This window comes from Nilaparvata lugens, chromosome X (assembly GCF_014356525.2).
Source record: "Nilaparvata lugens isolate BPH chromosome X, ASM1435652v1, whole genome shotgun sequence".
In the NCBI taxonomy this organism is placed as follows: Eukaryota; Metazoa; Arthropoda; class Insecta; order Hemiptera; family Delphacidae; genus Nilaparvata; species Nilaparvata lugens.
The window spans coordinates 100933805-101207609 of NC_052518.1; the positions used below are offsets into that span (position 1 = coordinate 100933805).

Consider the following 273805-nt stretch of genomic DNA (forward strand, 5'->3'; position numbering starts at 1 on the left):
ATTAATCGGTTGATAACTGATAACTATATTTTGTTCATACAAAATTAAAAGAAAATAATACAACTTTTTCAAAAATACCTTCTACTTCTTTTTTAAATACAATAAACCTCTAATATTATGAAACCAATCAAATAAATTGAAAGAAATATGAATTCAAGGGCTTACTCCTATCTCCTGGTGGAAATTCAAAATAAATAAACATCAGTGACCTCTACTCTTGTGCAGGTTTCCACGTTTTGAGCACCTCTAGTTCAGAAATTATAATTGATTTTTTGATTTACTAAATAGTACATGAAACATACTATGAATGGGAATTACTTGAGAACTGTGATGGCTCAAAACGTCAATTTCTGCTGAAAGTTACTTCTCATAGACCTCTACTCTTGTGCAGGTTCCCACGTTTTGAGCACCTCTGGTTTAGGAGTTATGATTGTTTTTTTGATTTTCCATATAGTACAGGAGACATACTATGAGTGGGAATTACTTGAGAACTGTGATGGCTCAAAACGTCAATTTCTGCTGAGAGTAGCTTCTCATAGACCTCTACTTTTGAGCAGGTTTCCACGTTTTGAGCACCTCTGGTTCAGGTGTTATGATTGATTTTTTGATTAACCATATAGTACATGGTACATACTATGAGTGGGAATTACTTGAGAACTGTGATGGCTCAAAACGTCAATTTCTGCTGAGAGTAGCTTCTCATAGACCTCTACTCTTGTGCAGGTTCCCACGTTTTGAGCACCTCTGGTTTAGGAGTTATGATTGTTTTTTTGATTTTCCATATAGTACAGGAGACATACTATGAGTGGGAATTACTTGAGAACTGTGATGGCTCAAAACGTCAATTTCTGCTGAGAGTAGCTTCTCATAGACCTCTACTTTTGTGCAGGTTTCCACGTTTTGAGCACCTCTGGTTCAGGTGTTTTAATTGATTTTTTAATTTACCATATAGTACATGAAACATACTATGAGTGGGGAATACTTGAGAACTGTGATGGCTCAAAACGTCAATTTCTGCTGAGAGTAGCTCCTCATAGACCTCTACACTTGTGCAGGTTTCCACGTTTTGAGCACCTCTAGTTCAGGAGTTATGATTGATTTTTTGATTTTCCATATAGTACAGGAGACATAATATGAATAGGATTTACTTGAGAACTGTGATGGCTCAAAACGTCAATTTCTGCTGAGAGTAGCTTCTCGTAAACCTCTACTTTTGTGCAGGTTTACACATTTTGAGCACCTCTGGTTTAGGAGTTATGATTGATTTTTTGATTAACCATATAGTACATGGTACATAATATGAGTGGGAATTACTTGAGAACTGTGATGGCTCAAAACGTCAATTTCTGCTGAATGTTACTTTCCATAGACCTCTACTCTTGTGCAGGTTTACACGTTTTGAGCACCTCTGGTTTAGGAGTTATAACGGATTTTCTGATTTACCATATAGTGCATGGTACATACTATGAGTGGGAATTATTTGAGAACTGTGATGGCTCAAAACGTCAATTTCTGCTGAGAGTAGCTTCTCATGGACCTCTATTCTTGTGCAGGTTTACACGTTTTGAGCACCTCTGGTTTAGGAGTTATGATTGATTTTTTGATTTTCCATATAGTGCATGGTACATACTATGAGTGGGAATTACTTGAGAACTGTGATGGCTCAAAACGTCAATTTCTGCTGAATGTTACTTCTCATAGACCTCTACTCTTGTGCAGGTTTCCACGTTTTGAGCACCTCTGGTTTAGGAGTTATGATTGATTTTTTGATTTACCATATAGTACATGGTACATACTATGAGTGGGAATTACTTGAGAACTGTGATGGCTCAAAACGTCAATTTCTGCCGAGAGTAGCTTCTCATAGACCTCTACTCTTTTGCAGGTTTACACGTTTTGAGCACCTCTGGTTTAGGAGTTATAATTGATTTTTTGATTTACCATATAGTGCATGGTACATAATATGAGTGGGAATTACTTGAGAACTGTGATGGCTCAAAACGTCAATTCTGCTGAGAGTAGCTTCTCATAGACCTTTACACTTGTGCAGGTTTCCACGTTTTGAGCAACTCTAGTTCAGGAGTTATAATTGTTTTTTTGATTTACCATATAGTACAGGAGACATACTATGAGTGGGAATTACTTGAGAACTGTGATGGCTAAAAACGTCAATTTCTGCTGAGAGTAGCTTCCCATAGACCTCTACTATTGTGCAGGTTTCCACGTTTTGAGCACCTCTGGTTCAGGAGTTTTAATTGATTTTTTGATTTACCATATAGTACATGGTACATACTATGAGTGGGAATTACTTGAGAACTGTGATGGCTCAAAACGTCAATTTCTGCTGAATGTAACTTCTCATAGACCTCTACTCTTGTGCAGGTTTCCACGTTTTGAGCACCTCTGGTTTAGGAGATATGATTGATTTTTTGATTAACCATGTAGTGCATGGTACATACTATGAGTGGGAATTATCTGAGAACTGTGATGGCTCAAAACGTCAATTTCTGCTAAGAGTAGCTTCTCATGGACCTCTACTCTTGTGCAGGTTTCCACGTTTTGAGCACCTCTAGTTCAGGAGTTATAATTGGTTTTTTGATTTACCATATAGTACATGGTACATACTATGAGTGGGAATTACTTGAGAACTGTGATGGCTCAAAACGTCATTTTCTGCCGAATGTTACTTTTCATAGACTTCTACTCTTGTGCAGGTTTCCACGTTTTGAGCACCTCTGGTTTAGGAGTTATAATTGATTTTTTGATTTACCATATAGTACATGATACATACTATGAGTGGGAATTACTTGAGAACTGTGATGGCTCAAAACGTCAATTTCTGCTGAAAGTAGCTTCTCATAGACCTCTACTCTTGTGCAGGTTTACACGTTTTGAGCACCTCTGGTTTAGGAGTTATAACGGATGTTCTGATTTACCATATAGTGCATGGTACATACTAAGAGTGGGAATTATTTGAGAACTGTGATGGCTCAAAACGTCAATTTCTGCTGAGAGTAGCTTCTCATGGACCTCTACTCTTGTGCAGGTTTCCACGTTTTGAGCACCTCTAGTTCAGGAGTTATGATTGATTTTTTGGTTTTCCATATAGTACAGGAGACATATATGAGTGGGAATTACTTGAGAACTGTGATGGCTCAAAACGTCAATTTCTGCTGAGAGTAGCTCCTCATAGACCTCTACTCTTGTGCAGGTTTCCACGTTTTGAGCACCTCTGGTTCAGGAGTTTCACTTGATTTTTTGATTTACCATATAGTACATGGTACATACTATGAGTGGGAATTACTTGAGAACTGTGATGGCTCAAAACGTCAATTTCTGCTGAATGTTACTTCCCATAGACCTCTACTCTTGTGCAGGTTTCCACGTTTTGAGCACCTCTGGTTTAGGAGTTATGATTGATTTTTTGATTTACCATATAGTACATGGTACATACTATGAGTGGGAATTACTTGAGAACTGTGATGGCTCAAAACGTCAATAACTGCCAAGAGTAGCTTCTCATAGACCTCTACTCTTTTGCAGGTTTACACGTTTTGAGCACCTCTGGTTTAGGAGTTTTAATTGATTTTTTGATTTACCATATAGTGCATGGTACATACTATGAGTGGGAATTACTTTTGAACTGTGATGGCTCAAAACGTCAATTTCTGCTGAGAGTAGCTTCTCATAGAGCTTTACACTTGTGCAGGTTTCCACGTTTTGAGCAACTCTAGTTCAGGAGTTATAATTGTTTTTTTGATTTACCATATAGTACATGGTACATACTATGAGTGGGAATTACTTGAGAACTGTGATGGCTCAAAACGTCAATTTCTGCTGAATGTTACTCCTCATAGACCTCTACTCTTGTGCAGGTTCCCACGTTTTGAGCACCTCTAGTTCAGGAATTATGATTGATTTTTTGATTTTCCATATAGTACAGGAGACATACTATGAATGGGATTTACTTGAGAACTGTGATGGCTCAAAACGTCAATTTCTGCTGAGAGTAGCTTCTCGTGAACCTCTACTTTTGTGCAGGTTTACACGTTTTGAGCACCTCTGGTTTAGGAGTTATGATTGATTTTTTGATTTTCCATATAGTACAGGATACATACTATGAGTGGGAATTACTTGAGAACTGTGATGGCTCAAAACGTCAATTTCTGCTGAGAGTAGCTTCTCATAGACCTCTACTCTTGAGCAGGTTTCCACGTTTTGAGCACCTCTAGTTCAGGAGTTATAATTGATTTTTTGATTTACCATATAGTACATGGTACATACTATGAGTGGGAATTACTTGAGAACTGTGATGGCTCAAAACGTCAATTTCTGCTGAATGTTTCTTCTCATAGACCTCTACTCTTGTGCAGGTTTCCACGTTTTGAGCACCTCTGGTTAGGAGTTATGATTGATTTTTTGATTTACCATATAGTACATGGTACATACTATGAGTGGGAATTACTTGAGAACTGTGATGGCTCAAAACGTCAATTTCTGCTGAGAGTAGCTTCTCATAGACCTCTACTCTTTTGCAGGTTTACACGTTTTGAGCACCTCTGGTTTAGGAGTTATAATTGATTTTTTGATTTACCATATAGTGCATGGTACATAATATGAGTGGGAATTACTTGAGAACTGTGATGGCTCAAAACGTCAATTTCTGCTGAGAGTAGCTTCTCATAGACCTTTACACTTGTGCAGGTTTCCACGTTTTGAGCAACTCTAGTTCAGGAGTTATAATTGATTTTTTGATTTACCATATAGTGCATGGTACATACTATGAGTGGGAATTACTTGAGAACTGTGATGGCTCAAAACGTCAATTTCTGCTGAGAGTAGCTTCTCATAGACCTCTACTCTTGTGCAGGTTCCCACGTTTTGAGCACCTCTAGTTCAGGAGTTATGATTGATTTTTTGATTTTCCATATAGTACAGGAGACATAATATGAATGGGATTTACTTGAGAACTGTGATGGCTCAAAACGTCAATTCTGCTGAGAGTAGCTTCTCATAGACCTCTACTCTTGTGCAGGTTCCACGTTTTGAGCACCTCTAGTTCAGGAGTTATGATTGATTTTTTGATTTACCATATAGTACATGGTACATACTATGAGTGGGAATTACTTGAGAACTGTGATGGCTCAAAACGTCAATTTCTGCTGAATGTTACTTCTCATAGACCTCTACTCTTGTGCAGGTTTCCACGTTTTGAGCACCTCTGGTTCAGGAGTTATAATTGATTTTTTGATTTACCATATAGTACATGGTACATACTATGAGTGGAATTACTTGAGAACTGTGATGGCTCAAAACGTCAATTTCTGCTGAGAGTAGCTTCCCATAGACCTCTACTCTTGTGCAGGTTTACACGTTTTGAGCACCTCTGGTTAAGGAGTTATAATTGATTTTTTGATTTACCATATAGTGCATGGTACATACTATGAGTGGGAATTATCTGAGAACTGTGATGGCTCAAAACGTCAATTTCTGCTGAGAGTAGCTTCCCATAGACCTCTACTCTTGTGCAGGTTTCCACGTTTTGAGCACCTCTAGTTCAGGAGTTATAATTGGTTTTTTGATTTACCATATAGTACATGGTACATACTATGAGTGGGAATTACTTGAGAACTGTGATGGCTCAAAACGTCAATTTCTGCTGAATGTTACTTCTCATAGACCTCTACTCTTGTGCAGGTTTCCACGTTTTGAGCACCTCTGGTTTAGGAGTTATGATTGATTTTTTGATTTACCATATAGTACATGGTACATACTATGAGTGGGAATTACTTGAGAACTGTGATGGCTCAAAACGTCAATTTCTGCTGAGAGTAGCTTCTCATGGACCTCTACTCTTGTGCAGGTTTCCACGTTTTGAGCACCTCTGGTTATGAGTTTTAATTGATTTTTTGATTTACCATATAGTGCATGGTACATACTATGAGTGGGAATTATTTGAGAACTGTGATGGCTCAAAACGTCAATTTCTGCTGAGAGTAGCTTCTCATTGACCTCTACTCTTGTGCAGGTTTACACGTTTTGAGCACCTCTGGTTTATGAGTTATAATTGATTTTTTGATTTACCATATAGTACATGGTACATACTATGAGTGGGAATTACTTGAGAACTGTGATGGCTCAAAACGTCAATTTCTGCTGAGAGTAGCTTCTCATAGACCTTTACACTTGTGCAGGTTTCCACGTTTTGAGCAACTCCAGTTCAGGAGTTATAATTGATTTTTTGATTTACTATATAGTTAGCATTAAGTTAGCTCTCCAATTTTCGAGACGTCATATCTCAAAAACTCTGGGTGCTCAAAACGAAATAAAAGTTGCTCAAATCAGCTCAAAACGAGCTCAAAACGATGGTGTGTTTACTTTTTCGATTTCAAAAAGTGGAGAGCTGGCATTAAGTTGGCTCTCCAATTTTTGAGTCGTCATATCTCGAAAACGGTGGGTGCTCAAAACAAAATAAAAGTTGCTCAAATCAGCTCAAAACGAGCTCAAAACGATGGCGTGTTTACTTTTTCGATTTTAAAAAGTGGAGAGCTGGCATTAAGTTGGCTCTCCAATTTTTGAGATGTCATATCTCGAAAACGGTGGGTGCTCAAAACGAAATAAAAGTTGCTCAAATCAGCTCAAAACGAGCTCAAAACGATGGCGTGTTCACTTCTTTGATTCCGAAAAGTGGAGAGCTGGCATTAAGTTGGCTCTCCACTTTTTGAGACGTCATATCTCAAAAACGGTGGGTGCTCAAAACGAAATAAAAGTTGCTCAAATCAGCTCAAAACGAGCTCAAAACGATGGCATGTTTGTTTTTTCGATTTCGAAAAGTGGAGAGCTGCTCTCCAATTTTTGAAACGTCATATCTCGAAAACGGTGGGTGCTCAAAACGAAATAAAAGTTGCTCAAATCAGCTCAAAACGAGCTCAAAATGATGGCGTGTTTAGTTTTTCGATTTCGAAAAGTGGAGAGCTGGCATTAAGTTGGCTCTCCAATTTTTGAGACGTCATATCTCAAAAACGGTGGGTGCTCAAAACGAAATAAAAGTTGCTCAAATCAGCTCAAAACGAGCTCAAAACGATGGCGTTGAGAGATTTCAAAAATATTTTAGTGGAGAGCCAACTTAATGTTGGTGCATTAAGAACTTGTTCTTCTAACTCAACAGTCTTAGTAGATCGGGGTCTGCCTGCATAAATGTGCTCTTTGAATATCAAAGAATCTGTCTCAGACAGACGTTGATGAATAGTGGCAAAAAACCTTGACTTGGACATACTCGGTTAGGAAAGTTCTCTTGATACAAACGTCTTGCTTCAGTACTATTATAGTAGTGTCCCATTCCATACATTAAATGCATGTCAGCTAATTCGGAGTATGAATAATGTCTAAGATTACCTGCCATTTTTTAAAAAGTTAACACTTAACACAAAAGCAAAGTGGAATGATTACAAATAACTGGTTAATAGATTAAACAAAAAACACAGCGCGGTTACAGTAGGCCTAACTTACAGTTTGTTTTTTTTTGTTCAACAGTGAGCTAAAATATTTCTGAAAATAATTTTTAGTTGATAATTTCTTTTAAATATCTTCTTATTTAAAACATAATAAATCAGCTGTTATTAAAATCCATGTTTTATTTGCAATCAGCTACAACCTATGAGTTATTAGTTCTCTCCTCATAAAACAGCAAATTTTTGTGGTGTAATGTACTACATAAGAATACATTTTATTCAACTTTTATTTGAATTTAGTTCACACAGCTTACATAATTCTTTCCAGAATTAAATTCTCTACAATTTTCATTGCAAAAAATTATTTGTTTACTGATCATTAAAGAAAGTTATTGGGCATCAAACGTAGAAGTCTGTGTTTTTCTACTTAGATTTTTTGCATATTTCAACTTTTTTCTCAAAAACTACTCACTAGACTAGTTTTATTCAATTTTTCAGATATTTTTCCATATATTTCCAGCATAAGTTTTTCAAAAACTAGTCCCCAAACAATTCAGCATCAGTGTATTTCACCAGAGGAACTGAATTCCGGGCGAAATCTTTCACCCTGTATAGCTCGCTAATGAAGCGTTTATGGATATATGTTTATATGAACTTTTTTTCTTATTTTTACCTCTACTATCACGTATTAAAATATTTTACCATAATTATGAATCACCCTGTATAGTGATATCAAGAGTATGGAGAAATTCCTTTTCTTTTCTTATTGTCCTTAAAATACAAAATTTCAAAAAACCTTGTGTATATATCGACGCGCAGTTGAAAAAGGAATATTCCTGCCAAATCTCATCGAATTCTATCAACGCGTTTGACCGTAATTGTGTTACATACATTCATACAGACAAAAGAAAATCCGAGTTAATAGATAGACCTCACTACGTTCGTTCAATATTATTACACACACACACACACACACAACCACCAGTGAGGAACTAATGTGGGCATCATTTCCCACACACACACACACACACAAGTGAGGAGTTTATGAGGACATCATCCAACTGAAATAAATAATTAATTAATCGTTTTTCATAAGTGTTTGGAAATTTTGTTTTGATTTCTGTGAAGATGAAGCTTGAGGGTTGGAAATTTATTAAGGGTTTCATTGTGGTTAAAACATTCAACCGCATCATGCTAAACAAGGTCCACAAGGATTCATTCATCCCAAAACTATTTACTACTATAATACGAATGAAAAAAAAACTCATTCGAAAGGTAACCATGTACATGACTCACATGCATAAGAACTTCTGCTTATATTTGAACTTGTAAAATGTCAATCTATTTTATTCCTTTCTTGTGATTGCTAATTGAGTGCAGAACAAAATTCTAGTTGCAATCAATGTAATAATTGTTTCAAGATTTTCATTCCTATTTTGATTTTTAAACATTCCTTAGTCCTTAGGGTTTTTAAACAAATTAATTCGAAAAGCAATTGTTTATAGGCTACATTGTTTTATACATGTTGAAAAAATCTTCAGTTCTAACCCAAATAGAAGCTTTACACAGATGCACAGACCATACTTTTTCTTGGTTCAGATATAACAAATACATTATCAAACAGCGTCAAATTATGGTTTTCCAATCTATCTATATTTATCTATAGTAATATGTCTGTCGATAGAATCCCGATTCAGTTCCAATGTAATTTTGAATTTGTATACCAAAACGTTAGTCTGAACATTTGGAGCTTAGATTTGTATTTTTCACTTTGAAAAAGATAATATCTTCAATTACCAGAATCAAAAGTTTATGAATTCGTAACCATCTCTATTTTTTTTCAAATGACTGACCGCAAAACTCCTCTGTCACACAATCCACCCATATTCAATGACACTTGCCAATCAATTCTCATGTACTAACTCAAATATAAAAAATTGAGAAAAAGGTAGTCGTTCCACAAAAACCACTCCTATTTCATTGCCAACAATCTATTTGAACTGTACATTTTTCCAATTTGATTTTCTACATCAATAATATAAATAGCAGCTCAAGTAACTATAACATAGTTTCACTGGCCGAAATACAGGCATATACAAGAAGTTGATTAGACATCAATAGACATCAATAATTGAATATTTCAACACAGATTGTAATATTCTTATTTGAAACTATCAATTTACACATAGATTGATTCACAAATATTTTCACTAGTTAGCATCACTAAAACAATGTTCAATCACTACTTCGTCGATGTACAACAAGCAATTCACTACCAAACAGAATGACAAATATTTCCAAGTAGCTATAAACATCGATAAACATCGAACATATAAACATCGATTACAAGGAGGCAAATGTATTATTGTCGATTCCTGACTCTGAATGGATAAGTCAAAAGCAAAGAGCGAGAGCGATGATCGGACGCACTCTTCTAACCAAATAACTTGCAAGGAGTGAGCAATAAATGATAAGGCATCAAATGATATTATTTCAATTTAATACAGTTTCAAACGGATTAAGTACATAAAGTGAGAATCAAGTCTCTTCAAAAACATGCAACAATTTGATGAAGGAGCAACTGTGATATCCATCAGAAGGGTAACTGTGAAAATATGAAATCATATCATTTTAACAGAGGGTAATAAACCCTGGATCTGATAAGAGCTGGGGAAACCCACTATTGTTGAAAGCGATCGAATACTGTAAGTAAATACTTTACTTAAATACTGAAATTCATTGTAAAAAAAAGTTGATAAAGTATGGGATAAGAAATGAAACTTCTTATAAAACACTGGATGTGTCTTTTATGCCATAAGAGATGAAATTTCTTATAAAACACATAAATATATCCTGTATGGATATATTATCCTAAATATATACTGATAAATTATGAATAAATAACGAGCACTGATATAGGTTATCTTGACACCAGCCACATTAATACTGTTTGGAAATATATGTGCAATCTAACCTTCTCAATATAATAAAATGCTCAGCATTCTTAACTCCCGGATATTCAAGTTTCCTCATAGAAAACTGATTCAATACATGTTAGAATAAAAGCTACAAATATCAAAGACGGTTTAAAATATTAGAGGACGACATGATACCGTTGTCTTCAACTTTTGACTGGACTTGCCATTATTTTGGCATGATAACGATAATTACCAAATTATTATTTAAAAAATGAATAAATGAAGTGTATATTCTTTGTATTGACATGTTTGCTGTATCTAGTTGTTCGAACTCACTGCTGGCCCACAAGTTGTTCTATGCTGGTAGTGTCATTTTGTAATTGAGAATTTATTTTATCAATCTGTATTATTTTATGGCAAAATAAATGAATTTGAATAAATTATTCAAATAACAGAACGATGATACCAAAAGACATGCTGATGGGTTGGTGCAGGAATCCCTCCACACACACAATAATTACTCTCACTCACTTATATTTTTTCTTTCGCCCTTTTGCTCCAACGATCAATTTATGTTTTATGAGATTCTAAATGGACAAAACACTCATTCAAAAACAATACAATCGCTCCAATATAATAACAGTAGATGTGAAAGGGTGGGGTGGTCAATCTACATTTTGAAACTATGTAATGAACAATAATTTTATTACGTATTCTAAGGCTAGTAGGGACATTACAAAGTGTCTAAAATTGTAATGGTTGGAGAAATTTGAAAAGATCTCATGGGCGGATGCTCATAAACAATAAAATGACCACCAAATCATAATAATACTGAAAATATTTGCAATCACAACAAGCATAAATCATACATGCGATGGAATACCATTTAACAAATAAATAAGAAGTCTGTAAAGAATAAAATGACAGTGCAGTCAATGTGAAGACCGGCATGTTTAATGATTAACAAACATTAAGATTGGAATTGCATAGTCAGAAAGATAAAATCAATTAAAACTGATAATAGATACATTAATTAAAATTTATGTTTAATTAATTAAAATGGATGAATCATAACACTGTTCAAATGTTGAAATAATTATTAAAAACAGACGATGATTACTCAATACTCATATGAAATTAATGATTTCCACTTGTACAAAAGTGGAAATTTTGAAAGGATGAAGGAATTAAACAATGGTCTGCATGAATATCGCATGGAATACCATTTAACAAATAAATAAGAAGTCTGTAAAGAATAAAATGACAGTGCAGTCAATGTGAAGACCAAAATTTTTAATGATTAACAAACATCAAAATTGGAATTGCAAAGTCAGAAAGATAAAATCAATTAAAACTGATAATAGATACATTAATTAAAATTTATGTTTAATTAATTAAAATGGATGAATCATAACACTGTACAAATTATAAAATAATGATTAGAGTAAAACAGACGATGATTACTCAATACTCATACGAAATTAATGATTTCCACTTGTACAAAAGTGGAAATTTTGAAAGGATGGAGGAATTATACAATGGCCTGCATGAATGGTAGCACAATAATCACGTCTAAATGGCTTCCAGAAGTATAACATGTTTTATACACATGTTTATTTTCATAAAATAGTTACAATGTTGATACCTATTCATAAATCTCAAATTCATAGTATCCTGAGATTATTCAATTAATTCTAGAATCGAAATATCTATAATAGCACAAGTCTTTGATCATACAACATAGATATTTTTCGCTATTATATCAGTAATAATAATACATACATGTTTTAGTAATACATTACCTTCCGTTTCCGTTTATCACAAGACTTTATCGACGCAACTTTTCATTTTGAATCCTCAACGTTAAAACTCGATTCGAACTTCTAGTGTTTCAGAACATATTCGGTACGGAAAACAATAAAAGCAATCGATCGAATAAAACTTAATATTCTGTTACGTAAAATCGAATCATAAAAAAGTTTCAAAAAACTTAAAATGAATATGTTTTGTACAATTAATTTAAAATCAATTTGAATCGTCTTAAAACTAAATCCAACTAGAATAAGTTCGACCCCTTGCAGTTAGAATTTGGTGCGATGATAACTTCTCGAACAAGTACTAAATTGTTAGACAACGAGGTCGATTTAGACTGGAGTGTAGGTGCCGTTCGGCTTGTAAAAGATCTTTCCAGAACGCAGGCGTCTGAGCAATTCCTTCATTAGGAGCTTCTTCTCTTTCTTGATCTTCTTGAGAACGCCTTTGTTCTCCTGAGCACGACGGGACAGGTACGGCAACACTTCGTTCACCGGCCCGTATGGGATGTACTTGTATGCTGAATACCCTGCTTGACCTACAAGCATAAATTGCACCATGTTAATTCAAAATCTAATATCAATAACTTAACAAAAAAATCTGGTGTGGTACACTCACACAACTTTCCTTGCCCATTGATCTATAAGCCTCATTCTTAAACGAGGATAATCTAGGGGAATAACATTATGCCGATTGGCGGCTAAATAATTTTATTAAAACTACGATTATACTATTGTTATTGTTTTCAGAGTACATTTTCCTTTGTTTGAATTATGAAATTTGAGGATTTTTTAAAAGTTGTCAAAACAGCTGTTCTACAAATAAAATTGAATTATGAAATTTGAGGATTTTTTTTTCCTTTGTTTAAATTATGAAATTTGAGGATTTTTTAAAAGTTGTCAAAACAGCTGTTCTACAAATAAAATTGAATTATGAAATTTGAGGATTTTTTCAAAGTTGTCAAAACAGCTGTTCTACAAATAAAATATCAAAATATATACACGTCATAATGACGTGTGTTCTTTTGAATAAACTGCTCTACCCACCTACCTCAAGCACGAGAAGGAGGTTACAAAGTAAATTTCTCAAGGATGGGGTGGACCCCCTGTTAGTTTCTAAGGGAGGAGTCTCATGCTAGTTAATAGAGCTGATATATAACTATGCAGGGTATGAATTTGAAAAAATCGGTCCAGTCATTTTTGAGAAAATAGTGATTATCCGCCATTTTTCTCAAGAATATTACGGAGCTCCTGCAATTTTCCCAGAAATGAGACTCATGTCAGTTGATAGGGCTTATAAATAGCTATCCATGGTATAAATTTGAAGAGAATCGTTAGAGCCGTTTTCGAGAAAACCGTGTAAAACATGGTTTTTTAGTCATTATCCACCATTTTTTCCGCCATTTTGAATTGAATTTTATTGAATTTCTTATTGTCGGATCCTCATGGTATAAGAACCTTAAGTTAAAAATTTCAAGTCAATCGGTTGATTAGGAATGGAGTTATCGTGTTCACAGACACACACACACACACACACACACACACACAGACCTACATCCAAAAAATCATGTTTTTGGACTCAGGGGACCTTGAAACGTATAAAAAACATGAAATTAGGGTACCTTAAATTTTTTTGGAAAGCAATACTTTCCTTACCTATGGTAATAGGGCAAGGAATGTAATTATTCACAAAATAGCCGGCCGGTCTAGTAGTAAAGAGGATTTACTTGTATACCGAATACCTCTCGCCCCAAGAGATAAAATTTTCAATTTCAATTTCAATTTATTCACAACACACAAAAATACAATGAGAGAAAGCAATATACAAGGTGCGCCAGAGAAACTTACTTATTTGAAAGGTCAATAAAAACAAAAGTACTTTAGATATTGTTTCAATCTTTTTTTATATGAGAATACCTGTACAATATCCCAATTTTTTTCCAATGACATCAGACCAAATGGCGATCCCCATTGTGCATACACTGATAAAGTCGATTTTTTAAATTTTGTTGCAGTATATCAATTGGTATGTTGGCAACGGCGTCGCAAATGTTGTTCTTGAGGTGTGCTATGGTCCGTGGTCGATCGACATAAACCAGCGATTTCAGAAAATCGCATCGAGGAAACGCATGTGGAAATGAGCCTTGTCAAATGAGCGCGTCTTCAGATTGGTTGTCAATCAGCATACCACATGCATTTTGACGGGCAACAAGGTCGCGATCAGTCAATTCTTGAACAACAGCCAATTTATAGGGATGAAGTTGACGGTCTTCATGGAAAATTCGTCGAACAGTGGAGTCAGAAATTGCAATAGCAGCTGCGTGTTTGCGAGCAGAACGCCGGGGAGAACGCACAACTTACTGCCTCACTCTTTCGATATTTTATGGAGTTCTGATGGTTCGATGAAGTCCATTTCTGGGTTCAGCGACACTTCCATACTCCTGAAATGAGTTTACCCACGACAGAATCGAATTATGGCCAGGAACGAGTCTGTGGGGAGGAATTTCAAATCGAGCGCGGAAGGTGATCGACCATAAGAAAAGAAGCTCTCAACTGCGAAGGCCCGCTGCTCTCTAGATCGGAGCATTATGGCTATTTACTTGAGGAAGGATAAATTTGAGAACTTCCCCCTCAATATGCGCCCTATCCTGCCCCTCTACACGACCAATTCAATGCCGGCCGGGTCGGTCTAGTTCTATCTAAATTTGGGAAAGGAACAGTTTTGGGCTTCAAGCCTGTTGTTCCTTCCCCAATCATTCATAGTTGAGAATTATATTGTATCTATCAATGTAGAAATAAATAAAAACAGACAATTTCCAAGTTATTTTAAAAAATGTATCTTAAATCAACCAATAATTATCTAGAAGATATCCTGATAAACCAATGAGTCTATTGTGGATATCCTGTGTTGAATATACAGACTGATTAGGCTATAAACGAGCCTTGTACTGTATATAGCTTGCCTCACCTGAATACCTAGATATTTTATTTTTTCCTTAATTTAAAGTATTTGAATTTCCAACTGCAATAAAAAACTTACCCAGAGGGAACGTGATGTAATCACACATTCCAAGAAGCTGACCGAAACAAATGACTTTGTCTTCTGGAGAAACACCAATTTCTTTCATCCTGCAAGATACAAAAATTATTGTTGAATGATGAAAATCATTATAAATTGAGCAATATATGCTGCTAACAATAGTTCGCAGCTTCAATAGTTAGCGGCATAACTTTAGTTTACATATATTTTAGCTCCTGATTATTAAAAACATAGGAATCCTATGCGTGGATTAGGTATTTTTTTAATTGCACAATGAAATTCATCATTTTTCACTCCAACAATCATAAACAAGGAGATTTGAGTCAAGACTCAAGAACTACAAAAATAAAATATAAAAGTTATAACCTATACCCTAACCTTCTGATTAATACAACAACCCTTGATTATGAGTTATTGGTCAAATCTCAAGAAATTGATGAAGAACTTGAGAAATTAACGCCAGAGAATTTCTCTTTCATTGGAACGAGTACCCATTCCTGGATCACCACTTACTGTATTCTGTGATGTATCTACAGGGAAACCTTGGCCGTTTATTCACACAAACCACTCTCGGTCTCAGACAACACCGAATCGCGCATGCGTTAGTAACGGTTTTTTCCTATTCTATTCAGTCAGATCTTTGAATGTAACGATCTTTGTGATGATGGTTACCAAGCACAGTAACTGAAGCCGTCATTCCATTTTGATGAGGATATTATTATCCAATGATGATTTATTATTAAATTCGATTTAATAATCAATATATTATCATTATTTCATTCAATAAAAGAAAGAGTACTTTCAATAATCTAATTAATAAAATATAACGGTTGTTATTTAACTAATGTTAAAAAACACTATGACTAAGTCAGCATTTTGCATTTCAAAGCAAAATCCTAACCTCCTTACCTATATTTTCACCTTTGAAATATCAAAAACCATAATTCTACCTGTTTTCTAGCCCTTTCTAGCATATTACCTAGCCTTATGAAACATTATTAAATATAACTTGAAATAACCTAACCCCCAACCCTTTCACATTCGATACTTTGGATTTCAAAGCAAAATCCTAACCCCCTAACCTAACCTTTCACCTTTGAAACAACAAAAACATAACTCTACCTGGACCCTAGCCCCTTCTAGCATATTGCAATTTCAAAGCAAAAACCTAACCTATCCTTATGAAACATTATTAAATATAATCTGAATAAAACCTAACCCTTAACACTATTTTGTCAATTAGTTGAATTTCTACATTGCTGATTGTGGCAACCTTGCAATGCGTGGAAGAGATAGCGCCATCTGCTTTGTTGAATAATACACAAGGATAGCAACACCATTGCAATGGCACCGCCATTATAACGTGGACCTCACTATGAATACTCAAAGAATACTTTTGAATAACTATGTGATAACTGTGACCGTTGCTGGCCGTTACTCTGTATCTGAGACAAAGAGAAGCTGCTTTATTCACAAGCTTTTAGACGACAAGTCTTTGACAGCCTTCAGAAACCTGAGTCATCCCGGCCCCAATGCTTCACAATTTCAAAATTTCGGATGGCCTCATCTGATATTTGCCACCTGTCATTAACAACCTGTGTTTTGGTTTGTTTATTAATTTTATCAGTTTATTTAATATTTCAGCTCAATTTTGCCATCTCTAAATTAAAACATCTAATCATTCATTCAGTTTTATTTAACCTATTTTATCATAGGAAATCCACAAACCAAATTTCCTATATACATATGACTCACTCTATATAATAAGGGTACTAGAGTCTATAATTAATTATAACTTTCCATAATTTTCTTACATTACAACTATTATTACATTTGACTTTTTTAAAAATGTAAATAATGTTGTATACAATCATTTCAATTTAAAATTATACTATTGCTGAGAACATTGTGATAATTCATGTATATTCATATATTTGTGCATTGTTGTACAACTGTTTATTTGTATTGAAACTTTTTCCAGATAGAATGTGATTTGATTTGATTTGAAATAACTTACTTCTCAATGGCGAATCGCACAGTATCCTCATTGTGTGAAGCGATCATGATGCCAATTTTGTTGGGCTCTCCCTTGTCCTTCAGATCTTTTATTCGCCGTAAGCACTCGGTGAAGGTCCTGTGGTACATATCAGACGTAGCTTCATAGGTGGGGTTTGTTGGGTCCGGATACCCAAGAGCAGCGGCACGGGCTCTTTCCTAAAAAACAAATGAATACTTTATTATAATATTATTCAATTATAATGAGAAAATAATTCAATGATGATTTTATTATCATTATTATTTCAATTATGTCCACAAAGATGTAGCAAAATATCACGAATATATTGGGAGTAAAACACAAACATGCTCCAACATTTTTACTTTCCGTGTCCTATTACCGTAGGTAAGGAAAGTATTGCTTTCCAAAAAAATTTAAGGTACCCTAATGTCATGTTTTCTATACGTTTCAAGGTCCCCTGAGTCCAAAAACATGATTTTTGGGTGTTAGCCTGTGTGTGGGTGTGTGTGTGTCTGTGAACATGATAACTCCATTCCTAATTAACCGATTGACTTGAAATTTTAAACTTAAGGGCCTTATACCATGAGGATCCGACAATAAGAAATTCAATCAAATTCAATTCAATATAGCGGATAATGGCTGAAAAACCACGTTTTTCACGGTTTTCTCAAAAACGGCACCAACGATTTTCTTCAAATTTATACCCTAGATAGCTATTTATAAGCCCTATCAACTGACATGAACCTCATTTCTGGGAAAATTGCAGGAGCTCCGTAATATTCCTGAGAAGAATGAATTTTGTTAAATTTCTATCACGAGTTTCTCAAAAATGACTTGACCGATTTTTTTCAAATTCATACCCTGTATAGTTATTTATCAGCTCTATTAACTGGCATGAGTCTCATTTCTGGGAAAATTGCAGGAGCTCCGTAATATTCTTGAGAAAAATGGCGGATAATCACTTAAAAACCATGGTCTTCACGATTTTCTCAAAAATGACAGGACCGATTTTTTCAAATTCATACCCTGCATAGTTATATATCAGCTCTATTAACTAGCATGAGTCTCCTCCCTGAGAAACTAACAGGGGGTCCACCCCATTCCTGAGAAATTTACTCTGTAACCTCCTTCTCGTGCGTGAGGTAGGTAGAGCAGTTTATTCAAAAGAACACATGTCGATATTTTATTTGTAGAACAGCTGTTTTGACAACTTTTAAAAAATCCTCAAATTTCATAATTCAAACAAAGGAAAATGTACTCTGAACACAATAACAATAGTATAATCATAGTTTTAATTATTTAGCCGCCAATCGGCATAATGTTATTCCCCGAAATTATCCTCTTTTAAGAATAAGGCTTATAGATCAATGAGCAAGGAAAGTTGTCTGAGTGTACCAAACCAGATTTTTCTATTTCTCTCTCTCTCCAATGGCGCTACAGCCCAAATCGGGCTTTGGCCTCGATTTAACTTTGCCTCCAGCCATCTCTATCCATTGCTGCACCTTTCCATCTCCTCACACGTAGCATTTCCCTAGCGTCCTTTGCCACTCTATCCTCCCATCGCTCTCTTGGTCTTCCAACAGGTCTCCTTCCTCCAGGCTGTCCCTCGAATACCTTCCTTGGCATCCGTTGCAAATGTCCTTTCCATCAGAGCCGCATCAATCTTATGTGGGCCAATAGTGGGGGTTCTCTATAGAGTGTTGCTACCTCTGCGTTAGTACGGATACGCCACTGTCCTGCCTCACATACAGGTCCATATATTCTTCGCAGCATCTTTCTCTCAAAAACATTCAACAGGTCTGTTGTTCTGGCTGTGATTGTCCATGTCTCACTTCCGTAGCACACCACTTTCATAAATAATAGAAACACTTCATATACTCGTAGAAACATTTTTCTATATTTCTCATAAATTACAAAAAATCAATTAGATTAGGTCCACGTTATAATGGCAAAGGAGAAAAACGTTACCGATCCTCTGTCTTGTCAATGTCTTCTTTAGACAGTAGCTGATACAGATTTTTGATGTAATTAACGGTTCATTCTCGTTCAAAATTAATTAGATTTCACTAAACAAGAAATCATATTTTTCATAATTAAGATGAAATATTTTGTTAATTAATTATTAATTATACATTGTTAAAAGACGATCTGGCAACAGAACAAAGCGAGAATGAGATGCTGTTGAATGATAAACAAGGATAGAAATACCATTGCTAATCAAACACTGCCATTATAACGAGGACCTCACTAAATATACACTATAATGAAGAAATTATATCTTTCATCTTTGACTCATCATCTCTTCACTCCATTCATGAAATCATCATGAATGAAAGCATTTGTATTGTTATTCATCCCCTCATCATCATCTAAGCTTGAAATACTTGTAGAATGTTGCCTTTGTAAATAAATACATTATTTTACAAAATGAAACATTAGGAGAAATGAGGTTCGGAACTCACATAAAAGATAGGGTGTCAGCAGCTAAGTGTGGAGTGAATACAGTTTGGAGCAGTATAATTACTAACAACACAATTCCAGTCAAAGCTAAATGGGAGGTATTCAATGCAGCAATTAGAGCGATTGTGAGTTATAGTGGACAGGTCTGGGGTTACAAGATGTTTGAAGAGCTAAAAATTTTTCAAAGATTTTTTATCAAAAAGTTATTTTCCCTACCTAGATGTACACCCAACTACATTTTGTATTTAGAAACAGGGAAAAATCTTCTGTTTTTTCATAGTTTTAGATTGCACTATAAATACATTCTTAAAGTATTGAAGTTGCCAATATCTCGTTTGCCTCGTTTTTTAGCCGATGTCATGATAGAAAAAAATATGGGTTGGTTCAAGGAATGGAAGAATTTAGGCAACAAATATCAATGCGAAGTAGGCGTGAGCCGAACAAGTATTGTCAATCAGGAAGCACAACAAGAACTACTTATGGACTGCATGATGAAGGAATTTAGTGAAAAGTGTAGCGAGAGGGCAAGAAGGGCAAGGTATCATGACATCTATGCAAAATTAAAACAAGTTTAGGTGGCAGGGACTATATAAATGCGAAGTTTAATAGAGCAGAAACAGCCATGATACTGAAGTCAAGAGCAGCTTTGTGGCCTCTCAATTATAGAATAGATAGAGACGGAGACCAAGCACTTTGTTCAATGTGTAATGACAGATTGAAGGAGGACACATATCATTTCTTAGGAAGATGTTCTATTTTATCAGAAATTAGATGGGAGGTTTGGGGTAAACGTGAATTGACTGAGCAGCAAGTAATAGAGCAGTTGAATGGTGAGAGCTGGGAGAAATTAATAAAATATGTGAGAATTGCATGGAGATATCGCTCGCAACTCATTGAGGAATTTAACACATGAAATAGAGATAAGATAGGAATTTAGAAATAAGAAGAACACAATGATTGATTAACTATAATATATATCTATTATTTTGTAATTTCTTTTTCAGGTTTGCAGATAAAATGTAAATAAAATGTATGTATGATTTAAAAAATAAAGAAAAATTGTATTACTTAAAAGCCAACTCCTGGCAGACGGCCGTGTGGCCATTGCTGTAAAAATGTATTCTTTTCAAAGATGAATTATGTAAGAAAGTGAAATAAAGATTTTTTAATTATTATTATTATTACATTAGGAACTGCTTCCCCAAAGAGCAAGCTTAAGCTTGGGTAAACAAATAATATCACCACATGTCGCCAAACACTGTGTTAGAAATTTAATTATGAATGTAACTTATTTGACACTCAAACATTTGCCACATAGTCATTCACATCTGAAAGTCATATTAAGCTTAAGAACATTATGATCGATCACTTCCACATTCATGAATTTGTAAACAATTCATTGGATTTTGCTATTTTTTTGGAAGTTTATGGCTAGTGAAATCTGATTTGATTGATTTCTCATCGAAAATACAAAATCACAATACAATAAAATCGTTTTAGACTATGGCTCAACTCACACTTCCGCGACAACTCAAGTCGATAGAGCGACTCTAGTCTCTTCTCGACGCAGCATGTGTTTTCAAATGGTGACACTCAGACCAGTCGATTCTAGTCTCCGCGACGTCACGACTGTGAGACTGAGTCGAACGTCGACTCGACATGTTGGTCGAGCCTCGACTTAATGAAAGTGAGGTTATGTTTTATGAAAGTGATGTTTTATCATTTTAGATGAGACAATAATAAGAATTAGATGAAACAGTATATTCATAATAATTATTATAAAATTTGTTACATGCGCAGAAGTGACGAATTGCATCTCATATTTTTAATAATATGAGGTTAGAAGATTGAGTAGCATGGAACTGAAGTAGTGACAATGAGCAAGAAAGTCGTAAGGTCGAGAGACTGGAGTATCCTCCACTGGAGTCGAACGATTTGAGTCGAGGTAGTGTGAGTTGAGCCTATGGGTGATTTCGAGGATATCCTACAATCCATTTGAATCAACTGCCTCCTTAACAAAGCTTAAGAGAACATCATACATGATGTAATTTATAACAATAGATAGATGAAATTTTATATACTTCAACTATTACTTTGAAAAGTAGAATACTATCTCTATACTTTGTACCAGTTCATATTTTATCAGTTTGAATAATATATTCAGTCAAAAAAACAAGAATTCGTTGTTCATATTTATTCAAATTGCTTCTTTCAAATTTAGTAATGTGTCAGCCCAAATTAGATTGTTAGTTGAATCACAAAGATGTCATGAATAAATTACCTGATCGATGTATGCTCCTCTTACGAGTTTGGCTCCAAAGTAGAAGTTCTGTCTTTTGGCTTGATCCAAGTCAGTTGTAACTTCATTCAATGCTTCTTTCAAGTAGCATTGGTACGTGTTGAATACAATTGCCTGAAATTCGAAAACATTATAAAGCACATTTCTATAACCATCTTCGAAATGAATTGGAGATGTCATGATATTGGATGATCTTATTCAATTAAAAAATACAGTATCGGTATTCAAACTACTTGTAATCAAATCGTTCAATAGTTTTCAAAAATGACCGATTTTTAATTTTAGAAGATAATCAATAGAAACTTGAAAGGGTTTTGGTTATAAATCAGAAAACAACCAACCACAAGAGTATTAATTCTAATTAAAAAGTCCATGGTATTCAAGACGTACTCATTATTATTTTTAAACTTTGTAAAAAACAAATATAACAAATTAAATGAGCATAGATTTTAGAATAGTTTAGTTGGGTCTTGAATTTGACGTGATACGGTAGGGTAGATATTATTTTTAATCACACATAATTTACAAATAAACCTTTGCGCTAAATTTAGTATATAAAATTTAATAAATTCTGAAGTGGGTTTTAAGTGAGCTTCCATCTTTACATGGTTGAAAATGGCATTAAAGAGTATATTGCCTGGTTGAAAAAAATATTTCCTGACTTAGTTGGGTTTGACAAACAATAATTGATGAAGAATTTGTCCCGTGAGCTTGTATATTATACCTATTCTTCAAGTAAAAATGTAGCCTAACGCATAATTTGAAGGTATGCAACTATTGTACTAGAAATACTGCCTACACACAAAGGATCTCATGTTGGCAGTGCAAAAAATAACGTTGATAATATTGTATTACTCATGTTTTAATTTCTCTTTGTAATGTATACTCTGGAAATTCAATTGTATAATAATAGTTATTTGTGCAACTAGTGCGCAAAGTAACAGTTTGCTGCACCGAAAAAAACGTTTAGTTCCCTAAGAAACCTAAGTTCGTTTCATCCAGCTAAAAAGTACTAAAAACAGGATTCATAAATTTAGACTTATGACTCAAATTACCAAAAACGCTCAAAGTAAACTGAATTCTTTTTAAAAATAACATAGACAAAAGAGAATATTTATTGTGTTGCCATGTTGCAAATCTGGAGTACGCAAAGTAATACTTTGCGCACTAGTGTGAAAAAGTGATTCTTTGCGTTCTGTAATCAGTGCAGGAATGGTCACTTTTCAAGGTAACTGTAGGAAAATGTATTTTTCATCTTTTTGGCAATTCAATTCAAATCTGAGTATAAAATTATTCAACAATTTCCAAGTTGCAACTCACCTTATCCTTGTTGTATTTGCGCATCATTTCCAAAGTGATTCTCGAGATTGCAGGTTGGAAATAGGTCTGTTCTGCATCAATCATTATGCGGACATCTAACTCTTGTGCGGTCTGTGAAAAATAATTTCGCAGTTAAAATATGACAATAATTAAAAATTACAACATAAAACATGATAATACATACATAAATACATGAAGGGAACTTTGATTTTTATGTAAATAAAAGTAGCCCTAAGGAAGAAAGTGAACATAGATAGGTTTTTCATTTTTATAACCTGACGGTGGTGTGATCACCGAAACTAGTAGTTGCGTTACAATTTGTATTCTTGTTTTTTAATATTTTATTAATTTTAAAGGGTACTATGATCCTATTTTATAAATAGATAGATAGTTTTATACATTACTTCTGGTAGGCCAGAACGGAGTTGAAAAAGTCAAGGTGCTTGCAAAATACAACACACAAACAATGCAATGTTTCTTGAAATTTCAGTCAAAATTCAAAACCCAGTAAATTAGTCTCTGGCTCTACAGGGTGGCTTATAAGTCAGTTGAAGCTTGCGATTTTGAAGGTCAGCTGTTGTTACAAACCAAACCACTCAGTTTTCAGCAATCTTATATCTTGAGGATTTGAAAATAAGAACATTCTTTACTTATTGGGTTAAATTAGATCATTCCAACTACAATTTTATTAAGGCTGTGCAAAGGCTAAAAATAAACTTTCTACTGGTGATATTTTTCAAAGTTTTTCGATTTGTATACTATCAAGCTATCAAAATGAAAAAGTTTTCTCAGGAAAACATTTTATTTCCGACCATTATTACTTTTTGAGATATGAGCGCCTAAAGTTTAAATTTTTTGGGACAGAACATGTCAAATTCGGTGAGAGATAAATACATGATATTTAGAGGATAGATTCTTCATGGTATTGTTGATCTAGTTAAACAAAACTTTTCTAAAAATATCAATTTTTGAGAAAGTTATTTAATTTACTAAAAATGACCAAAAATAACTCAACTAAAAGTTATTTTTGGTCATTCTTGCTAAATTGAATAATTCTCTCGAAAATTGATATTTTCAGAAAATGTTTGTCTTACTAGATCAACAATACCATGAAGAATCTATCCTCTGAATTTTATGGATTTATCTCTTACCGAAGTTCAAATGTTCTGTCCCAAAAATTTAAACTTTAGGCGCTCATATCTCAAAAAGTGATGGGCGGAAAAAAATGTTTTCCTTAGAAAACTTTTTCATTTTGATAGCTTGATAGTATACGAAACGATAAACTTTGAAAAATATCACCAGTAGAAAGTTTATTTTCAGCCTATGCACAGCCTTAATAACAGACATGTATTCCATTTTGTTGTATTCCATTTCATTAGATGCATATTTGTCAACTGACTTATGGGCCACTATGTATTACAAAAGTTAAATAGTCATTCAGACTGTAAAAACACTCAAATACATAATTATAAAATATAATTGGAATAGTAGTTGATAATAATTTATTGTAAGAATAAGTAGATAATAAAATTGCATACTTCAGACAAGCATGGCAGGGATTTCATCACACCAGAACTTGGTCAAATATCACAATTGAAAAATATCCAAGTTTTTCTCCTGGTTGACGAAATTAGGGATTTATGGAAGCAGGAAAGAATTACAACTGTGCCAGTTATTGGATCGATTGAATCGAATTCAATACTAGGATTATACAGTCAGCTGTATAATCTTCTCAGCTGACGGACATTTGTTCAAGTATTCAACGAAAACTTGAACTACGGAAGCACTTGATAATTCAACTGAATTTTGGCAACAGCTAGAACTAGAACAAGACTTACGATTAGCAATTGCTAGCTTTGATTCAATTGACCCAGTATTACCATAGTAGGAGTTGTGACCTAGCGGATCTTAGCAAATCTATATAAGCTGATGAAAACACAGGGACTTTGTCAAAAATATCACATATTTATTGAAAATATCAATGAGTGTATTGTGTATCCTAACCTACAATTTCAAAGTTTTGCATTTTTCACACTGATGATAACATGACACTCCATTGGTGTCGAAACATGTTTGTTATTTTCTATAAATAAGTGATATTTTTAACAAAATCTTAGTGTTTTCATTATGGATGGGTATCACAACATCTCAGCAATAGTAAATATATAAGCTGGATGAGTCTGGAAGGTACAAATATTAAACAATTATGCAAAGCAACATACATTGTTAACCCTCCTAGTACCACGTTGGGTCGTATCCGACCCCAGGCACCATTGCTTATCGGTTTGTGGGCATGTTGGTGGGGGAAAGGCCACCCCCTTCCATGTAACCTTTCCTTCAGTATTTCTCCAGGCACAGACCAGAGCTTAGTTTCGTGATAAGTAAACTTTTTTATTATCGCCAATTTAAATGTGAGGTGTCAAGAACGGGGTCGCTTCCGACCCCACATGGTCTTTCTTGTTCAACTTATTTCGATGCTTATTGTTTAAATTACACTATTCAATTTGCATTCTCGTTAAGTGGAATAGTTATTACACACTTTTAGCTTGTATATACTTGATCGTGGGTAATGATAGAAATGAAATTTCAACTTACAGATAGATATGAAATCTGTATAGATGCATAGAAACACCTTATGAAGTTCCCAGAGAGAATATAACTAGTTTATAAATTATAACGGATTATTTCTATCCTATCTAGGCATGTCATTACGTATTTCTATGCCTTTTTTATGCAGATTTAGTTTTTAGTTTTGTAAATATCAGCAAGCTTGTTCGTGGTTTAACCACACTCTGATGTAGATTTAGAACCACTGAAAAGCTGGAATTTTGTACTCATATAAAAACAATTTTTTAATCATTCAAGTGTTTTTCCCCTTTATATGAATGTTCAAATGAATAATATTTTTCCCCTTTATATGAATGTTCAAATGAATAATATTTTTCCCCTTTATATGAATGTTCAAATGAATAATATTTTCATTCGAGTTCAAATGAAATTTTGTGAGGGAAAAATCATAATTGGGGACTGGGTCGGAAACGACCCCGGTCTTCTATGTCTCATCCAACCACGTGGAGGGTTAAAATTTTTCAGTATCATAATTTGATTCAATGTGAAAAATGAAGTATCACAAGTTACTAGTAAAACTGAACACTTGATTGACAGGATATGTTTCAGTATGCCATTTCAAGTGTCAAAATGAATGAAAACGATTGAAACATGTCCTGCCAATAAAAAAGGGTACTAAGGCCTGGTTGCACAAAAGCCGGTTAAATTTTAATCGTGATTAATTTCACGAAAACCAATCAGAGAAGGCGTTCTTGAAAAGACGGCTTCTCTGATTGGTTCTAAAGGAATTAATCATGGTTAAATTTTAACCAGCTTTTGTGCAACCGGCACTATGTGTTTCATTTTACATGTTGAGTAGGCCAACAGTAACTACAGTATTCTGACTATAAGTGACTATAAGTTACGCACGAAAATAGTAAGATGAATAGTAAATTGGTTCAGATAAGTGCAACGTTCTCAAATATGAGTTTGTTAAGTTTGTTTTTTTGGCCCTTCAAAATTATTTCTTTAATATGTGAATATTTCCTATTTTAGTGATAACAATGTGAATTTTTCATCTATGTTTGGTTTTGAAGTATCTAAATATTAAAAAATCTACTTTGTGAAAATAGTTAAGAAATGAAAATGTTGTGAAGTGAACAGCAACAACAAGACAACCTATATCGGACTATGTGTAACCTTATCTAAATTTGGGAGATGAATAGCACAAGTTTACCTTATTTTTCCCCTCCCTATCATTTTTGATGATGTACTTATTGTATGTATAAATAAAGAGTTGATCAACGTTATCCACAGCTGATTATAAATGAAAATTGATTCATATTTTTTTAAATACGCCTGACGAAATGGCAACGTCTATGGGTCCAAGGAGGGGGTAGTGAGGAGGTACTCAGCCGTTCCAATAATTTACATCGGACTATTTCCGTGAGGTTGACTATAATATTATATGTAATTGTAAACTATCTAATATTTTCTTTAATTGATGTAGTAGTTTGTTTTTTTGGGGGGGAAATAAACATTTATTTATTCTTTGTACGTTGACTATTATCAGAGACAAGAAATATAGGCTTACGCTTATCCTTTATCTATGCTATTATCTTGGTTGTTTATTTTGAATCAGTATCACAAATTCATGAATACCTACCGAAAAATATGTCAACGAAACATGAAACAATTTGTTATTTTTCAACGTTTACCTTGACTAGTGTGTTGATCCTCCTGATCATATTTCTGAACATTTCTTCCTCCTTCTTTGACAGCTGAGAGATCAAGCGAACCATTCGGCCCTCCTTCAGGCTGGGCACTCTGAACGTATCACTCAGTTCAAAGTTCTCATCAACAATTCCACTCCATGGGAACAAATGGATAACTCTGTAATGGAGAAAATATCATTAAAAATATCATTCAACCCTTAGACTACCAACGGGACAATATGTCCCAGCAGAAATGACCAACCTCAGACTAAAACTGGGACAATATGTCCCAATAGAAGTTCATCGAATCCCAGTGGGTGAATAGATCATCTAAACTACACAGTAATGAATCCCAGCGGTAGTTAGGGTCTATTCTGTAGAATACATCAGCTGTTTAGAACTATCTGATCGCCATATTATTGTGAATTGAGGTTATATTGTGGTTATATGCTCTCATGCATGCATGTGTCAGATGCTGGTTTTGTGCTGTTTTAATGTGATTTGCAGTGTCATTTTGAGTTGAAAATAAGTAAATAACTTCATATAATGTCAATAATAACATGTGAAATTGAAACTGCAAAGCTGTTTACTAAATTTTATTCATTTTATCGTGTTTTTTGTATTGGGACATATCCCAATGGTAAAATTGATTATTTGGTATTTGACGGGACAAGCTTCATAGACCCTATTTGGTAGTCTAAGGGTTAAAAAATTATAAATTTTTGAAGAATAAATGAATTTTTATGATACATTTTTTGATCATTCAAAATACCGTATCATTTTTGTTGAATATAAAAATAGAACTGTGGAATAGTTTGAAAGTAAATGGTCAAATATTAATTATTTATTGCTAAACAAAAATCCAAATATTTTTGCAATAGCAGGAGTCTTCGGGTGATTTACAGCATTTAACTTTGGATTTCCGTTTAATAATAATAATTTATTCATTAGCATTAGAGCAAATGCAATTTCTGATTAATTTCCATCTGGGGTCTATTGCATGTTGTAATACAAACTAATAATATTATAGTGCGGTCCACGTTATAATGACAGTGGAGAAAGATAGGAGAACAACGTTGCCGATCCTCACTGTCTTGTCAATGCCTTCTATAGACGGCAGATGATTCAGGTTTATTGATGTAATATTAACTGTTTATTCTCGTTTAAAATAATCAATTATATTTTATTAAACAAGAAATTATATTTTTTAATAATTCCATAATACATTTTCATAATTAAGATGAAATACTTTGTTAATTAATTATTAATTCTACATTGTTAAAAGACGATCTGGCAACAGAGCAAAGCGAGAAAGAGATAGCGCTATCCGCTTTGTTGAATGATAGACAAGGATAGCAATACCATTGCTAATCAAACACTGTCATTATAACGTGGACCTCACTATAGTAGTCAGCTAGTTATCAGAATAAAAAATTACTAAAATATTAGCTTGTAATTTCTCATGCAACAGGAGGTCAAATATTGTTTATCAAAACTAAAGTATATTATATTACATACAGGTATTTTTTAGATTATAACACAATATTTTATTTGTCTGAAATGGTTTTATTTGTATGAAATCTAGGGTTCAATGCTCAAAGCATCGTCATCATTTGTAGGTTGAGCTTGCAATAAAGAAAACTGATTAATATACTAAATGAAAAAGACTAAGAAATTGTCAAAAAATCACAGATTTATTGATACTTAGAAAGACCGGTTTCGGTTATTACACCATTGTCAATCTCTGATAAAACTCAGTTTCTTAGTCCTTTATTTAATATGAATAATTACCACAATATCAACTTCTCAACTACACAAAAAGTGATTAATATACCTTGAACATTGAAACCTGGATTTGTATGAATGAAACCATTTCAGTAGACTACATTAAATAACATATATTGTGTTTTTATTCCATTATAAAAAATTCTACAACATCTCTGACTACAGTGTTCAATTTGAATAATGTCAAATTTCAACTCAAGGATTAAACAGGTAGGTACAGGAGATGTAATGAAGTTCAATCATTTTTTAAAAATCAATGTTAAGTTTGGCTGTTCCAATTGCAAAGATGACCAACAAAAAATTACTAGAAATATTAGAAACATGTAGTGGTAATTAATACAACATTTCAATACAATTGATCTCAATATCTTCAGATATAATTAATTTCTGTGAGAGTATAATATTTTATTCCAATTCGTCAAGTTTTTGCGATGTAAACAATTTCAATAAAATTTATAATAAATTAAAAAAATTCAATAATATTGAAATTTATATATCAAGAGTGCCAAGACCCAATTCAATTTTGTTTAGAAAATCGTTTCTTAGAAAGAAAATTCTGTAATACACTGCCCTCATCCATTGTACATAGTGGCTCACCACAGCTGTTCAAACGTAATTTGAAGACTTTCCTGTTAGATCTGAGTGAAAAAGATGTAGAAATAATGTATAATAATATAATATTGTACACTTTTTTTATAGTTTTTAGCTCTGTATTTCTAATGACAACAGATTGATGGTTTCCAATATGATAAATTATGAACAAATATTTTAAAACTGTTTATAATTCATGAATACTGATATTAATTGCTGATCGAGTACGATCATATGCTGGCTGATATTGAATGTTTTTGTGATTTTTCTGGCTTCAAATTTATCAAGTTTTTTAAATATTTTTCAATTTATTAATGCATTTTCAAGTGTAATAATAATTTGTTTCATCTTTCTGATCAACCGAGATACAAATTTTTTAGTATAATGTATATTTGGACTGTAAATTTTTGTGATCTTTATAAAAGTGTTTTCATAACCTCATTTGAACTATTTTTATCAAAATTAGGGAGAGGAACAGTTTTGGGTTTATCCTGTTGATTCTCTCTCAATCATTAATTTGATGTTGTGATTAAGGAATGTAATAAATGTAATGTAATGTAATTTCAAAAGGGTACTTTAGAATTTTTATTTCATTCTATCATTCATTGTAGTATCTCATTGTGTATCATTGATTGTAGTCCTGTTAGGTGCATAATGGAAAAACAGAAATATCAAAACATTCATAATGAACAAAAAATCTGTCATTATAGTCCTTACACTTTAACAATGTTAAAAGCTGGCAATACTCTCCTGAAGCATTTTATGAGGGAACAAAAAGCTTCAATGGCACTTAGCTTGTCTATTTACACTCAAGTCTTGAGTGAATTGATAGCCCTATAAATTCGAGAGGTTCTAAATTGAATGAGAGTATGTACAACTTACTCATTGTCTATTTTTTAGGGCTACTTTTAATATAAATAAAAATATAAATCTCAGTACCCTTTTAAATACAAAAAAGTGTACCGAACAGCCTCAATGCAGCATTGCAAAGAGAGAACTCAAATACTCTAAAATGTATTGAAAAGAATTAAATAAATCATAATGTGGTGCCATTTCAAATACTAGGTGCTGGATGCACAAAAGCGGGTTAAATTTTTACCGTGATTAATTCCATGAGAACCGTCTTTTCAAAAACGCCTTCTATGATTGGTTCTCATTAAGTTAATCCCGTTTTAAATTTAACCGGCTTTTGTGCAACCGGGCCTAGGAACAGAAATAGTGGTAAAAGAAATGAGACAAACAAGTAGGCAAATGTCGTAGATATTTGGAGGACGTGAATAATAGCTGACTAAAGGCACCTCCAGACTGTACCACACAGATTTCAGATTCAATCTTTAGAGAGATAAATTTAATACCTCAAATGTGTCAGATTAAATCTTCAAAGAGATTAATTTTATTTGAATTTCAAAACCACAAATGTGTCAGATTCAATCTTTAGAGAGATTAATTTATTCTATTTGAATTTCAATTAGACTAGAGAACGATTGGATTTCAATACAAAAAATGTGTCAGATTCAATCTTTAGAGAAATTAATTTTATTTGAATTTCAATAGACTATAAAACGATTGAATTTCAATACCTCAAATGTGTCAGATTAAATCTTCAGCGAGATCAATCTTATTTGAATGTCAGTAAACTAGAAAACGATTCAATTTCGATACCAAAAATGTGTCATATATCTTCAAAGATATTACATTTATTTGAATTTCAATACCACAAGTGTGTCAGAATAGATCTCCAGAGAGATTAATTTTATTTGGATTTCAATAAACTAAAAATCGATTACTCACCCTTCGCTATCCTTGGTGACTTTCTCCAAAAACTTCTTCACATCTTGAATACCAGCTTGTTCAAGCTTTTTCTCAAGTTGTTCCGGGGACAGCTTCTGACCAATGACGTTGCCTTTTCCACCAATGACATCACTCACAAATCTTCGAGCCCTCATGATTACTTCAGACAATTGTAGCTAAAAACAGACAGAAAAATATGTATTTTAAAAGAAATATGTATAAATACACAATAGAAAATTTTCAAATTTATTTATGTGAATACTTGTCTCAAACGAGAAATTAAAAGTACACAACATATTGTTTTATGTATTATTCAAAATATTATTTTATTATTGATAATAAAAGTAGATAACATATTATTTTCATAATTCAAAATATTAGTTTATTATTGACGTGTTTGATACACTTATTACTTTGAACATGCTATTTGAATGATATAGCCACTTTTGTAACAAACTTGAATTTTTTAAATTATTATAAAGCACTCTTAGGGCCGGCTTCCGAGCTCGGGATTTAGCTAAGTCCTAGACTTTAAACAGCTGGAGTCAGAAAATTGTTTTCCAAAACGGGGAATAGTCGCAGTCATTGTCATAGTCACGTTTGAATTAAATTTCAAAAAACTAGAAAATTGAACACAAAATAAAATAAAGAGAAAATAGTGTAAAGTTTCAGCTATTTTGAATTATTTAGGAATGTCTAATTTCTTCAAGAAAAAACGTTTCCAATTATAGAAATGAGATAATAAAAACTACGACTACTGTTATAAAAGCTGCGACTACGCCCCGTTTTGGAAAGCCAATTTTCTGACTCCAGCTGTTTAAAGTGTAGGACTTTAAATCCCGAGCTCTTAATGATTCATAAATATCACCTCAATTCATATTGGAAAAAATATACGAAATTGATAGCTAGTAATGAGTTAAAAGAATTATTTTACTAGTTAGGTAGATTACACCCCATTATTAATTTTATTACAATTATATATTCCAGTTACAGTATTGATCAACCCTATTTATGAAATAGATCTTAACAAAGAAACTAACTTCATCAATTGGCAAAAAATGAGTGAGATAAATTCAAGTCGTCGTGATTTACATAACTTACAGTAACTGAAGAATTATTATTTTCTAGTTTAGTCTTTTACTATTTTATTAAGAAAAGCTTCAATCACCGAACTATTCTTTTTTATTTTATTATAGAAAGTTTTCGACTGTGTTATAACCTTGAAAGTCTGGAATTGAAAATTAGGTTTTATAATTTGAAATTCTGTTTGATAACAAATAATGTTATACATACAAGCAGTTGAGGTCTTCCAAGAGCTGTCATTTTCACAGCAGTAATACCAGTTCCATAAGTTGCACCTGAAACATAAATAATTGTTGTAAATAGTAATTATAAACAGTAAAATATAAATAGTAATCAGAATTTATAAATATCAGAAACCATTCGATTCGCTAAGAAGTTACTAGTTTGATACACTTATCAATATTTTTCAATCCCTCTGACTCATTATCCACGCACAAGCCTAAGAGCTTATGTGGGCATCACCCTCAGTATTATTATTATACAACAGTACAGCAATGAAATGAAATGTTTTGGTTTGTTTACATTTTTTTTCAATGGACCAATGATTCATAGAATAAACAAATCAAGAAAATGTATACAATTTCTGGGCTAAAATTAACGTGTTGATACAGGAATTGTAATATGATACACAATCAAAGTCTTGTATCATGGAGTTACAGGTTTGATACAACTTTCATGGGCATGGTCATGACCACAAAACAACAATTCATTTCAATGAATAAATCGAATAAAAATTACTATTTCAGTGCTGACATGTCGTTCATAAAGATTATTGCAAAGATAAACAATCCAATTCTGCAAAATTGTACAGATCCGTCAATTCAAAACTGGAACTCGATAGTTCGCAGTTCAATAAACTAGAAAGCATAAACAAAATATAGAGTGGACCCATCAGTCAGTTGACAGGATGAACATACTAATACCATTTGCATTAAAAAAAACCCAAATAATAATAATAATAACTTTAACAAAAATACTAAGTGTGTTACTTAAAGTGATTTCTAACCTGTTCTACACAAAATTGTTTTAAAAATACCATAGTGCTTTCCCAAGACAAACTGAGTGAATGTAAATAACAAAATTGAGTTAATATTACTTACTAATAAATCATTTAATATGGGAATAATAAGTAGTTTACTCACTAATAGTGAGTGAAATATTCATGATAATTGAGGTGAATAATCACAGTTCAAGTGTGTCTAGTGAACTCAACAGTCTTCCAATGTGAGAAACAGGTTAGAAACCACTTTAACCTTCCGGCAGTCGCGCTGTTGTAAAAAGTACAAAAGTGTCAGTTTTTTGCTGCACAAAACTATTGAATGGGGTGGTGTCAGTGAATGAGTCACCTATGCATTCCAAAACTTTCCCCCCCATCACTCCACTGAGTTGCAGTATCAACTGAGCAATGATTCAGTCTTTAGGTGCCATTTAGTCGCGACAGTGCATAACATAGGGAAAGACTGTATACGGGGACTGTAAACGAACCAATAACACAGAATTGATGGCTTTGCTTGATGTACCTTATTGGGCTATGAAATGGTAATCATCCAAATGTTCATAGGCGTAAAATAATCCAAGAAGATGGAAAAGTAATTACACAATTAATTAATATGTTTTGACGGTAAACAGAGTACATAACACTTGGAAAATTGGATGTTGTAAAAAATACAACACGCGACTGGTCGGGTGATTGAGTAGGGCGCGACTACCGGAAGGTTAAGTAACACTTCTTAGTATGTTTGTTATAGTTATCATTAGGTGTTTTAATGCAAATGGTATTAAAATTGTATCAAGTGTGTGAAGTGAACTCAACAGTCTTCCAATGTGTTGTACAGTATGAGAAGTTTTTTAACACAGAGTAAAGACTTCTACACACATTCTATTTGAAATAAGGTTGTGTTGAAAGTAGAATAGAATGCGGCTACGCCTCTATTCCTTCATTGTAACATGAATGTTTTGCATTATGACATTAATTTGATGAAAGTGGAGTAATTTACCTGCAACAGCATGCAAACAGTCCTGGAACACTTCGACGTTTCGTTCGCAAGTGGCTTCGTTCAAGTAGAAGTAAGTTCTAGCACTTGATACTTTGTATCGGCGATCGGCGAATGTTTTATTAACATTGTACTGAGGCATTTCACCACCAATCGACGTTGCTGTGTGCAAGTAAAAATCGAAATTAATTTGTAGCTCACGTATTACACATACAAGAAATCAAAAGAAGTCTGAATATAACAAAACTAGATTTATTTTTGAAAGAATTTCTTGAATTGTTTTCATTATCAACCTATTGAGGAGTGCATTTTCCCACCAAGAATTATAGAATCTTTTCCAACATAATAGAACCAAATTCGTGGACTCTAGCAATAATCAGCTTTAATTGTTGGAGCGAGTTTAGTTTTGTTTTTTTCCCTTTTTTGTGTAGTTGAGAAGTTGATATTTTGGTAATTATTCATATTAAATGAAAAAGACTAAGAAATTGTCAAAAAACACATATTTATTGATACTTAGAAAGAACGGTTTCGGTTATTACACCATTGTCAATATTTGATAAACTTTGTTTGTCTATTATAGAACCTATTCCAACATAATAGAACCAAATTCGTGGACTCTAGCAATAATCAGCTTTGATTTTTGGAGCGAGTTTAGTTTTGTTTTTTCCCTTTTTTGTGTAGTTGAGAAGTTGATATTGTGGTAATTATTCATATTAAATGAAAAAGACTAAGAAATTGTCAAAAAACACATATTTATTGATACTTGGAAAGACCGGTTTCGGTTATTACACCATTGTCAATATTTGATAAACTTTGTTTTTTGGTTTCTAAATAATTCAATGTTTTCAAGTTTTGAAAACTTTACAGTTTGGTGCAATATTTTTATTCTTTTCGGTTTTCAATCTAATTAAATTCTAAATTTAGGTTTGTATATTTCTGGACTCGGAATTTGATTGAAAGTGAAGCAACATAACCTACCTTTTAGACATTGGCTTACTACTATCACAATTTGGAAAGGGAACAGTATTGGGCTAGGCATTTTCTAATCATGTATTTGATTTGTGCATTGGTTAATTTAAATGAATAAATGTGTATAGCTTTAAATGTGTATAATGTGATTTGGAAATAAAATGCTAGAGATACTATTTTACCCTTACCAGTATATTCTTTAGCAAAAATATAATTTAGAAAAAATTCTAGAGATACTATTTCACCCTTACTAGTATTATTTGTATAGAAATGGATGTGATTGATAATAATGAATAGGTCTAGTAACAAAATCTTCCATTTCTATCTAAATTACTCACTGAAACTTGAAACATAGTCACAAAATTAAAATCTTACATTGATTGAAAGCTATAGGCTAATAAATATTGTTTAAATAACAACATAATTCAGAAATAAAATACTTTAACCTCACCTAATATATGTTAAGGATGAAGCTTACTTTATAATTACTTCATAAAATTGTATGAACCGTGATATTTTGAAAGTAACTAAACTTGCTATTTAAGGCTGTGCAAAGGCTAAAAATAAACTTTCTACTGGTGATATTTTTCAAAGTTTTTCGATTTGTATATCATCAAGCTATCAAAATAAAAATTTTTCTCAGGAAAACATTTTTTTTCGATCATTACTTTTTGAGATATGACCGCCTAAAGTTCACATTTTTGGGATAGAACATTTCAAATTTGGTGAAAGATAAATCCATGCGATTTAGAGGATGAATTCTTCATGGTATTGTTGATTGAATAAAACAAAGATTATCTGAAAATATTGAATATTTTTCATAAAAAATGAATTGAATAACTTTGAAATTTTAACTTTTGATATACAGATAATTTTTGTTTTATTCATTGTATCTATTGTCTATGAATAAATAAATAAATAAACAATACTATGAAGAATTCATCCCTTAAATCTCATGGATTTATCTTTTACTAAATTTGAAATGTTCTGTCCCCAAAAATTTAAACTTTGGGCGCTCATATCTCAAAAAGTAATGATCAGAAAAAAAACGTTTTCCCGAGAAAACTTTTTCTTTTTGTTAGCTTGATGATCTACAAATCGAAAAAATATCGCCAGTAGAAAGTTTATTATTAGCCTTTGCACAGCCTTAATTTAAGATAAGCTCATTGATAAACTGAAACTATACTTCAAACGACCGGGTTATTCTTTCCACTATTTATAAGTTTAATTCTATTCCTTAATGAAAAAGAAGTAAGCAAGAGTATATAGATTCAAAGTTGCTAAAAATGATGAGTTACTTCTTACTGAACATTTTATGAACTTGAATATTCCAAAAAACTATTCATACTATTATGGAAGTCTACTGTTAATGAAGTTCCCCTTTTATTACTAGGGAAAATGCACTCCTAGTCAAATTGGTAGAAATACCGAGTGAGCTTTGAAATACAAGTTACTCTTCATCCAAAAAAATCTTAAATTTCCATCAATTTTTCGCATATTGATTAGTTTGAAGATTTGATTTCATTGATTGGCAAGTAGGATCTACATGTGGAATAGATCTTTAAAAAGTTTAATAATGCCTATCAATAATATTAATACCAAGAAGATCAGTCAAAATTGAATTTAAACAATAAATTCTTATGAAATATGAAAAACAGCAACTTGGTTCAAGTTAAAGTAAAATCTACCTTATTTTTCGTTCAAAATAATAAATAACTAGTTTTCTATTGATATACCGGTATAACGATACATTAAACAAGTCCATAATGTCACCCTCAATATAATAACATTTGAAGGGTGGAATAATTATTACACTTATTTATTATGATTCTACAAGGCGATAACACATTTTGAAGGGGGTGATGCTAATGTATTACTGACATTGTGCATTGATCTTATGATTCAGGTATAAAAGCACACATTTTTAGAAAACTTTCTGAGTATTTATTAGGTATCCAGTAATTTTGAGGCTTGAATCTATGATCTCAATATTCTAATTGACACAATTCTATGAAAAGTATAAGGTTCATAAATGATACTAATGGTAACCTTGGAAAAATGAAAATAAATCACAGAAGCATGATCTTATGATATAAAATCACACATTTTTAGAAAACTTTCGGATAGTAACTATTTATTAAATATCCAGTAATTTTGAGGCTTGAATCTATGATCTCAATATTCTAATTGTCACAATTCTATGAAAAGTATAAGGTTCATAAATGATACTAATGGTTACCTTGGAAAAATAAAAATAAATCATCGAAGCAAAAAATGTTTTCGCCAATTCAAGCAAAAGGATTTCAGCCCTCTTTTAGAATAGAATAAGAAGCTGAATAATGACTGATAACTCTCTAACATAATCAAATTACATGATTTTCAATGTACAACTAAAAATAACAAAATCTTATTCTTGAACATCTGAGAAATTTATCCAGAAATATCAAGAGATTGTGCATATATTTTTCAGGGATGAAGAGTTTATATAAGTGGATAAGTACGAGAACAATCTTACAAGATTACAAGGTAACAAATAGGCTGGGATTTCCATAGAAGTTGATATATAATCAAGTGATTTTGCAGGATTCACCTTAATACACTAGTAAAAGTTTTAGAGGCATCGAATTTAACAGAGGCATCTGAAGTTGCAGGGACTTTTATGTCGTAACTGGTCTTCTTCAGTGGTTGAAAACTAGAACACAAATTATTAGTCTTTGTTCCTGATAATCACAAAGATCTTGAAAATCTAGAATACATAATCACATAATGGTCTATTCCTGTAAGGGAAAAATTATTTGAACTCTTCCATATAAAACCTTAACTCGAGAGAACCGGTACAACATGTTATAAAATCATTACAAAATATCATATAAAATAAAAAATTCAAGCTTTAATTCAAGTTTTAATTCTTACTTTGATAAAATTCGTTTCCAAGCAAGTATCAACTACATAATAATGATGTTAAACCAATTTAAACTCATGATTAATTTGTAAGATAAAATTATAGAATTTAATTCACGAGTGTACGTATGAATCACTTGATTACTTCAAATCTTAAAGACAATAATCTGGAGATAAATCCTATAGTTATAAAAAATAACGACAGAATATTTCTTCCAAATAATCATTATTAATTGGGAATTAAAATTCAACAAGAATGTCAACGATATTCACATGAATAGATGAAACGTTTAATAGGTCACTTATACCATAGCCACCTCTAATACAAGGCCCCGGCCTACGATATTGCAACGTCGCAGTGTAGGCCTAAAATCTTATACATAATTAGTGAAAAAGATTTTAAAAAATACCAGCTGATCTTTTTCACCAATTATGGAAAATACGTTTCAGGTTCAGATAAAAACCAGTTTCAGATAAAGCCGTTTATCAGATTCTAGGCCTTTCGTTTCAGATAAAGCCGTTTATCAGATTCTAGGCCTTTCGTTTCAGATGAAGCCCTTTATCAGATTCTAGGCCTACACTGCGACGTTGCAATATCTAGGCCTACACTGCGACGTTGCAATATCGTAGGCCGGGCCTTGTGTTAGAGGTGTCTATGCTTAAACAGATTTCTTCTAGATAAAAAATGAGATATTGATTATCAAAGTTAACACTTCAGGAACCAAATGGAATCTATAAATTAATTCATTGAAAAAATGCATTCAGTGAGATCAATTTTCATCTAGAATTAGGCAAAAAACCATTCCACATGCTGTATTATTTACAAAGTTCAGAAGAAATTTAATGAGAGTACTTCAAGTTTTATAAGAATGAAAGTCAAATTTCCGAAAACTCATTCAAATAAATTGAGTTTATTTATCACTGTGGGATCTCTTCTAATTAATACTAAGTTCTAAATATATTTTCATGTATCATACAGTAGTAGAGTTGTCTTAGTAACATCTGGTTTAAATATGTTAAATGAAAGAACGAATACAGGCTTAGCCTAGTTTTTCCTCCAAAGTCATAATTGTATTATGATTATAGTGTTTTATATAATAAATGAATAAATGAAATGAAATGATAGTGAGGTATCATTTTGTAAACCTTGAATATTGTTATATTATTGAAAATGTATGAAAAAATAATATGTAATGTTCCTGAATTTATGAATAAACTCCTCTGGATGTGTCGTCCAACATCCACAGAAATTATTATTATTATTATTATTATTAAATACATTTGACTTTTTAAACAAACCTAATAATTTGATATGAAATTTATAAAATCCGGAAATAAAACCATTACAACGTATTATTCATTATTGAAATAAATACTTTTGGCTTTTTGAACGAACCTAGTCATTTGATATGAAATTTATAAAATCCGGAAATAAAACCATTACAACGTATGATCACAAGAGACCTGGAAAATGATCACATTAACAATATTATTGGTGATGCATAAAGATACACATACAATTAAAAATATTTAGCAGTTTTGGAGTTTAAAAGAGATTCAGAATAGAGAAAGATACCCTGTGATCTGATATTATAATTATAAAATTACGTTGTTCATCTTTGTATTCAAGAGCAGTGCAAAGTATTTTCAAAGTTTTCCACAAACACATACACAGTATCACAAAATAATGATGCATCAAATGCTGAAATCAACAAATGAGAATGTCATGAACATTAATATTGATCCATTAATTAAAAATGTAAATCAACTATTTTCAAAAATGCATTAGACATACACGTTAAATGAATTTCTTTGACTAGCAACATTAGACATTATGACAGATAGCATTATGAAACATTCATTTGTGGTAAATGTTAAGGCAAATGAAATTCACTTTATTTACAAGTACTACATTTTATAAAAAACAGAAATAATTTTAGGGATCTTAGAATTGTAAATACAAATTCAAGACTACATTTTAACTACAGTACTAGCAATCAATAGGGGAACATCAATCTACTTTCTAGAAGTCAGAAAAGTTTTCTGTACATTCAATAAAAATTGTAATCTTGAATGAAAGAGGTTCATTCAACAATTGATTAGAATAGATTGATCATCTTCAACCTTTGCAACCTTTACATACTCATACATAATTTTTGATGTAATTAAGATGTAGATGCTACAAAGTTTCCAAAAAAGAATGCTAACTTATAACTGAACTGATTAAGTGAATAAGGAAAACATCCTCTGAAACTTAGATTTATTCTAATCACTTCCTGAGGTTATTGATCCACTTTTCAGGTATTTTTTCAAGGCATACAGTCTAATGCGTATATTTGTTACAATCTGTCTACAAATAGAATGTTCAAGTCTGGATTTCGATTAACATTTCGATATACAACTTTGAGTTCTAACTTTTTGACTATCCTTCAGACTAACTCACGTTAAGACTGTGCAAAGGCTAAAAATAAACTTTCTACTCGTGATATTTTTCGATTTGTATATCATCAAGCTATCAAAATGAAAAAGTTTTCTCAGGAAAACATTTTTTTTTCGATCATTACTTTTTGAGATATGAGCGCCTGAAGTTTGAATTTTCGAGACAGAACATTTCAAATTCGGTAAGAGATTTGGAGGATGAATTCTTCATGGTATTGTTGATCTAGTAAAACAAAAATTTTCTGAAAATATCAATTTTTGAAAAAGTTATTCAATTTACCAAAAATAACTCAACTAAAATTTGATCTAGTAAAACAAAAATTTTCTGAAAATATCAATTTTTGAAAAAGTTATTCAATTTACCAAAAAGAACTCAACTAAAAGTTATTTTTAGTAAATTGAATAACTATCTTAAAAATTTATATTCTCAGAAAATTTTTGTTTAACTAGATCAACAATACCATGAAAAATCTATCCTCTAAATCTCATGGATTTATCTCTTACCGAATTTGAAATGTTCAGTCCCGAAAAATCAAACTTCAGGCGCTCATATCTCAAAAAGTAATGATAGAAAAAAAATGTTTTCCTGAGAAAACTTTTTCATTTGGATAGCTTGATGATATACAAATCGAAAAACTTTGAAAAATATCATGAGTAGAAAGTTTATTTTTAGCCTTTGCACAGCCTTAAATAATATCTATAACAAGTCTAGATGATAGTTTATATTTTTTTGAAGAATATCTTTAACAAGTTTAGATGATAGTCTATAATAATTTTATCTCAGAAACTGAATAAGCAAGAGAAAAATATTATCCTACAATTGAAGTAATTGATTTCTAATAAATCATAATATGGAACCATAATCCCTTACTCAAATAATGTCAAATCACACAATAATAATTATTTTAATATTAAAATATTATTCTATTATTTTTTGATAGTTTTCTTTAGGTTGTTTGGTTCTTCTGTGAAGCATACACTCGCTTTCCAGGTATAAGCCTATTAACCCTACTGTCCTGTACGACTATTTTTTCATTATAGTTTTATAATGAATGAAATAGTTTTATAACATTCAAGTTTTATGAAATCAATGTTATCCTAGTAACCTATAATCTCCTCAAAGATTATGATCCCTCTGAAACATGTTTTAATTTTTTTTCAATTTATTTATAAACTTAGATAATTAAATCAAACCCTGGATAGTGTTTAGGCATTTTGCATTAAAAAGTTTACGAATTACACTCAAAACGAGATGAAAAAAAGTGTTGTCATAGAGTTGTTCTTAGTGAAGCATGAGATGAAGTTTTAGTGTGTGAAACAGTAGCTACTTAAAAACATCCCAGTAGAGTATTAGAATTTTTGTAATGGAGAAAGTAATTAAATAATTATTTTATGACTTCAATCGCAATAGCCGTTCAAGGCCTACTGTTTTATGTACATGGAATAATTCAATTTACTGGAAAACTACAATGCATACAGATAATAAAATTGCGCATGCCATTTATAATATTATTAAAAATATAAAACTTTACTTGATTTTTTTCTTAGATTCATTTTTTCAATACTATATTTGATTTCATTTCAACGAGTTATTTATTACCTTCGCTTGTAGCATTGGGCGCTTCTTTTTGTGCCTCAGATACACTTCCCCTGAAAGCAAAAAAATTCAACATATTAGTTTATTTATAAAAACACTTCACTCACATGGGGATACTTTTTAACAAATTAATAAAAACAATATAAAAATCTTGTAGAACCCTTTATTTTTAAAAACTTTAAAATAGTTCAACGACTAGTTTCGACCCTAACTTAGGTCATTTTCAAGTTTCATACAGACATTTTCAAGTTGAAAATGACCTAAATTAAGGTCGAAACTAGTTGTTGAACTATTTTGAAGTTTTTTTTTTTTTAAAAAAGGATACCACAAGATTTTTTTATTGTTTTTATTAATTAGTTTATTTATCTATACATTGGTAGATACAATACCATTCTCAACTATAAGTTGATTGAAACTAATTTCAACAGAGAAATTCATATCTATTACAAATTTTTCCAATACACCATTGAATAAAATGATAATAGTTTTGATTAATAGTTGAAATATGTTTAGACTTATGCCTCAGTAAAGATTTTCATTATTTTTTGGTCCGTTTGGTAATGCATAAGAAGTTATTGATTGAATCCTTGTTCTACAAAACGGAAATGGATGTGTAGAGAAGAATGAATCCTGAAAAACTATTTTATTATCTGTCAGAGCAAAAAAAACCTTTTAAATAAAACTGAATGGAGAAATTCTAATTCATTACAACTTTTTCCCATACATCATTGAATAAAATAATATTAGTTCTGATTAATAATTGAAATGTGTTCGGACTTATGTCTCAGTAAAGATTTTAATATATTTTTGTTCGGTTTGGTATTGCATAAGAAGTTATTGATTAAATCTTTGTTCTGCAAAACGGAAATGGATGTGTAGAGAAGAATGAATCCTGAAAAACTATTTTATTATCTGTCAGAGCAAAAAAAAAAAACTTTTAAATAAGATTGAATGGATACTATGTACAAAAAAAATCCTCTCCACAACAAAGTCTTAACATAGTAAACAAGTAGATATTTGTAAAAACAAAAAATAACTGGAGTTGTATTTTGTATTTTCAAGAAAAAGAGGGTTTTGTTATGCTGTGAAATATTGAGTCCGTGATTGCGGCAAGCACGAGAAATGAAGTAACGTCTTCCTTTCCCTTCATCACGTTGTTTTCAATTTGCAAAGCAAATATGTCTTTAGAAGAGAAATGTCTTCAGAGAATATTCTTAATGTACTATTATTCGATATTTGGGACGCATGCAAGAATTGACTAATAATAATAATAATAATAATAATAATAATAATATAATAATAATAATAACAGTAATAATAATAATAATAATAATAATAATAATAGTAATAATAATAATAATAATAATAATAATATATAATAATAATAATAATGACAATAATAATTATATATATATAAAATAATGTCCGAAACATGTTGTGATAAAATAATTTATAATTTACTGAGATTTCTATTTCTATTTATATCAAATAGAAATTATCAAATACAGTAACAAGCTGTATCAATCAGTAATGAAACATGTTATTGTATCAATACAGTAACAATCTGGTTGCTTTTTAGAAGATTCGTTTTGAAATTGCAATAAGTAAGGTTGTGTTTTAATCTTATTATTATATGAATAAAGAATAATGAAGAATCTTATCAGAGATTATATTATGCATTAACGATTTGACGTCAACATTATTTATTAATATTTTTGATGGCAATAGAATATGCAGTGATGAATCCAAGTGAAGCTTATTCGTGACAACTGAAAATGTTTGATAGTATTAGGATAATGTCAGGTAAATAAGGCCAAGGTAAAACTAAAACGACTCAGTAATCAGCTATTAATTGTAGCAGCAGTAGCTAACTAGCATGCGCTGTATTTTAGGATGAGCAAATTGAAAATGATTACAAAAATACTGTAATTTTGTAGAAAATTTTGACAACTAAGAGGATTACATTGGATTGACGATTCAATTACAGAGAATTTTTTTTTTGTTGAAATATTTCTTTAAAATTTTCTAATTAAATAAAGGGGCAACAACCTCACTATTATGAACTGGATCCAATTAGAAACACAACGAAGGTAAACTGTAAATTACTCTTTTGATAAATAACTTTCAAGGTAGATAAATTACTTGAAAGATGAATATATTTATTTAATTTATGTAGCACATAATAGAGGACAATGATTATTTCATAAAGACTAAAAGACATAATAGAATTACTTCAAAAATGAATATCAATTCAATTACTGATAAGTGACTGAATGTTTTATGTAGCCTACAGTGTGTGAATGCATTAATTTTATTGATACATTGTACGTATTTTGTACTTTCATTTGTTATGTGACTTTGTCAATGCTCTTGAGCGGGACGACAGTAAATTATTCTTGATTCTTGAATTCAATTCGTTTATTTCTACTTGGCATAGCAATACATGTACATAATTATATTTGATATTTAACAAAATAAGAATTACATTTTTACAAAAACAGTACAAAGAACATATTGATTGAGTGGAATTCCCCCAGTAAGACTATGCGTCTGAGATTGGGGGACAGTTCCAGCAAGCAGTATTATATTTATTCATCTTTATGTAGCACAAAATAGAATACACTTTTGAGTTTTATAATAATCAAGGATAGGAATACATCACATATTGGACAACACTCATAAACTTTACATATTTCAAATATTTTTCAGCAACTTTGTCAATCGGTGAGGCATATGTTATAGACCTATGACATATGTTATTTATGTTACATATTTTATGATATATTTTGAAATGAATTGGACTAATATACAGAATTTAAAAAAATTTCTGCTCAAAATGAAATGTTTTATTGACAGAAATAAAAAAAATACATCTCAGAAATACCTAATGAAAGCAATACAAATTTGACAACATGGGAAAATACTATTACATAATAAAATGAAATGCAAATTGAGTAATTGCATCTCGAGGTACTAGACCTGTTTGAGATAGTAATATTGAAGTTTTTCAGTTTATCAGGTTGATAGTTTGACACCTATAAAAATTGATTACAAAACTAGCGCTAAAAAGTAGTTACTGAGGCCTTAAAATTTTATTTTTAATGCAATAATATTAAAACTATTGGTGATGAAAGGATTGCCAAATGTATATGGAGAGAAAGAATATAGTATATTACAATAGAAGAAGAAAAGGAAGGCCAAGGAATAGGTGGACAGATGATGTAGAGCAGGATTTGAGAACGCTTGGAGTTCGAAACTGGAAAAGGCAGGTAGTCGATCGGGAGAGATGGAGAGGCTTTGTGAGGGAGGCCAAGGGTTGTAGCGACCTGTAGAGCTAAGGAGTAACTAATATTAAAATTATTAAGCTTTCAAGTGTTTTTTTTCGGCTTTCTAACAACATTACCTACTAAATTCAAAATTGTTATCACTTGTTAATTATTCTCAAGGAGTATTCTCGGACCAGGAATGTGAAAAATGCGTCACATAGATACACATAACCTTTTGGACTTCATTAACCCTTCTACTACCAACGTTTTTCACATACACGAAATACCAAGTGGGGTAACTGGGTTACCCCAACAAGATATCTGTTTTATATAATTATTCTATATTTTTTCCATTAATTCATCTATGAAATGCATTACAAAAGCATTTAATATAATTAAAAATAAATGTCTTTTGTTGAAAAATATGTTTTCAATCAAAAACTGACAGGACAAAAAAATTGAGCATTCTATCATATAGATGTAGGGGAAATGTTGTCAAATAATTAAATTATGGCTATAGAGAAGCAATTTTTTCAAATTTAGATTTCAAGTGATCATTATGAATCAGGTTTGGCAAAAAAATGATAATTGAACATTAAATTTATATCATATGTATTCCGATAATGGATGGAATATACCAAAAAATTGCATGACATGGAATACCAAGCGGGGTAATAGAGTTATCCCAAGGATAAATCTGCTAATAATTGAAAAAATAAGAGGAATGAAATGATTTTATGAGAAAAAACAACTAGTGATATGTTTTTAACAAGTACTCAAGGTTTCAATGAAATACGTCAACATTATCTACAAAAAAATTGAGAAAATGTGGGTTGGGGTAGTCCAATTACCCCGCTTGGTAGTAGAAGGGTTAACATTAAAGTTTGAAAGAGGAATAGTATAAACTAAGTTTAAATTTCCTCTTTCAGATATATATTATTATGGATCATCGTATTGATAAATACGATTGATTGATAAATAGATTGATTGATAAATGTATCGCCAAAAACTTACTCATATTCTCGTTTCTCAGCTTCTTCTTGGCTAAGATCTTCCTCGACTGAGTAATCAAGGATGGGTTTCACACCGAAAGAGCGAAGCCTTTTAAGAGTCGGCACAATTTTGTACTGATCTTCACCAGCGACGAAATGGCCGTAGAAAGTTCCCTTCATCAGCAGGGTGAACATTTTTTCACCCAGGACAGCTTTCATCAGCTTCATAAGCTGTAAACAGAAACACTCATTATGAACAGTTCGAACAGACAGATAATTCAACCAAACATCGTGGAATTGAAATTGAAATTCTTTATTCTCCAAAAAAGATTAACAATACAATTATATTTGTATGTAAAAAATAAAAATACATTCCATTGGAGGCTCCTCTTATGGGCACATGCCTGTGAGAGAGGAGCGAGTTGTCTAGTAGCATCCAATATACATAATCTTAAATTTAACTATTCATAGCTATGAAAAATATGACTATAAATACAATATAAAAAAAATATTTAAGAAAGAATAGACTAGTGTAACAAATAAAACAAAACTCAATCTGGAGAGAGGTATTATTATGAATAAAAATAAAATAAATCAAATCAGGTAAACTAAAAACGAAGTGGGAAGCACGGTGAGATCCACGAACAAAATAAAATCGTAAAAAAGATACAATAATTGTTGAAAACCTGCTTTTTTGACCAAGGATCGAGAACACTCACATCCAACAAGCGTACTCATTCACCCATTAGTTACTCACCCTCAATGTTTAGGCAATGTACAATTATTATAATGTAAGCGCATAATTAAGTAGGGTTTACATTAGTCAAGTTTACTTGAACAAGTTCTTTTTAATGTTTGAGTTGACCTTCTCAGGCCTCCTCGGTGTACATATGAATTTCACTCTATCCAGTCCTAACCTCTCTCTCTCGAAATACAACTTTTCAAGAACTCTACAGCTGAACAGTGGCCACTGCTACCTGTATAGTTGTTGTTGAAGGAATATTGAAGGAAAGATTTTCAAAAAAATAAAGGTACCCTAATTTTAAGTTTTCTATACGTTTCAAGGTCCCCTGAGTCCAAAAACATGTTCCCTTTGTGATTGTGAGAATTTGGTATAGCTTATACCCCACAAGAAAAAAATCAGGAAGTCATACACGGACAAATTCGGTCATATTTCAAGTCAAGGAAAGTTACAATAATTCCTTTACTTGGGAAATTTACAATTATTTTACTTCCAAGGAAAGTACTGACTTTCCTTGATACTGTCTTGAATAAAGCATGCACTTCCAAGAATGTAAACATACTAGTTAGTGATCGTCATTTGGTTGTCACCTGTATCCAGGAATGGACGACATTTTCCTCTTACTGTTCCTGATAATACTTCATGGCTAGATTTTTTATAAATTTTTATCATGAAGTGATGAAAGTCGATTCTCCTTAATTTTGTGAGAATTATTTTAAAATTTCCCGTTATCCTATGTCGTTTTCCTTTATAGTTTTTTTCCCATTTCTTATCGTGAAGTGATGAAATTTAATTCTTCCCAATTTCGGGAGTATTATTTCAAAATTTCCCGTTCTCCTATGTCTCCCTTTAAAATAGAATGAGACATAACAATATTGGCTAACCATAATATTAAAATTTCCCGTTATCCTATGTCGTTTTACTTTATAGTTTTTTTCCTATTTCTTATCGTGAAGTGATGAAATTTAATTCTCCCCAATTTCGGGGGTATTATTTCAAAATTTCCCGTTCTCCTATGTCTCCCTTTAAAATAGAATGAGACATAACAATATTGGCTAACCATAATATAATAGTGATAGGTTTGCAACTTAAAGCTATTCATTTATTTATTTATTTTATTCACAATCACAAATCATAATTAAAATATGATTGGGAGAAGACAACAGGCATAGCCCAAAACTGTCTTCTCCCAAATTTTTACAAATAAAAGTCTCAAAAAAGGAGGTTAGATTTCACTTTTCACTTCAAAAAGTCCAATTTACACTTCAAAACTAATGACTAAACTAAAAATTTTAAATTTTGATATTTTAAAACTAATTAACAACAAAAATATTTCACTCAAAATGGAAATTTTTGAGTAATTTTACAAAATTTTGAGCCAGAAAAGAAACACAACTTCTATTCACTATTAGCACAGCTAAGTTAGTCTTCTCATGAAAGTTAGTCAAGGTTAAAATTGCTGCTATTTAGCACAAAGGGTTTAAATTAATTCGAAATCATGGACTGAAGATAATAATACTCGATTTATTCTTCAGGCGAACTGAATATATATAATGTATCTATAGTAGTATCCAATCAACTACAACCGTGTGATACTAAACTTTTATTTATCAACTCAATTGACTTGATCCTTCATCGTTATATTGTTGATCTCATGTTGTTATTGTACTCTTATTGAATGAGGAGGGAAGAAAGATTTTTTTAATGGCAAGTCTGCTAAGAAAAAAAGAGTAATGTACGTTGCGTGTTGTGTATTATTAAACCTAATAGGTGTATACGCCCATACAGCCGAATTTCTTCTTCAAGTTAGGCCTTCACAAGGAAACACATGATAATTCAAATACAACTGTAGTTGAAATGTGGAGACATGAATCTGGCTGGAGTATAATAGAATTACTGGTTAGAATATGTTGGATGAAACGTCAGAAATTGATCAGTTAAAATATATTTTTGTTTTTTATAGAGTTGTGTTTTTTCTGGCTCTAAATTTTGTCAAATTACACAAAAATGTTCCAATTAATGGTGATTTGAGTGTAATATTTTTGGTTTTTATTCTGTTTTTAACCGTCAAAATTTAAAATTCTTAGTTTTCGTTGTTTTTTAGTGAAAATGGACTAAATTTTAGGAAAGTGAAACCATAACCCTATTTCGGACATTTAAAATGTTATCTAAATTTAGGAGAGAAATAGTAGAAGGAGTATCCTTAGTTTTTCTCTCCCAATCAGTGCTACTTTGTAAAAATTACAAATAAATAAAATATGGAATATTGTGAAATTTCTCATTTTACAATAAGAATTTGTAGATATGGAAAACTCTAGAATAACTAGAAAAAAAACTAGAGTGGAAGAAAACTCGGTAAAAAAAGAAAAAATACAAGACACTCGCTATAATTATATTCAATTTTTCTGAACTAAATAAGCTTACTCCCTTTGGAAGGGTGACCGCTTGAGCCAACTCCTCTGAATATAATTCATGAGTTGTAAAATCGCTTCCCGGTGGTTCGGAACCCATCTAGAACTGTAGGTTCATTCGTCTCTCATTATCATCAGCTTTATTACCCACGCACAAGCCTAAAAGCTCATGTGAGCATCACCCTCAGCAAAAAAGATTAAGTTTTGAGCCTCCAAGTAAAACAAACAATCATGATGAATAGGCTACACTTTAATTTATAGGTGGTAAAATAATTTTACATCATTGTAAACTATGTTAATATTAAGACACTGAGCAGATGATGAGTTCTCAATAGAATAGGTTTTCATGATTATTCATAAATGAGTTTATCAGAGATTGACAATGGTGTAATGACCGAAACCGATCTTTCTAAGTACCAATAAATCTGTGTTTTTTTGACAATTTCCTAGTCTTTTTCATTAAATATGAATAATTACTACAATATCAACTTCTCAAATACAAAAAAGATTCATAAATGGGTTACACATACAAGATAAATGAACACGGATTGATATAACATTTGATTTAACGAAACCTTTATTTCGCAACCAAATCGTGAACATAACATTTAGATAATTCGATAATTAATTGGATAAACCATATTTCGCACAACCGAATTACAGAGATTTTTATTTCCCAAAATTGAGCAGTTAGCAAAGCAGCTGATTGAAATAAGTTTCTCTAAAGGTGCGTACAGATATACGCGCCGCGAACACGAGCAATTCACTTTTAATCAGCTGACTATATCTGTATTTTTACAGAAACGGTAAGATACAGATATAAAAAGCTTGGCATCAGCTGATTAAAAGTGAATTGCTCATGTTCGCGGCGCGTAAATCTGTACGCACCTTAACAGATCTTATTTAGATAATGAATTATTTACAGAGCTTCACAATCAAGTCATGAAAGATTGAATACTGGTAGAATACTGCCCATAGAGGAATTGCTCTTGGCAAAATGACATGCTTTCATATCGCTCAAAAAACAATACTGCAGACCTGTTGTAACCAGAAAGTATAGAATGTAATACTTTCTATAATCTTTGGTTGTAACCTGTACACATTGAAAGACTATGGCCCGGTTAAATTTTAACCGTGATTAATTCCACGAGAGCCAATCAGAGAAGACCTTTTTGATAAGACGGCTTCTCTGATTGGTTCTCGTGAAATTAATCACAATTAAAATTTAACCGGTTTTGTGCCGGTCTTTTTGATAAGACAGCTTCTCTGATTGGTTCTAGTGGAAATAATCACGATTAAAATTTAAACGGTTTTTGTGCAACCTGCACTTAACGCTTTAATGCTTTTTATACATAAATAGTGATGCTATATTGCGGTAGCCACACACCGAATATAAAAACTCCACTTTTTAGAGACATGTTTATTTTGATGTGCGCGATATAATGAACGCAGTTGAAGAGTTCAACAACTGAATAATACTCAAAAGAAGCTAAGCTTAATCAATCTGGCCAAACTAAAAAAAAATACATGTAATGAAATAAAAACACAAATATATCGTCAAATTCTAAAACCATGGTTTCGTGACCACATAGGTAACATTTTCAAGCTTGACAATATACATTTGTGTTTTTATTTCATTACGGCACGGTTCTACAACATTGACAGTGTCTCAGTCCAAAATCTATGTATATTAATTGGATACTCAATAGCAGTTAAGCTTCCCTGACTAAGAAAAAAATAGATAAATCTAGCAAATAGTAAGATGTATGTATGCCAGGTAAAAATTGGAAAAAATATGATCAAATTTTTGTTATCGATTTGTCAAGGCGTTGAGGGCGTACAGTAGTATACAGTTTGCGTATCAGAACGTATTATGAAACAGATAAATAGTGACCTCTGAGCCTTATCAAGGGGGAATTCAAGTCAGTCTTGAAAATTTCCATCATTCAGTGACTATCGATTGTATAGTGAACAGTGATTTGAATTCTAGTGACCGATGTGATTTGAACAACATTCTTCTCTGGTAATATTCATTCATTTCTTGTATTGGTAAAGTTCATAACAGGAGTGTTCAAAATCATAGAGAAATTAATTCTCAATTATATCGTACACATCTAAGAAAGGTCATTTATAAAGTTCTACAAAGTTTATTTACTAACTTTTATTTTTTCATTTTTATTTATTATAACTATTTTTTTTTACTTATTTTTATTTACTCAAAGTTTATTTACTCATTTATTTACAAAGTTCTACCAGCTTTGTCATTCAGCTTGGTTGCAATTCATTGACAATCAGAGAAATTATTATTATTAATTCCGACAAATAAATTAACCAATTATAACTAACTATAATTTGTTGATGGTTTTTGAAGATTTCGAAACTAGTTGTTTCATTAATAGCAAAGAGGATAAATCTATAGATTTGTAGTTCCTATTTTTCTATGAACTCTGATGGTTGAATCAATTGAATTTCTTAATAATCAATCTCACTTCAAATTGTGTTCAAGTTTAAAAATATTATTGCACAAATGGGAAATGTTTGATGGAATTATTATCTATTTGAAATGATGGAGTGATATGAAATATATTAGGTCTACTTGTAGAGAGGAGTCTTGGGCTGGAGCCTGTATTCAGCTATTATTATTATAATTATGTTTGTTTCTGTCCATAATGTCAACCACATTGGGTTGTCAACATAAATGCATTGGCTTGATTGGGTAGATTATGAATAGATAAATACAATAAATAAACATAAAAATCAAGGGAACATTGTAATAACATTCAATAATTTACCAATTCAACAATGACAGTAGAATGATTGGTTAATTAATTGCTGTTGGAAAACTATTTATTTATTCGAAACTGATACATTTCAACAATAAATGAAACCACACAGTCTGGGAAAATTCATTTTAGAATAAACCAACTAGATAAATAAATGTTTATTTCCCAAAAAAACTAAAACTACAACATCAATTACACAAAATATTAGATAAATTACAATATTACATACAATAGTTAGTTACAAAAAATTCTTATAATGTGTCCTCTACTTGTTTAGTTTTTTCTGTGTGGAAATTGACCTACTCCACTATGGCGTACCATGTTCTAGAGTAGGTTAGAAGATTACAAGTAATCCTCAAATTTTATAGAAAACAAGCAAAATTATTTAAAAAATATATGGACAGAATAAAATGTAAAAACATTAGATTTCGTATTGAAATTTTGTGAGGAAGGTTAATTGGTTTAGTAATTTTAAAAAATAGCTTATAAGTAGTACAACACATTTGCATTTTTATTTATCTGTACAGTTCAACTGCTCTAATTCCAAGGTCGAGAAATTAGTTTATAATTCGTACCAGTTATAATTGACTTGAAGAATGGATTGCAATTGAAAAGCACACTTGAAACAGGATTTATTATTGTTTGTATTCACAAGAGTGTCAATATTTATATGGTGTATATTCTTGAGTGTTTGGATTCTCACGAAATTCAAGAGACGGCACTTGAAATTGAGATTAACGACCTCTCAAGAGTGGGAGAGAGAGAGAGAGAGAGTGTGACAGTGATTTGTCAAGAACCAATTCACTATGCCATTACCCCCCTGTGGAGTCAATCCTTCAACATCCGTAACTATTGATGGCTTAATCCACGTGGACCCAATTTCCGATTTCTAATGATTGGATGAACACGATTCACTCAAAATAGCCTACTCGTGTCTTTTTCTTTTGCTGGATACCGCGTGCATAAGTATTCACTTGTGAGAGGGTCACATATATATTAAATAATCCGGCAAGTTGTTAATTTTGGCGCTAGTTGATCGTTATATAAGTCTAGTACTGAGCCAAGTACGAATTAGATTCAGCAATACGCCGTTCATATCAAAGAGAATGAAGTATGTCAAATTTATTTACTCTGCTTATTTCTAACCCATGTTATTTACTTTGCACCTTTATTCGAAACTTGCAATGAGATGAGAGCAACATATAAATTTCAAACTCTGCTCATAGAAAGAGGAAAATTAAAAAAAAAAACTTTAAAAGCAGTAGGACAGACAGGTTATGTAATTTTTCCTAGAATGAAAATACCATGCCGTGAAGCAATTAATGCATTCAGGGTTTCATTCTAAACCAGAAATTATAGGCTTACTTTGTAATTTTAAATTTTTGTGACTAACAAATCTACTATAAGGTGAGAGCAACATATAAATTTCCAACTCCGTTTAAAGAAAGAGGAAAATTATAAGATAACTGTAAAAACAATAGGACAGGTTATGTAATTTTTCTTAGAATGAAAATACGATGCCGTGAAGTAATTAGTGCAGCTATAACTATCATATGTATTTAGGGTTCCATTCTAAACCAGAAATTATAGGCTTACTTTGTAATTTTAAATTTTTGTGACTAACAAATCTACTTAAGGTGAGAGCAACATATAAATTTCCAACGCTGTTCATAGAAAGAGGAAAATCATAAGATAACTGTAAAAGCAGTAGGACAGACAGGTTATGTAATTTTTCCTAGAATGAAAATACCATGCCGTGAAGCAATTAATGCAGCTGTAACTATCATATGTATTTAGGGTTCCATTCTAAAGCAGAAATTATAGGTTCGTTTTTTAATTTTAATGTAAAAAATAACAAATCTACTATAAGTAGAACCCGATTAACAGATTAATATTAAAATTTGAGTGAAGTACAAAGCACTAGAAGAAAATATTTCTTCAAGAGCACTTCTCATCAGATTGATTCATTCCAATCTTCACTTTTGAGTACTCCTACAAAGTAAGCTCTTAATAATTTAATGAATTAGTTCTTCAACTTGGACCACAAATCACACAATTTTTTTATAGCATCTCATGAACCAATAGAATTGTTTGTATTTTTGTGAATGTGATGTGGTAGATTTCCATATTGAATGAAAACTACTTGAATTGTCAAAACCATTAATTTATTGAAAAAAATTGAGATGCTAGTTTCGGTTGTTGCACCATTGTCAGTCTCTAGTAAACTGAAAGCTTATACATTGAGCAGTAGAATATATATAATGTGGGTGAAGCTCTACGATTGGCCGAGACCAATGAAGGTTCAGCTCGACAGTCATTGGCCGAGACGAGACACGCCCAAGTATTCCAAATATATGTTCTGATGACCATATTTGGAATAATTTTGCATGCATTGTCTCATCCAATGACAGTAGAGTTCAGCCTTCATTGGTCAACAGCTGATGGCCAATCGTAAAGCTTCACACAAAAAATTGTCAAAACCACAGATTCTATTAAAAGAAGAAAGACCGGTTTCGGTTGTTACACCATTATCAATCTCTGGAAAACTTCACAAATACTAAATAATCTGCTGCTCATTTTTCAAGCTTTCTAGAGCTTATACACTGGAGATTGATAATGGTGAAACAAACTAGACTAGTATCTCAAATTGTTTTAATTCATCAGTGGTTTTGACAATATAAAGTCATTTCTATTTTTGTTTTTTTCTAGTATCTCAAATTGTTTTAATTCATCAGTGGTTTTGACAATATAAAGTCATTTCTATTTTTGTTTTTTTAATCTTTTTAAAGCTTAGATCATATTGTTGGCATAAAGATCAATCTAAATGTTCGTACAGAACAATGAGCAATTGACTTTGAATTTCATTACAGAAATAATAATAAAAATAAAGGGCTCATTGAGAAGTCATTGAACTACGATAATACTAATGCAGAATATAAGATATTATTAATATCACATTTTGAACAATTCATCTGAGTGTATCAATATTTTCTAATTTAGATTTGCATGAGCTCATCATTCTAGAAATATTGAAGGAAGACAAGCACTGTATTTTAGGTTGAAGTATGAAGCAGATTATATTGTTCTGCTCCTCTATGTTCAAGATTTCAGTTTACTTGAGATTGATCATTGTATAACAACAGAAACTAGTATCTCGAATTGATTCTATAAATTGGATGTTTTGACAAAATCAAGTCATTTTAATTCAACCAATAGAATGTACACAATACTTTTCCAAATTAATCTGGCGATTTTACTAATTTGATATTAAATGTGAAAATGAAGTTTAAAATTCAATAAATTTTAAAGTTCAAAATGAAGTTTAAAATTCAATAAATTTAAAGTTCAAAATGAAGTTTAAAATTCAATAAATTTAAAGTTCAAAATGAAGTTTAAAATTCAATAAATTTAAAGTTCAAAATGAAGTTTAAAAAATGTCAATTGTGAATTCTTTATTCTGGTATTCTTTATTGATTCATACAATAAGTACATCATCAAAATGAAAGGGAGAGAAAAAATAAGGTATTATATTAAATATCAATTACATAATATTATTAACAAAATATATGAATTCTTTATTCTTGTATTCTTATTGATTCATACAATAAGTACATCATCAAAATGATAGGGAGAGGAAAAATAAGGTATTATATTAAATATCAATTACATAATATTATTAACAAAATATATGAATTCTTTATTCTTGTATTATTTATTGATTCACACGATAAGTACATCATCAAAATGATAGGGAGAGAAAAAATAAGGTATTATATTAAATATCAATTACATAATATTATTAACAAAATATATGAATTCTTTATTCTTGTATTCTTTATTGATTCATACAATAAGTACATCATCAAAATGATAGGGAGGGAAAAAATAAGGTATTATAATGTTGTACTAAAGCAAATAAGATGTTATAGTAATCTAAGATTACAAAAAAATGAGCCTCTACGTCTTATTGGAGCTTTCGAATCAGTTTTCAATAAACCAACTATAGGTCAAATTTGTTTGTGGTCCAACAAAACAGCTTTTCCCAATTTGATAGAATATCCAACAAAAGACTATGCATGAAAATAGGATTCATACGAAAATGATGAAGCCCTAAAGCGTATTATTCCGAGCTTTCAGAAATAGTCTTTAGGAAGCTTTTGATTCGTTGACGATGAAAACATGTTGTCTACATTTTCCCGTCAAAGGGAAAATACGTCATTAGCTTTGTGCGTATGTCTTGTTTATATTATTTCCTAAAGTCAGTCCACGTTATAAAGGCAGTATTTGATACACAATGGTGTTGCTATCCTTGTCTATCATTAGACAAAGCAGATAGCGCTATCCTTTTTTAGCTCTGCAACGTTTCCAGATGATTTTTCAAGAATGTAGAAATAAAACTGACAAAATATTCCATATCAATCATGAAAATGTATTAATTAATCATTGATAAATTATTAAAAAAACACAAAATACAAGAACACCCTTTATTTAAAATATTTCAAAAGAACAAATAGTTTCGGCCTTCAGCCATTTTCAAGTTCAAAATTATTGAAAAATATATTTTATTGTAAGATAGAATATAATTGATTATTTTAAACAAGAATCACAAGTTTATATCACATCAGATATACCGGTATCTATGGAGGGAAGTGGCAAAGCAGAGAATCGGCAACGTTGTCCTATATTTCTCCATTTCCATTATAACGTGAACCTCACCATTGTTATTCTATTTTGAAAGTTTCAACAATCAAATCAATCAAAATCAAAATCAATTTATTTGCCATAAAATACATTACAATTATATGAATTGTCCTCTAAATACAATTTGACTTTGAAAATAATATTTCTGTAATAAAACACAAATGTCAATCAAATTAGTAAATAGAGAAAGCAAAATATCAAGCTTTTTTATCAATTCGAGGCTCGACTAGCATAAGTTAAGAACTTGTGCGCTAGCCGATATAAATTATGCAGATATTTGTAAGACAATAATATAATTACCAAATGAGCACATCTCGAAAATCTTCTCCTAAAGAGGATAATAAATTTATTTTATTGGTTGAGAAGGATTGGAATTGAATGGTTGGAAATAAACAGTTGATTAGAGACAATATTTTTATGTTTTACTTTTACTTTCAAGTGTCTGTGTTTTGTTTCAATGTGGAAATTAGTGAAGAATTGAAAAGTCGCACATAACCTTTACTTGGACAATTTATTTTATGAAATTGGGATGAAAAGAGTTTCTTTGTCCTTAAGTTGATTGTAAATTATAAATAAAGATGAAAGTATACATATACAGTTCAGTAGAATATACAATAAGGACTTGATCAAATAGATTCTCAGAGTCCTAAGCTCAGATTACTAAGAAAATAAGAAAATGATTCACGATTTTCAATAAGCGACTAATGTGTTGACAGATTTAAAATGAAAGTTGTTCATCAAATATTCATTATAATTATTTCTTCCCATAAAATTGGATGAGAATTTTCTAAACTCTATTTTCTATTTACGATAATTTTTTTTGAAATTTGAGTTCTATCAATCAATTCTGTTTGTGAATACTAATGCCTTGAGAATCCAAAGCTGGAATAACTCTTATCAACAAAACTTAGAATCGTTACTACAGTGAGGTCCACGTTATAATGGCAGTGAAGAAAGATGGGAGAAAAACGTTGCCAAGTCTCTCCATTTTGCCACTGACTGTACACAGCTGTTACTCAATTCATCCCATTAAATTTAATCTAATAATAATTATCATTTCCTTGATAAAATAATCAATTTAATGTCAAATTGATCAAGAAAATATATTTTTTCATGATTTGATTCAAAAATTTGCTTTCATGACTGAGATCAGATTTTTATTTTTATACAAACCTGAAATGGCGGCTAATTTAAAAAGCTGTGATCAATCTGAATTTCAAAACAACAGAAATTTAGTTATTTGGTAGGTATTCTATTCCAATTTCCTTTAAAAATAATAGAAATTCTATTTAAAAATGAGTAATTTCAATGGATTAATTCTGAAATAACTTTTCAATATTATTTATACTGGTACGAGTAGGTCTAACCTATTCGGGTAGGCTAACTTGAGCATGGTTGAAGTCTAGGACGGTTAGTTACTTTTCAACTTTTAAAATGTCATTACAGGTATTTTAATTTGTGTTTCTCATAAGGTAATGTTTAAAAATTATTTCATTGTTTGAAAATTATTTCATTGAAAAATACATTTTAAATCAATTATACGACTTGTGTACTCAAGTATTTTGATAGAATGATGAAAAAAATGGCGGCTGAGAATATGGTTTGTTCAGTTTTGTACAGTCACTGTCAAAAGTAAATATAAAATATTCTGGCAAATAGAAAACATTGCAAAGCGAGAGAGAGATAGTGCTATCTGTTTTGTTGTATGATAGAAAAGGACAGCAACAGTATTGTCAATAGTACACTGCCATCATAATGTGGACCTCACTATAGCTGACCAAGCATATTATAGTGACGTCCACGTTATAATGGCAGTGTTTGATTGGCAATGGTATTGCTATCCTTGTCATCATTCAACAAAGCGTATAGCGCTATCTCTTTCTCGCTTTGCTCTGTTGCCAGTTCGTCTATCAACAATGTAGAATTAACAATTAATTAACAAAATACTTCATCTTAATTTTGAAAATTCAGTATGAAATTATTGAAAAATATAATTCCTTCATTAATAAAATATAATTGATTATTTTAAATGAGAATGAACAGACAATAGACCTGTATCAGCTATTGTCTATAGAAGGCATTGACAAGATGAGGATCGGCAACATTGATCTCCTATCTTTCTCCACTGCCATTATAACGTGGACCTCACTATAGACACGCTATGGCAGTATTTGATTAACATTGGTGACAGGGCATATAGCGCTATCCTTTTCTAGCTCCGCAACATTGCCACGATCGTGTTTCAACAATGTTGAAATGTAAATTAACAAAATATTGAATCTCAATTATGAAAATTTATTATTAGGTCATTAAAAAATACATTTTCTAGACGATTAAAATATAACTGACTAGCCGTCAGGCTCGCTTCGCTCGCCATATCCGTCTAGCCAGGGGGCTCCGCCCCCTGGACCCCCGACTGGATCGTCCGAGAATAATATCAGCGGGCTCGCTTCGCTCGCCTGCATTTTTCATTTGAGCATGCTTCATTCCATCAGAAAGTACTGAGAAAACGCAGAAAAGCTGAGAAAAACGTTGTGCGTATCTTTGACGTTATTTTAAATTCCTTCTAATACAACATTATTATACTCCAGCTGAGCTTCTGTATTAAATTTGAACATTTTCTGATCATTTGTTCTCGATAAAGCTGAGAAAGCGCAAAAAAAAACTCTGGAAAAACGCAGATTTTGGGCGTATCTTTGACGTCATTGCAAATTCCTTTTAACAACATTATTACTTCCTAGCTGAGCTTCTATACTAAATTTGAACATTTTCTGTTCATTTGTTCTCGATAAACCTGAGAAAACGCAGATTTTGGGCGTATTTTTGGAAATTTTTCTAAATCCGTTCTTAGTGCGCCTCTAAAGGGCCAACTGAACGAACATACCTACCAAATTTGAACAGTTTTGGTCTGGTAGATTTTTAGTTCTGCGAGTGAGTGAGTGAGTGAGTCAGTCAGTGAGTGCCATTTCGCTTTTATATACAGTAGAACCTCTGTATAACGAAGTCAATTATCCCGAGAAAAAAATCGCTGTAGAGAGGTATTCGTTATAGAGAGGTTGTTCTGTCAAGAAAACTGGCATGATCTTATGGATCTTATAATATATCACGGGCAGTTATTAAATGAATATGGTACATAAAACATCGAGAACGTAGATAGTGACATTTTGTGAAATGTCACACATTTTACAAAATTGAAATGTATGACAAAAGCAAATGATGGGAGGATGGGGAAATCCAGCATTTCCGTTCCTTCATTCATAAATGGCGAGTTCTAACAAATGAAATGTGTGACAGAAGCAAGGATGAGAAAGTCCAGTCGTTTACCTGCCTGCTCTACGAATGAATTCTTGGAATTCTAAATTTCCAGTCACTTGCATTCAATTTCCGACATGTGTTTCAACCTGTATTGACTGTCAACCACTCTATCTTCTTCCTACCTGAATTGCCATTATTTTTAGTCTATTGACCTTTATGCTGAAACTGAACAATTCCTTGAAAATGACTGTCTGGTTCCTATACACGCTACATTTTGTATGTTGAAGTGAAGAGAAAACTTTGTTGTTGAGAGGTCCGAAATTCGTTAAATAGAGGTGAATAAGCAGCCAAAACTCTAAAATGTCATTTGATCAGGTAAAAATTCGTTGTGTAGAGGATTTCGTTAAGTGGAGGTTCGTTATAGAGAGGTTTGACTGTATATAGATTATTTTTAACAAGAATGAACAGTTAATATTACATCAGACCGGTATCAACTATTCTATACAGAAGGCAGTGACAAGGCCGAGAATCGGCAACGTTGTTCTCCTATCTTTCTCCACCGCTATTATAACGTGGACCGCACTATAGGTAGTCGAGAATCCCTGATTCGTTGACTCATCACGTGAGAATGATAGCTTAACGTCGCTAAGTGACCTTGACAATGTCAACAATTTAAACCCAGCTAACTAGCCGATTTGAAGTACTCAAGAATTAGTAAAATGAGCTACGTCTGTTTCCGCGTTCAAATAAGCAGGTGAGCTCTCGTATGACCAGCTTGAAAAGCACGTGTTCAGATAACTAGTTTTAGATTTTATTTTTTACCCAATTACTGAAGTTTTTCGCAATTGTTTTACGGAACTACAACATACATTCAACGATTTCAAATACATTTTGAAATAAATTAAAATTGAAGCTCATAACGAAATCGTAGGCCGTATTGAACAGGGAAGATGATTTTGCCATGCATTAAATTCAAATAATCTACATCCGCCAGTAACTGAACGCTGATTATTCAGGAACATACGAACAAGTGAACTCGTTACTTCAAGATCACAATTTAATTCTTGTAGCTGATTAGAAGATACAATAAGTTACAACAAACAATAAGAATACTTGAGCAAGTCTTCAATATTCAGAGATCTTTCAATCTATCAAGAATAGTTCAGGTTCATCGATCTAGATGTAACGTGATAAATGAATGATTTTCAAAATGGAATTGCACAATATGTGTAATTTTAATTTGATCATTTCTTGGCAATAAACTCGTGCAACTGACCTGTATTTTTTTTAAAATTTGTAACGATGATTAACGTATTTTGTTCAAGCTAGCTGTGAAGCTATACCTCCAGAAATTGTACTGTTCTTCACTAGCTACGGTACATACATTTTTCAACTGTATAGTTCCTATTTGCAAATACAATATAAATATTCTATTGTACACCCTATAAATTGAGAAATGTATAAAAGCTATTGAATTTATATCTATGGGCGAAAGTAACCAATAGAGTAAGAGACCACCAGGTTTGATTTCCTTGCTTGTGTAAATATTACATCTAAATTTTCAGCAACATTTTTCATCAACATTTTTCATCAACATTTTACAATCAACAAATAGGAAAGCCTCGATTTCGGGTGAAGTTTTAGGAAATTTGTGAAATTTTCACTTCGATTCTCCCACGCATCAAGAGCTGATTTTGTGTAACAAATTTTAACACTCATGGATCATTGATTTTCGAAAAATATATGGGGGAGCGGGAGCGCATTGAAAACTGAAAAAAACACTCATGGAACATTGTTTCTCGAAAAATATCTGGGAGAGCGCATTGAAAAAGAAAAAAAAAAGACTGAGAAAATGTGATTTACAAAATCCTCAGATTATAAATTCCAGCTGAACTTGCTCACTAAAAGCATTCTAGTCCAGGGCCGGATTTAGTAATTTGGCGCCCCTAGGCCCAACATTTTTTCCGATCACGACTCACCTAACCAAACTTAGAGTTGCTCTAAAAATATTTTAAAAATCTATAGCAGGCCTCTTATGTTAATTACTTGAAAATATCACGATGCATTTCATAACTATAGTATTTTTTTTAAAGAATTTACTGGTTTGTTCTAGAATTTTAGAGAAAATACTTCTAGCGAAGAAAGGCATAACAAACTCAAGACACATTGTCAAGCTGCTTGCTGCCCATTGGTAGATGTGAAGACAAAATGGCGACTGATCAACCCATTGACCAATCAGACAGCTCCTTGGTTTAGGAGGCGTGAACTACTAATTCAACCACTCCAAAATCATGTACGCTGAAAAGTGTAATTAGCGATAATAATGTAATAAAAGGGTAATATAATCATCTTTTCAAATGGAGATGAATAGAGGAATAAGTCAGTCTATTTCGCCTGAATAATATACAGATCTGTAGGTAAGATGAGTTTTAGTTGACAGATTAATACACAACCATAATTGACAAATAGCATAATTAGCAACATATCAATAGGATGCACCTTTCTTTATTACGAAACATAATTAATCAATGGGCGACTGAATCCACAAATACAACTGTGTAAACATTTTTTCATCTGTTTAAATCATTTGATGGATTAGCTCAACCAATTCAACTAATCCTGATCTATTGATAAAACGTGTTGACATAATTTGTATCGAATTACGTCGAGTTGTAGGTAGAATATCTTTAATCGTGTCCATTTACTCAAGCTTGAGCGAATTGATAACCCTCTCATAAATTATTCTTACCACAAACTTCTAAATTTTACAGTTTAAGTTCAGCCAAGTCCTTCTAAAACATAAAGTGCCCGTTGCACAGAAGCCGGTTAAATTTTAATCGTGATTAATTCCACAAAAACCAATCAGAGAAGCCGTCTTATCTAAAAGACTATGAGAAGCCGTCTTATTTAAAAGGACTTCTCTGATTGGTTCTCGTGAATTTAATCACGGTTAAAATTAAACCGCCTTTTGTGCAACCGGCACTTTATGTGAACTGATTACTGTAAAATTTAGAAGTTGCGATAAGAATGATTTATGAGAGGGTTATCAATTCGCTCAAGCTTGAGTAAATGGACACGATAAAATATATTTTGTACCTACAACTCGACGTAATTCGTTACAAATTATGTCAATTTGGAATAGATTGGGGGTAGTGGAATTGGTTGAGCTAATCCATACTCTATCCATGACTCTAGGGGCACTCCGAACCATTAGAAAACTACTCGTCTGAAGTTCAAAATGTATCCGAAATGTAAACAGAATGTCCCAATCCTATAAGTTATGTTAAGTACCAAACTCTGGGTAATGGTTTTATGGGTCGAAATGAAGAGAAAATCAAGAATAACATTTTTTCGAAAAACGCTTCGTTTACCAGATATCCGCTATTTTTTATTTTCCACAAAATAACTTATACCTCGAGAATAGTTTACCGATTTCTTTCATACTTGAAATGCAACTTACTTGTGTCATGACCTAACAAATAACAAATCGATAACAAATAACCAGCTCAGATTGAAAATACATTTGAAAATAGGGAAATGTAACATTTATAAAATGTCAAGAATGCTTTACTATAGCCCTTTTTATTACAACTCGAATGATGTAACTGTCCTAACAATCAGATGATGTATACCATAAATCAGAAGCTTGAAAAGCATAGAATCCATCCTAATTATCACCATTAATTCTATGTTTTTCAAGCTACTGATCATTTAATATTATAATGTATTATTAATTAGTTTCATAGGTGAAGAATGATACCTAAATGTTTATTTGCCATCATTCTCAGACATAGAAACAAAATGTGGAAAGAAGTACAGATGTTTTGATGTTTTTTCATGAGTATAATTGTGGATTTAAGTAAAATTTTAAATATGTTTTTGCAATTGTGAAGGAAGATTTTTGTTTGGATTCTTATTTTGAAATTAATTAATCTTATAAATTCAAAATTGTAGTAGATATATTTTTTGGACTCAAAATAGAGTGAGAATTAGTTATCATTTTCACATAACCTCTGGACTGTGTATTCTAAATTCTAAATTCTAAATTCTAAAGGTCTGTTTTGGGCGAATGTCTGCTGTTCTTACCTGGATTGCATTTGTATATGAATAAATAGATAAATAAAATTGCTTCAGGCACTAATGATATTAACAGAGACAAGAAATATAGTTCGGCTATATTATCCTAATTCCTTATATTATCCATAATTCCTTATGCTTATCCTTTATCTATGATATTAGGCAGTAGATACTCAACTAATATTGAATTATTTTTATAGTGCATATTTTTTTGAACCCTTCAGATGAGATATTCGACGTAATAAACCATGCACGACCAATTTGACCGCTGGGGCACTTCAACAACACTTACAACGAAGTGGGTGATAAAAAAGCTGTAACTTTGAAGGGCATCTTCGGATGGTAATGTGATGAGGTAGTCATGCAACAATTTCTCATCCATAATTCGATCAAGATGAAATGCGTCCAGCTCCCCGAATAACATCACAGTTTGACAGAAAGCAATTCATTAGAAAAGATCGAAATTTCGTCAAAGATCATTCGATATGACGAGACAGCACCGCAGACTTTTGCCAAAGCTAGAGCCGATTATTTCGGGGGCGATTTAAAAATAGAGCTAAACGAAACCGTCACGCCAAGGAAGGCTGGTCCAATGTAATCACTCCACCTCAATAATGAGAAAACTCTGGGAAATCATCGTCGGAATCTGAATACAATGAAATTTACATTACAACGTTGAGTATATTTGGATTTGATATCAAAGTATTTGAAGGTGGTGGGGGAATAGTACACCTGTATAATTCACCAAAGTTGAAGAGTCCAACGTCATCTGACGATCACACAGGCATTGTCGGGCTCGAGTGGTAAAACCACGTGACTTAACAGAGCCAAGATATTCTCGGTGCAAGTTATTTATAAATGTCTTGACTTTTGACTTTAACACAGCGCGCTTAACCTATCATCTAGAGGTCTTCCAAGTTGCGGGTTATAATGGGCCTCAAAACTAGTTCACCAACACAATGAAGGCCTGAATTTCCGAAAATTGCGACACCCCATGACTTCCACACACCCTTCCCGTATTTTTTTATTAATAAAATCGGTTCACTATGATGCTGCCGTGAGAGAGATCTCTTCTCTTTTGATGAAAAAATCAAGAGTAGCTTGCCCAGATCGAACGTAATCAATGAATGGAATTTATCTGTTGATCATTAATATAAATGTATCATGTATCATCAATTACTATAAATCCATAGGTGCTCCAAGCCATCAGAGAACAATACTCGGAGGAAGCTAATATATAACTTAAAATCACTAACATTCAATTCAATTCAATTTATTTCACCAAAACACAGAAAACAGTACAAAGATGTGACAATCAGAGAAAAAGAAACAATAATTATTATTCTGAATATCTATATCAACTATCTGAAAAATACGGCTGGAGGTGAATAAGTAATAAATTGAATTATGGTTAATTAAAAACTAAAAATGCCACTTAATTCTATGATCTGCAACTTTTCAGAATTCGAGATTTTTTGATTCCACTGTTTTTTTGTTCATCCAACTTCAATTCCATCTGTGATATTAGCTTATTTTTTCAATGATTTAGACTATATTATATAAATATTGTAGTAACATATGTAATGTATTTATGATGTGATGTTTATGACTTGTGTTAATATTGTATTATATACGATGCATAACATGAAAAATAAAATTGAATTGAATTGTGAAGAACTACTGGCAGAAGTGAAACACTTGTTCGCCAATAGGAGTAGAGACTTAACTGTTTCTAAATCTTAAACTAATAATTTAAAGTGGAATCTTTTTATTCAAACAATGGTAAAAAAGTTTTATTTATAAAAATTAGACCATATTGTTGGCATAAATTCTGAACGTTCTGTAAGGTTCATTGAAAAGTCATTGAATTACAATAATACTGATGTAGAATATAAGATATTGATAAATTCAAATTAAGAATAATACATTGCATCAATATTGATTAATTTTAATTCACATAAGCTCAACATTCGAAAAATAATGAAGCAAGACATGTACTGGATTTTAGATTCAATTTCACTTTATTTCCAAAAAACATAATACACTAATATGAAATACAATATACAACATATTTTGGAATTCCCCTACTAGACTATCCATATGTGTGTAGGAGGGGGGGGGGGATTGATATAAGTATGGAGATAAAACAGTCATTCGTAGAAAATTGATACTTCAAATGATAGCAAATGTAATAGGAAGTCAGATTTCCTCTCCTTTGGTACACAATAAGGAGAAAATGTGAATGAACCAAAACGGAAATGAATCTACATGAGGATATGAATAGACGTCTACTTATTTGGGATTAATAACACAAAAATAACTCAAGGTCACACACCTTTGAGAATAAAAAGTGTTTATGGCCATTTTAGCAGTACATAAACTGCAGTTGAATAGTGATTCAGTTTTTAAAGACAACAACTTCATAGGAAAGTACAAATAATTATCCACACATGGTTATGCTATGAGGATATTTTAGCTACGAGATTTTCCTATTGTGTGGTTCAAAACTAAGACTTGTAACTGAGGATAACGCCTATTAGTTACACAAAAGTCTGTTAAGTTTCAACTCTAATCAAGTGCTAATTGAAGTTATTTCACTATCAACATTATTTTACACATTAATTCATTCATTCAGACTCGATTCTACATGAGGAGTACTATTCTATAAATTATTGTATAATTTGAATTAATTCAAGTGTTTGTAACAAGTTGTTTCTTTCGACAATAAAACATTTTATTCACGCAAAAAAATATGTTAACCGCTTCTGATTGATTTTTGTGGCATTTAACCGTAATTTAATAACCTTTAAAACTCAACAGATTTCTGTGCAACCGGGTCTTATTGTCTGAAAAATTACGAAAAATGATTTATATACTTATTATACTTCAACCGAGTGTAATTGTCTGGGAAATCTACGAAAAATATTGACAATGACTCAGTCGAATTTTTTGAAAAATAATACAGTATACTTCAAACAGGTCTTATTGTTTGGAAAATAATAAGCTGTAGTTTTCTATGAAGTGTGAAGTTTTTAGCTCAAAAATTTCTAGTTTCATTCAAAATTTAGATTTTTTGAACAATTACTAAGTTACTGGTCTGGATTTTTTGATTTTACTCCTATAGTACCTATTTGATTCAAAATTTGCTCGTTTATCTGAGTATTGAAGAGCGTAAATTATATTTTGAAAAGTGAAAGTGACATGACCAACATTTTGATTTGGACAGTATAGTATACATTGGAAATGGGACAGTTTTGGGCATGTTGTGCCTTTCCTCATGTTAAATATTTGTACACAATATGATAAATAAAATCAACGAAAAATGATACAGTCATACAGTATACTTCAACCAGGTCTTATTGTCTGAAAATCGACGAAGAATGATAAAGTATACTTCAACCGAGTCTCATTGTCTGAAAAATCTAAGAAAAATTATACAATATACTTAAACCGAGTCTCATTATCTAAAAAATCGACGAAAAATGATAAAGTATACTTCAACCGGATCTTATTGTCAGAAAAATCGACGATAAATGATATACTTCAACCGAGTCTCATTGTCTGAAAAATCTACGAAAAATAATACAATATACTTCTACCGGGTCTTATTGTCTGAAAAATCGATGAAAAATTATAAAGTATACTTCAACCGGGTCATATTATCTGAAAAATCGACGAAAACTAGTAAAGTATAATTCAACCGGGTCTTATTGTCTCAAAAATCGACGAAAAATGATAAAGTATACTTCAACCGGTCCTTATTGTCTGGGAAATCGACGAAAAATGATACAGTATACTTCAACCGGGTCATATTGTCTGAAAAATCGACGAAAAATGATAAAGTATACTTCAACCGGGTCTTATTGTCTGAAAAATCGACGAAAAATGATCCAGTATATTAGTTACCGACATAGAGATATAAAGTGAGAGTCGATAGCCCAATTTGTGAACAGTGCCAAGAATTTGAATCCATCATTAAATACAATTTTTGTAGAACAACCAACAACTATCACTGCGTAGAAGAAAGTGAAAATTGGAGGGCATCTGTACATAATTGAAAAGCAGAGACAGTGGGTGGAGGGGTGGAGGTTGGAAAGTTGAAGAGGAGAATAATTGATTGGAGCAAAGACCAAAGGCAGAGGAGCTTCCCTCAATCAATAACCTATTGTGGAAATGGTCGAGATATTTAATTGGTTTTGAATCAAAGAGCAGAATCCAAGCTCAGCAATGACTGTATTATCGCAAAATCATATTGGATATAATCTAAGAACTTGCAACTGAACAATTATAATATAATCATGTATTTTAGCAATGTATTTATGACAGCAATTATTTGTGGAGAATAGTCTATAATATAATAAAGGGAAGAATTGGCACGTGACTTCGCGAATGACGTATCATCACGTCTGAACTACTCTACAGATCAACTTTAAATTTTGCAAATAGACTCATATTTATAGACTCATGGTTATATGCCTATTTTAAATTCTAAAAGATTTCAGTATGTCAAATTTTTAGTTATCGCATATAATTGTGACCCTTGCAGAGCACGGGTTATAAATGCTAGTCTATAATATAATAAAGGAAAAATTGGATTATACACGTACGGGATAGGAAATTCACGAATGACGCATCATCACGTCTGAGCTACTCAAATTGAAATTTTGCAGATAGATTCTTAATTTACAGATGGAATTAAATAGAGAATGCATTTATTCAAATGCTAATTAATATATAATTATTATTTAACGAAAATCCCAAATAAATGCTGCAATCACCCTGAGGACTTCTGCTACTGCAGACATTGACAACAGGGTTAACAGCTAGATGGAAATTCGATGAGAACTACTATCCAAAAATTAGTTGCCAGCCAGGGAATCGAACCCGGTACCTCCCAATTGCTAGTCAGGAATGCTTACCCTTACACCAAACTGACAATCTCTGGATAGCAACGCTCATTTTAAACGAATTAAACTATTTAACTCCATCTGTAACTGGTTGGCCGCTATGGGTTCATATAAAATGAGCGCTGCTATCCAGAGATTGTCAGTTTGGTGTAAGGGTAAGCATTCCTGACTAGCAATTGGGAGATACCGGGTTCGATTCCCGGGCTGGCAACTAATTTTTGGATAGTAGTTCTCATCCAATTTCCATCTAGCTGTTAACCCTGTTGTCAATGTCTGCAGTAGCAGAAATCTTCAGGGTGATTTGCAGCATTTATTTGGGATTTTCGTTAAATAGTGATTCTTAATTTATCGAGGATGGTTATAGGCCTATTTTAAATCTTCAAGATTTCAGTACGTCAAGTTTTCAGTTATCGCATAATATGCGGAGCACGAGTTGGATGCTAGTCTATATATAATATAATACGATGAGCCCAAGTTAGGTCATCAGCTCAGTAATTAGAAAGAATATCTTCCTTCACATAATACACTACTCCAATCCATGATCAATGAGCCCTCTTTTATTATAATACAAGACTTCATCTATATATATAATAAAGGAAAGAATTGGCGTATACACGTACGGGAAAGGAAATTCACGAATGACGCATCATCACGTCTGAACTACTTGACTGATTAACTTGAAATTTTGCATATTGATTCTTAATTTACCGAGGATGGTCATAGGCCTTTTTTAAATTCTTCAAGATTTCAGTACGTCAAGTTTTCAAATAGACCCTTGCGAAGCACGGGCTACATTCTAGTCTATAATATAATAAAGGAAAGAATTGGCTTATTATATATTTATAATATAATAAAGGAAAGAATTGGCTTATACACGTACGGGAAAGGAAATTCAGGAATTTTCATCATCACGTCTGAACTACTGTACTGATTAACTTGAAATTTTGAATATTGATTCTTAATTTACCGAGGATGGTTATAGGCCTATCTTAAAATCTTCAAGTTTTCAGTTAGTCAAGTTTTCAGTAAAAGCCTTGCGGAGTACGGGTCACCTGCCAGTTTATAATAATTTGTCCCAGTGATCCTATTCAATTTCTATTATCATCATCGACGTATCATTAATGAATTCCTGATCGTATTGCACAAGAAGTTTAATGCAAACTTGCATTGATGATCACAACCCAAATATGAGTTAAAAATACGCTCCAAGGATGAGAAATCTATAATATAATAAAGGAAAGAACTGGCTTATACTCGTACGGGAAAGGAAAATTATCTTTGACGCAACATCACGTTTGAACTACTGGACTTAAAATTTCGCATATAGATTCTTGATTAACCAAGGATGGTTATAGGCCTATTTCAAACTCTTCAAAGGCCGGTATCCGAGCTCGGGATTTTGGTAAGTTCTAGACTTTAAGGCTGTGCAAAGGCTAAAAATAAACTTTCTACTGGTGATATTTTTCAAAGTTTTTCGATTTGTATATCATCAAGTTATCAAAATGAAAAATTTTTCTCAGGGAAACATTTTTTTCTGATCATTACTTTTTGAAATATGAGCGCCTAAAGTTTAAATTTTTGGGACAGAACATTTCAAATTCGGTAAGAGATAAATCCATGACATTCAGAGGATAGATTCTTCATGGTATTGTTGATCTAGTAAAACAAAAATTTTCTGAAAATATCAATTTTTAAGATAGTTATTCAATTTACTAAAAATAACTTTTAGTTGTTATTTTTGGTTAATTGAATAACTTTTTCAAAAATTGATATTTTTAGAAAATTTTTGTTTTACTAGATCAACAATACCATGAAGAATCCATCCTCTAAATCTCATGGATTTATATCTTACCGAATTTGAAATGTTCTGTCTCAAAAATTCAAACTTCAGGCACTCATATCTTAAAAAGAAATGATTGGAAAAAATGTTTTCCTGAGAAAACTTTTTCATTTTGATAGATTGATGATATACAAATCGAAAAACTTTGAAAAATATCACCAGTGGAAAGTTTATTTTTAGCATTTGCACAGCCTTAAACAGCTGGAGTCAGAAAATTGACTTTCCAATTCGGGGCGTAGTCACAGTAAATAGTTGCAGAAAAATAAATCTTTATTATCTCATTTCTATATGATTGGAAACGTTTTTCCTCGACGAAATGAAACATTCCTGAATAATTCAAAATAGCTGAAACTTTATACTATTTTCTTTTTTGTTCAATTTTATAGTTTTTAGACATTTAATTTAAACGTGGGCTACGACTACGCCCCGTTTCGGAAAGCCAATTTGACTCCAGCTGTTTGAAGTCTAGAACTTGGCTAAATCCCGGGCTCGGAAACCGGCCTTGAAGAGTTTGAAATAGGCCTATAACCATCCTTGGTTAATCAAGAGTCTATGTGCGAAATTTCAAGTCCAGTAGTTCAAACGTGATGTTGCGTCAAACATAATTTTCCTATCACGTAGGTGTATAACGTACGTGTGTCTTTTCTTTGTTGCTTTTTATTCTTTCTATGCATTCTGTTAGTTTTTCTCACTGTGTCCATTATCATTATTTTGTTTTTATATATCAGTTTCATTTAATTTTCAGTGACTCTGAAAGAAAAATTTTAATATAATGATGAAGAAAATTATTTTATCTATTTTCTTCTATAAGATTAGATTAGATATAAATAGGTATGATTTTGTTTATACCAAAATAGATTGTAAATTTAGTTTTGTTGAAAGAGTTCTTTGTTGATTAAAAAATTATTTTTCTTTGTTTGTTAAATATTGGTACAAATGTTTACAATATTCATAACAAATAGTGTAAAAGTATAACACAATTGATTCAGTTTATTTTAGTTTTGTTGAAGGATTTTTAAGTTTATTTTTGTTGTAGTTAGTTTTTTGTTTAGTTGAATGATATTCCGGTTTGTTTCAATGAGTTCTGTTTTATTGTACTGTAGTCCAAGATAAAGTTATTATGTTAAGCGACTCATCCCTCAGCACAAGCATTATGCTTAAAGAGGGATGAACCATTAATATTTCTTCAAGGGCACTTACCTTTCATTATTATTATCATTAATTATTATATCCTATTTTATTTTATTTTTTAAATATTATATTATTCTATTTATTTTATCTACACATAGGGTTCTGTTTATTTATTATTTTATTATTGAATGTTTAATGATTGTGAAATGCGTTTGTGTTCTTGAATGTGGTTGTAATGTAATTTATTTATTATTATTGGTTGAATAAAGCATTTTTTATAAGCCAGTTCTTTCCTTTATTATAATATAGATTTCCATTTCCTCAGAGCGTATTCCCTAAGATTCCACTCGGTCAAGTTTTCAGTTTATCAAGTTTTAAAATAGACCCTTGCGGAGCACGGGTTACCTACTAGTCAGTAATAAAATCTAGATTTGGTAGGAAGCAAGAGATCAGAGTCTGGAAAACATCAGTGTCTGAAAGGCGTGCACCAATACTCTACAACAGGAAATGTCGCTTACGAATCAAAAAAAGAAAACTGAACACTATTGTCTAGTTCTGCGAGTAAATTTTAGGCGCAGTGCAAATTCTAACAGACGTAAGCTAACCATGCTATATCGATTTCCGTAGATCCGATTTCCACATCGCGAGCTGCGGTGCTACGTCATATCCACGAGACATATTTTGACCTGAATTTTTGCAAGGACTTTTGCAACTTCACGACTACACCGTGGCATCACATATCTCCATCTCTATCAATGTCTATCTCTCTTGCTCTACTGTCATCGACCGAGTCGCGACTCGCGACCTCAGTTACTCCTCAACGGCCAATGCCCACTCACATTATGACTAATCATCACATATATTTATATTCAATTGTTCAATTACTTGGAACTAAACAACTTTCAGAAAAATACTACAGGCTTAAGCCCAAATCGGTTCCAATTCTGATTTAAAATAATATATTTATATTCCCTCCATAAATAAAACATCTGTGCTTAATATTATCAGCTGTCCTAAAGAGTTGAGTTTGTTATAGTAATTGAATAAGTTTGATGTTGTCTTTATGTTAGCCAATTTGTATGGTTTCAGGATTAATTTCTCTCCATTTCCTAATGATGAATTCTAATGATGAATTGAGAAAAGAAAGATCTGACAGAATGAAAAGGTACTGGGAAGAAAGGAAGAGAATTGAAGCGAATAAACGAAGAAAGAGGACTAACCAGAGACTACAGTGATCCTATGTGGTCATAAAATTGAAAAAAAAATTGAAATAAACACTCACTTTAGAACACGCGAAGTTGTGAAGAATATAAAATATAAATACAAAATATTAGTAATAACTCTTTAGCGAATGTGTTCTAAAGTGAGTGTTTCAATTACTATAACAAACTCAACTCTTTAGGACAGCTGATAATATTATAAATAAAAAATATGCTTAGCACTACATCTTCCATTCTTTACAGTTTCATCTAAGTTTGAAATCGTAATGGAGGTCTACCATTTCGGAACTGTATAAGCTTCCTGTGGCATATATCTTGAGCATGTTTTTCATATCCATATTTGATTCTATTTGAATTTTCTTTGACCACAGACAACCACTTAGTAGAAAGTTGTGTGTATTTTTGGCTTTAAAATTTTCTGTAATAACTTAATTTATTCAAAGTGAGGTGATAATTGATTGTAATATGACTATAATTTGGTGTTTTAAGCTTTCTAAATTTAAAATTTCTTACTCATATTATATATTTTTGGAAAAAATTGAACTGTTAACAGTAAAATCATAAACTATTTTTTCGGACATGTTGTTCATTATCAAAATTTGGGAACAGAATAGTTTTGGGCCATGCCTGTTGTTCATTCCCGATCACATTTATATGATTTGTAATATTTGTATCCACAGAAAATAAAATTCCATGTAAAATAAACTACTCATTCCTAAAGTGAGGTGTGAGGCCCACTTATAATGACAGTAGAGAAAGATAAGAGAACAACGTTGCCAATTCTGTTATATGTAGTTTTAGGATAGACTCCGTTGCCGATTCTGTTAAATTTAGTTTTAGATATTCTTATTAGATGAAATGACTTGAAATTATTACAATAAACTTATTTTTATTGAATACATTAATCAACTAGTTTGCATTTCCCCAATTATTAATATCTAGTAAACTGAAAGATGTTAAACATTGAGCAGCAAGATTCATATACTAAATTAATCCATATGATCGTATTTGGTTGACCCAAAGAGGTTAAAGTCCACTATTGGCTGAGACACGCCCACAGTTGAATGCTTCGTCCAATGGAAGATGTCATCCTTGATTGGTCAAACAACAACCAATCACATGACTCCATTTACACTACTGTTGTTCGATGCTTAAGTTGTCAGTTCAATACAGTTGGATAATCGAGAAGCGACAAGAATAATTTATATTTTCTTAAAATAAATAAGTTGAGACTATTTTTAAAGCAGCTAGTTTCATTTGAATATGGAATATTCAAGGTAAGAGAGGGATAGGGAATCTTGTTGAATAATTATTTCTCAAGGATTTTTCTATTCCTTTCTAGTCAAATAAACTACTCATATGGTTCTAGTAGGTTTACAGTAATACAGAGGCGTTTACAATTCTATAATAACATTGCACCGTAGAAACGTTTCAACAATTATTTATTTTACAAGAAGTTGTCGATCATAAGAGCGTTTCAACCAATAACATTCAAAACATGCCGAACACAGCTTAAAAGCACTAAACACCATTCAAACTCAAAACACCGACCTGTAGGCTATAAAAATGAATGTATGGAACATTCTCAATATTACGAGGTCAAATTTACTTCTTCAACGATTTACCGCAAAACGCATATATTACTGTCGGCTATTTTAGTAGGCTAACTAGATTCTAAAAATTACATTTTTACAGTCCGGCTCCAACATTCAAAAGTTACAGGTGACTTCAATCATAGTTGATAAGTAGACTATATACAACACTCGTAATATTGACCAAGCAAGTAAATATACATTTCTTACGTCTTGAAAATTGTGTAATTGGAAAAGTATTCTGGAATACTCCGTGATAAATCAATACTCATGGGAATGTATTCTCATGGTTCCGTGTTAGACATCTATCGTAGCTTTCAAAGTCACGAAATCATAGAACTGGACTGAAAATATTGATTTATCAACTTCAGAATGATGATATCTTGTTCTATTTCAAACGATAGATTGGTACCAAGATTTTAGTCCTTAAAAATGCAATTATAAATCAGAACTGATATCGTGGACTCAGTCAATAATTGGGATGAGCATCAAATCAATTACTTTCTCATTCGAAATAATAAAAATCTGGTGTGGTGCACTCACACAACTTTCCTTGCCATTATGAAAATTGATCAATTGACGCTAGTGTTCCCGCGCATCTCAAGTCTACTTTTCTAAGATCTGAGCCAGCTGGTGACAGGACAATATCGCTGCAGACACACGAAATCTGCTATCTCTTCATAGTGAATGATTTAATAGAATCAACACTTGCCAACAGTTTGCAATTGAATAATATTATTTTCTCGAATTTCGAGCTTATTTTCAATTTTAGGTGAAAATGTTACTGAACATCAATTGTAGAGATTTTCATGCTCAATCTTTACGACTTAAAATTTTTCGTTTAAATTGTATTTGAAGCCTGATAATTGGAAATCTGAAATCAAACTTTGCATAAATGGTGCAGTGCTCCTGAAATTTTTACAGATATGAGACTTGTAGCAGTTGATAGAGCTTATCAATGACTTTTCTAGGTATGAATTTGATCAAAATCGTTGGAGCCGTTTTTGAGAAAATCGCGAAAAACCCTGTTTTTGACAACATTTTCGCCATTTTAGCCGCCATCTGGAATTGCATTCGATCGAAAATGTTCGTGTCGGATCCTTATAGTGTAAGGACCTTGAGTTCCAAATTTTAAGTCATTCCGTTAATTGGGAGATGAGATATCGTGTACACAGACACACATACACTCATACACACACACATACAGACCAATACCCAAAAAACACTTTTTTGGACTCAGGGGACCTTGAAACGTATAGAAATTTAGAAATTGGGGTACCTTAATTTTTTTCGGAAAGCAATACTTTCCTTACCTATGGTAATAGGGCAAGGAAAGTAATAATCTGGAACACAGTTTCATATAATAAACAGAAGTCTAATTTGGAACACACTTTCATATAATAATCAGAAGTCCTCTTCCAATATAGGAATCAATTATAATATTGAAGGGTTTCCATATCTTTCTTCAACAATAAATTAATATTTTACAATAGCTTCGATAGAACTCAATGAGGAATATGAAACACCATCATAATAGCTGAGAAATAAAATACTATAATAATATGAACACTATATTATCATTTTTATTTAATTTCTATACTGTGTATTCCAAATTAAGGTTTAGAGCAGTTTGGTCGAATACCTGTTGTTCTTACCTAGATCGTATTTGTATATGAATAAAAAAATAAATATGACCTTTAAGAAAAATACAAAACTGAATCAATATAACCGAGATGTAAGAAAGAGAAATTACAGAAAGAAACATAAAATTAACTACGAAAATAAAGCACATGCTTTTAAAATATGGATACTTAATACGAAATGGCCGGAATATAGTTAATTTCTAGTTGAATATTAAAAGAATCACGAAAGAGTTATTTAAAAACTATTGGGCCTACGACTAATATAGAAGTTGGATAAAAATATTAAATTAAGATGTCCAAATTAATAGGTGAAAAAACAGTTTTATTTTTTCACATGCACATTTTCCTTTTACACAGGACTGTAGTTTCGTGTTGAAACCAACACATCTTCAGCTGTATTCCTGTGTAAAAGTCTAATAAATGTGGATGTGACAAAAATTAAACGGTGTCTTCTCAATTACGGAAAAATTCGACAATATCAATTACATTCAACAAATGCTGAAAACGAAGACCCAGCCCAGAGCCTAACCTACATTCAAATTTGAAAATTATATTGACATTGGAGTTAGTGTTAATATTCAAGGAGACTACTTAGGGATCGATGATATAAGAATAATTAAGATTTTTGCTAAGGCTATAATTTAGGCAGATCAGTTTTTACAAGAGACGTCATTACTGATTGTTTTTCTGGTTAAATATGTTTGGCAAAACATTTCAACCCTGACTCTCTGGTCTCTTAGATAGCATAGAAGCATTTATTATCCAGACAGGCAAGGTAAGAAAGATGAGAAAGAACCAGGCCCAATAAAGATGCAAGAAGTGAGAATATTATGATAGGAAATGCATATTAAAAGACAGGGAATATTTATTAAAACTCTTGGAAATAGAGTGATCTCCAAAAATACAAATAAGTAAAAATTTAGTTATTTATTATAAATAACCAGGGCCAATTTTACTGGTAAAACTAAAATGAAAATTGTATACTACAAAAACAAGAAACTTCTATAAATTATTAAAACCATCTTATTTTAGTAATTTAGCATCATAATTGAATAAGCTAACTCTTGAATAGTAGCGCTCATCGAATTTCCATCTAGCTGTTTACCCTGTTGTCAATATTTGCAGTAGCAGAAGTCTTCGGGGTGATTTACATAATTTAATTTGGATTTTCGTTTAATAATGATTATTAATTCATTAGCATTTGAATAATTGCAATATATCAGTAATTTCTATCTGTAGACAAGCTAGTATTTTTATTGCCGTGGCTAGAATAATAAACAGAGCTCTAGCCACAGATTCTGAAATTATTTTTCAAATAAATAGAAATTCCAATTTAAGAATAGCGTTGATACATATTCTACAAAAAGGAATCTAGTAGGCCTAAAGTAGGCTACAAGAGATATTTTTCAATAATAATATTATTCATCGTACCTCGGAGGAGAGAACATAATAATTCTTCTTTCTTCTGTGATTATACCTAACTCATTATTACGGTTTCAATTCAACTAAACATTTTAAAAAGTAAAATCTACTTCAATTAAAGTTTTAAATTAGCCTAATAATAATGACAATCATTATTTTATCCTTGATTAAGTTCCCTGGATTTTATGCATTAATTTTCAATTGAGAAGTCTTCAATCAAGTGCATGTCATGAAATCAATGCTGGAAGAATTCAATATTTGCCTTCAAGTGATTAATTGAGAAAATGGCTCTGTACCTTCTTCCAATTGACATTTAATTTTCGTTTTCTCCAACCTGTGTGATGGAAGTTTGATACATACCGTAGCTCAATGAAAATCTAGTTTTCAATTTTATTGAATTTAGAAAATCTAGTTTTCAATTTTATTGAATTTAGAAAATCTATTTTCAATTTTATTGAATTTAGAAAATCTATTTAAAGTTTTATTGAATTTAAAAAAAGTTATAAACCTGGTCAATTGCTAAGGCGACTTGTGCTTTAAATGATAGGAATTTGTAATTTTTTCCACTGTAACTTTTAACTGATATATTTCTGGTTAATCAACAAGATTGTATAAAATAGTCTTTTTTCTTTAGGGCTAATGTTGATTATGAATGGAAATAGACTAAACAATTTTGAAAAGGGAACTTGGGATTTATATTTTTATTTATTGTATAAAATAGTTATAATTTAATATTAGATTACATAAAAAAATGAATTATTGTAAAGTAACAATGAAAATTGAAAAAGAAAAAATGAACTCAGTTCGGAACTACTGATCTAATAGCATCAGAAAGCTGAAAATTAACTTTCTACTAGTGATATTTTTCAAAGTTTTTCGATTTGTATACTATCATAGGGAAACAGTAGCGTAAGTAGATATCCCATGGTATAGGGCGTTTATGTCGCAACTTTTACTGTTATCTCAAACCGATTACTGTTGATTGTTGTTGAATTTTACTGTTTTGTTGGGGTGAGAGTGTATGAACGGCACAATATGAGAGACTACCAGTGTCACACAGCTCCACGGGAAAGAATTACATGAACTATCGGCTTGAGATAACAGTAAAAGTTGCGACATAAACGCCCTATACCATGGGATATCTACTCATGCTATTGTTTCTCTATGATACTATCAAGCTATCAAAATTAAAAAGTTTTCTCAGGAAAACATTTTTTTTCGATCATTACTTTTTGAGATATGAGCGCCTAAAGTTTAAATTTTTGTGCCAGAGCATTTCAAGTTCGGTGAAAGATTAAACCATGAGATTTTAAGGATAGATTCTTCATGATCTAATAAAACAATTTTTTTTAAAGTATTATTTTCTGAGAAAGTTATTCAATTTACTAAAATGACCAAAAATAACTTTTAGTTATTTTCTGTTAAAAAACAAAAATTTTCTGAAAATATAAATTTTTGAGAAAGTTATTCAATTTACAAAAAATAACAGAAAATAACTAAAAGTCATTTTTTGTGTTATTTTTCTGTTATTTTTGGTAAATTGAATAACTTTCTCAAAAATTTATATTTTCAGAAAATTTTTGTTTTATTAGATCAACAATGCCATGAAGAATATATCCTTGAAATCTCACGGCTTAATCTTTCACCGAGCTTGAAATGTACTGGCACAAAAATTTAAACTTCAGGCGCTCATATCTCAAAAAGTAATGATCGAAAAAAAGTTTTCCTGAGAAAACGTTTTAATTTTGATAGCTTGATAGTATTCAAATCGAAAAACTTTGAAAAATATCACCAGTAGAAAGTTTAATTCTAGCCTTTGCACAGCCTTAAATAGTGATTGTAAATATGTATGGAAAGTAGTACTAGAGCTATGAATGATACTTTAGAGCCTGAAATGATACGGTACTAGTCAATGGCCTAGACATGTATCAAGGTTACTGAACATGTGAATCTCTCCAATGAGAGATTAATCTCACTCACACACACACTCTCTCTCACCCTGTTTCTCTCTCTCTCTCTAACGTGAATCACTCCAATGCAACAACGTGCTAAGGCTGGCACAGGTCAGTTTTTATGCTCCGCTACTACCCTGATAAAACCATTGAGGCCTCGGTTGTGGGCGAAAAGGGGATAGAGAAACGAAGAGGTGATGAAAAGAAAGAAAAAGAAGAAGGAGAGTGAATAGCTAGAATGAAAAGAATAGCGCATAATGTGCAGTAGAACGAGTAAATGATTAGGGGAAGGCTGCACAAAAAAAATGAGAGAATAAAGCATGGCGGAGTGGCTAGAATAATACTATAAGATGTGGAAGGTTGCGTAGCAAAAGAATCCAAAGGGAATCAGCCAGATGAAGGAGGAAGGGGATGAGGGGAACAGGAGGAAGAGGAGGAGGAGAAGAAGAAGAAGAAGAAGAAGAAGAAGAAGAAGAAGAAGAGAAGAAGAAGAATAAGAAAAAATATGAAGAAGAATAAGATTATGAAGAAAAAGAAAAAGATGAAGATGAAGAAGTAGAAGAAGAAGAAGGGAAAGAAGGAGAAGAAGAAAAAAGAGGAAGAAGAAGAATAAGAAGAAGAAGAAGGAGGAGGAGGAGGAGGAGGAGGAGGAGGAAAAAGATGAAGAAGAAAAGATGATGAAGAAGAAGTTCAGGTAGGAAAGAGACTGCGGTGAGGTGAGGCCCACACTATAATGACAGTGGAGAAAGATATGAGGTCCACGTTATGACAGTACAGCGTTGCCGATACTCTGCCTTGCCACTACCTTCTATATAGAGGATAGATGATACCGCTATATCTGATGTAATATCTGTGGCTTGGTGCACAAAACTACCAATGTCAATTATTCTCAAAAATGAGTTAAATACACTAATACATCACCAATATCGATTATTTTCAGTTCCAGAAGTGTCAATGTCCTATCTCAAAGCAATAAAAAGTTATAACATTTATACTACCAATGTCATGATTTAGTAACTAAATTATAAATAACTGTTATTCCACTCTCAGAGTGCTAAAACTACAAATGAAGACATATGTTTTTAGATTGTCATTTATACTCCGTGCCAGAACTACCAATGTGAACTTCTGCACTTCTAGAACTCGAATTTCCGTATCGAAAAGCCGTAGTTAGAAAATACAAGGTGAACTTTCAAGCTGATTTGTGAGAAAGTTCATATTTTGACATAGGTATAGTTCTTGCACCAAGCCACAGATATTAACTGTTCATTCTTATTAAAAAAAAACAATTATATTTTATTCGACAAGAAAATATATTTTACAATGATTAAATAATAGATTTTTATAACTTATATTACATAATTTGTTAATCAACTTTATCCCTACATTTTTAGAACACGATCTGGCAACATTGCAGAGCTAGAAAAAGATAGCGCTATCTGCTTTGTTGAATGCTAGACAAGGATAGTAACACTAATGTTAATCAAATAACGTGGACCTCTAAACATATCTTATAATGGCAACAGAATTAGTTGAGGCATTTAAATTTCAACACCTTAGCAGCCCTGAGTTTTCTAGTGCATGCATAATTAACTAATTCTTAGCATGCCAAATGCTAACTTGAACAGTATGTCAAACTAAATTCAAATTCAAATTTCAAATGTCTAATAATGAAATATTAAGGCCCGGTTGCACGAAAGCCGGTTAAATTTTGACGGTGATTAATTCCACGAGAACCAATCAGAGAATGCGTTTTTGGAAAGACGGCTTCTCTGATCGGTTCTCGTGGAATTAATCACGGTTAAAATTTAACCGGCTGTTGTGCAACCGGCTTAATATGGATTAAGTTAATGAATCACAGAGTAGCCTACACATAACTAGCGGTGGCTCCTTGTAAGGTTACAAGGTCGTACAACCCCCAATCAATCTTATCACAAAAATCCTGAATGAATTAATTAATAATTAATGGCTTTTGTAAAAAATCACTCATTTAACTGTAGTTAACTTCTCTTTACCATTCACACATATATGTGTATGCCAATCTGCGAGCTTGTATTGGTGAATGAAAAGTAGTAACAGACATTGTAATCATTCATTAATTCATTCAGGATTTTTGTGATAAGATTGATTGGGGGTTGAACGACCTTGTAACCTTACAAGGAGCCACCACTAGTTATGTGTAGGATACTCTATGTGATTCATTTTAACTTCATCCAAATTATGCCGGTTGCACAACAGCCGGTTAAATTTTAACCGTGATTAATTCCACGAGAACCAATCAGAAAAGCCGTCTTTTCAAAAACGCATTCTCTGATTGGTTCTCGTGGAATTAATCACGGTTAAAATTTAACCGGTTTTCGTGCAACCGGGCCTTAATGTTTCATTATTAGACATTTTTAGGTATGGTAGGTGGATGAACCTATTTAAAAATTTTTTTATGAACTAAATTAAGTAAGAGAACAAGTTTTTTCTTTCCAATATTGTAATGTGTTTGATCTAATGAATATTAATAAAATTATGATTTTTAAAATGGCTTTATTGTTTGTTTATAAAGAGAACACATACTATAGTGAGGTCTACGTTATAATGGTAGTGGAGAAAGATAGGAGAACAACGTTGCCGATCCTCTGTATTGACAATGCCTTCTGTAGACGGTAGCTGATACAGGTCTGATACAGTAGCTAGTCCGAGAAGACATCTTGCGTACAGTCTGGGATGAATTAGGCTACCGTCTAGATGTCGTCCCAGCCTCAAAATGAGGGCATATAGAACACATTTATTGATTTAATATAAACTGTTCATTCTCGTTTAAAATAATCAATTATATTTTATTAAGCAATAAATTATATTTTTCAATAATTTCATAATTAAGATGAAATACTTTGTTACATAATTATTAATTCTACATTGTTAAAAAAGACGATCTAGCAAGGGAGTAAAGCGAGAAAGAGATAGTGTTATACGCTTTGTTGAATGATAGACAAGGATACATTAAACAAGGTACTAGGATACAGGAAACAAGGATAAATTTAAACAATTACCCGTTAAACTTGCATTACCGAACACATGCTTCCAAGTAACAGAGTTAAATTAATATCAAGAGTGGTTTTCCTTAATATCAATGTTTCTTCATTTTTCCTCCTTTAACTACCTATGCTCTTGAACTTCCTGTACAGTTCTAAATGTGATATCAGTTTATTTATTCCAAACTTAATTTCAGTAGAAGCAGTATACATATTAATACCTTTTGAAATTCCTTATTCCCTATTTGAAAGAAATTTTTTAAAAGTATCTTCTGATTTTATTATGCATTTATACAGATTAAGGCTGTGCAAAGGCTGGAAATAAACTTTCTAATCGTGATATTTTTGGCTCTGTTTCCCGTGACTTTTTACAGATTGTGAATAGATTTATATTTCTGTGATGAAAAAAATTATATTTCTTATATAAGTCTGTCTAGAGATGAGGACTTTTAAGGCTGTGCAAAGGCTAAAAATGAACTTTCTACTCGTGATATTTTTTAAAGTTTTTCGATTTGTATATCATCAAGCTATCAAAATGAACAAGTTTTCTTAGGAAAACATTTTTTTTCCGATCATTAATTTTTGAGATATGAGCGTCTGAAGTTTAAATTTTTGGGACAACATTTCAAATTCGGTAATATATAAATAAATCCATGATATTTAGAGGATGAATTCTTCATGGAATTGTTGATCTAGTAAAACAAAAATTTTCTGAAAATATCAATTCTTGAAAAGTTATTCAATTACCAAAAATAACTCAACTAAAAGTTATTTTTTGTAAATTGAATAACTATCTTAAAAACTGATATTTTCAGAAAATTTTTGTTTTACTAGATCAAAAATACCATGAAAAATCTATCCTCTAAATCTCATGGATTTATCTCTTACCGAATTTGAAATGTTCTGTACCAAAATGTAAACTTCAGGCGCTCATATCTCAAAAAGTAATGATCAGAAAAAAATGTTTCCTGAGAAAATATTTTCATTTTGATAGCTTGATGATATACAAATCGAAAAACTTGGAAAAATATCACGAGAAGAAAGTTTATTTTTAGCCTTTGCACAGACTTAATAGAAATATTTTCAGTAGCAGGAGTTGAACTTCGGGATGGTTGACAGCTATTTATTTGGATTCTCGTTAAATAATTATCACTTCATTATAACTTAAATTATGCATTTCATTTTCAGGAGATTCAGTTTTCACAAGAAAATATAAAAAATAGAATAAAATGACTGCCTTAATTTTTCGTAGAGAGCGAATAGGGTATTTTTAAATAGTAATTTATTCAACAAAAAACAAAATTATAATATGGTAGATAAAATGAGGATGTATGGTGAGGTGTGCTATCGAATAAGGATATGAGGATACTAAGAAATTTTCGAATGTAGATAAAATGTCTGAGAAGTTGAAAAAAACTAGGAATTTCCTCAGTGACTAAATTATTGCTTATTTCCTCGTTCCATGACTTGAAAATACAAATTTAAATTAAAGATGTCCAGCAAGCAAGTAAGGTTTAAAATGAGTTTCAAATTTATCTTACATTCTATTTGATTGAATGGTTATAGGCTATTTCTATCCTCAAAAAATGTTATTGATAAACAAATTTTAACTTATAATAATTATTTCAAATATCCAATTAAAGCTATATAAATAGAACCAAGGACTTGGCTGTTGCCTGCATATATTCACCAAAGAACTAAATAGCAGGAGGGAATTTGATGAATGACACTGTCCGATAAAAAAAAACCTATAATAATTATTATTTATAATAATTATTTCAAATATCCAATTAAAGCTATATAAATAGAACTGAGGACTTGGCTGTTGCCTGCATATATTCACCAAAGAACTAAATAGCAGGAGGGAATTTGATGAATGACACTGTCCGATAAAAAAAAACCTCCAAGTTTCAACTTTTTCAACAGCTGGATTATTTGTTATAAATAAATAAAATAATGAATCAAAGTTAATAAACGGGGAATTGAAATACAAACAAGAATATGATGACAATATAGCAATACATATTATTTATGTTCCAACTTTTTTGGGAAATGAGCAAATCTACGAAAAGATAGAATTTGAATAAAATAATGAAACTAAGTCAATGAATGGGGAATTGAAATACAAACAAGAATATGATGACAATATAGCAATACATATTATTCATGTTCCAACTTTTTTGGGAAATGAGCAAATCTACGAAAAGATAGAATTTGAATAAAATAATGAAACTAAGTCAATGAATGGGGAATTGAAATACAAACAAGAATATGATGACAATATAGCAATACATATTTATGTTCAAACATTTTTTTTGGAAATGAGCAAATCTACGAAAAGACAGAATTTTACCGGAAAATAATATTTTGATGATCTTGAAAATGACTGTCTCTGGCAAGTTCTGAAGTAGGAGAAGAAAAGATTTGAAGACTTGAGGGAAAATGAGAGGAGAGAAGCCGTAACTGAAGAGGACACTCTAGAAACTCAAGTACCTTACACCAGCAAATAATAACTCATAACGGTACCACCTGATAAACTGAGCATTCCACGTTTTATAGCAGCTAGACAAAAAGAGCCGCACAATACATATTTTATGAAGTTTAGAACTAGCCTAGAGATTTATTACATTTGACAGCAGGCTCACGGCTGTATATTCCATGATCATTTTCAAACACTCACAGATAAACTATACACTTCAAATTGTCAACACACATATTCTTAGGACATTTACAGAGATAGGGTTTGTTGAATCAATTGAAAGAGTTCGCTGGCCAAAGAAATTAAATGATTTATTCATATTTTTGGGAGGGAGCAGGGTATCACCACAGAAGATATAGCTTGGGTTATTGATATAGCTTTGAAGATTAAGGGATTAAAATTGGATTTCAAATCAATTGACCGAGCGAAGTGAGGTCTAAGATTCAAGTCGACGGTTTGGCATTTCTCTTAATGTTTAAATGTTGCGCATTTACGGTAAAACGCGGTAATAGATTTTCATGAAATTTGACTGGTATGTTCCTTTTTTAATTGCGTGTCGACGTATATACAAGGGTTTTGGAAATTTTGCATTTCAAGGATAATATAAAAGGAAAAAGGAGCCTCCTTCATACGCCAATATAAGAGTAAAAATCAGACTATACAATTATTCATCATAAATCAGCTGACAAGTGATTACACAGATGTGTGGAGAAGCCAGTCTATTGCTGTATTGCTAAGGTCTATCTATAGTTTCAATCAGGTACTTGTGAATGAGAATACTGCGTGAGGTCTACTGTTCACAGAACTACTAGTATCTGCATAATAAGATGATCCGCACTTAGTGTGAACAGCCACTTATAACTTAGAAGGCGGCAGTTACTAATTAATCGATCTGATAAATATGGAAGTGTAAAGTCCTGCACACACACACACACATAGCTTTTTGTTCGTAGGATATTTTGCCGTTCTTATCAATTCTATAAGATTAAACGGAGTTTGACAAACATCATGTGTTTGAAATCATGAACAGTTAATATTACATCAACAAACCTGCATCAGCTACCGTCTATAGAAGCCATTGACAAGACAGAGGATTGGCAACGTTTTTCTCGTATCTTCCTCCACTGCCATTATAACGTGGACCTCACTATATTAGTTATAATGGCAGTGTTTTATTAGCAATGATATTGCTATCCTTGTCTATCATTCAACAAAGCGGATAGTGCTATCTCTTTCTCGCTTTGCTCTGTTGCCAGAGCTTCTCTTAACAATGTAGAATTAATAATTAAGTAACCAAGTATTTGATCTTAATTATGAAATTATTGAAAAATATAATTTATTGCTTAATAAAATATAATTGATTATTTTAAACGAGAATGAACAGTTAATATTACATTAGTAAACCTGTATGAGCTACCATCTATAGAAGGCATTGACAAGACAGAGGTTCGACAACGTTGTTCTCCTATCTTTCTCCACTGCCATTATAACGTGGACCTCACTATAGGAAAGAACAGCTGATTATAGTAAGGAACACGTTATAATTGCAGCGTTCGATTAACATTGGTGTTGCTATCCTTGTCTATCAATAAACAAAGTAGATAGTACTAGAAATAGAAAGAAAAATAAAAATCTCAGTACCCTTTATGAATTATTTAATCACCAAAATGAAATTAAAAAATGGGTGATTAAATAATTCATAAAGGGTACTAGGATTTTATTTTTCTTTCTATTTCTATAAAAAGTAGCCTTATACAGAAAAGATATAAATAGATAGTACTATCCTTTTATACCTCTCCAACTTTACCAAATCGTTTTTTAACAATGTAGAAATAATATAATTAATTACAAAATATCCAATCGTAATTATGAATATATATATTATTTAATCATTAAAAAAAAATATTTTCTTTACGAATAAAACATAATTGTTTATTTTAATCAAGAATGAACCGTTGATATTACATCAGATATACAGGTATCAGCTATCCTCTACAGAAGGCAGTGGCAAGGCAGAGAATCGACAACGTTGTTCTCGTATATCTTTCTCCACTGTCATTATAACGTAGACCTCACCTCACCACAGTCTCTTTCCTACCTGACTTCTTCTACATCATCTTTTTTCCTTCTTCTTCTTCTTCCTACTACTCTTCTTCTTCTTCTTCTTTCCCTTCTTCTTCTTCTACTTCCTCCTACTCTTCTTTTTCTTCTTTCCCTTATTCTTCTCTCAATCTTAATTATGAATATATATTATTATTTAATCATTGAAAAAAATATTTTCTCGACGAATAAAATATAATTGATTATTTTAATCAAGAATGAACAGTTGATATTACATCAGATATACAGGTATCTGCTATCCTCTACAGAAGGCAGTGGCAAGGCAGAGAATCGGCAACGTTGTTCTCATATCTTTCTCCACTGCCATTTTAACGTGGATCTCACTATAGTAGATCAAATAATTTATTATGTGAACCGGCAAAAGGCTTGGATCAAGACATCCGAATAGCTGGTTGATTGAATCAAGTCGTGGCTTAATTTATTCATAAATTTCTCCCTCTGCAAGAGGACCTGATAACCAGTTTTTATGTCATATATTGGGGAAGGTCGGCGAAATACATTACTTGAAGGTCACAAAGTTTAAGCACTGGCCATGTGACCATGAAGAAGTGGCCAAAATTTATTAGCTCGTCAGTGAGTCCCAGGAGCTATAATATTATAGTTGAAACTGTTTTAACCGATAAAAATGCACATTCAATAAAACAGTGAAGTAAATAACACACATACAATGTTGAACATTATCGAATAAATGAAACAGTCTCACATTTCACATGCCTGCTCTTATCACAGCTAATCAAAATTTCATCAAGTAGTCACTAATTTCTTTACTCTTTATCACATGGAAATGTTGTGAATTATCAAGTCACTAACTATTTATGATGCGGAAAATTGGAACAACATTAGGCTTATATTCATCAGTCTAATAAAAGCACATATCCATTCATAGAGCAATGGATTCACTGTACATATTGTAGCAAAGTATTTACAGAGTAGTTCAATATGTACGCTAATTAAGTTAACAGTAGTACTATAAAAAAATTATAGCCATACAAAGAGAGCAGGAGTATTCGAAATAATATAATAAACTAGTGATGACTTGTTTTTTTATTGTAATATACCGTAGTTGACTACTACTCCCTTCAAGACTAATAAAATGAATTAATCACCTGTAGGTGGCGATAATCCGAAAATTTATTTTATTAAAACTAGGCCTATTGCTAATCTTTCATGCACATTCATATTCATCCTTATGACCCAGATTCTAGACCCAGATGACATCATAAATTAATAAAATATATCATTTTTTAATATAGGCTTTGGTTTTTATTTTTTCAGAAAAATACGCATTCAAAAAAAAAAGTACAAACGTTTAACCTTCTTGCTTAGGTCTTCATGAAAATCACATTTTATAACAGTATGAAATTAATACCAGTTAGAAACATAATAACTTACTTATTATCTCAACATAGTCCTACACATTTCGATAAATTCCAATTTTGCAAAATATATTATAGGCCTATAGTTTGAGTGGTTGAGTTCTGAAAATCTAAAGAAGCTTTTTCTGTCTACAGTGAATATTCTAGGATATGAAATTTTACAAATGCAAGTAAGTATATCTTACTTACAACCTTGAGCACAAATTGGGCCTACTATGCACTTAGATCAAACTAGTTCAAGCAATCCAACTATTTTAGGTAGGCCTACTATGTCTATGCCTATCCTTGCTCCATATAATGGTCTCAAAACAATTTTTATGACATTAAGATCGGTTTGTCCGAAGTTTTATAACAGGAATGGAAAGCAAAAATGGTGTATCAACCACCATGTAGCCTAACCTGGCTTCATATGGGTTAGACAGGCAAACGTGCTACCGTAGGCATGTGAAAATGATGAATTCTAACCTAGAATTCAACACTGGGTAGATTGTTTAAATCAATACATAAATGATTTTAGATTGGGAGTCAATGGTTTGAGAATTGTGTATCAAGTGAAAACTCCTTGTTTAACCTTATTGTACCCTACATAGGGAAAATTGAAATAGGGAAAACTGTTACCGTACCGGATAAGAGGGCAAAAGTAGGTAGCCTAGTCACTTTGTTCTGAAAATGAGTACAAATTATGAAACAAATAGAATTAATTATTGAAAGTAATTGAATAATTAATTAACAATCTCACCTGCATGTTGTTCTCGACAAGGTAGGATGAAGAACACAACGTATACACAATATAAGCTCGCAAAACCTCCCATGTCGTTTTACTTTTGAAAGATGCTTTTGGATTATCGAATCCTGTATCTAATGGATCCCGTCTGGACCCAAAAGAACTACCGGTGCCACTATTTTCAGTGATATCTGTGGCGCTAGCACTTGCCAATGCCGATTTAGCAGCTATGGGGGTGTAATTCTGTAGCGGCAGACACACTCGAAATTTTGCAGACTTATTGCTCTGCAAATTGTAAATACTAATGCCCAGTTTACGAGATCCATTACATCTGATAACTGCCCTCAAAAACGCCATCACTTTTCGAAATGTGTCAGTTCTAGGCCCCCCGAGTTCGAATTTGTGTGTTCAGTAGAATTCCCTACACTCCCGTCAACATCGATCGTTCAACACATTTCCCGCAACCAAGAGGCGCACAAACTAGAACAGACCCAAATGAACGAATTCAACCAAACCAACCTCACTCTTCCCTCTGCTAGTCGATTGTCACCAATGACGTCACAAATCAATGTAACCAACCCACACTTTTCTCACATCTTTACTCGCATCTGCACAATATTACTGAGCAAAATTACTGTTCAACATCGAGTTTTATAATTTTTCACTATTTTTAAACACTATAACAAAGCTGAATTGATCAATTATTATATTCAGATACTTTAGCCGAATCGGAAAGTTATTGCTTGAGGAAATTAAACAAAAAACACTGATAAAACACATGAGACCTTACTTGCAATATCGAAATTATCTACTTTTTAAATTTATTTTGCTATTGATTTGAACGTATTATCTATAATAATCTTCATAAAACGCATGTGCTGAAGTGAGGTGCACGTTATAATGGCAGTGGAGAAAGATGGGAGGCAGCGTTGCCGATTTTCCGCATTGCCACTGCCTTCTACAGATAGCTGATAGTGGTATAGGTATCTAATGTAATATTAGCTGTTTTTAATGAATTATATTTAATTCGTCAAGAAAGTATATTTTTCAATAATTCAATAATAAATTATAAGAATTGAGACTGAATATTTTGTTAATGAATTATAATTCTACATTGTTGGAGAACGATCTGGCAACATTGCGGAGCGAGAAAAGGATAGCGCTATCTGTTTTGTGAAATGATAGACAAGGATAGCAATACCAGTGTCAATCAAATACTGCCTTTGTGGACGTCACTACAGAGCAAAGAGCATGGACCAAGAGTTCCAATCAATAAGTTAGTCCCAAGAGAAAGAGATCTGTACCAGAATTAAATCATTCAAAAAATTGAAACCCCCAGATAAGATGGAACAAATACTTATCATATTTATATTGTTATAGATATAATATTATTTAAAAATAATATTCAGAACCTGTGGATCTATTAAAATTACTAATTCATTAAATTGGGATTCCATACTGGAAAATGAAAAACATGATAGGTACTTATGCTTAATTATGAATGCAAATTGAATAATCATAATTTATTCGACTGAAATATTAAAAGGATATGATCTATTGAATGTCAGTTTGATCTACACTTTTGTCAGTTAATAAATGACTTACAAGTCTATAAGGCATCCTTCTAGACTTCTGGTTGCAATTCAAAGCCCATATGGCAGGTAAAAATTATAATCCTAATAAATTATTATTATAGGCTTATCATAATTATATAGGTCGCGTCAAAAATTCACAGAAACATTACATGCATGGAAATTGAGGCACGTGGACCGGGCTCACTCAAAATGCTATTGTAGGCTACATGACCTCTAAAATAAAACAGATATTATTTAATTATTATTTAACGAAAATCCTAAATAAATTATGTAAATCACCCCGAAGACTTCTGCTACTGCAGACATTGACAACAGGGTTAACAGCTAGATGGAAATTCGATGAGAACTACTATCCAAAAATTCTCTATTTAATTCCATCTGAAAAGATATTATTTTTGGGCTGAAGTTTGCCTCAATTCCTAATAGAATATACAAACTCCATAGATGTTTTTCAGCTAGTCTTTATATAGTTGACGAACATTGACAATGCATGGCAAAACGACTGCCAAAAACAATTTTTTTTAATAAAATCGATTAACCCATTTACATGGATGAGATTTGTAGGATCCCATACTGAAATACACAATTATTGTTAGGCTACAAAATACCTGAATTCAATTGCCTTAACAGCATACAAATTAAAAATAGATAATTATGTGTTGCAACCTGACAATATAAAATTTTGATAATGTTTATGGAACACTGAAAAAAAATTGCCCATCATCTCCTATAATATTGTTACTTTCCTTGCCCTATTACCATAGGTAAGGAAAGTAATGCTTTCCAAAAAAATTAAGGTACCCTAATTTTTTTTGTTACCAAATTTGGGAGATAAGGAGATCCAGAATATTTTAGAAGACTTTAGAAAATACTATCTGTATCAGTAACAGAAATAGTAATCAGAAAGAGTAATAGAACTCTTTGTTTACTGAAAACATGATTTTATGAATAGTGCATAGATAAGGATTAAAATTCTTATGCAGTATAAACTTTTAGCTATAACAAATAGTACCGTAACTTTAATAGACTGTTATAAACTTGAATTAGGGCAGCTTTATAATTTAATTTTATAACTTCTTCCAAAAGTTGATGATCAATAGTAGGTACTATTCTACTATACTACTAAAATGAAGTCTTCTTAGGCCCAGTTGCACAAACAGCCTTAAAATTTCAATCTAGATTAATTACCACGAAAATCAATCCGAGAAGCCATCTTTTCAAGGCCTTTTCTGATTGTTCTTGCATTTAATCATGATTACAATTTAACAAGTTTTTGTGCAACCGGGCCATATAGTAAGCTATGTATTCAAAAATATACAGCCATTTTTATAAAAACACTTAACTCACATGGGGTACTTTTTAACAAATTAATAAAAACAACATAAAAATCTTGAAGTACCCATCATTTTTTTGAAAACTTTAAAATAGTTCAACAACTAGTTTCGACACTAACTTAGGTCATTTTCAACTTGAAAATGTCTGAATGAAACTTGAAAATGACCTAAGTTAAGGTCGAAGCTAGTAGTTGAACTATTTTAAAGTTTTAAAAATAAAGGGTACCACAAGATTTTTATATTGTTTTTATTAGTTTATTGATTTATACATTGATAGATTCAATATCATTCTCAACTAGTTTCGACACTAACTTAGGTCATTTTCAAGTAATTTCCTTATTTTCAAGTTGAAAATGACCTAAGTTAGTGTCTGAAACTAGTTGTTGAAGTTAAAGTTTAAAGTTTTTAAAAAAATGAAGGGTACTTCAAGATTTTTATTAATTAGCCATTTTTATGTAAATGAAATCAATCATATTGATAACTTTCACTCAGGACTATATTACTGAAACACAAACATGACTATTAACATGTCTGTTCCATCGAAATGAATTACTAAATTTTAGTACTGGAGTGGAGTGTAGATTGGAGTGGGTATAGAAATAAATACTCAAAAAAATTAAATATCAATTTATTGACAGTACGATACCCTATGTACAATTTTATAATCATGATGTACAGTGAGGTTATAGACTCACAAATTATGATACAGTCATCATTAATACAATATACATAATTATGTTGCTTATTTGATTTTTCAAGCTGAAAAATAAAATAATTATATTGAACTTGTCAAAACGTCATCCGTCTGCAGAAGTTCATTCCCATTTAATAATATTACAATAAAAATCTATTTTTATAATCTTTTTTCATATTTTTCCTCACGAGCTACAATTAAAGCGTAATTTTTTACACAGCTTGAACACATTCCCTTTCTGAGATTTACAAAGAACATGCAAACTTTAGGTTAGAAGGCGTTTAAGTAGACAAATAGAGAAAGCAGCAAAATAAACCAATGCTGGTATTTACTTGAAGGATAGTGCAGAAACATTTGTAATAAATAATTTCTTATTCGTAGAAAAGGGAGTTCATTATAATCGACAATAACTATTCACAAACTTATAATGTCAACCAACGAGTATTGATTTGCTTATTTTAAAACAATAATACATTAATAATAACCTAGATATATTGACAAATCCTCAGCTTACAATAATAAGAAAATTACAGTTGGTGCTTTGATATAAACAGCATAATGTATAGTCTTAAGATTTCAGGGTGATTCAGGATTAAATAACTTACAAATAACTAATACTACGCCAATCCACAGGTATATGAGCTAATGAGTCTGGATTCAGACCAGAGAAAAGATTATCAATCACTCTTTATTCATAATCACTCATGCCTTACAATATATTATTGAAAAATCATTTATTTCATGCACAAATGGCTTTGAAATTCAATGAATTAAATTCAATAATAGAATCAATCACTTCTTATACATAATCATTCATGCCCTACAATATATATTATTGAGAAAAATCATTCATTCCATGCACATATATGGCTTTGAAATACAATAATAGAAACAATCACTTATACATAATCACTCATGCCGTACAATATATTATTGAGGCAAATCATTCACTCCATGCACATATATATATGGCTTCGAAATTCATACAATAATAGAATCAATCACTTCTTATCCATATACAATATATTATTGAGAAAAATCATTCATTCCATGCAAATAGAGCTTAGAAATTCACATCCTCAATTTCACCAAAAAAATTTGGAATTCACATTCTCAACAGTCTATCAGCCTCAACAGGCTTTACTCATTTTTATCTTTTCTACCTGATAGAATAGTTCAACGGTTTGGGGGTTAAATTTCTCTGCTAGACCATTATTAATCTCATTTTTTATTAGTAAGTATCTTCGTTATCAAAATATAAAAAACAAGGGATTTTATAAAAGTCTGTAGAACTTGGTTGAAATGCCAAACTCTTTTCTAAATACCCTGGTACGCGAAAAGTTCAGTGATGATATAACCCTTGTTCCGGAAGGGTCTAATTATAAACTTGAATTACTGAAATTTTGAAGAATTTAAAATAGGCCGATAACTATCCTCGGTAGATTAAGAATCTATATGTAAAATTTCATGTTAATCAGTCCAGTAGTTCAAACGTCATGATGCGTCTTTAGTGAATTTCCTATCCCGTACGTGTATAAGCCAATTCTTTCCTTCATTATTATATTGATGAATATAAAGAGGGATCATTGATGATGGATTGGAGTAGTATATTATGTCAAGGAAGAGATTCATTCTAATTACTGAGCTGATGGTCTAACTTGGGCTCATCTTAAGTACTTACTAAATAAGATCTAAGATGTATTTATTATTATAGATAGGTAGTTGAGAATGGAAGTCCATACAATATTGTTATTGAGGTTAACAATAATTTTTGAAACTATCATGGAAGTGATAATAGTCTTTTATATAATACATATAGAGATTAGAATCACAACAGGAGATACATCAATTCAAGTGTATCTTTAGGGCAGTTAATTTTTTACAAGTGGATATTGGGGAGGCTTTAGTTACAGTTGGAATATGAATACAAACAACCAGGTAAATACAATCACATACAGATAATATAGTAGTATATTCCAGTCAATTTGTGACTTTTAGTACAGTTACACAGACAGACAACAGTCAATAAATTAATTACAATAGTCTCAAATTAAGCAATTCGAACTGGATTTACACACAAAAACAATACTTGACAACTAATTCTAGAACCATCTGGCAGGCTAACCGTTTATTCAATGATAATTTTAAACCACTCTGAATACATTTTCTCTAGCAGTTAATAACTAGACTTGTGTATCAAATTTGAACCTTTTGAGCAGTAATTCTCTAAGAAGCTGGAACCCCATAAAAAGGTTCAACTCTTTTTTTTTGTGTATTTTCGGACATTTTTAGAACCCTCTTGGGCTCTCCGTAGTCCTTGAATAATATGTGCGTTTTCTATTGGCCAAATCGCTCGTGCAAAATAATGGGAAACTGTTGATTCTGAGCTTAAACTCTAAATAGTTTTTAAAATTTCCACACTATATATGTAATGGCACTATAATATAGGCATGTGTAACAAAGTAAAATAAAGTATATATTTGAAATAATTAATTTAGAAAGAAAAATATTCAAGGCCAGGAGTAATTCGAGAAAATGTTTTAAACAGTTCTGATGCAATTTTGTAGTCTCTAGTTGAAACTTTGTACTGAATTTATACATTTTTGAGAATACATGGATTTATACAAGTAGTTAATTTTTGGAATAATTTTAAAAATGCAAAAACCCCGTTAATTTTGACCATGTGTGGGAAAATTTTTTAATACGTTCTTAGCACTTGGCATTGTAAAGTATTGTAAAGTGCGTTTATTCCCCATCAATAATTATAATTTTTAATACTTCTCATCGCCAATTTTCGGGAGCAGCACGCATACCTCTTCTAAGTAGTCCAACTAAACGCATATGTCAAATTTGGATGTATTCAGTTTGGTAGTTTTTCAAATATTGCGATAAATCTCTTCATTTAGTTCTTATTAAATGAAGTTTCTTTCATAATGAAAGAATATTTAACGCAATCACATCAATATCAAAAGAAAGAATGTGTACAATATCAATGCCTTCTACAATATGTTAAACAGATACACATTGGAAGAGCTTTCAACCATGCATGTACGACAATTAATAAGGGCTAATTAAGCTTAAACGTAACGTTTTCACTTAATCTAATGAGAAAGTTGATTGTTCAATCACTAAAATTGATTGGTACTTCAAGCAATGATTATCAGATATATATAGGACAAATAGGACAACAAGAAGTATTTCAAAAAGGTTACAATCGTTCATTTGACAATTACAATTGAATATAAAAATATTACTGCCTAATTTTATCCTAATTATTCCTACTTTATAACATCTACTTATTGAATAGGGGAATCCAGGTTCGAACACAATGATCAAATGCTCATTACAATATTTATCAAGCATTGAGGTTAATTACAATAGCCAAAATTGGTGTATAATACGGTGATATTACAACATACAACATCTTACAGGCAACACATACAAACATCAAATCATTAAGTAAATATTCTCTAAAAATATTAAGGCAATAATTTCCATTCTTGGGCGACCTGAAATCTCTGACGCCAACCAGGTCACACTATATTATTATTATACACAAAAATGTTTAGTAAGTTTTTATATTGATCCAATGATTTCTGACCAGCTGATTCCTATATAAATGTATGATGCTGAAATGATATAGCTGATCTACAATGAAATATTTTCTTATCCTATGTATGATGCTGAAATGATATAGTTCATCTACAATGAAATATTTTCTTATCCTATGTATGATGCTGAAATGATTTAGTTCATCTACAATGAAATATTTTCTTATCCTATGAACTAAAATGTATGATGCTGAAATGATATAGCTGATCTACAATGACATATTTTCTTATCCTATGAACTAAGACACATCAAATAAATTACGACCATACAAATAGAAAATTTGCATATTCACCATCAAGCACAACTGATACGCGAGTTTCTAAAAGCTAAAGATTAGTAACCTTTTTGAAACACTTGTGAAAACACCAAATTCTGTACAACATATATATTGCTTTCCAACACGTCTGAACATCGAATATTGCTTTGAACACATAGTAGGAGTCTCATGAAAGCACAGTTGAATTCGGTAATATCACTTTGGTCAGTTCATATTTCCAAAGATAAAAAAAATTAATAGGGAATTTCTCACATAAAAAATGTGTTACCATCTCATGTGCAAGAGTTATCATGTTTCAATAAAATTAATCACATTATACTTAAATTCTATTGTATATGAATGAATTGGAAAGTAGTAAAAACTAAATACTACTGGATAGAGAATAGACCCCAACAAGTGAAACTAGTTTGTGTTTATACCCATTCATAGAAAACTAATACCCAATTTTGTTTTAATGAAAACTAGTATATTGTACCCAATCATGGGTTTTGATACAATGAATGATCTTCAAAATAATGTTATTGAAGGTGACAAATAATCAAATCTTATGAGTAGATGAGATTTTGTTTGAAATGTTGAAAAAAATGTGCGGCATGAGTAGCCTGAAGGGAGAGCCCCGCCGGTAGGCATGGACACTTCATCAAGTCACCCACGCACAAACTAAAGGCTGATGTGGGCATAATCCGTAATAAAAAATATATAAAGGATGTTGTTATAATTTCTAGAGTTTATAGAAATTTGAACTGACCGCAACGATAAAAGCATTCAACGATGCTCCCACTTACTCAACTACTTTAGAACTTTCAAGGTACGCGACCTTTCAAATAAACCATAACTTTGAAATTAAATTTTTTATGCTACTTTTACAGAGTGACACAGAATAACGGGAGCTTTTAAAAACGCCATAAAACATTAGTGGGAAGAGCAAAAATGATTTTATTCAAACTAATGTAAAGTTCAAGACTTGCCATTTGAGAATTATTAATAACATCTATCACTTTTTGACAATTACTTCTTTAAAGAAATAATTGTCAAAAAGTGATAGATGTTATTGACATGGAAAGTATTGAACTTTACATTAGTTTGAATAATATCATTTTTGCCCTTCCCACTAATGCTTTATGGAGTTTTAAAAAGTTCCCGTTATTCTGTGTCACCCTGTATTAACCTACGTTACTATATTCCAAATTTTCTGAATTATGAAAAGTTTTTTATACATAGATATTGCTCACATAATAAAAGTAGAATGAGATTATTTACCAGATTGTTCAACAGAATCATCCTCTGCGATTGTACTTTTTATTTTTAACGACCAAAATACTTCTTAAAGGCGGATTTCCACATAACCGTATCAGTGTCCGCGCGTCCGGTTCAGTGAAAACATCATTCCCATGAGTTCTAATGGAACTATTCCCACTCACCCGATCGAGCGAGTATGAATAGTCCCATTTAAACCCAAGGGAAACATTTTGCAATGAGCCATTCGCATACACTAATAATACAGTTCGAAATCCAGCTTTATAGTTCACTATCTTGTATGATTTTTTTATTGTCTGTGTAATAATTGAAATGATTCCAGTTGAATGGTTTATATTTGTCGTGAGTAACTGTAAAACATACATCATGGCGATCTAGTAAACGATTAAAACTCTTCCACATATTTTCAGCCAGAGTAGTTCTATTCAATAATAATTATTCTTTGTTTATATAAAAATTTGTTTGTTCTCTACTCATGGATGAGCAAAGATTGTGAACCATGAATACGAATGAATCAGTATTTAATATTCAAATAATAAGATGAACTGTTCTTAAAACTAATAAAATTTTTCAGATGGTCCGATGAGATCTTACCCTGGTCGATATATAATTTCAATTTTCCAAATATTGTTAAGCTTACTTGTATTATGGTGATAGATTTTGCCAATTCTATTGTATTTTAACATGTTTGCTTAGATACGGTAAGGCACAAACAGAAATGATCTAAATTGTGTGAGAGCATTAATGAGCTACCATTACTTTCTACTACTTGATTTGGCAAGAAAGAGTTCAATAATATTTTATTTAAAGATTTAAGTTTGTATTTACATGTTATCTGATTTTTTTTAATTATCAATTTGGGCCTGAACTGGGATACTATGATTCTTCCCATTCAAACCTGTAAATTGATTTATTTTACATAATAAAATACTGTATTAAGGCATTCAAAACAATAAGGCATGATAAATGGTGTCACGACAACATTTATGTAATGCCATAAATTCATTAAATTTAATCATAACCTACATGCGAATTCATCATATTCTAGAATAATCACAACTTAATCAACATCCAAATTGTAACCATTCTCACGACATTCCAATTCATCATATTCTAGAATAATCACAACTTAATCATCATGAAAATTGTAACCATTCTCACGACAACCGAATTCATCATATTCTAGAATAATCACAAATTAATCAATATCAAAATGTTAACCATTCTAACGACATTCGAATTCATCATATTCTAGAATAATCACAACTTAATCAACATACAAATTGTAACCATTCTCACGACATTCGAATTCATCCTATTCTAGAATAATCACAACTTAATCAACATCCAAATTGTAACGATTCTCACGACATTCAAATTCATCATATTCTAGAATAATCACAAATTAATCAACATTAAAATTGTAACCATTCTCACGACATTAGAATTCATCATATTCTAGAATAATCACTACTTAATCAATATCAAAATTGTAGTCATTCTCACATTTGAATTCATCATATTCTAGAATAATCACAAATTAATCAACATCAAAATTGTAACCATCCACACGACATTCCAATTCATCATATTCTAGAATAATCACAAATTATCAATATCAAATTGGAACCATTCACACGACATTCGAATTCATCATATTCTAGAATAATCACAAATTAATCAATATCAAAATTGTAATCATTCTTATGACATTCGAATTCATCATATTCTAGAATAATCACAATAATCTATTCTAGAATAATCAATAATCAACATCAAAATTGTAACCATTCTCACAACATTCGAATTCATCATATTCTAGAATAATCACAAATAAATCAATATCAAAATTGTAACCATTCTCACGACATTTGAATTCATCATATTCTAGAATAATCACAAATTAATCATCATCAAAATTGTAACCATTCACACGACATTCGAATTCATCATATTCTAGAATAATCACAACTTAATCAATATCAAATTGGAACCATTCTCATGACATTCGAATTCATCATATTCTAGTATAATCACAACTTAATCAACATCAAAATTGTAACCATTCTCACGACATTCGAATTCATCATATTCTAGAATAATCACAAATTAATCATCATCAAAATTGTAACCATTCACACGACATTCGAATTCATCATATTCTAGAATAATCACAACTTAATCAACATCAAAATTGTAACCATTCTCATGACATTCGAATTCATCATATTCTAGTATAATCACAACTTAATCAACATCAAAATTGTAACCATTCTCACGACATTCGAATTCATCATATTCTAGAATAATCACAACTTAATCAATATCAAATTGGAACCATTCTCATGACATTCGAATTCATCATATTCTAGTATAATCACAACTTAATCAACATCAAAATTGTAACCATTCTCACGACATTTGAATTCATCATATTCTAGAATAATCACAAATTAATCATCATCAAAATTGTAACCATTCACACGACATTCGAATTCATCATATTCTAGAATAATCACAACTTAATCAATATCAAATTGGAACCATTCTCATGACATTCGAATTCATCATATTCTAGTATAATCACAACTTAATCAACATCAAAATTGTAACCATTCTCACGACATTCGAATTCATCATATTCTAGAATAATCACAAATTAATCAATATCAAAATGTTAACCATTCTTACGACATTCGAATTCTTCATATTCTAGTATAATCACAACTTAATCAACATCAAAATTGTAACAATTCTCACGACATTCAAATTCATCATATTCTAGAATAATCACAAATTAATCAACATCAAAATTGTAACCATCCACACGACATTCAAATTCATCATATTCTAGAATAATCACAAATTAATCAACATCAAAATTGTAAGCATTCTCACGACCTTTCTGAACGTAGCCAGATAAATTAAATACACATTCACCTTTTTCTAAATGTCATCTTAACTATTGATTCAAGTTTAAAATGTCCAATTGATCAATAGTTATTAAAAAATATCTCTTACGAATCAGTTACAGTTGCATTCATTAACTTATAAAACAATACTTGATAAATAATTTGTTTCTCCACAATACATAAACATTTCAGATACAAGTAGAATCCAGAAATTATACATCATCATACAAATTGATCATCATCATTATCCGTTGCCGATCTTGGCCTCTTCTGGGATATGAATCATATCCTCTCACAACATGACCTGACGACACACTCTAATATAAGAATTGGTGTGGCCATAAATCCCTGAGTCACACCCCGAAAAACTGTGCATCTCACAAAAATTAATTAGCCTTATAATAGTTACTAAACTTATGAAGTGTCTTATCATGTATTTTATAAATTTGTGATTTATATAATTGAAATGTATATGATGACAATGATGAAATTCTTTACATGTTGTAATTAATATTGTAAAGGAATGAAAATGCAAATAAATAATTTGGCAGAGAAATTTCTTGCGAAGTCTCATCCACGTTCATGAACTGGTCCAGGTAAACTAGGTGTGCGCTAGATTGTAAATTTTGATTTTCACAAATTCTTTGATCTGAAATGTTGGGCTATCAGCAGGATTGATCGCTTTACCTAATGTGAGATCTCGGTTTTTCAAGTTGACTGACGATCTAAGGCCAACAAACTCTTCAATAATTTCAAAACCTCATTCAGTTGATACAACAGACATTTTGAAGCATTCACTCGTTTTCATTGACTAACGTACCTTACAAAACAGTACAAATACAAACAGTTATTAAAATAGAAAATTCGGTTGAATTTTCATTGTCAAATTCAGTTGATACAACATACTTAACTGCATTCAATCTCTGATCATTGGATCTGTTTTTTAAGCATTCACTCATTTTCACCGACTCTTAGTTACAAAACAGTACAGACAAAATACAAACAGTAATTAAAATAAAAAATTTCCTCCACTAATGAGGGTTTACCTAATTTATCTTACTTACTAATGTTCAATTTGATTGATCAATGATTACAAAACAACTGTCACGAGGTCTCAAGCAAGAATTAATAATTGGTATTCCTTAATAATATAATTGTTACAGCACAATACATAAATCATAGTTTAAAAATAATAATATCATAGTACCATGGAAAAACATTTTCAAAAACTAAATTCAACCTAGGTGAGTTTCAGATCTAGAAATAACGCATTCAATATGATAAAAAAGTTTAAAAATATATTATCAATTTAACATATATTACAAAAAAATAGTAATATACTAAATCAATTGCAATATAACAATATAATATATAAATAAATTTAATATATATACACAAAAATAGTAATACACAAAATAAATTGCAGTGATTGTGAAAAATGTTATGTTGGACAGACACGAAGAAATTTTCAATAAAGATTCAAAGAACGGACACTGATATCCAGAAATTATAACACACAAACATCACTGAACACCATCTAAATTCAAACCATGAATACAAAAACATAGAACATAAAAAGTCCAGATTTGTTTACATTCAAAACTAAATAAAAATGATATGCTGAACATCATCCATATATGGAAAATCACAACCAAATCTTCGAAAAAATAGAATTATTTGATAATAATATTTTGTTTATTAGAAATAATAGTTTATTTTAAAAACTTGAAACTGGATTGAACATCCGAAACTAGAAAATGGTACTATGGTATTATTATTATTATTTTTCAACTAACAAATCAAGTAGGCTGGCCCTGAAGAAATGCGTTATTAGAAAACATAAATAATAATTAAAATATAATATTTAGTCTCCAATAATACTACATACTTTTAAATTATACTATGAATAAACTCCTTTACTGAAACTTAGGAACATATTGTTATATGAAAAAAAAACACTTTGATGACATCAAACTAAAGCTTTATCAATTTCATTTTCATAAATAATGAGGACAGTGATTGAAGGTTTAAGCTTCGGGGATAATAATATTGCACTCCTAGAGTTGCGCCTCAACATAAAATTCGAGTCAACAAAATATGAATTAAAACAAGAGATAAAGTAAAATATAGAAATTAGACAATTTCGAGGTAAAAAGTTGCTGGAAGGGTAATGCTAAATATAAAACTACAACACAGATGAAAATGAATCAATTTCGAGGTAAAAAGTTGCTAAAAGGGTAATGCTAAAATACAACTAAAACACAGTTGAAAATTAGTTAATTTCAGGTAAAAAGTTGCTGAAAGGGTATAAAATAAGGGTTGCTAAATAAAATTGAAAAAAAGTAATTTTAAATGAGTAAAAGAGAAAATAAAAAGATTAAAATGGAGCTTGTAGTCAGCCAAGAATTTCTGCAGAGCCAACTTCATTCAGTTTTTAAATTATTGTACTGCAAATCAAAATAATGTTAATTTACTAATTTAAAATATGATTAAAATGCAAGCCCAATAAGTTATTAGGTAACTATACAATATCATGTTGGTGTATTTAAAATTGGTGTATTTTATACAGCGTTGAGAAAATTATATCAGCTATGATGAATTCTTTGAAGAATAAAGTCAGTTACACAAACACCGATTTTTGGACGTACGATTTTCTGCCGTCCTTATAGATTCTACCAGATTCAACGGAATTTGGCAATCACATGAATACATCATCTGTTTGTCAAGTTATGTTAAACCTAATAGACTTTATAATGACGGCAAAAAATCGTACGTCCAAAAATCTTTGTGTGTATAACTAGACTTAGTGGCGGTTGCTCAGAAGCCGTTCAAGTCAACAAAATATGGATTAAAACAAGTGATAAAATAAAATACAGAGTGATTACTTTACAACTTTGAAAGCACATGAATATTTATTGAAATTACTTACAGAGAATTGAGAAAGGTGTCATTTTGTTACAAAACACAAAACAAGTTTAAGGTGTGGGTGTTATTCTAGTTGGATGTGACAGCCGTTGGTAATGCGACATACATCCCACCGATAATCGATTTCTTGCCACACTTATACCAGCATATTAGGCGTAACTTGTGCAAATGCAGCGATCCGAATGTGATCCGATTTCGAAGGTCATTAAGATTGTCTGGTAGAGTCGGAACACAAAGAATCAGGTGATTGGGTCATGTGGAAAGGATGACTGCGGGCAGAATCCCTAAAATTGTGATACGAGAAAGGCTTGACAATAGGCGACACAGAGGGTGACCCCGGAAAAGATGACTGGATGAGGTGCTGAATGATGTTAGGAGTTTGGGAGTGAGGGGATGGAGAGGCATAGTCAATGATAGAGATGCGTGGAGGTTGATAGTTGCGGAGGCCAAGGCTGTAGCGCCATACAAGAAGAAGGTAGAGGCGGAACATAAACCTTATCCTTAACGAAGCTACACAGGTAGAAATTCCATCGGTGTTGAATCCGTTGAGCAAGGTGGCCATGCAATTGGATCCAGCGAAGTTGAAAGCGAATGTCTAGAAAATCCAAACTTCTCCGCGGAAATGAAGTGGTGAACCGTCATGCTGAACAAGATGAACAAGTGCCCTTTTACTTTCAGCATGACGGTGCACCAGCTTATTTCCGCAGTGAAATTTCGGGATTTTCTATACAATTGCTTTCAAATTCGCTGGATTAACCATGCAGGGCCAATTGCATGGCCACCTTGCTCAACGGATTCAACACCGATGGATTTCTTGCTGTGGGGTTTCGTTAAGGATAAGGTTTATGTTCCACCTCTACCAGACAATCTTAATGACCTTCGAAATCGGATCACATTCGGATCGATGCGGTTCCACAAGTTACGCCTGATATGCTGGTACGAGTGTGGTAATTGTGATTGAATTCACGAGAAACAATCAGAGAAGGTTTTTATAAAAAGGATTCTCTGATTGGTTCTCGTGACAATAATCACGATTATTATATATATTTCGCATTACCCTTCCAGTAACATTTTACCTACAAATTGTCTAATTTTCATCAATGTATTGGTTTTATACAGGTAGGGATGTCAATCCCGGGACTGATTTCCAATCCCGGTATTTCGGGATTATCCAATATAAATCCCGGGATCCCGGGACTGATCCCGGGATTGGCAAAAATCAGTTTCAATTTTTGCAATTGTTCCTCCTCAATTACATGTTCAGTAACAGTGTGTGGAGATGAAAAAGGGCTCATTATAGAGGGAGAGGATATTATTAAAATGAAAAAATACTTAGGAATAATATTAAAATTTAACATTCTATTTCTATAAATGTTTCAAAGATTAGGAGTAACTTTTTTATTTGATGTCCTACCTTCAGTTAGCAAGATGACTCAGCAGAGTGCCGGTTGCACAACAGCTGGTTAGATTTTAACCGTGATTAATTCCACAAGAACCAATCAGAGAAGCCGTCTTTTCAAAAAGGCCTTCTCTGATTGGCTCTCGTGAAATTAATCACGGTTAAAATTTAACCGGCTTTGTGCAACCGGGCCAGAGTCTTTTTTATGTAGAACAAAAGCATTTCTATCCTAAATCAGGACGAGATAGAGTTCAAACTTTTATCATTTCAAATACTGTAAATTGAATTAATATTACTTGAATTAATAATAGGATAGAATAATTTTGGTAAGACGCCATACTGACCAAAAAACACGAAGGCTGAACCACTACTCTACTAAATGAAATTTTGTAGAGCCAACTATATTTACTTCAACTAGATATTCTACTTATGTTGGATGTGACAGCCGTTGGTAATGCGACATACATGCCACCGATAATCGATTTCTTGCCACACTCGACTGTCTGCGGGGTACTGTTAAATTTGTTCTAGGAATGCGGTAATGAGATAATGAACGGAAATTCTACGACGGAATGTTAGTTTCAAAGAGATTTTTATACTTATGAAAGGCTAGAATTAAATTTTTCACGTAAAGTTGTCTCATTGTTAAAACTGGGAACTCTGCAAAGGCTATGGCTGGGATGTCGTCTTGGTCTTCCAAGTGCAGCTTTTAAAATATATGTATTTAATTACAATGCAAATTACACTAATACATTAACATTTGAAGATACAATAATAAGGCAGTCCTTGTGCTATTTTCTTCCAAATTTATAGGTGACAAAGTCCAAGATAAGGTTAAAATTTCACGTGTACAATTTTTATAAAATTTTAGTCAAAATAAACATGAAAACTATAAATTTTGAATTTAGATGACTTGAATTAATAAATTGATAAGTATCTTTGAATTAAGGAGGGTTTTATTAAAATGTGCTTTCAAAGTTGTAAAGTCATTTTATAATAAACCTTTATAAAACCAATACATTGAGGAAAATTATACAACTTGGAGGTAAAATGTAATGGAAGGGTAATGCGAAATATATGTAATAATCGTGATTATTCTCACGAGAGTCAATCAGAGAATCCTTTTTTTAAAAAAGCCTTCTTTTCGAAAAAGCCTTGTCTTATTTGGTTCTCGTGTAATTAATCACGATTGGAGTTTAACCGGCTTTTGAGCAACCAGGCCTGAGGTTTACATTCTTCAAAAGTATGCGAGAAAATTATTTTAAAACATTCTAAAAATATCGACATAAAAGATGGCAAGAGTATTGAAAGTGATAAATTAAGTAAAATTGACAGCTTATCAAGTAACTATGCTAATGTGATGGGAAGAGGGTTTCTGTCAAAGTCAAATAACGAAGCAGACGTCGACAGATGCGCTCGATTGTTCAAGAAATTTTTTCGACAGTTTTTTCGTTCACAATCACAAAACCTTGTTTTGAAGCGACGAACTTCTCGAGCGCCGGTACTAGGATTTGAGTGCAGCGGTTGAAGATGATGCGGCGCAAAGCGTTGCAACGAGCAAGGTGGTCGAGAGACGATTCGGTTAGTAGGCGACACGAGGAGACGTCCAGGTGTGTGAGGGTGGTGATGGTTGAAGCGGGTGCGGTAGCGAGTTGAGCCACTCCCGCGTCCGTCAAGCGAGCGCAGCATGATACGTCCAGATGTGTCAGTTGCGGAAGGTTTTGCACGATGTAGCGTAGTGACACGTCCGACAGATCGCAGCCAGCTAGTCGCAGAGTACGCAGGCAACGTAGCCGCGACTTGGTGTCGACTAGGCCGGGCCGCGAGTCGGGTGGTGGACTAAGTACATCCCGCAACGACGCATCATTCATGCCAGTCACGAAGCTCAAATCGAGCGACACGAGTGGAGGACACGAACAGGTGCGCAGAGCAGCCACTCCAGACCACGAGCATCCTTTCAGCGACAACTCCTTGAGCTGCGGCAGTCTGGCCACCAGCCACGCGAGCTGCCTTTTCGCAATGTTCGTCCAGTCCAGCACTAAACTGTCGGGCTGTCTCCTGACGATTCCTGCCAGACACGCAGCGGTCAGCCGCTTCTCCGACAAGTTCATGCGTTGCCAGAGCGACGGCTCCGCACTGAGCTGCGACCAGAGACGACACACGCGGGCGCAACGTGCCAGATCCCCGGGTGACAACAGCCGGAACACGGGAAGCAGCGCTGTGCGCTCTAGGGCGGCGGGACTCTTGCCTGCTGCCGGCCTCACGCCATACAGAGGTCGGCGCAGAGTTTTGCTCGAGTTGCCTCCCATATGGTGGGATGAGTGCGAACGTGATCCGCTCGTTCCGTTTGTGTCTGACTCTGTGAAACTGTCGTTCGACCACCGCTAAAAACAAAAACCAAACCTTAACTCTAATACACTCATCTTGATAAGATATTCGATTAAGTTCAAATTTGTGTCCTCTACAAAACTCAAAAATTAAAAAGGTTGCAATAATATGAACACACCGAATGCGTATATGTGCAAGAGCACGATTGGTTATTGGATAAGATATTCGATTAAATTCAAATTTGTGTCCACCACAAAACTCAAAAATTAAAAAGGTTGCAATGATATGAACACACCGAATGCAAGAGCACGATTGGTTATACATTATCAAGCGCGCACATGAGAAACAAACTGTGGAAAAAACAATAGGAACACTATACTCTAGTGTGGCTAGCGACTAGCCATTATAGTTATAGGTACTGCAAAAATTTAGGTGATAAATCAAGGTAGATGCAACTAGAAGTAATCACATTATGTTTCTGGAAAGTTATTAGGATATGATCACTTATTATGTGCAAGTGCACGTGAGATCATGTATGACCAGATGAGAAACAAAATCTGAAAAGATTTAAACATCAACACTGAATGCGTTCACAGACAAGTCACAACCTGTTTCTATAGCTGCGTACAGATATACGCGCCTCCAACCCGCTCCGCGCACGCTCCGCCCTCGTTCCACCATCGCTCCGCCCCCGCTCTGCACTGGCACCGATCATGAACGTCACGGGATATGTTAGCTCTCCTCGCGTTCCACCCTTGCTCCCCGGTCGATCATCAATCGCTCTGCTCGAGTGACGTTCGGTTGTGGAGCAGAGCAAAAGTCTGTACGCACCTTAAGACTCCTTCCAGATTTTGTTTCATATCTGCACGTGTGGTCATGAATTACATACGTGCAACCAATGTGATTGTACCCTTATATTAACGTTAACAACTTTCACAAGAAATCCCTGATTGAACGACTGACAATTGTAATAAAACCAATTGTGTGCTCAACACTCAAGTAAACCCACCATACCGTCTTCACTGGATGTACGTCCTGTAAGCTACTCCACTTGTCAATCTAAACAAGTTAAAGTTACTTTACTTGTTAAAAAAAACAAGTTCAAGCTACTTTACTTGTTGAAAGTTACAAGTTCTAGTTACTTTACTTGTTAAAAGTTACAAGTTTAAGCTACTTCACTTGTTTATACTAATTTTCATTATGTACATAACAGATAAGTTCTACTCTTTAATTCTAAGTTTTCTAATAATCTACATATCCATTCTCTGTTCTGATAAAGTCAATCAATACTTTATATTTTTCAGTGATTATTGTCTGCTGTGCAATAAAATTGATTTGATTAGAGTCCTGATAATCCGTTTTACTTACTACTGTAAACAATGATTCACAAAGGGGAACTTAACAGAAATCATCTGTTCCTTGTATAGGTGTAAATGATTTTTTTGAAAATGACTATCATAAACTATGTCATACATGACATCAAAATCCATTCAATTTTATTGAAATATTATTTTGTGAGTTGGAAATCTAGTCGCGGATTTTATTATTAAATGTTATTGATGAAGCGAGAAGATCTCCAATGTGCAAAGATGAAACGTATGTTTTATCACGTTTCGTGAAGGCAATATTATGGTTTTTAGCTCCATGCTATACAAACAAGAGTGAGTCGACTTTTGGTCTGTGAATCAAGGCTGCATGTTTTTTCACATAAATAGATTTTGAATTTTTCTTACGAGGCCCGTATTCTTTAAACCGTTTGTGAAGTATAGTTGTTGAGTTAAGGCATTGCTTACCTGAAGGATTCTGTCTTGAGAATTCAATTATTATAGGCTGTCACAGTTCGGGCAGTTTAAACCTGCATAATTTATTGTGTTTTCGAGATTTGAATCTTGTAGGGGAAAGCTGGTGCTTTGATTCAATCAGCTGGCAGAAGTTTCTTTTATATATTTATTTATTTAAAGTCGGGAGTGGTTTAACCGGACCTTTGAGGATCAGGCCGAGGAACAATTTCAAGGTAAAGTTAAGATAATAGTTCATTGTACATTCTTTTTCCAGACCTATAATTTTAAATAATAATTTGTTTTTATTTTCAAAAACCTGAACGACCACAGGTCAGCAAACGAGTAGCCCTTAATTATTATAATCAGAAATCTTGATTGTTTGTTATAGTAATTTCATATTTGTCAATAATTTCATCTTGATTGTGTTAAATGTAAATATATGATATAGTTTCAAAAAATTATATATTAAATTGTTCATTTTTGATTTCATCATTTCACCACCCACCTGAAAACCTGGTTTTAGTTTTTCTTTTCTTTATATCAATTACATATAGTAGTTCTTTTCCCACCATTACACTTACACTGGTTGAGTTTTGGTCATCTGGATCATTGCTGGCTTTCATTCGCTTGGTGGTGCCTTCAGATGTGGTTAGTGACGAATCTTGATCACCGTGTTCATATGAGTCGCTTTCTGAGTACGATTCGTAATCCACCTGAAATTAATTTGATAATTTTATTGAATGCGAAGAGATGATGTGATATTTCTACATAATTGAAAGGATGAGTCATTATATAGTTATTATTAGCGATGGAAATCAGACAGATGCAAAGTCCAATTTGGAACAATGTAATCTTTTGATTGACAGTTGGAGTAAGGAAAATAAGTTAGCTATTAATGATAAAAAAAACCACTACTATAAGTTTCAGTCTAGCCAACAGCCCAAACATTGAATCTACCCAGTTCCTCGGAATTTTTTTGCAATCTAATCTTAAATGGAATACCCATATAGGAAATATATATATAATAGAGTACTAAGAGGGCTTTTTATGTTGAGAAGGTTGGCTGGAAGTGTGACAATAGAGGTCTTGAAAACAGTTTACTTTGCGATTATACACAGTCACCTAGCCTATGGTATAATTTTGTGGGGAAATAGTCCTTTGGCTGGTAAACTTTTCCTGCTACAGAGGAGAGCCATTAGAATATTAAACAATGAAGAGCCACGTAGTCATTGTAGACCATTGTTTATTGAGAATAAAATTCTGACTCTTCCTTCTATGTATGTCCTGGAATGTCTGTGTTATGTCAAAAAGAACCTGGATAAATTTAGCCTCAACTCTGATAGGCATACATACAATACAAGAGGGGCAAGTAATATAGGTGTCGAATGGTGCTCTTCCAGCGCATCATTGAGAAGTTTCAGGGCCCAATCTCTCAGATTTTATAATGCCCTTCCGTCATTGGTAAGAGACCTAGATGCCACCCAATATAAAGATAGAGTTAGGAAAGGCCTAATAAGAGGTGGACTTTACAAGGTACCTGAATTTTATAAAATTTCACAGTCTATGTAAATCTGTTACTATTGTGTATGATTTAGGCTGTGAAAACTTAGTTTGTAATCTTGTTTAATAAGTAAATTTTAGATGTAATTGTGTTTTAGCTGTGTAGACTTTTGTATTGTTAATTATTTTGTATTATTTTGTATACTTGTGACGATGACCAATGTTTATTGTAAACCAAATGGTAATAAATATATTATTATTATTATTACTATTATTATGTATCGTATGAGATAGAGCACATCACATCATTTCTTTACAAAGTTAAATTCAGTGCGTCAAGCCATTGGATGAAATTTGGTGTTGCTTGATGCACCTAGTCAAGGTTTTCATTAAATTTAAAAATTGGGCATATGATTGATTGTCTGTGTCTCAGCGCCACATTCACATACAGCAGAGTCAGCAAAGCACCATTTATACATCAGACCTCCACATCTTCTATGGCCAGTGCGCATTCGGTTCAACCGAGTCCATGATCTTCGTGGCAGTTCAAATCCTGCCGTTGGTAAGCCATTGATGAGATAAGATATGACATTGATGAGAAAGAATAAGAACAATACCACTATATATGTTATGTTATGTTAGAAGGAACAGATTCAAGGATCCAAATGTTCAAAAAACCTCACACGACAACCGAAGCTTATTGTGTGTCCCAAGTATGTTAGTTGGGCAAACCAATACCTGTGTCCTTTACAAGGTCCAGGAGTTTCTTCCCCTATACTAACATCCCATTCATCACCTGGTTGCTTGCAGCAAAACAGAGCCCTTATTCTAGCCCCTAGTCTCTCGGGATCCAGTATGATATGCTTGGCAGTCCCTCAGACTGATTACAAAGCCTGACTTTCATTTCTGAGACCAATATTGTGTGGAGATGTTTCCTGAAGTGGCCATGTCCCACTATATGTATAGTGGTACTACAATAAAGTGGTTTTGACTACATCAATGAAGCATGGTCCTTAAGGAAACATATAGAGTACCTACAATAGTTAATAATTTTGATGAATGGATAAAAAATGAATAAATGAATTTATCTCCTCCTCATATTACAAATTGAATAGTGTCTTGGAAATTATACTCATCACGTATCCAATAGTGTGATCAGATAATCGAAGTATAATAAACAAGGTAAAAACATTATCAAATTAAAAAATAAAAATCTGGTGTGGTACACTCACACAACTTTCCTTGCTCATTGAACTGCAAGCCCCATTCTCAAACGAGAATAATCAGGGGAATAACATAATGACTATTGGCGGTAACATAATTGAAACTGCGATCAGACTACTGTATATGTGTATATATAATTGTTTTCAGAGTTCTTTTTCCTTTGTGTAAATTGTGAAATTCGATAATTTTTTCTAAGGTCGTCGAAACAGCTGTTCTACAGATGAAATATCTCGACTATGAGTTCTTTTTATAAACTGCTCTACCTACCTACCTCATGCACGAGAAGGAGGTTACAAAGTACATTTCTCTAGGATGGGGTGGACCCCTCATTAGTTTCTCAGGAAGGAGACTCATGCCAGTTGATAGAGCTGATAAATAACTATACAGGGTATGAATTTGAAGAAAATCGTTAGAGCCATTTTCGAGAAAACAGTGAAAAACATGGTTTTTAGTAATTATTCGCCATTTTTCTCAAGAATTTTAAGGAGCTCCTGCAATTTTCCCAGAAATGAGACTCATGTCAGTTGATAGGGCTAATAAATAGCTATCCATGATATAAATTTGAAGAAAATCGTTAGAGCCGTTTTCGAGAAAACAGTGAAAAACATGGTTTTCAGTAATTATCCGCCATGTTGAATAATTGAATTTTATTGAATTTCTTATTGCCGGATCCTCATGGTATAAGGACCTTAAGTTAAAAATTTCGAGTCAATCGAGTAATTAGGAATGGAGTTATTGTGTTCACAGACATACACACACACACACACACACACACACACACACACACACACACACACACACACACACACACACACCACACACACACACACACACAAACACCAAAAAATCATGTTTTTGGACTCAGGGGACCTTGAAACGTATAGAAAACTTGAAATTAGGGTACCTACCTTAATTTTTTTGGAAAGCAATACTTTCCTTACCTATAGTAATAGGGCAAGGAAAGTAAAAATTGATCCACTAGTAATGATGATAAAATTTGTTATTTATGAAGAGTGGTGCAGGGAAACGGGAATTCTTGATATAATATTATACAATTGTATCGAAAAACTTGAAAGTATTTTTTGTTTCAGATTAACATGAAAATACTGTAATGCCATCGTTGTCATGCGAATATTTATTTAATGCAGGAGCTGCAAACCTACAACTTGGGCCAAATTAGAAGCTGATTTTAGAAAATTCATTCTAATTTTCTAGACTTTTAGAGTTCATTTACTAACCTCCAATCGATCTCTCTTGTCTGAGCTTGCATCACTACTAACAGACATCCGGCGAATATCGGACGATTTTTGCCTAGCTCTAAAATGTCTCGGCTGTAACATACAACAAATAAATTATTCAATCATCAATATGCCACATTAAAATTACCACTAGAGCTCCACTACAAGAACATCAATGACTCCAGTCAGATCAAATTCAGATTCCTTTATTCTTGTGTTTAACAATACAAAATTCAACTTACGTTCTAGCATTAAAAATAAATACCAGTATCAGTAAAATAGCATGGTGAATCATATACAGACTGAAGAGTTTTACAATAAAATTGAGCAAAGAAATATGCAAATATTGAGGTATTACTGTAGTGTTTTCACATGAAACGGTGAAGTGTGGACCTTTAGATGTCCATTCTCAGATAGTGTATCGAGGATACCCTCCCCTCCCCTTCAGCACTTGACCGTGAATAAAGAAGGTTGGAAATACTACAGAATTTTTTTAAGCGTAGAAAATTAAGACTAAAAATAAATCGAGAAGTAAAAACTATAAATCATTGAGATTTAAGAAATCAGATCAATTGATACTAGTTACATTATCTTTTCTCTATGATGAAATGTAGGATCAGCCAAGAAATATGTTTTTACTTTCTCCAAAACTTCTGGGGCTATTTCTATTACCATGAATGGCATGTTAGTACAAATTTCATAAAAAATTCTTATTCAGGATTGTGTATGAAAGATTTGACACTCAGTGCCGGTTGCACAAAAGCTGGTTAAATTTTAATCGTGATTAACACCACGAGAACCAATTAGAGAAGCCGTCTTACCAAAAAGACCTTCTCTGATTGGTTCTCGTGAAATTAATCACATTTAAAATTTAACCGGCTTTTGTGCAACCGGGCCTCAGAGTTTCAATAGAGAGGGATGTACGTCCCTTAAGACAAACGGGTTCTTGAGATATGGTGACACAGTGGTTGCTTTTAGAGCGAGGAGCACACTATAATAATTGTGTTGCATGTTCATTAAGGTAATGACTACCAGAATCGGCAAGAGCGCGGAAAACATGACTGTTTCCATATAAACAATAATATCGAGTGACCTGGCTGGCTCAGGTCTGGTGTCAGAGTTTTCAGGTCGCAACTGATCAATTTCAGGGCCTCTGACATGACCTAACGACTGCTTTTTAGGCAGCTTAACGTGTCCATCCGAAACACGGGAGTAGCCCGCGAAAAATATCTTGCCCGGGCTGGGATTCGAACCCGGGCCTCTAGATTATAAAGCCAGCATCTAATCCACTCGTCTACGGCGACTCCGACTGTTTCCATGAATAGTGGTGAGTTTGACAAGACGTATTCCGAGTAGAACAGTAGACGCTGTTGTAGATGCATGAGGAGCGGGCTGGTTGTAATAAGTAGTCATAGTACAACAGGAAGTGTCTTATCAATTTCCGGTTGAACTGAATCATCTTCGCAATTACTCGATTTTAGAGGTATTTTGGTAGTATCAACTAAGTGATTATTATAAAAATGCAACAAATTATGGTGCCGTTTGAGCATGTGAAACAGTTAAGCCAGTTTCACACACATCGATTCTTGTTCGTACGATATTCTGCCATCCTTATGATTTCTAGTAGATTAAACGGAACTTGATAAGCATAATCTATCATCTGTTTGACATCATCTGCTTAATCTAATGGAATTTATAAGGACGACAAAAATACGTACGAACAAAATTCGATGTGTGTGTGCAGCTGGCCTAAGCCCTTGACTTGGCCAACAGTCCTAGCTGTTGACTACGACAAGCAGGGGCGCCATTTAGGGGAGGCCTACCCCCCCCCCCCAAGGATCAGATAAATAATGAAAATTCTGGTGTATCTACACGAATCCTTAGAATCTCATACTGATTTCATACTTTTTTTAAACAGCAGTAGAATAATTCCTTCTAAAGTATCAACAATGTAGCAATATTGCCTTGAAAGTATGGCTACGGGTACGGAGTAATAAAGAATATATTTTTCTCTGTGGTATAGTTGAATCTTGAATTATATAGAATGGGTACAATTATTAATCAGGGCACAATAAGTGAGTTACTGCATAAATTTCAACGTGAGAATTAACAAGTTGCAAGATGTCACAGTAAACCAAAAGAAAGGGCACAGTCAGACGATAAAAAATGTATGAACAGAGTTGGTGAGAATTATTGGAACAGCTTAATGTTTCTTTAGCTTTCTAACTGAAAGTTATTTTCAAATTAAAATATGATCCCCAATGAAATAGTTGAAATTGTCATTGTAAAAGAAAAATTTATCTGTTTACATGATTTTTAAGAAATTTGTTTCAGTATATTTCTATTTTAGGGCTATATTTCTAATAAATATTTCATGATTCAATAACTAATAATGTATATAAAGTTTTCAATTTATTGTGATACATTCTGTAATTCATTTAGAGTATAAAATCAACCTTCAAAATTTTTAATCATCATTCTTGGACCGAAAATCAAGTGACGAAGCAGTGTGTGATTACATAACCTTATCTTTTGGACAACATTAACATTTTATGAAAATTTTTGGAAAGAAATAGTACAGGCTCAGCCTAGTTTTTCCTCCAATTTCATAATTTATTGATATTGATGGATGGAATAGTATAATGAAATAAACTGAGACCATTAGATATAATAACAGTTATCATAAAACTAAGATGAAATATCTCAGTAATTTCTATCTGAAGACTGGTTGGCCGCTATGGCTTCATATAAAATGAGCGCTGCAATCCAGAGATTGTCAGTTTGGTGTACGGGTAAGCATTCCTGACTAGCAATTAGGAGGTACCGGCTTCGATTCACCGGCTAACAAATAAGTTTTGAATAGTAGCGCTCATCGAATTTCCATCTAGCTGTTTAGCCAGTTGTCAGTAGCAGAAGTGTTCGAGGTGATTAACAGCATTTAATTTGGATTTTCGTTTAATAATAATGATTGAATCATTGATATTGATGAATGATAAGAATTTGAAACATGTGAGGAGAACCAACCTTGTATTCTACATTCTTGCCATCCCTACAACACTTCGGACACTCCCAACTGTTGGGTAGATCTTCGTTCACTATGCCCTCCAATTCAGGATACTAAAAAACAAACAAGTAGCATTGACATTGATAAAGTAGAAAAGTAAAATGTTGAACATTTTCAGATCAGATTGATTTCTACATTTGATGCAAGAACAACAACGAATAAATTGAAAAAAAAATATTCACAGAGATGTAGTGCGATTATAAATTGATTGAAATTAATAAATAAAATATCATTTTCGCCACACTGTCAGAAAGCAGCTGTTTTCCAGTCCCTACGTAGATCTGAAAGACATTGTATGCAGACGACTCTCGTCTGACGTCAGAAACAGGTTTCTTTCCGGCCACTCAGTTCCTCCCCACATAAAACATTCTTATTCAATTTATTATTCTTATATAGCTGATGCCAAAAAGTTAGGCGGCTTCGTGGGTCCACATGGTGTAACCTACTCACATCTGATGCAATGCATCTATTTATTGTCTCTTGATTTAAAAATCATCACCTAAGCCAAGCTAGATGACAACTCTACTTGACAACATCAGCTGTTGGAACGCACAAGGGACCCACGAAACCGCCTAACTATTTGGCGTCAGCTATACCTGTAGTGTGGTGGAAAATATCGTATGCGACTCTCTCAGAAAGGTGTTTACGGTATTCGGACAACATATTCCCGGGCGAGGCTTGCCGAGCCCGGGAAACTATCGTCACACCGTAAACACTAACTTTCTGTGCTTGTAGCGTGATATACTATTAATTAAAATTGATAAGGTATAACATGTTATGGAACATCGAATAAATTGAAGAAAAATCACACAAATTTTGTACTATTTAACATAATGAAATAAACTTTATGATGCATTCTATTATGACATGAGTACTGAAGCGCAAGTTTTGTAGCAATCAAACTATTTTATTGGATAAATACAACATAAATATTGTGTTACAACTGTTAATATTTCATAATGAAGTTCATTAACATTTTTTGGTCGTATTTTAATGAGTGTAACAGAAAGATTTCAGATTTATTGAGAGAAACAGACGGTAGATGACAGCTCTTATATTTGTTATTTAAATTGTAGCCTTCCTCGCTATTCCTTGGGTTTCATCATCTTTTATTTATAAATTTAAAGTTATTTATCATTCAGTTTTCCACTTTTTTTTATCCCTTCTTAATGCATGGGAATTATAGATTCATCATAAAATATTATTTTAATGTAGTTTAGATCGCTAATAAAAATTGAGATCTCTCTTTATAATTATAGATATAACGCATATTGTTATGATAACTCGAGCTTACGCACAGGCCTTTGTTGCCTATGTAAGCTCTTTCCTATCTGACACAAGAATTTTATAAGATAATAAAATTGTGATAGCTCAAGAGTTTTATTGTTCAGTATAGCTATATTTTGTTGTTTGATTTTAGTAAGTATATTATATCGTTTCTTGAATTGTATAAACTTTATTGCTTAAGATTCTATGTAACTGCTTTGAATTGTATTCAGAAGGAAAAAATAAACTGAATTGAATTGACTTACTACATGATCCAATAGTGTAAAATGGGCGTGAACGTTCAACAACACGTCATAGAATTACAGCACAATATTGAAAAACATTTATATTATTTATACTATTCTTATTTCAACAGACTAAAACACCCCGTATGAATTCATAAGAGATGGATGAATTATTTTAACTAGAATGAATATCAAAACATGAAAGTTACCTGTTTAACTAAACACTCAGGATGGATGATTTCGTAGCAGACACTGCATTCCATCAATGAACTGGGAACATCCTTATTTTTCTGAATGGGAATGATGAGAGGTTGGCCCCAGCCATCGAGTCCACATACTACACAGGCCGCAGTTACAGGCAGCATAGGCTAAGAAAAACAGTTGCAGAGTTAAAATATAACTGGGTAAATAATCAGGTATTGTTCTATCTGGAGAACATTACTCAAGTTCATTTTCAAATTTACTTAACCTTCCGGTAGTCACGCCCTACTCAATCACACGAGCAGTCGCGTGTTGTATTTTGTGCAACATCTAATTTTCCAAGTGTTATGTACTCTGTTTACTGTTAGAACATATTAATTAATTGTATCATTACTTTTTCCATCTTCTTGGATTATTTTAAACCTATGAACATTTGGATGATTACCATTTCATAGCCCAATAAGGCACATCAAGCAAAGCCATCAATTCTGTGTTATTGGTTCGTTTACAGTCCCCGTATACAGTCTTTCTCTATCTTATGCACTGTCGCGACTAAATGACACCTAAAGACTGAACCATTGCTCGGTTGATACTGCAACTCAGTGGAGTGATGGGGGAAAGTTTTGGAATGCATAGGTGACTCTTTCACTGACACCACCCCATTCAATAGTTTTGTGCAGCAAAAAAAACTGACACTGTTGTACTTTTTACAACAGCGCGACTGCCGGAAGGTTAATAAACTTCAAATTGTTTTTTCTTATTCAGGACGAACGGTTTAATTGTAATATACTAATGGCCGGTTGCAGAGTCATCACATAAAGTTAAAATCAGGCATTTAATTTATTTATGAAGCCATAACTCCAATTTCGTTGCACAGATGTCAAAATAAACTATGGCTCCCATAAAACTAAAAACGCCCAATTAGACACATGATTTCGTTGCAGAGTCGCCAAATAGAGCTTATTTATGTCTCCAATCGCTAAAAACGGTCATTTAAGTTAAGGGCCAGAAGTCGTGCTGTTAAATCCAATATCTACTCCCACCACATGCATTTTATAGCTCTTTTGAAAGACAGTAGAAATTAACTTCAAACTTATAAGTACACAACTCATTTCAACATTTTGGAATAATATAACTGATGATGGAGATGAACCTTAATATGTTATGTGAGAACCTATGCAAACAAAAATACTATTCACAAAAGAGCTTCCGCAAAGCCCTTGTCCGGGAATAGGAGTTTGAATAATGGGACATATAAAAAGATAAAACACATACACACACGCACTCACACAGTCATCGATATTTGACAATTGACAGATCAAAAAATAATAATAATAAAAAATCTTTATTATTCGTCAGAATACAAAATCACTAGAAATATTTCCAGTTACTAATACAATAATAACTGAAATATACAGTACATATATAATCATAGAAATGAATAATACATTCGAATGAATAAATATAATTGGCACAGCTAGCAAAGCGAGCTAGCCTTTACTAGCAAGATTCTAAGATATGAGACAGTTTTAAATAATGTGTCAATATTATTATCATAGCCACCTCTAATACAAGACCCCGGCCTACGATATTGCAACGTCGCAGCGTAGGCCTAGAATCTATAGCTGCGTACAGATATACGCGCTTCGAACGCTCCGCGCAAGCTCCGTCCTCGTTCCTCCATCGTTCCGCCCCCGCTCTTCAGTCGCACCGATCATGAACGTTACGGGAGATGTTAGCTCTTCTCACGTTCCACTCTTGCTCCCCGGTCGATCATCAATCGCTCTGCTCGAGTGACGTTCGGTTGCGGAGCAGAGCGAAAGTCTGTACGCACCTTAATACATGATTGGTGAAAAAGATCAGCTGGTATTTTTTAATTTTTTTTTCACCAATCAGGTATTAGATTCTAGGCCTACACTGCAACGTTGCAATATCGTAGGCCAGGGCCTTGTATTAGAGGTGGTTATGTTATTATCTATTTTGCTTTTTAGCTGAATTGAAAACTTGTTTCATTTGTTGGTGTTTTTTAAGAAGTTGAGAAGGTGATATTGTAGGAGTTATGCATACTGAATAAAGAGATTTAATGCCGGTTGTACAACGCCGGTTAAATTTTAACCGTGATTAATTACACGTGAACCAATCAGAGAAACTGTCTTTTCAAAAAGATAATTTGATAATTAGATAAAACATATTTCCCACAACCGAATTGCAGAGATTTTCTAAAATTGAGCAATTTGCAAAAAAGCTGATTGAAATAAGTTTTTCTAATAGATTTGCAGATATTTTTATTTCCCAAAATTCAACAGTTTGCAAAACAGCTGTTTGAAATAAGTTTTTCTAACAGATTTTTATATAGATAATGAATTATTTACAGAGCTTCACAATCAAGTCATGAAAGATTGAATACTGGTAGAATACAGGGAATTGCTCTTGGCAAAATGACATGCTTTCATTATCGCTCATTATCATACACAAAACAATACTGCAGACCTGTTGTAACCAGAAAGTATATAACCAAGTATACTTTCTATAATCTCTGTTTGTAACCAGTACACATTAAAACACTATGGCCCGGCTGCACAAAAGCCGGTTAAATTTTAACTGTGATTAATTCCACGAGAACCAATCAAAGAAGGACTTTTTGATAAGAGGGTTTCTCTGATTGATTCTCGTGAAATCAATCACGGTTAAAATTTAACCGGCTGTTGTGCGACCGGGCCTTAGGCTAGTTTCACACTCTTTCGGTTCGTTTCGTTTTCGATTCGTTTTCGGCAAATTCCGATAAGTGTGAAACGGTAATTCGGTTTGAATTCGGTACCGAATAGAAACCGCATAGAACCGAACGCCCACTTGACTCTAATAAATTCCATCAGGTTTCAATTCGTTGCTAGCGAGAGGCTTCTTTCACACACTTTCGGTTCGGTTCGTTTCGTTTTCGGCAAATTCCGATAAGTGTGAAACGATGATTCGGTTTGAATTCGGTACCGAATAGCAACCGCATAGCACCGAACGCCCCCTCGACACGAATAGGATTCATTATATTCGAATTCGTTGCTAGGGAAACAGGAAAAAACAAAGTCTTTTACACACGCTTGCCTTTTTTGTTTTTATTTTAACCTGATATCATGATTATATGTTTCAAAATTTTCCAAGTCAAAATCATATGGTCATTTCATTTCTGTTAGTTCACAGGAACATTTTTTCTCAATGAATAGTTTGCTATAAAAATATGAAAGATATAAATTAAAACTTAGTGAGAATTTATATTTTTTTTATTTTTCCACGAATATTACATGATTTCATCAATGGAGAGAAGAGATGAAGTTTTTTATACCATGTGTCAAAACAAGGAACAAATTTTCAATTAAAAAAATAATCTCTCTGGAATTCCAAAATTAACATAATCAAAACTATAACATAAGAAACTATTTAAATAATTCACAATTTTTAATTAACTTTAAAATTTTGTTGTTCGAGAAATAACATCTTACAATTTGACACCAACTGTTATATTTAAATATACCAGCATGAACTGTGAAAAACCAAACACGGCTGTGTTTGAGAAGAAAATACCTAATTAGAACCGTACGAATTAAAACCTGACATGTATGAAAGCCTCATTCGTTTTCGGTAACGAGCCGAACCGAACCGAAAACGAACCGAATCGAATGAAACCGAAAGCGTGTGAAGCTAGCCTTACTGTCCAACCACAGATTTATCCAAGCATACAAATTTGTGTTGGACAATATCTAGTCTTTTTATTCAATATGATTGTAATGTGTTGCAATATCAATAGTTATTTGTGCAACTAGTGCGCAAAGTGTCAGTTTGCTGCACCGAAAGAAACGTTTACGCCCGAGCCGTAGGCGAGGGCGGAATGGTTTCTTGAGTGCAGCAGAGGAACTTTGCGCACGTATTTCACATTAAGTTTTTCCTACAGTTACCATTGAATATGAAAAGTGGGTAATTATGGGTAAAATTGCCTGAAATCCATCAAATGTAAATCTGTGTAATTTTATTATTGATAAAAACCTTAATCCTAAAATCCTAAAGTTCTCGTTGTACTTGGTTATAATATATTATAATGAATAATAATTAGCGCGTTGCACTTATAATTAGCGCGTTGCACCTCTGCTCACTATAGCAGCCCAGTCACTGTTACCAACTTCATTTTGATTTTGCTGCACTGTTGCTCCATATAACCTACTAAGTATTTTGCGTTGCCATGTTGCAAATCTGGAGTGCAGAAAAATTTTTCCCGCACTAGAGCGGAAAAGTGATTCTTTGCGTTCTGTAATCAGTGCAGCAATGGACACTTTTCAACGTAACTGTAGGAAAAGATAATAATTATTTGATTTGATTAAAACTCGATTTACCTGTAGGCATTGGCGCATAATACAGGTCTGTTTAGCCCTTCCTGGTCCGCCGAATTTGACCATGTCCTGACAGAACGCACACTCGCCACAGTCCTTCTGTTGACAGGCCTCGCATTTCTTGCAGCGCGTTCTTCGCCGCCTTGGACCGCTGCCTTTTTTGTGTCCCACCAACAAATGCTTGGCTTTGTTCTCTATCCCACTCCATCCCGTGGTTAGGACAGGCATTCGCCTGTCGATGTACTGCAAAATCAAATCCATCAATAAATACACAACTATAAATAGTAAGTTGAAGTAAGACATAACTAAATCCAATCCCGCAAGGGACTCCCCACCAACAAAGGCCATACGAATTTACTTTTTTATAACTAAATCAAATCAAACTTGTTGGGCCTACATCAATAAACAGTGAGATACAGAATAATTGACACAAGGCATAACTAAATCAAATAAAACATCAATAAATAGTGAGTTACAGTAAGACACAAGGCATAACTAAATGAAATTAAACGTGTTAGGGCTACATCAATAAATAGTGAGATATAATTATTGTAACCATTGACAAGCCATCGATTATGAATTATCTGTATTGTTGTGAAAGAGATGTTGTTGTAAATATTCATATCTAATGAAAACGACATGATGGTTTCAAAACTACTAGTTTATTAGAACAATTTGAGATACTAGTTTTTGGTTGTTACAACATCAACAATCTCTAGTAAACTCAAGAGCTCTAGAACCTCGAGTTTAATAGAGGTTGTGAATTGTGTTACAACCCAAACTAGTATCTCAAATTGTTTTAATAACTCAGTTATTTTGATAGTATCAAGTCGTTTTATTTTGACTTTTAATTCAATTCAATTTATTCACAAAACACAAAAATACAATGAGAAAAAGAAATATACTGTAACAATAAATAATTATACATTAACAGTACTTATACATTGAATCCACTGCAATTCTTTCTGAAACTTTCTCAAAGTTTGTAAGGCCAAAATTACTGAATTAACTTACATGATGCACTAGCTTGGTCAACCGTGATCAATTTGGTGCTTGCGAAATGGGGCAATATAATGATTCTACATGAAAAACAGGGAATAGCTTCCTTAAATTTAACTTGTAATATGAATTTTTGAGGTATGGATGTCACTAAAGGTTGATAAAATTGTGATGCTTACCTTGACTTTGAGCACTGGTCTTCCTGTAACTGCAAAGTCGGGATTATCATATCTATGCTGTTCAACCACAGTTCTTACATCCTTGATGAGAGCTACAGGATCTCTAATTAGTTCAGGAACATTCTTCTTATTGGTCGGTAAACCGTGGAGGTAAGTAACTATAGCCTTCAGACCATGCAACTCCTGAAAACATAAACATAAATCGCTATGTTGAACGAAATAAATATACTCCCAGTTTAGTTTAAAACATGTATTTGACTATTACTCAAGTCAAAGGAAACACTAGCGAAATTCCGATCGTATAATGTTCCCTATAAGAGGAAATACATTATGTAAACGAGCGAGAAAATACAGTAAATTCAGTTCAAATCAAGTTTTATTAAGAGACAAAATTGATATTTAAATAATACACATGAAAAATCATTAATAATAATAATGATAATAATAATAATAAACTTTATTGCCAAAAACAATGCATACAAAATAATAATCAATCATCTAGAACATAAACTAATAATAATAAATAATACAATTATGAATATTATATACATTCAATTCTATTGACAATAAATACTCTCATGCAAGGGAAGCTTCCCTGTACGCATGCAAAAACAATGCATACAAAATAATAATCAATCATCTAGAACATAAACTAATAATAATAAATAATACAATTATGAATATTATATACATTCAATTCTATTGACAATAAATACTCTCATGCAAGGGAAGCTTCCCTGTACGCATGGAGGAGTTGCTGCAGACCCTAGAAACTCTCTTATAGTAAAAAAAAAAAATCAATTTGTTTATCGAATTCCTTACATAATGTATCCAGTAATATTATAACTAGGAAATGAAAAACAAGGCATTGAGAAACAAAAATAAAAGTCATACAACAAATAAAGAATAAGATGAAAGCTAACAACAGAAAAAATAGTAATTAATATATCATTGAATACTTTCAGTTCATTCAGTTGGGGCCCAAGTCAATCCTTTCCACAAGATTTTGAAAATTAATTAGCTGAAATATCTTGAAAATTGCATTTCTTGATTCATTTAGAAACATAAATTCGTTATAAAATACATTAGAGTTCGTTGCAAAGACAAAATATATCAATTTCGATTTAAAGGCATTCAATTTTGCAGGCCCAATTATATATCATACACAAAATTGTGACAATCGTGATAATTGTGACTGTGAAGAAATTGAAAAGGTCAAGTCATTCAAGTACTTGGGTTTATCTTATGATGAGAAAATGTCATGGAAAACTCATATTCAAAATTTGCATGTAAATGTTAGAAGAGCAATAAGAAAGTTCTACTTCCTGAGAAGCATCTGCGATGAGCAGCTAATGAAAACATTGTATTATGCTCTCATACACTCTCAATTACAGTATGGTTTGGTATGTTGGGGTGGAACTTTTAAAACTATTATTAATAGGTTAAGAATAACCCAGAATCATTATATAAGATTGAAAATGTTTAAAAATGTAAAAGAGAGTTCTTTTCCTTTGTATGTAAATTTGAAAATAATGCCTATCCAAAATTTATTCGTTTTTAAAGTTTTAAAATTGTTTTATTTGAAAAGCGGAAACTGTGGTACGGGAAATCTTTATTACAATATGAGAAGCGTTAACCAGCTACTATGTAGGACACCAAAGGTGAGCAGGGAAATTTTTAGGCACTCGTTTATGTACTTAGGACATTATATTTACAATAAATTGCCAATTGAATTGAGAAGGTGTGATTCCTATATTATCTTTTGTGGGAGAGCAAAGAGCTGGTTATTTACAGTGAACGACGTTTGGATGGTTAGAAATGTTGTTAGATAATGGTGCAGGTTGAGCTAGCATTGTTCAACGGCACCATTCTCATAAAAATATTATTATTCAATTGAATCACTATTCCACTAAGGCATGTACGGTATATATTAATTACATTAATTATTACATTTAAATGCATTTCATTTATTCCAGTTTTTGGTTTTCTGGGCTGTTTCAATTTATTTGTTTTTTTATATCATGCGCTACAGGCAGTAGTTTCAGTATTGTTTTAGCAATCTTAATCACCTAGACTAGACTCAAAGCTTTTATTTTTATTTTTATTATTTAAGTTGATAATGTTTTTACCTTGTTGATTATACTTTGATTATCTGATCACACAACTGTATACGTGATCAGTATAATTTCCAAGATACTATTTAATTTCTACTTTGTTATTTGTAATTTGAGAAGGAAATAAATTCATTTATTCATTCATTTATTCATTTAGAACTGCTATGTAAACTCGGTATATCAATGGAAAATCACAAGTTAAGTTATTATAGACAATTACTAACACCCTCTTTATATTTTTTTACCGGGTGATCAAAAAGTCTCTCCGCAGTAGCTGCCTGGTGGCATAGTCTATTGTGTTCTGTTTAGAAACCAGTTTGACTAGTGATTGAATGATTAAATTGAATGACTGCCTTTATTTTTCCTAGAGAGCGAAGTTAGGGCGCAGTCAGCCCTATCTTACACTTAACTCTCTATTACACAAGATAACAGCATAAGCTATAGCTATAGATTACACAAGCTATATGATTGAGTGTTTTTTGTATATATTTCACTGCGGAGGGACTTTTTGATCACTCTGTATAAATACAACAAGTTTCGAGCACTCATTTTGACACTTGAAAATGGCGCGAGTGCTCGAAACTAGTTGTGTTCATAGAGGATACTAGAAATATTCTATAATAATTTAACTGTTGATTTTCCATTGATATACCCAGTTTACATAGCAGTTCTAAATGAATCAAGAAATGCAATTTTCAAGATATTTCAGCTAATTAATTTTCAAAATCTTGTGGAAAGGTCGCAGGGATTGACTGAAAGGTCGCTTGGGCTACAACTGAACTGAAAGTATTCAATGATCTATTAATGATTTTTCATGTGTATTATTGTAAATGTCAATTTTGTCATTGAATAGAACTTGATTTGAACTATATGGGCGGAATAGGCGCGACGGTATTTTCTCGCTTATTAACATAATGTATTGTCCCTTATGGGGAACACTATGCGAGCGGAATTTGTGTTCCCTATAAAATGCAATGCTTCCTGTAATGAGACAAAAGTGTGACAGAAACACGATCGAAATTCTTTTACATCTATTAGTGTGTTGATTGTAACTCAGGGGGCGTGATTTAGCGCCTTACGTTATAATTCCTGTTAATTATTAAGCTTTCTGAAATACAAAAAATAAGAGTTAGGTATGTTGAAAATCATTGAAGTTTTAGGGCCGTTTGCACAGTGTAAGTTTAAGCTAAAGCTTAAACCAAATCTGGATTTTTTTTTTGGTTTACACTAAAATTCCGTTTGCAACAGTATCAGTTTAAACTCTGTATTGAGTTTAAACTCTGGGAAAGTTTGAACCTCCAAAGCAGGAGGTTTAAACCAAATAATTTGGATTAACTTGACATCTGTAAAGATTTGATAGGGAAACAGCTTATAGTAAATTATTTTTCGACTGTTGTTTTTAATGCTTCTGTAGACGATAATTATTATTAATTTAGGTTATAGTGAATCATTATTTGAATGTAAAAATAATTGTAATGGAGGAATTGATAGAAGTTTTTAATGCGATTGATAAAGATGACTGCGAAGAAATTTTGAAACTGAGAAAAATTGGGCAAAAAACAAATAATTTAAATTTATGGGATGGAGAATTTTTTAACGGTTTTGCTTGAGTACAGCAACTGCCAATTTATTATTTTGATAGAAAATAAGACAACTATATAATTTATTATTTTTATCACTTGATAGAAAATAAGACAACTTTTAACAGTGGTCTTTGATTGGAAAACATGTTTTTAATAACACATAAATGAGATATTGCTTTCGAGACATTTTTAATACACGAGGAAGGCCATAGTAGATTCAAGCGTAACAAAATAACTTTTTTATCTTACATTCTAAAATATATTTTCTGGTGCCAACTAAACATAATTTTTCAAAGAATTTCTTGATCTCTTTTCACTTTTAGAGCCGTACAGCTTACAACTCTGTGGATTTTGAACAAGAACAAGAAAATACTAAAATAGTAGCTACATAACCTCAAATTACTGATGGTTTGTAAACAAATAACAAATTTCCTGCAAAAATCAGGACATTCTATTACCAGCTTAACGCTAAACTAGTTTAACTTAAACTGGATTAGTAAATGCACTGAGAAAACCGATTCAAGTTTAAACTTTCGGATTAACTTAAACTCGATTAACTTCATCGAGTTTAGCAATCTATACTGTGCAAACGGCCCTTAGTGTCGGTTGCACAAAAGCCGGTTAATTTTTAACCGTGATTAATTCCACAAGAACCAATCTTTTTAAAAACGCCTTTCGTGAAGTTAATCAAGGTTAAAATTTAACCAGTTTTTCTGCAACCGGGCCATAGTCATTTAAAACTCGACCATATTTTCTGGGACACCCATACATACATGTTTCAGTACCACTGTAGCATATTCAGTATGGATAAAATTCTGTATTTCACTGAAGATGGTACAATGGTTGTGCTAAAATGAAAAAGAACCTTGAAAAATGCTTTATTGAGCATTATACTGGTTGCACGGCAACCTAACAACGCACATATGGGAAGTAATTATCAGATGTTTCTTAAACATAATATCAATATAATCACAATGGTAGGCCTACTAAAGCATGTATTTTGTGAATGTGACAGTTATAAATCTCATAATTTTTCATTATGATGAATATTAACAATGCAAATAATTTTCACCATATCCATGAAGCCATTGTAAAAAGATGGATACAAAAATAAAAGAGGTAGAAATTATCATTACCCAAGGTGTGAGATGGATGTGCTCTTGTGGTATTTCGATTGAGTTGGTGACCTTATAGAGATGTGATGTTCCCAGGAGACAGTTGACATAGCGCTCTAGTACATACCACAACATTTCTGTGAAAAATGGATACCGGTATTTCGTAGGTACCTGAAAAACAACACAATATTTATCACTTTAATCAGTAATTCAGAAATCAATCATTGACAAAATTAATTTTTGACATACATTTTTAAGCTTTTTTCAATTTTTGGTGATTGTCACCGCGGCTATCAACTTAGCTGGGCCGTCCACTGGAACCGATTTCGTCCGAACTAGCATCGGCCGAAAACTACCGAACTCGTCCGAACGATCCCTCAACAAAGAAAGCTATAGATGCTCGTCCATTGCAACAGATTCATACGTACGTGCACGGCCGATCAAGTTTTCGATCCGAATTGAATGGGATTTTCCGGCTCTATCCGGCCAAAATAGAGCTGAGACATCATCCTAACCTCAAAATTGTTTCACAGTCTCGTCTGTTTTTGTTTTTTTAACTTGTTCTGTTTTATAAAGTTTTAAATATGGGCAATGAAAAGTTGATAAGTTTCAAGAGCATGTTCATAGCCACCTCTAATACAAGGCCCCGGCCTACGATATTGCAACGTCGCAGTGTAGGCCTAGAATCTAATACATGATTGGTGAAAAAGATTTAAAAATATACCAGCTGATCTTTTTCACCAATCATGTATTAGATTCTAGGCCTACACTGCGACGTTGCAATATCGTAGGCCGGGGCCTTGTATTAGAGGTGGCTATGAACATGCTCTTGAACCAAACTTATCAACTTTTCATTGCCCATATTTAAAACTTTATAAAACAGAGCAAGTTCAAAAAACATAAACAGACAAGACTGTGAAACAATTTTGAGGTTAGGATGATGTTGTCTGAGACAAAAGATATCATCATCGTGATGATCAAAGGAATCTATAAACAAAGATTACTGAACAAATATGATCTGAAGGTAAGATTATTGTAATGAATAACTAATTAAGTGGTTTTGTTTATTCAATTTTCAAAATCTCAATACAATCATTGTTTATGAAAAATTTTGGTGGCTATGATAGCAGTTAATTCAATATTCAATAGTTCAGCCAACTACTGAACTAGACTGACGTAAACGGTTCCAATGGACAACCATATTCGGCCGAATTAACGGCCGACAGATTCGTCCGATCCAACGGCCGAACGGATCGGTTGAAAATAGTAACGACAAGTAGATCCTTTAGAAGATAGGACGTATTTCAGCATAGCATAACTAAGTGTGAAGAGACCATATGGGGTGAATCTGCAGAGTGGCGCACGATATGATCAAACATATTTATTTTTGTCATAGAATGATTATTGTGAAAGCAATACAGAAAAATGAGGTATAACTTGTCTACTGTATAGCTGGAGATTAGTTTGTGGCCATTATATGTTCAATGTGGCAACTTTCTTCTCTGATAACTGCTTCAACATGAACGCCTATGTTATTGGTGACTCGACGACACATATCCTCGGGTATATTGTTACATGCCTCAATGATTAGCACTTGCAGATCTATCAGTGTGTTAGGATGTTCCTCATCTTATCGCAAAAGGGTTTTGATTAGAGAATCAGTGGTTCATGCAAGATGAAGCCAGACCACACACGGCTAATGTTTATTTGACTTTTTTCATGAAAATTTTAACCAAATGTCATTTCAAACCGATTTCCGAATCGTTTTACGTGTGGCCATAAGGCTAGTTTCACACTCATTCGGTTCGTTTCGTTTTCGGCAAATTCCGATAAGTGTGAAACGGTAATTCGGTTTGAATTCGGTACTGAATAGAAACCGCATAGAGCCGAACGCCCACTTGACTCTAATAAATTCCATCAGGTTTCAATTCGTTGCTAGCAAAAGGCTACTTTCACACACTTTCGGTTCGGTTCGTTTCGTTTTCGGCGAATTCCGATAAGTGTGAAACGATGATTCGGTTTGAATTCGGTACCGAATAGCAACCGCATAGCACCGAACGCCCCCTCGACACGAATAGGTTTTATCATATTCGAATTCGTTGCTTGGGAAACAGGAAAAAACAAAGTATTTTATACACGCTTGCCTTTTTTGTTTTTATTTTAACCTGATATCGTGATTATCTGTTTCAATATTTTCCAAGTCAAAATCATATGGTCAATTCATTTCTGTTAGTTCACAGGAACATTTTTTTCTCAATGAATAGATTGCTAAAAAATATGAAAGATATAAATTAAAACTCACGAAGAATTTTAATTTTTTTAATTTTTATTTTTCCACGAATGTTACATGATTTCATCAATGGAGAGAAGAGATGAAGTTTATATACCATGTGTCAAAACAAGGAAGAAATTTTCAATTTAAAAAAATAATCTCTCTGAACATCCAAAATTAACATAATCAAAGATAAAGTATTCAATTAATTCACAATTTTTAATTAACTTTAAAATTTTGTTGTTCAAGAAATAACATCTTACAATTTAACACCAGCTGATATACTTAAATATACCAGCATGAACTGTGAAAATCCAAACACAGCTGTGTTTGAGAAGAAAATATCTAATTAGAACCTCCAATCTTGAATTGCATTTGATCGAAATTGTTCATGTCGGATCCTTATATTGTAAGTATCTTAGTTTCCAAATTTCAAGTCATTCCGTTAATTGGGAGATGAGATATCGTGTACACAGACGCACATACACTCATTTGGGGCACATTAATTTTTTTCGGAAAACAATACTTTCCTTACCTATGGTAATAGGGCAATATGGTAATATATATATGGTAATAATCATCATTCATTCAGTTTGTATTTTATACATTACAGGATTTAACTTTTTTTTTATTTATAGGTTAAGCTTGAATCAATATAAATTATTGACTGTTTTTTTTTTGCACTTGTATTGCCTGTATAGATTGTGTACTCTTTCCCCGCGCACGGATCAACAGTCCATGCGGGGAAATAATTATTCCATAATTATTATTCTGTTCTATATTGTACATTGTTTTACATTGGGATAAATAAATTGAATTGAAAAAAAAAGTAAAAATACACGACCATGATTACAAACTATGACTGTTATGATGCGCCACCCTGTATTTGATCACGATGGAATAGTAGGCCACTTACATGCGTGCTATCCTCAACAAGCGCAATTCTGAGTTGTTTGTCGATGCCATAGGAGTGGAGAAAATTGCCGCCAAACACCAGTGAATCGCATGGAGTGTAAACAGCGTGTATCCAACCGGTTGGTATAAAGAACGTGTTCCCGGCAGTTAGAGTGACTCTGCCGCATCTTTCAACTGTATCGCCAAAGAATATATCACTCTGCTTTCCTGACAGTACCCACTGTTCGAACAACCGTATGTTGTGCTCGGTAGGTGGAATCAGCCAGAATACCTACAACAACAGATTTAGTCCATTAAAAATATTGAATATATAAAATGTGAGTTATTAAAATATCGATGGTATAGATATTAGAATAGAATAGAATGACTTTTTTTTATTTATATTGACGTGGCTAAGTTTGGACAATATTGTCCACTCTACCACTTAACCACGTCGTTAGCAAACAATACAATACAAAATATGCAGAGATAACAAAAAAAATTGAAGCAAGAAATGACAATAAAATGTAATAAATATGAGAGATCAATATTGAATAAAAAAGTATTTTAGAAAATAAGTGTTTTCCAATAAACTCAATCACTTCACTGCTGAAAGAAAAAGCAAAAAATAAATTAAAACAAAATAAAAAAACAAGCTACTGGAGAGAATTATTACAGTAAGAATTGGAATCAAAGATGAAATAACATAGAGAAACAATAGCGTAAGTAGATATCCCATGGTATAGGGCGTTTATGTCGAAACTTTTACTGTTATCTCAAGATGATAGTCCACGTAGTTCTTTCCCTTGAAGCTGTGTGACACTGGTAGTCTCTCATATTGTGCCGTTAATACACTCTCACCCCAACAAAACACAAAGGGCCGGTTTCCGAGCTCGAGATTTATTTTATGAATAGTGGATATGGATATGAGGAAAAAGAACCTGTGTAGGCCTAACAGTATTCAATACGTGGAAAAGAGAATAAAGAAAAGTGGGGAAAATCAGATAGCAAATAAGAAGATTTTAAATAGGAAAAAAAATTGAAAAGAAAGAGGATAAGATGTAGCTACCTAATCAATACATATTTTTGAGAATTGTAATAGATACAGAATATCGATAGTATTGATATTAAAATATCGAATTTCAGTATCGATACTGAATCTGGAAATAAAACTGAAATACTAATAACATAGAGAAACAATAGCGTGAGTAGATATCCCATGGTACAGGGAGTTTATGTCGAAACTTTTACTGTTATCTCAAGCTGATAGTCCACGTAGTTCTTTCCCTTGAAGCTATGTGACACTGGTAGTCTCTCATATTGTGCCGTTAATACACTCTCACCCCAACAAAACACAAAGGGCCGGTTTCCGAGCTCAGGATTTAGCTAAGTTCTAGACTTTAACTGGCTTTAAACTCTGGAGTCAGAAAATTGGCTTTCCGAGTCAGAGCGTTAACGTAGTTGAGGACTTGAATAGACTCTGGAGTTTAGAGATCACGTTAGACCCTGGAGTTTATAATTTCGCTTTCTGAGTGAAGGGCTTATAAGTTCAGGACTTGAATTAGATTCTCGCCTCTTTCCGAGTCGAGGATTTATCAAAAATCGTGAAGTCCAGAACTTGAAACAGCGTAATTTTAAACCCTCGACTGGGGTAGGTTTTAAATATTTAAGTTCTAGACTTAACTGAGCTAACACAATTCAGTTATTGTTTTGGAGTAGATGAAAAGCCAAATAGATGTCATGGAATACCTAAATTATTTGGATTAGTCCATCTAACTTCATAATTTATAGTTTGCGCAAGTTTATTTTGGAATAAAATTGTATCAGAATTATATGTAAAAAAACTAACCTTATTTTACGACTGACATAACCTAAAAATGTTCAAGAAAAATAATACAAAGATTGCCTTGGAATATATATTCCAATCTGAATGATATTAATCAATTTCATATTTAACATATTATTAATAATAATAATAATAATAATAATAATAATAATAACAAAAACTCCAGCTAATAATAATAATGCTCCAGCTTGTTAAGAACTTCAGTGATTCAATATGTATGGAATTCGGATTGGAAAAGTGTAAAGTGCTCCATGTGAAACGAGGCCAAATATCAGGAGAGGGTGATGGAGCTATACAGTTGACTGAGGAAGTGCTTATTCAGAGTTTAGGCAGGCAAAATGAATACAAGTATTTGGGTCTTGCTCAGCTCTTATGCAGAGCTGATACTGTCATAAGAAGAGAAATTCAAAGGAAGACTGTGCAAAGACTTGAGAAGGTATGCAGAACAGGGCTTAGCTCTAGGAATAAAATATCTGCTATAAATACCTGGGCAGTCCCTGTGGCCATGTATACATTTGGCATAGTCAAATGGACAGATACAGCTTTGCAAGAGTTTGACAGAAAGGTAAGAACAACTTTGACAAAGAATAGACTTCATCACCCCCGTAGCTCAATCCAGAGGATCTACCTGCCTAGAGGTGTTGGTGGAAGAGGCCTCTCGAGTCTGGAGACTATGTGTCGTCAACAGGAAGACAGACTGCGGAAATACTTCCAGAATGCAAACAGTGGTCTGCTAAAGGCCGTTTGTCTGGTAGACAGGGAGTACAGCCCATTGCAGCTGGCACATGGAGTCCAACAGCTAACAGCCAGCTCAGTAGAAGAGAGGCTGGAAGCGTGGAAGCAGAAAGAGCTGCATGGAAGATTTGCTGCAGCACTTCATTCTGATTGTGTTGACAGAAAAGAATCAATTGAATGGTTACAGACTAGTGGAATATTCGGTGAGACTGAAGGTTTCATGTTTGCCATTCAGGACCAGGTAATCAGCACTAGAGCATACAAAATATATGTGATGGGACTCACAGTGGATAGTAGCTGTCGGCTCTGCAGGAAAGCCATAGAATCGATACAGCATATTTGTGGTGGCTGCTTTGTACTAGCTAATACAGAGTATTTGCAGCGGCACAACAATGTGGCCAAAGTGGTTCATCAGGCAATGGCGAAAAGATATGAGTTGATAGCGATTGAGGTGCCCTATTACAAGTGTAAGCCAGAAATGGTCTTGAATGGTGAAAAGGGAAGACTTCTTTGGGATTGTTGTATGACAACTGACAGAGCAGTGGAGGCTAACAGGCCAGACATCGTCTTGTTTGACAGAAAGAATAAAGAGGCTTACATAATTGATGTGGCAGTGCCCCTTTATGAGAATCTTGTGAGTACCATTGCCGAAAAGAAAAGAAAATACCAGCCCCTGTCAGTTGAACTGAAAGATATGTATAAATTAAGGAAGGTGGTGATAATCCCTATAGTAGTGTCTGCCAATGGACTGGTCACAAAAGAATGGAGACAAGCAATGGAACAACTGCAGTTGGAGAACTGGCATATGAGAATTATGCAGAAAGCAGCAGTTCTTGGTACTACTAATATTGTACGTAAGTTTCTAAGCCTCTGATCTGGAGAAGAGTGAATGAGTCTCTGCTTTGAATGGCAACTATTTTAGTCTTGAGATCAGAATTGATCTCCGGCTACTTAGTTATTAAGACAAAGAAACATTTTTCAATAATAATAATAATAATATAACAATAATAAATTATTATTCCATTTTTTTCAAAACAAATACGTTTTCAAACTCAATAGCCTAATGAATTTTTTATTCCAAAATCATTGGTTGGGAAAAATGAAATGTTTATTCATTCATATTTCATCTTTCAAAAGGTTAGGTTTTGCTTTGATTAGGCCTACAAAGAAATCAAAACGTATTTTTACAAAATAATTTGGAGAGCATGCTCATCATTTGAATTATCCCGCTGCAATCAGCTGTTTTCGTTTTGCTATAATGCCAACAATACAACAGCAAAATATTGTGAATTTCCCTCATGTTTATTGCGTTAAAGTCCTGGACTCAAATAAGTCGAGAACTCCGGAGTTTAGAAGATAAAATCAGAAAATCGATTTAGACCCAAGTGCTTATTCAAGTCCTGGACTCTGTAAGTCCAGAACTTATAAATCCCGAGCTCGTAAACCGGCCGTTAACCTAGCTCGGCAGTGCAGGCTGGATGCTTGGCTGAATCGGACTAGGCGCGGAGACAGCAAATAATAGCAGCGTTGGTGGGAATGCGAGCGGCCGCAGTAACATCTTCCACCCAGCAATGGTCGGCGTAGTTCCGCCTAGCGGACAGACGAAAGATCAAACCAGTCGGTTATTTGATCCCTCCAGCCAGACTAAGCCAAGCAGCTGAGACAATAGAACAATGGAGTGGCAGTCTTATTCGCGTTCATCAGCAGTTTTTTTTCTCACGATTTTTTTTATTTTTGTGTGTCAATAATAACTCCAGTCACCAGTAAAAAGTTACCAGAAACGTGGTGTACTACCATATTAATGACTTTTCATGATGATTTTTAATATATGATAAAATTGAAACAGTCAAGATGATCCTTGGCTGAAATTCAAATGCCAAATCAACAATACGTAGATAAATAGATGATTCTATGATATTCGCATCTTACATCAACGTTAACTTGGGTGAAATCAAGATGATGATGATGATGATGTTATACCACAGATAAAAGATAGCATAAGAAGATGGTATAGGGCGTTTATGTTCTAAATTTCAATTCTTAACTCAAGCCGATAGTCGCAGTAGTTGTTTTTGGTGAAGCTATGTGACGCTGGTAGTCTCTCATACTGTGCCCTTCTTACACTCTCATCCCAACAAAACAGTAGCCAACAGTAATTGGCTTGAGGAAACAGAAGATCTGCTTGAAATTTGGAACATGAATACCTATGCTATGGGATATCTTCTTATATTTTATCTATGGTTATAACCCACTTGTACAAAGTAATATAATCTGTGGCTTGGTGCAAGAACTACCTATGTCAAAATATCAACTTTCTCACAAATCAGCTTGAAAGTTCACCTTGTATTTTCCAACTACGGCATTTCAATACGGAAATGCGAGTGCTAGAAGTGCACAAGTCGACATTGATAGTTCTGGCACGGAGTATGAATGACAATCTAAAAACATATGTCTTCATTGGTAGTTTTCACACTCTGAGAGTGGAATTACTAAATACACTATAACAAACTTACTAAATCATGACATTGGTAGTATAAATGTTATAACTTTTTAGGACATTGGCACTTCTGGAACTGAAAATAATCGATATTAGTGTATTAAACTCATTTTTGAAAAAATTGACATTGGTAGTTTTTGCAACAAGCCACATATATAATCTGCACTTTTTTATAGAACTACAACAATTGATAGAAGTGGGGAATTTCACATCAAAATGGATATAAATTGTTGAAACATGAGTAATGGTGAATAAATAAGACATTTCAAAAGGGTAATTGAGAATATTCATTCCATCCTATAATATTTGATATTAAACGTTTTTTGTTGGTGACGTTATTGTATACAACTTTTGTGTTGGTGACAAGTACAGTTAATTTGTAAAAATAGGTTATTTGGTACAACTTTGTAAACTTTTTACAATGCACATACCTTGCTGCCCTTGAGTATGTGATACCACACTGACGTTCCACCGAAATCAACATGGAAGTCAGTGTAGCATCCCTTCACTGACATCAAGCAGTATTTCTGGACTTTTGGGTACATCATTTCGTCAATCACATTGGTCGACTCTGTTTGAGCTTCTTTCAAATGTCGTGGCCATACGCAGTCTACCCAGTCTATTTCTCGAACCTGCAATCATCAATTCAATTCAATTTAGTCAAAAACTATACAATTACATAGTAAGTAAAGACAAAGTAAATGCGATACATTGTAACATTAATATGAAAAACAAGTAAAACGTAAATGAATAACTGGACGATAAGTCCATGTGCATGGAGGAGTCTTCTGACAAACGATAAGAAAAAGAATAACTATACTTTATTGATACTATATACTATAAAAAATCTAGTAGCTAAATAATTACTAATAAAATAAGAAATTAAAAATTGTAAGCAATCTGTTTGAATAGATTTATTCTTAGTTTCATAATATTAATAGAATTAGAATAATTTGGAAGACTTAATTCTTTGTTTCAAATTACGAAAAAATATATAATTTGAATGGCTTCATAAGCTTAAAAAGAATTACTCTTAGCATCATAATATTAACTGAAATAATTTGGAATACTTCATTGGTTCAAATAGACTTCATTCTTAGTTTCATAATATTAACAGAATTGGATTGATTTGGAGGACTTAAAACTTTGTTTCAAATTATCAACAAAAATTGAAATAATTTGAATGGCTTCATTAGTTTAAATGGACTTCACTCTTAGCATCTTAATATTAACAGAAATTGGAAGAATTTAAAGGACTTAAATCTTTGTTTCAAATTATCAAAAAGAAATTAAATATTTTGAATGGCTTCATAAGTTTACAAATAATCCACTCTCAGCATCATAATATTAACAGAAATTGAAATATTTTGGAAGACTTCATTATTAGTTTCATAATATTATCAAAAATTTAAATAATTTGGAGGACCTTGGACTTCATTTTTAGTATCATAATATCAACAGAAATTGAAATAATTTGGAAGACTTCATTGGTTCAAATGGTCATCAGTCTTGGTTTCATAATATTAACAAAAATTGGAATAATTTGGAGGACATCATTAGTTAAAATGGACTTAATTTTAAGTTTCATAATTTCAACAGAAATTGAAATAATTTTGAGGACATCATTAGTTTAAATGGACTTCATTTTTAGTTTCATAATTTTAACAGAAATTAAAATAATTAGAATGTCTTCATTAGTTCAAATAGAATTTATTCTTAGTTTCATATTAACAAAATTGAAATACTTTGGAGAACTTCAGTAGTTTAAATAGACTTCATTCTTAGAAGATAAGAAGGTAAGAAAATAATCATGTACAGAAGAAATTTTCAGAAGTAATACTCATCTTTATAAATAATCAGTGCCGATTGCACAAAAGCTGGTTAAATTTTAACCGTGATTAATTTCACGAGAACCAATCATAGGAGGCATTTTTTATAAGACGGCTTCTCTGATTGGTTCTCGTGGAATTAATCACGGTTAAAATTTAACCAGCTTTTGTGCTACCGGCACTCAGTGTAATAAAAATCATAATTCAAATCAAATCATGTTTTATCTACACACAACACAATACAATTAAAAAATTCACTATCACTATCAAAATAAAATTGAATGAAAAAGACTAAGAATTTGTCAAAAACAACAGATTTATTGATATACTGAGAAAGACCGGTTTCAGTTATTACACCATTGTCAATCTCTGATTCATTGTTTATCAGAGATTGACAATGGTGTAATAACCGAAACAGGTCTTTCTAAGTATATCAATAAATCTGTGGTTTTTGACAATTTCTTAGTCTTATTCATTCAATATGAATAATTACCACAATATCAACTTCTCAACTACACAAAAATCAGGAATTAAAATTGTTATAAATTTTGATACTCTTAGAAGAAATCATTTGAATCTATTTGAAATGATTAGACCCAAATTGAGTAATTTCTTTCTTACCTGATCATGAATAACAGTAAAAACATTCACTATCACTATCAGAATAAAATTTCAGGAATTAAAATTTTTATAACTTCTGATCCCCTTAGAAGGAATAATTTGAATCTGTTTGAAATTATTGGACCCAAATTGAGTAATTTCTTTCTTACCTGATCATGAATAAAATTTAAAAAAATCACTATCACTATCAAAATAAAATTTCTGGAATTACAATTTTTATAACTTCTCATTCCCTTAGAAGGAATAATTTGAATCTGTTTGAAATGATTGGACCCAAATTGAGTAATTTCTTTCTTACCTGATCATAAATAACGTATTTTTGCAATACTGGACTTACTAAAGATGGAGACTGCACATAGTTTTCCAATTTGGTATGACTGAATTCCAAGGAAATGACGTTTAGTAGCCTGTCTTTGTCTGGATCTTCGTAGTACTTCTGCCACTCTTTCATGGACATTTCGATATTCTTGTGGGTATTCACGTCCATAACGTCTAACAGTCTTCTGGAGCCTGAATCGTAAAAATATTTAGGTGAGAATAATAGTTTACTTAGGTACTTTGAGAGAATTAGCACATTTTTACTTTCCTTGCCCTATTACCATAGGTAAGGAAAGTATTGCTTTCCAAAAAAAATTAAGGTACCCCGATTTCAAGTTTTCTATACGTTTCAAGGTCCCCCGAGTCCAAAAACATGATTTTTGGGTGTGTGTGTGTGTGTGTGTGTGTGTGTGTGTGTGTGTGTGTGTGTGTGTGTGTGTGTGTATATGTGTGTATGTCTGTGAACACGATAACTCCAGTCCTAATCAACCGATTGACTTGAAATTTTAAACTTAAGGTCCTTATACCATGAGGATCTGACAATAAGAAATTCAATAAAATTGAATTCAAAATGGCGGAAAAAATGGCGGATGATTACTAAAAAACCATGTTTTTCACGGTTTCCTCGAAAACGGCTCTAACGATTTTCTTCAAATTTATACCATGGATAGCTATTTATAAGCCCTATCAACTGACATGAGTCTCATTTCTGGGGAAATTCCAGGAGCTCCGTAATATTCTTGAGAAAAATGGCGGATAATGACTGAAAAACCATGTTTTTCACGGTTTTCTCGAAAACGGCTGCAACGATTTTCTTCAAATTTATACCATAGATAGCTTATTCATAAGCCCTATCAACTGACATGACTCTCATTTCTGGCAAAATTGCAGGAGCTCCGTAATATTCTTGAGAAAAAGGCAGATAATTACTAAAAAACCATGTTTTTCAAGATTTTCTCAATAATTACTTGACCGATTTTTTTCAAATTCATACCCTGTATAGTTATTTATCAGCTCTATCAACTGGCATAAGTCTCCTTCCCGGGAAACTAATGGGGGGTTCACCCCATCCTTGAGAAATGGACTTTGTAACCTCCTTCTCGTGCATGAGGTAGGTAAGTAGAGCAGTTCGTAAAAAGAACACATAGTCGAGATATTTCATCTGTAGAACAGCTGTTTTGACGACTTTTAAAAAAATCATCGAATTTCACAATTTACACAAAGGAAACTTCTTAAGTTTAACATGAGAGCTTGAATACTCACTAGATATCAGAGATCGCTGGCCAGTTCAAAACGGTAACATCGCCGCCGTTGTATCCCTAACACTCTATGCCTTCTCTGCTGCGCATGTCCATCCCAAGTCAAAAGTTATTTTGTACAGAGTATAGTGATCGAGATATTTTTCAGTCTCTAATCGCTCTTACTCTATAACGCGTCACTAATAACTAAATAAGTGTCTTCAACATCTAAAATCACTGGAGATTTAGTGATTCAGTTATAACCAAAAATAGAGGCATCAGTCAACTTCAAGAATAATATTAATAATACACTACTGGCACCGGAACTATTCAATGTTCAATAGTCTATAGTATAGTTCAGGGCTCTCCAACCTACGGCCCGCGGAAGGATTTTGTCCGGCCCGCCGAGAGTTATTGCTGCAGATTTTTCAAAATATATATCTATACACATTTTTGACAACAACTGTGAGTTCAGTACTCTTCTCTTACTAGCCACTCCATTTCTTAATAAGTGTAAAATAAGCTGTAAACAAGCAGCGATCAACCATTGCCAGATATTAGCAAATGGTCTGCACGGACTGTACATGTCTCTCCCAGTAAAAGACTCTAAAAACATGAAAAACATGCTCAAACTATGTTTTCTCTTTTTGGATCTATCTAAAAGTGTGAGCAGACATTTTCAAAAATGAAGTTTGTTAAATCCAAATACAGATCTTCCTTGTCAGATGAACATTTGAAAACAATTTTAATAATTGGAACAACAAAGTTTGATCCTAAATGGGCGGACATTCTAAGTGGAAAAGAAATGCAATCTTCTCACTAAAAATAAGTATTCTCTTTTAGCTTGGCAACTTTCTGTAAATTCGTGTATTGTCGAGTTGTCTTATTACTATTAAAAAAATTATTATCATTTTGTTTAAATTGCTAAATTTAAGCATTGTCAAGTTTTCTTATGACCTTTCTACACTCAATAAATTGGACTTTGCATTGAAATGAAATGAATTGGTTTGTTTCTTCCTGTGTTTCAATTAAACCTACTTGAAACTCTTCATATTATTTGAATGGAAATATAATAATTTTAAACCCCACGAATCCCCCGTCGTGTGTGTCCCCACAAGTAAAATTCCACGAACATCCCTGTTATTGGCCCTCTAAGCATCCCAAGAATTAACAATGTGGCCCTTGGATAAAAAAGGTTGGAGACCCCTGGTATAGTTTAATACAAAATATTTCTGACTCGAAGGAACACACTTATAACATGAAGAAAATATAGCATAATAAGATACCTCATAGAATAGGGCGTTTATGTTCCAAATTTCACTGTTAAAAGCCTATAGTCCTAGTAGTTATTTTTCGTGAAGCTATGAGACGCTGGTAGTCTCTCGTACTGTGCCGTTCTTACACTCTTACACTCCCAACAACACAGTAATATTAGACAGGTAGTAGACAGTATCGGCTTCAGTAAACTAAAGATCTGCTTGAAATTTGGAACATAAACGACCTATACATGGGATATCTTCTTATGCTATTTTTTCTTTATGCTAATAACTATAACTATGTCTAGAGCGTAAGTACAGTAAGCAACATAAATAAAAACGATGAAACATAATTTATCTTAATCGGAATATCTTCACAAAAGAGCGGAATCATCATAATAATCCTATTTCATTTCTCTCCACAATATGATAAGATAAACGAATGAATGAATCAATTCATTAAGATTGTAACGTTTAAACAGTAACTTATACACAGAATATTTGCATCAATCGGTTGTTTTGTAGTTGAGCTAGTAAAATTTGGTTGATGAAAATGAAATATTTGGAAGGAATCCTCTTCAGCAAGAGTTAGATAAATTCAATCTTTATCAACCAGAATTAAACTATGTAGACTAACAATAAAACAAATGTAAGGTATTATAATCGACCATACGCACCCTTTTTCAATTACTTATTTTATTTTACATTCTATAAAAACTATAATTATTATTATAACAATTAAAATGAACCTAAATAAAATTCTCCAGTAGGTACAGTGGTTTTATACTCTACAATTTCCATTGGATAAAAAAGAAACCTTCACTGATCAATAAACAGGGAGGGGTCTCCTCAAACGAATGAAAAGATGGGCTGTCCATTGAAATTACAGGTTATCAATTTTGAGCATTTAATGATGAATCAAGGAATGAGTATTTCCTTCAAACAGAATTAGTTATTTCTTCGATTTATCTGCAACCCGATCGCTTGCTTTTACTGTACTGATAATGACGGATGAAATTTTTATCTTCTTCAAACACAACTGTCGTGTCCTTTGAGGTTCTCAATATCATTTGGTTAATAATCAAATCAAAATCAAATAGTTTTATTATTTGTTCTTGAGCAAGTACTCATACAAATAAGAGTTGCTATTCTAATCAGATGCATAATACATTCTTGATTAACAGAACAAATGATCAAAACACGAACATTACAATAAATCCTGCTACGATAATATAACAATATTCAAAATTAACATTTGAAATTACAAAAAATTGGATTAATAATAATACAGTTCCAATTTACATAGGATTATTCTCGTGCGGTTGACAATAATAAACTAAAGCATATTGAAGCCTATTGCATAATAGAACATAATCCTTCTTCAACAATTTAATGAACTTAATTTAGAAAGAGAAGTATTGGGTCGATTGAATAAAAACTAGAATCTAGTGACTAGCAACTGGTCATTGGTTCTAGCTATACAAATAAGATTATACAGCTGACTCGAATTATAGCATTTGCTTGAAAATGACTTAGAACTAGAAATTGCTAGTTTTTATTCAATTGACCTAATCGGCTGGTGCTTGTTTTTGTTTTTTCATTGATTATGATGACTGTATTTGACCTAATAAATGAATATGAATAATGAACATTGTTAGAGAGTTATACCTAGTGAATATTAATACTAACAATAAAACAAATTTAAGGTATTAATACAATAAAACAATATAATTAATTAATGTAAGGTATTATAAGCGACCGTACGCACACCTATTTCCATTGGATCAAAAAGAAACCTTTAACTAATCAATAAAGAGGAGCATTCAGCTCCCTTAACTAATCAATAACTAATAAAATTTATTTAACTAATCAATAAACAGGGAACAGTCAGCACAGTACTAGATGAATAATTATAAATACTAAAGTTAGGGCTACATATTTTCATGAATATTTTGTATTTTTCTGATAAATAAATTGGGAGAAAGTAATGTTTTGAGTATGGCATATTTATATTAATACCAAAGTTAGATTTTGGGCTACATATTTTCATGAATATTTTGTATTTTTCTGATAAATAAATTGGGAGAAAGTAATGTTTTGAGTATGGCATATTTATATTAATACCAAGATTGAAGTTTGAGCTACATATTTTCATGAATATTTTGTATTTATCTGATTGATACATTGAAAGAAAGTTGGTAATGTTTTGAGTATGGCATATGAATTAATATTAATACCAAAGCTAGAATTTGAGCAACATACTTTCATGAATATTTTGCAGTTTTCTGATTAATACACATTGAAAGAAAGTAATGTTTTGAGTATGTCATATAAATAATATTAATACCAAAGTCAGAGTTTGGGCTACATATTTTCATGAATATTTTGCAGGTTTCTGATTGATAAATTGAAAGAAAGTAATGTAGTTTGGCATATTTATATTAATATCGAGGTTGAAGTTTTAGCTGCATATTTTGTATTTTTCTGATAAATAAATTGAAAGAAATTAATGTTTTGAGTATGGCATATGAATTAATAATAATACCAAGGCTAGAGTTTGTGCCGCATATTCTCATGAATCTATATAAATAAAAATCGAGCCTCAAATTTTGACATTCAATAACTTTTTTATGTGTGCACCGAATTTGATAATTTTTTTAGTTGTGTTCGTTATGTTCAGGACCAGGTTTATGACCTATTAAATTTATAATCCAACTTCAGGACTCTTTCCTACGGTCCTTCAAAGTTTACATGTAATCCTTATGGGAGAAGATTTGTTAGCTGGCCACACACAGAAATAGTAATCAGCTGTTATAATCATTTCTTTATAACCAACTTTTGTGAAAGTTGTAAAAATGTAAAGTGTGAAAGTTGTGGATGTGTAAAAGTAATTCAATTCAATTTTTAAAAAAAAAACAAAATACAATAGAATACAGAACATGACATGATAGCAGAGTACGATGTGGAAATATATTTATTATATTAATATTAAATCTATCATAAACAATTTTACTAAAAAAAATAATCTGGTCGGCAGAAGTTAACATCCTCCGAAGCCAGTTACTTATTAAAATATCAGTTACTCATTCAGTTGCATATAATAGTTACAGTTATTACATATTTTAGTTACAGGTATTACATATTTTAGTTAATAGTCACATATATTCAGTTACTTATTTAGTCTTATTATTAATCGATCTGTTTTTAAATTTTTTCTCTACTGATTTAAAATATTTTAATTCTTAATAACGCCGCGGTACGAACGACATCCAAACTTGGGTCGTAGAACTCGAAATGCTGTAAATTTAAAATATGCACGGGAAAATTTGTGTGTGGACATTGCCTTATGGACATTGCCTCATTCCATGCCCAATTTGGTGTATGTGAGTGCTTCCATCCAAACCAATAAGCAAGAAGCACCTGGATGCAAAATGCCGCATCGCCCCTCCTCAGGTGTGCATCCAGCTAAAATTTGTCATGAGATGTATTAACTATTTGGCGGTACGAAGTTCGCCGGACCAGCTAGTATTTTATATTTTTCTGATTAATAAATTGAAAGAATGTAATGTTTTGAGTATGGCATATAAATATTAATACCAAGGTTATAGTTTGGGCTGCATATTTTCATGAATATTTCAATTTTATTATTAATAAAATTAATTTTGAATTGAAATCACACTTACCAACACATGTTCGAACATCGTTGACTGTGAAATTTGGGCTAGGAACCTGGATGCCAAGACCTGTTCTTTCCCTGAATAGTAGGGGGGTATTGAAACCATGCCGCTGCAGATATGCAACATTGAAGTCTGCAATAACATAAATACATAAAATAAATACATAAAATAAATACTTATGAGATTGTCAATGCAAACACAAATAAATGAAAATGAATAAATTTTTTATAGAATGGAAGAATGAAAACACAACCTGAAGATGGCAACCCAGCAGAAAGATATCGTTGTCAAAGTAAGTAACTTGTAAATATGAAAGTTTAAAAAAATAGACTGCTAGCATAGCCACCTCTAATACAAGGCCCCGGCCTAAGATATTGCAACGTCGCAGTGTAGGCCTAGAATCTAATACATGATTGGTGGAAAAGATCAGCTGGTATTTTTGAAAATCTGGTGGAAAAGATCAGCTGGTATTTTTGAAAATCTTTTTCACCAATCATGTATTAGATTCTAGGCCTACACTGCGACGTTGCAATATCGTAGGCCGGGGCCTTGTATTAGAGGTGGCTATGCTGCTAGTCGTTAATTTATGAAACATTCAAAGTGAATATTGATAATCGCAGTTCATGATGGAATCCAAAATCGATTAATGAAAGATTACATAAAAAGGGAATAACACTGTACATTCTTATTTGGATTATTACTAGTGAACAGTAGACCTTGCGCTCAGTAAGTTACATTGACCTGTTGTTATGTTTTCTCAAAAATTAATATATAATTTATCAATTTAAAATGTCTAGAAAAAATCCTAAATAAACATAGAGCTTTCTGTCCTATCGTACCGTGACGTGTCGTCCCGGAATGTGAGTGTGAGCGCTGTTATCAGGTCTGGCTGCAACTGTCTACAACGTTGATGGAAAGATACATTTTCAAGATGTTCGATGTTTTTGAACGGGTAGTATTATAGTCAACTGTTTTCTAACATTGATGGAAAGATACATTTTCAAGATGTTCGATGTTTTTAAACGGGTAGTATTATAGTCCACTAGACAGCTGATTTATTATGAATAATTCTAAAGTCTGATTTTTACGGCGTTCAAAGGAGACTCCTTTTCCTTTTGTATTATCCTTAAAATGCAAAATTTCAAAAAACCGTATGATTACGTCGACGCGAAATTAAAAAAGGAACATGCCTGTGAAGTTTCATGGAAATCTATTGCTGCGTTTCGCTGTAAATGCGGAACATAAATATAAACAAAAAAACATAAAGAGAAATGCAAAACCGTCGACTTGAATCTTAGACCTCAGTTCGCTAGGTCAATGAAAATACATAATACAGATTATGATCACTGAGCAGATATACTTGATGAGTTGGTTTAATAGTTCATAGGGTCTAGTTGACATTTCATTGTTTCTTCAGAAGGTATGGGAACACTGTATATAATAATATTTAGTTTATATTCTTTTCTAGTGGTTTGACTATCTTGAACAATGCTCTTGCTTGATCATGCTCTTGTTTTATAAACAAACCTATAATGTTTCAAACATTCCACAGAATAGTTAATCACGGAAAATATACAGTCAAGGCTGTGCAAAGGCTAAAAATAAACTTTCTACTAGTGATATTTTTCAAAGTTTTTCGATTTGTATATCATCAAGCTATCAAAATGAAAACTTTTTTTTAAGGAAAACATTTTTTTCCGGTCATTACTTTTTGAGATACGAGCGCCTGAAGTTTAGATTTTTGGGACAGAACATTTCAAAATCGGTAAGAGATAAATCCATGAGATTTGTAGGATAGATTCTTCATGGTATTGTTGATCTAGTTAAACAAAAATTTTCTGAAAATATAAATTTTTAAGAAAGTTATTCAATTTACCAAAAATAACTCAAATAAATGTTATTTTTGGTTATTTTCAGTAAATTGAATAAATATATTTTCAGAAATTTTGTTTTATTAGATCAACAATACCAAGAAGAATCTATCCTCTAAATCTCATGGATTTATCTCTTACCGAATTTGAAATGTTCTGTCCCAAAAATTTAAACTTAGGCGCTCATATTTCAAAAAGTAATGATCAGAAAAAAATGTTTTACTGAAAAAACTTTTTCATTTTGATAGCTTGATGATATACAAATCAAAAAACTTTGAAAAATATCTCGAGTAAAAAGTTTATTTTTAGCTTTTGCACAGCCTTAATGTATTATATGTGTAATGTCTATACTGGTATTTATTATAAGTCTGTGTTTGTATGTTGCATAATGCAGAATAATTAAAAACACTTCACTTATACGGGCTACTTTTGTACAAATTAATAAAAACAATATGAAAATCTTGTAGTACCTTTTATTATTAAAAACTTTGAAATATTTCGATGACTAGATTCGACTATAACTTATAATATAAGACTATTAGACTTAGGGCCGTTTGCACAGTATAGATTGCTAAACTCGATTAAGTTAATCGAGTTTAAGTTAATCCGAAAGTTTAAACTTGAATCGGTTTTCTCAAGGCATTTACTAATCCAGTTTAAGTTAAACTAGTTTAGCGTTAAGTTGGTGATAGAATGTCAGGAAATTTGTTATTTGTTTACAAACCATCAGTAAATTGAGGTTATGTAGCTACTATTTTAGTATTTTCTTGTTCTTGTTCAAAATCTACAGAGCTGTAAGCTGTACGGTTATAAAAGTGAAAAGCGATTAAGATATTCTTTAAAAACTTATGTTTAGTTGGCACCAGAAAATATATTTTAGAATGTAACATAAAAAAGTTATTTTGTTACCCTTGAATCTACTACGGTATTCCTCGTTTATTAGAAATCTCTCAAAAGCAATATATCTCAGTAATGTGTTATTGAAAACATGTTTTCTAATCAGATACCACTGTTAAAAATTGTCTTAATTTCTATCAAGTGTTTTATTCAATCAAAATACTAAATTGGCAGTTGCTGTACTTGAGCAAAACCGTTAAAAATGTCTCAATCCTAGAAATTCAAATTATTTGTTTTTGCCCAATTTTTCTCAGTTTCATAATTTCTTCGCAGTCATCTTTATCAATCGCATAAAAACTTCTATCAATTCCTCCATTACAATTATTTTTACATTCAAATAATGATTCACTATAACCTAAATTAATAATAATTATCGTCTACAGAAGCATTAAAAACAACCGTCAAAAAATAATTTACTATAAGCTGTTTCCCCATCAAATCTTTACAGATGTCAAGTTAATCCAAATTATTTGGTTTAAACCTCCTGCTTTGGAGGTTTAAACTCAATACAGAGTTTAAACTGATACTGTGCAAACGGAATTTTAATTTAAACCAAAAAAAAAAAATCCAGATTTGATTAAGCTTTAGCTTAAACTTACACTGTGCAAACGGCCCTTATAGTCGAAGCTAGTCGTTGAAATATTTTAAAAGTTTTTAAAATAAAGGGTACTGCAAGTTTTTATTAATTTGCTGAATAATTATACAAATTTAATAAAAAGGGAAAACACTATTTCATTTGTCAACTCTATTTATTTAATTATTACAGGACTGCAGTATCGTGTTGAAATCAACATATCTTCAGCTGTATTGCTGCAAATAAAACAGCTGTTCCTCTTAGGTGATGGTTGATGGTGATGGTTACTGGTGATAGTTGATGAGTACTCAAGATTCCCTTTTGTATTTCCTTGTCCAGACATGACTGCGAGAACAGTCATAAATTGCCTGGTCTCATTAATATCAATGTTTGGCCTTCCAAGCTATATTCACACAGACAGAGGAACATCCTTCATGTCAACTGAGTTGAAGAGCTTTCTTGGCTCAAAAGGGATAGCAACTAGTAGATCAACGCCTTACAATCCGAGAGGGAATGGTCAAGTAGAGCGATATAATGGAATTATATGGAAAGCAATAACACTAGCTCTAAGATCACGAGGACTTGATTCAAATCGATGTTGCCTGATGCACTTCACTCTATTCGATCTCTTTTGTGTACTACAACAAATTGCACCCCTCATGAACGAATGTTCCTACACATGAGATCCTCAACAAATGGACAGTCACTACCATCTTGGCTAATGAGCCCAGGACCAGTTTGGCTGAAGAAAATGAACCGAAATTCAAAGCAAGATTCATCAGTAGAAGAAGTTGAATTGATTGAGGCAAACCCAGAGTATGCTCACATTCGTCGCCCTGATGGACAAGAGTCCACTGTGTCGCTCCGTCATCTTGCCCCTAAGATAACACGAAAATCTAGCCGGGTAGAATGATATGATAAACCATATGTTTTCGTTGTCATTGATTCATTCATAAATATCAAATGTTGTTGATCCGTTACTAGTAGAAAGCCATGTTCAATTTTATTTGATTAAAGCTCTACAAATGAAGAGTTTATTTATTTCAATGTGTATCTTTGTTCATCTCTGTATTATATTTGTATTTTTTACTAAAACATGGTTATGTGGTAGAATGAAAATTACAGTCCAAACTTCGCCACTACATCACTACATAAAATTCATTCTATTCCAAGATGTATTGGTTTAAACACGAAACTGCAGTCCTATTTAATAAATAATAAAATCGAGGATACAAAAACCTAACTTCAAAAATTCTGTTCAAAGCCTTTCTCTGATGACACAACATGCATGATGAGCATATATATGTACACACATTTTTAACACACTTGTCCTGTCTTTAGTGGCCACCCTAAGATAAAACCGTGTTTTTGAAAAATGGAGAAGTCAACATCAATATTCAACAAATTATACGGATGAAATTGATTGGTATAATAACATACCCGAGCCTTGCATTTCTTTGACGAAGCATTGTGTAAATCTGTCAGTTTCCAGTTTTTCTTGAAGGTTGAAAGTGTTGCGGCCTTCTATATCTTCGTCTCCCAAAGCCCAATCGTCCGAGTACAATTTTCTGTCTTTCCGATCACGCTGCAAAAAAAAATACAAATATAGTAATCTATTTCATGACAAACGTAATTTAATGGAGCGGAGGAATCTTCAAGTCGAAAACATAAGACTTTTTCTTTTCTTTTTTTATTAAACAATACAGTAGTCTGAAAAGAAAAAACAGGCTATTGTCCAAAACTTCTTCAATTTCCTAACTTTGTCTTAAATTGACCAAATATTCTGAAGGTTATGCCCATTTCAATTTATATAGTAAATCTTCAATCTGAATATACAAATCAGAATAAAACAAACAATTTTAAATTTGGATAGATTAATAATAAAACTTCCGTAAAAACATAAAACAAACTTCAAATTCACAAAGTAATTCTAAAAAAAACACCGTGAATAAAATATAAAAACAAATCGAAATTTGAATAGAATCATTTTTCTATTCTAATGACATAGTTTTATGGTTGTATCCATAAATCAGTTATTGCATAGAGTCTTTTCATTTAGATCGTCAAATCTCTTCTTTTTCATACACTTTTGCCGTTAAGCGACGGGTTCCTTCAACTATTCTCTAAACTTTATTCGATCCTGTGCCATTCTTCAATCATTTTACTTCAATCATTGTCTTTCCTCTTCCAGCAGCTATACTCTCTACATACTGATTCCATTGCAGTGGTGGTCGTCCTCTGCCTTGTCTTCCTTCTGGTCTTGCCTCCATAACCAGCCTTGCCTGCCGTTCATCACTCATCCGAGCTACATGGCCATACCATCCTAAGGTTTTCTTTGAACAGTGGTAATCAGTTCCTCCTATTTTAATGTTTCTCTGATCACACTATTTCTCACTCTGTCTCTTTTGGTTTTTCCAACCACCCTCCATAGGTATCTAATTTCTGAGGAGGCAATTCTACTCTTGTGCTTTTCTAAGGCATTCTGTTCCATAGTGTAAGACTGGCTTGAATATTGACTCTATATTTTTACTTTCCTTGCCCTATTACCATAGGTAAGGAAAGTATTGCTTTCCAAAAAAAAATTAAGGTACCCTAATTTCAAGTTTTCTATACGTTCCAAAGTCCCCAAACAGAGTCAAAGACCCAGAGTCCAAAAACATGATTTTTGGGTGTTGGTCTCTCTCTCTCTCTCTCTCTCTGTGTGTGTGTGTGTGTGTGTGTGTGTGTGTGTGTGTGTGTGTGTGTGTGTGTGTGTATGTGTGTGTCTGTGAACACCATAACTCCATTCCTAATCAACCGATTGACTTGAAATTTTAAACTTAAGGTCCTTATACCATGAGGATCCAACAATAAGAAATTCAATAAAATTGAATTCAAAATGGCGGAAAAAATGGCGGATAGTTACTAAAAAACCATGTTCTTCACGGTTTTCTCGAAAACGGCTCTAACGATTTTCTTGAAATTATACCATGGATAGCTATTTATAAGCCCTATCAACTGACATGAGTCTCATTTCTGGGAAAATTTCAGAAGCTCTGTAATATTCTTGAGAAAAATGGCGGATAATTACTAAAAAACCAGGTTTTTTACGATTTTCTCAAAAATGACTCGACCGATTTTTTTTCAAATTCATACCCTGTATAGTTATATATCAGCTCTATTAACTAGCATGAGTCTCCTCCCTGAGAAACTAACAGGGGGTCCACCCCATCCTTGAGAAATTTACTTTGTAACCTCCTTCTTGTGCGTGAGGTAGGTAGGTAGAGCAGTTTATTCAAAAGAATACACGTCGATATTTTATTTGTAGAACAGCTGTTTTGACAACTTTTAAAAAATCCTCAAATTCCATAATTTAAACAAAGGAAAATGTGCTGTTAAAACAATAACAATAGTATAATCGTAGTTTTAATAAAATTATTTAGCCGCCAATCGGCATAATGTTATTCCCCTAGATTATCCTCGTTTAAGAATGAGGCTTATAGATCAATGAGCAAGGAAAGTTGTGTGAGTGTACCACACAAGATTTTTATTTTAGTTCCCTGGCTTATTTCTCGGTTTCCCGGATGGTTCTGCTGAGCTGGTAATAGACACGGTTGGCTTTCCTTACTCTATTGTTTATCTCTTCATCAACTTTCCCATCTGCAGAGATTAATTTCCCAAGATATTCATAGTTGTTTACCTTTTCCAATTTTTCACCATCCAATGTTATATCCGACTCCACATTCTCCTGATTCTTTGATACTATCATCACTTTACTCTTCCCAATGTTGACAACAATTCCCTTATTACCCCTTATAGTATATATTACCCTTATTTCCCTTATAGTTCATTGCACTACACCATTATGTTACAGCACTTTGTAAATCTCGATCGTCAAATCGTCACACAAAAATCATTGGGATGTTTACAGTAGAAAAACTCACTCAGTTATTTCGAACACATGAAATACACTGTGATCAGGACCAATACACTAGTAGTTCTGTGAACAGTAGACCTCGCGCAGTATTTATTCTCATCCACAAGTACCTGATGTCACCTGTTTTAAAAGTTAACAAACTCAGTTCACGTTTGAATTTGTATTCCATATAATATAATTCATCCAGTTTCGTGATAATCTTTCCATCTGATGAAAATTAATTTTTTACAATCAAAAATATTATAATTTCTTCAGCATTATTTAGTTCATTTGATTATTTTTAATCAACTATTAAATTAGTTTTTTTCAAATGTGAGAATATTGATACTGATGGGCACGCATAATAATACCATGACTGCAAAGCAAAATATTGAAACCAAAGACCTTAAAGATGCACACCTCTTCAAGGTCTTCGATTGAAACTATAGAAACACAGAAATAGTCTGGCTTCTCCAGACATCTGTGTAATCACTTGCCAGCTGATTGATTATGAATAATTCTATAATCTTATTAATCCTATCTTCAGAGAAGACTATATAGTGATACGGAGTATGGAGGAATACCTTTTCCTTTCATATTAACCTTAAAATGCAAAATTTCAAAAAAACATTGTGTATACATCGACGCGCAGTTGAAAAAGGAATATTTCTGCCAAATCTCATAGAATTCTATCAACGCGTTTGGCCGTAATTGCGTTAAATTTACAGACAAAACAAAATTACATTTACATTGCGTTACATTTTGACAGACAAAAGAAAATCCGAGTTAAAACATAGACCTCACTACGTTCGGTCAATAATTCCTAGTATCTTGGATTACTACCAAGTAGGTACCGAGAGATTAGATTAGATTTCTTTATTCATGTGAGTTACAATATATTCTGGCTTATACACTATGTAATAGAAATGACCAATATTCGGATTGAAATAGAGGCTTAAACTAAAAAAATTGTACACTAGTGATGAAAATGTAGAACAAGAAATGAGAAACTATGGTAACTAAGTCAGCTGTATTTATCACATCATTCTTCCCCCCAAAGAGTGCCAGTCTTTGAACGTTCGCCGAAATTTCTCGTCCGTCTGGAAGTCGTAAAAGGGCAACCCGAGGATTTGCTATTCCTGTCTATCATTCAACAAAGCGCTATCTCTTTCTCGCTTTGCTCTGTTTCCAGATCGTCTTTTAACAATGTAGAATTAATAATTAATTAACAAAATATTTCATCTTTATGATGAAAATTCATTATGAAATTATTGAAAAATGTGATTTCTTGATTAATAAAATATAATTGATTATTTTAAACGAGAATTAACAGTTAGTATTACATCAATAAATCTGTATCAGCTACCGTCTACCGAATCATCTGATTGCCACCTGTGATGTTTTCAACTAGCATAGTTTGTTTATCACTTGTAACAGTTTTATTTTTCATATTTATCAAAAGTTCAATTTGTCATTCAACATTAAAATAAATTCACCATTCATTTAATTCCATTCAATCAATTTCAACATAGGAATCATCAATTCAAATTCCTATAAAGGCATTGACATAGGTTCGGCAACGTTGTTCTCCTATCTTCATCCACTGCCATTATAACGTGGACTATAGTGAAATAAAGCCATTATAACGTGAACCTTACTATACTATAAAATACAGTACAGACCTACTCAAGACATTCAGTTACACTTGAAAACAGCATTCAATCAATTGCACTTGAAGTCAATAACCATCCTTATTTTTCTATTGACAGGTCTCTCGACAAAAGCTTGCGCCCGACGCATGAATGATTTGTGTTTCAACAAAAAATAATTGTCGATTCTCTGAAGAGGATACAGAATAATATCCTTCCCATCAACACACGACCAGGTAAATCCAGGTAAATGAGAGTTAGAGAGAGAGAGAGAGAGAGAGAGAGAGAGAGAGAGAGAGAGAGAGAGAGAGAGAGAGAGAGAGAGAGAGGGAGGGAGATTAAGGGAGCCTCACGTTTTCCTGAGAGGAAATGATCCAGAAATCATTCTACCACGAAATTCTGTTTTCAAAAATGGGAAAAAGCTGATATTTCAATGTTTTCAGTGTTTCAGTGTGAGGTGAAGATATTAATTTTTGTAGAGGATGAAACTCTGCTTCACTGACTTCATGTTTTGATTAAATCTGTGCTGAGGTAACCATGCGTTTTGTACATCTGCCCACGTTGAATTTTTGAGGATTCCCAATATTTCCATTTCACTCGAAGCCTGAAGCTTATGAAATCTCTGATATTTTTGTTGCTGTTCGTGAACCTACTAACAGTCTTTGTTACCTTACTCACAAAATAAACCTCCATTATAATCCGGGACTTTTTGACTTCTGATTTGATTTCAACTGTGTTGAATGAAGCATATAAATTCTTTTTCAACATTTTTTCATTTTTACAGCTCCACATCAATATGAAATCTTTTTCATATCTATACGGTTGACTACGGCTTAGAGGCTTTTCCGTTGTTTACCTACGATTCAAAGGCTTAGAGGCTTTCCATCATTTCCCTAATGATTAGGAAATAAGCTTGAAATTATAGCTCGATATTATCTAAATGAAAACAGGAATTCCAAATCATTAATCAGCAGTGGCATACAGAATTTTTAATAATAGAACTACTATCCACATCTCTACCGATATGTACAATTCTAAGCATATAATATTATATTTGTTAGCACAATTTTATGACCTCAGTTTTCCAACAACAGAAGTCTTTGATATTATGAAGTCAAAGGTTTTTTATGAACAGATGATCTGATTGTTCGCTTTTCGAGAAAGATATGAATTGTAGAAAACTTAGATTGTCAGCACAATTTTATGACCTGTTTTCCAACAACAGATGCTCTGAAGCCTTTGATATTATGAAGTCAAAGGTTTTTGATGAACAGATGATCTCATTGTTCGCTTTTCGAGAAAGATGTGAATGGTAGAAAACTTAAATTGTCAGCACAATTTTATGACCTGTTTTCCAACAACAGATGCTTTGAAGCCTTTGATATTATGAAGTCAAAGGTTTTTGTTGAACAGATGATGTGATTGTTTGCTTTTTAGTTGTGAAAGATGTGGATTGTAGAAAACTTGAATAATGCAATCACTGTATACGTCTTGCAAATACCAAAATAACTGTTTGTTACTGACATAGATAATTTTCCCTATAAAGAAGTTATTCAGATTAGAAATAACTCATTAAATTTTATGTCTGTTATAAATTTAAATCGTGACCAGGTAAGTATTGAAGATGGGAATAGTTATTCAATTTCTCTAATGTTTACAATACGCACAACTTTTTTTAGTGGGATGAAACCCCTGATCTATACTATAATAAAGGGAAGAACTAGTTTATACAAGTACGGGGAAGGAAAACTATGTTTGACGCACCATCACGTCTGAACTACTGGACTGATTAACTTGAAATTTTGCATATAGATTTGGGACAGAACATTTCAAGTTCGGTAAGAGATAAATCCATGAGATTTAGAGGATCGATTCGTGATGGTATTGTTGATCTAATAAAACAAAATGTTTCTGAAAATATTGATTTTTGAGAAAGTTATTCAATTTACCAAAAATAACTAAACTAAAATAAATTGAATAACTTTCTCAAAAATCAATTTTTTCAGAAACTTTCAAGTTCGGTAAGAGATAAATCCATGAGATTTAGAGGATCGATTCGTAATGGTATTGTTGATCTAGTAAAACAAAAATTTTCTGTAAATATTGATTTTTGAGAAAGTTATTCAATTTTACAAAAATGACCAAAAATAACTCACCTAAAAGTTATTTTTGGGTCATTTTTAGTAAATTGAATAACTTTCTCAAAAATCAATATTTTCATAAAATTTTTGTTTTACTAGATCAACAATACCATTACGAATCGATCCTCTAAATCACATGGATTCATCTCTTACCGAACTTGAAAGTTTCTGAAAATATTGATTTTTGAGAAAGTTATTCAATTTATTTTAGTTTAGTTATTTTTGGTAGATTTTTGGAAATGTTCTGTCACAAAAATATAATCTTTAGGCGCTTATATCTCAAAAAGAAATGATCGGAAAAAAATGTTTTCCTGAGAAACCTTTTTCATTTTGATAGCTTCATGATTTACAAATCGAAAAACTTTGAAAAATATCACCAGTAGAAAGTTTATTTTTAGCCTTTGCACAGCCTCAATTAACCGAGGATGATTATAGGTCTATTTTCAATTCTTCAAGATTTCATTACGTCAAGTTTTCTATTTGTCAAGTTTTAAAATATACCCTTGCTGAGCATGGATTTCCTGCTAGTAAAAATGAACGAGAAAGCAGGGGGATGCACTTAACTCAAAATTGAATTATAATCATATAATCGGAGTTATTGAACAGAATATTACTTTGTTCGACAAATGGGTGAGCTTTAGTTGAGTGTTTCGGATTAAATCACTTCGAAAGCAATCAAGCCGATTCAATCTATAGAGATTACCATCGAATCAATCATTGTCGCTAGGTGGATCAAATATTAATATAGACGAGCCTTAGCAGGCTGAAAGCGAAATTGGATGGCATGTAGGCTACGTGCGAATTTGCATTAGCAGTTGTTAAACTTGTGGTCACCGTACATTATTGGGATATAATATTCGAAACGCAACCATGACAACAGTCTTGGTGATTGTTGAATGCTATTGTATGTTGGCAGTTATACAGCTGTCTTTCAAGTTCATTTATTTGCCATAAAATAATACAGATTGATAACATTAATATTCTAACTTACAAAATGGCACTAACGGCAAAGAACAATTTGTGCTCGATTTCTTTATAATTTTCGATTTCTTTTCTCCATTATTCGCATTTTTCTTAAATCTTTGTTCTCGTTCCAACTTTCCTTCATAATATTTAGTTTTGATATCCTCTGACTGTTCCATACAAAACAGTCAGAGGATATCAAAACTAAATATTATGAAGGAAAGTTAGAACGAGAACAAAGATTAAAAGAAAAATTCTAATAATGGAGGAATGAAATTGAAAATGAAATGAAATCTGATTGCGACTTTATGACCGCTAAAAAAGAAATGTAGATCGTTGTAGATAGTATCTACTATCATAGAGAAACAATAGCGTGAAACAATAGCGTAAGTAGATATCCCATGGTATAGGACGTTTATGTCGCGACTTTTACTGTTATCTCAAGCCGATAGTCTACGTAGTTCTTTCCCGTGAAGCTGTGTGAGTCTCTCATACTGTGCCATTCATACACTCTCACCCCAACAAAACAGTAAAAATCGACAATAATCAACAGTAATCGGCTTCAGATAACAGTAAAAGTTGCGACATAAACGCCCTATACCATGGGATATCTACTTACGCTATTGTTTCTCTATGCTACTATAGAATTGTTCGGTACAAGAATATGGAATTGGTGGAAATTACTTAGATATTGCAATGATTCAAATGCTAATGAATTAATAATTAATATTAAACGAAAATATTTGCAGTAGCAGTCTTCAGAGTGAATTACAGCATTTAATTTGGATTTTCGTTTAATAATAATTTATGAATATGGAATTCTTCCACTCTACAAACTTGACCACTATATTTGTTCAAAAACATTTTACATTGCAGAACAAGGTTTCATGGCAAAACCTGCCTCAGTTCCTAAGTTTCAAATCAGTTCAGCTGAGTATGTGACAGGGTTTGCCATGAAAACTGGATCTGTGAGACCTGCAAAGGCTAAAAATCAACTTTCTACTGGTGATATTTGTCAAAGTTTTTCAATTTGTATACTATCAAGCTATCAAAATGAAAAAGTTTTCTCAGGAAAACATTTTTTTCCGATAATTACTTTTTGAGATATGAGCGCCTAAAGTTTACATTTTTGGGACAAAACATTTCAAATTCGGTAAGAGATAAATCCATGAGATTTAGAGGATAGATTCGTAAAGGTATTATTGATGTAGTACAACAAAAAGTTTCTGAAAATATTGATTTTTGAGAAAGTCATTCAATTTACCAAAAATGACCAAAAATAACTCAACTAAAACTTATTTTTGGTCATTTTTAGGAAATTGAATAACTTACTCAAAAACTGATATTTTCAGAAAATTTTTGTTTAATAGATAAAAATTACCATGAAGAATCTATCCTCTGAATCTCATGGATTTATCTCTTACCGAATTTGAAATGTTCTGTCCCAAAAATGTAAACTTTAGGCGCTCATATCTCAAAAAGTAATGATCGGAGAAAAATGTTTTCCTGAGAAAACTTTTTCATTTTGATAGCTTCATGATTTACAAATCGAAAAACTTTGAAAAATATCACCAGTAGAAAGTTGATTATTAGCTTTTGCACAGCCATAATGTAAAATGTTCTTGTATAAATATACAGTAGAACCTCTCATATCCGACCCCCACTGATATCCGACCTAGTGTCCGACCGATATCCGACCTAGAGTCAAACCGATTTCCAACCTAGTATCCGACTAGTGACCTAGTGTCCGACCGTTCGTCTGACTAATGTTAACTCGCGTGCCTGCACAAACTTGAAAGAAAGTGACTCATCGATACTATGCAGCTACTGTCACTCTGTCAGTTGTAGCTATTGTATAGCCGTGATCGTTGATATGGAATGTCAGTTTGTGTGTAAACTTCAATATAGTATTATATTATTTAGTACAATATAGTAGCCTACAGTACAATATTGTACACTCTGGTATAATATAGTATTATATTGTTCACGATTTTTCCCATAACAGTCTACGGAGTGTGACGTTTTTAGGTTTGAGGTTATAGTGTGTGACAATGGCAACTGAAAAACTTAAACGAGTTGGTCTTTCACTTCAACAAAAACTTGATGTGTTACAACGATTGGACCGTGGTGAGTCTGTTATTAAGGGTGACCGGAACTTTGGGACCAACTAGGAAAAACAGGAATTTTGGGACTAAGTCTGGGGTTTCTACCTGCGAATTGATTAGCAAACAATAGTCGGTCCTTCCAACAGGTTCACACGATTCCGTCACTTAACCTTACGGCAGTCGCGCTGTTGTATAAAGTACAACAGTGTCAGTTTTTTGCTGTACAAAACTATTGAATGGGGTGGTGTCGGTGAATGAGTCACCTATGCATTCCAAAACTATCTCCCCATCACTCCACTGAGTTGCAGTATCAACCGAGCAATGGTTCAGTCTTTAGGTGCCATTTAGTCGCGACAGTGCATAAGATAGGGAAAGACTGTATACGGGGACTGTAAACAAACCAATAACACAGAATTGATGGCTTTGCTTGATGTACCTTATTGGGCTATGAAATGGTCATCATCCAAAAAATGTCCATAGGCGTAAAATAATCCAAGAAGATGGAAAAAGTAATTATACAATTAATTAGTATGTTTTGACAGTAGAGTACATAACACTTGGAAAATTGGATGTTGTACAAAATACAATACGCGACTGCTCGTGTAATTGAGTAGGGCGCGACTACCGGAAAGTTAATGGAAACCAAATCAAAATCAAATCAAAGTTTATTCATCAAAAACCATTACAATACAAATTAGAATATTATAACATTAAATACAATTAGAACAATGAAGTTGTACCGGTATGCATTGAATAATTTCTTAATAGGCATAGATAATTCAATGAATGAATATACACCCCACTATAAATGATATGTGTTGGGTATAAGTATACTCATTGGGGTATAACCATACAAACTTATACTCATGTTTAGAAATATTTCTGTGTACTGAGTAGATAAACAATCTTCTTTCATCAGATATCTTGAGAAGGCGTATTTTCTAATATGTTAATTGATCTATGTTTCTTGGTCTAATATAAGCTAGAAATTCATATTTTCCTGATCAAGTAGCGGAAATTATAATTCAACTTTAAAATCTGAATAAATAAATAAATAAAATATATTGGATAAATGTAGATATATATGTAGTTGAATAGGCCTGCAACTGATTTGCTAATTCTATGTGTTCAACGCCTTTGTGTTGAAGAACAATGTCCAACCACCTTTTGGATACACCTGATTCTAACTGGGAAGACCCATCCTCTCTTATGTCGGAACCCGGAACCCTTTAGTCCCAAAATGTATTGGTCCCAAAGATCCTAGCACCTTATTAAACTAGTTTCTCAGTTGAGTGTAGGCGTTACTGCTATGAAAGACTTCCACAAAGTTAAGGCTGACTAAATTGGAAAAAAATCTATCGCTGAATTCTTAAAAAAAGGTATGCTTGGTGAACATTTATCCAATATTAATTTTTGTTTGAAATAGGCTAAATTTGTTTGAAATGTCTTCTTCTTCACTTCAAGGATAAGGGCCCGGTTGCACAAAAGCCGGTTAAATTTCAACCTTGATTAATTACACGATAACCAATCAGAGAAGGCGTTTTTGAATAGATTTGCCGGTTGCACAAAAGCCGGTAAATTTTTAGGCTGTGCAAAGACTAAAAATAAATTTTCTACTGCTGATATTTTTCAAAGTTTTCCGATTTGTATATCATCAAGCTATCAAAATGAGAAAGTTTTCTCAGGAAAATAATTTTTTCCGATCATTACTTTTTGAGATATGAGCGCCTAAAGTTTAAATTTTTGGGACAGAGCATTTCAAATTCGGTAAGAGATAAATCCATGAGATTCAGAGGATAGATTCTTCATGATCTAGTTGAACAGTAGAACAAAAATTTACCCGGTACAGAAACAATACCATGAAGAATCTATCCTCTGAATCTCATGAATTTATCTCTTACCGAATTTGAAATGTTCTGTCCCAAAAATTTAAACTTTAGGTTCTCATATCTCAAAAAGTAATGATCGGAAAAAAATTGTTCACCTGAAAAAACTATTTCATTTTGATAGCTTGATGATATACAAATCGAAAACCTTTAAAAATATCAGTAGTGAAAAGTTTTTAGCCTTTGCACAGCCTTAATTCCACGAGAACCAATCAAAGAAAGCGTTTTTGAATAGACGGCTTCTCTGATTGGTTCTCGTGGAAATAATCACGGTTGAAATTTAACCGGCTTTTGTGCAACTGGCACTTGGTCTATTGATTATTAACCTGTTCTGGTACCCATCTTTTCCTCGGCCTTCCTAAATCTCTTTTCCCAGTTGGTGCATAATATTGGTCTTCAAAAGAATTCTTCCTGAAGGCATTCAAATGACTTCACCAGTTTCTTCTATTTGGAGTAATCCTTTGGTGTACTGGTCTTACAGACAAAGCCGTTCTTATTTCATTATTTCTGAGCCTATCTGCCCTGGTGCAGCCGAACACACTCCTTAAGGCTGTGCAAAGGCTAAACATAAACTTTCTTCTGGTGATATTATTCATAGTTTTTCGATTTGTATATCATCGAGCTATCAAAATGAAACAGTTTTCTCAGGAAAACATTTTTTCCGATCATTACTTTTTGAGATATGAGCACCTGAAGTTCAAATTTTTGGGACAGAATATTTCAAATTCGGTAAGAAATAAATGCATGAGATTTAGTGGATAAATTCTTCATGGTATTGATGATTCAATAAAACAAAAAATTCCTGAAAATATCAATTTTTGATAAAGTTATTCAATTTACCAAAAATAACTTTTTTGAGTTATTTTTGCTCATTTTTAGTAAATTGAATAACTTCCTCAAAAATTAATATTTTCAAAAAAACTTTTGTTTTATAGAATCAACAATACCATGATGAATTTATCCTCTGAATCTTATGGATTTATCTCATACCAAATTTGAAATGTTCTGTCCCAAAAATTCAAACTTCAGGCGCTCATATCTCAAAAAGTAATGATCGGAAAAAAATGTTTTCCTGAGAAAACTTTTTCATTTTGATAGCTCGATGATATACAAATCGAAAAACTATGAAAAATATCACCAGTGGAAAGTTTTTTTTTAGCCTTTGCAAAGCCTTAAAAATCTCATTTCAGCACTGGAAGAATAGAAGAAACTGGTGCAGTCATTTGATTAGGATGCCTTCAGGAAGAATTCCTTTTGAAGCCCAATATTATGCACCAACTGGGGAAAGAGATGTAGGAAGGCCGAGGAAAAGATAGGTACCGGAACAGGTTGATAATCAATAGACCAAGTACCAGTTGCTCAAAAGCCAGTTAAATTTTAACCGTGATTAATTCCACGAGAACCAATCAGAGAAGCCGTCTATTCAAAAACGCCTTCTCTGATTGGTTCTCATGGAATTAATCACGGTTAAAATTTAAACCGGTTAAATTAAAAATTTTTCCGGAACAGGTTATAATCAATGGACCTAATCCTTGAAGTGAAGAAGTTAGTAATGCATGAAATGTATTGTTTGAAATGCATGATCAATCAAAGTTATAATTAAGCTATATTCATTCCCTAAAATTCATTTATAAAAATGAAGAAGAAACGGCAAAAGTTTGTTGAATTTAAGAATGTTTCCACAAACAATGTATGCAACATATTTGGTGTATATAGGTGTGTACAGACATACGCGCATTTTGCTTTTCGTCAGCTGATTCTATGTTTATTATATCTGTATCTTACTGTTTCTGTACAAATACATATATCATAAGAATAGCATCAGCTGATGAAAACTGAAATGTGCGTGTTCTTGGCGCATAAGTCTGTACGAACCTTATGAGAAAAGGAACAGGCTTCACAGGGATTCAAATTAAGAAGAATCTATTTTCAACTGTAAATATCTCGTCAATCAAAAGGATATATTTTTCTTTACAGTTGTGTTGTGAGTGATGTTGTGGTACTTTCCCATAATGAAAACACAAATCGAAATTGTCAACCAATAAAAAGTGGTTGACAATTTCTATTTGTGTTTTATTTCAGGATATATTTTTGGTTCAGGAAAATCTCACCATCCCCAAGAGTTCTAAGGTTTCTAAAAACGTGTTTTGAAATATAAGGTTGTAACAACTTCAGGTCGTATTATTCAAAACAGATATCAACCCAAACATCACTTTCACTACAACAATAGAAAAAATTTTGCATAAGAAGATATCCCATGGTATAGGGCGTTTATGTTCCAAATTTTAAAACTCAAGCTTAGTTGTTTTTGGTGAAGCTATATGATGCTGTTAGTCTCTCATACTGTTTTGGTAGAGAGTTAGTGGGGAGGATATTTTTAATATTCTTTCCGAAGAATGGACATTGATATGTCCAAAGCTCCGCCAATTTATGTAGATGCATAACAATATAATATCTATAGTTATTATATTACAAATTACTTTTTCATATCATATACAGTTCAATAATTATTTTCTTAGTCTATATTATATAAATTCATCTATAATTTTGCTGTATTGTAAGCTATTGTATATAAGTGTATAAGCCAGTATATTGTAATCTACATAAATAAAGTACTCAATCAATCAATCAATACTGTGCCGTTCTTCACTCTCACCCGGCCAAAACAGTAATAATAGACAGTAAACGGCTTGAGTTGACAAAAAATCAGCTTCAAATTTGGAACATGAACGACCTATACCATGGGATATCTTCTTATGCTATCTTTCCTCTATTCTGTATAGAAGGTGATATTGTAGTAGATATATATACAGAGTGAGTCATATGTATGGGAACCCTCCAATAAATTGGAGACTGTTGTAGATATAATACTGTAACTTTCAGGATAAGTTATTGGTCAAATACTCTACCTTTTGACGTACAGCTGAATTACAACCCCTCATAACGGGATGACTTAGGAATTGTAACTCGCATATTTTAAAATATGTAAACACCCATTGTGTGGTACATCATCTCAAAGGGCTTTTTGAAACAAGAAAGATGGCATCGACAAAAATTATCTATGATACTTGTATCCAAGATGGCGGCTGATTGAAGTTTTAGTTTTTGAAGAAATGAGGGGTTGTAACTTTAATATTTTGAACGTAAACACCCCTTGTCGTGATGCATCATTTTGGAGGCCTTCTCAAAACTAGAAATATGACATCAATAGAAATGTTCCATGATACTTTCATTCAAAATGGCGGCTGATTGAAATTTGAGTTTTTAAATTGAGTTTTTTGAGTATTATAGATATAATACTGTAACTTTCAGGATAAGTTATTGGTCGAATACTCTACCTTTTGACGTACAACTGAATTTCAAACCCTCGTAAGGGGGTGACTTAGTGGTACTTAGAGTGTAACTCAAATATTTTAAATGTAAACACCCATTGTGTGTTACATCATTTTAAAGGCCTTTTCAAAACGAGAAAGATGGCATCAATAAAAAGTTTCTATGATACTTGTATCCAAAATGGTGGCTGATTGAAGTTTTAGTTTTTAAGGAAATAAGGGGTTGTAACTCAAATATTTTAAACGTTAACAACCATTGTGTGGTACTCATTTTAAGGCCTTTCTAAAACAAGAAAGATTACATCAATAAAAAGTTTCTATGATACTTGTATCCAAAATGGTGGCTGATTGAAGTTTTAGTTTTTAAGGAAATAAGGGGTTGTAACTCAAATATTTTAAACGTTAACAACCATTGTGTGGTACTCATTTTAAGGCCTTTCTAAAACAAGAAAGATTACATCAATAAAAATGTTCTATGATACTTTTATCCAAAATGGCAGCTGATTGAAGTTTTAGTTTTTAAAGAAATAATTGATAAAGTTCAATCAGCAGCTATTTTGGATACAAGTATCATAGAACATTTTTAATTGTGTCATCTTTCTCGTTTTGAAAAGGCCTTTAAAATAATGTATCATACAATGGGTGTTTACATTCAAAATACTTGAGTTACAACCCCTCATTTTTTTAAAAACTAAAACTTCAATCAGTCGCTATTTTGGATACAAGTATCATAGAACATTTTTATCGATGCCATCTTTTTTGTTTTGAAAAGGCCTTTAAAATAATGTACCACACAATGGGTGTTTACATTTAATATTTGAGTTACAACCCCTAATTCGCCCCCTCAAGTAGGGTTGATATCCAGTTGTACGTCAAAAGGTAAAGAATTCGACCAATAACTAATCTTGAGTGTTACACTATTATAAATCTACAACAGTCTCCAACTTACTGAAGGGTTCCCATACATATGACTCACTCTGTAGGTATATTGAACATTCCGACCTCAAGTTGTTACAACCTTATATTTCAGAATTTATGTTTTTGGAATCTTACAACTTTATACTATCATTTCTCAATGCTACAACCTTTAAAGTTCCCGAAAATCTATAAAACTACAACTCTCCCGGTCTGAACCCAAATAGCATTGGAAGGCAGCAGAATTTATTTGGACAATTTATTTTATGAAATTGGGATGAAAAGAAGTTTTGGACTGTAGTCTGTTTCTTTGTCCTTAAGTTGATTGTAAATGATAAATAAATAAATTAAATGATTATAATCACACTGAGATAATACAATTCATAACACAGACGGAGCAATACTGAGGTCTAGGATAAGATTTTCGCATCTATAATATTAGGCACACCTATATTCAAAAGTTTAAATATCTTAAAGTAGAAAAGTTATGTTTAGAGTATGCCATATGTTCCTAATTTCAATGTAAACTCAAGCCGATAATCCTGATGATGCAATTCTGATGAGGAGGCCAATCGTACTAAATGAGTTTTCCAGATAGAAGTAATGCTCAAGAAGCGGTTTCCAAACCGTAGATACAAAAAGGCTCAATTCAGTTTATAAATCTTCTGATGATGATAATAGAAGTGAAATGAAGAGATAATATCGGCGAGAGTTTAGCATTCTTTCCTAGAGAATCAGTAGATACAAGAAGGTTCAATTCAATTTATACATCTTTATCTAATAATGAAAATTATGGTGTTGAATCTTCACAAACATCGATTCAGTATTTTTTCTATTTCTTGATGACTTCTTACTTGACAGAGTTTTTGAAATAAAGTTAATATTGTCACCTATTTCTCAATCAACAAGGAACAACTATTTTAGCACTTAATATAGATAGTAATTACAATCATAGAAAAGTGTAATATATGTAAATTTCGTAAGTAATATGATTGGCACCATATTGTACTTAGATGAATCACCTCGTGATTATTTTGATTTGTTCATATTCTTCAAATAAATCTTTTGTAGCACTACTCAGTAAAGGAACATTAATTTTCTGTATTTATGTCAAAAATGACAAATAAGGAGTTTCAGAGAATGAACAATTGAAATAGGATGCTGAGTTCCAAATTTTGATCAGATGATTATAAAATTATGTCGATTTATTTAGAATTATACGAGAAAATTTAAATATTTTGGATGCGAGAAAAATTAATCTTATTTTATTCCCACACAAGGAGAATGTGTTGCCGATTCTCTGCCTCGACACTGCCTTCTATAGAGGATAGCTGATACCAGTATATCTGATTTAAATGACAACATTAATTTTCTGTATTTATGTCAAAAATGACAAATATTTTATAGATAATGATAGATATTCCTGTGGAAAAAAAATCTTTCAACAACTAAATCGGTGTACCTATAGTGGAGTCCACATTATAATGGCAGTATTTGATTACAGATGGTGTTGCTATCCTTTTCTATCATTCAACAAATCAGATAGCGTTATCCTTTTCTAACAACGCAAAGTTACCAGATAGTTTTTTTAACAATATAGAATTATAATCAATTGGCAAAATATTTAATCTCAATTATGAAAATTTATTAATATATCATTGGGAAATATATGTTCTTGACGAATGGAATATAATTTATTATTTAAAACAAGAATGAACAATTAATATCAAATCAGATATACTGGTATCAGCTATCCTCTATAGAAGACAGTGTCGAGGCAGAGAATCGGCAACACATTCTCCTTGTGTGGGAATAAAATAAGATTACTTTTTCTCGCATCCAAAATATTTCAATTTTCTCGTATAATTCTAAATAAATTGACATAATTTCATAATCATCTGTTCAAAATTTGGAACTCAGCATCCTATTTCAATTGTTCATTCTCTGAAACTCCTTATTTGATATTAATCCAATCAACTCATCAAAAAAACATTTATTTAGAATTTGAAGTTTTGAAAGATAATAATTATTATTACTAATCAAATAAAAAGTCCAAAGAACTTTGGACACCATTATGAAAAATAATGAATTAGCAAGATATTTAATCTCAATTATAAAAATGAATTAATATATCATTGAAAAATATATGTTCTTGACGAATGAAATATAATAGATTATTTTAAACAAAAATGAACAGTTAATATTAAATCAGATATACCGGTATCAGCTATCCTCTGAAGAAGGCAGTGTCGAGGCAGAGAATCGGATCAAACGTCAATCAATCAGATTTGAAAAACACTTGAGCATGCATAAATGTCGAAGCTAGTCGAGTATGATTAAAAAAATAATACAAGGGTAGGCCTACTAGTTATTTTTCTATATTCAAATATCAATCAATTTTTTGAACAATATTGATTCTAAATAGAAATAGATAACAAAAATCGAACAATAATTTTTATATTTTGTTACCTGGAGAATCTTCATCATTATTATTTGAACAATATCAATTCTAAATAGAAATAGATAACAAAAATCGAACAAGGGTAGGCCTACTAGTTATTTTTCTATATTCAAATATCAATAAATTGCTTGAACAATATCAATATTCTAAAAAGAAATTGATAACAAAAATCGAACAAGGGTAGGCCTACTAGTTATTTTTCTATATTCTAATACCAATCAATTGTTTGAACAATATCAATATTCTAATTAGAAATACAACAAGAATCGAACAATTATTTTTATATTTTGTCGCATTTTTGTTACCTGGGGTAACTTCATCATTATTATTTGAACAATATCAATTCTAAATAGAAATAGATAACAAAAATCGAGCAAGGGTGGGCCTACAAGTTATTTTTCTATATTCAAATATCAATCAATTGTTTGAACAATATTTATTCTAAAAATAAATTGATAACAAAAATCGAAAAAGGGTAGGCCTACTAGTTATTTTTCTATTTGCAAATACCAATAAATTGTTTGAACAATATTGATTCTAAATAGAAATACATAACAAAAATCAAACAATATTTTTTTTATATTCTGTCGCATTTTTGTTACCTAGGGAAACTTCACCATTATTGTTTGAACAATATCAATTTAAATAGAAATAGATAACAATTTTTATATTTTGTCGCATTTTTCGTTTCTAGGGAAATTATTATTCAAATTATCAATTATTTGTGGCAATGAACCGCACGAACCGGATGAAAAAATCACGAACCGGGGATGAATATGGCTTATTGAATGCACTGTCAAAGATTGACTGAGATAATGCGCGATAGGAGAGGAGCAGGGAGTCTGCTATCAAGAAAATCGGTAGGGGAACTAGACTGATAATGTGCTCCGAGGGTAGCCTGGCTGCAAAGTACAGAGGAGAGCAGAGGGCAGTAGCCTTGGGGTAGTACTAGAAGGGCTAGGCAAGCAACACCAATCAAAAGAAATACGTACCGAGCGCGGTATGTAGTTACTGTCTGGCAGCTCGACTCGATTACACTTACTTTTTGCCGCCATTTTATTGCACTGGGCTCTCTAGAGCAGCAGGGCTCGTTCCGAGCAAAATCAACCCCCAATCCCATCAGCTACCGACAGAGCTGCTCTGTAGCGTCAGATACGCACCAATTATCGATCAGATGCTTTCGACAACACTAAACATTAAGAGTGGCTTGTACGTGGAACATATTCACTCTCATCTCTACAAGCACCAATGAACACTGATTACACGTCTGAATCTGAATATCAGAAGGGGATTTTGCGTTTGAGAAAAACTTGAAAACTGATTGAGCATTCCGTAACTATTATTTATATTGAAAAGTTTTAAAAAAAGGGTGTTATGGAATTATATTTTACTGAATATTAGAGTTTAACATAAAATAAATAATAATTATTTTACATAAAATAATAGATAACACTAAACATTAGGATAGAGTGCCATGTACATGAAACATATTCACTGGTATCTTTTCAAGCACTAATAAAGACTGATTACACGTCTGAATCTAAATATTTGAGTTTAGTTTGTTGAGGATAAGTCTACATGAGCTTGTTTGTAGGAGAGGAGAAATAATTAAACATCTCTCCCCATTCACAGACATATTAGTCTTCTTGAAGTTTCCACTTTTCAATATTATGTTACAATGTGAAACATACTGTAATTTACCTTTATAATATTGTGTTGTAACCAAAGTATTTTGTACAAGTTTTGTAATGTTATGTAAAAATAGATTGATTGAAGCCCGGTTTCTGGGATAGCCTACTTATTAATCCTTTTATCTACCATTAAATCTCTATTAGATAAATCAAAATTCACTTCATTTATAATTATGGGCTACTTTATTCAAATTAATAAAAACAATATAAAACTTGTAGTACCCTTTTATTAAAACATTTTAATGACTAGTTTAGACCTACTTTGGTCATTTTTGTTAAAATGTTTAATATTTCAACTTGAAAATGGCCAAAGTAGGCCGAAAGTGGTCATTAAAATGTTTTAATAGAAGGGTACTACAAGTTTTATACTGTTTTTATTAATTAGATAAATCGAATCTAATAAGCCCTATAAACCAGTCCAACGGCTGTTAACCAAAGAATGAAGAAACCGGACTAATATTTAATTTATTCATTCCATTCAAATAATCACAATATCAAATAAATGATTGGGAGATAATCAACAAGATTAACCCAAAAATGTTTCTCTCTCATTTCGATAATGAAATAGAGAGATTTAGATAATTTTGTAATAATTTTTCTGAGGATGATATTCACATGAGCTTGTATTAAGGTATTAAGGAAAACACACACAGTAACACACAGATGGGCGTATGCAGCCAGATGAAGAAAAAATCCCTCTCTAGGTGTTCAAGTGTTGAAACGCACACAAACATCCGTCTGTCTGCATGTGTCTGCCCAGGTCTGCGTGCAGACGTTTGATATTTTCTTCGTCTGTCTGTTCACCTGTTCTGTCTGTGTACGTTCGTCTTCAGGGGGATGATCGGATGATCCTGATCAGTCTTTATTATTTATTTTTTTTACTGATTATAATAAATGTTGTACTCCTTATGAATGAATTCATAAGTTTTAAGTTGTGTTATTCTGAATGATTAAAAAATAAATGAATTCCCAGCGAAGCATGTTCAAGAATAAGAAATTATTTATGACTTGCCCCTTATCATAATGATGTAGGTGGCGATTTGAAATCAAATGAAATGAAGAGGACCTACATTTTTAGGTGGGTACCGAACCACCGGCAATTGGTTTAGATACGGATAGATAGACTTGCTTTATTTTAACATGGAGGGCGAAGTTAGGGCGCATCCGGCCCTCTCTCCCACATAACCATCTCTTACAGATGTGGTTATGTTAGCGGAGCTGTTGATACGAATGTGGTTTTCATTGATATGTATGGTTGTTTTCGAATGATAGCGGAGCTGCTCAAGAGCAGACACCCATACAAATAGAGAACCGACAGCTCATGCTCAACTAATCTATTCAGCCTACGAGGGCAACCACTTCCAAATAATTTCCAAGGTTCAATATCCAAAAAGTACAGATTCACATTGTAATTAGTAGAGTAATCAGACCATAGAATTTATAGTATGACGCAGACCACAAACTAAAATTTTATAGATCAGGTTTTTTTATACAACATAAAGCCTTACTTTCTACTATGCGACACTACAGTCCGTCGTGAACCTTGGCCTCCATCACCAAGCCTCTCCACCAATCCCTATCCACCACTCCTGTTCTCAATCCTCTCCTTCCCATGACACGCAGATCTTCTTGCACGTGCTCAAGCCATCTTTTCTTTGGTCTGCCTCGTCTTCCTCTAGCAAATAGCCGCTCCTTGTAAACAATTCTTGGCAACCTTGTGCTCTCCATCCTTTCGACGTGCCCAGCCTCCTGAGTCTCTTCAACTTGATAAATAGTGCAATGTCCTCTTTTCCCAAGCCTTCACTTATTTCGCTGTATTTCTTTCTTCGCCATATCTCACCATCTCTTACTGGTCCCATAATGGTTCCGACAATTTTCTCTCAGCGACCCTGAGCTGTTCTGCATTTTTTTATGTTATTGTCCAAACTTCCGATCCATATGCTATTATGAGACGTATCAAACTTGGTTTGGTTCTTCTGGAAATCAACTTGCTAATTAAAAATTTTTTATTTGCAAAATAGGCTTCATTATTATTAAACGAAAATCCAAATTAAATGCTGTTTTTAATTTGTTTATAATTTTATTTGTAATAAAAAATAATTTCCATCTGTAAAAAATAGGCTTTGTTTCCTCCTAGTATCCTCTTCTTTATACTCTCAGACAAGTCATTATCGCAGTTCATTTCTACACCGAAGTAGCTGAAGTTTTTCACTCCTTCAAACTTTTTGTCTTCCACAATTAATTTCTGAGGTACACGTCTAGATTATCCTGGTGCAATTCTGAGGTACATGGCTTTACCTTAATTCACTTTCAGTCCAATCTTCTTCTCTTCTTCTTTTATCACATTGTAAACCTCCCGGATGGTGTCCTTGCTATTGCGATGTAATCCGCAAATACACATAGTTGCCAAGTCTTGTTAAATATGTGCCATTTAAGGTCTATCTTTTCAATTATGCTATGCAGTGCAATGATGAATTATGCAGCTGAAAGTCCATCTCCTTGTTTCACACCTGTGCTGAACATGAAAGGCTGGCAACATTTACCTCCAAACTTTACAGTGGCATTTGTCTCATTCAGTGTCATCTTCACCAATCTCCCTAGCTTTGCTGGGATCTTGAATTTTTTCAGAACTTGCCCTAACACGAATCTGTCAACACTATCAAATGCCTGTTTGAAGTCCACAAAGAGAATATGCAAAACTATCCCATGTCTGTACATCTTCTCAGCTACATGCCTCATTATAAATAACTGGTCAGTAGTAGCCCTTCCTGCCCGAAAACCACATTGGTACTCCCATATTAAGGTGCCAATTAGAGGCTTTAATCTTTCGTTCAAAATACTGGAGAATATTTTGTAACATACTCTAAGTAGAGTTTTGACTCTGTACTTCTCGCATTATAATTCGTATCTTTTTTTTAAATGGGGCATATTATTCCTTTTTTTCCAGCTCTCTGGCATGATCTCTTGCTCCCATATCATACAAATTAATTTGTAATGTTTCTGTTCGAGTCATTCTCCTCTATATTTGATCAATTCGGTACTCAGATTCTTATCACCGGGGCTTTTCCATTTTTAATTTTCTTTATGGCATCCACTATTTCATGGGAGGATGGCCTGTCTACTGCAGTCTCCTGTGACACGTCGTTTTCTTCAATCATCTACCCATCTCTCCTTGTTCAGGAGACCGAAATACTCTTTCCATCTGTTAAGGCTCAACTCACACTTACGCGACCCAAGTCGAGAAGAGACTGCGGCTCTAGTCGCAGTCTCTTCTTGACGCAGCATGTGTTTCCAAATGGTGACACTCAGACCAGTTGATTCTAGGCTCCGCGTCCTCACGACTGTGAGACTGAGTCGAGCGTCGACGCTACATGTTGGTCGAGCCTCGACTTGAGTTGCATAGTACCATGCATTTTTAATGAAAGTGAAGTTATGTTTTATGAAAGTAATGTTTTATCATGTTTAGATATGACAATAATAAGAATTATATTAGACAATATATTCATAATTATCATAAAATTTGTTACATGCTAAGTAGTGACGAATTAGATCTTATATTTTTAATAAAGTAAGGTTAGAAAATGGAGTAGCATGGAACTGAAGTAGCGACAATGAGCAAGAAAGTCTTAAGGTTGAGAGACTAGAGTCTCCTCGACTGGAGTCGTACGATTTTAGTCGAGCCAGTGTGAGTTGAGCCTAAGTCAATCAATCAATCAATCAATCAATCAAGAATCTTCTTTATTCCACAATACAGCAAGTACAAAAATGATAAATAATATGAAATATAAAATAGAAAATATTAAGTACTTAGATTAGGGTTTCATATTATACATTATGGAATGAGCCTACATGGGCACTGTGGCCTGTGCGTAGACTCGAGTTGGTATTTCAAGTAGAGTGAATCTTATGAAGGGGAAGAAGAAGGAGAACCTAAATGGATTTAATAGATGAGGGTAATTTCATTCAAATGATTGTCATAATTTCGTATTGTAGAAAGTCATTCTATATTGTTATGTCCGTCTGTAACGTATATAGCCAGTCTGTATGGTAAAGTCAGTCGGTATTGATATAGAGTCAGTAGAAGTCATGTTAATTGTGAAGTCAGGTGAGTCCGCCGCCCGCCAAGACCAGAGCCACAGCCTCCTCATCACATATCTCAAACAACCAATATTTCAATCTTTTTTTGAAAATTGCAAGACTTGCAGCTGAAAAAATGTTATTTTGCGGAAATAATCTCTTGAGATTACAATATATTACTTGGGATAAGAAGAAACAATTTGTTGTTGAGAAGGATCTCGTTAGCTGGATAGTTCTGATCCCAACTGTGGCTGCATATCTCGTGTTATGAAAATGTAAAGATGGCAGGAAAATTGAACCAAAATGTTTATAAACATGAATGAGTAAATCCTTTATGTATAATTGTTTCATAGTTAAAACTCTAATTTCCTGAAATAGTAAAGATGAGGGATATCTTTGACATCTACGAAAGCCAGCTTTAAGGATTGCTTTTTGAATAACTTCTATTCTTCTTAGATGGGTGCGGTAGGCTGCTCCCCATGCTAAGATGCCATATGAGAGGCGAGACTGTACAAAGGCAAAATAAGCTACTTTAAGTTCGTTAAAATTGAGAATTTCTCCAAGCTGCCTGAATGCAAATATATATTTACGTAAGGTTTTCAATTGGAAGTCAATATGTTGTATCCACTTAAGTCTAGAATCAAAAATGACGCCCAGATACTTATATGAGAAAACTTGTTCAATACTTTGACAACTGCACGAATTATTTAAAAAGTCATTACAATTATGAATTTAAGTATTTCCTCTTCTTTGAACAGCACATTAACTCCAATACTCTTAAGCTCAACTCACGCTTACGCGACTCAGTGCATAAGTCGCACTGTGCATAAGATAGGGAAAGACTCCCTATCTATACGGGGACTGTAAACGAACCAATAACACAGAATTGATGGCTTTGCTTGATGTACCTTATTGGGCTATGAAATGGTAATCATCCAAATGTTCATAGGCGTAAAATAATCCAAGAAGATGGGAAAAGTAATTATACAATTAATTAATATGTTTTGACAGTAAACAGAGTACATAACACTTGGAAAATTGGATGTTGTAAAAAATACAACACGCGACTACCGGAAGGCAAAGGGAAGAATATTGGCTTATACACGTACGGGATAGAAAAATTATGTTTGCCGCATCATCACGTCTGAAGTACTGGACTGATTAACTTGAAATTTTGCATATAGATTCTTAAATCACCGGGGATGGTTACAGGCCTATTTTCAATTCTTCAATATTTCATTACGTCAAGTTTTAAAATAGACCCTTGCGGAGCACGGGTTACCTGCTAGTACAAAATATGGATGAGTCATCGACTAGACTAGAAGCCAAGATATTTATTAAATATAATAGAGCTCAATAATTCGTAGTATTTTCTTAAATACTCGTCGGCTCTGGATAAAATGTTAATGCCTCGTACCAGATATTTTGTCAGGAGACAATTTTGATTTTTGAAATATTGAGGGGGACGCCCATGTATCTATCTGTTATGAATTCGTACGGGTTCTTAGTCTGATAATATTGTGCTGTAATTTTATGACATTGTAAGTGCAGCTATCTAGTGTCCACTACATCAAACAGCTTCGACCAATCAGAAGCAAGTAGGCTTTTGAACGTTCACACCCATTTTACACAATTATGACAGGATGACGTAGTAAGTGCTGTCATCTACCGTCTGTTTCTCCCACTAAATCTGAAATCTTCAACCAATCACAAGCGAGTATGTTCTAATAGTTCACTTCACTTCATGATTATGATTGGACAACGTCATGTAGGCTCATCACCAGTGTAGGCACAGTTACATCTTCTTGTTGAAAATGTTTTACGATATTCTACCTAATTTTCATTTGTTAAAAAATGTTGAAACTTGAATATCTGCCTATAAAAATACTATTAACGCTTTTGTTGCTAGAATATTTATTTTTCCTATATAATAGGGCTACTTTAATCATTTTAATGAAAATGCTGTGATTTTCTCTGTTGAATCTTGATAGTAATTTCCATGTTTGGATTGAACTTCAATTTTCAATTTATTTTATTATTTGTCACAGGATAAACAACAGTAAGCATTGACAATAGCCATATACATTAAAAACATAAAAATTATGACATTCATGTACAAAGTTGGACTTGATATTTTTTTTAAATGGTGAAAATATAATTTAATAAATAATATGACAGTGGCAGCCCAACCAGTGAAATTCCAGTGAAGTTGGTCCGTGATACAAATAGGTCTATTAATGCCCGGTTGCCGAGTCATTACATAAAATCAAACATAGCTATGTGAGACATAGTTTGAAATCACTGACATGAATGCTTGGCCGTTGCACAGTCGTTTGCCGAAGCCCATTTAGTTATATCTCGAATTAGCATCACACATACATCACACTGCAGCTCTATTCACTTTTTTCCGTACATGCTTCTATCCAACCAATGTCTTGACATCGGGCAAAGTTTCAATCGACATCACTGTGAACAGACCTAAAAGACCTCACATAAAATTGATAAACAATATGGCGAGACTTGGCTTTTGGCGAGATTTCTCACCACATTTAGCGATTTGGAGGTTATAAACAATTTTAAAAAAACATAGGCAGACAAAAAATAATTTACTTATATACATATGGTTTTTTGTAAACATCTTTCAAAAAAAGCTATCACAACCTCTAAAATGCATTTGGCGGGATTAGATATTGGATTTAACATCACGACTTCGGGCCCATAACTTAACTGACCGTTTTTAGCTATTGGAGACATAAATAAGCTTTTTCTGACGACTATGCAAAGAAATCATGTCTAATTGGGGGTTTTTAGTTTTATGGGAGCTATAGTTTACTTTGACATCTGTGCAACGAAAAGTGGAGTTATGGCTTCATAAATAATTTAAATGCCTGATTTTAACTTTAAGTGACGACTCTGCAACCGGGCATAAGTGCGTTGAAGATAGCTGATATCAGTATATCTGATGTAATATTAACTACAATAGAGCACGAATTAGAGCACCGGACTAATTGATGTGTCAGTGTCCGGATAACTGATAATCCGGATGAACGATTTTAACTCGATTTTACCCTAGCTCTCACGTGTTGACGTAATCAAAACTCTGCATTCTGGCTTACAGCGCTAATTAGTACGTGTTATATGTAATATGACTTGTATACACTTATCTTTCATTCACATGAATTTCACACAATTCACATATTTTATTAAATTTGCCGTTTTTTATTATTTTTTGTATATATTAAGATATGACTATTAATGTTTATTGTTATATTTTGGAATTTATTATTGAATTGTTGACTAAGTCTTGCATTAGTTAAAGTGTTCTGACAATAAAATGAATCTTGAATCATGAAATATGTGAATGTTGAAATAGACTCCTGTTTTTTTTCAAATTGAGATAGAAATTATGTAGAAAACTTTCACAACATTTATACTTTTATTATTTTAATATTTAATATGTTATATTTCTATGTAGCCTAAATAATATGATAACATAACAACAAAGAAACGCCAAAAATAAAATAAAAGAATAAACTATTAAAAGCAAATCACAACCAAAATAAATCAGAAATAAGAACTCACCAGCGTGTTTTCAAACATTAAGGGGCGGTTTCCGAGCTCGGGATCTATAAGTTCTGGACTTACAGAGTCCAGGACTGAAATAAGCGCTCGGGTCTAAATCGACTTTCTGAGTCACGATTCATCTTCTAAACTCCGGGGTCTATAATGTTCTCGACTTATTTGAGTCCAGGACTCAAAGTGGTAAACATGAGGGAAATTCACAATATTTTGCTGTTATATTGTTGGCATTATAGCAAAACGAAAACAACTGATTGCAGCGGGATAATTCAAATGAGCATGCTCTCTAAACTATTTTGTGAAAATACGTTTCGATTTCTTTGTAGGCCTATTCAAAACAGACCCCAACCTTTTGAAAGATGAATTAATAAACATTTTATTTTATTTTATGCTATTATTGATCATTGATCCTAACCAGTGATTTTGGAATAAAAATTTCATTAGGCTATTGAGTTTGAAAACGTATTTGTTTTGAAAAAAAAACTGGAATAATATTTTTTTATTGTTATATTAATATGTTGAATATCACATTGATTAATAACATTGAGATTGGAATATAAATTCCAAGCCAATCCTTGTATTATTTTTCTTGAACATTTTTAGGTTATGTAACATTCGTAAAATAAGGTTATTTTTTACGCATAATTCTGATACAATTTTATAGCAAAATAAACTTGCAAACTATAAATTATGAATTTAGATGGACTAATCCAAATAATTTAGGTATTCCATGACATCTATTTGGCTTTTCATCTACTCCAAAACAATAACTGAATTGTGTTTGCTCAGTTAAGTCTAGAACTTAAATTTAAACCCTACCCCAGTCGAGGGTTTAAAATTACACTGTTTTATGTTCTGGACTTAACGATTTTTAATAAATCCTCGACTCGGAAAGAGGCGAGAATCTAATTCAAGTCCTGGACTTATAAGCCCTTCACTCAGAAAGCGAAATTATAAACTCCAGGGTCTAACGTGATCTCTGAACTCCAGAATCTATTCAAGTCCTCAACTACGTTAACGCTCTGACTCGGAAAGCCAATTTTCCAACTCCAGAGTTTAAAGCCAGTTAAAGTCTAGAACTTAGCTAAATCCCGAGCTCGGAAACCGGCCCTAAGAACTCACTGAGAGCACACAATGGTTATGGGCATATCTAACCTTCACAAGTCTACTTGAAAAATCTGATAAAGATTCTTGAGAAACACAATGATAAATTATTGGTGGGAAAGTATACCTAAACTTTCGGCCCGCCCGCCTTCCAGCTGAACTTGTGAATCGAATTTAAACTATTCTAGTTCGGTAATTCTTGGAGTAAATAGATATAGAGCCCATTCATTTGATTACATTCTTATTGTTGAATACTGTTCTTTGGAAAATAACATGAAATTTAGTATGTTAGACTTCTTAATTCATGTAGGCTTATACACTAGTTCACAATTAATGTGCCTTTTCATGAATTAATGTGCCAGAAAGATTTAATTATTAATATTTGACAAATAAGAAAGGTACTCAAAAGTAACTTTATCCATTTCCAGTCCTTGGCTTTTGAGAAAAGCTCGTTTGCTTGATTCATTTTCATTTTTAGACACGTCAGCGTATTTATCGTACAGTTTAACTATGATAGCTGAACAAAAGGAACAGTGTCTTGTTTCTTTCTGATGATCAATGTATTCTCTTTGCATTCCCTGCTTACATAAATGTGCTGTTGATAAGTTATGCAGTGCTGTTGTTGTAACTTCAATACAGTACTGTTCTTTATTTCATTGTGGCTTCAAATGAATGCATTGTATAAAGAGAACTCTATAGTACTGTATAATTGACCGAACGAAGTGAGGTCTAAGATTCAAGTCGACGGTTTGGATTTCTCTCAATGTTTATATGTTTATATATTTATATGTTGCGCATTTACGGCGAAACGCGGTAATAGATTTTCATGAAATTTGACAGGTATGTTCCTTTTTTAATTGCGAGTCGACGTATATACAAGGTTTTTGGAAATTTTGCATTTCAAGGATAATATAAAAGGAAAAAGGAGCCTCCTTAATACGCCAATATTAGAGTAAAAATCAGACTATAGAATTATTCATCATAAATCAGCTGACAAGTGTGTGATTACACAGATGTGTGGAGAAGCCAGTCTATTACTGTATTTGTATAAGGTCTATAGTTTCAATCAAAGACATTAAAGAGGTATGCATCTTTAAGCTGGGTTTACACCAAAGTTATTAACAAAATGGCTATAACTTAATCCTTATAGATTATATTACATTGAACGGAAGTTGACAAACACACATGTTCATCATGTGTATGATAAGTTATGTTCAATCTAATATAATCTAAAAGGATTGAGTTATTAACATTTTTTTTAAATAAATTTGGTCTAATCGCAGCTTCAAGGTCTTTGGTTTCAATATTTTGTTTTGCAGTCATGGTATTATTATGTGTGTCCATCAGTATCAATATTCTCACATTCGAAAAACCTAATTTAATAGGTGAATAAAAATAAACAAATTAACTAAATAATGCTGGAGAAATTATAATATTTTTTTATTCTAAAAAATTAATTTTCATCAGATAGAAAGATCATCATGGAACTGGATGAATTATATCATCCAGAAATTTGTATTTCATATTATGAAATACAAATTCAAACGTGAACTGAGTTTGTTAACATTTAAAACAGTTGACATCTGCTACATCTGGATGAGAATACTGCGTGAGGTCTACTGTTCACAGAACTACTAGTAATGTACATACTGTAGTCACATCCCTTATTCCGTTTTATTCTCATTCGTTCTTATTAGAGCTCTCTCAAATGTCGCTGCTTTTTTGGTGTCCGTTATTTCACAAATTTGTCCCTTTTAAGTGTCCGTTAACCGTTATTGAGAGAGTCCGCTATTTAGAGATAATGATGTATATACCTCTTATGGAGAAATGGCGGGGAATAAAAATTTGTCCTTTATTTGGAGGTGTCCGTTAAGAGATTTCACTGTACATGTACGGGATAGGAAAATTATGTTTGACGCATCATCACGTTTGAACTACTGGCCTGATTAACTTGAAATTTTGCATAAAGATTCTTAATTAACCGAGGATGGTTATAGGCCTATTTTCAATTTTCCAAGATTTCATTACGTCAAGTTTAAAACAATGTTTTCATCAACAGAATCGATCTCTCCACAAACAGCTGTATATGAGATGTTATGTCGGATTCGAAATTTTTCTAACCATCCTGACGATGCTTTAAAATCTTAATCACTTGACTGTTTGGGCTATTTCTAAAGCCTTTTCACGTATTAATGTGCCAGAAAGAGGAATTTTATTTGTCCTAGCTCTACAAAACCACTCAAAAGTAACTTTATCCATTTCCAGTTCTTGGCTTTTGAGAAAAGCTCGTTTGCTTGATTCATTTTCATTTTTAGACACGTCAGCGTATTTATCGTACAGTAATATCGTACAGTTGATAGCTAAACAAAAGGAACAGTGTCTTGTTTCTTTCTGATGATCGATGCATTCTCTTTGCATCCCCTGCTTACATAAATGTGCTGTTGATAAGTTATGCATTGCTGTTGTTATAAATTCAATACAGTACTGTTCTTTCTTTCATTGTGGCTTTAAATGAATGCATTGTATAAAGAGAACTCTATAGTACTGTATAATTGACCGAACGAAGTGAGGTCTAAGATTCAAGTCGACGGTTTGGATTTCTCTCAATGTTTATATGTTTATATATTTATATGTTGCGCATTTACGGCGAAACGCGGTAATAGATTTTCATGAAATTTGATAGGTATGTTCCTTTTTTAATTGCGAGTCGACGTATATACAAGGTTTTTGGAAATTTTGCATTTCAAGGATAATATAAAAGGAAAAAGGAGCCTCCTTAATACGCCAATATTAGAGTAAAATCAGACTATAGAATTATTCATCATAAATCAGCTGACAAGTGTGTGATTACACAGATGTGTGGAGAAGCCAGTCTATTACTGTATTTGTATAAGGTCTATAGTTTCAATCAAAGACATTAAAGAGGTATGCATCTTAAGCTGGGTTTACACCAAAGTTATTAACAAAATGGCTATAACTTAATCCTTATAGATTCTATTAGATTGAACGGAAGTTGACAAACACCATGTTCATCATGTGTATGATAAGTTATGTTCAATCTAATATAATCTAAAAGGATTGAGTTATTAATTTTTTTAAATAAATTTGGTCTAATCGCAGCTTTAAGGTCTTTGGTTTCAATATTTTGTTTTGCAGTCATGGTATTATTATGTGTGTCCATCAGTATCAATATTCTCACATTCGAAAAACCTAATTTAATAGGTGAATAAAAATAAACAAATTAACTAAATAATGCTGGAGAAATTATAATATTTTTTATTCTAAAAAATTAATTTTCATCAGATAGAAAGATCATCATGGAACTGGATGAATTATATCATATGAAATACAAATTCAAACGTGAACTGAGTTTGTTAACATTTAAAACAGTTGACATCTGCTACATCTGGATGAGAATACTGCGTGAGGTCTACTGTTCACAGAACTACTAGTAATGTACATACTGTAGTCACATCCCTTATTCCGTTTTATTCTCATTCGTTCTTATTAAGAGCTCTCTCAAATGTCGCTGCTTTTTTGGTGTCCGTTATTTCACAAATTTGTCCCTTTTAAGTGTCCGTTAACCGTTATTGAGAGAGTCCGCTATTTAGAGATAATGATGTATATACCTCTTATGGAGAAATGGCGGGGAATAAAAATTTGTCCGTTGAGAGATGTCCGTTATTTGGAGGTGTCCGTTAAGAGTGATTTCACTGTTAATGTACGGGATAGGAAAATTATGTTTGACGCATATTTAGAGATAATGATGTATTACCTCTTATGGAGAAATGGCGGGGAATAAAAATTTGTCCGTTGAGAGATGTCCGTTATTTGGAGGTGTCCGTTAAGAGAGATTTCACTGTACATGTACGGGATAGGAAAATTATGTTTGACGCATCATCACGTCTGAACTACTGGACTGATTAACTTGAAATTTTGCATAAAGATTCTTAATTAACCGAGGATGGTTATAGGCCTATTTTCAATTTTCCAAGATTTCATTACGTCACGTTTTCAGTCTGTAAATTTTAAAAATAGACACTTGCGGGGCACGGGTCACCTGCTAGTTTTCAATAAAATTCTCGAATTAAACAAACCTATATATTTTTTAAAGAAAATGATAATTATCATGAAGTTGTATCGTGGTATGTTGTACACAAGCAAATAGGCCTGTGGCCCGTTTTACAAAAGTCAAAAGGTTTACTATAGATAGGGAATCCTATGAATTTTAACGGAACAGGTGACTGTGAATCCACTAGTTAAACTAACCATATGGGTCATGTCTGACATTCTTTTAGACCAGTCGCATGGATGTTCACATTAAGATGAGGCTGGCACATGTGATCATTACAATATGATCATTATGATATTAAATCGTCTAGCTGACTTGTGTAACGTCGTGTTGCGTTTCAATATGCGGCTAGCCTTAAAGCCTGGTTTCCATTAGTAGAGTTAGTGGTAGAGTTCCCTGGGCAAGTACTAACTATCTTGTGAACTCTCCCAATAAAAACGTTCATGGTAGAGTACTTGTTCTTAGTAGAGTAGAGTGGGATAGCACCGTGATATAGTACTCTACTACTTGCCTTCCTGCACCACCGCTTCTCACTACTCGACCGCTACTATGCTAATGAAAACAGTCTCGAGCTAGTAGAGTAGAGTCGTGCCGTAGGCTATCAAGTTTAAGAAGTATTGTTATTTATTAAAAAGTACTAATTTAACAAACTTTATTAAAAAGTGTTAATTTATTTAAGAGTATTGACATTTTACGGTTCACTAGACAACACACTTTACCTACTATTCTCAATTGTAGTGAAAACAGTTACTCGATCAAGTAAGTAGAGTATAGTTCGTTTGCTAGTTACTCAACCACTAACTCTACTGGTGAAAACAAGGATTAAATGACATCTTGTGGTGCAGCTATAATTATAATTATAGTTATATAATTATAGTATAATTATAGTTATTATAACTATACGAGCTTGTTACTTTGAGGAGCATCATATGTTTCTGAAGTGACTAACTTTTTCAAAAATGATATTTTCAGGAAATTTCTGTTTTACTAGATCAACAATACCATGAAGAATCCATCCTCTAAGTCTCATGGATTTATATCTTACCGAGTTCGAAATGTTCTGTCCCAAAAATTCAAACTTCAGGCGCTCATATCTCAAAAAGTAATGATCGGAAAAAAATTGTTTTCTGAGAAAACATTTTCATTTTGATGGCTTAATGATATACAAATCGAAAAACTTTGAAAAATATCACGAGTAGAAAGTTGATTTTTAGACTTTGCACAGCCTTAAAAGATTAGATTATTAGATATGTTAAAAGACCGTTGAAAGGCTTGTTGAAAGACCTTTGTCTTAAGGTCTTAATAACCAGACTAGGCCTAACCCGCTTCATTAATGTCATAAGTTACATATATTGTTTGAACGAATTTTTTGATAGTACCTGAATGAATGTATTTTGAGTTGTATATTTTGTTTACTGTGTGACTTTGTCAATTACCAATGTTGGTTTACGACAATAAAATTTATTTATTTGTTAATGAAGATGTTTGGGAGAAAAATATGTTTTAGGAGAGTAACTCCAAGGCGGCTCACACAGGATCAGGAATCAACAATCAAAATTTGAGTAGAGAATTTTCTCTCCTTTCAATACATTAGCTGTTTTTTCATGTGTGAATGGAGTTGGTTTGCATGTGTGGGCGAAGTCTGCTCGCACACTAACGCAACAAGCAGCCAATAAGACGCAATTTAAGCAACTTTGCTCCTGAATTCTATTTTCCATTCATTCGCGCACGAGAGCAATATTGGATCAATATCACCTGTGTGGAACAGACACGTGTCTCTCCCGACATAACAAGCTCGTTGAAAAGCAGCAAAGGTCGTTCATAAAGTCACTCATATGCCTGCTTCATATCGTCTCCCTATTCTTGATCTCTTCGTTATTGGAAAATGATTTTCGAAGATGAAAAGATTCCAATCGTCAGACATACGAAAATATCCGCTACATTCAACATCAAATTTGTCCAATTTGTTGGGGAATACAAAATTTATCTATTATATTCACTTCAATATAGGGTGATATGGCAGAAAAAGCTTCATTCAACATCAAATTTGTCCAATTTGTTGAGAAATACAAAATGTGTCTATTATATTCACTACAAAATAGGGTTACATAGAAGGAAAGCCAATAGAAAACGAGATTCTATAGAAAAAGCTTGGAGTGATATCAATAAAATAATGAAGGAGAAACCTGGCTTATTCACGTACTGAATATGAAATTCACGAATGACGCATCATCACGTCTGAATTACTGGACTGATTGCATTGAAATTTTGCATATTGAAACTTTATTTAGTCAGGATGGATAAAGGCCTATTTTTGATTCTGCAAGATTTCATAATGTCAAGTTTTTGATTAGATCATTGTGCAGCACGGGTTACCTGCTAGTTGCAAATAAAATAATACTATCAGCTAGAAGAAAATTTGTGGAAATCAATTTTTTTCAACGATCTTGATTATAATGTTCAAATATTGTTTCATGGTAGGCCATTGTTATTTATTGATTGATTATGAGGTGAATTTTTTCTCCAAAAGGAGTTATCTTTTCAACTGTAAAATTGTAAAATTGCCATTGATTTTCATCAAGCTATGGAGAACGAATAGTCCAGTCAAATTGTAGTTTTTCAGGAAACAGTCCCGAAAGAATTTTTCTCAACGGTTCTATGTGTATTTTGAGTTGCTGAATTCGAATCTGAAATTTGATGACACGCCAGAGGGCGGCTTCACCACCAAAATTTCTGACTTTTTTAAATTTTCCATTTAATCTCGAAAACCTTGAGTTTTCCGAGAAAAAGCATCCTCTACAAAATTGAAGATAATAAAATTTCCAATAAATTGAGTTGTCGCGCAGGACTCTACTATTTTTGATTACGGAGCTACGAATATTCAAAAAAGGTGTATTTTTAAGGGGTTTTCAAAATTCTGCAAACCTACCACTTCTACCCTATACAATTTGGAACTTTTTCTAGTAATGATAAAAAACAAACATCACGTGAAAGAGCAATTAATTCTGAACAGGATTCCACAGGAATTTTAAAAAATTGTAGTCGGGGAGGGGTGATACACCTAAAAATAAATAATCATGTCCTACAGCCAATATACACATTTTTCATTATAATACCTTTACAAGGCTTTCCTCGAGAACCTTGAGATTTTCGAAAAAAGCATTCTCTACAAAATTGAAGATAATAACGTTTCCAATAAATTGAGTGGTCGCGCAGGACTCTACCATTTTTGGTTCCAGAGCTACGAAGTTTCAAAAAAAGGGTATTTTTTAAAGAGTTTTCAAAATTAATGATAAAAAACCACACATCACGTGAAATAGCAATTAATTCTGAACAGGGTTCCTCAGAAATTCTCAAAAATTTCTTTTGAGGGAGGGGGATACACCCAAAAATAGATAATCATTTCCTATAGCCGAAACACAAATTTTCCATTATAATACCTCTTCAAGGCTTTCCTAACAAAAAAAGCATATTTCGGTTGAAATCATATTACGAGGGTTATGTTTTATGAGAATCACCCGTTAGATACACCTACTTTCAGTATTTCCTAGTGGGGGGAGCATACATAAGGATACGTCGGATCAAAACTTTAAACACTTATAACTTTTAACAGAATGATCAGATCTCCTCGTACTACAGCTCATTCTTCTCAGCTCGTCAAGGCGGTTCAAAATCATGTATCATAACTGTACAGGACTCCTGTTTCATGTGAGGTAAATTATTTTTGTAAAAATATAATCGTGAAGTAAGATACGATTGTTTTAATAATCGATATTTCCCTCATTTTCACAGTATCGACAGTTTTTGATAATAAACAGTAATACAAAATGAATTTGAGACAACTCAGCTGTTAACTGTTATTCAAGAGTCTCTAAAACTTTCATAAAAGATGAAATTTGATCAAAAAATAGAAAATTCCTCCTTGAGTGTATTTCAGCCTATATTCCCATATACAAAAAAATGGCAAATTTCTATATTCAGAACTGTGTATCTCGATAACCCGAAATGATGAAAAATTGTACGTACTTAGCCTTGATTTGAAGTACAGAATCTCCCTTTCATGTGAGGTAAATTATTTTTGTAAAAATATAATCTTGAAGTAAGATATGATTGTTTCAAAACATCAAGAAATCTGCGATATTTTCCTCATTTTCACGGTCACGACAGTTTTTCGATCGATAATAAACAGTAATACAAAATGAATTTGATGAGGCAGCTTAGCTTATAGAGCATAAAATTCTCTTTCATTTGAGACCAATCGCAAGTTTCTATCATGTATCGTACTCGTTTTAGAGACTCTTGAATAACAGTTAACAGCTGAGTTGCCTCAAATTCATTTTGTATTACTGTTTATTATCAAAAACTGTCGATACTGTGAAAATGAGGGAAATATCGATTATTAAAACAATCGTATCTTACTTCACGATTATATTTTTACAAAAATAATTTACCTCACATGAAACTGGAGATCCTGTACAGTTATGATACATGATTTTGAACCGCCTTGACGAGCTGCGAACAATGAGCTGTAGTACAAGGAGATCTGATCATTCTGTCAAAAGTTATAAGTGTTTAAAGTTTTGATCCTTGACGATCCTTATGCGTGCCCTTCCACTAGGAAATACTGAAATTAAGTGTATCTAAAGGGTGATTCTCATAAAACATAACCCACGTAAGATGATTTCAGCCGAAATATAATTTTTGTTTGTTAGGAAGGCCTTGAAAAGGTATTATAATGAAAAATGTGTATTTTGGCTGTAGGACATGATTTTCTATTTTTAGGTGAAGGAAGGGGGAAGGGGGAATCTTCCCCCACAACTGAATTTTAAAATTTCTGAGGAATCCTGTTCAGAGTTAATTGTTCTTTCACGTGATGGGTGGTTTTTCATCATTACTAGAAATAGATCCAAGTTGTATAGGGTAGAAGTGGTAGGTTTGCATAATTTTGAAAACTACTTACAAAATACCCCTTTTTTGAAAATTCATAGCTCCGGAACCAAAAATGGTAGAGTCCTGCGCGACCACTCAATTTATTGGAAATTTTATCATCTTTAATTTTGTAGAGAATGCTTTTACTCGAAAAACTCAAGGTTTTCGAGATTAAATAGAAAAAATATAAAAAAGTAAGAAATTTTGGAGGTTTTTGGGGGAGAAACCTCCCTCTGACGTGTCAGAAAATTTCAGATTCGAAATCAGCGCCCCAAAATACATATAGAACCGTCAAGAATAATTCTTTCGGGGCAGTTTCCTGAAAAACGACCATTTGACTGGACTAAAATGACATTCTTAATTGAGAGAGCTGACTTTTCTAAATATAACAATGATCTTTGACAAATTTTATGAAAAGAAGCCTATTGTTAGTGTGAACACGCACTGATGTATCATGTAGCTCAAGTGTGCGGGCCGCCTAGTCTTCTAGGGGGATTCCACATTTCAATACGTATTTTACAATTGAAAAGAATACTGTAATTTACCTTTATGTTGTATTATAACTCAAGTATTTTGTAATATTATATGGAAATTAATTTAATTGAACTAAATAATCCTAGAGTCGGGCGGAAGAATATTGGATCTAGGGGCGCCAAATTGTTCGAGTCCTGGATTTACCACATGCAACAAATCTTGGCGCGAAAATACAAATTTCAAAAACATACATAAACTATACAAAACCTCAAAAGAGTATCATATTTTGGTAAACAATTTTTGATGAATATTTCAAGCCATTCAAGATTCAAGATTTCGTTATTGCAGAAAACATTTATACAAATACAAATAGTATCGTCAAAAATCAAACATTATAAATACAAAGTATTTACATTCAAAGATATAAAAATTCAAACACAAGTATACAAACAGTAAACAAAATACCCTCTAATTAGAAACTCCTCTTTTCTATATGGACATATTTCTATTGAAAACTTTTTTATGGTTCTCTAAACATTACCCAGTTCTAGCTCCTTTGAATGTGCAGGAAGCTTAATAATAATTAAGTTGCTTAATAATAGTTAATAATAGTTGCTTAATAATAGTTGCTTAATAAAAGTTAAATTAATAATAATAATTTGCTATAATCTCTTATACCAAACTCCTTAAAGCAGTTCAATGTATTTGCATAATTGCACTGGTTAACACTAAGAGATTCAGAATTTCTAGTGTAATGCTTGTGAACGTTGCTATTTACAGAAATACTTACTAAATTAATTTTTACATACATAAGACATTCAAAATTCAATTATTATCTATATACAGGGTGTCTATAAAAGAGCTCCGGGGTTTCAAGACAAAATATTTTAATAAACTAAAAAACGTACATACATGTTTTATACATGATTAGAAAGCCTATATTTTCAAGATTTTTTTACAACTTAGTAAAGTTCAATGTGAGCTCCGAGAGTGGCACGGCACACGTCGAAACGGTATTCTACCTCTTCCCATGTCCTGGCGAGCATGTCTGGGGGAACGGACGCCACGCAATTCACTATTCGTTCCCTGAGATGGCGAACATTTCGAATTTTCTCCGCATATACAAGATTCTTGATATGCCCCAGAAGAAAAGGTCCAACGGAGTCATATCAGGGCTCCTTGTTGGCAATGGAATAGGTCCTTCCCTTCCAATCCACCTGTTGCCGAAACGAACGTCCAGTGACTCACGGACACGCAAACTGAAGTGTGGCGGCGCCCCATCTTGTTGGAAATAAACTAAACCTTTCTCCACCTCAATGTCATCCAACTGAGGATAAACATACTCCTCTAACATGTCACAATAGACATCACCATTGATATTCCTTTCGTCAAAAATGAAGGGTCCTATGACTCTGTCATGCATAAGAGCACACCAAACATTCACTTTGGGCGTGTCACGTTCGTACTCAATAAACTCATGGGGCGGCTCTGAACCCCAAACTCTGCAATTATGCCTGTTTACATTTCCGTTCACATGAAAAGTAGCTTCATCACTAAAAACCACACTTTTTAAAAAATCATTATCTTCATCAATTTTATCCAGCATGGAAACAGAAAAGTCGAATCTCTTAACCTTGTCTGCCGGTTTGATATGGTGTAAAAGTTGAATCTTGTAGGCAGTTAAACGAAGTCTTTTATGAATTACCTTATGGACTGTTGATCTTGGTAACCCCAACTCCAGACTGCGTCTTGTTAACGATTTCTTAGGGCTTCGAGTGCATGAAGCTCGGATTCTGTCCACATTCTCTTGAGACACACGCGGCCTACCCGGCGACTTTTGCTTCAAAACATTTCCTGTTTCCTTGAAGGCACTTAACCACCATAGGCGGGTTAACACCATAGCTACGTCGAAAGTTTCTTTGTACAGTAACAACAAAATTAGTTTCTATGAGCCAAATAACACATTGAGCCTTTTGTTGAGGCGTCGCCATAGCGCGGCAGTCCAGACGACACTGACTGCCTGCCACAGCCGCTACGTCATTTCAAGGTCAGCGCTGCCAACTGTTGAGAGAAACATTCCCAATTGGTATGAGTAAAACTCTTTGAGCTGCTTGTTTCAAAGGAATTGATCAAATTTTGCTATCTTTTATAGTTGAAAAAATATTAATTTTTTAAACCCCGGAGTTCTTTTATAGACACCCTGTATATAAAAATTAATGTCTGTTTGTGTGTTAGTTTGTTTTGTTCCCTATATACTCGAAAACTACTCGACAGAACGGCATGAAACTTTGGGAATATGTTGTGTGAATATTGGGGATGGTTTCTGACCAGAAATTTTAAAAGGGGGGCTAATGATAATTATATAATGATCCATTTTACAGACCTATGTTTTCGAAATTGTCGGCCGAGCGGCTAACGCAGAACAGGAAGATCATCATGATTCAAGATCATGTTGTGATAATATGATTTAGCATCTAAACTTACCAGCTGTAATAAACACGTCACTCTGTGATAAAATTGGTTACTGGTATTAAAACGGTAGTTTTGAGCACACATAGGAAGTGCTTAAATATTGATTGTCAGATAAATTTCATGATTCACCAAATAAAGTCAAGTATGACATGAGATACATTTTACTTTGACGTCACTCTGTGATAAAATTGGTTGCTGGTATTAAAACGGTAGTTTTAAGCACATAGGAAGTGCTTAAATATTGATTGTCAGATAAATTTCATGATTCACCAAATAAAGTCAAGTATGACATGAGATACATTGACTTTTTGGTGGTACGAAGTTCGCCGAATAAGCTAGTATTTTATGAATATTTATTGGAAATGCAATCAAATCGATAGTGGCAGAGTGATAGTAATAATAGGCAGATTGAGATTAAGTTTGGGATAACATTTCCAGAACTTGTACGTCAAGCTAGCACGGCTAACTTTATCATTGTATATATCTAAAAACCAAATATGGATTCTCAAGTAGGCCTATCAGTGTCCGTTTCCGGTTCAGTAAAAATATTCTTCACGTGATTTCTAATGGGACAAATTCATACTCGTTCGCCGGGCTGGAAGGGAATAGTCCCGTATAGTCCTAATATAATAGAACTTAATATTTAAGACCTTATGGACCTTAAAGACCTCAAGTTATAGACCTTAATTTTCAAGACCCTAAGTTTTAATATAACATTAGAACTCACAGGAAATATATTTTGACTAAACCAGACACGTTGACTGATATGTATACATAAATATATACTAACTCGAAATAAACATATAAATATATACTAATAACTTGACTCCCTAATTGGTTGACGAAGAGAGCACAGCTCCTCGAAAATTTCCAAACAATAATGTAAGTTTCTAAGTGTTTTTACTCTATCTAGCATCTATGTGAGTTTCCTGTTTTTATATATAGATAAAAGCGAAATGGCACTCACTCACTCACTGACTGACTGACTCACTCACTCACTCACTCACTCGCAGAACTAAAAATCTACCAGACCAAAAACGTTCAAATTTGGTAGGTATGATCAGTTGGCCCTTTAGAGGCGCACTAAGAGCGGATTTGGAAAAATTTCCAAAGATACCCCCAAAATCTGAATTTTTCCAGCGTTTGTTAGTGCTTTCTCAGCTTTATCGAGAACAAATGAACAGAAAATGTTCCAATTTAGTACAGAAGCTAAAGCTAGGGTGTAAAAATGTAGTGATAGAAGGAATTTGAAATAACGCCAAAGATAAGCCCAAAATTAGCGTTTTCTTGCGTTTTCTCAGTTATTTCATCAAGTAATAGACAGAAAATGACCAAATTTTAGACAGAGGTTTAGGTAGGGTCTAAAAATGTTATGATGAGGTGACATTAATATTTCATCAAAGATACGCCCAAAATCAGCGTTTTTCTCTGCTTTTCTGCGTTTTCTCAGTACTTTGACTTTCTGATGGAATGAAGCATGCTCAAATGAAAAATGCAGGTGAGCGAAGCGAGCCCGCTGATCTCATTTCTGGACGATCTAGTCGGGGGTCCAGGGGCGGCGCCCCCTGGCTAGACGGATATGGCGAGCTAAGCGAGCCTGACGGCTAGTTTATATTATAAAACTGTAAAGTGTTTCAGTTATGTGCTACAAATAAATATATACTAATATTTATTAATTTATGTGGGAATTCAACGATATGGTATAACTCAAGACTTGAAATACAACTGAGTCACTGTCAATGTGGTGGAACCGTTCCATAATTAAATAAAATCACAAATATATTGTCAAATTCTACCGTTTTTTTTTTGTTTTTTTTTTTTTTGGTACAGGACCATGGTTTCGTGACAACACAGGTCACATTTTCAGTCAGCTTGAAACCTGTGTGGTCGCGAAACCATGGTCCTGTACCAAAAAAAAAAAAAAAAAAAAACAAAAAAAAACCGGTAGAATTTGACAATATATTTGTGTTTTTATTTCACTTGAAATACAATTACTCCACGTCTAAACAATCAGATTTTAACAAATTTGGGTGGCCACTAACGACAGATGTGGTGTGTTGAACATGTTTGTACACACATGTCATCATACATTGTTGTGTCATCACAGCTAAAGGATTTCAGAAAATTTTTTGATTGAATAAAAATACTAAGAAATTGTCAAAAATCACAGATTTATTGATACTTAGAAACACAGGTTTCGGTTATTACATCATTGTCAATCTCTGATAAACTGTCAAAGATTCAGTTTATCAGAGATTGACAATGGTGTAATAACCGAAAACGGTCTTTCTAAGTATCAATAAATCTGTGGTTTTTGACAATTTCTTAGTCTTTTTCATTCAATATGAATAATTACCACAATATCAACTTCTCAACTACACAAAAAGAAAAAGAAAATTTTTTTGAGGTTAGGTATCTTCGATTTTTGTTATTTTTTTCTTCGTTGGTCTATGAGGTTAAATTATCTTTGTATCATTATAATTTGTAATTTTCCACTGGTTTTGAAATTCCCTACGTGACATATATATTGCCTTGCTTCATTTCAACACCTCTAAACAAACTAACAAGTTTCTTATCCAAACATGTGATAGTTTTGTAGATGAAGAATTCTTAGATAAAAACATTTTTATATGGTAGCCAACTTCAGAATAATTAACACATTTTTTTTTTGTATGTATTTCACAAAGACCTGCAGTCAATTTTTTTTAAAGTAAATATTCAAATTCGTTTACTTAATGACTGTAGTACTTTTGACCGGTTTATTTATTGATATTGGCTATTTATTTTATGTTGGAAGCTGCTGTCAAACAGCTGTTTTTTTATCGAAGCCTCTCGCTAATGACACAACATACATGTGTTTGTGTATACACTCATATTCAACACAGTTGTCTTGTCGTTTGAGGCGACCCTTAGATTTAAGTGTAACATGGAGGGCGATCCTATGGGTTAGCTGGTTTATACAAAACTCTGACGTTTTTTGCCTCTGTAAAGTCACTACTAAGTACTAACAGACACTCAAACATCACTGCTGTATAAACAGCAACATAGTTGGAAAAAGATTATTGGCACTGCCTAGTGACAGAAAGTATGGCAAGCCTTCGTTAAAGCAATGCGGTCAGTTTAAAATGAATCTCAGTGGCCCTGATGGCATATGGTTGTAGAACAGAACCCTCAAGAACCTATAAAACCTATATCGGTGGCACTGAAAGAGCCGTTGACAGATAAACATATACATCGGTAGAAAACCGCTGGTGACCCTAAACAAGGCTGGTGCAAATAATTACACAGAAAAAAATCTGGTGTGGTACACTCACACAACTTTCCTGACTCATTGAACTGTAAGCCTCATTCTTGAACGAGAATAATTTAGGGGAATAACTTAAAGACGATTGGCGGCTACACATTTAAAACTATATAATCAAACTATTGTATATATTGTTTTCAAAGTACATTTTCCTTTGTGTGAATTTTTAAATTTGATGATTTTTAAAAAGTCGTCAAAACAGCTGTTCTACTGGTAAAATATCTCGAATATGTGTTCTTTTGAATAAACTGCTCTACCTACCTCATGCACGAGAAGGAGGTTACAAAGTCCATTTCTCAAGGATGGGGTGGACCCCCTATTAGTTTCCCAGAAAGTAGCCAGTTAATAAAGCTGATAAATAACTACCTATACAGGGTATGAATTTGAGAAAAATCGGTCAAGTCATTTTCGAGAAAATCGTGATAGAAATTTAACAAGATCCATTTTTCTCGAGAATATTACGGAGCTCCTGCAATTTTCCCAGGAATGAGACTCATTTCAGTTGATAGGGTTTAAAAATAGCTATCCAGGGTATAAATTTGAAGAAAATCGTTAGAGCCGTTATCGAGAAAACCGTGAAAAACATGTTTTTTTAGTGATTCTCCGCCATTTTTTCTCTGCCATCTTGAATTTAACTTTATTGAATTTCTTGTTGTCAAATCCTCATGGTATAAGGACCTTAAGTTTGAAATTTCAAGTCAATCGGTTAATTAGGAATGGAGTTATCATGTTCACAGACATACGTACACACAGACCAACACCCAAAAATCATGTTTTTGGGCTCAGGTGACCTTGAAATGTATAGAAAACTTGAAATCAGGGTATCTTATTTTTTTCGGAAAGCAATACTTTCCTTACCTATGGTAATAGGGCAAGGAAAGTAAAAATATTTTGACGAGTAATGTCCGATTTCAACAAGCTCGAGAAGTAGTATCTTATGAACAAATAGGCCATGTTCAAAGTTTTTCCATTCGTTCAAATATGTATAACCGTTGCATTGGTCATACGATCAAAATTCCGTCTGATCAAAATCTGAATACGATCGATCATCTTTCGCAGTTGAAATATTCTGAAGTTGGCTACCATATTAAAGTTTCTTTTATCTAAGAATTCTTCATCTACAAAACTTTGGATAAGAAACGTGTTAGTTTGTTTGGATTTGTCGACATGAAGCACGTCAATATATGTCATGTAGGGAATTTCAAAACCAAAGAGAAGTAACGGTTGATTGATATGTAAATATTACTGTTTGTAAATATCACGATAAAAAAGAAAAATTGAAAGGTTTCTCAATTGAAGAGAAATAAATTTGGACAAAATAGTTGTTGAATTTGAAAACAAGATTGCTGTCATCAAAAAATAGAAATAAAGCTGTTTTAAATTCTGGTAATACGTACAGAACTACCTAATAAATCACTCACAAATAAAGACTACTCAAAATTAATTTCTGATTTGGGCTATCAGAGTCGTTGGTACATGAAAATAAGACCTACATTCAAGAATCTCTAGTGTCATACACTACACTCCAATCGTGTGTGTTGATGAGAAGTATATTATTTTATATCCTTTTCAGGGAGTCTACTTTTTTGAAACACTGCTGATTCATGAAAATACATTACAATTATTGATATTCAAATAGCATGATTCAATCTACACTGTGGTTGATAATTTTTCATACTTTGTAAAATTCGTTGAATAATTCGCTATACTGTCATTTATTGTAAATTGATGTAGGTATAAGCCAAAATATAATTTAACACACATGTAACTCCGTGCAAACAGTTTGATCGCTCGTTTGAACACCCTCACACGCTCAAATTTGATTATTGGTTTAACCAGAGATTGAATATTAATAAAGTAATCTTTTCTTAATGGTTTAACCATGGTTTAATCGTAACCGGTGTTGGTGGAAGATAATATTGGCTCATTCCACCATTGGAGACGGTTTGACCATGCTAAAATTTATAGACCGAGAGATTAGTGAAACTGGGCATAAGGCTCAACTCACACTTAGGCGACTCAGATCGAGAAGAGACTCGACTCTAGTCGAGAGCATGTGTTTTCAAATGGTGACTTCGCGGAAACTAGAGTCGACTGTTCTGGGTGTCACCATTTGGAAACACATGCTCTCGACTAGAGTCGAGTCTCTTCTCGACCTAGTCGCGTAAGTCGTGTGAGTTGAGTCCAGTTTCACTAATCTCGGTCAATACATTTGAACAATACATTTGTTATGTAAAAAAAGATGCCGATATCCGAAAAGTAAAACAGATTTGACGGTATGAGAATTACAGAGAACATCCAATGAATGAACGGTTTAGTTACCCATGTACTGTAGACGACAAGCAAACAAGAAAAAAATATATGGGTGGGAAACCTGGATATCGAATGGTAACTTGACTACCATAAATCGATTGTCCTCAAAATTCGAAATAACCAGGTCTGCTGAAGGAAATGAAAAGTCAAAAAGCTACTACGACACTAGTATGCGAAAAACTGGCTCCGTTGTACAATATAATGTTTAGGTAACACATTTTTTCAAACATCAATTGTGAGAGATAACCCCCATATGTCTATATCTTCAACAGGTTGGGCTACTCAAGATTGACTCTTCATAATGCACAGAAATGTTACTGCCTAATACCATAGAGAAACAATAGCGTAATTAGATATCCCATGGTATAGGACGTTTATGTCGCAACTTTTACTGTTATCTCAAGCCGATTACTGTTGATTATTGTCGAATTTTACTGTTCTGTTGGGGTGAGAGTGTATGAGCGGCACAATATGACAGACTACCAGCATAGAGAAACTATAGCATATTGTTTCTCTATGCTACCAGCGTCACACAGCTTCACGGGAAAGAATTACATGAACTATCGGCTTGAGATAACAGTAAAAGTTGCGACATAAACGCCCTATACCATGGGATATTTACTTATGCTATTGTTTCTCTATGCTAATACAAAGGTTTTCAAATTGTTAATGAATAATTAAAACTTCTTAATAACGCTCTAGAATTTGAATTACTACAAAATTTCGTAACTGGCACTTGATTCTGGTTAAGATCCTCAGAGCTACTGCAAGAGAATAGTTTTTACATATTTGAGAACCTACTGGCACTTGATTCTGGATAAGATCCTCAGAGCTACTGCAAGAGAATAGTTTTTACATATTTGAGAACCTAAACTATAAAACCCCTGATATATTTATCATGGTTAGCCTACACAAAGATTCTCCTACCCTCTAGATTAGTAGGTACGGATTTATCTTTTCATGTTGCGCATTGGATAATAATGGTGATGCAAGTTTTTTTGTTTGAATATCCCAGAAATTATTGTAATATCGTAATACCCATCGACTGAATCATTTTTAGTGGCCATAATATGTTCTATAGTGAGGTCCACATTATAATGGCAGTGGAGAAAGATGGGAGAACAACGTTGCCGAACCTATGTCTTGTCAATGCCTTCTATAGACGGTAGCTGATACAGGTTTATTGATGTAATACAATAAACTTTCATTATACTAACTGTTCGAAATACTAACTGTTCATTCTCGTTTGAAATAATCAATTATATTCTATTAAGCAAGAAATCATATTTTTCAATAGTTTTATAATAATAAATTTTATAATTAAGATGAAATATTAATTCTACATTGTTAAAAGACGATCGGGCAACAGCGCAAAGCGAGAAGAGATATCGATATTTGTTTGTTGAATGATAGACAAGGACAGCTATACCTTCGCCAATCAAACACTGCCATTATAACGTGAACCTCACCATAAAGTCGAACCTTATGTAAAATTAAATTTGGAGTCCAATGAAGCCGGTCCCAAGTACATATATATTCACTGGTTATTTATATATTTGAGAAAATGTGAACAATTCTGAACACTCTTATATTATATTCGTTCCTGTACCAATGATAATTTGTACTAATATTATATTCGTTCCTGTACTAATAATATCGAATCAAATCCAGTTTTATTCAATTATATATACAATCATAAAAAGGAAAACATGACCAGATCAAGGACAAAAAATATATAAAATTCATTGATCATTTACTAGATTTCGATTTTCATGAGCCACTTCCTGAAACTACCAGTAAAAGGTATAGGGTCAAACTGACAAATATAAAACAATACAGCTTTTAATTTCCGTATAAAGACTCAACTGATATATTCTGATGTAATTGCTACTTCACTACAGTTTCCAACAAAATCATAAATCCTGAATGACTCGAGATACTAAGTACAGTGACAGTGCACTGGTGAGTAGATATTTCGACTAATTTTGGCGCTGTGATGTCCGCTGCTGGTTTTTTCCTTTCATGTTTTTCTTCTGACTTGTCTCTTGTGAGCATGCCCTGCATGGTCACTTTATGGACAGAAAGTTTATTATTATTATTATTACATACATACGTAAGTTTGTGTTCTCTATTGATATGATAATACTTATCTAAATATATATCCTAGTATAGCCTATACAAATTTATTACACGTCAAGTATATATTGAAATGGCATATATTTCATTTAGATATGATAATGACATAATTATTTTATTCATATAAAAGTAACTCAAACGTCGCCTGAATTGAAAACACAGGAGAGATGCGAAATATGATCTCCAACAGGAGACGTGATACTGCCGTGTGAAACAGGCCATTGTATTGGGTCAATTACATTCTATTGAAAGTAATTACATTATTAAGTAGTTAAATTATAAGTTAATGGATTGTAACTACATCAACAGGAGACGTTAATACTGCCATGTGAAACAGGCCATATTGTATCGGGTCAATTACATTCTATTGAAAGTAATTACATTATTAAGTACTTAAATTATAAGTTAATGGATTGTAACTACATTCTATACCCCCTGATCTGAATGGTATCCGATTCCCGAATGATAATCAGAGAGTATAAAGTATATTACATTTTATACTATACATTCTATACTGTCTGTTGACAATAAACGTAGTAAAATAATATTTTTCACTTATTCAGCTGTATGTAATTGCTCCACAGATGTTTTTTGTGTAAATTATGACTTCAGATTCGGGTTCAACGTCTTGAGATAAATATTTTGGCTCGCGTTTGCTCGAAAAAGTGAAAATCTGCGGACGTCCAGATATCTGTGACTCCGCAGTAGCAGAGCTTTGGTATCGTATGCCTTCTAGAGTCCTGGTTTTGTGTTCAAAAAATTAATGTACTTTCTCTGTAAAATTACTTTATTATGTGAAGTCCAATTTGCTTCCATTTCTATGTCAAGCTAGCAGTACAAATGTATATTGGAAGATGGGTCCGTCGCATCAACTCACCTATTTAGTTCTTAATTCTAATTTTAGGAATTCTGCATACCACACCACACAGGCAAGGCCTCAGACGTTTTTTCTATCATCCTTTCATGTAAAAAACCTCATTATCATGCCAAATCATTACATTGTAGATTGTTTCTTGTTTCTAGTAAAAGATATTGATTTTTCTGTTTCTGTGATGAGATATTGTAGGTACAAGATTTTCAACAAAATAAATTTATTTTCATTTTAAATGTACTGACGTACGATATTGAATGAAAGTACAATTTACGATTTGTAGTTTTGAATAGTTGAATAATACTTTACTTTTATGTAAATTTACGAATGATAGAATAACGTACCTACGTAAACGCATGTCTTAGAAAATTAGTAATCTAACGTTCTGGATGAGTAATTGTCAGAGAAACTCTTTCAAGAATCTTATATTGGATTATGAATTTTGAATAATCTGGAAATAGGCCTGATATTCTACTCATTACCAGAATAATAACGAAAACCTAGATTAGAATTAAGAGTAGACTTCATTGCTCGAACAATTAAAATAATTCACATTTCCTGACAAAAGATCACTGACGGTCTTCTTTCTAAAACAAATTTGAGAAATCTAAAAAATAATAATTGACAGATACTCAGCCATGAAACAAAATTGATTATGATCCCAAATCCCATATTTTACATTGAAGAAACTGGCATTATCGAGCGGTTTGTCGCGATCACATGGGTTTGTTTACCAAACAAACACTAAACACTAATATTGCTCAAAACATAAATAAGAATAAATTGCACCGCGTATGCATATTATACGAATAATATTGAATCTATAACTTAGTTTAATGACATAGCTATTTCATGTTTTCAAATAAAATACCTTAATACAGTATGTTTAATCACATTTGAATGATTCAGAGTACGTTCAGATTGAAATACATTTATTCTACAGTCTGTAGCCTGAATATTGTGTTTAAAATCAAGAGGAGTTTCAGTTAAATAAAAGCTTGACCTTATCAAGATTAAACAGCCATAGTGTGAAAATAATCATTTCCATAAAATATTCATTTATTATAAAAATGTGTACAACTCTGTTGATAAATATAGTAAGTTATTATCAATACACTTTCGGAGATAAACATAACCTTATGTCGTTCACTTACAAATCATCACAAGAAACATGATACATAATTATCGAAACTTGGAAATTTAATAAGAAAGATAACTTGAATGTTTTTTTGAAAATATATAATTCATTTTTCAATACATATTAATTGATGGAATTGAAATTACTCACCAACTGCCTTGTCTGTGAACGGTTTGAGATCTCATCAGTCATTTTAAAGGAACACTATCACAGGCAATTAGGATTTATTCATTTACGATAAGATTAAAAACAAAATCACAATTTCATGAAGAACAAATTAAAAAACTCATTTTATTGATGATTGCCAACACAGAGAAGATAATGGACTTCATGACGAACTAGGAGCAAAATAATTAAAATGAAACAGAATACAGAACACAGAACACAGATGCTGGCTGAGAAATAGCATTGACCAGCAGCCAGGAGCCAGCACAGTAGGACAGGTAGCCAGTAGGCACGAGCGTTTCTTTGGAGTAATTTCTGTGGCTACTGCGCATGCGCTTTAATTGAGAAATACCAGCGTTTCCGACTATAGTAAGGTCCACGTTATAATGGGAGTATTTGATTAGCAATGGTATTGCTATCCTTGTCTATCATTCAACCAAACAGATATCGCTATCTCTTTCTCGCTTTGTTCTGTTGTGAAATCGTCTTTCAACGATGTAGAATTGATAATTAATTGACAAGATATGCCATCTTAATTATGAACATTCATTATGTAATCATTGAAAAATACTATTTCTTTCTTAATAACAGATAACTGATTATTTTAAACTGGAATTAACAGTTAATATTACATCAATAAACCTGTATCAGCTACCGTCTATAGGATGCATTGATCAGCAACGTTGTTCTCCTATCTTCCTCCACTGGCTTTATAATATGGACCTCACTATAGTGAGGCAACAGCGTTGCTGATTCTCTCTCCCTTGCATTTTTTTTTCTTGATGTTTATAGCACCTAGTTAAAGACAAATAAGCTATTCTATTTTGACTTAAATTGATAAGAATATTGTTTGTGAAGGTAAAACCCATTGGTTAAGCCTTCTATATTGGTCAAGGATTAAATTGAAGATTATTTTTAGCATAAAAGGATACAGTATTCTGCCTCTGCACTTCCAATTGAACACTTGAGCACTAAACTAATTCGTGTGGCTTTCTGCGTTGTAGTCTTCTTACTCTATGCACGTTGAGCAGCTACACTGCTTCCACATTCACATTTTGATGAAGTCTTTTCTCATGTTTCCCCTTGTATTTGATTAGAATTAGATTTCCATGGAAGGTACTGTTACTTCATATCTGATGAAATTCTATATATTACATTATTAGTTGATTCTTTTTGAAATAATCAATTATATTTAATTTTTCAATAAAAATAATATATTTTTAAATTATTTAAAATAAATTTCAATTATTGACATAAGATAAAACGACATGGAAACGTTGCAAAGATGAAAAGAATAGTGCTATCTGCTTTGTCAAATTACAGACATGGATAGCAACGCCAATGTTGATCAAATACTGTACTGCCATTAATATTATTATCTTATTTTGAAATATAATAATATAGATATTAATAATTTATCATATTATCAACAGGAATGAACAGTTATCATAGCAGATTTACTGGGATCAGCTATTATAGAAGGTGTCAGAAGGGGTGCGGAAATTGAAATACATTAAAGGTGATGGTTTCTTGATCCATTCCGAGCTGCTTTGTATTAACACACTTTTTTATATGTATTTAAACACAACATGCAGTCAATTATTAAGTAAATAATTAAAAAGTTTTTAATATTAAGTTAAAGTTTTAAGTATAAGAAAAAGTTTTCAATTATTTACTAAATAATTGACTGCATGTCGTGTTCAAATACATAAAAAAAGTTTGAGATACATTGTCTCCAGTGATTATCTGATAATGGCTTATCATGCAGTGTTCCATAACCAAAAAATCATGAAAAGAAAAGTGCTATCTGCTTTGTCAAATTACAGACAAGGATAGCAATGCCAATGTTAATCAAATACTGCACTGCTATTAATATTATTATCTCATTTTAAAATATAATAATATAGATATTAATAATTTATCATATTATTAACAGGAATGAACAGTTAATATCATAGCAGATTTACTGGGATCGGCTATTGGCTATCTGCTACTATAGAAGGGGTCAGAAGGGGTGTGGAAATTGAGATACATTGTCTCCAGTTTTTATCTGATAATGGCTTATCATGTGCTGTTCCATAGCCACATCATCAATTATGGTCTCCTCTTGTGAGGACATGCTTCGGCCTCCAAGATGCTCTTTTACTGCAAACAAGAGCACTGCAAGTAATTTCCTTCTTCGACTACCTAGAGCATTGCAGACCACACTTCATAAAGATACACATAATGACAGTGTACAGTCAATATGTCTTCAGCATGCAAGGTCGAGTGGTACAGAAAACCGGGAAAATAGAAATGAAATACATAGCCACAATACTTGATCGGCAGGAAACATGGAAGTTTCATGCTGCTGGCTGTCGAGGACACAGAAGAGCTACCAAATAGCAGCACTGAAATATTTTAATGACTTGCCTGATTGCATCAGAAGTGGAAATATCACCAGCTTCAGGTCATTGATAAGGAGGAAACTGTTGGAGCGACCCATCTATGCTCTGTCAGAGTTGGAGGACGAGCTGCTTTTCCCCGCCAGCAATCTTAGCAGGAGGCAACGACCAAAATGACGCAGTCTCTCTGGATCGGCCGGCTGGGTTCAGAAGAATGATCTTTTTTCTCTTCGACTGGGTCCACCCTTACATGTTCTGCGCATGAGCAGTTCTTTCTCCTGAGTAGCACTACAGTTGCCCAATCAGTAGCTGTAAACTGCGCAGCACTCTTGCCACACTAGTCTAATAAAATTATTGTGACTCATGTCAAGAAAATTATTTCACCATTGAAAATGGATCTCAAATGCTTAGTTCCAGAACTTTTTTTTGAACCCTGAATTGCTTCCACAATTCTTATGAACGGGATATTTCTATAATAGGTATTTTTTATGAGAAGCATGCAGACTGGAGCTGCTACCGGTATGTTATGGTGGCACTCCTGTTTGTAACTGAAGTGGCAATTATTTCAAAATATACAGTAAATTTTGTTTGTAGTATAGAGTATCACAGACTACTCACAGCATAACAAACAGATAGGTCTATCTTTTCTACTGCCGCACTGTTGACAAATCGTTCGTTGAATACTTAATCTCAATGGAAATTTATTATTAAAATCACCAGAAAAAATATTTATGAAAATTTTTCATGTTTGAGATTGAGTGATTTGAAAAGAATCAGCAATAATATTAGGCTACATCAGATATAATACCGCAATAACTCGAATCACAGCTATCTAATAATCATTTATTATAAAAGGCATTGGTGAGAGAGAATGGACAACTCTGTAGTCCTATCTCTCCCACTGACTTCCCCAGAGTGGCATTTTTTGAAGTGTTTCGAGTTGGATAAGTTACCAAGTTAGAAATTTCTGAGAAAAATCCTTTTTCATTACTTTCACTTCTTTGGATGTGAGCTTTTAAATTGAAGTCTTGGAAAATTGGAGATCCAATTCCGAGCGAATTGATAGGGAATAATTCATGAAATTGTAACCGACCCCAGATGAGGTAGAATAAAGATCTCTAAATACGAGTCATTGAACAACAAACTTTTGTTTGCTAATTTAGCATCCTATCCAACTAATAAGTGCTATTGACTGGATTAACTACAAGACGTTTTGACAGCAAATAATCTGCAACAATTTATTGCACATACTATAACTCAATAAAACTGTCTGTAAGATTTTGCTATCTCTGATGTGAGAGTCTGTTTACAACGGTAGCGTGGACTTTACTCATTTCAAATATAATGGCACTCACCGTCGTTCAAATTATAAATTCATAACTATTGAAATTTTCACTACACTATTTTGACTAAACACATTAATTTTTGGGCTTTAGAGGCCCGAGGCAACCTCTGCATTTTTTACACGATAGTTTAAGGGAATTAATCCAAGTATGCAAAGGACTTTTTTCCATTTTTTAAATATGTTTAATAAATTCTTCTGACATAGGGGTTACATGACAGAGAGAAAAAAATGTGATTCCGGCTACGGCTTGATTGGAATTGGAGTTTCAATGTTAATATGTTCCCCTTCCACCAACGAGACGATGGTCCATGTGGAGACAGAGCATAATTCCGTGGGAAAGGAAAATGCAAGTTTGAAATATACCTGAATACCAGTGTATTTCCATTGCTAATGGAAATACAGTACCATGATAATACCTCGTCAACACTGTATATAAATGTTTACCCGGACGCATGTTGTCAAAATCTTGATGTGAGAAAATTATTTTCTCATTTAATTGTGTTGAAAATTATGTTGACGTGGAGACAGAGTATAATTCCGTGGGAAAGGGAAATGCAAGTTTGAAATATACCCGAATACCAGTGTATTTTCCATCGCTAACGGAAATACAGTTCCATGAGAATACCTCAACACTGTATATAATTGTTTACCCAGACGCAAGTTGGCAAAATCTTGATGTGAGAAAATTATTTTCTCATTTAATTGTGTTGAAAATTATTTTTCAACAGAAAAATAAGTTTCTCACGATAAAAATTCACTACATGAACACTAGACTCTGATTGATAAAGTCCTAATTCTACACTTTTCAAATAAACCAAATCAACAAATTCATTGCAATATTATAACCATTACACTACCTCATCCCCTAAAAAAGACGATATCACTAAGATTTTCTCATTCACACTAAGTACTTCATAATTTTATGCACAATGGACACTTATACATGGAAGCTTCATCTTGACTTGGGGGTGATGAGGTTGTGGCTCCAACGATGCTGGCGCAGGACGTAGAGGTCCCAGAGGGAGGCTGGTGTACATCCTAGGGTGTGCCGTCCACTAGAACCGTTTTCGTCCGAACTAGCATCGGCCGAAAACTACCGAACGCGACCGAACGATCCCCCAACAAAGAAAGGAATAGATGCTCGTCCATTGCAACAGTGCACGGCCGATCAATTTCTCGATCCGAATTGTATGGGATTTTCCGGCTCTATCCGGCCGAACTAACTAGTCGAGATGGGACAACAAAGTGTTCCTAGCCTTAAATTTTTTCACAGTCTTGTTTTTTGAAGTTTTTCTGTTTTATAAAGTTGTAACTATGGACAATGAAAAGTTGATAAGTTTGGTTCAAGAGCATGTTCCATTGTGGGATATGCGAGACAAAATAATTATATCATCGTCGTGATGTTCGAAGGAGTCTGTGAACAAAGATTGCTTGATAATGAATAACTAATTTAGTGGATATTTATTGAAGGTAAGATTATTGTAATGAATAACTAATTTAGTGTTTATTTGTTTATTCAATTTTCAAAATCTCAATATAATCATTGATTATGAAAAATTTTGGTGGCTATGATAGTAGTTAATTCAATAATATTGGCAACTAAACTGATGTAGACGGTTCCAATGGACGACCATATTCGGCCGAATTAACGGCCGAACGGATAGGTTGAATACGGTTTTAGTGGACGGTTACCCTAGGAGAGTCTCCCGTACAGGCAGCAGGAGGTACACCCATGTACCATGCTCATGTAGCACTCAGACCACCACTCCATTGTTCTATTGTCTCGGCTGCTTGGCTGAGCCTGGCTGGAGGGATCAAATAACCGACTGGTTTGTTCTTTCGTCTGTCCACTAGGCGGAACTAAGCCGACCATTGCTGGGTGGAAGATGTTACTGCGGCCGCTCGCATTCCCACCAACGCTGCTATTATTTGCTGTCTCAGCGCCTAGTCCGATTCAGCCAAGCAACCACCCTGCACTGCGGAGCTAGGTTCAGAGCAGATACGTCCCCATCCATGTCCGCACTCTGTTGCAGCTGGTTCCTCAACGACGCTCTCATCTTCTCGTGTACTCTGGCCAGAGACAGATTCGTTGTTGAGGCATTCATATGATGTAAGTTGAAATGGATCCTGGTCTGGCCTACCTTAGGGTTAGGGTTGCCACCCGTACTATATAATAATATAGGTGAAGTGTTGCAAAGCATCTTTGCAATCAACATTCAAATTGAAATACATCATTAATTCATTATTTCTTATGAGATTCAAAGATGCTTTACTCCTCTCATCTCTCCACTTATTATTCATCACCGAAAAAAAGTATAAAGTACAAGACTATACTTTGTAAGCAAGATAAAGTACGCAAAAATACTTTATTTTGCCTAATAAAGTACTATATATAAAGTACGAGGAAATCAAAACATTTTAGGATAGTATAGAGTGGCGGAGACTGTCAGATTTAAACTAAATATTGGCTACATTTTTTCACTGCATGTGATTCTGATGAGTTCAAGAATTTGTATAAAGTGGTTTCATATTTACTCTCTATCCCTGCCACTTCAGCATTTGTGGAAAGGGTTTTTCGGTGATGAATAATAAGTGGAGAGATGAGAGGAGCAAAGCATCTTTGAATCTCATAAGAAATAATGAATTAATGATGTATTTCAATTTGAATGTTGATTGCAAAGATGCTTTGCAACACTTCACCAGTAACAATTATTAATTGATGATGGCCAAAAGCAATAAGAAATTCATTTTCAAGAATAACTAATTGATTTTTTATTAAATTTAAAATTCATTATCAAACTCATTTTGTATTCAATTATACTCATATCTATTTTCTGTATAGGGCTACTTGTAATATAAATATAAAGAAAATAAAAATCTCAGTACCCTTTTTTTGAAATATTTTATCACTACATGTTTCGGACATTTATGCCATTTTTATGGCTTAAATAAATACATATACTCATGTATTGTATTTTGAATATCCATTCAAAATTACTTTATTTGCATGGGCTACTTATAAAAGTTATTAAAAACATGATGCACCCTTAATTTATTTTTTCCAGGAGCACATTGAAGCTCTAAAATAAAAAAAAATACTACTCATTAATCAGCCTTGTGGAGCACTTGATAGAAGAAAACCGTAAGTATATTGATATGAATGCTAATATGAAGATTTTAAACGTTGGAAGCAAAAGCAGTAAATTAAATTGATGTGAAAGAATATTTTATATCTACACTACAGCAAAATTTAATAGTAATAAACCTATAAATATCATTCAATTCGATTTAGATAATCCCATTTTTGATAAAATTATGCAAACCAAGAAATAGAACATAATATGGAGGATAGTCTTATATGTACATAAATTAGTCAATACCTTTTTATTTATTTATTCATTTGAATTTTAAAATGGCTAAAATAAGCTGAAAGCGGTCGTTCTTTTAAAATATTTCATATAAATAAAGGGTGCTTTATTTTTGAATGAATTATTAAAAATTGTATTTTGAGAAGTAGCTACACATATTTTTGGCCAGAGGGGTGCATTTTTTTTGCATTGAATTTCTTAATCTTGTGTACGGTACCTCAAATTATTTTGCAATAGTCTAGAGTTGATTAAATTGTTGACGAGTAACAATATTATGCATTTTTTCAAGGCGTAAAACTTACATTTTGAATTTAGATGACCAACACTAAAACTTTTTGGATTAAATAAAACAAATTATATGTTTTTTTCATTATACTATAATATAGTATAATTATTATTAAACAATTTTTCTGTATGAGCGTGTGCTTTGTAAGAAATGAAATTAATTTATCTTTTTAATGATTTATGATTATTTCCATCATACCAGTATGTAATCAATAACTTTCCAAGCTATCATGTTCTTATTTGGATAAATCGAATTATTCTATCATTAGTCATTATTAATAGAATAATTATAATGGATTCTAATAGTAATCAGTGATATTCATGTCAATAATGTGTATTCTTGTGAGTATATAAGAATGCCACAAAGAACTATACTTTTTGAATATACAGGTAGAAATGACATGTACTTTATTTAAACCTAATGTACTATATTTTTTAGGCCTGTGATTACCAATGTACTTTATTTTTCTTAAAAAAGGTGGCAACCCTACTTAGGGTGGTTCAAATACACATATTCGTACACTTATTTTCTCATTTCTATAAAGTACTTAAATTTATTCATTCGAAATCAACTAAATTCTGATACATATTAAGTTTTACGAAATTGGCATCTCATTGATTACTGGGATAGAGATGAAAATTATTACTATAATGAATAATGAATTTATTGCCAAATACAAGAAATATTTTTACAAACAAAATAATCATTAAATTACAATAGTTTTTGGCGTGACTGGAAAAAGAAGGCTTGAGCTCCAGCCACGAGTTCTAAAAATGAGAAATACATTTTTTAATTTGATAACAGCAGTACAAATGATACAATTCTGTTGATGGATGATAATCTATGGATGTTGAATTTTATCAATAGTCAAGTACTTGATAAACAAAAAATAGATACAAAGAAAAATTGTCAAGTTTTAATAATTTTTACACAATTAATATTGCCAAAAATTGTTGATTTAGCCAACTCAATTCTCAATTTTAAAATAATAGTTCTTTTTTACCCACGATTTATTAATCTCATTTTGTTTTTTTTTTATTTTATCCTTAATAAAGTCTTCCGGAATTTTATTTATTAGTTTATTACTCTGATATTCAAATTGGTGTTTACTAGATGTTAATGAAGTAAAATTAATATTGAAAGCATTTACTTCAGTTGGCCGTATATTAGAAGGGATTGTGCGACGGGTAAATTGATGTGTATTTTTATTAATAAAAAGAATTAAATTTTTGTCACATAAGTTTGGCGTAACGTTGGTAGATCCATCTCTTCAAATATTAATCTGCTGAGATAGAGTCTTGGTCTTCCAAGCGCAGCTCTAATAATATTATGCTTTTGTATTATAAAACGTGAGTGTCATATGCTGCTTCCCATTATACTTCTATATTATAATGGAAAAGTGAATGAGCATAAGCGTAGTAAATCGTTCTCAAAATATTTAAGTCTTTTAATTGGTTAATTCTGTGAAAAATTGTTATTAAATATTTTAGTTTGAAGCATAGATTCTGAATGTGTATGTCCGTCCCATTTAATATGCTGATCCACGGTAAAATCCTAAATACAGTCGAACCTCTCTATAACGAACCTCCACTTAACGAAATCCTCTACACAACGAATTTTTACCTGGTCCCATGACATTTTAGAGTTTTTGCTGTTTATTTACCTCTATTTAACGAATTTCGGACCTCTCAACAACAAAGTTTTCTCTTGACTTCAACATACAAAGTGTAGTGTGTATAGGAAGCAGACTGTCATTTTCAAGAAATTCTTTAGTTTCAGCAGAAAGGTCAATAGACTAAAAATAATGGCAATTCAGGTAGGAAGAAGATAGAGTGGTAGACAGTCAATAGAGGGTGAAACACATGTCGGAAATCGAATGCAAGTTACTGGAAATTGAATTCCAAGAGCTTGTCATTATTGTAGACCAGGCAGGTGAACGTCTGGACTTTCCCATTCTTGATTTTGTCACACATTTCAATTCTTTGAACTGACTATGATGATGATGATGATGATGATGATGATGATGATGACTGTGACGAACCTGAGGAGAAGAATCCGTCAGCTCAAGAAGTTCTAGAGGCTTTTAAAATTATCAGGCAAGGATTAAAACTGAAAAATAGTGTACCAGACATGTCCGACTGTTTGAATACATGTGAGTCGAACATCATCGAACATGATGTTTTATTCAAATGCAAAATTCAACCGATATTTCTCACTTTTTCAAATATAAAACAAAAAATAGGAAATTTGAGTTATTATAGTATTTATAGTGAAGTTATTGACAAAATAACCGTATTTTGCGTTCCATCTAATAGTAGTGTAAAAAGTTGAAAAATATTGCTACACAGTAAGTACTGTGATTAAACTCTACTAATACTACCTACAAATCAAGCTTTCTGGAAATAAATTAGTGAGTTTACTTACTTATTACGTTCTACAAATATTCAAAAAACATGTTTTTTTTCAACAGCATGAATTTTCAAATTTCCATATTAATATTGGCCCAATAGGTACTCTACCTACGTTCGCGATGCTATGTTTTATGTACCATAATTATTCGTTTATTTACCGCCGTGATACGATATTATAAAATCCATAGGATCGTGGCTGTTTTCTTGACAGAACCTCTCAATAACGAATATACCTCTCGGCAGCGATTTTTTTCTCGGGATAATCGACTTCGTTATACAGAGGTTCGACTGTATTTGATTGATTTAACTCTTTCTATTGTTGGACAAGTGCAGTTAACAGTGATGTTGTTATGACAGTGTATTAGCTCAAGCTCATCAGGAGGATGACCACTTCTGTTAGGGGAAAAACATATGTATTTAGTTTTACTCGCATTTAGAGTTAAAATATGGCTGTTCAATCACTATAGAAACAATGGACGTTCATGGCATATATTGCTACTACTTGACGCTTTTGCAATTTGATACTCCATTAAGCTGTTCACCACATTCGGAACCATCATATTTTCTTTCACGTTCTGAAAACACTATAGAAGCTGGTTATCACTTACATAGCCTATACGGTAAGCTATGTGATTTCTGATTTGATAATAATGATAATATGAAAAGGTTGACGTCTTCACTCATATTCTATACAAACATCCATCATTGGAAAAATAAGATCCAGGATTGATCGAATTTCTTTTTATCTGTTTATTTCAAAGTCACAAATGAAACTGATGATAGATAAAATACCAAGGCAATCCTTGTGTTATTTTGACTGACTTGTATCAAACCGCTTGATACAGTATCAGTTATCACTCCTTCTTTGTATCTTTTATTGAGTATGCTTCTTTTGAGACTGTCAGGACCCCCTAAAAATTTAGTTGGGGGGCGGGTCAGTTGTCGAGAAGTAAAATTTGATTTTGCTTGTAACTTTAAAGCATTTCGTGATACGCTACTTTAAACTCTTTAAACAGTACTAAACCAATCTTTATTGTTTTTTGACAATAAAAAGTATTTATTATAAATCATTCTCAACACGATGTCATACTTTGTTATGCTTTTACAAACTTGATACATCGTAGAACTGAGTAAGTTTAGCCAAAGAGAGAGGAGCTTTGAAAGCATGATGGTAAGGAGAGGCATAGGCACATAGGCAATCAAGTCAGAAGGTAGGCCTATACTTTTCCAATGGTTCTAGGAACAGGACATTGGTCAATCAATGAATATGTATGTATACTAAATTAGATACAGTAAGTAATTTATTCGTCATACTCTCTGTATTTTAAGAAAGTAGACGTAGGCTTTTTACTTCTTTAAATTCTGCTTTTTAACTTCTAAAAATTTGGATTTTTGAATAATATGATAGTCTTTATGATATTTTTAGTTTTAGTAGAGTAAAATGTGATTTGTTTTAACCTATATTCTTTATACTGCGTAGTTAAATACAACGTTTCAAGGTTTTATAAATTCAAAACTTGTCTATGATTTATGGACATTGTCCAACAAATAAATATGTATATATTTATTTGGTTAAATACAGGTATTTATTCTTCATACTCTCTGTATATTTAACAAATAGATGTAGGCTTTTTTCTTCCAAATATTCGAATTTTTGAATGATAATGATATTATCTCATACCGTAGTCTTCATGAAATTTTTAGTTTAATATAGTGTCTGGAAGAGTAAAATGTGATTTTTTGTGTGTCTATGGACTATGGACTGCGTAGTTAAATATAGAATGTCTAGAATATTATTGTATAGGTAATATAATTCATGACATCCATACGGTCTACAGAGGCTAGATGGAAACAACAAAAAATTGTTTTTTTTTAGAGGGCCGTCCATAATTCTGCGCTACTCATCTGCGTAATTGGAGGGCTCCCAAAATCTTATTAATTAAGTTAACCTCACTCAAGGGGTGTTTACTTTAGTCAAGTTTACTTGAATTATATTACCTATACTGTTTAAATAAGTTATCCTCACTGAAGAGGTGTTTTCGATAGTCAGTATCTTGAATTCAAGTTTTGTTTTAATGAACATATTCTACTAACTTGAAGTAAAGTAAAGGTTACTAAAACAGAAACCTGAATGTGGTATGTAAAAAAGACAGAAAAGATGGAGTTGAGTTCTCAGTTCTAATTTTCTAGCTACTTTGAAATAGAATCAGTCATGTAATTTGCAGTATCAAATACTTATTAATATCAATTGAAAGTGAGATTTAATTACAGTATAGTATGTTTTAATAAGTTAAACATTCAGTTTCCAAAACTACCTTAAGTCAGTGACCTTAAGTGGAAAATTCATATGGGAGACAACTAAATACTATACTAGTAGAATACTATATACTACTAGTATTCATCTATAAGAATATTGATAATCAGAGCTTGTATTTAAGGTTTAATAACTAAGTATATAAAAAATATTATTTTTTATCTATCAAAATCAATTAATCACTTATTATCAACAAAATTTAAAAAGTAAAATTGAAAACTCTCTTAAATAAAAGGCTCTTGTTCATCATACACTATGATATTATTATTGTTGGAGCCATTTTGCACATTGTTAAGTGCAGTATTATAAAAGTCTTTTAAGATTTCAGTTAATGGAATAAATTTAAGATTTCACACATCTTTCTTCTTCAATTCACTCAAGGATAGTATCATAGATAAAGGATAAGCATAAGTAGATTACCCATGGTAAAGGGGTGTTACCAACCGCCGTGAAGCTGGTCCCAACATATCGAGCCCAAAATTTGAAACATATGCCAATATTTAGGGTCTTTTTTGGGCTTCCAGAATATCCAAGTTTCAAATTTTGGGCTCAGCCGGAAATGGGGTTTATAAGGGATCTTGAAGATGAAGGTGTCATTCGATAGAGTGAATTTTGGGCTTCCATTCTATACCATTTTCAAATTTTGGGCTCAAAAAATACGACCGCGAGAGACTTAGAAAGTTTTCAAATTCGGTGGGCCAGCTTCACGGTTAGCCCGCGACCATCACCGTTCTTGAAGATGAATGTGTCATACGATAGAGCGAATTTTGGGCTTTCATTCTATACCATTTTCAAATTTTGGGCTCAATAATTACGCTGTGGGCGGAGGAAAAACGTTATGGCCGGTGGTGGGGGGGGATTATATTGAACCAGGTCCCTTATCGCCCCCAGGGAAAGTGTATTCCAGAAAAATTTTATAAGAATCGATGAAACAAGTCTTCAGCTATCATGTGATACCACTTTCAAATTTTGGGCTTAACAATTACGCCGTCAGCGGGGGGGGGAAGTTTGTAAGTAACCAGGTCCCTTGCCGCCCCCAGGAAAGGTGTATTCAAGAAAAATTTAATTGGAATCAATGTAACAGGTCTACAGCTATTATATGATACAACTTTCAAATTTTCGGCTCGATAATCACGCAGTCAGCGGGGGGAAGGGTTGTAGGTAACCAGGTCCCATGCCGCCCACAGGAAGAGTGTATTCCAGAAAAAAAATTATTGGAATCAATGTAACAGGTCTACAGCTATCATATGATGCCACTTTCAAATTTTGGGCTCGATAATCACGCTGACAGCGGGGGGGGAAGGGTTGTAGGTAACCAGGTCCTTTGCCGCTCCCAGGAAAGGTGTATTCAAGAAAAATCTCATGGAAATCGATGGAACAAGTCCACAGCTGTCATATGATACCATTTTCAAATTTTGGGCTCAACAATTACGCCGTCAGCGGGAGGGAAGGTTTGTAAGTAACCAGGTACCTTGCCGCCCCCAGGAAAGGTGTATTCGAGAAAAATTTGATCGGAATCAATGCAACAGGTCCACAGCTATTATATGATACCACTTTCAAATTTTGGGCTCGATAATCACGCCGTCAGCGGGGGTGAAGGGTTGTAAGTAACCCAGGTACCTTGCCGCCCCCAGGGAAGGTGGATTTCATAATAATTTGATGGAAATCGATGGAACAAGTCCACATCTGTCATACGATACCACTTTCAAATTTCGGGCTCGATAATCACGCCGTCAGCGGGGGGAAGGCTTGTAGGTAACCAGGTCCCTTGCCGCCCCCAGGGAGGGTGTATTCTAGAAAACTTTGATGTAAATCGATGAAGCAACTCTTTAGCCATCATTTGATACTACTTTCAAATTTTGGGCTCAATAATACGCCGTCAGCGGGGGGAAGTGTTGTAAGTAACCAGGTCCCTTGCCGCCCCCAGGGAAGGAGTTTTTCAAAAGAATGTGAAACTAGGTATGAAGGTATGAAGAAACTCGTCAAAAATATGATACCAAGTTCTGAAAATCTAAAATATCATTGAATATTCATTTTTTAACAAAAATAAAATGAAAACTCGGAAATCAGTTGTATGTCCAGGTCAGAAGGTTGGATATTATTTTATTCTGATTATAAACTAACATCAAATTGTTGAAATTCTTATAACTTTGTTAGTTTTGAACAGATTTATTTGAAACTTCATGGGTGTGTTAATAGTATGAAGGGAAACGTTCATGATTTTTTGTAGAATTTTCCTACGTCCCCTTCTCCCTCCTCAACTGAAAAAACATGGTAGTTCTGATGCTATAATGCGAGAAGATTTAAAAGTCGCGCTATTCTGAGCTTCCTCTGTGCTTCGCGGCAAGGAACAGGATTGGATTTAATCGCCCGCGGAACAACACTATTGGTCTATTCAAAAGCGCTACTTTTGAATCCTCTCGCATCCGAGCTACCATATGTCTTCGGTTTAGGAGGGAGAAGGGAACGTAGGAAAATTCTACAAAAATCATGAGCGTTTCCCTTCATACAATTAACACACCCATGAAGTTTCAAATCAATCTGTTCAAAACTAGCAAAGTTATAAAAATTTCTTCAATTTGTTGTTAGTTTATAATCAAAATTAGATAATATCCAACCTTTCGACATGGATATTCAACTGATTTTTGAGCTCTCATTTTATTTTTGTTAAAAAATTATTATTCAATGATATTTTAGCTTTTCTGAGCTTGTCATCATATTTTTGACGAGTTTGTTAATACCTATATCCAATCTGGTATATCTTATATGATACAGTTCTTGAGTAATTAACATTTATTTTGTATACTCTTGTATATTCTTGTCATTGAGTATATACCTAACTGGATGAATACTTCTTGTACAATTCAATTCATATTCCATATAATTCAATAATATTCTAGTAATTTGAATTAGAATAAAATATTATATGAGGAACTGTCATAAGGCTGTTGGAGAATTTTTATTGTAGAATGTAGTAACTGTTGGTGGCATTCAACGTTTTAATTCAAGTTCAGTATACTTTCTTGTGCATATCATTTATCATTGTCATATACTGTACGATAGGTATGGATTGAAACTTGGAATAAATTTAAATGATAGGCGGTGTATTTAAAAATAATAATAGGCGGTGTTTGGCAAAGATGAATTCCAAACAATATTGTGATTGTGATGTCGAAATGCAATAAACCTTAGCTGCAATAAACTTGTAGATCTGGGAATTTTTTCATTCTCCAATACTAGTATATCAACCTCCTGCATACGTTATTCAGCTGTAGGTCGGTCAGAATAAATAAAATTTTAAACGGCCGCCATTGTGTGTATGAATTCGAAAAATTGTCATAATTTATTCTTTTGTAGCTCTATCTATAGTGAGGTCCACGTTATAATGGCAGTGGATAAAGATGGGAGATTAACGTTGCCTATTCTCTGCCTCAATTAATTATATATCTACATAGTCAAAAACATAATTGGCATCGTGGTGGAACTAGAAAATGATAGTACTACCTGCTTTGTCGAATGATAGACGAGGGTAGCAACACCAAAGTTAATCAAATACTGTCATTATAAAGTGGACCTCACTATAGTCACAAATCATTGTGCAAAGTTCCTATTCCTATTAGAAAACAAATTGTAAGCAGTGGCCTAACGTACACACCCGCTGCCCCCGCGGCGCGGGGGGGCCCGGGCTAGGGCCCGGATAATATGTAGGCTAATATAGGTTTTCTGAATAAATAAAATTACCCGGTCTAGGGTGCCCGGGTTAGGGCCCGAAATGATAATTATATATTGCATACTTTAAAAAGAAAAATTAAATAATCATGGAAGTAACTTTTGATAAAAAAGCAGAAGCTTTATTGTGGAAAATGACAGGTTTCATTCATTGTCTAAGAAGAAATATGCAGTAGAACGATGTTATCAGTCTGGTTATAAATTAATATTTGAATCACATTTTGTGTTGTCACACCTGAACCCAGAGTTTCCTTCCCCTATAAAATTTCCAGTTTGCTCAGTCTACCACTGATGATGATGCCAACCAAGTGCATCGAAACTAGTTTGGACTCGAATAAAAACTTTGTGGAATTGACAACATCTTTTTATTCCATCTTAATTAATTAAGAGAAATTCCGCAACATCTCTGTGCAAAGTGTTAGTTTCAATATTTTTTAAGATGCCTGCCCATCAGTATCAATATTCTCAAATTTGAAAATTAAAAGGTGATTGAAAATAAAATATAAAATGATTAAATGAACTAAATATTGCTAAAGAAACTATAATATTCTTGATTGAAAAATAATAATTTAAAAATAGTTGTGAAATATTTTTATCAGATGGAAAGATTACCACGAAAATGAATAAATCATCATATGAGATACAAATTCAAACGTGAACTGAGTTTATTAACATGAGTGAGTTTTTGATCTTGGAGAAAACAAATAACAGTTTTTAAGAGTAAATTATGATTCAACTGTGAACTGTGATTCACTGAATCAACTAGAACAGGTGACATCAGATACTTGTGGATGAGAAAACTGCGTGAGGTCTATTGTTCACAGAACTACTAGTATTTATGATACAAAACAACAATATTAATGCTTTTTAACTAATAAGGGAGATTTCTGATAAAAAATACAACAAGAACAATTTTTAAAAAATCAGGCGTTTATAAACTGGAATAATAGCCTAGTAATTGTGAAAAATTTTACATTGGTCAGACACATAAATGTTTTCAAAATAGGTTGAATGAACATATTCAGGCTTTAAAATAAAAAAAACTACTCAAAAATCGGCTTTTACTGAACATTTAATTGAAACTAATCATAGTTATATCGATATAAATTCTAATATGACAATTTTGGTAATGCAAGTAATAAATTGAATGTAAAAGAAGAATTTTTATCTATAAAACTGCAAAATTAAATAGGAATAAATTGATAAAATAATATAATTCAATTTGACTAAAATAATCCCGTTTTTGATGAGTTTTGTTGATCCCAATTTTGAATCCCAAAATTTGAAAATGGTATAATATGATAGCTGTAGACTTGTTACATCGATTTCCATCAAATTTTTATGGAATACACCTTCCCTGGGGGCAGCAAGGGATCTGGTTACCTACAACCCTTCCTCCTGCTGACGGCGTGATTATCGAGCCCGAAATTTGAAAGCGGTATCATATGATAGCTGTAGACCTGTTACATTGATTGCAATCAAATTTTTCTCGAATACACCTTTCCTGGGGGCGGCAAGATACCTGGTTACTTACAAACCTTCCCCCCGATGACGGCGTAATTGTCGAGCCCAAAATTTTAAAATGGTATCATATGATAGCTGAGGGATTGTTTCATCGATTTTCATCAAGTTTTTCTGGAATTCACCTTTCCTGGGGGCGGCAAGGGACTAGGTTACCTACAGCTCTTCCAGTCACTGAAAGCGTAATTATCGAGCCCAAAATTTGAAAGTGGTATAATATAATAGCTGTAGACTTGTTACATCGATTTCCATAAAATGTTCATTGAATACATCTTCCCTGGGGGCGGCAAGGGACCTGGTTACCTATAACTCTTCCCTACCACTGACGGCGTGATTATTGAGCCCAAAAATTGAAAGTGGTATCATATGACAGCTGTGGACTTGTTCCATCGATTTCCGTCAAATTATTATAAAATACAACTTCCCTGGGGGCGGCAAGTGACCTGGTTACCTACAACCCTTCCACTTCGCTGAGGGCGTGATTATTGAGCCCAAAATTTGCAAGTGATATCATATGATAGCAATAATACAAAAAGTATAAACCTGTTACATTGATTCCAATCAAATTTTTCTCGGATACACTCTTCCTGGGGGCGGCAAGTGACCTGGTTACCTACAACCCTTCCCCCCCGCTGACGGCGTGTTGTTTGTCAAGCCCAAAAATTGAAAGTGGTATCACATGATAGCTGTAGACTTGCTCCATCGATTTTTATCAAATTCCTCTGGAATACACTTTCCCTGGGGGCGGCAAGGGACCTGGTTACCTACAACCCTTTCACTCCGCTGACGGCGTGATTATCGAGCCCAAAATTTGAAAGTGGTATCATATGATAGCTATAGACCTGTTACATCGATTCCAATTAAATTTTTTCGAATACACTCTTCTTGGTGGCGGCAAGGTACCTGGTTACCTACAACCCTTCCCCCCGCTGACGGCGTGATTATCGAGCCCAACATTTGAAAGTGGTATCATATGATAGCTGAAGACTTATTCCATCGATTCTTATCAAATTTTTCTGGAATTCACTCTCGCTGGGGGCGACAAGGGACCTGGTTTAATACATTAACCCCCCCACCCCCGGCCTATAACGTTTTTCCTCCGCCCGCAGCGTAATTATTTAGCCCAGAGTTTAAAAATGGTATAGAATGAAAGCCCAAAGTTCGCTCTATCGAATGACACATTTATCTTCAAGATCGGTGATGGTCGCGGGCTAACCGTGAAGCTGGCCCGCCGAATTTGAAAACTTTCGAAGTCTCTCACGGTCGTATTTTTTATTTTACGCAGCGTAATTTATTATTGAGCCCAAAATTTGAAAATGGTATAGAATGGAAGCCCAAAATTCACTCTATCAAATGACACCTTCATCTTTAAGATCGGTGATGGTGGCGGGCTAACCGTGAAGCTGGCCTGCCAATATATAAACCCTCATAAACCCCATTTCCGGTTGAGCCCAAAAATTGAAACTTGGATATTCTGGAAGCCCAAAAAAGCCCTAAATATTGGCATATGTTTCAAATTTTGGGCTCGATATGGTGGGGCCAGCTTCACGGCGGTTTTGGATTTGTGGGAAAGTGATTCCAGCTTCAGTAAGAAGAGAAGAGGTAGTTTATATAGTCACTGTAGCAGCCAGATCCATCTAGCGAGAGTTTGTATAACTACATTAAGCTTTTCTCTACTCAAATCCTCGTCTGAGCATATTTAAATCCCTTCATTTACTAGGAAACACGCCTTCTTTTTGGTAATAGATTAGGTCGTATAAATCTTTGAGCTTCAGATTTTGTGAATTATTATCCCAAAACTTCCAAATGTTCATATATATTCCACATTCATTGAACTCTAATGCTAGCTCTCGCTGCAATAATGTGGGAAATGTGAGTGCAGTCTGGTTTAAGTCCAGACTTTCTCTGTATGATGTTTCTGCTCAATTTATTGTGTGTGTTAACATTTTTTGAAGAATCAGCTTAGCTAACAAGCAGATTCAATAACGTTTACTAATTGAGCTTATTGTCATTGATGGTGATCGGTATTGGTTGGAGAAGTATCGATATATATCAGTTATCGATGTTTTGTCCCTCAGATATCGCTATCCATTAAATACCATAGGTTGAAAATTATCGATCTATCGGCTTTTATTTGACACTATACAGTGGTAAGCTGTGTAAATAATTTTGTCTGAAATCACAGTAGGATGTGTCCTCAACTCGTCAACTGTCGCCTGCTGCAAGCGAGTCTCTAATTTTTGTACGAGACCAGCGACATTCGAGGCCAGCGACGGTAGAGGACTCATGAATAAGAGGCCTCAAATGTCGCCTGCGTTAGGCGACAGTTGAGGTCACTCTAATTTTTGTACAGCCCCGACAGTCGAGACCTACGACGGGAGAGGACTCCTGAAAAAGTGGCCTCAAATGTCGCCTGCGTTAGGCGACAGTTGAGGCCACTCTAATTTTCGTACACTCCCGACAGTCAAAGGCCTACGACCGTAGAGACAGTCCGTAGGCCTCGAATGTCGTCGGTCTCGACTGTCGCGCCCCCCATCAGATTAAGCTAAGGTGTGCTTAACCTGAGGAGGCGCGGCTTGGTGTTACAAAGTGTTGATCTATGGAGATTGCCTTTTCACACCGTTCCACGCCATGCCCGATTCAGTGTGTGTGAGTTCTTCCATTCAAACCAATAAGCAAGAAGCACCTGCACCTGAATGCAAAATGCCGCATCGCGTCTCCTCAGGTGAGCATCCAGCTAAAGTTTGTCATGAGATGCATTAACTATTTGGCGGTACGAAGTTTGCCGGGCCAGCTAGTTATAGATATAGTTAACGACTGCAAGAGATAGGACTGTGGAACAGAATAGTGGTGAAACTATGATAGCGCCAGAAGTGTCTCAAACACAATAGTAGGTACTACATGAACTTTTTGAAAGTGATTTGAAAAAAATGTTAAAACAACAGAACTGAAAGTTGTCAACCTTATCATTACCTCCATTTAGAGAGGCTTATGTTTGAGCCGAATGTGAATCTATATTTATAAAAATGAGTGTCTGTTTGTGTGTTTGTTTGTTTGTATGTTCCCCATAACGGCATTGACATAACGGCATGAAACTTTGGGAATATGTTGTGTGAATATTGGGGATGCTTTCTGAACAGAAATTTTAATATGGGGGGCTAATAATAATTATATATTGCCGTGCTACCAATTTTTCCTTAAACGGTTGGAATAGCATTCCACCTATTAACCTAAGAATAGTTGTCGGCTCCAATAAAATAGATTCTTGATAAATTGTGAATGGATCTATTGCCTATGAATGAGAAATCCAGTTTTCAGAGCAAATCAACTTATAATCTTCAGATGAAAATACACAAATACACAAAGAAACAATATATATTAAGCCTAATTATTTCAGAGTTATTACGAACTAAAATACTTATCTAGTTTACAGTTGAAACACAGTGGCTATTGGCTTGACTATACAAACAGCTAAATCTGAACAAAACAGCACAAAAATTTATATAAAACTCAATTTAAAACATTAATAAACGAAAATGATTTAGAGCAAAACTCCACGACAATACTTGTAGCCAGCCATTTTTCAGAAGAAGGGCGAACAGGAAAAGACACAAGTTGCAATTCACGAAAGCCAACGCCTCGTTCAGTATCGATTTTTACAGACACGTCACCACAAAATTATAATTTACAAGTTTAGAATTCACATTCTACATCTGTTCTCAATAAAACTTTATTTTGAAAATGTTATTTTAAATTTTTATACATATATTCTATTTAAATAAACGATTTATTTAGTAATTTGTTAACCCTGCCTCGGTGACACCATGGAACAATGCAACAAACATTTACGATAATAAATTCTCCGTCAAAAAATTTGTCCGTCTATTGATAACTCTGACATTTACTATAAAGTTCCATAGATCTCGAATTGAAGATTCGATTCCAATGTGAGAAGAAAAATGTAATATTACAAATACCCCCCTCTTGACATAAAAAAATTTTACTGTTTGAAAATTTAAAGAAAAAAAAATTTACATTGACCCTAATGAAAATTGTTGAAATTTAAATTCGAGAACAGTAACAATTTTTTCTAGAAAAACATTACATGTCATCCAAAAATATTGAAAATTATTATAAAAATTCATCAATAGCGTTTGTTATATGTTTCCAAACAATATCTCGAAATATAGAATATCAATATTACTTTTGATTTAGCTTTATAATTTAAAGAAAAATATCTCAACAGAAAGTTTAATATGTAAAGAATAGTTTTTTGAAATTGCACATAAATTTAATAGATAGAAAAATTCAATTTTTATTGCATAAAAAAAAATTTAGTATGTTGAATGAAAAATTTATTATTATTATTATTTATTTATTTATTTTTTTTTAAATGAATTGATGATTTGTTACATTTAATTTTCACATAAAATTTCAATAAATCAAAAAATGTTCATTTCTTTCACTATTGACGCGGTTGATTTTATTGATGCACATTTTGGAAAACAGTCCGTTAAGGCACTCAGTATGATTTTCCGTTAAGTGTGACTCCAATGTGATGACGTTAAGTGTTGGGCTGATCTGGATGCACGTAGTGTTGGGCTGATACTTGTAGTCGACTGCTGCATACCAAACTCGATACAGGTGACATCTCAGTTAGCATTGCTTCATGTTTGTAGTAGACGGCTGCATACCAAACTCAATACAGAGTCACATAAATTTTGTATCATATTTGTAATACACAGTCAGCTTTCGGAAGCCGAAGCGAGTGGACGTGTTTTGTGAAATTCATGTAATTATTCTAAAAGTATACCATCAAACTGTTGTGTCAGTGAAAACGGCATTGCCGAATTGTGAGTGAGTGTGTGTGTGCGTGCGCGCGCGCGTTGGCAGCAACTATGACTGTAGCCGAGTTCGGATATTGCTGCTTCGGTGAGTGCTGAATCGGTAATTCTATTGTGAGAACTGAACTATCGTAACTATGAACGGTGACGATAATACAACTATTATTACTATAACTGAAGAAAATAAACCTGTCTCCTACAAGGTTCGAACTGATAAAATTCAATCAGAATGCAAAAAATTTTTATTTAAAGCTTGGAACGAAGCTAATACAAAATTCCAGCAATCAGAAAAAATAAGTTCTGAACTTAAAATTCAACTTGAACAGCTTCAAACTAGATTATCAGCGTTAGAGTCTAAATCTAATAATGAAGAAAAAAATACGGACAATTATCAAACCGATGAAGAAGAATTGTCTACTGAAACAGAATGGATTCGTCAAAAGCAAAGAAAGAGGAAGAGAGAACAATCTGACTCACCTCCAACACAATCATCCAATGAGCAGAAAGTGAGTTCACGTAGAGAAACTGAACTAAAAGAGAATGCTGAACCAAAAAAACTCCTAGTATCAAACAAGTTAAGAGACCTCCTCCAATAATACTCTACAACATCCAAGACTATCAAGTAGTGTATAAGATTTTGAATGAAAAAATAAAAGACTCTTATAAGATCACACTATTGAATAATGGTAGCTTAAAACTCAACGTTGAATCTGAGGATAATTATAGACTAGCTACATCATTGCTGAATGACAAAAAAATGAATTGGTCTTCGTTTGAAAACAAGCAAACGAGACCCATTAGAGTAATAGTGAAGAAGTTGCACAGCACTTGCAATCCACAGGAAATAAAAGAGAAACTTCAGGAAAAAGGATTTAAAATATTGGACGTGGTAAACATTCTTAAATGGAAAACAAAAGAACCACTCCCAATATTCATGTTAACTTTTGAAAACACAGAGAGCATAAATAGAATTTATGAAATATGTGTAATTATGGGTATGAAGGTTGAAGTAGTCCCCCTGAAAAAATCGAAATTTCTACCGCAATGTAAAAATTGTCAAACCTGGGGACACACGAAAAAATACTGCCAGAAGGAGCCTAGGTGCGTGAAATGCGCTGGTCCCCACATCACTATCAACTGTACTAAGAGTAAAGAAGTTAAGCCTAAATGCTACAATTGTGGGATGGAGCACCCTGCTAATTATAGAGGATGTGTTGTAGCACAAGAGTTGCAGGCACTTCGAAATAAGAAAAAAGCAATAAAATCTATTTCGTCAGTCAACAAAAGAAACGATCCTATTGTGCCACAGAGAGCTGTAATAAATGACAGTAGAGTTAAGGAGAACCAGAGTTATGCTGATAAGCTGAAAAATAAAGTACCTATCAACAGTAACGAAAAGTCAAGTCTTCAAGATTACAACTTGAGTAAAGATTTGGAACTGAGCATTACAACTCAACTTAAATTGATTCTTGAGAAACTAGTTGTGCAAGAAGGCCTCAATAAATCAATTTTAAGTAGGTTAGAAAAACTGGAAAATATTTCAGTTCCAGAAGTCATTCACAAGAAGCATGGAAAATAGATTCAAAATTATGACTTGGAATGCTAATGGATTACTACAGCACAAAGATGATCTATTAGCAATTCTAATTGAGCATAAAATAGATGCCTGTCTCATTTCCGAAACTCATTTCACCAAAGAATCCTACTTTAAAATTAGAGGGTACAAAACGTACCATGCCATACATCCCAACAACAGCGCTAGAGGCGGAAGTGCGGTTATTGTAAGAGAAGAGCTAAACCATCACGAGTTCAAGAAGATAGAATTGCAGGAGTTCCAGTCGATTTCAATCAAAGTCAAACTTATCGGTAGACCATCTGGTACGATCACAATTGGAGCCGTCTACTGTCCACCACGATTTAATTTGAAGAAGATAGAATATATTGATTTCCTAAGCAACTTCACAGGGAAATTATCATAGGAGGAGACTTCAATTCAAAGAATACACAATGGGGGTCCCGACTGACCACAACTAAAGGAAAGGAGCTATTACTGGCTGTTAATGAATACCACTGCGATGTTCACTCAACAAGGAAACCAACTTACTGGCCAACAGACAAAACAAAAATTCCAGACCTGATAGATTTTTTCATCACAAAAAATATTTCACCAAACTGTGTTGAAGTTGAAGAAAAATTTGATCTCAACTCTGACCATTCGCCAATAGTTTTGACAATGCACAGTGCAGCTGTTAAAAAAGAAATGCCACCTAGACTCATCAACAGATACACATATTTAGAAACTTTTAAAAATATGATAGACTCTAGAATAGACTTGAACACATCTCTGCAAACTATAGATGAACTAGAAACTGAAGTCCAGGAGTTTGTAATCAATATCCAACAATGTGCCTGGGAAAATACACCACTACTTCAAAGCAGGATTTTCAAAGGTAATTGCTATCCTGTAGCGGTAAGAGAGTTGATAGAAAAAAGAAGAAGAACAAGAAGATCATGGCAATCAACAAGAAATCCAAGAATTAAAACAGAACTTAATAGAATTACTAATGAACTGAGAAAGATGATACAGGATGTAAAACAACATGATATCAATAAATACTTAGAAGAGTTAACCAATGAGTCTACTACAAATTTTTCATTATGGAGATCAACCAGGAAACTGAAGAGACCTCTTGATCAAGTTACACCGATAAGGAAGAATCAAGATTGCTGGGCAAGGAGCAATAAAGAGAAAGCCGATTTGTTTGCTGATCATCTGGAAAAGGTTTTCTCACCTCATGAGGAAACAATTATAGATGAGAATCCTCATCATCTTGGAGCAGGAGTTATCACTCCAACATCGCCAAGGGAGGTAGAATATGAGATTAAAATTTGAGCAGAAAGAAAACGCCAGGTTTCGACTTAATAACTGGAGAGATTCTACAGGAGCTCCCAAGAAAAGCAATTGTGAAGCTATGCCATCTCTTCAACGCTTCATTCCGATTGAAATATGTGCCAAGTTTCTGGAAGGTAGCCGATGTCATAATGATACCAAAACCTGGAAAGCCACCACATGATGTAACCTCGTATAGGCCAATTTCACTACTGCCAGTAATATCAAAATTATTTGAGAAACTTCTACTGAAAAGATTAAAGCCTTATCTGGATGATAATGGATTAATACCAACCCATCAATTCGGATTTCGAGATAAACATAGTACAATAGATCAGGTGCACAGAATAACAAATATTATTGAAAATACATTGGAGGAAAAGAAAGTTTGCTCTGCAATTTTCCTTGATGTAGCACAGGCTTTTGACAAAGTATGGCATTCAGGATTGTGCTACAAAATGAACCAGTTCTTACCAACAGAATACAGTCTGATACTGAAATCATATCTTCAAGACCGTTCTTATTATAAATATAAATTATTATGATTATACAAATAATCTTTATTTAATCCTTGACCAATATAGAAGGCTTAACCAATGGGTTTTACCTTCACAAACAATATTCTTATCAATTTATGTCAAAATAGAATAGCTTATTAGTCTTTAACTAGGTGCTATAAAAATCAAGAAAAAAAAAAAAAAAATATTTGTAATTATACAATGTACATTTCAGGCTTGAAATGACAATGTAATTCGTTTTTTGGAAAAGAGATAGACGCTGCATACAGGATTAATTTAGGTGAGGATTAATTTAGGTAAGGTTTGGTTTTTTGATATTTTCAGCTTTTAAGGTTTAGAGTTCTGCATACAGGAATAATTTAGGAGAGGATTTTTTGAATCAATTCTTTCATGATACTGTGACTGTTCTTCTGAATTCAAAGTTGTGAATGTGAACATGGATGGCAATTACCTCCAGGTAATGCAGTAGTGTTGAAGTTTGAGATACAGAGTCAGCAATAAGCATTGGCATTGCTATTGGTGTATGCTTTGGTGTCGGCTTTGGCATCGGCGTTGATATTGGCATTGGTGCAGGCATTGGCATTGGCGCAGGCATTGACATCAGCACAGGCATCGGCGTTGATTTTGGTGTTGGCATCAGCATTGGCACAGATTTTGGCATCAGCATTGACGCAGATATTGGCTTCGGCGCAGGCATCGGCGTAGATATTGGCGTTGGCATCAGCACAGGCACAGGCATTGGCGTAGCTATTGGCATTGGTGCAGCATTGGCGCAGATTTTGGCATTGGCGCAGGCATTGACGTAGCTATTGGCATTGGCGCAGGCATTGATATCAGCACAGGCATCGGCGTTGATTTTGGTGTTGGCATCAGCATTGGCACAGATTTTGGCATCAGCATTGACGCAGATATTGGCTTCGGCGCAGGCATCAGCGTAGATATTGGCGTTGGCATCAGCACAGGCGCAGGCATTGGCGTAGCTATTGGCATTGGTGCAGCATTGGCGCAGATTTTGGCATTTTGGCGTAGTTATTAGTGTTGATATTGTTGTAGGTATTAGTGTAGGCATCAGCATTGGCGCAGATATTGGCTTTGATTTTTGTTGTTGGCATCAGCATTGGCACAGATTTTGGCATCAGCATTGGCGCAGATATTGGTGTTGACATTGGCGTAATTATTGGTGTAGGCCGCAGCGTAGATTTAGGCGTAGATATTGGCGTAGTTATGTCACACTAGTTTGAAAATCACCCAAATGTTCTTAACACTCTTCATGGCGTTCACTTGTTACTGATTTCGAGATTCACATGATAACTATTTCAATGTTAATGTCTGTGCTGTACCTGTTATCTTAAAATGCTTATAAACTAAGAAGAAAAACTTGATTAGGCTATCAATACAATCTAATACACATGAAAATTATTTTAAGTATCTATGAAATTGAAATTTGTTAACATCTTATTATACAGTCAGCAATACATAAATTGTGAAATATGGACATATCAATGATAAATTTAAAAAAAAAATCATTCATTTTCATCTATTCACTGTTCAAATATCAAATTTTAATCCATTCTTCAAAATAGAAATATAATTTCATAACACCCTGTATCATTATCAAAATTGTAAAAAAAAAAAAAAACATCAGATTATCACAACAAAATTTAATTTCAATACATATTTCAATAATTTCAGACAATTGGTCTTCTATTCACAATCATTTCATAATATATCTGCATTTCATTATCATTTAGTATAACATTTCATTTATAGCAAGTTCATTTCACATTTATGATTTATCATTCAGGGTTTCAAAATTATTTAGTTTTAATTTTGTTTTCAAAAATTGTATAAAAAGCAAATTATTTAATATTGTTAATCATCGTTTGTTGGATACTATAGTTTATTTCGACTTTTCAATGTTCTAAACACAAACTACATTTCATGACAAAACTTTACTATCAAACATTAAACAAGAAATCATTCAAAACATCAATAATATTTTGCTTCAAAGGCAAACAATATTCATAATTAATCATCATTTTGCATCTATGGCAATCAACATAAGTAATCAACACAAAAAATATTATCTCATTACTGCCTCTCTAAGTCATAACCTCTGTTATTCCTTCTTTAGGCAATAATGGGTTTCCATCTCAAAAACAATCACATACCAGCAAAATTCTAATCAACAAACCCCACTAAAAATTCTACATACACTCCAGCATCCATTTCAAACGATAATCAATCATATCAAAATTTATAGAACAAACAAATTTAAAAATTTTGAAAAAGATATCAATCACAAAAACTTATTTCAATTAATAATATAACAAAACGTTTTAAATTGAACCATTTATTTTTTTAAAATAATTTAAACTTTAAAGACTGTATAATAAGTACAAACATTTCAAGATTATAATACAAAGACGATCAAGATGAAATATGGGTAAATAAGTTCCCTAAAAAATACAAAAAAGAGAAATAGAAAACTGGGTAAATAAATTCCCTAAAACAATACAAAGAAGAGAAAGATTAATTAGAGCCTATCCTACATGTCAGTACTGAACTTTCATGAGGAAGTATATTTAATAAAATATACTACTATGGAATTTTGTAAATTCCAAGTATGACTCTAATTTGTTATAATTGTGAGCTATCACTCCCACAAAAACAACTGGTGAAGGAAAAAATGTGTTGACTATTGTGACTGGGTGGATAGTTCCTAGATGTCTGTAAGGCAATGTGATAGCAGACTCTAGTATCGGACCACAAAAACAAAAGTATGCAAAAGGTTTTTACAAACATTTGTTGTTGCAGTCATAAGGTTTTTATATCGCAAACAAGTAGGTCAGATAATCGAGTCCAGCCATATGTGGTTCACGCCCACACCTCTAAAAGAATCACACCTACTTGTCTACCAAAAATCCAAAGTATTGGACAGCAAAGAAAAAATAAAATGCAAAATGGGTTGAAAGCCCAGAAGAAAACTATAACCTAATTACATATGGCTTATGGCACGATATGCAATGAAAGATGAGAACATGGGACATAATTGCTCTGAAAAACCTAACTACCTAATATGATACCTAAAAAAAAAATAGACATGATTAAAATATGTAATACATGATGAAAAAATATACCGCAAGCAAACAATTATTTACACAGCAATGGATAGATTTTAGAAAAGTTAAGTTTTATCAACAAATTAAAGATTAGGAAAATAAGCTACTATTTCAACTTCTAATATTATTTCAGAAAAAATACAAATTTAAATGACTATGGACAAGATTGGTTAAGATATGCTTCATAGAAGAAATTTACTGAATATTACACAAAGACAGGAAAGAATCGAAAATTGAAAAGATTAAGGGCCAAGAAAAATAGGCTACAGGAAAGAAAAAAGACACAATTATGGACTCTTACCATACACTGCGTAGTGATTATGCTATTCTGAATCCCGGCATAACACAGGATTCCTAATAATTGTGTGTTGGGGAATACCCTTTCATCATGTGATTCACTGTCATAATCTTGTAAATAAGCAACTTGAAACAACCTTTGAATACTAATACATCAATGGTGGCTTTGCGTTTTGTTTTCTTCAATAGCATGATTTTATTCATAGGTTCATTTGTTTCAACAAAGCCATTTTGCCTACAAAAGTTAGTCATGTTCACTTGAGAATGCATAGCATACACCTTTTCAATTCTCAGTTGAAAGTTGAACTCATCAACTTGACTCAAAGCAAGATTCATTTTGTTTACATTTTTCCTAACCTCTACAGAAACCTGTCTCATGTAATCATTCACTTTACTTATAGTTTTCCTAACCTTCAATGTAGCAATATTACTTTCATGATAGTTGACCTTCAGTGAAGACAACTCCCTACCTACTTCTTTATTCAATTCTACTATCTCACTAGGGTTGACTTTTTCAACAACAGTAACTAGGCCTACATTGTCAGAAACTTCAATGAGTTGATCTTGTATCTTAACACTACTATTATCATGCTTCAATTTGTTTTCATCTTCATGATTATCTCTCAATTTTTCATGTGCATCTTTCAATAGAAGGTTTATACTAACCTGCTCTAGTCTTATGCTAGCAAATTCTTGCTTCATATCATCAAACCTAGCATCAAAATTAGCATTTTGCTCATCAAACAGTTGTGTTAAGGCAGCTATTAACTCATCATCATTTTTAATATTTTTCATATTGTATGCCATTTTGCTAGTCTGCACAGATAATATATTCATTAGGACTTGATCTCTCTTGAACCGATTTCCCACTCAGCAACAAACCATTCATAACCTATCAAGATATCTGTCTACTAATAATTTCTATAACCAGGGATTTCATGGTGTACCATTTGGGACATATTTATTTTGTAATTCGGTCCCACAACAGGGGTAACATTTGCCGTGCTACCAATTTTTCCTTAAATGGTTGGAATAGCATTCCACCTATTAACCTAAGAATAGTTGTCGGCTCCAATAAAATAGATTCTTGATAAATTGTGAATGGATCTATTGCCTATGAATGAGAAATCCAGTTTTCAGAGCAAATCAACTTATAATCTTCAGATGAAAATACACAAATACACAAAGAAACAATATATATTAAGCCTAATTATTTCAGAGTTATTACGAACTAAAATACTTATCTAGTTTACAGTTGAAACACAGTGGCTATTGGCTTGACTATACAAACAGCTAAATCTGAACAAAACAGCACAAAAATTTATATAAAACTCAATTTAAAACATTAATAAACGAAAATGATTTAGAGCAAAACTCCACGACAATACTTGTAGCCAGCCATTTTTCAGAAGAAGGGCGAACAGGAAAAGACACAAGTTGCAATTCACGAAAGCCAATGCCTCGTTCAGTATCGATTTTTACAGACACGTCACCACAAAATTATAATTTACAAGTTTAGAATTCACATTCTACATCTGTTCTCAATAAAACTTTATTTTGAAAATGTTATTTTAAATTTTTATACATATATTCTATTTAAATAAACGATTTATTTAGTAATTTGTTAACCCTGCCTCGGTGACACCATGGAACAATGCAACAAACATTTACGATAATAAATTCTCCGTCAAAAAATTTGTCCGTCTATTGATAACTCTGACATTTACTATAAAGTTCCATAGATCTCGAATTGAAGATTCGATTCCAATGTGAGAAGAAAAATGTAATATTACAATATTAATCCATTTTACAGACCTATGTTTTCGAAATTGGCTACCGAAGAACGCAAAGATGATCATGATTCAAGATCATTTTGTGATAATATGATTTAGCATCTAAAGTTACCAGTTGTAATATACACATCCCCCTGTGATAATTTGTGTACTGGTATTAAAACGGTAGTTTGGAGTTGAAGTGTAGTTGATTGGTACCAGCTGTAGATAATGGTTCCTTAGAGGACCTATACAGATAATTATCACTCCCCTATCATTGAGAAACTGGAAAATGTTGGGGAAGAAAATTAATCACCTCATTAAAGAGAGTTGTTTATATTGCAATCATTAATAAAATTACTGAATAATGACAGAATAATTTACAATTTTTTTTTAAATTCAGCTCAGCTTATATTCATCCTAAAATGGAAGATGGAAAGAATATTGGAATTCTGTGTGATTCATCGTACATCGAATATTTCCTGGACCTATTTGAAAATATTTCTTATTTTCTATGAATATTGACAATTAATAACTATGAAAACAATGAATTCATCTGATTTAACCTATCTATTTTTTTTTAATTTACCGTAACACTTTACTGATAGATATTACTACCAATTGATTGAGAAGAATATGTTTTCGGAATAATGAATGCTGCATGACTAAGCACATAAGAAGTCCGTATTGAGATGTGAATGAAAATATTGATTGTCAGATAAATTTCATGATACACCAAATAAATTCAAGTGTGACATGAGATACATTGACTTTTTGGCGGTATGAAGTTCACCGGGTAAGCTATAGTTGTAAATAAAGCTTCATTACGGTATTAATAGTCAATGCTAGAAAAAGACAGGCTCAATTACCAAGAATACTACAATTTATTTCAGGGTGATTTTTTATTCCTGTTACCCAATTTTTGATGTAATTTATAGACGGAAATTTGGGTATTAATAAAAAAATAATATTTGTTATTTACAAAAGAAAATTGATATTTTATTACTCACATTTCTTAGTTACTTAAAATTATTACACCATATGCTCAAAATGTCCACCCATTGAGGTTATACACGCTGGGACTCTTTTCACCATATTAGCAGAAACCTTTTTCAGAGTTATATTGGAAATATTCGTGATTGAGTCTGTCACATTGGCTTTCAGTTCATCAATATTGTGAGGATTGTTTTTGGAGGCCTCAGACTTAATGTAGCCCCACAAAAAGTAATCAGGGGATGTGAGGTCTGGAGACCTTGGAGGCCATAAACCCTTGCTTATTATTGAAAATCCGTTGTTCTATGGTAAAAGACATTCTGTTGACCGGAATCATCACAAAATGTTACACAGCTTAAGGATAATAAACTCGCACTGTCTTGTGTATACTGAGTGAGTAGGGCTACCAACTTCGTGCAACAAAACAAAATTTACCTTTATTAGGGAAAAATTACCAAGTATTAAAAATAGGGTAACAGGACTAAAAAATCACCCGGTATAAATTCTATTAGGGACCAGTAAGCCATTAATTTTGAGTAGTTCAATCACTTCCATTATGGACACTGGATACATTATGGACAATCAATACGTATGAAATTTATTAGCTACAGAATAAAAACTTTTGACTGCAGTGTCCCCGACTACTACAATATGAATAACCATTTGAATCAAATATAAGGAATTACTTACATCTCTCATCAACTCGTACTTTTTATTCAAAAAATATAATTAAAATTTATGTTGAATGAACTCACAGCTAGTATTCAAGTTTGTCTTTTTCTGGCCGTGCTACAAATAAATGTAGGTATATGTTTGACATTTTGTTTTTGTGATCTTGTTGTATATTAAGAAAGTTTCCAATGTGATTTTTGATGCCAGTAAAATTTGAATTTTGAATAGAATTATCAACAAACTCCTAACCAAAGAAAATCTCTGTGCTCTGTTCTAATCGGAAGGTATGAGACTCCATACATACAGCTGATAGAAGGCGCAAACCGAACTGGGCAAGCATTCCATAATGGAACACACACGTGGCAAGCTCTCGCTTTCGATCAATGCAAAATTAATTCGATCAGCTGATTGATAAGATTATTTCAAGCTTTCCAATGATTACAACATATGTTAGAATATCATGTGTCAATTTTCTCAGTTTCATATGGCGTTCACCTTCCCATATTTATAACCTTACTTAATAGGATCCTTTTTCATCCTTTGAAACCCTTAGAGGCAAAATATCTCAAAATTCGTTGTTAGTGCGCGCCGAGCATGTTGAAGAATATTTGTGCAAAGTTTTAAGTCTGTAGGCCGATTAGTTTGAGGTGTAGTGTGATTTTACATCAAAATTTTCGAAAAATGCCCTCTCCTGTGCTCCTGATCGGAATTTTTCTTCACAGATCTATTTTTTCGTAGCTGAACAAAAAAGTTCCTCATGACTTTGCTGTGCAATGAGCGGTTAAAAAGTACAACATTTTTGGGGGGGCCCAGCTCCCTCAGGGGGGGAAATTTCTGAATATCCTTTCTCAGTGGATGCCTGAGCCTATCATAAACAATTGTGCAAAATTTCAAGTTTTTAGGCTCAGTAGTTTGGGCTGTGGTGTCATTTCAGTCTGTCGGGACTTAGCCTTTTATAGATATAGATTGTTTCCAGAGTACTTTTTCCTTTGTGTAAATTGTGAAATTCGATGATTTTTTTAAAAGTCGTCAAAACAGTTGTTCTACAGATTAAATATCTCGACTATATGTTCTTCTTATAAACTGCTCTACCTACCTACCTCATGCACGAGAAGGAGGTTACAAAGTCCATTTCTCAAGGATGGGGTGGATCCCTCATTAGTTTCCCAGGAAAAAACTCATGCCAGTTGATAGAGCTGATAAATAACTATACAGGGTATGAATTTGAAAAAAAATCGGTCAAGTCATTTTTGAGAGAACCGTGAAAAACATGGTTTTTTAGTAATCATCCGCTATTTTGTTCAAGAATATAATGGAGCTCCTGCAATTTTCCCAAAAATAAGACTCATATCAGTTGATAGGACTTATAAAAATAGCTATCCATGGTATAAATTTGAAAAAATCATTAGAGCCGTTTTTGAGAAAACCGTGAAAGACATGTTTTTTAGTAATTATCCGCCATTTTTCTCAAGAATATAACGGAGCTCCAGCAATTTTCCCAGAAATGAGATTCATGTCAGTTGATGGGGCTTATGAATAGCTTTCCATGGTATAAGTTTGAAGAAAATCGTTAGAGCCGTTCTTGAGAAAACCATGAAAAACATTGGTTTTTAGTAATTATCCGCCATATTGAATTGGATTGAATTTCTTATTGTCGGATCCTCATTGTATAAGGACCCTAAGTTTAAAATTTCAAGTCAATCGGTTAATAATTTATTTATTTATTTATTTATTTATTTACAACAATAATTACAAAATAAATACACACAATAATAAATACACACACACCAACACTCAAAAATCATGTTTTTGGACTCAGGGGATTTAAACATATAGAAAACTTGAAATTAGGGTACCTTAATTTTTTTGGAAAGCAATACTTTCCTTACCTATGGTAATAGGGCAAGGAAAGTAAAATATCAATCTCGTGCACCTGGATGCCCAAATTTCAATTTTCTTTCTAGATTTTACAGAATCAATGTTCAAATTTCATCTATGCTACCATACATGAAGTTCCATAGGCTACATTGTTGTAGCCCAGAAGTGTTTATGAGGAGGTTATAATGCTGTTACAAGACAATCATTTTCAAACTGCCGTGTAGCGTAACGGTAAAACGCTCGCTTACGGAGCGATGGTTCCTTGGTTCGAATCCCGATTCTTCCCAATGGTTTCTTTTATTACGGTTTCTTTTATTTCTTTTATTTCTTTTACCCGATTCTTCCCCTTCTCCCTCCTAAACTGAAAAAACATATGGTAGTTCTGATGTATGCGAGAAGTCAAAAGTCGCGCTATTCTGAGCTTCCTCTGTGCTTCGCGGCAAGGAACAGGATTGGATTAAATCGCCCGCGGAACAACACTATTGGTCTACTCAAAAGCGCGACTTTTGAATCCTTTCGCATATACCATCAGAACTACCATATGTTTTCGGTTTAGGAGGGAGAAGGGAACGTAGGAAAATTCTACAAAAAATCATGAACGATTCCCTTCATACTATTAACACACCCATGAAGTTTCAAATCAATCTGTTCAAAACTAACAAAGTTATAAAGTTTTCTCCAATTTGTTGTTAGTTTATAATCAAAATTAAATAATATCCAACCTGGATATTCAAAACTGATTTATCTCATTTTATTTTTGTTAAAAAATTATTATTCAATGATATTTTAACTTTTCTGAGCTTGTGATCATATGTTTGACGAGTTTCTTCATACCTATATCCAATCAGGTATATCTTATATGATACAGTTCTTGAATAATTAACATTCATTTTGTATACTCTTGTAAATTTTTGTCATTGAGTATACACCTAACTGGATGAATACTTCTTGTACAAATCAATTCATATTCCATATAATTCAATAATATTCTAGTAATTTTAATTAGAATAACATATTATATGAGAAACTGTCATAAGGCTGTCGTTTTAATTCAAGTTCAGTATACTTTCTTGTGCATGTCATTTATCATTGCCATATACTATACGATAGGTATGGATTGAAGCTTGGAATAAATTTAAATAATAGGCGGTGTATTAAAAAAAAAAATAGTAGGCGGTGTTTGGCAAAGATGAATTCTAAACAATATTGTGATTGTGATGTCGAAATGCAATAAACCTTAGCTGCAATAAAACTTTAAGATCTTAGGATGTACCGATGAGTTGATTATCTATAGTTTCTATAATATTACACAAATATATCAAGTAGTCTACCGTTACCATGGCAACGACGCTTATAATACGATCACCGGATTGCCTTGATGAGTGAGAGATGTGGAGTCATCACCTGGAGTGCTGCCAGTACTCCTGGAATGTAGAAGCTCATCAAATTGCAAATTCAACATTTATTCATTGCTAATCTTCTTGTATATCCCGGCTGTCAATTCAAACAGACATGAAAATCTGTTCAATAACAAACACATATCTTTTTACTTTCCTTGCCCTATTACCATAGGTAAGGAAAGTATTGCTTTCCAAAAAAATCTAAGGTACCCTAATTTTCAAGTTTTCTATACGTTTCAAGGCCCCCTGAGTCCAAAAACATGATTTTTGGGTGTTGGTTTGTGTGTGTGTGTGTGTGTGGTGTGTGTGTGTGTGTGGTGTGTGGTGTGTGTGTGTGTGTGGTGTGTGTGTGTGTGTTGTGTGTGTGTGTGTGTGGTGTGTGTGTGTGTGTGTGTGGTGTGTGTGTGTGTGTGTGTGTGTGTGTGGTGTGTGTGTGTTGTGTGTGTGTGTGTGTGTGTGTGTGTGTGTGTGTGTTTGTGTGTGTGTGTATGTCTGTGAACACGATAACTCCATTCCAAATTAACCGATTGACTTGAAATTTTAAACTTAAGGTCCTTATACCATGAGGATCCGACAATAAGAAATTCAATTCAAGATGGCGGAAAAAATGGCGGATAATTACTAAAAAACCATGTTTTTCACGTTTTTCTCGAAAACGGCTCTAACGATTTTCTTCAAATTTATACCCTAGATAGCTATTTATAAGCCCTATCAACTGACATGAGTCTCATTTCTGGGAAAATTTCAGGAGCTCTGTAATATTCTTGGGAAAAATGGCGGATAATCACTAAAAAACCATGTTTTCACGGTTTTCTCGAAAACGGCTCTAACGTTTTTCTTCAAATTCATACCATTTATAAGCCCTATCAACTGGCATGTGTCTCATTTCTGGGAAAATTGCAGGAGCTCCGAAATATTCTTGAGAAAAATAACAGTTACTAAAAAACCATGTTTTTCACGATTTTCTCAAAAACGGCTCTAACGATTTTTTTCAAATTCATACCCTGTATAGTTATTTATCAGCTCTATCAACTGGCATCGCTATCTGCTTTGTCGAATGATAGACAAATAAATCAACACCAATGTTGATCAAATACCGCTAATCCTGGGAAACTAATGGGGGGTCCACCCCATCCTTGAGAAATGGACTTTGTAACCTCCTTCTCGTGCATGAGGTAGGTAGGTAGAGCAGTTTATAAAAAGAGCACAGTCATAGTCAAGATATTTCATCTGTAGAACAGTTGTTTTGACGACTTTTATAAAAATCATCGAATTTCACAATTTACACAAAGGAAAAAGTATTCTGAAAACAATTATATATACACATATATAGTAGTTTCAAATATGTTGCCGCCAATCGTCATTATGTTATTCCCCTAAATTATTCTCGTTTGAGAATGAGGCTTACAGTTCAATGAGCAAGGAAAGTTGTGTGAGTGTACCACACCAGATTTTTTTTTGTTTTACAGAGTATCTCTGTCTCTTCTGAGCAATCTCACAGCCTGATTTGAGACGTCTCTTTGTCTGTACGGCAATATGAATTTAATCTTCAACCTTGATTGTAACTACCTAGATTTGAGTTTATTCACTCATACTGTTCTGTTCTTTTTGTAACCAGGGAAAAGAATTACTATAATGTTATATGTTGTGGTGGTTATAAAGATACAACAAAATTGTGAACAATCTACTATATAATTTAATGAATCTTCAACATATTTTACATTTAAACAAAACAAGATTAATTTTATTATAAAAACATTATTCATATGAAATTAATGGGGAAAACACTCGCTTGCTGCTAATGATGATTCAATCTTTGTGGTTATGATAATTAAGAACAATGATCTTATCCAGTAGTCACCTGCCTTTTGAATATGGCTTCCCCCTTTGGCATCCACTGGTTTAATCGCGACTTTACAGTTAGTATTTTAAAAGAACAAAAATTAACTGAGCCAATGAATAGGCTCAGAACCCGTCTCCCTTAACTATACAATTATTTTTAAACTGCCCGATCTGTGTCAGAATAACCTGTATTATAAAACGAAACGAAATCTAGCCTTTTTCACTGGATCAGCCGGACTTAACTCACAGTCCTAACGAATGAGCTCTGCCCCAAAAGCTAAATTTTGGGTATTAATGTAAACTCAGTCAATGCCAAACATGAAAGCTCTTTCGAATACATATTTTTATCTGTAGCACAGGCGGCACGTTTGTTATTAGAAACAAAAGAGAAGCTAATTTTGACAACAAATGAAATAAACAATCTTGAACAAAGATTGTTCAAAGACAAAAACACTGTTCATTGAACTTTTCATTAAAAGCTCTAAAATTCTGATCAATATGAGATAAATGTATGATTCATATATATGTCCCATATGACCAGGTGAAAATTTCTATACGTGGTCCAGAATCTATTTAAAAAACAAGGACAGCGATTCTTACTTATTTAATGTGATTCTTCCACATTATTTTATTAGTTACTTAAGTTTTATAGTTTTATTAGTTAATAGTTTTATTAGTTACTTGTCGCAGCGACGATCCGTTTTCTGCAGTCATTGAGAGTTGATTGTGTGGGCCCTGTTGCATGGCAAAATACAAGCTAATATTTTAGTAATTTTTTAATCTAATAATAACCAGCTGACTACTAATATTGTTTTGTCATGCAATAGGCCCCTGGTAGACGCACAACATAAACTTTAATGAAATTGATCTTTAACATTGTGCAACATACTTTTGGAAACATATATTTTATTATCAGTGCCATTTTCCGAGTTTTTGATTTAGATAGGCCACTTTCAAGTTACCAAGATAAAATGAATTCTTGAGGAAAACGTTTATTCCATATCATCACTTTTTGAGACATGAGAGCCCAGAGTTGAAATTTCAAGTCATTTTACAATATTGGATGCAAATAAATTCATGAAACTTTTAGAAAACATTCTTCAAGGGATTTTTCACTAAATTACATAATTAATTCTATTATTGGATGCAAATAAATTCATTAAACTTCGAGGAAACATTCTTCAAGGGATTTTTCACTAAATTACATAATTAATTCTATTATTGGATGCAAATAAATTCATTAAACTTTGAGGAAACATTCTTCAAGGGATTTTTCACTACATTACATACTTAATTCTATTATTGGATGCAAATAAATTCATGAAACTTTTAGAAAACATTCTTCAAGGGATTTTCCACTACATTACATACTTAATTCTTCAAAATACAAACTTCAGATAAATTAATTTTATTCAGCATGTAAAGAATTACTCAAATTGATATACCACAGGAAGAAATTCAACGTTATTGAATTCGGTGATAATATGCCACTACCTATGACAGTGAAAGTGACCGGCAGCCCACAGTGAGAATATCATTCCTGTATGTTTCAATGGGACTATTCACACTCGCTCAGCCTTGCTAAGTGGGAATAGTCCAATCAGAACTCAAGGGAATTATATTTTCACTGACACTGATATGTGAGAACCCAGTTTACAAGTAGATCTACAATATTAATCTACAGGTATCTAGAGAAAGGATTTCAAAATTGTAGGTACTGTAGAGCTGAATTCGGACAGTACAGTGATAGTGGAAATATAATTCCCATAAGTTGTAATGGTATTATTCATACTCACTCGGCCGGGTTGAGTGTGAATACTCCAATTAGAACTCGTAGGAATAATATATTCACTGTTGTGTATAATCCAGTTTAAGTGATATTACTTGTTTCACTATGCATTTTATATAGTGACAGTGTTGAGAAGAAGTGCGTGATGAAGGCAGATGGATCATGGAAGATGGAAATTGAGAAAATTGGATTTTGAGCGTAGATAGGGCTGGCAGGCATTGGCAGGATAAATGCAATTACGGTACACGCTGATCACTTGAATGTGGCCACATGTGTCTCTGTCTCACTTCTCCTACAATTCGTCCAACATATTATAGTCTATAGTTACCTGCCTTCCTCTTCTCTGATTGGTGAATTATTCACATATCTGTTGCACGATTATAATGATAATGATGGATGATTATCAGTTTATTAATGTTTTGTGTTCCGATTGATATGAATGTGAATATAACAGAGGAAATATTAGAAAAAGGAGAAAACAAAAGTATAAAATTGAGAGAAAAAGGTACAATGAAGAAGCTGAGATGTAGATGAAAAATCAAAAAGTAGAATAGAAGAAGAAGGAGAAGAAGAAGAAGAAGAAGAAGAAGAAGAAGAAAAAGAGGAAGAGGAAGAAGAAGAACATATTATAGTCTGGTTGCCTGCCTTTATGCCTTTCCTCTTCTCTGATTGGTGCATTGTTCACATATATGTTGCACGATTATAATGATAATGATGGATGATTATCAGTTTATTAATATTTTGTGTCCGATTGATATGAATGTGAATATAACAGAGGAAATATTAGAAAAAGGAGAAAACAAAAGTATAAAATTGAGAGAAAAAGGTACAATGAAGAAGCTGAGATGAAAAATGAAAGAGTAGAGAAGAAGAAGAAGAAGAAGAAGACGGAAGAAGAAGAAGAAGAAGAAAATCTTTCTTTATCTTTAGCTATAGTATGCTATTAGATTCACATTATAAAGTAGGTAGAAATAATAGAAATCATTAGGGTTGTGGAGTTTCATATATTTCCACCGCCTTCTATTTAAGACTAGCTGGCCCGGCGAACTTCGTACCGCCAAATAGTTTAATGCATCTCATGACAAACTTTAGCTGGATGCACACCTGAGGAGGCGCGATGCGGCATTTTATTTATATAGATAATTTTCCAACTGCAAAATAAATAATTTACTAAAAATCAATTGATTCTGAACACCGAAGACAGCACAATTATTCGAAACAAAGTAATGTCTTTAGAGCATGTAAGTTTTCAACCTGAGGCCGCACTGCTGGATGGTTACACACAGAACAGTCATTTTGTTTTTAGTCGGGGAGTTTAGAATAAAATTCATGGTCGGTTATGGAGCAGCACACACTCTTGTCAACTAATTACCGACGGCTGTTGTATGACGCAATGATTATAAAAGCTGATTTTTATTTCTGTGTGTGGCCAGCTCACAAATCTTCTCCCATAAGGATTACATGTAAACTTTGAAGGACCGTAGGAAAGAGTCCTGAAGTCGGATTATGAATTTGATAGGTCATAGGCCTGGTCCTGAACACAACGAACACAACTAAAAAAAATCATCAAATTCGGTGCACACATAAAAAAGTTATTGAATGTCAAAATTTGAGGATCGATTTTTATTTATATAGATGTAGTCTATAGTATGATTCAAGTCAAACCGGTATATCTGATATAAATTTATATTGCTTATTCTTGTTCATAATGATTAAATAATATAATATATTTATTTCATTTTCCAAAAAAATTCTTTCCCATATTCCCAAAAATATATATTTTGCCATATTCCCATGATTTAATAATAAAATTTCAAATTTATATTGCTTATTCTTGTTAATAATGATTGAATAATATAATATATTCCATTTTCCAAAAAAAATACTTTTCCATATTCCCAAAAAATATTTTTTTTCCTATATTCCCATGATTTAATAATAAAGTTTCATAATAAAGATAAAATATTTTCCGTGTTCATTATATTTATAGTCTACAAAAACGATTCGGCATTGGTACAGAGCTAGAAAAGAATGGAGCTATCTGCTTTGTGTAATGACAGACAATGATAGCAAACTAATCAAGTGCTGACTTATTAACGTGAATCTCACTATAGTAGCCTAATACTGTGTCACACATATCGTCGACCAATCACAGACAAGCTGCCATTTCGTCCTAGTACACGCCCACTTTTAACGCAACGTGATTGGTCGAGTTAACTGTGGACTCTATCTGATTAATATGAGCATGTCCCGATAGATGGCAGAGTGCTACGGTACCCTCAAATGTAATTTTGTTCAAAGTCTCAATAAGATTGTATATTTTATTGTGATATTGTAATTGTCTATATTACTGGTCATTACAATAGTACTTTACGTCACAAGTCCGGTAACGATAATTTACCGCATAAGTATGATTGTTTCTGCCCGAAACGTAGTTGAGGGCAGAATTATCATACGATTGCGGTAAATACGTTACCGTACAAGTTACATACAATATTTTTTGTCATACTTATCTGAGAAAGAATAATATTGCTGAGAAACAGAAACCATTACCTGCTGCTGATCGAGCTACTGCATTCTATAAACATGGCCTAGCGCCCGTAGCCCGTAGCGCCTAGCTCATAAAAGACAGACTCTTCGAGCTCAAATAAAATAATACAGGCCTAAATTATAAGATTTCAGATGAGTTCTTATAACTTGAAACTCCTTAAATGAGTTCTCTAATTATTTGAGTTAGTATATTAATTACTCAGGTGATATTAGGACTCAGTAGAGTCCTAACATACTCAACTGTAAAGAGAACATATATGATCTCTTTACAGTATAGTATGCTGTAATGAAAATCACATGTTCTCTTTTTCTGCAAACAGCTGTTTACCGGCTTGATTTGATGCATGGAAAACAGCTGCAATTGAGTAAGTATGACAAAAAATTATTTACATATATTGTAAATTTTGAATGAATTTCCATAAAATAATAGAGCTTCATACATATTGTCCTAAAATAATCAAAATAAGTTAAAAACCCAGGAAATAAAAAAGAAACAGGAAGAGAAGATGAATAATTTCCTTTATTAAGGATGGAGTTGGGACTCTAGATTATCTCTGCCACATGAAACCCTCAAAAAAGAAAAAGTAAAGAACCCTCAAGGGAAAGAGAGAAAAAACAAAAAGAAAGAAGTGTGAAGAAGCAAGCAGGGAAGGTATTTCCAGTTTGTAACTGGTATGTATATATACTAGTAGCTCTGTGAACAGTAGACCTCGCGCAGTTATAAATCACAGTCACTTCTAATACAGTCAGAGTAAATTTTGTCCTGTCCTGTCGTGTCGGCGAGATATCAGTGTATAGACGACTTGGGTTGTTGTATCGACAATGCTAATAATTTTATGTAAACAGCTATATCCTACTATCATCAAGAGCTTAACGAGTTGAAAGCAGAGAAAAGTCAGGAAAAAATACTATGCTACTTCAAGTTATCAATTGCATGCCTCACTGCATGCAATTAATATTCGACACAATAGCTGTTTTCTCACTAAGTTACATTGAGATATTGAATCGCATGCCTTATTGCAAGCAATTTATAATCCAGTCGACAGCTGATTTATGATGAATGATTCTATAGTCTGATTTTTACTCTAATATTGGCGTATGAACATAACTTATCATACAAATGATGAACATTTGTGTTTGTCAACTTGCGTTCAATCTAATAGAATCTATAAGGATTAAGTTATTAACATTTTGTTAATAACTTTGGTGTAAACCCAGCTTAAAGATGCATACTTCTTCAAGGTCTTTGATTGAAAATATAGACCTTATACAAATAAAGTAATAGACTGGCTTCTCCACACATCTGAGTAATCACTTGTCAGCTGATTTATGATGAATAATTCTATAGTCTGATTTTTACTCTAATATTGGCGTACGAAGGAGGCTCCTTTTCCTTTTATATTATCCTTGAAATGCGAAATTTCCAAAAACCTTGTATATACGTCGACGCGCAATTAAAAAAGGAACATACCTGCAAATTTCATGAAAATCTATTACCGCGTTTCGCCGTAAATGCGCAACATATAAACATAAAGAGAAATGCAAAACCGTCGACTTGAATCTTAGACCTCACTTCGCTCGGTCAATAATTATGATTACTCAATCCACTTTCACAGATGGAATTAAATAGAGAATTCATTTATTCAAATGCTAATTAATTAGCATTTTTTAATTATAATTAGCATTGGGAGGTACCGGGTTCGATTCCCGGGCTGGCAACTAATTTTTGGATAGTTGTTCTCATCGAATTTCCATCTAGCTGTTAACCCTGTTGTCAATGTCTGCAGTAGCAGAAGTCTTCGGGGTGATTTACAGCATTTATTTAGGATTTTCGTTAAAAATAATTATAATCCACTTTCCCTTTATGAGTCTACTAAAATAATTGAAATGAAATGAAAATCATCAGTACCCTTTTTTATATTTTATTTTTTAAATGTTCAAACAAACTCAAAAACTACACGCTTAGTTTCAACTTGATTCAAATATTTTCATGATCTTTACTTGAATGAGTAAAGTAAAATATTGGGGGTACAAATCCGTGTTTTTAGGTATTGGGGTAGGGGACATCCCCCTGGATTCCTCCGTGACGCAGAGGGGTTGATGAGATGTGGTATAAAAGCGTTGTGGCGTCGTGACCAGAGACCAGTCGCAGGGATGGAGCTGAACGAGGCGGTTGTGCGTCTGCAGCGACTCCTGGTCTGCGCCGAATCGTGTGGCGTGCCGCGTTATCGCCTCAAAAAACGTCTGCAGTCGCTCGGCTACACACGGCCATCACACGCCAGTGCCACAGCTGTTGTTGGCTGCTTTCTCGTTATCATAGCCGTTGGTTATTCACTTGGTTTGCACACCAAGAGTGGCTTCACGCGAGTCTGGTTCAATTGGAATCATAGACGTCTCAACGATCATATGGTTAGTACACTCTCAAAGTAGCTTACTTCAATCATATCTACTTCAACCAGGAAGAAAAACTACATTTCATTCAATTTCGTTTTATTCATTACCTTGTACAAATAGTTCACTTGGACGAAACTCGTTCACAATCCACTACTTGTGTAAAATTCAATGTAGCATGTGTAAAGTAATGTGTAGCATGTGTAAAATTCGGTGTCCCACAGGGATCAGTTCTCGGGCCATTGCTTTTTATTCTTATGATAAATGACCTTCCTGCTGTTCTAAATTGCCGTTCAATACTGTATGCTGATGACACAACATTTATCAATAAATGTACTGACCTTCAAAATCTTAAAAATCTAACTGAGACCACTCTGATGCAAGCAGCGACATGGTTTAGGGCTAACGGCTTCATGCTCAACGAGAATAAAACACAGACTATGCACTTCACCCTTAGAGGTGGCTTAGATTGTGTGGATGCAATAAGCGATGTAAAATTTCTGGGGATATTCATTGACAGATATTTGACTTGGGAAGCTCATATTAATTATATATCAAGCAAACTTTCAAGAGTGATTTATCTGATCAGACAACTGAAAAATCATGTTCCAGATAATTATTTAAGATCGATATATTTCGCCTTTTTTCAGAGTATTGCAACATATGGCATACTACTGTGGGGAAATAGTAGTCATGCAGAAAATATTTTATTATTGCAAAAGAAGGTGGTCAGGGTTTTAACTGATTCTCATAGACTAGCACACTGTAAGCCTCTTTTCGTCCAGCTTAGAATAATGACAATAGTGAATTTTTACATATATACTGTATCGTTGCATGTTAAAAAAACTCATCCAATTTAAAATTAAGGCATCAAACTCATAGCTATAACACAAGAAATTGTCATAGGATTGATATTCCCTATCATAGGTTATCCAAAACAGCCAAAAGTTATATGATACATTTGGTATGAAAATTTGCAATAAATTACCTACAGATTTAATATCAGAGACAGAAAAGAAATTTAAGACGAGATTATTGAATTGGCTTGTGATAAATCCGTTTTATAGTGTTGAAGAGTTCTTTGAGAGTGAAATAATTGTTGCTTAGAGTTAAGAGGTTTCTATTTGTATTTATATATTGTTCTAAAGGCTTAAGTTGTGCTGTAAGGAATATGTTTTGTACATTCAAATGAATATTATTAATGTATTTGAAAAATCCAATTGACTTACAGTTTACTTAGGTACTGTATTATTTTAAGACTCAGTAATGTAATTTTGTATGTACAGCTGCTGTAAAATTTGATTTTATCTTTTGTCTTACTGTAATCAATATTTGACTTTGCCTATTGTTCTAAGAATTTAACGGCAATAAAATCATATTTATTATTATTATTATTATTATTATTATTATTATTATTTATTATTTATTATTATTTATTATTTATTATTTATTATTTATTATTATTATTATTATTTATTATTTATTATTTATTATTTATTATTTATTATTATTTATTATTATTTATTATTTATTATTATTTATTATTTATTATTATTATTATTTATTATTTATTATTTATTATTATTATTATTTATTATTTATTATTTATTTTTTATTTACTATTTGATGAGAGTTTTTGGTTCCCCATGTATGAAAATATTGTTGATTGATAAAATAATAAAATAATGTTCATTGACTATACCGCTTACATGAAACAAATATCACCAAATATTCTCAAATATTGAATACTAGTAGTTCTGTGAACAGTAGACATCGCGCAGTTATAAACCACAGCCTCCTCTTACACTGAGGAGTAAATCCTGTCTGAATGTCGTGTCGGCAAGATATCGGTGTGAAAACGATAATGGCTGTTGGGGTTGATGTATTACAAATGCTAACATCAAAAAATAATCTTCTGCAAGACATATACTGGCAACAGGTCAGCCCGAGTTGAAAGCAGAGAAAGGTCGAGAGACAATACTATGTTATTTTAGTTATTAATTGCATGCGTTTACACATTGCATTGAATAGTGCATAAAAATTGCATGCGATGAGGCATGCAATTAATAGCTAGTCCACACAAAACCTGATTTTTACCAAGTTACATTGAGATAACAATTGCATGCAATGACGCATGAAATGAATAATCCACTCGACAGCTGATTTATGATGAATAATTCTATAGTCTGATCTTTACGGTAATATTGGCGTTAGAAGGAGACTCCTTTTCCTTTTGTATTATCCTTAAAATTTCAAAAAACCTTATGCATACGTCGACGCGAAATTCAAAAAGGATTGTCAAATCTCAAACCTGTCAAATTTCAAGAAAATCTATTGCTGCGTTTCGCCGTAAATGCGGAACATAAATATAAACAAAAAACATAAAGAAAAATGCAAAACCGTCGACTTGAATCGTAGACCTCACTTCGTTCGGTCAATTATTCTATATCTTATTAAAAATGCTTTTGTGTATGATGTAACGAAACATCATTGCTATGAACAAGATTTGACCAAAGTGAACGCTTTTTTTGTGCATTTTTACAAACCATATATAGGTATTATGTTATCAAAACATCCATAATCATGTGAATAACTATTATCTCAATTAGAATCATTCATGTTAAAATTAACTTTGGTGAAATTGATGTTTTTATGACTCTTGTGAATTGCATAAATTAAAGTAGATATTTGTAAGTGGTGTGGTAATTATTATAAATATACAACAACTTGCATTTTCAGTGCATTTAACTTGGAATTAATTAAACTTGCATTTTTTATCAATGCTACTTGTGATAGATGAAAATTTGAAAGATGATATGTTATGTTTTGTCACTTGTTTGAAATGCTCCCAAACTTTATGAATGGAATATAAGAGAGCGCAGCTCGAGAGAATATAACTGACGCACATCATATTAAAATTGGAAAGTCTGTATGTTTTGATCATCAGTTAGTAGATTTTGTGTTTGTGTGTGCTCTTATATTGACTAGGAGAGCAAAGCTAGTCTGGTCACCAACCGAACTAAGACAGTGTACAAACTTCTCTGGAAGTACCTTATGTATTCATGCAATCATTACTAATCTACTTTAACCAATACCATACCATCCACACCGCCAAGCGTTTATAAGGTCCCACATTTTTTATATTTTTTATCAAGGTGACAAAGGTCAGATCTGAATATTTTTGTAAATTTATGTGTGTGTCTATGTGTTTGCCATACGCTAATAATATAATAATGATATCAGTTAGTAGAAACTTATCTCTAGAGTTATATAGACACTTATCATTCCCTTTACAATAGAATATACTACAATATCTCAATCTATTTGATATATTTAATTTTTAATTTTGCAGTGCACTATTCGTATGCCAGATGTATTAACAAGAGCGGTGCGCCCACCGGAGGATTGTCAATTTTGTCGAGATGTTTCTGCTATTGATATTAGAGACAATCTGGATCCAAAGGAGTTTGAAGAGTTGTGAGTAGATATAAAAAAGATTATAAGACCTATAATATTGATAAAAAATGTTCTTATGAGTCCCTTAAGGTTCAACCTCGCCTGAGTATATTGTAATTTAAGCTGTCAATATGGGCATCACGACTGTTATCATATATCAGCCAGGACCAACAAGTTACCGTGCCCATTCGATAACAAGGGAGTGACCTGGCCGACAAAAAATAATTACCGTATTTATCGCGAGAAAAAATACTCTTTTTTTAAAAAAGAACTCAATGATTCTTTGCAGCATTAATTTAGTGATAAATTGATCAAATAATGCAAATATATTGAACATACGTACATGTTTCCAATAAGATGAAAAAATACTATTTCATTTTGATAATATCACAAATGTTCCTTACCAAAACAAAATCCGTTCTTAGAAAAGCATGGTATGGATTTTCCTTAATATTTTCCTGTCGTTGGAATTTTCAATCATCTGTGGAGGTGATATGTGGTAGAAATCCATATCTGTATCATGGAAATACTTAGTAAGAAAATAATGGAAATGTTTTTGGTCCAGTATTTTCTTTAACCTCCTAGTCGTTACCCCGGGTCCCAGGGACCCGGGCAATTTTCGTTCTAGTTATAATTTTGCTTCCGTTTGCTTCACTGTCTATTGTGACCCATGTAAATTCATGTCAGTAGACACTTAAACTTGATGTAGAGTGTTAGTGCTCTGTGAATTGTTGTTTTCGTGAAATTACGTTTCTGGGTCTCAGGGACCCAAGGGTCACGACTAGCGTATTTTTTTTTCGTTCTTTTCAAATGCACATTTTTATGCAATAATGATTGGATTCAAGCAGTCCATATGTTGATTTTGAACAGAGACTTCGAAGAATGTACAAATTGACTTCTAGATCTCTATTTCAATGACATTGGTGAGGCTAAAAATAAATTCATAGTTCAAGATAAGAATACTGACCCAGTATCAATATCTGGTAAACTGAAAGCTTGAACTACCTGATGAAAACTACTCGATATTGTCAATCCTACTAATTTATTGAACAATAATAATATGAGATACTAGTTTCAGCTGCTACGCCATTATCAATCTCACATAGTGGAGACAGCTGTTGGTGGAAAACGTAGATAATCATTCCTTGGGAAAGGAGCCTGAATACAATTGGTGTGGAGCAGTAGAGTACAGTTTCACCACCTCATACATGAGACAAGAATAAATAATGTTATTGTTTTAGGTATGCATACACTAGTAGACCAGTGGTAGTGAGTGATGGCACACTAAACTGGACTGCCCAGCAAGTATTCTCCTTTGACTATTTCAAACATCTCTACAAAGACTCGGCCGAAAAAAGTGTGTGCCAATTTTTCCCCTACGATTCAGAGTTTAGAACTTTGTCAGAGGTTTTCAACATGAGTAAAGAACGAGCTACAATGAACGATGGTACAAAGCCCTGGTACGTTGGCTGGTAAGTTGACTAAATTTTTAACATTTTCCCTTATTTCTCTAACAATTATTGCATTTAATTCTCTTGATAGAATTCATAACAGAAATTTTACATAATCTTTATTGAACAAAAATTCAAAGTAAATGCTGTTTCGTTGAGTACCTAATAATAATTATTCCTTCCAGATAAAAAGACTAATAAATTGTCAAAAACCACAGATTTATTGATAGTTGGAAAGTTTAAATGTTTTATTGAAAGTTCTCTGATAGTTTATCAGAGATTGACAATGGTGTACCTAACAACCGAAACCGGTCTTTCTAACTACCTTATCACTTAATCTGTGGTTTTTGACAATTTCTTAGTCTTTTTATTTAATATGAATAATTACCACAATATCAACTTCTCAACTACACAAAAATAATTATTCATTCATTCGGATTTGAACAAGTGCAATTTCACATTAATTTCCTTCTGTGAAAATTCTACTGTATCATATTATTTTCATCTCCTGGTCACACTCAAAACTTGATCATTACTGTTCATAAACTCATTTTGATCCAGTTTAAACAAGAAATTGGGTCATGAATTTATGAATATTGAATAATCAAAAATTTGTGGAAGATTAATATGAATCCATGTGAACATTTATAAAAAAGTGAAGAGAAGCAATTTGTATGTTAATAAATTATTACTCATCAGTATCAATATTGGAATCAGCATTAAATGAATAGAATAATGTGAGGTATTTTCTGCCGTTAGTTTGTTTGCATTAAATAGGTACCTAGTTGAAGTTTAAATTTCTCTCATAGTCTTCATCCTTGAACTACCTATTAGCATAGAGAAACAATAGCATAAGTTGATATCCCATGGTATAGGGCGTTTATGTCACAATTTTTACTGTTATCTGAAGCCTATAGTCCACGTAGTTCTTCCCCGTGAAACTTTATGACGCTGTTAGTCTCTCATATTGTGCCGTTCATACACTCTCACCCGGTCAAAACAGTAAAAATCGACAATAATCGACAGTAATCGGCTTCAGATAACAGTAAAAGTTGTGACATAAACGCCCTATACCATGGGATATCCACTTATGTATTGTTTCTCTATGCTATTAGTAACTAATTAGACTTTATGGTTCACTTCTTCTACTTTTACAGTAGGTACCTACTATTTAAATTAGTACCATTACTAAATTCAATTCCAAATGCCTATTTAAATTACAATACTACTCATGTTTAGAATATTATTGTGAAAGTGAACCATAAAGCCTGGTTTTCATTAGTAGAGTTAGTGGTAGAGTTGCCTGGGCAAGTACTAACTATGTTGTGAACTCTCCCAATAAAAACGTTCATGGTAGAGTACTAGTTTTTAGAAGAGTAGAGTGGGATAGTACTCTACCACTTGCCTTTCCCCACCACCGATTCTCACTCCACTTTACCACTATTATGTTAATTAATTTATTTATTTATTAGGTTAGCACAAACAATACAATGATCGGAGAAGAAAAGACAGGCTATTGCCCAAAACTTTTTCAACTTCCTAATTTAGTTTCAAAATGTCCAAATATTATGTATAGCTTATGTCCATTTCAATTTTCTACACCAGATCACAATCTTAATGAAAACAGTCTTGAGCTAGTAGAGTAGAGTCGTGCCGTAGACTATTAAGTTTAAGGAGTATTGTTATTTATTAAAAAGTAGGCATATCAATTTATTAAAATTCATTAAAAAGTGTTAATAAGTGTTTAAGTGTTAATTTATTAAAAAGTATTGACATTAAAAGGTTAGCTCTGTTTACTAGACAACACACTTTACCTACTATTCTCAATCGTAGTGAAAACAGTTACTCGACCAAGTAAAGTAGAGTAGAATTAGTATGCCAGTTACTCCACCACTAATTCTACTATTGAAAACCAGGCTTATATAGTTTAATTAGTGCATAAGTTTCAAGTTTGTGCATTAGATAAAAAGTTTTAGTTTCAACATAATTCAATTAGGTCTATCTTTATTATCAGCTGTTTGGCGATAATATTGAATTGAATTGAATTTAATGGTTGTAATATTTGAATTGTATAATCATCAGGAGCAATTGTGATGGGAAAGCGACAGACAGTCTGCGCCAGCATTATGACCGGCCTTACTTTCTACCAGTCAATGCAGAGAACAACAATATCGATTGGATTTTCATGGGCAGTCCTGGATATGGTGCCAAAATGCATGTACGTTCCATCAACCAACAAATTAATACTTTCTTCCTTCATCCTTCCACAATACTATGTTCTTTCAAATTCAGATATTTCTTAATGGGATGGAAAAGTCAAGATTATAATTTTATATAGAATTTTTCTTCTTTTCACTCTTTTTAGTATCCACACAAGATACTGTGTGTCATGTAATAATTGTAATTATATCATGGCTGGCAACAACTACGTTGTTTTATCAGCTGTTAATAGCCTTTTTAACAGACATAATAATTTTAGCTGTAGCACCAGTCGTTATTAAGAAAAAATTGAAAACCCATTTTTTAACTTTGAAGTTTATTTTTAGAGCAGGAATTTTTATTTTCAATCTAAAAATCCACCAGTTAAGTCTGACAGCTAATATGCCTTCTGTATTATTTTATGAATATTTTGACATATATAACATTATTGCACTCTTGTTTTTAATCCAGTTATTCTGTCTAAAACAAAACCATGACCATCTGCCCACCTTGGGACAGCCCACATTGGGACACTGCAATCATAATGCTCCTATTAGAATAATTATCATTGCTTCAAAATCTTATTTTACTTAAAGTAGGCTACATATCAATGAAATAAATTATAAATACATATGATATTATGATTATAGCCTGTAATGTAGCTTCAGAGGCATTGATTCAAACACAATTTGAGAGTTTCAAATGATGTATTTTAAACTATTAATATTTATAATGAAATTTAAATTCAAATATGTTTTTGATAAATTAACGAAAATAATGGATTGCTTACTTTTAATTCAATGTTCCAACCTGTGCCGATCTTAAGCCCAGGTTGTGACACTCCCAAAAAAATTGTTTTTGCAATAAAAAAATCAATTGACAATCAATGCAGTTGCCATCCTCAAGGATGAAAGTGTAACAAACTACAATAAATATAAAATTAAAAAATGAAGATTTTTTTAATTTTGTCCAAGTTATAGCTGTTTAAATTTTGGTGTCCCAACGTGGGCTAGTTTACCGTATTTTATTTCACAGTTTCTTTGAACCTGGCCGGCAAATAGGTATTTATTATAAATAATAATTTGTATACCACCATCAGCATTAATTTCTCTAACACTGAAAGATAAAGCCAAAAGCTAGACCAGGGAAAGAACCCCCCCTTCTGAATGTAAGAGGCATATAATATTATGCTTTGAAATTGTATTGTTGACAGGTTGACAATGTTAATCTGCCGTCGTGGCAAGCGCAATTACGAGGCAAGAAGAAGTGGAGCCTCCAACCCCCTCCTGAATGCCTCTATCAATGCAAAAAAATGAGTATTGTTGTCGAGCCTGGCCAAATAAGTGAGTAATTATTGAAATTGAGAAAATTTATGTAATTGGTTTTAAAACATATCTTGCAAGTAGAAGAGGTAGAGTCAGCGTGGTTTTGTTGCCTTGATCCTGTTGTTTATTTGAAAATGTATTTATTTATACATAAAGTTTTGCTCTTCTTTTTGCAAAGTTCATAATATAATAAATAGTTTATTTTCTAGGAGCTAGCTAGTTTTTCACAATTTAATTAGTCGATTTATTGATAAATCTAATTAAATTAATCTATTTGAAGAACTAGTTTATCACAATTCAATTTATTATCAGTTTCCTTAAAATAAGTAATAATACACCTTTATTGCGATACTAATGACAACCTCTGGCCTTAATGCCGATTTCCAGAAGTTTTGTGCTGAAGCAAAAGGTTCTCATTATGAATATTTTTTAAAAAATACCTCTTTCTATTTGATTTTTAATTTTTTTGAAGAAGTTATCAATTGGATCAAAAACATAAAAAATCATCCAGCTCATATTTTAATTTGCATGAATGTTTATGCTTATTCAACATAATTTCAGTTTTTTTTTCTAAAATAAAAATACAGGGGTTCAAAAATTGACTGCTTGATACCGGTAGGTCTTCTCCATTAGATATTATATCTATAATATACACTGTATATTCATTACTAGATATTATTAGATAATATTCTACTACTGTATATAATTAACATAGTATTTACTATAATTCTTGTTATGAGTGCAATAGTATGTAGTTCCTGGTGCCCTCAAATATGTGTATTTTCAAATAAATAAATATACTGTACTATGTAAATAGTATATACATAGCTCCTCAGGGTACAGAAGCTGATCATGAGGGTCATCAACCAGAAGCCTCTACGCTATTCATCAGACCAGCTATTCAATGAGTTTGACGTGATGGATGCAAGACAGCTTTACTCCAAGGAGATACTATGCAGATTACACAAGAACCCAACAACATTTCAAACTAGAAACCACAACCACAACACCAGATACAGGAATCTTCTCATCACCAGTGTTGCAAGGAAGGCACTATACCAGAGACATTTCAATCATTTAGCACCAAAATTATATACTAATCTACTTCCTGCAAACTTTAAACAAATTAATTATCCTAGAAAGTTCAAAACAATAGTACACAATTGGTTGATGAGCAAAGGCAGACAGAACATAGAAAACATTATTTCAAACAACAACTAACCACCTAATGACTCACTAAACATTAACTAATTAATAATACGCTCAAAAAAACTAACAAAACCTACTCTAGAACATGGTACGCCATAGTGGAGTAGGTCAATTTCCACACAGAAAAAACTAAACAAGTAGGGGACACATTTTTGAACTAACAAGAATTTTTTGTAACTAACTATTGTATGTAATATTGTAATTTATATAATATTTTGTGTAATTGATGTTGTAGTTTTCGTTTTTTGGGAAATAAACATTTATTTATGTTAACATAGTAGTTAAGTTGGTAGTTGCCTGAATATTATTCCTACTTTGCAGGGATATTTCATATATATATATATATATATATAATTACTTATAATTCTACTTTACTCAACATAGTGGGTGCATGAAATACTCCTAGTTTGTTGTGATATTGGAATATAGTAGTTCAATATGCTCTAATAAAGATGGTTATGAAAATGCTTTGTAACCGAGGTTGAAATAATGGAACACTAAACTTTTCATCCAAAATAATAGTTTCATCATTAGATGGTAATTGAATTCACTTTGAAAAATAGTTGTCTAATATCCTACCCAAAGCTCTTTTGGAGAAGTGTTATCCCTATTACCGTAAAGATTAATTAAATTATTGCAGTGTATATTTTATAGTTTATTATTTATTTTGTAATTGATGAGGAAATACCGGTAAATGAATAAATTAAATAATTGATGAATAAATAGGACTATATTGTACGACATTTTCCTGTTTCTCTATAAGTTGATCACAATATCTTTTGACATTGGACTATAAATTATGATTAGTATCGATAAAAGGTCAGTTTTGAGAGCATCAATAGCAGAAATATGACATAATATGAGCTTGTCTGTTCCAGTTGTCCAGTTTATCCGAGATAAAAATAATGGAACACTAAACTTTTCATCCAAAATAATAGCTTTATCATTAGATGGAAATGAATCCACTTTGAAAAATAGTTGTCTAATATCCTACCCCAAGCTCTTTTGGAGAAGTGTTATTCCTATTACCGTATTTTATTATTTTGTAGATTAATTAAATTATTGCAATGTGTATTTTATAGTTTATTAATTTATTTTGCAATTGATGAGGAAATACCGGTAAATGAATAAATTAAATAATTGATGAATAAATAGGACTATATTGTACGACATTTTCCTGTGGCCTATATAAGTTTAGTATGTTTATTTTTTATGTTTTTTAGTTTTAGTTTACTTTTATAAGTAAGTTTTTTGTGGCCTATATTCGTTTCTCCATAAGTTGATCACAATATCTTTAGACATTGGACTATAAATTATGATTAGTATCGACAAAAAGGTCAGTTTTGAGAGCATCAATAGCAGAAATATGACATAATATGAGCTTGTCTGTTCAGTTGTCCTAGATACGAACAAATGGTACCATGAGACTAGAATTGTGTCGCAAGAGATGAGTATCACGATTGGTGCAGAGTATGATTGAACATTCAACCAACAATCTCAACATTTGGACTATGGTTACCATACAATACATATATACCGTACAGCAAAACTAACAGGAATTTCGGATATTCTCCTCTACTTCGATAGGAAACTGTATTAGAATTTGCATGTAAAAGATCAATAAAGAATTATACAAAACAGTGGTTTTATTTTTCACAATGTGGGTGACAAAACAACAGGCTACCTTTGCCTGTGTCAAATATTCTAATACTTTATTAGAGCGGTCCGTAGACGCTTAATATTAGTATACAAATATCAGTACCTACTTATAACATTAGGCCACACAAATAGATTAAAATTGTTGCTGTAATATTTTCTAGAAATTCTACTTTTATTGTACCGTACTTATTGTTGTATTGACACCTCCTCTACACACGGATTTGTTCCATATTAGATGAGTTATTTTCAGGGAATGTATTGTAAAATGTACACTTCTGAAAATAAAATGAACTTGAATATTAGGCCTGATGTTATAAGTAGGTACCGTACTGATATTTATTTATTCATTTATTGTACAAAATACTACAATCATACAATACTATTGTACAAATATCAGTACCTACTTATAACATTTGGCCACACAACTAGAAAAAACTTGTTATAATAGCTTATAGAAATTATTCTTCCATTATACTGTACTTATTGTTGTATTGACACCTCCTATACACACGGATTTGTTCCATATTAGAGGAGTTATTTTCAGGGAATGTAGATTGTAAAATGTACACTTCTGAAAATTAAATGAATTTGAATATTAGGCCTGATGTTATAAGTAGGTACCGTACTGATATTTACTTATTTCATTTATTGTACAAAATACTACAATCATAATATAATTATGACATTGAAGGAAAAACTAGGCTGAGCCTGTTCTATTTCTCTCCAAAAATTTTGATAAAATGTTGTTAATGTTGTAATATATTGTACAATAACGCATTGACCGTCTAGGGATCGCTCTAGGGCCATGACAGAGATGCATGGTCTCTAATGTCTAGTCAAGTGTGAGCATAGGTGTATATTAGGCTTCTTTCAGTTTGAATAACTTCTGCGTCACTTGATACATTGATGAAAACATTATATTTGCTGAGTGCGGTAAAAAGGCAATCATAATCATATGAGCTTCATATCATAGAGAAATCGTACGCTCCTGTATGCTCATTATAAAGACTCTTTCCAAAAATGTAATCTTAAAATTGTGTAATTGAATAAAAAGATAAATATGTTGTCAAATTCTACACTGTTGTTTTATTTAGTACACGACCAAGGTTTCGTGACCACAACGGTCACATTTTCAAGTTGTTAGTCAACAGTTGACAACATATTTGTGTTTTTATTCAATTATGGAACGGTTCTACAATATTGACAATGACTCAGTCGAATTTTTAAAATTGTGTCTTCAATGGTAAAGTTTTATCGGAAGACAATTAAATGATTTTTATGAATTTTAAACATAATTATTATTAGTATTCATCTCATTATGTAGCCCATTTTATTATCAAGGATGCTTATGAACATTTATTCATTTCTTATCATCAATGCAACAAACACACATGATCATAAAATGATTGAAAATGGAATAGCATATGCTTAGTTTAATTTTCTATTATTTCCGTTTTATAAATGAATGAATTCCTAATGAATTTATTGTCAAATACAAGAAATATTTCAACAAATAAAATAATCATTAAATTACAATACTTTTTGGCGTGACTGGAAAAAGAAGCCTTGAGCTCCAGCCACGAGTTATTAAAATAAGAAATACGTTTTTTAATCTAATAACAGCAGTACAAATGATACAATTCTGTTGATGGATGATAATCTATGGATGTTGAATTTTATCAATAATCAAGTACTTGATAAACAAAATATAGATGCACAGAAAAATAATATAAAAATTGTCGAGTTTTAATAATTTTCACACAATTAATATTGCCAAAATTGGTGTTTTAGCCAACTCAATTCTCAATTTTAAAATAATAGTTTTGTTTTACCCACGATTTTATTAATCTCAATTTGGTTTTGGTTATTTTACCCTTAATAAAGTCTTCCGGAATTTTAATTTATTAGTTTATTACTCTGATACTCAAATTAGTGTTAACTAGATGTTAATGAAGTAAAATTAATATTGAAAGCATTTACTATAGTTCGCCGTATATTATAAGGGATTGTGCGACGGGTAAATTGATGTGTATTTTTAGAAGGAATTAAATTTGTCACATAAGTTTGACGTAACGTTGGTAGATCTATCTCTTCAAATATTAATCTGCTGGGATTTGAAACGTTCTAAAAATTAAACTTTAATAAGATAAACTGGGTCACTTCATATTAGTGCTTTGGGTATTAAGCACTAAAAAATCATTCTATATATGGGCCTATCAACGTTTTTTAGTGAGGACTAACTCATGTATACAAAAATAATATTGAAAACCAATAAAGAACCCTTTCACAACTTTATTTATTTCTCACATATTTCGACTTCTAATGTCATTTTCAAGTAAGTGAACCTTGAAAATGACATTAAACGTCGAAACATTTTGCGAGAAATAAAATCAAGTTGAAAAAGGGTATACTTTGATTTATAATGTTTATTATATCCTTGATTTCATATGCATTAGCAGCATAGCAAATTGACAAGGAATAATATTTTTATAGAGTCTAATATTTAATTATATTGAATTGAAACAGTGCTGATGAAAATCAACGACATGCCGTCTCCAGTTCATCAAAGACAAATATTTCGTACTGTGTAAATTATATTTCTACATTTTCCATGTTTCTACAGATACCGCGAGAAACATAAATGCATGTTTCTGTATGCACTCTGTGAATTTCATCGAAGAATAGATACAATTTTCATAGTAACCTGATTCCATGTTGTGAGACATAAGATGACTGAGCTCATCTGAAGACTCAGTAGCCAACAATAAATATCCAACCAAGTGTTAAGAAAGTAATGGTAGCTGCTTCTTATCTGAGCCAGCACACTCAATCCGTTTCTATGACGACAACGAATAATGTGCTGGGCACCTCTGCACTCTGCACCTACCTCCACATTATTCCTGCTTTTTCCGACACACCTCTTGTGCTCTTCACGTCAACCAACAACAACAACAACAACTTTGAAAACAGCTATGAAATAAAAATATGTTTCAATAATGTAGTAGAAATGAGACTGATGTGGACTCTTCAAGCTATGAAATCCAACTGAAGGTTTAATTTATAGAGAGTAAAAAAGAAACACGTACCGCACGATTTCATTCCTGGGGAGACAAATGAATATTTCAGTTTAATGCACACCTGAAGTGAAGTATATCAATGAGGCTACTTGAATGTTTAATTATAGAAAATTACTAGTAAACCCTTAGTATATGTTTATATAAAATACGATGACTATAGTTCCGGGCATTCATCCCATTCTCAGTGTCGAATGAATTCAGTAGACAAAATTTAATATTTAATACAATATTTAATATTGTATTGTCTTTTTTAGCAGCTGCTTCATTTTATATGTTTAATGTCGAACATTGGGCAACTTACTGGGCTATGATTTACATATCTACTCAATGATACATGAAACATTAAAATTAATTAAATTAATTTATATATATCCCACCTGATATATCTGAGATTGACTCAGAAGCTTTGTTGAAGGACTGGCTGATCGAAAAATCGTTTTACAGTGAAATGGAACTTTTTGAATTGAGAGGTTTCTAAAATAATGTAATTCTTGTCAACTTGTCATCGTACGGTATTGAGTTATTTTTAATTTCAATTTATTTGAAATTTAATGTACCAAATTTAATGTGATTATGTATTTGACTTGTGTCAATATTGTATTAATGTACAATGCATGACATCAATAAAAAATTAAATTGAACATTAAACGGTTTTCGGTAGCTGGCTTATTTATTCCAGATCTTTCAGTTTTAACATGCTTTCAAATATTGGCACATGATAGAGATAAATTGAACCCAAAGGTAGAATTCCAGATATATTTGGACTCAAAATTGAATAAACGTATATGCTAAACATTATCCTTGCTGAAAACCATAATCCAATATTTGAAGGTTTTAAAACTAATACATATGAAATAAGGCAGCTGCTAAAATCATTTGTGATGGTGGCCTCGAGGGCTCAAAATTAACGTGTGTGTTGAATTGTTTGCTGTTTAAGTTTGTTAATATGTATTATTTTTCGCCGTGAGTTAAGTTGAAGTAGTTTATTAATTATTTGAAGTGAATATGTCAATGTTTGTTTGAATTAGTAAGTTATCCGGGAGTAATCAGTGTAGTGAAAATTTCTAAATAGTAATGGATTTATAAATTGATCGATTGTTAGTGCCATTATATTTTCTAGCTCATGCTAAAAACCCTTGAATGACCGAGTCCCTAGTATCATAAATTAGTAATTGAGAAATGAGTAAAATCAACGCTACCTTCGTGAACAGTTAGAATCCAGATAAGCAGTTAGCAAAATCTTACATGCAGTCATCTTGAATTTTTAGAATGTGCAATGAACCGATTTAGATTATTTTTGTTATTGTCCAAATTTAAATTAGTTTAATTCATTTAATAAAATTTTACAAGTTCAATAGAATGCTAGAGTTTGTTGTTTAATAAAGTCCCATGACTCGCCCTTTAGAATTTAGAGATCTCTTAATTCTACCCCCCTTGTGGGTTGGTTACACATTCAATACTTTTCATAATATGCAGATCATAACCCAATATTCTACATTAAAAACATAAAATGAGCCAGCTGCTTGAAAAGTTAATAATTGTTTTCTGCAGAATAATAATTCATTTTTACACTTAAGATGGAAAATACCGGAAACTAGTAGTGCTTTACATAAAAATATGATAGGAAAACTAGTAATTTTTATAATTGAATATACCAACAAATATGACGAGTTTCTGCCCTGAATATTCAAAATATTATAATATCCACTCTCACATGGTTTTCATATTTTGTGAATATGTGTGCTTGTGATTTCTAGTGTGAATCATACAAAACTTTATATTGATATTTAGGGATGTTGTGGTACCTATATTTTTCCGTAATGAATTAACTTAATTTAACTCTTCATCTAAATGCCAATGATTTGCATCCAAGATTTTTGTTCATCACCTCTTGTTCCACAGACAGCACAGTTATTCGTGCAAATATCTATCACATAAATGCTCTTCAAGCAAGGACTGCTAACAAAGGATAGTTGACCGAACGTATAGTGAGGTCTATGTGCAAGACTTCTCACATGGCGTGCCGCTTATTTGAAAGATTTGAAGCAGCCTTTCTCAAAAATAAGCACATGTTTTGTATTATTATAAAATTATTTGATTGTATGGTATGATAAGATATATTGTGGTATTTCTCCATAATAGAAAGAATAAGATGTTGATATTGTCAATAGGTACCACTTTAATTTAATCGAAAATTAATTCATATTACAGAACCAGGTTTCATGGTAACACCTACCACATCTTCAGCTGAACTTGTGATTGGAGTTATTATTAAAAATTTATTTTATTTTGTATCATTGCATTGTTAAGTGGTTCATAATATATTAATTTGGCAAAATGTTCTAGAAGTTGTTGTAAATTCATCCTCATAAACGTGAACCTAATCATTCATCATTTATAATTATTAATGTAATTTATTATATATATTTAAACGATAATAACAATATTATTATTTAAATAATTCCTGAGTACAAGATACTAAACGTTCTTGATTGATTCATTGAGTACTTTATGTAGATTACAATATATACTGGCTTATACACTTATTTTTTCTGCATGTTGTATATGTATTATAATCTTTGTAACTTGTGGATCTCTATCTTGAGTTGCTGTCCACTGTTATTTTATTGTATCTCTAGTAGAGTAGTCTTTTTGATGTATTTTTCGTTCGCAGTGTAGCTCTAGTAGAGTAAGCCATTAGCTGTATTGTTTATTTGTTTTGTTTTTTCTCATTGTATTTCTATAGTGGAGCAGAATGATAATACTGCATGCTTAGTTTTCTATTACTCTTAATTTTCACGCATAAATAAAGTCAAATTTATTATTATTATATAGAATAGCTTACAATACAGCAAAATTATAGATGAATTTACATAATATAGACTAAGAAAATAATTATTGAATTGAATATGATATGAAAAAATCATTTGTAATAACTTTAGATAATTATATTGTTAAGCATCTACATAAATTGGCGGAGCTTTGGACTTATCGGTCTGCATGCATAATCAGTGGCGGTTCTAGACATAAAAAACTGGGTAGGCAAAACTTATCATACTGTAGGTCTATTCATAGACCTACGGTAGGGCAACTTAATTAATTCATGTAAAAAAGACGTCAAAGCGTATAGGTATTAAATGAAGATGTATTAATAAATATAAAATTATTAATACTCATATTTAATTGTTCAATTCGACACTATTTTGCTAATAGGCCAACCATAATTTTGCTGTTTTAATCATTCTTTCAAATAATATTTCAATTTGATACACTTTAACATTATTTAGAACATAGAGTAATACATTTTATATTTACAACTGTAGTCTTCTTTGCCCAACATTGCTGAACGAATCTAAGATTTTTTCAGGGTTCTTAATCAGCCTTTCACTTTCCTCTCGTTCAATAGATAAAATTGAAAGATTAGTTAGACGTTGTGTTGTCATTGTAGACCTTAGGTATGTTTTCCCCGCTCTAAGCATAGAAAGCCCTGCGTTCACGCACTGCAAATGTGGCATAGTAATAGAATAGAATAAAAACAATTTTCTGTTGAATCATCTAAAATATAACTCATGACTATAAACATCTAAATATACTTCCAAAATTTATTTTTCTATTTAACATTTTTAGGTTTACATGAAAAATTAGAAAAAAATCTCATAAAAACTGGGTAGGCGGCCGCCTACCCAGCCTAGGCCTAGAACCGCCACTGTGCATAATATGTCTATTTTTTCTCAGTCTGTCTACTGCTGTGGACGTTCGCCTTGAGGTTCAAATGAGCATCTTAATGGGCATTTTAATGAATTATTGTACTTTGAAAATTGAAAGTTCAATCTCGACGCTTCACTCTCGCCGAGTTGTAGGAATGAAAGTGTGGATGCCTAATTCACCCACTCTCTGTCCCATTCAGATTACCTAATCGCATTATCATATGGGAGGATGAGACCTTAGGAGATATGAAACTAATAATAGATTGCGTATGAGAAATACGAGAAGAAGAATCCTTTACTGACTAGAGTAGGCTGGACATCAATTTCAAAACTCTTTATGGCTCAGAAATCTAGATGACATCCGCCTCTATGAAGTACTATTTGAGAGACGTATCAATCATATTATAATTTGCAGCACTGGAAAGCAAACAAACAATATGAGAATAATTATTATTGTCGAAAGTCTGAAAAATGCATAGCTTCAACTTTGATCTTGACCATACATTTTCCCATGGTCATGATTTTGTTTTAGTATGGTAGATTTGTTGGGAGTAAAACCCGAATTAATTTATGAATGTGATTGACAACACGTCCAGCATTGACAATAGTTATACGAGGTAACCCAATATCCACTCCATTTGTAAGGCCTTCTCGTATTCTCATAAAAATTAAAAATCAAAGTATCCTTCTTTCAAATTCATTTTATTTCTCGCACATTTCACTCACTTGAAATGACATGGAACGTCGAACAAAGGGTACAGTACTTTGATCTTCAATTTATATGCATGGTAACCCAACTTACAATACATAAATAATAAAACACAACGTAATTGAACGAGGGTTATCGAGTTCTTACTTTTGACTGAACGCTAAAATCGTTATATTCTACAATAACTTTTAAACGATTTCATCAACCAGCTATATTCTTCAAAACTTTTTACAGATAAATCTCGTTACAGAAATTAACTCACTCTTTTGTACACTTTTTCAGGAGAATTGTTTTTTATTTATTATTTAGTCAGCTGGATTAAATGCATGAAATAATTTCCAAAATTTTTCTATTCATTTATAACAGCTGATGCTATTTGGGAGCTATCACACATGATTCCAGCTGATTAATATACAGAATAATTTTATTTACAACTATTAAATTAACTTTATCTGTCTATTGTCTGTCTGCAACATACACGTAATTAATTATACTAATTGTGATAGCGGTTCTATGACGTTAGTATTATTTTAGGGATTTTGAATTTTGATTGAAAAATCACGTTTGGAAAAATAATTCATGCTGATTTTGATCTTAAAAAGCTCAATTATCATAATATGAGGAAATGAGACCTCAGGAGATATGAGACCGTTTTATGATGAAACTCATGTTTGACTGGATATAAGAAATGATCCATTACCGACTAGAGTATCAATTAATGGCTGGACATCTATTTGGAACCTCTTTTTGACTCGGAAATCTGGATCGTTTCCGACTCTATGAAGAACTTATTGAGAGTCACATTCTTCTATCAAACATATAATACTTTCTATAGCAAAATCAGGACAAAAATCAAGTAACTATGATAATTCTTATCTGGGTTAATAAATCTGGATAAACAATTATTTGAAATTGATTTATTGAATAATTAACAATATAAATGCATTGTTGAAAAAATACGTCATTAAATGAAAAGTATTGAGTACTGTATATATTGAGCTATATTTGATTGTTATTAAACAGCAATAATTATATATGCTATATTGAAAACAAAATAATTCTTAGCGATTAAGTACTCAGTAATGAACAGTTCTTTGTTGAATATAAAAACATGACTAATTATAAAAAATGAACGAATTTTTTATATAATCCTGAAGAATTGAATCACACAATCCTCCAAATAAATGTCTTTGGGTTCTTTAATGTAATAGTGGGTGTAATTCAATCACAATCTATATTGTAAGTAATAATTCACCACCATATTCGTAGTTCTGTACTTTGGTATTATGATTTTTTTTTTAATCTGCCAAATAGTTTTATTGACAAGAAATTCTAGCTACTGCATTATATAAAATTGAAATAAGTTCGATGACTTGATAATATCAGTTAACATTTATTACTACAATACAAAGATATGTTACTTTTGTGAATAATTATTCATTTAGATCTATTAAATAAATAGGATGGCGCAAAAAGAGGCACTTATTAAATGCGGTAACTAAGTTCTAAGAGAACATGAATACATTTTTATAGAATATAAAAAAATTATAAGGTGAGGCATATTAACGAGCGATTTACAAAATCGCGCGAACCAAACTGCGTTGGATGGAGGTGGAGGGGATAGCGTTAGTTACGTTTGGAGCGAAATATCATTTAGTCACAATGGAGCGCAGGACGGCCTGGACCCCACAGCATCGTGCGTACGCTGTCAAAGATTTTCAAAACAGTAGTTCATACCAGTTAGCACGGCGAGGATTCCGCAGACGTTTCAATATGCCGGTGTCGTCTGCATGTGCGATTAAAAAGTGGGTTGAGAACTTTGAAGAGACTGCTGCGTCAACAAGGAAGAAAATAGTGAGACCGAAACCTGTGCGCACACCTGATAACATTGAACGTGTAGGAGTCGCCATTGAAAGAAGCCCTCTTCGCTCAGCTTGGCTCGAGGAATGTGTGCGTCTAAACGGACGCCATCTTTACATCTGTGCTTAGTGAGAGAAGTTGTGTGTATTTTTGCGTTCATTTTTTTATATTCTATAAAAATCTTATCTATATCTATAAAAAATTTTATGATCTATTAAAATAAATAGGATGGCGCAAAAAGAAGGCACTTATTAAATGCGGTAACTAAGTTATAAGAGAAACATGTAGGTAACAACGATCAGGAAAAAACAATGTAGTTGTCCGTTTCTTGATAAGTGATATCAGACTTAAATATTTTGAAGAAATTATAGTTTAAATTTCTTTATAATCCTTGTAAAAGTTTCTTGATATTCTTATAACAAATCACTTTATAACAAATAGCATCAATAACAAGCTCATTGTTGAAATGGAAAAATGGATCAAAGAATCTAATATTACAGATCGCCTTTTCTGAGTGAATGCTTGAATATGGAGGATCAAAATACATTTTGGATGAAAAATAAATCTATTATGTCACTTTTTTCTATATTTTCCCTTTTTTCTACTGTATCTCAATATTATTATTTCTCTATACAGAAAATTTCTTAACTTAACTTATCTTTAACAATGGCGTTTCGATCAGTTATATTAGTTTTTAAACTTTCAGTTTCTTTCTTTATCTATCAGCTCTTTCTGTCTTTTTCTCTTTCTTTGTCTATCAGTTCTTTCTGTCTTTTTCTCTTTCTTTATCTATCAGTTCTTTCTGTCTTTTTCTCTTTTATTTTTTACAGTTTTTCATATTCTTCTAGTTTAAATCAAACATAGCAAATACAGTACGATAAAAAAATTTGTTAGTAATTTTACTTAATGAAAATACAACACTCTTACACTGCGCACGGGTCCCAAGACCTTGCAGTGTAAATTCCAAGTATAATGTAAAAAATGAATATTTTGTATTTTTTGTTCTTCATGGAAATAAATTGATTTTTGATTTTTTTTTTATAAAAGATCTTTCCATTTGAAAACAAGGAAATGAATATAATCATACCACAAACTAATGCATCGCCCAATTACTATCTGCTGAATATTCTTTCCCTGCTTGTTCCATAGGAGTTTCTGTAATACTTGTCATAGACACTGGGACTATGTGACCGTGATTGGTACCTTGAACGTGATTTGTCCATAGACCATATGAGTGAGTAGGTGGGCAAAAGACTAGAGGTGTGACTGGGACGTCATAGCTTGTGTGATTTCCCAAGCAATGCCAGCTGCGTTCTATATCGCCACTAGTTTCATACGAGTCTCTGCGCATTAAACGCGATGATTGCGTCAAGCATTTTTCGTTATTGTTATTATCACTCTTGTACTTGTTATGGACTCTGGGACTACGAGAGCGAGATCGGTACCTTGAACGTGACTTGTAGGTGTAGGTGGGCGAAGGACTAGACGTGTGACTAGAACGTTTCAACTTATGTGATTTCTCAAGCCTTCTTTCTACAGAGCGGGAACGGGATCGAGACCGGGAATGCTTGAGCAAACGATTTCTTGACGTTGAACGTGATCGGAACTTGTATTGAGGCGAATGAGATCTTAATGACCTTGACCGGGTTCCGGACCGGGATCGTGTTCGGCTGTGCTTATTTGATCGATTATGCTTGAGCAAACGATTTCTTGACGTTGAACGTGATCGGAACTTGTATTGAGGCGAATGAGATCTTAATGACCTTGACCGGGTTCCGGACCGGGATCGTGTTCGGCTGTGCTTATTTGATCGATTATGCTTGAGCAAACGATTTCTTGACGTTGAACGTGATCGGAACTTGTATTGAGGCGAATGAGATCTTAATGACCTTGACCGGGTTCCGGACCGGGATCGTGTTCGGCTGTGCTTATTTGATCGATTATGCTTGAGCAAACGATTTCTTGACGTTGAACGTGATCGGAACTTGTATTGAGGCGAATGAGATCTTAATGACCTTGACCGGGTTCCGGACCGGGATCGTGTTCGGCTGTGCTTATTTGATCGATTATGCTTGAGCAAACGATTTCTTGACGTTGAACGTGATCGGAACTTGTATTGAGGCGAATGAGATCTTAATGACCTTGACCGGGTTCCGGACCGGGATCGTGTTCGGCTGTGCTTATTTGATCGATTATGCTTGAGCAAACGATTTCTTGACTTTAAATGTGATCTGAACTTCAACTGAGGTGAATGAGATCTTGGTAACCTTGACCATCTACTTCTTTGGTGCTTTTCAACATGGTTCCAAGCCGAGGGAAAGGCTCCTGAGTTGGGAGCATTGCTTCTCGAGATCTGTCCACAAGCTACTAGTCTGGCTTCCTGATGGTTGTTCCTAGCTTCTGAGTTGGGAGCATTGTTTCCAAAGATCTGTCCACAAGCTTTTAGTCTGGCTTCCTGATGGTTGTTCCTAGCTCCTGAGTTGGGAGCATTGCTTCTCGAGATCTGTCCACAAGCTTTTAGTTTGGCTTCCTGATGGTTGTTCCTAGCTCCTGAGTTGGGAGCATTGCTTCTCGAGATCTGTCCACAAGCTTTCAGTCTGGCTTCCTGATGGTTGTTCCTAGCTCCTGAGTTGGGAGCATTACTTCTCGAGATCTGTCCACAAGCTTTTAGTTTGGCTTCCTGATGGTTGTCCTAGCTCCTGAGTTGGGAGCATTGCTTCTCGAGATCTGTCCACAAGCTTTTAGTCTGGCTTCCTGATGGTTGTTACTAGCTCCTGAGTTGGGAGCATTGCTTCCCGAGATCTGTCCACAAGCTTTTAGTCTGGCTTCCTGATGGTTGTTACTAGCTCCTGAGTTGGGAGCATTGTTTCCAAAGATCTGTCCACAAGCTTTTAGTCTGGCTTCCTGATGGTTGTTACTAGCTCCTGAGTTGGGAGCATTGCTTCCCGAGATCTGTCCACAGGCTTTTAGTTTGGCTTCCTGATAATTTTTTTTAAGTTCTTCCACTTTCTTCTCCAATTCCTCAGCATTCACCTTTGCCCGTTGGTAGAGCCGTAGAATTCGTTTGCACACATCGACAATGTGGTCTTCAGAAATACCAAACAGGCCAAACCAGGGCGGCTGCTTCGGCAAGGGGATGCGCAGCTTGCGGGCTGACAGGTAGATGCATGCACACGCCACCGTTTCTGGATCGTATCTCATAAACACATCACTTCTCAGAGAGTCGTTCATGTAGTTCCATGACAGCTGCATAATCGGTTGATGCTTTTCGTATCCTAATACTTGCAGGTACACAACAATAATCTTATGAGGATGCTTGACATGCACACAGAATCCAAGCTGTTTCAGAACTCTGCTCTCAGTCATGATGACTTGTTTTTCCAAGATGATGTAGTGGTCATTTATTTGCATCGGCTGGATAGTTTTTTGACTCTTGATTTGTTTAATGTGATGGAACACATTCATTACGTCCCTTATTCGTCTAGGACATTCCTCAACTTTTGAAGCAAGAAACAAGCAAGCCATAGCAGTGGTTTCCATGGGGTAACGCATAAAAGACTTTGAATAATAAAATCTTTGAAAAAGGACTTGACCAGTTGCCATTGCAACCTGAGGTAATCTCAATAGTATTCCACCAGTTTGAATCATTTCACATCCGAGAATTCTAAGATCAGTTTCAGTTTCTGAGTCAAATCCATCTAATTTCGATGGAGTGAGCGATAGCTTGGATTCAGGTAGTATACAATTGTTCAGTGACAGCACTATTTTCCCATAAGGTTTGGTCACTGTCTTGCTATGTGAAACATTATTTTCCGGTTTCTGGGAATCCATAATGAATTACTATGTAAAGTAATGTTTTGCTTCCTTGATTGATGAGAGAACAGGTTGATGCAGTCCTGGAAAGCAAACAAACAATATGAAAATAATAATTGTCAAGCGGAAGTCCATATTATGATGAAAATAAATAAAAAACGTTGTGTGTCTGTAAGTCTGTCCGTATGTTCTATAATAACTTTAAACGATTTGATCAATCAACTTCACAAATGTTGAACTCATACTCTTGGAACCTTCTTATAGATTCATTGGTCAACGAAATTAACTCACAACTCACATCAACTCCTTTGTCCTTTTTCAGGATATAAGAATTGTTTTTGTGATTTATCATTTAGTCAGCTGGATTAAATGCATGCAATAATTTCCACAATTTTTATATTCATTTATAACAGTTGATGTAATTTGGGAGCTATCACACAGACTGTCCTTTATGTGCTGACACATGATTTCAGCTGAATAATATACAGCTGAATTTAGAATTTTTTAAATTCGCTGCCTTTTTAATGACTGTCTGCCTGTCTATTGTATGTCTGTAACATATTTATTTATTTATAAATTGATAGATACAATATCATTCTCAATTATGAATGATTGGGAGAGGAGCGACAGGCCTAAGGCTGTGCAAAGGCTAAAGATAAACTTTCTACTTGTGATATTTTTCAAAGATTTTCGATTTGTATATCATCAAGCTATCAAAATGAAAAAGTTTTCACTGGAAATTTTTTTTCTGATCATTATTTTTTGAGATATGAGCGCCTAAAGATTAAATTTTTAGGTTTAGAGGATAGTTTCTTCATGGTATTGTTGATCTAGTAAAACAAAAGTTTTCTGAAAATACCAATTTTTATGATAGTTATTCAATTTACTAAAAATAACCAAAAATAACTTTTAGTTGAGTTATTTTTGGTAAATTGAATAAAATATTTTCAAAAATTGATATTTTCAGAAAATTTTTGTTTAACTAGATCAACAATACCATGAAGAATCCATCCTCTGAATCTCATGGAATTATATCTCTTACCAAATTTGAAATGTTCAGTCCCAAAAATTCAAACTTCAGGCGCTCATATCTCAAAAAGTAATGATCGGAAAAAATGTTTTCCTGAGAGAACTTTTTCATTTTGATAGCTTGATGATATACAAATTGAAAAACTTTGAAAAATATCACCAGTAGAAAGTTTATTTTTAGCCTTTGCACAGCCTTAAAGCCCAAAACTGTTCCTTTCCCAAATTTGGATAAGAATTGTCCAAAAATAGGTAAAGTTTACACTTCATGATTTTTGTTCAATTTTATTCATATGCGTAATTAATAATATTTGTGATAACAGTTGCTATGAAGTTAGTATTATTAGTTTAGGAATTTTGATTGACATCACGGTTGATAAAATGATCCATGCTGATTTCGATCTTATAAAGTTCAATTATATGAGAGGATGAGATCTCAGGAGATATGAAACACTTCAATGGTGAAACTTATATTTGATTGGATATAAGAAATGATTCCTTACCGACTAGAGCATCAATTAACATCTATTTGGAACCTCATTGTGGCTCGGAAATCTGGATCGAATCTGCCTCCATGAAATATTATTTGAGGGATGCATCAACTTATAATATTCAGTCCTAGAAAGCAAACAGACAATATGAAAATAATTAGTTGAAACAGATCCCAGAGTAACCTTTTTTTAATAAAATACAAAAACAAATAATTTCGTATTTTCAATCTATTTTCAAGTTTTCTTAATATAATGTGATTGGCAAATCACAAGCGAGACGGATAGGGCACGGTTTAAAGGCAAAACTTAAAGTGGGATAGGCAATGAATGCTCAAACAAGGGTATAGGGGGAATAATTTGGAATACAATTTTTGACCCCGCAGTTCTGTTTAGGGTAGTAAACATATCAAAAGAACCCACCCCTTGTGCTAAGGGTAAAGGTTCAATTTTTTTGGTTTCTGGCACATATTTTGGAAACTATGCATCTTACAGACATGACTATTCTATACAAAATATAATCTTACATGATTTCCTACAATATTCATCTCACAACTTTTACTAAGTCTTCTAAAGCTTCTTTGAAGGTGACATTTTAAAAAATCACGTTTGCTTCCGATTTTTTGCTATTCTTGCTCTTATAAATTTTTAAAAATGAATGAAAAAATGCATGCTGATTTTGATGTTATAGAACTCAATTTTTGTCAAAATTATTTATTACATATTCTTCAAGAATAGTAATTGTTGTCAATAATAAACAAATATATATATATATATAATACAATTTTTTGTATTTACAATCATATTTTTTCACTGCCAGTCTGAGTGTGTTGTTTCAAGAAGTTCACATACTTCGTACATGGGCCTTCCTTTGAGAAACTCACTAAGTATTTTTTCAATGTCACACAATCCAGCCTCTTTATAGCCTCCGGTAGGTGATTTTCTGCCCACGTATGAAGGTTTCTCTTCGAAGGTGGAAATAAATTGAAAGTTGCATTTGTTCAAATGCTAATTAATGAATAATTATTATTAAACAAAAATCCCAATTAAATGCTGTAAATCACCCCGAAGACTTCTGCTACTGCAAATATTGACAACAGGGTAACAGCTAGATGGAATTTCCGATGAGCGCTACTATACAAAATCATTTGTCAGCCCGGGAATCGAACGCAGTACCTCCTAATTGTCGGTCAGGAATAATTTCTCTTACACCAAACTGACAATCTCTGGATAGCAGCGCTCATTTTATACAAAGCCATAGCGGCCAGCCAGTCTACAGATGGAAATGTTTTTTCTCTTCGAAGATTGCGGGCCTGTGCCTTGGAGTACATAGTGGTCTGCCTGCCGAGTGACGTATTTATGTACATCTGGGCCTCTCTGGAGATTTAGTCGGCTAACATGGGTGATGACTCCCATGATGTAGATGCCCAGATGACGGAAGGCATCTCGACATGTCTCTCTTTGTTTGAGACTTGCCAGCACTCTTATAGCACTCTTTGTTATCTTTCAATTATCATATGAAATAATGAGATCTGAGACCGTTTGATAATGAATCTCATATTTAATTGGTATAAGAAATGATTCCTTACCGACTAGAGTATCAAGTAACGACTGGACATCTATTTGGAACATCTTTGTGGATCTTCTTTGGTAAATCTTTGTACTATTTGAGAGACGCATCAACTTATAATATGCACTCCTGGAAATCAACAA

The 273805-nt window shown here is 32.9% G+C and overlaps 5 protein-coding genes and 1 long non-coding RNA gene across 8 annotated transcripts; 2 read left to right on the forward strand and 4 right to left on the reverse strand.

Annotated features, from left to right (window-relative positions):
* Nucleotides 1-9426: 9426 nt before the first annotated feature.
* On the reverse strand, nucleotides 9427-91259 carry LOC111046131 (proline dehydrogenase 1, mitochondrial). 2 transcript variants are annotated; one of them, XM_039442840.1, is made up of 12 exons: nucleotides 90401-91259; nucleotides 47009-47217; nucleotides 42732-42781; nucleotides 34826-34984; nucleotides 33039-33103; nucleotides 31746-31921; nucleotides 27582-27756; nucleotides 23317-23427; nucleotides 21979-22110; nucleotides 17238-17434; nucleotides 15221-15309; nucleotides 9427-12719 (listed from the first exon to the last, which is right to left on the reverse strand). In XM_039442840.1, the coding sequence occupies exons 1-12, from the start codon at nucleotides 90740-90742 to the stop codon at nucleotides 12514-12516; spliced, it is 1911 nt and encodes a 636-aa protein (XP_039298774.1). In that variant the 5' UTR covers nucleotides 90743-91259; the 3' UTR covers nucleotides 9427-12513. The 2 variants fall into 2 exon arrangements, with proteins under 2 accessions (XP_039298774.1, XP_039298776.1); XM_039442842.1 differs by lacking the exons at nucleotides 42732-42781; nucleotides 47009-47217; nucleotides 90401-91259 and adding an exon at nucleotides 38382-38478.
* On the forward strand, nucleotides 52097-114939 carry LOC120354869. The gene is made up of 3 exons (XR_005573264.1): nucleotides 52097-52162; nucleotides 112433-112561; nucleotides 114315-114939. It is a non-coding gene; the product is annotated as an uncharacterized LOC120354869 (long non-coding RNA).
* Nucleotides 106888-202063, reverse strand: LOC111046140 (jmjC domain-containing histone demethylation protein 1). Of its 2 annotated transcripts, none has more exons than XM_022331632.2 (14): nucleotides 201783-202063; nucleotides 151566-151710; nucleotides 146790-146915; nucleotides 140632-140804; nucleotides 138276-138476; nucleotides 132789-133058; nucleotides 129622-129771; nucleotides 124789-124971; nucleotides 123614-123853; nucleotides 119246-119404; nucleotides 117486-117578; nucleotides 114462-114554; nucleotides 111081-111212; nucleotides 106888-108774 (listed from the first exon to the last, which is right to left on the reverse strand). In XM_022331632.2, the coding sequence occupies exons 1-14, from the start codon at nucleotides 201822-201824 to the stop codon at nucleotides 107815-107817; spliced, it is 2967 nt and encodes a 988-aa protein (XP_022187324.2). In that variant the 5' UTR covers nucleotides 201825-202063; the 3' UTR covers nucleotides 106888-107814. The 2 variants fall into 2 exon arrangements, with proteins under 2 accessions (XP_022187324.2, XP_039298773.1); XM_039442839.1 differs by lacking the exon at nucleotides 201783-202063 and adding an exon at nucleotides 170465-170542.
* A 43712-nt stretch (nucleotides 202064-245775) lies between these two features.
* Nucleotides 245776-257393, forward strand: LOC111054177. Its single transcript, XM_039442843.1, has 6 exons — nucleotides 245776-246131; nucleotides 249466-249590; nucleotides 250811-251041; nucleotides 253103-253238; nucleotides 254433-254562; nucleotides 257148-257393. The coding sequence occupies exons 1-6, from the start codon at nucleotides 245823-245825 to the stop codon at nucleotides 257231-257233; spliced, it is 1017 nt and encodes a 338-aa protein (XP_039298777.1). The 5' UTR covers nucleotides 245776-245822; the 3' UTR covers nucleotides 257234-257393.
* Nucleotides 257394-266779: 9386 nt separating this feature from the next.
* LOC120354719 (serine/arginine-rich splicing factor 4-like) lies at nucleotides 266780-269427 on the reverse strand (the record flags this gene model as incomplete). Its single annotated transcript, XM_039442159.1, has 2 exons — nucleotides 266780-267184; nucleotides 267810-269427. A coding segment is annotated over one exon (1569 nt), but the record flags the coding sequence as incomplete, so codon positions are not given.
* A 5-nt stretch (nucleotides 269428-269432) lies between these two features.
* LOC120354720 (cyclin-L2-like) lies at nucleotides 269433-273792 on the reverse strand. Its single transcript, XM_039442160.1, has 3 exons — nucleotides 273682-273792; nucleotides 272108-272222; nucleotides 269433-270661 (listed from the first exon to the last, which is right to left on the reverse strand). The coding sequence occupies exon 3, from the start codon at nucleotides 270594-270596 to the stop codon at nucleotides 269433-269435; it is 1164 nt and encodes a 387-aa protein (XP_039298094.1). The 5' UTR covers nucleotides 270597-270661; nucleotides 272108-272222; nucleotides 273682-273792.
* Nucleotides 273793-273805: the final 13 nt, after the last annotated feature.

Excerpts from the sequence above, each read along its gene's own strand:
- LOC111046131 (XM_039442840.1), bottom strand. The coding sequence starts at position 90,742 with ATGGCGTTTTTGAGGGCAGTTATCAGATGTAATGGATCTCGTAAACTG. Across the intron at positions 17,435-21,978 it reads GAGGAGCATACATCGATCAG|GAAAGAGCCCGTGCCGCTGC; the intron begins GTAATTTATTCA and ends TTTGTTTTTTAG. Across the intron at positions 15,310-17,237 it reads GTGCGATTCGCCATTGAGAA|GATGAAAGAAATTGGTGTTT; the intron begins GTAAGTTATTTC and ends TGTATCTTGCAG.
- LOC111046140 (XM_039442839.1), bottom strand. The coding sequence starts at position 170,527 with ATGGCGGCAAAAAGTAAGTGTAATCGAGTCGAGCTGCCAGACAGTAAC. Across the intron at positions 151,711-170,464 it reads GTAACTACATACCGCGCTCG|CGTGATCGGAAAGACAGAAA; the intron begins GTACGTATTTCT and ends TTTTTTTTGCAG. Across the intron at positions 129,772-132,788 it reads TTGTTGAGGATAGCACGCAT|GTACCTACGAAATACCGGTA; the intron begins GTAAGTGGCCTA and ends GTTGTTTTTCAG.
- LOC111054177 (XM_039442843.1), top strand. The coding sequence starts at position 245,823 with ATGAGATGTGGTATAAAAGCGTTGTGGCGTCGTGACCAGAGACCAGTC. Across the intron at positions 246,132-249,465 it reads GACGTCTCAACGATCATATG|TGCACTATTCGTATGCCAGA; the intron begins GTTAGTACACTC and ends TTAATTTTGCAG. Across the intron at positions 254,563-257,147 it reads TGTCGAGCCTGGCCAAATAA|TTGTCCTAGATACGAACAAA; the intron begins GTGAGTAATTAT and ends TTGTCTGTTCAG.
- LOC120354720 (XM_039442160.1), bottom strand. The coding sequence starts at position 270,596 with ATGGATTCCCAGAAACCGGAAAATAATGTTTCACATAGCAAGACAGTG.